The following is a 253,474-nucleotide window of genomic DNA, read 5'->3' as shown; positions in this document are numbered from 1 at the left end:
ATTGGATGGGATGAGTTTAATGATAAAACATGATGACTTGAGGAATAAAAATGAATATTAAGTTAGAAACACAATGAAATATCACTACACACTTGTTAAAGGGGCCCCAAATAAAAAAGACTAGAATACGAAACGTTGGTTTGGTTGTGGAGCATCTGGAACTCTTATTCATTGCTATTGGGAAGCACAAAAGTGTACAATCTGTGAGATTCCATTTAATGAGAAAATCCAGAACAGGTAACGCTAATATAGGATGATATGAATCGACCAGAATGAGAGGAATTGACTGGAAGGTGGCAGGAAGGAACTTTCTGAGGTGATGAAGGGTATACCTTGGTTATATTTGTCAAAAATTATCAGTGTGTATGATGGGCATGAGTTTGAGCAAGCTCTGGGAGTTGGTGATGGACAGGGAAGCCTGGTGTATTGCAGTCCATGGGGTTGCAAAGAGTCAGATATGACTGAGCGACTGAACTGAACAATTAATATTTGTATCTTTTACTCTATATAATCATACCTCAATATCGACTGTTAAAAAGGGAATATTACATAAATCAGTTCATAACTATTTCATAAAGTAGAAAGTAATAATATCCTTTATTTTATTCATTTAATTGACATGTAGTTAATTTACAATATCATGTTAGTTTCACTATCACAGCATAGTGATTTAGTTTTATATATATAGAGAGAGAGGCTTTTAAAGATTCTTTCCTTGGACTTCACTGGTGGTCTGGTGGCTAAAGACTGTGCTACCAGTGCAGGGGGGTGGGGTTCAACTCCTGGCCAGGGAACTAGATCCCACATGCTGCAACTAAGAGCTCGCATGCCACAGTGAAGTTTGAAGATCTTGTATGCCACAACTAAGACCTGGTGCAGCCAAATAAATAAATATGAAAAACAAAATAAAAATTCTTTCCTTTATAGGAAATTACAAAACATTGGTATAGTTCTCTGTTCTATACATGTAGGTCCTGGGAATCTTCATGATTTTAAAACGGGAGAAAACCAGGCACGTATATTTTCCATATTAGTGTAACAATAATGTAAACCGGGCTTTACCTCATTCAGTACACCTAACAGCTAGAAGCTTCCCTGGTAGCTCAGTCGTTAAAGAATTTGCCTGCAGTGCAGGAGACCCAGGTTCAATCCCTGGGGTCAGGAAGATCCCCTGGAGAAGGGCATGGCAACCCACTCCAGTATTCCTGCCTAGAGAATCCCATGGACAGAGGAGACTGGTAGGCTATGGTCCTTAGGGTCTCAAAGAGTCAGACACAACTGAAGCGACAGAGCATGCACACACACACACACACACACACACACACACACACACACACACTGTAAATAGTGATGATAGGGCTAAGACTTGGAGTGTGTTGCATGTGGCCGTGAATTGTCTACACTCTCTGTAGAGTATAGACAGAACCCCTGATTCCCTGGTCCTGGTATTCAGCAGTGGAGGAAGGCAGTCAATGCAACCCCTGAGGAAGAATCTGAATGTGCGCAAACATCCAGCCTAAATTTCGACTTGGGTCTGCTGCCTAGGCCGGGTGTGAGATCTCTCTGTAGGGCTGCTGGTTTCTCTATGGCTTCTGGATTTCAGGAGGGCTTCACCGTGGTCTTGGACTCCCCAGGTCTCATTGCACATGCGTGTATGCTCAGTCGTGTCTGATTCTTTGCGACCCCGTGGGCTGCAGCATGCCAGGCTCCTCCGTCCGTGGGATTCTCCAGGCAAGGATACTGAAGTGGGCTGCCGTTTCCTCCTCCACCAGGTCTCATTACCTAAGGCCGAAGTCTTAGAGCTGATTCCAGCTCATCGGAATGTGTAGGAGGAGGAGAAGGAGCAGGGGCTCCATTCCTCCCGAGCCCCCGCCCCGTTCCCATCAGCACGGGCCCCCATGCTCTGCAAGCAGAGGTGGACACGAGGGGCTGCAAGCGGGAGCACATGGCCCAGACTGCTGCCTGTGGCTCCTCTGTCACCTTCCTCTCTGTCAAGCAAGGGGGTTCATAACCTAGGCGTCCGTCTTCCAGGGATGGATTGATGACATGATACAAGGCTGAATTCGCTGGTGTTTCAGTGGTAAAAAAATTCGCCCGCCAGTGTGAGAGACACGGGTTTGATCCCTGGGTTGGGAAGATCCCTGGAGAAGGGAATGGCAACCCACTCCAGTATTCTTGCCTGGAGAATCCCACGGACAGAGGATCCTGGTGGGCTACAGTCCACAGGGTTGCAAAGAGTTGGACATGAGTGAGCACGCATGGAATGCAATGCAGTGCAACTCTGATTAGCGCTCCTTAGACCACAGGCATAGGAACGTCATTCAAACCGGCAAAGCTGAAAACCAGAGTACTGACCTATGATATGGAGAGACACACTGGAGCTGATGTCCGGCATGGCTGAGTCAAGGTCAGGGACCTGACTTCCTCTGTTTCTCAGCTCCGCTTCCCCACCTATCACCTTCACGTTCATGCAGGTTCCCCTGGACCCAGGGCTGAGAGGCACCTGAGAGTTCTGGGATTCGGTTTTATTCTTAAGGGTTTGAGCCAAAGTCCGGGGGTCCATATTCATTGAACTTGCTGGAGTCACAAGTATTTTGTATCCTCATCTGTTCTGGGCATTTATTATTCTTTCTCAGCTCCTCTGTTGGAAATGTGGAGTTAGTATCAGTATGTAAGTCTATTTGCTATCATCTAGAAGGATCTCTTTTTTTTTAAACTCCTTCCTGCAATTAAGTTACAAAGCCACTTGGTGGTGATAGATACTTTATTCATAACAGCCAATTACCAAATGAGATTTTTGAGGTCTAGTCAAAAGTGCTTTCCCATGATTTTCAGATTTCTAAAATTAAAAAATGAAAATAGCAAACAGTAAGTTTTTAGTAAAGTAAATAATTCTAAATAGAATTTGCAAAGGAATAACTAGAAATATTTGGTTTGGTAATTTCTCCCCTAATTATTGTATATAATTTACTTTTAATTTGCATTCTATACTCAGATTTTGATGAAACTATTTTGTGTTTTTAAAAGCAGAGATTTATCATTTGGCACCTTTGTGTCATAGCTCATTGATTCTTTGCTGGCTGTTGTTCAGTCACCATGTTTGAATTTTTATGATTGCATGGACTGCAGCATGCCAGGCTTCCCTCTTCTTGACTATCTGCATTCAGTGGGGTAGATCTTTCCCTTTCTCCTTTGCCTTTTGCTTCTCTTCTTTACTCAGCTATTTGTAAGGCCTCCTCAGACAATCACTTTCCCTTCTTGCATTTCTTTTTCTTCGGGATGGTTCTGGTCACCACCTTCTATACAATGTCACGAACCTCCATCCACAGTTCTTCAGGTACTCTGTCTACCAGATCTAATCCCTTGAATCTATTCATCACCTCCACTGTATAATCATAAGGGATTTGATTTAGGTCATGTCTAAATGGTCTAGCGGTTAGACATCACGAACTATGAGAAACATTCCAACTTCACAGACGTTAAATGTTAAAAAAGAAAAGTGTCTTAGGAGCAATGAAATCAGCTGTATTTGCTGATTCCAAAAGAGTCTTAGTTCATGGGAGACAGTAAATATGTCTGTGGAAGAAAAGAAGAAAGAAATAAGAAAAAAAAAAGGGAAGGAGGAAAGAAGATTGTGGACAGGAGGGGAGAAAAGGAGAGGAAGAAAAGCAAGAAAAAGGGCAGAAAAGAAAATGACATAGTTTTCCCAAAGGATGGACATAATTCTGAGGCTTTCTTGATGAGAAATATTTCCAATTTTCCTTTTCAAGGATGGAAATTTGATGCATTACATCAACAGTAATTTGACATTTCTGAGTTAATAAAAATGAAGCCACTGAGTTGTAATCCCAGGCCCATGAGCTTCTGCATTCCTTTCTTCCACGTGGAAGGAAGAAAATCAGATGTGGCTGCCTCTGGACCTTGGTGCAGGGGCTGCGCCTTGCTGCCTCCTTCTGTCCGGATCTCACTTTATGTCACTTCCTCCGAGAAGCACTCCTGGACTGATTGCCCACAGTAATGTGATTCTGTCTCAGAGTTTCTTATCTTTGGTTCCCTCCAGACTGTCTCATCTCCACAGGGGGCTCATTAACTAAGCTTCATGTATAACTCATTTCCAGAAGCATGTATACTTTGACAGTGATATAAAAGATCAAAAACCATCTAGAAATCAAAGGCATGCAAGCCTACATATTAATTACAAGTTTCAGATTGAAAAAAAAAAACACCCACAGTCACATGCAGTAACATGGGGTAATCTTAAACCTATGAAACTTAACAATTATAGTTAATCCATGGAGATAAGGGCTTCCCAGGTGGCTCAGTGGGTAAACAATCCTCCTGCAATGCAGGAGACTCAGGAGATGGAGACGTGGGTTCAACCCCTGGTTTGGGAAGATCCTTGGAGGAGGAAATGGCAACCCACTCCAGTATTCTTGCCTGGAGAATCCCATGGACAGAGAAGCCTGGTGGGCTACAGTCCATGGGGTTGCAAAGAATCGGACACGACTGAAGCGAATGAAGCGCACACACACGATGATAAACAGGACCAAGCTCTGTCCCAAGGCCATTGAGAATGAAGGAAGGATAAACGTGACTTACTCCCATATTTTCCTGGAGCTGGCCTGCTAACGGGCTTGTGTGCAAGCTTTCTGTGGCTTATGTGAGCTAATAGGTAACCTTTTGTGATCCCAGCCCATCTTTCTGCTTTTGGACAGGCCAGAAAGGAGAGCTAAGTTCCATTTTAAAATTTCTCTAGAGAAGGATATTTGTGAGCCGACTTTGCAAGTTTATGAACTCTTTTCCTGCAGTGAGTTTTAGGCCGTATCTTTCGTAAGTTTCTCATGTTTTACTTTAAGATGCTTTACTGGTGAAGGAGAAGAGTGAGCCTGTTAGTGCATGAGGGTCAGCCTCCTTTTGCAGCCCTGGGAGATAATAACTGGAAAACCTCCACAGGCTTTGTTACAGGCAACACCTCTGTTCCCCACCCCAGCCCCACCATCTACTCCTTCACCTCACATCACACCCTATCGACCCGGGTAGAAACATCTCAGGGACAAAACACAGATGAAATTCTATCCCAAAGCTGCACTGGTCTCAGGACTGGTCCATGAGCTGACGCTCCATCACAGGTGTGACGATCTCTTAGTATAGCAGCCGATTATTCTCAGTGTAGTCAGGAAACAGGCGGGCATTGGTTTTGATTTGTGTATAGTTTGCTCACATAGCTTCAGAGAATCATGAAACAGGAAAATACGTAGGTTATCCATTAAAGGAATTAAAATATGAGATTCTGAAAGTAATAAAAGTAGATTCTAGCCTTCCAGGGCTAGAAAATCAGAAGCAAAGATTTGGGTAATATGATTGTACTGACTTAATATAATCTCTCTGCCTATTTAGATTTCAAGATAGTATAATTGTCCATAATCTCACTAGCTAGGTATTAGTAATAAAAGTTTGATAATGTGGTAACCACAGGAAAGTCTATTTAAAATTTTATATAGGGAATTTACACCAATCATTGACATGACATGATTAATTTTCATGTTTTGTTTCAGTCATGTCTGGTTTATATTCTGACAGTTGTACAAACTTCCTGCTGTAAAACAGTAAAACATAGCTAACTATTTAGGTTGGAGTTACATGATACAGGCTTGATGGAAGTATTAATTTCACATATTTTAGAACATGAATAAGTAACATTTTTATTATTTCTTTATCTAGAGAAAAAAGTGATTGCTTTTACCTTTCAACATGATTGAGGGAAAGACAAAAACAGAACAGAATTTTTAAAACTTGCATATTTTGGTTGCCAAAACTATAAATTGTGTGTATACTTATATATTCTTAAATAACTTTTAAGTTACTAATATTTTGCTGTGACAGTTGGAAATATATCTCCCATAAATGATTTCTCCCATTTAAAAAAAAAAGTAATTTATGTTTAAAAAATAATAATATAAAATAAGTAGATATTTATACAGACAATTTAAAAGTTGTGCCAATTACATAAACCTATCAGTTATATACGATAAATAACACTCATGGGCAAATTTAACAAAATTGTCCAATTAGGACTGCTTGAGGTTTCCATGGGTGATAGTCTACTGTTTGTCTTCTACTCTTTCAAAGATCAAATTATCCCATAAGCCTATGGATAAATAGTGGCTTGCCTCCCCCAGTCCCTGAATGCTTATGCATTTAAAGTTTCTAGCCTTGAATTTTAAGGACCAGAACTTCATCAAGGTTTTAAACATTACTTTCAATTTTTGCACCCAATACTCAAGCTTTGGAAATGACTGTTCTGTTCTGGGAAGTGGTGTCCCAGGCGCCTCTTACCCAACATAATGCTAACTTTTACACAGAAAACCTGATTTGACAGTGTGATTAAAGAAATAAATTGCATAATTTGAATTTTTCACGACAGGTGATTTTAATGGCAGAATTATGGAGGGTGTTGAGAGTGTTTATGATTGACTGATCTCATTGTCATAAAGACAAGGAGAGCCTGCTTTCGTTGTATCTTTGAGTTTGATGTGGCATGATTCCAAATCTGGCCTTAGTCACATCCTGTATTTCCAAATAGATGGAACATTAACCGTGCAGTTGAACTGCTGAAGAAGTCATCACCGAGGTATTTTTAAATGCACTTCCGCCCTTAAGTATAACAGCTGCAAAGAGATGTATATTTTAAGCAATAAAGACTCGAGAGTAAGCAGAGATTATAAAAAGGAGAACAACACTGAATGTGGCTTTCACCTTTCCTATTGACTTGGTTAGGAATGCACTTGCAGATTCCTAGTCCAATGGTAGCCACTCCATTTATCTACGTGAAATACTGAAAGTAAGAAGAAAGACGTCATTTCCCATTTCTTTCCTGCGTAGGGAATAGAAAACTGCTTCGACTGCTCAGACCTAAAAGAATCTGGTGCATGGCAAGGCAGAAGCGACAGCACAGGCAGGTTGAAGGTGACAGAAATTAGAGACGACTCTTGGGGATCTTCCCGTTCAGCTTTGTGAGATCACAAGGTACTTGTAGCATCCCCCTTGCAGGGTAGATACACACACACACAAATATTCCAGAGAAACCCACATTCTTCAAATTCTTTGGGATTTGATTACTGTATCACCAGGGCTCCCCATTAGCATAGGTCTGCAGAACTGTCACCAATGTGGAGGAAAGCGTATCCTGGGAAGTGGCCTCAGCTGGGCCCCATACCAAGAGTGGAGTGTACAAGTGTGAAAAGGGAAATCCTTCCTGAGTGTATTTCCTTCATTGCTCTGACTCACTGCCCACTCCACATTGGCCGTCTGGCTTTTGTGCTGTGCTGTGCTTAGCTGCTCAGTCATGTCAGACTTCGTGACCCAAGAGGCTCCTCTGTCCATGGGGTGTTTTTTTGGCAAGAATACTGGAGTGGTTTGCCACTTCCTTCTCCAGGGGATCTTCCTGATCCAGTGATCGAACCCATGTCTCCTGTGTCTCCTGCATTGTATGCAGATTCTTTACCTGCTGAGCCAACTGGGAAAGAGTCAAAAAAGCAGAGACTCAGTTAAATTCTGTTGACCAGAGGAAATCATGATAGAAACTGCTAGTTGTGCTGTTCCTTTCCTGTTTTGCAACCAATATAAAATATTACATTTCCCTGCATTCAGTTCAGTTCAGTTCAGTTGCTCAGTCATGTCCAACTCTTTGCGACCCCATGAACTGCAGCACACCAGGCCTCCCTGTCCATCACCAACTCCTGGAGCCCACCCAAATTCATGTCCATTGAGTCGGTGATGCCATCCAACCATCTCATCCTCTGTCGTCCCCTTCTCCTCCCACCTTCAATCTTTCCCAGTGTCAGGGTCTTTTCCAGTGAGTCAGCTCTTTGCATCAGAGTGGCAAAGTCATTTCAGTTCAACTTCAACAGTCACTTGATCTCCTTTAGGATGGACTGGTTGGATCTCCTTGACAGTCCAAGGGACTCTCTCAAGAGTCTTCTTCAACACCACAGTTCAAAAGCATCAATTCTTTGGCATTCAGCTTTCTTTATAGTCCAACTCTCACATCCATACGTGACTATTGGAAAAACCATAGCCTTGACTAGATGGACTTTGTTGACAAAGTAATGCCTCTGCTTTTTAATATGCTGTCTAGGTTGGTCATAACTTTCCTTCCAAGGAGTAAGCGTCTTTTAATTTCATGGCTGCAATCACCATCTGCAGTGAGTTTGGAGCCCAAAAAAATCAAGCCTGACACTGTTTCCCCTGTTTCCCCATCTATTGGCCATGAAATGATGGGACCGGATGCCATGGTCTTAGTTTTCTGAATGTTGAGCTTTAAACCAACTTTTTCACTCTCCTCTTTCACTTCCATCAAGAGGCTCTTTAGTTCTTCTTCACTTTCTGCCATAAGGGTGGTGTCATCTGCATATCTGAGGTTATGGATGTTTCTCCCTGAAATCTTGATTTCAGTTTGTGCTTCATCCCTACATTAAATATATGTATATATGTAAATGGGGTCTCCCCTGTGGCTCAGGGGAGAAGACAATGGCACCCCACTCCAGTACCCTTGCCTGAAAAATCCCATGGACCGAGGAGCCTGGTAGGCTGCAGTCCATGGGGTGGCTTAGAGTTAGACACGACTGAGCGACTTCACTTTCACCTTTCACTTTCTCCAGTGTTCTTGCCTGGAGAATCCGGGGGAGGGGGGGAGCCTGGTGGGCTGCTGTCTATGGGGTCGCACAGAGTCGGACACGACTGAGGTGACTTAGCAGCGGCAGCAGCTGTGGCTCAGATGGTAAAGAATCTGCCTGCAATGAGGGAGACTCAGGTTCAACTCCTGGGTGAGGAAGCTCCCCTGGAGAAGGGACTAGCAACCCACTCCAGTATTCCTGCCTGGGTAATTCCATGGGCCAGAGAAGCCTGGTGGGTTACAGCCCATGGAAATGCAAAGAGTAAGATACAACTGAGCCACTTTCACTTCACACACATGTATATATGTGTATACACACACACACACACACGATATTGAAATGCTTCCTCAGTCTTAAAACTACTACAAAAATAGCTAGGAAAAAGCCACTGTCAGTATGCTGCTATTTTTAACCAGGAACTGTATTCTCCAAATACAGAACTAGATAACTGGGACAGAGCAGAGTTGTCTTTCCGTGACTTTGAATTCCAGGGGTTTGATGAGAGCACGAAATGAAGGCAGACTTTATTGTTTGAACGGGTAGTTCATCTGCATGATCTGTTAATAGTTCAGTGCAAGAGGTCCTGAGAGTGAAAACGCAGCTTTCAGAGTTCTTCCAGAGCCTTCTCACAGTTTGGGAGAGACGGGGCTCCCGCCACTGTACAGTGGCCACGGCCAGGCTCAGGGGAAAGGGATCTCCCTGGGGTTGTCTGCAGGCTGCCCTTTGACCTCCTCCTCTTGGCCCAGGTTAGTCCAGACATTTCAACAGCTTGACTAAGCCTTGTCACTATTCAGCTGCCAGATTCAGTGGCTGCCAGGGTCACTAGCAGCTCCGTACGTACACCTGTTGCCAGCGCTATGTATGAGTCAGGAAGGCTAGAGCTTTCTGGTCTATCCCACTGGCTAGGATCTCTTTCAAAGGAGAATTCTTTTGAATATGACTTCATCATCCTTCATCCTCCATCTAGCAAGCTTCTCTCCTTACAGAGATGGTACATGGACTCTGAACCCGATATGGGATTCCAGGTCTGGGTTAACCTGCAGGTTAAAAAGAAAATGGTTCCGATACTCAATACTGTCTCTACTTTTTTATTTTTAATTGTGTTGGGCCAGCAGAGCTACGGGTTTCCCAGCTGGCCCAGTGGTGAAGAATCCACTTGCCAACGCAGGAGACACAGGAGACACTCGTGGTTCTATTCCTGGGTCAGGAAGATCCCCTGGAGGAGGAAATGGCAACCCACTGCAGTATTTCTTGCTTAGAAAATCCCATGGACAGAGGAGCCTGGTGGTCTACAGTCCATGGGGTCTCAAAGAGTCAGACACGATTGAGCATGCATGCGCGGCAGACCTATATTAACAACAAAACACACAGATGGGGTGTAACTGAAAGGTTTTAAGTGTCATAATCAAATATCATTTACAGAAAAGTTAATCTGCTAGTTAATGGTATGTATTGCCTGGTAATTAGGTATAAACACTAAGTAGCACATATAAAATGGCAACCTACTCCAGTACTCTTGCCTGGGAAATCCCATGGACGGAGGAGCCTGGTAGGCTACAGTTCATGGGGTCTCAAAGAGTCCGACAGGACTGAGCGACTTCACTTTCACTTTTCACTTTCATGCATTGGAGAAGCAAATGGCAACCCACTCCAGTGTTCTTGCCTGGAGAATCCCAGGGACAGAGGAGCCTGGTGGGCTGCTGTCTGTGGGGTCGCAAAGAGTCGGACACAACTGAATCGACTTAGCAGCAGCAGCAGCAGCAGAGGCACATATAAAGGACTATAAGTAGTGCATTTCATGGAGTCAGGCAAGCATTTTTGAAGCAAGCTTGGTGGGAGCTGAAGGGACAAGCAGGTAAAGCTTGACTCTGCTCCGATGATTCCTGGGACCAGAGAAGCCTCTTCGGCTAGACCTCTGCCTGCAATGCAGGAGACCCTGGTTCAACTCCTGGGTCAGGAAGATCCCCTGGAGAAGGGAAAGGCTACCCACTCTAGTATCCTGGCCTGGAGAATTCCATAGACTGTACAGTCCATGGGGTCCCAAAAAGTCAGACATGACTGAGCGACTTGCACTTTCACTTTTTTTCTCTGCTTTTCCATGAGCATCTCCTCCAGGCCAGGGGCCCGAGGGCAGGGGCACAGCCCTCTCTATCAGCAAAGAGGTGATGAAAAGTCATAAAGAGAAAGTGCATTGTATATAGACAGTCTCCACAACTTCTGAAGCACTGTACACTATTTAGCTGTAGCTTTGTATTCTTTTAAGGTGAAGATGATGATGTCAACATTCTGGGCACCATACAGCCATGATAGGAATCTCCCAGGGCTTCATGGGCTCATTTTGATCTACTTCCCTGTTAGTCAGTGTTCATAAGAAATATGTGTTTTCCTTATACCAAAGAAGTATCTAGTCTGTACACCAGAATGTGTACTTTAATTAGGGCTGTTTTATTATCTATGTACATTTCTAAAAGGTGTTACAAAAGACGGTTTTTGAAAACCTTAACCAGGTTGAAATAGCTTCACCCTGGGAATACTCTGTTATTTTTCCCGCCGGGTGTGCCTGTGTATAACTCAAGTGACACTTCTTATTTGACTGAGTTTGGTTTGACAGAGCAATCTGGTTCAAATGCTGACTTCACTGCCTTCATTCTTGCATACTTACTTTTTAAAAAAAAAAAATTTATTTATTTGACTGCACCAGGTCTTAGTTGTGGCACATGGGACCGTCTATCTCTGCTGTGGCATGTGGATTCTTTTAGTGGAAGAAAGCGGAATCTAGTTCCCTGTCCAGGGATAGAAGCTGGGCATTGGAAGGATGGAGCCTTAGCCACTGGACAACCCGGGAAGTCCCTTGCCTACCTTCTTACCCCACGTTCAATTCACCTGTAAATCTTGTTGGCTGCACCTTAGCAACGTATCTGGACCTGACCATTCTTAACATCTCCACTGTGAGCACAGTGGTCTAAGTCACAGTATCGTCTCCCTGATCCTTATAATAGTCTCTTAACCATTTTAGTAGTTCCAACCCTGCAGTCTGTTCTCCACAGCAGAGCTATTTTCTGCAAACCCAAATGGACTTGGTCACCCCTCTAATGACTCTTTACACCCTGCTTTATTTTTGAATGAATCACCACTTGACATAGTATGCATTTATTGGCTTATTGTATTATTATTGTCTTTTCTACAATGTAAAGGCCATGAGATCAGGGACTTTGTGTCTTGGTAACTGCTTTACTTCTTAGAACAGTGCTTAGCAGATTTACTCCTACTTTATTAGCCATTGAAATAAAAGTCTTCTATTGAGATCTTGAATTATTTTCTCTCTAAAAATAAACCTTCCAAATGTTAATTCCATAGGTTTAACATTTCAAGCATTTGAGCTATAATCTACTCATTCTTGGCTCGAATCCGCTGGTTGGGGAGCCAAACCAGTGAACAGGCCTAGGAGTAATAGAAGCTACTCAGTGAACACTTCTCTATGCCAGGCTCTGGTGCTTAAGCATTTCACTGTATCTCATTGAATTCTAGTGCAGTCCGAGTGCTGTCTTTACTGGCTCAGTCGTGTCTGACTCTTTACGACCCCAAGGACTGTAGCTCGCCAGGCTCCTCTGTCCATGGGGATTCTCCAGGGAAGAATACTGGAGTGGGTTGCCATGCCCTCCTCCAGGGGATCTTCCCCATCCAGTAATCAAACCGGGGTCTCCTGCATTGCAGGCAGATTCTTTACCAGCTGAGGGAAGCCCTAGAGATAGGTATTATTACTACTGTCCTCTTACAGACACAGAGTGTGACTCCAGGAGAGGTGAGATAACTTGTCCTGCCAGGTCAGAGTTAACCTCCCAGGTGGCGCTAGTGGTAAAGAACTCGCCTTTCAATGTAGGTGACGGTAAGAGACACAGGTTCGATCCCTGGGTGGGGAAGATCTGGTGGAGGCCATGGTTGGCAACCCATTCCAGTATTCTTGCCTGGAGAATCCCATGGACAGAGAGGCCTGGTGGGGTACAGTCCAGAGGGTCTCAAAGAGTCGGACACAACTGAAGAGACAGCACGCTCACGTACCAGCTGAGATTCAAATCAAGGTGAGGTTGACCCTTCCTAGCCATGTCCCTGGGTTACCGAAGTAGCGAAGCGGCTGGATTCACAGCATTCCTTTTGTAGTTCCATGTTCTAAGGTTCTGGGATTTAATATAAACCTCTCCACCCCCCACCAAATACTCCCAGGACCAAACCAGGTAGTTCACTTCTTAGAAATGTCCTAAAGGCCACTGTCCTCTAGGCTGGGATAAAAAACTCGATAATCCAGAAGAAAGCGACGTACCAATTCCGCTGACCGCTTGCACATTGGGCATTTAAAGTTCTCAAAAGGCAGCCGACCCCCGATTTGGAGGGAAGGTGGCCGGAAAGAGGGGACTAGGGCTGGGCCTGACCACAGGAAGGCTTCCACAGACCCGCCTGGGCGCCCGCAGGGGTCGTCGGGGCTCCGATGCTGAGGTCTGAGGGTAGCAGCAGAGCTGCGCGATCCCAGCCCGGGTTGGGGCGGGGCTCTGGTGGGCGGGGCCGGCGGGGCGGGGCGGGGCGGGGCCAGCACCCGCCCCGCCCCCTCCTCGGGGATGCCGGGATGTTTACACTCCTGACAGCCGCGGCCGGGGGAGGAGGCGCGGGAGTCGTGGGAGGATGGGCCGCCGCTAGGCTCGCGCTCCGGACGCGCCTCGCCGTGCGCAGGGTGGGTGCCCGCGCCTGCAGCGTCCGCCGGAGCGGCGCGGCGGGAGGTGGCCAGCGCTCCGGGCCTCGCAGCCACAGCCCCGGGCCCAGCGGGCCTGTCCGCGGCGCCGCCTGGCCGAGCCGCCCGCCCGCTCCGGGTCCTACGCGGGCCGGAGGACGCAAAGCTCCCCGCTTCCTGGTGAGTAGCTGCCGCTAGGGTCTCGGGCGCGCGGGCCGGGGCCCCGCCGGGTGGGGCTGCCCGCGGGAGTCAGGCGGGGAGGGGAGGTCGGGCCCGCGCTAGGCGGCCTGGGGACCACGCCGGGGGTGGGGGCGAGGAAGGGAGGCCGGTGCGGGGCGCGCGCTGCTGGGGGGCTTCGGGCCACTCGTGGGCCGTGGGGAGAGCCTTGTGCCCCGCGCGGCTCGGGCGCCCGAGCCCGCCGCCGTAACTAAGAAACTCCGGCAGCCACGGCGGCGGCGCAACAGGTCTGGGTTTAGGGACCAGAGGAACTTGGCGAAGTCCCGCCTCCCGTCGCATGTTCATTGGCTGCGCCTCTTATTTATTCCGCGCGGATTGGCTGGGTCCAGCTGTCAGCCATCGGCCACCGCGGGACGGGGCAGAGCGAACTTCCAGGGAGAAGTGGGTGGTGGGAGCTTTGTAGACGGGCTTGGAGGAGTGCGGGGAGGATGACCTACCTTTTGGAGAAGGTGCTTTACTGAGGCTCTGTCAGGACTAGGAGACGTCAGAGAGAAGGACTGCGAGGCAAATAGCAAATGGTGGTGGTGCTAATGGTAACAGAAGAGAAATAAAGTCATTGAACATTGAGGCCAAAATCAGAGACGAAAGGGAGCTCAACGGCAAAAAGGAGAAAAAGGGATAAGACTACATTGTCCCCAGACAGTGTCAAGAAGGGAACACAACCTAGAGAAGGATGCTGCAGTGAGATTTAAGAAGCCCTGTTTCCTCTTTCCTGTAAACTGTAGGCCTAGGGAGATGATGTTTCAAACAGATGAGTCTTGTTCTTGCCCAGCTGTAGTTAGGGATGGATACTTAAAATAGTTATTTACAGTAAGATATGTTTCCACACTTGAGCGTTGTTGGTGACGGAATTTAAAGAAACATTGCAGAAACGCAATGATTTTTCCTCTGCTTTGAGGCTACTGATCATAAGGATGCAGTTGAAACAAATACCCATAGTTTGTAGAGCATTCTGTGCCCGCCATAATTAGAACCACTGTTGATAATTCCTTCTCCAAAGAATTTGCAGTTTCTAGAAGTATGTATACTCCCTTTAGGCTACAACTGCGCGTCTCGCCAGGTTGCGTTACAGAATAAAGTGCAGAATGTGTGCGTGACCATTCTGTAAGGGAGCTTGAGCTCTTGCGGGTGTGGTCGAAGAATGGCTTAGCACTCTCCCTCAAAAAATTTATAGTACCTTTGGGTCAGTCTGACTGTGAAAAGGGTGAATAGTTACGAGATACAGTTAACTCTGTAATGCTTGCGGTGACTCCTGGTGAATGGACGCCGAGTATTCTTGGCCGGAACACTTGATGAAGGCCAGTGCACCCAAAACAAGTTAACAGAAGACGTAAGGAATTTCATTTCCAGAGATCCAGTCCACAGCTTGCTTCACTCCTAAAACCGCAGCATCCTCAACTTGGCCCTGGACTGGGTGGGAGCTTGCTGGGGTGGGTGGGTTGCGGGGGGAGAGGTTCGAGCTTTGAAAAAGTTTTAAACTGCATGGGGCCGACGGGAAGAGGGCGGCGAAATTAAAAGGCGAAGGTACCCCTAGTGGAAACTGGTCGCTCGCTCTCCAGGGGTCCGGGGCTGCCCGGGACCTTTGCCGGAGGCGCGGGCCTGGGATTCCGCCCTCGCGCGGGAGGCCCCGCCCCCTGCAGACGGGCGGCCTCCGCAGCCAATGGGCGGCGAGGACGGCGCGGCTCCCGCTGTGGGGGGCGGGCACTTCCTCCGGCGCTCGGGGCTGGCGGGAGGGGGCGGAGCTTTTCTTCAGAGGGGCGGGGCTTGCGCAGTAAACACGCAAGATCAGGGAGATGTGGGGAGAGTTGTGAGATAAATCCGAAAAGGAGGATGGTGGGGAGCTGGTCAGTTAAACACATAAAGGGGGCGGGGTGCGACAGCAGGTCCTGGGATCCGCCCCCCGCCCGGTGCTCGTCTCCTTTCAAGGTTCAGCTGCACCTTGGGCTCCCCAGTTGGTGTGACTAATGTTTGTGGGGGTGGGGGGGCTGTTCTTTGAAATCGTGTGAAAATGCAAACCGAGAACTGTTAAGACTCCAAATCCTTAAGCGTTTTTACAATTAATTTGGGACGCTTTCCACATACAAAAAGTGGTTTGCAGTCCCCAAAGCGAAGACGAACCCCCCGAGTGCAGACTCATTTGCTAATCCGCACTGCTGTTCTGCTGGGGTCCACTGATCCCGATCGCACCTGCTGCCCTCCATGCCTCTCCACCACTCACAGCTTCTCCTGGCTGGACCGTCTTGGGAGCCCTTTTCCAGCCCAGTAAAGCAGCACTTACTGCAAGAATGAGGAAGGCACGCCTGGTATGATGGCTGCGTTCTAGTGGAGGAGGGGAGGCTGGGGGCCTCGGTGTTAACGTCCCCGAATAATAGAACTCAGTTTTGCAGTTTCACACGACCGGAATGTGGACTTAAGTATCTCACCTCATACTCCCCTCCCTCTATGTTTCTGGTGGTTGCGGATGGCAGTTTGAGGCACTGATTTATTGGCAATATTCACGTATTTTCTTCTTGACCGTTGTATATCTACTGAAATGTAGATTTCTTTTTTCACTTAAATAAGTGGTCTGAGATGTCAGTCACTACAGTGAGACTTCTACAGGCTTTTACATTTACAGTGAGATTGTTCCTAGAACCGAAAGCTGTTTTTTTCTAGAAATTGTCTGATGTTTTAAAATGTATTTTTCTAGTATTACTAACGGAGTCACCCTTTAAGGGCATCTGGAGGGAACAGAAATGCTTACTTAATGCAATTTTGGAAAAGAAGTTACTTAATTAGATAGTAAGTCCCCAGAATTCCTTTTAGGTTTTGTTTAATTTGATTTTTTTTTCTTTTTAAATAGGCTTTGGTATTTAAAAAATGTGAAGTGTAGATGCACAAAGTGATACTCTGTCCACATTCCTAGTTTCACTCAAATTAAAATATTTGTCCCTTCAAATATTTGCTCAGGAGTTATGTGGGAAGGTATTTTAGTATATTATACATGAAATATGGCAACAAAGTTAGTAAAATACTAAGTGTTTTGGAAATGGCATGTATGATTACTGTTTGCTCTGGATTGCCTTATCAGCAGTTATTTTTCAGCATTTTTATAAATATACAGTAAGATGTTTTAGGTGTTTTTTTCTTTCTTTTGAAAGTTTCAACTTAATTCCTTATCCCTTCAATTTAAAAGGGAATTTATATAATAGTAATCAAATTTATTGGCAGGGTACAACAGTTAAGAATTTTTAAACTTATACATAGAACTAATGGAGGACCATTCATTCTTAGAGTTATAAAACCTCTAGATTGCTGATTTTCTTTTGGCAATTAAATAGTTTGACTGTCCCTGTGTACTATGTATCTTTCGTTATAAGGAAAACAGAGAATGTATTCCATTGTTTTCAGTAAGCAGTGGGAATGAGGAGAACAGATAGGTGGCCTTGAAGCATTTGTTCATATTTTCAAGCAGGATAACTTCTTTTTTTAACCTTTGTTAAAATACCAGCTCTGGCATACTACTTATATAATGAACTGACACAACAAGCTGTTTGGCAATAGCTGTCCAGAGTGTGTTCATCAGAATAGTGTGCAAATGAATGGAACACCAAATTGGTATTTAATTGGTCTATCGAGTTTTAGAAATGTACATGTTTTCTGTTATTTAGTGGAAACAGCCCTTTCTGTGAATCTTGCCGGTGGTCTTCTATTGATAATCACTGTGAGTCATTGAGGAAACTTTTTCATTCCAGGCTGCTTTTGTATAGAACAGGGGCTTGCAGACTGTCTCAGAAGGGCAAGGGAGTAAATATTTCTGGCTTTGTGAGCCTTGTGGTCTCTCTGATAGGTACTGCCACTGCACCCATGGACAGACCTGAACAGGTGGGTGTGGCTCTTCCAGTAAAACTTTATAGTCAGGCTGGAGGCCCCCTCCTGCCCTGGAAGGTAACACACAGATCTAAAGCTGGATCCAGGATTGGTGTTTGGGCTGGTAGGGATTTTCCAGGGCGGCATTTTAGCCTTTCCTGGTCCTTTGATCCCTGTGACAATCTCTTGATCTTCCCCGATCCTCTCAGAGTAATGCTCAGTTATTCATTGCCAGATCTTGTGTGTAATCTCAGAGACCTCGTAACATTTCAATGTCTGTTAGACTTTTAGGGATTTCTGCTGTTCTTTGCCTTGGGGGATCCCCTCACCCATCCTGTGATGTGCCAACTCTCAGCTTCCTTTTTGATGCTAGGCCCAGATGGACCCTGATGTCAGACATTCATCTTTGCTTGACCGACAGATAACACTGGAAGGAATGTCTTTTGCTGTGTTTCTTTAGCAGTTTTTGTTCTAAGTCTACTGGAATGGCTGCCTTTGCTGCCTTTAGAGAGAATTTCTGGCATGAGTAAGAGTATGCACAGATTTTTGTCTTTTTAGAAAAACTGACTTAATATTTTTTATAAAAGACTTTTTTCCAGTTTTTTTTTTTAAACTTCTAAAAAGGGCTTGCATTGTAAGGAGAGGCCACCATCTGGGCGTTTGTGGCCTAGGGTGTGCTTGGAGGTTGCCTAACTCTTTCCTTGGCGTTCAGTAGAGTTAGCCGCCGCTGACCTGGGTGTAGATACTGGGAAGAGCTTGAATGCAATGGAAAAGGCAACAGTTGTGCGCTTACACACGATTTCCCAGCCCAGCTCGAGTAGGTTTCGGGTGGGCAGAAATAGTGACCCTCAGGGTGGGGCCTGGGGTTTTGGGGCTAACTGCCACCAGCTGCCACAAGCCTCTCCTCTCTCTGTGACCTTGCTGCACAAATACCATTTTCCATGTTTACCGTGATGTGAAAAAGACTGAGGCCAAGGTTTCTCTTCTCCGCGGTCACCTGGGCTGAGCTACTCGATTTGTTCAGACCGTAGTTTTCCCAGCTCAGGTCCCATCATTGCTTGGAGGAGTAAGTGACCTTTTTAGGAGTAGGGTAGGAGGCTCCGTAGTGTTAATTTCCTTTCACCTTTTTTCTCTAAGGACGTTTGGTGGTGGGAACCCCGTGTCTTCCCTGTTTCTTCTGCCAGGAGACCTTGGTGCCTCCCCGCTCCCGGCCCAGCCTTATTGGAACAGGTTCCTTCCGGCTCCGCTGCCCTGTCTTCTCTGCCTTAGTTCTTCTTCCCTTTTGCCCTGTGATGTTCATATTTATAATTTAATTGTTCCCAATAGGAGTTAATTTTTTACTGTATTTTTGGGAGAGGGGGCAGTAATCCTTAGTTCCTCAGGTAGGGAGAAACCACAAGGGGCTTGGGGGTTATATTTTGGACAAAAAAAAAGATGAGAGCTGCAAAAAGATACTTAAATACTGATTGAAAAATGGAAAAAGTTAGAATATTCTTTCTCGTATATTTCTACTGTGCTTCCAGTTCTTTTTTTTTTAAATTGTTGTTTTTCTCATACTCCCGTGTTTACCTGGAAAATTAACTCTAGTTTCTTTCTGATCATAACCATAACAAAGCCACATATCACCTATTATATTATTATTGGGAAAACTCAACAGGTAGACATGTTTATGAAAAACTGTCATACCTCTGAAATGTAAGGAGTTGCGACTCTTCCGTTGCTTCTCTGTCTAACTCCTGGGCCCTATAATAAAATAATGTGATACGTTTGCATACTGTCATAAAGATACCCAGAACGGGACAGTAGGTAATTTATTTCAGGCAAATAGCACGTCCTTATTTTAAATAGTCATGTTTAGGCATGTTCTGCTACTTAACAAATACAAGTAAATTGAAGGACATTGTACAAAGAGAATGCTTCCTGGTGGATTGTTTTATAGCAATAAATTGATGTTTCATCCTCAATTTCATATGGTCACCTATAGATTCACTTCTTTTGATTTTTTTTAATAGTCTTTGATATTAAGACATGTTTAGAAGAGCATGGTGGCAGGGAAAGTATTCAATGAAAATGGCATTTTTTAAAACATTTTTTGTGTGCATCTGAGAGCTTTAGTAAAGTTTCTCCAATTGATAAGTATTTTGATGGTTGAATGGCATACTGGTTTCAACTTCACTTTGTCGTCTTGAGCCCTGGAGTGTTCAGGGTATCAGCCATCGGTGATGAGCTGTATTTTATTAGGTGGTTCTCCCACTGGTCTTCTCATCATTCTGATCTCTCTCTCTGTCTCTCTCATCGCAAGGCATTTATTACACTGTGCTCAGTGGTATTTGGTGCGTGGGTGGGAGGGAGTCTGAGCTTCTGGCAGAGTTTCCCAGCACCCAGCCCCAAGGGAGTGGCTGCTGCCTCTTCTGTGAGCAGCAAGCCTGGGGCTGGGACTGCCCTCCCGGGGTCCCAGGGACAGACCTGGCTGCTGGGGTCCAGGCCGGGGTGCTCCGGGCTCTGGTACTCAGCACCTCCTGTGTTAGTTTCCTAGGGTGGCCCCAACGAGTTAACCGCAAACTGGATGGCTGCAGACAGCAGAGGTTTACACGCGCCGTTCTGAAGGTTCTGAAGGTCGGAAGTCGGGTTGTCCACCGGGCTGTGCTCCCGGGACTGCGGGCCCCATGCCTCTCAGCCCGCATGTGGGTCGCCCTTCTGGACCCTGCGTGCTGGGCGGCCATCCCCGTCTCTGCCCTGCCACTCGGCCGCCTTCCTGTGTCTCCTCCTCTCCTCAAAAGGACGCCAGGCTTACTGGATTAGAGCTGTCCGATGGCTTCATCTTTGCTTCTGATCTCTTATGCTTAAAATTTAACAAACATGATCTGAAAGCTTTTTTTTTCCTTCCAGTTTCTTGACCACACCAAAGGTTTTTAGATTTCTGGTCTTTCTGTTCTGAACAGAGCATTTTAAGGCTGTACAGGGATGGTACTGTGTCAGTACCAGAGGGATGCAGGCGCCCAGGTCGTGCTGTATATGCATGTCCTCTGCGGCCTGTGTCTTACAGCTGCCCCAGAACAGCTGTTCCAGAATCAGGTTTCCACTCACCCTTATTTTGTGGTTTCCCTTTGGAGACCGTAAGTACGTAATTCACTGAATCAGATACTTTCAGAGCTGGAAGAAACTTAAACATCATCTAAACTGACCTTTTCATTTAATGTGAGAATAAAGTGAAGCCCAAGGATGTGAACTTGCTGACCCACATTCCTCCGCATCCCACCGCATCCCCTCGCAGCCCACACTGCCCCTCGTGCCTCTGCGAGGCTCTGAGTGGTGGGCACGGTGTGTTGTTTTTTACTTCTGTTGAGTTAGCAGTCCTGTGTTCCTCAGGCAACAAGAAGAAATGCCACATGGTCTTTTTAGAAAAGATTTGCTAATTTAAAGCATTATTTGTTTATGATGGGTGTCTGGCCCTGCTGCTCCCATCATTCCACTCCAGGGGTGGGCAGTTCTTGGGGCAGTTTATGCTTAAGAATCAGCCCCTCCTAGCAAGCACAGCCAGCCTCTCAGCTCAGCTGCTGGCCAGGTAGTATCGACATCACTGTTAATCATCAGTGAAAATAAATGAGGTAAGTACATATAACTCTAGAGATTTCCCTGTAGCTCAAACGGTAAAGAATGTGCCTGCGAGGCAGGAGACCAGGGTTCCATCCCTGGATTGGGAAGTTCTTCTGGAGGGGGGAGTGGTAATCCATCCACTCCGGCATTCTTGCCTGGAGAATCCCATGGACAGAGGAGCCTGGCGGGCTATAGTCCACGGGGTCACAAAGAGTCAGACACGACTGAGCGACTAACACACACACACACACGCACACACCCACACCCCTACCTCTCTGCACCTGCGTGCGTGCACACACACCCACACACACACCCACATCCACCCCTACCTCTCTGCACCTGCGTGCGTGCACACACACCCACACACACACCCACATCCACCCCTACCTCTCTGCACCTGCGTGCGTGCACACACACACACACATACACACACACCCCTACCTCTCTGCACCTGCGTGCGTGCACACACACACACCTGCATGAGAATTGAGCAATAACCGAAGAGAGAGTCGGCTCAGACCGGTGGACGGGCACAGGACCCTGCGTGTCGGTTTTAGCTCTGTCCTGACCCAGCGACCCCTGGGGGCCGCACTGCGTTGCTGGTCTCACCATCAGGGGCACGCGCAGGCTGTCTTCCTTAGTGTGAACGCTCACCGCTGCCCCCGCCCCGCGAGGGTTTGCTCTGCTTCAGGCCACAGCCCTGGGCCCCAGCAGAGACTTGGCTCCGCCCGCCCCACTGCAGCCCGCGCTCGCCCTGGGGCTTGGCCACACCAGGCTTTCCTGTCTCTCGGATCTGGCTGAGCTGGCCTGCATTCAGGAAAAGCGCGATGACTCACCTGTTCCTCTTTCCATGACCGTCCAGTTTCCATCGATAACGTGGCTGACTGCCGTCCCTGCTCACTCCGCCTCGTCCCTCAGCGCAGCTGTGCGTGTGAGCCGTGTTCTTCACCTGAGCGAGTCTGCGTGCTCGTTTTAAAAAAGGTACTTATTTGTTTGGGCCACACCACATGGCATGTGGCATCCTGGTTCCCCGACCAGGGACTGAACCCACGCCCCCGGCGCTGGAGGCACGGACTCCCAACCACTGGACCACCAGGGAAGTCCCTCTCTCAGTGGTTTTTTTCTTTATCTTTTTCTTTAATTTGGAGTTTATCAATAAATCCAGGTCCCTTTTCCCACCATTTCTACCCCCCCACCTTAAAATATATATATATACACATGTTTATATGTGTGTGTGCGTATCGTAAATAATACCAGAAGAGGCAGCTTGGCACAGTAGGTTTTGAAGTCCTGGGCTGAGTCCGGTTCGCTTTTGTTTGCTTTGAGAAGGCGGGCACAGGGTCTCGGGGTGAGCTGGGTTAAAACGCACAGGCCGTGGCCTCGGAGTCTGGCTGCAGAGGGAGAGCCGGGAGTGTGGCTGACGGTTCGGTTAGTGGGAAGGCGCCTGGGCTGCGAGATGTGCTCAGGGTGCCAGCGCGCTCTGACTCCCCGGGCGTGGTGCCAGGTGGGCACGCTGCCGTCCGAGGCCTCTTCTGTCCGCAAGGTGGGCTGTCAGCCTTGGAGTGTCAGTGTTTCCAGAGTCAGCCCTGGACACCAGTTCTTCTTCATTGTGAACTCTGGGGGGGTATTTGCATATGCATTTCGAGACAGTCGGAAAGAGGATCCAATTGGCTGCCCGGCCCTTGACGTTTAACTTCGTTTCGGTCGAGGTAAGCTTTCTCTGGACTTGGAAGGCACACTCACTGCAGGCCTGGCTGTGGACCGTTCGCTCTCTGGAGATCTGCCGCAGCGGTAAGGGTGACTCGGGGCTTCTGTCCACTCTGGGACCCTCCTTTCTCCAGTTGCTCCCCTCACTGTTTGCCCCACTTTCCCCACGGGTCCCACCGCTTCACAGGTTGAAGACAGAGATTTGAGGGTATCGGTAAGTAGCTCAAAGTGAGTAGACGGATCATCTAAACACAGGTCTATCTTTGTGTCCGAAAACACTCTCGGTTTTGATGAATTGCAGAAGATGGGAGACAGGCGTGAGCAGTAGTTTGTTTTATCTCGCCTGGCTCTCTTGTGTCTCCAGTCAGGACCCTGACTTACCTTTCCAGATTTGCTTCTTTATTCTCCCCTAAATGTTAGTCCCATCTGACAACTCAACTCTTCATTTTTTGGTGACTTCTGTATCCTTTCCTCTTTGTTTTATGATTTTCTCACTGTTTTTAATGCCTGTTTTTTTTTTTTTTTTTAATACTTCAGTTGTTAAAGCTCATTGGTTAAAAGTCATCTTTATCCTTTAAGGCTGTGCTCACATGTTATACAAAAAGCACAAAGGCCTCTTCCTTCTTCTCTAGGCCTTCGGTGGTGCTTGTCTCAGCGTCCTTCCTGGAACATATGCTTCTGAAAGGTGTGAATCACGCCCTGTGCACATCTGTGTTTCCTGCAGGGCCTGGGACCTTTCTTGTCGGGCCCAGCCGTTCAGGGAAGGCAGGTCACGGCGCCCCGGCGCCCGTGTGAGGCGAAGGCCCGGGCAGATCCCTGCAGCGGCGGAGGTCCTGGGGGCCCCAGAGGGCTGAGCGGTGGACCTCAGGCCCCGAGGGGGCAGGGCAGACCCAGGGTCTCGGGTGAGGGGGGTTTACCCTGTGAAAGGGCGAAGGTCTGACCTCCACGTGCTCACTGTCAGCCAGGGGTCCGGGCCTGGTGTCTGAACTCTGCATTGTAAGTTTTGCAAGATCTCAGAGTGGGGTGAGGTGAGAGCCAGGACTGGGAGAAACTGGAGCTCGCCAGGCAGGAAGTTGGTGGGACCGGAGGGGTGTGGAGTCAGGACAGAGACCGGCTGGGCGGTGAGGTATGGATTAGAGGCTCGGCAGCCAGGAACAAAGAAAGAACTGTGGGACAGTAAACCAGGACGCGGAGTCAGATGGAACTGATTTGAGTCTGATTTGCTGAGATGTTCTCTCAGCACCCTTCTGTTTCCCTTCCTTACGGGCTGGCCCACTCCTAGTTCAAAGGGAGCAACTTGGCTTTTCTGCAAAAGGGAAAGGGACCTCTCTGTCCATGGAAGGCGCTTATGTATACATTTGCTGAATTAATTCCATTATGATGTTCTAATGATCCCCTCATGGGGAAAATGTTGAACTAAGTTAATGAAGAAATCACTAGCTTAATACTTGAAATTATTCTCTTCTTAGGAATACTTTGTGTTGTGCTTAGTCTGACTCTTTGCAACCTTTTGCAACTCTTTGGACTGTAGCCCGCCAGGCTCCTCTGTCCATGGGGTTCTCCAGGCAAGAATACTGGCGTGGTTGCCATTTCCTCCTTCAGGGGATCTGCCTGACCCAGGGATCAAACCTGGATCTCCTGTGTCTCCTCCACTGCAGGCGGATTCTTTACGTGCTGCTGAGCCATCAGGGAATACCCTTCGAATTGATGGAAAATTATCATTTGATTAATGGTCATCAGATGCTGACATAGTAAAAACTTGTTCCACTTCCACACAGATACATTTTATTTAGTATCTTCATATTTTTCATTGCTAGAAGTTTAAGAGGACACTCAAAATGTCAATAAATATTTAAAAAAACATTTAAGATATTTATAAAACACCAAGCCACATGGACTAGCGGTACATTGTATATTCATGAACTCTGGAAGAAGCATGTAGGAAATTAACCTGGGAAAACACCCAGAGATCGTGCAGCAAAGGCCTTGAATACTGCTCGGAAGGTTGACCCTTCCCTCTCCTGTGATGTGATGGTAAAGCGTTACTTGTACCTTAGTGTTTTCAAGTTCTGTTTTTAATAGCAGTGAAAACTGTAGTGCTTTGGTACCGCTTTATTTGGTTCTTAGTTAATGGCAGGTCAGGAACTAGCATCAGAATAGAATCAAGGTGGTTGTAAAGGGAACCTCAGATACATTTGTTAAAAAAAATCTCCTAAGCTTGGTTTGGCTTATGAGATGTTTGAAGAAGTTTAGTTTATATTTGAAAATCCAGACTTCAGTGATACTATAGTATACGTTAAAGTTACCAAGAAAAAGTAAAATTACCAAGAACAGAGGCTCTTTCTTTTTTCTTTTTTAAAAACAGATTCCCCTTTAGTATCCTCTTTCCCCCTTTTAAAATTTAGGATTGCATTAGATTTATTTGTTTATCTGTCTACCCATTGATTCATTCAAGACCTCCCCATTTCTAGGTAGGTTTTTCCCCTCGTTTCAAGTGTTCCAACTACTGTCACTAGAATACCTTCCGCTCCCTTAGTCTCCTGTGTGTGTGTGTTGATTAGTCGTGTTTGACTCTTTGCAACCCCATGGACTGCAGCCCACCAGGCCCCTCCGTCCATGGGATTCTCCAGGCAAGAACACTGGAGTGGGTTGTCATTTCCTTCTGCAAAAGGAACTATAGAAAGAAAGAAAGTGAAGTCTCTCAGTCGTGTCCAGCTCTTTGCAGCCCTGTGGACTGCAGCCCCCCAGGCCCCTCCGTCCATGGGACTCTCCAGGCAAGAGCCCTGGAGCGGGTGCCGTGCCCTCCTCCACTAGTCTCCTGGCCACACGGCCGGGCGTCGGTGCCTGCTCCCCGTGGCCCGGCTCTCGTCCTCCTGCCCCGCGGCGCTGGCCTCGCGGTCCCCACGCCCCTGCTCTGCTCGGTCGGCTCCCACACGTTCCTCTAGACTGTCCTTCGCGGCGTCTTGGTGAGGCTGGCCTGGCCCGCCGCCTGCCTGGGCGCCCCCTGTCAGCTCTGGTCCTGGCAGCCCCTGCCCCGGCGTCGGGTGGAATGCTGGTTTCGTGATGTTGTGAAGTCTCTGAGTCTCCCCCGCAAATAACCTGAGGGGTCGCATTTGCCTCCCTCTTTGTGCATCTCGTGTTCTCAGCAGCAGCCGTAGACACGGTGGCTGTGCTCACAGTGGCCGAACGAGTCGGGAAGATCAGAAGTAGGAGAACCGGCTGTCCTGGGAGGCCCTCCGTCTGCGCGCGGGTCTGGGGGCATCGTTCACCTCCAGCTCCAGCACTTTGTTCTCGGCCTCCTTGTCCCCCATCTCTGAGTAGCTGCGGCTCTTCCTTGAAATGGGGTGAAATAAAGCAGTGAGAGACTTGACTTTCTTGCAGGTTCTTAGGACGGTTTATCTGGGCCGTGGTGTATGCTTCCTTGTTGAAGGCAGGGGAGTGGATGTCTTTGATTGTAAAGGGCTTTATTCACATCTGCGTTTATTGGAACACCTAGTTTTTGCGGTTGTGGCTCTGCCCTCCTTCATACACAGGAGGGTGATCACGGGGTTACAGGAAGGACAGACGGTCTCGCGCGGCGTCGGAGGCGTCTCGCAGCTCTGCGCACACACAGCGCCCTTGCCGTGGTCTTCTCGGGCCCCCGTGGTGCTGAGCTGACCGCCCACACCGGGCACCATCACATCAGAATGAGTGTCAGAGAGGTGTGAGTTCCTCCAGTTGGCTGGGGAAGGGAGAGTTGAAATGCTCTCCTTTCAAGGGAGAGGAAGCAGAGGTTTTGCCTAGTTTGGGGTAGAGTTCTCATAGTGCCTGACGGTGGAGAACCAGGGAGAAGAGATAGCACCCAGATCAGCGTTGAGCTGCGAGCCTGCTGTCTGCACTGGGCACAGAACGGCTTCCCCAGTTCTGTCTCCTCCTCACAGCGACCTGAGTTCAGGATAAACCCGGCCTCCGTGCCGCCCTAGCTTGGCTGCCTGGGGGACTCCTGGTGACACTCTGTGGGGACAGCTGGTCACCTGCGGCTCGAACCCTGCAGAGGGGTCTGGTGAGGGTGCAGCTCTGGGGTCACTGGTGTGGAGAGGGGAGCGGGGGAGCCTCTCTGGGAGGGCATGGCCACGGCTCTTCACCTTTGCTCGTGTACAAGGGCTGCTGCTGCTGCTGCTAAGTCGCTTCAGTCGTGTCCGACTCTGTGCTACCCCATAGACGGCAGCCCACCAGGCTCCCGTCCCTGGGATTCTCCAGGCAAGAACACTGGAGTGGGTTGCCATTTCCTTCTCCAGCGCATGAAAGTGAAAAGTGAAAGTGAAGTCGCTCAGTCGTGTCCGACTCTTCGTGACCCCATGGACTGCAGCCTACCAGGCTCCTCCATCCATGGGATTTCCCAGGCAAGAGTATTGGAGTGGGTTGCATTGCCTTCTCCGGTGTACAAGGGTAGTTTCACTAAAAGGTAGGTCGGTACTCCATGAATCCTGGGAGAAATGAAGAGTTAGCTTGTGTGTTACTGCCTGAGTTGAGCTATAAGTACAGCATGTAAGGTATTTTCTTGTGAAGACCCGAATAATGCTGTTTCCATCCTTAACATACCTGTGCTTTAAAAAAAAAAAATTTATTTGGAGGCTAATTACTTTACAATATTGTGTTGGTTTTTGCCATGCATTGACATGAATCAGCCACGGGTGCACATGTGTCCCCCATCCTGAACACCCCCCACCTCCCTCCCCACCCCATCCCTCTGGGCTGTCCCAGAGCGTTGACTTTGGGTGTCCTGCTTCTTGCATTGAACTTGCACTGGTCATCTGTTTTACATATAGTAATAACCTGTGCTTTTAACGCCTCTTTACTGTCTGCCATCTTGCTAAAATTTTTATCATTCCTTTAGTCAGAGAAATGGATTTCTGCGGAGTCAGAAGGTTTCTGAAAACAAAACTTAAGTAGCTGTCAATTATATAGTTCCATTTTGAGTGTACGTCTGTCATCACTATTAATCAGATTTTCAAACTTTTATGAGTCCTTTATGTTTAAAGTCTCGGTAGCTTCCTCAGCATCACGTGTTTGTTATTCCTGCTGTTAATTTTAAATAGTCATCTTTACTCTTTGGATAGTATCTTCCTAAAGTCATAGCGTCACATGACACGTGTGCCAGAGAAAGTAGATTTGTTTCTGCTGAATGCAGAAGTTGGGTGTGATTGTGGTCTGGGTGCAGAAGAGCAGGAGGGGCTGCTGGGTGCGGGGCAGGGGGCTGCAGCGTGGAGGGGGTGAGGAGAGCCGCAGGGCGGGGCGGGGCAGCAGGAGCCACAGGGCTTGGCTGAGGCTGTCTGCCCAGCCGCCGCCTCCCGGAATTCCTTCAAAGCCTGGTTGGGTTCTGTGACATCAGGAAGAACGTGAGCATGTAGTATTGCACTGTGTCCATGGACCACGTCCTCTTTATCCATTCATCTGCCCACGGACATCTGGGTAGTTTGCGTGCCGTGGCTATTGTGAACACTGGGGTGCACGTGTCTTTTTGAATTATAGCTTTGTCTGGATATAACCAGAATATGCCCTTTGCCCATTCTACTCTTTAGGTTGTCCTTTTCTTATAAATTTGCAGGAGTTTTATTTTTATGTATTCTGGGTATTAATTGTTTGCCTACTCTATAGTAACTGTTTTTTCTTTGCTTATGGTGCCCTTTCCAGTGATCAGATTTAGTTTCTCAGAAGGTAAACTTTAAAATATACAATTTAACCATGATTTACTTGATAAGTAAGTCCATCAAGAAATCTTATTAAAAGCTAGGACAGTTCTGTGTAACTGTGGTGTCAGTGGCTTTTCCTGCCTGCTTTTCTCCCTCTTTTCTTAATTTTCTGTTAATTTTAATTGGCTGTCAAAGTCTGCGCACGGTAAAGAGGAGGTCAGGTGACCCAGAGTTCTGATTATTCTTCCTCTTTTTCTGAGGGGCGAGGGTGGGCAGGAAGAGGGCAAGGCAGCAGTTCTCATGGACACGGAGGGACACATTTGATATGTTTTGCTGGATACTGACCGTGTCCGTCTCTCCTGATTTTCCGTTAGGTTTATTCTGTTGTTATGACTGATGCAGGTCTAGGGAGTGTGGCGGGGCCTGGGTGGAGAAGCTTCCTGGCGGGGATGTGGGGAGACCTGGGTGGGCAACCTGGCTTCTCCAGGGCTCCTCTCCTGGCCTGGTGTTGAGGAGCAGCAGAGGAAGGGGGTGATAAGAAGTCTTTTAAAACCACTTTGTAGTTTACTGTAAACTAGTCTGGAAAGAAAGGAGGACTTTGCAAGTTCAGTAACAGTATATAGAACTGTGTCTGTCGTAGTGGACATGTGCCAAACAAATGAAGAAGCAGCCGTTAATAAGCTTTTTTTTTTTCATAACAAGGATAAAATGTAAAATCATGAGTTAATTCAGGAAGATCTATTGAATTTTTCCTTTATTTAAATGAGAAGTGTTTTTCATTTTTTTGTAATGATTTTTTGGTTAGGGAGTGCTTGTTACAGGCAAAAGACTGTTAGAACAGATGACCTTACAATACATAATTCATACTCATTAAAGTACTTCCGAGTCCTCGCTTGTATTCCATGGGGCCTTATCAGCTTTGTTATGATAGAATTCAGCACTATGAATTATTTAGTATTCTATTATAGTATACTATTCAAAAGCAGATGATCATGTGAATTTGAACTTGTTCGGTCCCGATTGTTAGACCTGTGTTCCATGTAACTTCTTGTTTTTTAAATTTGGTTATTTAACAAGTGTGTTTATAGGACTTTCCTCTGTACTGGAGGTGAAAAAAAAAATGAAGCAATCGATTCTGCTCTTAAATAGGAGTTGCTAATATTGTTATTGGACCTGGAGGTATTGGACCCCAGATGCTTAGATGACTGCTTCATTAAAATGCCCAGGGACAGGTTACTTAGAGGGGTGTTTTTTAAAGGGTCACCTGAGTATGAAGCAGGGTCGCCAGGCGGGTTAGCTGGGAAGCGAGTTTCAGCCAGGATGGCCCTGTGTTGGAGGCACACAGGCGTCGAAGAGCCTAGTGTTTGGAAGAAGTGACGATGGTTCGTTAAGGCCAGAAGGAGGATGTATATGCGAGCCAGTAAGGAGCACGGCTGAGAAGAGAGCTTCGTTCCTCAAAGGGTTTTAGGCGGGATTGTGACGTATCTATGTTTTCGTTTTAGATTGATCATGACGGTGGGTGTGCAGAGTAGGATTACATTACCCAAGAACACCTCATAGATTATAATAGTCGCAAGGGGTTGGGAGAAGCCGAGGGAGGTCTGGGAGGCAGACTGAAGGGGCGGTGGGGACTCGCGGAGGTGAGGGAGTTGAAGGTCTGGTGTGGCCTGGGAACTGTGTGACCAGGCAGCCGGCGGTGCCCTTCCCTGAGAAGGGGATGCAGAGTAGGAAGGATCTGAGGGGGTTGGGATCGTGGGCGTTTCAGCTTTGGCTCATCAGGCAGAGAGATGGACCGCAGGGTGGGGAATGAGATTCCAGAGCTGCAAGTTCATAAATCATAAATCATCAGCGTGTAGGAGGCAGGTTCTGTCCCAGCCGAAAATGCATCTGTATTGACTTAAATAACCAAGGGACTTGCCATTAAAGGAGACCTGAGCAAGCAATCAGCAGAATTGCTCATTGATCATACAGCAAAAGATGTATTTTGCCTGGAAATGAAATAATTTCCTTATCACGCCCTTTATGGTGGTGACTCAGGTTGCTAGCTTGATTTATTTCAGGCAGATATTAGATTAAGTAGTAGTAAATACAGTAGCCAATAATTGGTAAAAGTAAGTCCCTGGAACTTGGATCTTCATCCAAGAAATTGGAAGGAATCAATATGTTCTCTTTAGTATCACAAAATACTGGAAGTAACGGACCAACTACCTCAGAGAACAAAACACAGTGTTGTGGCTAAAACAATATATATACAGCCAAATTATTATTCACATGTGGTGAAAAGGCAGTGATGGTTTTAGGTTTTTCAAGGATTAGAGAAAATGTGTTGCATGTGTGCCCTTTAGGAAAAAAAATACTTAGAGATGTACGATAGGAGTAAAATAAAACAAAAAAAACTAAGCTTGGGAAGGGGCCATCTTTGTACCAAAGCACGGGGAATGAGCATGGGAGCAAATGACATGTAAAAGCAAGACTGAACAGGAGTCATTCAGGATTCGAAACAGTAAGGATGCCGGGAATCACTTAGACGGGCTCTGGCCATAGAACCTGTGGTCTAAGAGTCTGGGGACGGGGTGAGCATTAGGGGGAAAGCAATGGCATTGTCAGTCTTTGGCCGCCCTGGGTTGGACTGTGTGTCACAAGATGGATTTCATTTTTCCCTTGATGATCAGCCAGAAACTGGTTAATGGAGAACTTAGAAAACCTTGAAGGTCACCGAGAGCAGAATTTAAAATAGAGTGGGATATACGTTTGTTTTCTTGGGGTTCCCTGGTGGCTTGGACTTTAAAGAATCTGCCTGCAGTTCAGGAGACCTGGGTTCGATCCTCGGTTGGGAAGATCCTCTGGAGGAGGGCGTGGCAACCCACTCCAGTATTCTTGCTTAAAGAAACCCGTGGACAGAGAAGCCTGGTAGGCTACAGTCTGTGGGGTTGCAAACAGTTGTACATGACTGAGCAACACAGACACACGGGCACGTTTGTTTTCTTAGTAGTTGGATAGGGTTAAGGCAATCAGGCATGTTCCCACGTGGCAAGAGATGGAGGAAAGGAAACAATAAGGCTTCAAAGACAAATATCAGTAAACCAATTTACATTAAATGTATTTAATATATTAAATGTATTAAGCATGTTAAATTTCTGTTTTAAAAGATGGACTGAACCTAAAAAATAATCCTTAACTGCATCCTGTTTTCAGAAGATACTTTAGAGCAAAGAAACCTAGAAAGGTTAAAAGGTAGGTCAAGATTTATAAAGAAAATGCAACAGAAAGACAGAAGGTTACAGTGAGAACTCCAAAGTAGAACTGAGTGAAGAAGAGAAGCACCAAGGACAATAAGGGACAGGTTTTCAAAGTTGACTCACTATAGTAATTAGCCGACCGTAATTGAAGAATGGAAGTTATGCAAGTTGCCGTCACAGCAGACTTTTAGGCCCCATTTTTATATGTGTTTCATAAAATTAAATGAATGGAAATGTTTCTATTCATGCTCTTGAATTAGTATATTTTTAATACCAAAAATTGGACCAGAGGAGAACATTTAAATAAAATATCAACCAAACTGTGTTCTACAGATGACCAGAGTTCTCCAAGATATTAATAGAAGTTCTGTGGAAGAAATTAGTGCCTAGACAATCTAGAAAAATCTGTGTAGGGTACCATCTTGGAGAGTCACAGTGCACTCTTTAGCATATTAGGGTCTCCAGGAAGTTGAGCCTAGTATTAGTTTAGCCTAGTATTTTGTAGACACTTTTATGATCCATCTCCTCTCTCTCAACTTAAGGGGATCTGGTGTTTTAAAGAACAGTTTGGAAGACACTGATGAATACCGGTGTATACTCTGTAATAAAATGAGGACTTAAGAACAGTCGAAGAATCTTTGATTAATCACAGAAGGTTTATCTGACCAAGAAAGGCTTATCTGAGCATATGAAGATTAGGAAAGATCTAGTTATATGATTCATTACCTCGTTTGGTCCAGTAAGAAAACCTGTCTGATAAGCTTCCTAGAGCAGAAAAGCATATAATGTCATTTAGTACCTAACCCCCCTTTTTTTTACATTAAAAAAAAAGCCTCTTAGAAAATTGGGGATCTTGTTTGATATGGAATATGGTCATTATCATAATTTGTTGCAATTTCATAGAAGTTCATCCTTATTGTTTCTTATCTACTGTATTTTAAGCTCTGAGAGAAGGAAACTTAATTTTTACATTTTTTGTCACCCATTCTAATATAGGACCTTGTATTTTATGCATTCTATAGCAGTTTGTCAAATGAGAACATTATTTGGAAGTGTATCCTTATGTAAATTTTAGATTAAAATGGATTATAGTAAAAATGATTTTTCTTTATGTAAAATCTTTTTAAAGTGTGAAATACACGATTTCTCAAAACTGATACAGACACTTTTCAGGATGGGCCCCCATGTTTACTTTATTCATTTGTCCAGCACACCTTGACTGTCTGAGGTGGATTTAAATCTTGTCTCACAGTCAAGTGACAGGGGCATTTATAAACGTTCTTGAGCAATAAAGGGGTATTTACAAGTACTGTTTTTAAAAAGCAGTATCCTGGCCAGAAGGATTCTTCTTGGTAAAGCAGGATGCCTGAGAGGAAGAAGTGTTCATTTAGGAAATCAGGGGATTTGGGGACCCAAGGCTGGCTCAGAACTCCCCAGGATGTGATTGGCTTTTGAGCTAATTTCTCTATGGTCTTGAGGACTGCATTCCAGCCCATGAAACCCTAGCTCCGAACTGTGGCTTTACAGAGCTAGAGAAAATGTTCATATGCAGATTTCTGCAGTCTTTGGGAAGAAGCTGCTGTTACTCAGGCCGTGTGTGTGTGTGTGTGTGTGTGTGCGCGCGTGCGTGTGTGCATGTGTGCGTGTGTGTGTGCGTGCGTGTGTCTGTGTGTGTGTGCGTGTGTGTGTGTGTGTGTGTGTGACAGGATGAGCTTTACACTGACTGACAGGAGTCAGGATTCCATTCTTTTCTCCTGTGGCAGTCCTGGATAAGTCATGTAACTTCTCTCTTTGGAGTTTTCTCATCTGTGACCTGGAAGTTATTCCTCCCTGCACTGTGATGTTTTGAGAAGTTAAAAAGTGGTAACATTTTAAAATTATAAAACTCTAGGTGTAAGAGGTCAGTGAAGCATATTGGTACTTATTTTACTGGAAGAGGACATATGAACTTAGAATTTGGAAACCCTAAAAATCACAGGATTAAGGAAACATGAAGATCTTTTTTCCTTTTCCTTTTGGGTTTTCAAGTGAAAATTAAGCATGTAGTTTTAACTACAGTATTTACTAGTATTTAAAAGACTTTGTATTACAAAAAAAATTAATAGTAAAGTTATGTCTTGATTAAGAATCAGTATTTACATTGCTAACATTTTGTTAGTTATTCTATTCAGTATTTACACAAAAAATCTGCTGTTTTAACTGTGTAGTAAAAAGTAAAGTGTCCATGAGATCCTGCAGGCAAGAATACTGGAGAGGGTTGCCATTCTCTTCTCTAGGGGATTCCCCCAAGCCAGGGCTCGAACCCGGGTCTCCTGCATTGCAGGCAGACTGTACACCATCTGAAACACCAGGGACTGTATAGCTGGGTGAACGTGACGGAAGAGGTTTGAGCCAGGTTTCTTCTCTCTGTAACAATGTGCTTGAAGAATGGGGAGGGTTTTCTTCACCTGGCAGATGGTAATGGAAAGATACTGAGAAGGCAAGTGGACTTCCAGGCTTGTTTTTGCTGGATGGTGACAGAGTCATCGCTGGAATTCATAATTTTTGTTGTTACCACATTCCCCATTTGAGTACAGCATCTTTGGCTGATGATCATGACTTTGTAATAATATTTCATAATTATAATAGTCTTTTAGGAAGATAGTCAAATGGTGTTTGGCTTTTTTTTTTTTTTTTATTGATTTAAAGAATCACAATACGAAGCCACATGGATTATTTTCTGTAAGAGGACATACATTTTTTTCCTTTGAGAAAACAAATTCTCAGGCTTATTAAATAAATTATGTTCATATAGTCATTTACTAAAAATAAAAGTGTGAATAAGTAATGGGCTTATAGCTCACACATTTTTCCATGTTGATTTATAATAGGAAAAACTGTATATAAAGTGTTTCATGAAATGATGCTCTAAATATGCATTTATAAACTGATGGACCTCTCTTTTAATGTAGAAGAAATATCTATATGGAAAAGGTTAAAAGGGAATAAGTTATGAAACTGAGAATGTCGACCATTTTATATGGTTTACCGCATTAACTTTATACATGTAATAGTTCCCTCGCTACCTTGATGAGATAAATAATTATAAATAAGAATCTTAGAGCATCACATCATCTTTAAATAGTTCAGTAGACAATAGCAAACCCAGTAGTATTAACTTTTTTTTTTTTTTTGATGAGCTCAAGCCTGTATTTGAAATGTCATACTAACTAAGCAAAGCAAAACTATTCCTTTTTGGGATTTCAGATTTCAGATTAATCAGTCATGGTTTGTTTTTCGGTGGGTTTTCGTCTGTGAAGACTGATGGAGGGCCCTCAGGAACGGCTTCCTTGGGCTTGCTCTCGAGGTCAGAACTGAACTCCAGCAGCCCAGGCTCCCGGCTTGGAGCTGCTCCGCTTGAATCAGAACGTCAGGAAGCTCTGCATCTGTGCAGTGCCACTTACTTATTTCAGAGGAAATTAGAATTTGGCCGACGTTTGAGACTGGAAGGGACTTTGGAAATCAGGCCATCCAGTACCTTCATTCGATACTTGAGGTGACTGAGGCTCAGAGCCCTCAGTCAGACATTACACAGAAGGTTCCTGGTAAAAGTGGGTTGAGTTGTATTCTCTCTGTCGTATTCAAATACTGTTGTCCCACAGCTGTTACTTACATTTGTGAGCATCTCCTTAATAACATCACCCAAGAAGTGAACAGGAGCAGTAAAGTTCTAAAGATGCAGATTGTAGGACTCTTAGATTTCATTCAGGGCTGTAACAGAGGAAATGATTATTTGAGAAATTTCTCCTCGGTGGTAGGCTAATCCACAAATTGTATTTAAAATATAATATGTTAACATTTAACAAAATGCCAAAAAGCAGATCAATTTCTACATGAAAGGGGCTGTGCTTGAAGACCTCGTTAAGTTTTGACAATTAATGAAATAACTACATTGGTTAGTACACTGGATTTTATGTTAATAAAACCTTTGACATACCTTTGACATATTAAAACAGAAGCGTCAAGTTCCACATAGTCGACTGTAATGAACATTTTTGATATCAAAACTAAAAGTCCGCGGCATCCGTGGTCGTCCAGTGGCTCAGGCTCCGTGCTCCCAGCGCAGGGCCCTGGGTTCGATCCCTGGTCAGGGCACTAGATCCCACGCGCCGCAGCCAGGCGTTCACAGGCCACAACCAAAGATCCCGCATGCCACTACAGAGCTCGCGTGCTGCAGATAAGGCCTGGTGCAGCCAAGTGAGGAAAACCGTTTTTAAGAAAGACTGTAAATCCCCTAAGACGTAGAGATGTGCATAGTCTGACAGCCAGCTCTCAAGTTAGGAGGGTGTTCTTGGACATGATAATGGCTTTGCCACTCTCGAGTTTTCTCTTTTCTTTAAGTCATGTATTAAATAATAAGTAGGTTTATTTGGCCTCTGTTTCCAAGTGTGCAAGCCTGCTTTAATCTCTCAGGCTTTGAACTGGAGAGAGGACAGTGGTGAGTAAGGGGGTGTGTGGGAGAGAGAAAGGCTGCCTGGTGTCAGCCCACCTCCTCCTCATGGCCTGGCTTCTCCTCCTTCTGGTCCTGGCTTACGACTTGCTCAGTTTTCGGTTGGTGTGGCCTGTGATTTTGGTTTCTGTAGGTGTTACACGTATAGTTAAGCCATATGAAAAAGTCCTGCAGGGGTTTTAGGTTTATTTTTTTGGAAATATTCTGGTTTTAGATTTTAGAAACTGTTACTTTTCAACCCTCTGTCCTTTGTTCCATGATATCTACTCAGGGGCTTAACCAGACCTGACTGTTTTCAGGGAAGCATAATCCAGCTAATCAGCAGCCGTCAGGCCCTGCAGCTCGTGAAGGCGCGTTGTGCAGGGAGACTGAGCTGTCTGTTATCACGGATTTGGTAGCCCTGAGCCATGGTGTCACCGACGGCATGATGAGGCCTGGGAGGGGCCTTCGAGGGGGCGCGTCCTCCTGGCTCCAGGGGACGCTGCGGGCGGGACCCCTGCCTGTTGGGCTTCGCCTGGAAGCCCTGGTGGTGGGTGAAGTTAGGACTTCTGCAGCTCGAAAATAGGCCAGTTTGGCAAAAAGCGTGGGGCAGGAGGCTCTGATTCATTCCATCTGTGGCTGCCAAAGTGGAATTTGTGAAATGGAAAACCAGCTCTGACGCCCCGTCTGAGAACCAGCCAGTCTTCCGAGGCTGCGTCCAGTAGCAGGAAACCCGAGCCTGCCCTTGACTTTCCACGGGTTGCTTCTCCTCCAAAGCCTCTTCTGGGCTTGGAGCTCTTCCAGGGAAGGCTCCTTTTGTTGTTCGTCTCGTTATCCTTGGCACCCGCCAGCTCCGCAGAAGGGAGTCAGTACCTTTCTGTAGGATAAATGGGACTGTAATTCTAGCCTAAGGAATTTGTACTTAATTTTAAAAACGGTGGAGAACAATTAGACATTTTTAAGCACAAGAATGATATGGTGAAGGTATTCTAGGATCTTTATCAACAGTTGATTATTGTGATGCTAGGCTTCTAAACATCATGTTCTGAAACGCCTCAGAGTGAATGCACATGTGCAGCCCCAGACGTCTGTGGGAGTTCACTGGTGGGGCCGCCCCTTGCTGCTCTTGTCGGTCAGCCACTAAGTCTCAGCCTCTGTCTCCCCTTCTTCTCCTGCCCTCAGTCTTCCCCAGCATCAGGGTCTTTTCCAGTGAGTCAGTTCTTCGCATCAGGTAGCCACAGTATTGGAGCTTCAGCTTCAGCATCAGTCCTTCCAATGAATATTCAGGGTTGATTTCTTTTAGGATTAACTGGTTGGATCTCCTTGCCATCCAAGGGACTCTCAGGAGTCTTCTCCAGCTGCTCTTCTTAATTTTACTCTGAAGTAGCACCTAGGGTCAATTTTAACCACTGCTTTTTAAGTTCACCGAGACGAAGCAGGACTGCTGCTGCTAAGTCACTTCAGTTGTGTCCGACTCTGTGCGACCCCATAGACGGCAGCCCCCCAGGCTCCCCCGTCCCTGGGATTCTCCAGGCAAGAACACTGGAGTGGGTTGCCGTTTCCTGCTCCAATGCATGAAGTGAAAAGTGAAAGTGAAGTCGCTCAGTCGTGTCCGACTCTTCGTGACCCCATGGACTGCAGCCTACCAGGCTCCTCCGTCCGTGGGATTTTCCAGGCAAGAGTACTGAGTGGGGTGCCATTGCCTTCTCCGAAGCAGGATTAGGTAGGCTTTATTTTTTCATTCCTTTGGCAAGTGTTTGAATGTCTCCCCTGAGCCTGTCGTGTTCTAAGCGTCGGTGGACACGGCAGTAGAGGACACAGAGTGTGACTGCAGGAAGCATTTTCAATGCTTGAGTGACTGAGGACCCTAGAGGGGCTCGAAAATCATGTGGAGAGAACGTGGCAGTAAAGAAACATTTTCCCTTTCTCTCTTCATGTGTTTCTGAAGGACATCGGCAGTGGAGGTCTGGGAGTGTAGGGGCCTCTTCTGGCCGTCCTCAGACATTGTGAGCATTGGTGGTACCCAGACCGTTTAACAGTTTGGTATTTAATTAGCAATAACTTTCCAGTGATTTAGTAACAAGATATGCCCTTGCCAGATTTCAGTTCTTAGGAACACGTGTCAGTGTTGTGGGTGCTTAGCGCTCCCTGGTTATTCACGGTACACTAGGCACTCGCACAGAACGCGAGGCTTTGACTTTGTTCATTGGGCAGTTTTCACAAATGGTAAATACATTATAAATAAGCGTGCATAGTATTTCACTTCCTCAGACACTGGAGTTCTTCACGATAGTAAATCTGTGACTGACTCAGCGCCGTTTTCTGAAGGCGCCTATTAATAAATGCTGTGGAGCTCGGAACTTCCTTTCTTCAGTTGACAGGCTTGACTGACTTCTTGTCAACCTATTTGAGAGATTTTAAATGGCTTTATTGGAAAATTCAGAATATAGTTTCAATTTAAAATAGTCAAACTGCTTATATATTCAGAGAACTTTCATTATTTCTGTAGATCACTCGAAAATCTAGAATATTTGTGACTAATGGTTGACCTGAGGATTCCCAAATGCAGTTGGTTTGTGTTCGCAGTGGCTTTACCAATTCTGGAACCCGCCCACACACAGCGGACACGATGGCGGCAGTACCAGCAAGGTTGTCCTTAGGTCCAGTGACGTCGCGACACAATGTTCTCAGCCAGAGTGGGGCATCACGGTGCTTCTGGGAAAGTCTAGTGACAGTACACTTTGGAAAGCGAGTAGGAAAATCCATGTTAAAAACAGTGTCTTCACTCGGCTCTTTTCAAAACACAAACAGGCTCGCCTGTGAAGAGTGAGGGCCTGAGTGTGGCCGCCTGCCTCTCCTCCCCGGGGACCGTCTTCTTCTCAGCACGTACTGTCCGCATTCTGTACTGTCTCTTTTTTCAGAAGAGAAGCTCTTTGCTCAGTGATTCTGTTTTTGACCTAGTTCTGTACCCCAGTGGCTCAGTGGTAAAGAATTCGCCTCCCAATGCAGGAGACCCGGGCTCGGGCCCTGGGTCAGGAAGACCCCCTGGAGGAGGGCATGGCCACCCACTCCAGTACCCCTGCCTGGAGAGTCCCATGGGCGGAGGAGCCCGGCGGGCTGCAGTCCACGGCGTCGCAGAGAGTCGGACACAGCTACGCACTGCGCCGCACTCGTCTGGATTTGAACTTGGTTCTGTCAGGAACGGGGAATTGTGTCCTCAGTTGATAAGTGAGGTTTGCTGGTGGATGGTTTGCTTTAAAGACGTGTCTTCAGTGGCTGCCCCCGTTCTGTGTGGGTCAGCCTCGTGAAACTACCTGATAAGGAAAATTTTCACTGTGCACTCCTCTGGGAGGAGGAAATGAATCTCCCAATTGAGAATGTTCCCCCGCAAAGCTTTCTTGATGGCTCTTTTAAAGTCTTGTTCTGGACTTGCAGAACTCAGAATCTCACTTCTTGAACTACAGTGCTCTGATGTAAGAACAGCTGAAGTTTAAGAAATACGGTGTCTCGACACAGAAGGACGCAGCCTCCCCTGGCCATCCATGAAGTGGAGCCTCCCTGTGTGGAGAACAGACCGAACACCCCGTCTGGGGGGCGCTGCTGGGAGGAGTCCCGTCTGCCCCGTTTCTTCCTCTTCTCTGCCTCCCTCCCCAAGTGAACCCCCTTCCCGGACCCGTGAGGCTTCAGTGTGAGAATTCCTGGACACCCCCACGCGCTTGCCCCAGACTGTTACAGGCCCCTTATCACTTGGCCTTGCTCACTTGTCAGGCGGACCGCGTTTGTTCTGGCCCTCGCAGTGAGCTTTGCCCATGAGATTGCGGACGCCCTGAGGGCGGCGGCCCTGTCCGTTTCGTGCAGGCTGGGTGCCCTGTGCCTAGGCCGAGTCTGCTTATCACAGGCCCTGGTAAATAGTGTCTGTGTGCTGACCAGGGAGACTGGAAACCCATCAGAAACACTTAATCTGTGTCTGTGAGGATCCATGTTCATGACATCGGGTGAAACACAAGTCAAGTCAATCTGAGAATGAAGAAGAAAGAGTTGGTATGCTATGGGGATTGCCGAAAATCCTAAAAGTCACATTATGCCTTAAGATTAGATTTATAATTGTGCTGACCGGCTTCCCACTGTGGGTTTGAGCGAACCTGGAAATAAATTCCCCGGGGCCTTCCTCCCCACCAGCTGCTCGCTTTTTATTTCTGTCCTGACTGCAGCTGTCCACGCATCAGGTGTGCTCGCTGACGGCGCCGCTGTCTCCCCGGCCGCCGTGGGTCTGTAGCCCGTGGGAGCCTGCCCGGCCTTCCTGATCAGGTTCTCCGCAAAAGTTCACCACGGTATCTGATTTCGGTCTTTCCTTTCTTGGAAAACGTGGCTCTCCTTCTCCCCCGCAGGGTCTCATGGATTTGGAAACTATTTTTGTGATTGTTTACTGCCTGGCACGGTGACCTTCTGATAGCTGCTGAGTTGTGGAAATAGGTTTGATGGTGGAGATAATAAGAGGACAGGCTCTCAAAGAGATTTCTTTCTCTGTTTTTTTTAAAACGTTCTTGTTTTTAATCATGCCCAAACTGATTTAAACGTTGAAAACAGTTATTCTGAACTTTTCTCACACTAATCAGAGTTCTGGACTGAGCACAGAATATACGTGTGAGCAAAACACACTGAAAGTGGAAGTCGCTCAGTTGTGTCGGACTCCATGGACTAGACAATCCCTGGGATTCTCCAGGCCAGAACACTGGAGTGGGTAGCCTTTCCCTTCTCCAGGGGATCTTCCCAACCCAGGTCTCCCACACTGCAGGCAGATTCTTTACCAGCTGAGCCACAAGGGAAGTCCAAGAAGACTGGAGTAGGTAGCCTATCCCTTCTCCAGCAGATCTTCCCAACCCAGGAATCGAACCAGGGTCTCCTGCATTGCAGGCGGATTCTTTACCAAATGAGCTACCAGTAGAAGTTAATTTATGTGTACACTTGCTCTTGTAATCTTACGCTTTCTTGCTAGCTGTGCGGTGTCACTCAGGGAACTGGCTTCAGAAAGCTGTAAATTATCGAATTTGCTAAAGAAGCAGATCTCTTTTTCATGTTGTCTGCATGTGGCGTTGGTTCTGTGTATTAATATGATGGTTGCTTAAGGCTTACCTACAAATTGGTGCAGGAACAACAGCTGATGAAAGGGACCAGAGTTGGGAGAGAGGTAGTCTTATTACTTGTTTCACTGGAAACAATGTTGGTATAAAAAGTTATGTATAAATATGCAGAGCTGGGTTTTATTAAAAGAAAGGATTTGTTCAGTTTGATTGGTGATTGGTTGCTGGTTGTCTTCCAGGTAACCTGTCATTTCTATTTCAATTTCCTGAGGCCATAGCGTTGGGTGCATGCAGAAATACTGAATGTGAAAATGAAAATCTGTAAATCATTTTCTTTGTTAAAACATGAACCCAGAATCTTGGCCCTCGAAGATACCTTATCTCAAAGGAGTTACACATTGCAGAGAAGGGAGAGCTTAGGCTGCACTTCTTCAATGAGCCAGAAGATTTATGTCACCAGATCATCTTTCTAATGGTCGTTTTATTTAAACTTACGGTCAGTAAGTTTAGAACAGTAAACTGACTCATGGAAATTATTTTTACCTGTGAAAGGATGTATTTGAGATTATTTCCGTAGCTATTGAAATACTATCTTCCTTCTTAGTTTTCGGTTTCCTAATGAACTCAGCTATTAAGGCGTCTCGGTTGTGTGTTCGGTGAAATAGAACACTAAATCCATTGAAGTAAGTATTCTGATTTGTTGAACTTCCTCTTGCCTTTACAGTTTCCTTTAAAGGTTTGAAATGCCAGGGTACTGTGTGAAGAACAGGTGGTTGTTGTTTTATCTTGTTTTTCAGTTCAGTTCAGTTCAGTCCCTCAGTCGTGTCTGACTCTTTATGACCCCGTGGACTGTAGCACGCCAGGCCTCCCTGTCCATCACCAACTCCCACAGTTTACTCAGACTTATGCCCATTGAGTCGGTGATGCCATCTAGCGTCTCATCCTCCGTCATCCCCTTCTCCTCCCACCTTCAGTCTTTCCCAGCATCAGGGTCTTTTCCAGTGACTCAGTTCTTCTCATCAGGTGGTCAAAGGATTGGAGTTTCAGCTTCAGCATCAGTCCTTCCAATGAACATTCAGGACTGATTTCCTTTAGGATGGACTGGCTGGATCTCCTTGCAGTCCAAGGGACTCTCAAGAGTCTTCTCCAACACCACAGTTCAAAAGCATCAATTTTTCAGTGCTCAGCTTTCTTCACAGTCCAACTCTCACATCCATACATGACCACTGGAAAAACCATATCCTTGACTAGACGGACCTTTGTTAGCAAAATAATGTCTCTTCTTTTTAATATGCTGTCTAGGTTGGTCATAACTTTCCTTCCAAGGAGTAAGTGTCTTTTAATTTCATGGCTGCAATCACCATCTGCAGTGATTTTGGAGCCCCCCAAAATAAAGTCTCTCATTGTCTCCACTGTTTCTCCATCTATTTGTCATGAAGCGATGGGACCAGATGCCATAATCTTAGTTTTCTGAATGTTGAGCTTTAAGCCAACTTTTTCACTCTCCTCTTTCACTTTCATCAAGAGGCTCTTTAGTTCTTCTTTGCTTTCTGCCATAAGGGTGGTGTCATCTGCATATCTGAGGTTATTGATATTTCTCCTGGCAATCTTGATTCCAGCTTGTGCTTCCTCCAGCCCAGCATTTCTCATGATGTACTCTGCATATAAATTAAATACGAAGGGTGATAATATACAGCCTTGATGCACTCCTTGCCCGATTTGGAACCAGTCTGTTGTTCCATGTCCAGTTCTAACTGTTGCTTCCTGACCTGCATACAGATTTCTCAAGAGGCAGGTCAGGTGATCTGGTATTTCCATCTCTTTCAGAATTTTCCATAGTTTCTTGTGATCCACACCGTCAAAGGCTTTGGCATAGTCAATAAAGCAGAAATAGATGTTTTTCTGGAACTCTCTTGCTTTTTCAGTGATCCAGCGGATGTTGGCAGTTTGATCTCTGCTTCCTCTGCCTTTTCTAAAACCAGCTTGAACATCTGGAAGTTCACAGTTCACATATTGCTGAAGCCTGGCTTGGAGAATTTTGAGCATTACTTTACTAGCGTGAGAGATGAGTGCAATTGTGTGGTAGTTTGAGCCTTCTTTGGCATTGCTTTTCTTTGTTATTGGAATGAAAACTGACGTTTTCCAGTCCTGTGGCCACTGCTGAGTTTTCCAAATTTGCTGACATACTGAGTGCAGCAGTTTCACAGCATCATCTTTCAGGATTTGAAATAGCTCAACTGGAATTCCATCACCTTCACTAACTTTTTTTTGTAGTGATCCTTCCTAAGGCCCACTTGACTTCACATTCCAGGATGTCTGGCTCTAGGTGAATGATCACACCATCATGGTTATCTGGGCCATTAAGATATTTTTTGTACAGTTCTTCTGTGTATTCTTGCCACCTCTTCTTAATATCTTCTGCTTCTGTTAGTTCCATACCATTCCTGTATGAAATGTTCTTTGTATGAGCCCATCTTTGTATGAAATGTCCCCTTGGTATCTCTAATTTTCTTGAAGAGATCTCTAGTCTTCCCCATTCTATTGTTTTTCTCTATTTCTTTGCACTGATCACTGAGGGAGGCTTTCTTATCTTTCCTTGCTATTCTTTGGAACTCTGCATTCAAATGGGAATATCTTTCCTTTTCTTTGCTTTTTGCTTCTCTTCTTTTCACAGCTATTTGTAAGGCCTCCTCAGACGGCCATTTTGCGTTTTTGCATTTCTTTTCCTTGGGGATGGTCTTGCTCCCTGTCTCCTGTACAGTGTCACATGCCTCTGTCCATAGTTCATCAGGCTCTCTGTCTATCAGATTTAGTCCCTTAAGTCTATTTCTCACTTCCAGTATATAATTGTAATGGATTTGATTTAGGTCATACCTGAATGGTGTAGTGGTTTTCCCTACTTTCTTCAATTTAAGTCTGAATTTGGCAATAAGGAATTCATGATCTGAGCCACAGTCAGCTCCTGGTCTTGTTTTTGCTGACTGTATATAGCTTCTCCATCTTTGGCTGCAAAGAACATAATCAGGCTGATTGATTGGATATATCAGTCTGTGGTCTGACATTGATCGGATGTATCAGTCTGTGGTCTGACATTGATCGGATGTATCAGTCTGTGTGGTCTGACATTGATCGGATGTATCAGTCTGTGGTCTGACATTGATCGGATGTATCAGTCTGTGGTCTGATTGATCAGATACATCAGTCTGTGGTCCGATACTGATCAGATGTATCAATCTGTGCTCTGATACTGATCGGATGTATCAGTCTGTGGTCTGATGTTGATCGGATGTATCAGTCTGTGGTCTGATGTTGATCGGATGTATCAGTCTGTGGTCTGATGTTGATCGGATGTATCAGTCTGTGGTCTGATATTGATTAGCTACATCAGTCTGTGGTCTGACATTGATCGGATGTATCAATCTGTGGTCTGACATTGATCGGATGTATCAGTCTGTGGTCTGACATTGATCGGATGTATCAGTCTGTGGTCTGATATTGATCGGATGTATCAGTCTGTGGTCTGATTGATCAGATACATCAGTCTGTGGTCTGATACTGATCAGATACATCAGTCTGTGGTCTGATACTGATCAGATGTATCAGTCTGTGCTCTGATACTGATCGGATGTATCAGTCTGTGGTCTGATGTTGATCGGATGTATCAGTCTGTGGTCTGACATTGATCGGATGTATCAGTCTGTGGTCTGATTGATCAGATGTATCAGTCTGTGGTCTGATATTGATCGGATGTATCAGTCTGTGGTCTGATTGATCAGATACATCAGTCTGTGGTCTGATTGATCAGATACATCAGTCTGTGGTCCGATACTGATCAGATGTATCAATCTGCTCTGATACTGATCGGATGTATCAGTCTGTGGTCTGATGTTGATCGGATGTATCAGTCTGTGGTCTGATGTTGATCGGATGTATCAGTCTGTGGTCTGATATTGATTAGCTACATCAGTCTGTGATCTGACATTGATCAGATGTATAAGTCTGTGGTCTGACATTGATCGGATGTATCAATCTGTGGTCTGACATTGATCGGATGTATCAGTCTGTGGTCTGACATTGATTAGATGTATCAGTCTGTGGTCTGATATTGATCGGATGTATCAGTCTGTGGTCTGATTGATCAGATACATCAGTCTGTGGTCTGATACTGATCAGATACATCAGTCTGTGGTCTGATACTGATCAGATGTATCAGTCTGTGCTCTGATACTGATCGGATGTATCAGTCTGTGGTCTGATGTTGATCGGATGTATCAGTCTGTGGTCTGACATTGATCGGATGTATCAGTCTGTGGTCTGATTGATCAGATGTATCAGTCTGTGGTCTGATATTGATCGGATGTATCAGTCTGTGGTCTGATTGATCAGATACATCAGTCTGTGGTCTGATTGATCAGATACATCAGTCTGTGGTCCGATACTGATCAGATGTATCAATCTGCTCTGATACTGATCGGATGTATCAGTCTGTGGTCTGATGTTGATCGGATGTATCAGTCTGTGGTCTGATGTTGATCGGATGTATCAGTCTGTGGTCTGATATTGATTAGCTACATCAGTCTGTGATCTGACATTGATCAGATGTATAAGTCTGTGGTCTGACATTGATCGGATGTATCAATCTGTGGTCTGACATTGATCGGATGTATCAGTCTGTGGTCTGACATTGATCGGATGTATCAGTCTGTGGTCTGATATTGATCGGATGTATCAGTCTGTGGTCTGATTGATCAGATACATCAGTCTGTGGTCTGATACTGATCAGATACATCAGTCTGTGGTCTGATACTGATCAGATGTATCAGTCTGTGCTCTGATACTGATCGGATGTATCAGTCTGTGGTCTGATGTTGATCGGATGTATCAGTCTGTGGTCTGACGTTGATCGGATGTATCAGTCTGTGGTCTGATTGATCAGATGTATCAGTCTGTGGTCTGATATTGATCGGATGTATCAGTCTGTGGTCTGATTGATCAGATACATCAGTCTGTGGTCTGATTGATCAGATACATCAGTCTGTGGTCCGATACTGATCAGATGTATCAATCTGTGCTCTGATACTGATCGGATGTATCAGTCTGTGGTCTGATGTTGATCGGATGTATCAGTCTGTGGTCTGATGTTGATTGGATGTATCAGTCTGTGGTTTGATGTTGATTAGATGTATCAGTCTGTGGTCTGATATTGATCTGATGTATCAGTCTGTGGTCTGACATTGATCGGATGTATCAGTCTGTGGTCTGATATTGATTAGCTACATCAGTCTGTGGTCTGACATTGATTAGATGTATCAGTCTGTGGTCTGACATTGATTAGATGTATCAGTCTGTGGTCTGATATTGATCGGATGTATCAGTCTGTGGTCTGATAGAATCAATCTCTGCCCCAGCCCCATGCAGCTGCTGCTCTTTCTTGTTTTCAGTGCTGTTGTTTAGCGGCTGCCTTGCAGGCTGGGGAGGAGTCAGTACTGAGACTCGAAAGTTAAGTGGCAGAGCGACCGCCTGGACTTTGCAGTCAGTGGAGAGTGATCAGCTTGGCCTGCCCTGCGCCAAGGGAGCTGCAGGTGGGCGGGGAGGCTCAGAGATGGAGCCAGTGCTGAGGAGGCGCTGCTGGCGGTGGGAGCAGCAGCCCGGCGCTGTCAGCCCTCCTGCTGCAGGCCCGCCCCCGAGCCGAGTGGGGGCCTGGACAGCCCCTCTGCTTGCCTGGAGTTGGGTCAGCCCTCCTGAACCCAGGGCTGTCATTGGAAACAGACATTTGAGAATCTTGCTGCCTTTGGTTAATGACAGCGTAGTTGATCGTTGATTGTGTAAACCAGTGTCTTTTTCTTTGATTAGTTATGTTTTAAGCACAACTGAGGGATAAAGAAGACACTTGCATATTTGCGGTGAGATGGACTAGCGTCCCTCCAAACTCCAAGTGAGCAGGCCCCGGACACCGCTGGCTGCAGCGTCACAGGGCCAGCTGATGTTAGGTTGGACTTTCCATTGTTAATCCTGCTTTTGGTTTTTATAACCTCTGGTTAAACATTCTTTCCAGGGAACAATTTGTATACAGATCTTCAGTGTGGGAACACATATCCTGTGACCCACTTACAGGCCTCTTTAAACAGTCAGATGAACGTTAAGGGCTTTTAAGATGAAGTCAGATTTTATGTTTTAAGATATTTTAAAATATTTATTCCCTGGGGACCAACAACTGAAAATTATTTCATTCATTCCTGGAGGGGCTGCATCATTTTGAGTACTACGCTGGGAATAGCTGCTAAGCTCTGATGATACACTTAAAAAAAATAGGGAATGTAATGACTCGGTTAAACGACTTTGAATGTGCTTTAAGAAGTTGTTAGAATGAATAAAGAATTTGTGTCATTTAAAAGTTAAACTTTAGATTTCACTGATTTAAGAAAAAGAAGGGGGGGAGGGTGTCATCGTTTTGTGTTTGCCTAAATTACTTGATCCATATTGCCACTGCAGTACAAACAGACATGTTAATTTGTTAATTTAAGACCACAGTGCTGTATTAGTCCGGGTTCTCCAGAGAAACCCAACCAAGAGGATATGTATATAAACACACTCTCAAGTTACACCTCTCTCTGTACATGTGGTTACCTTAATATGTGTAGCCTGCCACGTATCAAGGTCTACACACACACACAGATACACATCTATAGAGAGATCTGTCCTGAGGAATCGGCTCACGTGGTCACGGAGGCTGGGGTGTCCCTGGTCTGCCATCGGCAAGCTGGTGGTGTCGTTGTCGTATCCGACACCGGACTCCTGAGCCAGCAGCATGGGTGCTGCGAGTGGGCGGTGAGTCTGCAGGCCTGAGGACCCGGCGTGCGGCGCGGGGCTCTGGGACGCCCTCCTCTCCCCGCCCGTCAGTCCTCCTCGGCCTCGAAGGGTGGGGCGGCGCGCCCCCGCACTGGGGGCCGGCGTGCGTGTCGGGGGCAGGCGGCTCAACTCCGCGCTACGACTCCAGCCTCCGCTGGAAACTCTCCCAGATGCTCAGAAATCACGTCCAGCCGATGGCCCGGGCAGCTGTGACCCAGTCAACCTGACACAGAAAATGCACCGTTCCCGGCACCGCCAGTAATTCTTCCCTGCGCGCGCCGTCATGCTGTTCCCGGAAGTGCTTGTCCCCGGCCCGCGTCAGGTGAAACCGGAAGACAGTGTTGCGATGAGAATATTACTGTAGCACCAAGTTTTCTTCTGGAGATGCGTACAAGACACCTGGCGACGCCCTCGCCCGCCCCCAGACCGAGGACTGCCGTCCAAATCCCCGTGCCACCCCGAAAGGAGGCGGGTTTCCGTCCGCCGCCGCAGGCGCGGCCGACTCGCGAGACCTAAGTCTTCCTAAGTCCACTCGCTGATACTTTCTCACAAGGCGAGCAAGCGCACTCGAACTGTCAGATGAGGAGTTTTTATGCCATTAGTTTTCTTTAAGGCTTTTTGAATGACTTAAGCTTTAATAAAAACCTGTGTTTATTGAGTATGCTGTGTGCTGGAATGCTAGAATTAAAATAACAATTTTTCTAGATGAATAATTATCACTATAATTATACTTTTAGAGATTCAGCATTTTTTTTCCCCTGGAAGTGTTTTGTTTTTCTTTCTACCATTTATTAGAAGATTGGCCCAAGAAGAGAAGAATGATTTTTGTTTTAAATTTTGTTTTCTTTCCAGAAAGTGGGAGTTGTCAGAATATTGACATTTCTAAATCAGTAGGAAGTTTTTGCTGTGTTTTCTATTAGGTAAACAGTAAAGGGACAGTCATGAATTTAAAAAAACAAAAACAAAAACTATATTTACTTGGCTGCACTGGGTCTTAGTTTCGGCAGACAGGATCTTTGCTCTTCAGTGTGGTGTGCAGAATCTTTACTTGTGGCCTGTGAACTCTTAAGGAGATCCAACCAGTCCATCCTAAAGGAGATCAGTCCTGGGTGTTCATTGGAAGGACTGATGTTGAACCTGAAACTCCAATACTTTGGCCACCTGATGCGAAGAGCTGACTCATTTGAAAAGACCCTGATGCTGGAAAGATTGAGGGCAGGAGGAGAAGGGGATGACAGAGGATGAGATTGCTGGATGGCATCACCAACTCGATGGACATGGGTTTGGGTGGACTCTGGGAGTTGGTGATGGACAGGGATGCCTGGTGTGCTGCAGTTAATGGGGTCGCAAAGAGTCGGACATGACTGAGCAACTGAATGGAACTGAACTGTGAACTCTTAGTTGCAGCATGTGGGATTTTGTTCCCCGACCAAGGGTTGAACCTGGGCCCCTCTATTGGGAGTGAGAAATCTTAGCCACTGGATCACCGGGGAAGTCCCAGTCATAAATTTTATGTAGTATTTTGTTTTGGGCTTTCCTGGTGGCTCAGATGGGAAAGAATCTGCCTGCAATGCAGGAGACTTGGGTTTAATCCCTGGGTTGGGAAGATCCCCTGGAGGAGGACATGGCCACGCACTCCAGCATTCTTGCCTGGAGAATCCCACGGACATAGGAGCCTGACAGGCTACAGTCCATGGGATCACCGAGAGTCAGATATGATTGAGCAACCAACATACACACATACAGTGTTTTTTAGACTTAGAGGGGTGTAGTGCCTTTGATATTATTTTATTTGATGTATCCCATAGTATCTTTTATGTTTTTAACATGGTTAGAAACAAGTCGTACACGTTCTCGTGTGTGTCTTTGTCTTGTATTCTTGCACATATAGGGAGGTGCATTGGGAGGTCTTAGGGGCATTGACCTCTCGATATTCTATCTACCTACCTACTGTATGTGAGAATTCCAGTTGCTCCATATCTTGGTTTTATTTTGCCAGAATTCAACAATTTTAGCCTGTCCGATGCATATGAAACAGTGTCTTTTTGTTAGTTTAATTTGCCTATCCCTGATTTTAAAGAGCTGATACTGAATATTGTTTCAGATACTCTTCTGGAAATTACTTGTTCATGTCTTTTGCCAGTAATAAAAATCAGCTTGACTTGTTTATCGAGCTCTTCACAAATCCTGGATGTTGGTTCTGGGTTGGTATATGTATTACGAGTATTTTTTTTCATCGTCTATGACTTTTCTGCATTTTTCAGTCGTGCCCCTTGATGAATAGATATCACTGAACTTTCTCAGTGTTTCCTGGTTCTTCTTTTTATCCTGAAGTACGTTTCCTTCTACTTTGAGATTGTGAAGATACGGGTCTGTTTTTCCTATTTAGCCACCCCGGCCCACTGTGTCGTGGAAGGCGGTGGTCCCCTCCTCATGTATATGCACGTGTGAGCATGTATGATGTTCCGGTGCCCAGTGCCCGGTCACCTCGGTGCCGCCCCGCCCTGTCCCCGCACACCTTCCTCTCGCTCCTCGTGCCTGTTCCGTCGCGTGCAGTTTCCACAGGAGCAGTTCCGTTCTGGGCTCTGTGTCCGCTCACTGGGCTTTGCTTTTTCCTGCCGCAGTTACATTTTCCGTACATCTTCATCTCTGTCTGCCCTTTGCCTTGTTGGTGTTTTTCAAAACTCTCTTGTCTATTTTCGGCTCCCTTTTCTTTCATATTTTAGAATTAGTTTCATAGACATACAAACACACACTTTTTTCCCAGAAATTTGTCCATCTCATCTCAGGTTTTAGATTTACTGATGAAAAATGTTTATTTTTGTATCCTCTCTCTCGTCTTCCCCCCACATTTCTTGTTCTGCTGAATTTGTAGTTATCATTTCTCTCTGCAGTCTGCTTTTTTCCTCAATCAGTCTTGCCGTAGGTTTGTCGGGTTTTATTATCTTTTTTAAAGGATCCAGCTTCTGGTTTTGTGGAGTTTCACTGTCTTCATTTTCCATGTCACTTATCCGCACTCTTCTCTTTTTAATGTATTGGTGTGACTTGGAGATTGATTGGATGTGGGGAAGCAGGGCTGCATTTCTACGCCGAGGTTTCCATTGTGGGCGTCAGGTGGATGGTAGTGTTTAACAGCTGAAGTGCAGATAGTTGGAAGCAGCTTGGGGGAAGCTGTCGAGTTCACTTTTGGATAGCAAGCTGGCCCTGAGGTCCTGGTTTTGGTATTTGCTGTTGATCGAGACAGTAGAGAGTGGTGGGGAGAGGGAAAGACAGAAAGCCTGTAGGTCAGGGGAATCCGTCCTGGCCCACCAACACCACCACCATCCCTGTTTCCATTTAATTAAAAAGACCCAGCAATCCCACTTCTGGGCATACACACTGAGGAAACCAGATCTGAAAGAGACACGTGCACCCCAATGTTCATCGCAGCACTGTTTATAATAGCCAGGACATGGAAGCAACCTAGATGCCCATCAGCAGATGAATGGATAAGGAAGCTGTGGTACATATACACCATGGAATATTACTCAGCCATTAAAAAGAATTCATTTGAACCAGTCCTAATGAGATGGATGAAGCTGGAGCCCATTATACAGAGTGAAGTAAGCCAGAAAGATAAAGAACATTACAGCATACTAACACATATATATGGAATTTAGAAAGATGGTAACGATAACCCTATATGCAAAACAGAAAAAGAGACACAGAAATACAGAACAGACTTTTGAACTTTGTGGGAGAATGTGAGGGTGGGATATTTCAAAAGAACAGCATGTATACTATCTATGGTGAAACAGATCACCAGCCCAGGTGGGATGCATGAGACAAGTGCTCTGGCCTGGTGCACTGGGAAGACCCAGAGGAATCGGGTGGAGAGGGAGGTGGGAGGGGGGATCGGGATTGGGAATAAAGACCTGCCCTCTGTAGTTGAAATTAAAAAAAAAAAAAAAAAAGACCTTCTTCGTACTTCCCAGCCAGCCCAAATGATAAAAGAACCCGCCTGCTGGTGCGGGATGCGCAACAAATACAGGTTTGATCCCTGGGTCGGGAAGATCCCCTGGAGGAGGAAATGGCAACCCACTCCAGTATTCTTGCCTGAGAGATCCCAGGGACCGAGGAGCCTGGTGGGCTGCAGTCCGTGTGGTCGCAGAGAGTGGGGCACGACTGAGTACATAAGCGCTACCGCTCGGCACTCCCGGGGGCGCTGGGCACCGGTTTGTAGTGACTGACGCGTTCGCGTTCCAGCCGAGAAGCAGGACCAGGAACCGTCTCCTCCTCCGAGGCCCCAGGCAGTCAGAGCGCACGATACCTGTTTGTGGACTCAGCCCATTGACTGCCTCTGAGATCTGTGAGGCACACATGATTGAAGAGAAAAGCTCATTGTCGAGTCTGATTCTAGAGAGTTACCTGTTTCAGCTGCTAAAGATACTCCCCTGTTGTCTTGTACTGAACTTTACTTTTTAATGTGAAGAGAGGGCAAAGATTGACTCTTTAAACCCAATTTTAGTTTGTGTTTAACATTTACGCTGAGTATGAGCTGGTGTTTTCCCTTGAAGAAGACATTTACTGATCTACCATATTTTAGGAAGAAAAGTAATTGTCTTAAAATCATCTGAGGTGCTTGCTTTAATGTCACCTCTGCTATAACTTCTGTTTCCAGAGGCGTTTATCTTCAGATTTTTCTTACTGTGAAGATTAAAAGTAAATAATTTGCCAATTAAAAATAATTCAGACCTTTAGGGACTCGTGTATTCTAGGAAAATGGTAAAGAGTTTAATGTTACTAGTTCTAAATTCTTCTGAGCCACTCAGAAGACATTATTGTTTACAGATTAGTATGTAAAAAGCTGTATTTCAGGGAAGGAAAGGGTCAGAAGGGGTCATTGCAGGCTTGTTTGGTGCAGCAATCAAGTGAAAAATGGCCAGAGAACAGAATTCTTGAATGACTTCTTGATTTTGTCCAAGTTTTAGCTGCCTAGCTTTGAAATAATAAGGGTATGTGGGAAATGATACATTTACAGTTTGGAGTAAACTTCCCAAGACAAGCCATCCAGTTTGATGTCAGAGGTGGACCTTACCGCCCCTGGGTTCCCTCCGTGACAGATCTGTTAGGGACGCCGGTTGGCGTCAAAGAATGGTGGTGGCACAAACATACAGAGGTTTGTTTTTCTCCCGTGATGGCGAACCTGGATGCAGGAAGCTGCTGGCGGTGGTGCCCTGTCCAGAGGCATCGGGGCGGGGGTCTGTGCTTCTTTGGCGTTTTTCTCAAGGAGAAGCATGGCCGCTCCCCTTTGTGGGCGGGAGGCACGCGGAGGGGAGGAAGCAGCTTTCCCTGGGGCAAGAGATTCTTGCTGGTGTTTGCACACCCAGGTCCCATGGTCCATCGTCCTTGCGGAAAGGCGGGCTGGGAGATGAATCATTGGTGAAAATCTGGTCTGATCAGTTCCAGTTCCATCTTACAGTTGGAGCTAATAGTTCATTCATTTACTAAGCAACTAACACACACACGTTTAGTTTTAGTGCTATTACTGAAGTATTTGGATTTAAGCTTGTCATCTTAGTATTTATTTTCCTCTGTTCCAGCTGGTCTTTGCTGCTGTTTGCCTCCTTTCCTGTGCCTTTGTCAGTCATTCCATTATTGGTATTGCGGTTTCACCCCTGCCCCCGTCACCTTGCTAATTATACATTCTTTCCGTGTTCTGTTAAGAGAGTGCCCGCCTGCCGGGGAGATTTCCATACTTCCCTGACCTGTTAGAGCCAGCATCAAATTAGGACTCCTATCTCTTCATGAGCAGTGCATTGTCTCATTATAGATCTCAGTTTTCTGTTGAATTTCTCTGTGTTTTCAACTAATTTAAAGAACATAGTAATCATTATTTTAAGGTTTGTTTTTGATGATTCTAAGGTCCGGTTCACTTTTGAGACCATCTCTGTTGTCCACTCCCCCATCCATCCCCCAGTGGTCCCCCCCAGCTCTTGAGCTTGCCTGTCTGGTCTCCCGGCCAGCCTGGTGACTGTTACTGCACAACAGACCCTGTGTATGAACGCTCGCAGAGGCCCTGAATGATGTCAGCTTCTCCAGGGAGGGTTCAGTTTTCGGGAAGGCGCGTCACCTTTCGCCTTGACCAGTGGAGGCTGGTCATCCTAGGTCTTGAGTGCTGCCTTGGGTGCTCACCCAGACCTCTGCCCTCAGGCGCTCTCTGAACTCCTGCTGTCTGCCCAGCTCTGGGGTTCTGCAGGGATCTCTTTGTTGCTTCTTGTCCTGTCAGCAGTGGCTTTCTCTCTGGTTTTAGGTTGTCATCTTGGACTTACTCTTACCGGCTGCCTTCCCTCGATTTTGTCCTTGTTCATGTTGAGTTGTTGAGATTCCTAGTTTTTAGATAGTAACTCTTGTGGTCTATGATGTACAGATTATAGTTTATTATATACAATTTTATTAATTTCTGGGTTTTTAGTGGAAGAGGGTTGTATTTGCATGCATTGTAGTAAGGAGGGAGCAGCAGAAGTGAGTCCTACCAGAATTAGCCCTGTAGGGTAGCCACACAATAGTTCAGTCTTTGGTGGTGGTGTTTAGTTGCTTAATTGTGTCCGACTCTTTGTGACCCCATGGACTGTAGCCTGCCAGCTCCTCTGCCCATGGGATTCTCCAGGCAAGAATACTGGAGTGGGTTGCCTTTTCCTTCTCCAGGGGATCTTCCGCACCCAGAGATCGAACCCGGGTCTCCTGCATTGGAGGGTGGGTTCTGTATCACTGAGCCACCAGGCAAGTTCAGTGTTAACTTTAGTGTAAAGGTAATAGGTCTGCATCCTGTTTTATCTCATTGATTCACTCTATTGCTTTGATAAATCCAGAGTATGTAGTGGAGTACTTAGTGGAGTGGGCAGGCTCCAAGGTTCGTGGGGAGGGTTTCAGATTAAAAGGGCCAATGTAGTATTTCCCAGGTACTGGATGTTCACTGGGCCAAAGTGTGACAGACATTTGCTTTAGCTCAGGGGTGCGCAGACTATGGCCTGTGGCCAGATGTGGCCCCAGCTGGTTGTCCTGAATGAGGTTACAGGAGAACACAGCGCCGTCTTCCTTGGATGGTCCACGGCGGCTTTGCATCAGGGGTCAGTGACTGCAGCTGATGCTGGCCTGGGAAGCTGGAAATGTTTGCTCTCTGGCCCGTCGCTGAAGAAGCCAGTCCCTGCTTCAGATCATCAGACTTAAGTGACTGAATTCCTTCACAGAACCCTTCATTAATATGCTATGAAATTGGCCACCACTACAAAAAGAGAAAAAAGCCTCTGTCTCTTCTTTCTTGTTCAGTTCAGTTGCTCTGTCGTGTCCGGCTCTCTGTGACCCCATGGACTGCAGCACGCCAGGCCTCCCTGTCCATCCCCAACTCCTGGAGTTTACTCAGACTCATGTTCATGGAGTCGGTGACGCCATCCAGCCGTCTCATTCTCTGTCGTCCCCTTCTCCTCCTGCCTTCAGTTTCGGGGCACTGCTTTTTTCGGCTCTGTCTCTCCTCTGTCTGAATCTCACCCTGTGGATACTCCTCCGGGAGAGGGCGAGTGGCCGGGTCAGGCAGCGTGTCTGCCCGGGGCTGTGTGAGCCTTGAGGAAGCAGCAGGACTGAGCGGTGTGCCTGCCCTCCCAGGCCACAGACAGGAAGCCTGGGAAGGTCACCGGAAGCTTTGTTCAGAGTGCAGCAGAGACTAGGCTGGTGTGAGACCCCTCCGGCTGGGAGTCATCAGCGTGGGGGAGCCCCTCCTTCAGCAGGGCTTTTAATGACCCGCGCGGCAGTGCAGAGAGCAGCGCGGTTTAGATTCAGCCGCGCTGAAATGTCAGGTCTGAGGACACCTGATTGCAGCTCTCTGCCTCAGGCCTGCGGGCTGCTGACTCTCCCTGGCTGCGCGGGAAAAGTCAGAGGTGCTTGCGCCACGTCTCTTTCCAGACCAGAAGTAGCTCAGGCGTGGCCTCAGCAGCGCTGCGGTCCGCGTTGCTTGCCCCGGCGCACGCAGCAGCCGGGTGTTCACACGCATCAGTCGTCCTGTTCGGGGTCAGGTGTCCTCAGGAGCAGGAACCAATGCGGCCCGCGCCTCTGTTCATGCCAAGGGCTGCCTGGGCGCCCCGGGCCCCCGGCGTTCCCCTCCCAGTCTCCGGGAAATCCGTCTGGAGGCTCCATGCTCGGGAAGGTGTGATGTTGGGCTGGAAGCTGATGACGGTCGCACCTCTGGAGCGCGGTGTGCACTCCTCGCCCCCCGCCTTTCCTGGCACCCGCTCACCGGGGGTCTCACCGGAACAGCCTCCCAGGCAGTCTCTGCTTGGATGGTCTTGCTGGAATGGTCCCACCGGGCTGGTCCGGCCGGGAGTCTTGGGGATCTGGGTGGTGGAGAGCAGCAGTGTCCTCCGCAGTGTCCCACTTGCCTAATGTCACTCTAACGTCAGGAAGGAAGAGGGTGAAGGGAAACACCAGAAACAATTTGTTGCGAAAAAATCTTAACGGCTGCTTCTGGCTTTGAGCTAGACTTGGCACATTTGAACCACAAGTGCTTTTAGAATAAAATAATATGCAGTTTGCATGCATTCACACATTGCATGATGTGTGATTGCATTATAATCATTTCTCTCCCCGCCATTGATTTCCAAAGTCCATTCAGAATCTCAGGGATCGGTGTGAAATTGAAGGGGGCTGAAAGAGATGGCGCGGTGCGCGCGCATCCACGCTGGAGCGCCCACAGGGCCGGGCCGTCAGGTTATCGCGGTTCACGTTTGCCGGGGCTGCGCCTCGCGAGCCTGGTTCTGGAGCCATCTTCCTGGGGTGTTAGTTGCTCTCACGGATTATTTTTTTTGGGGGGGGGCATGTGTTGTGTGACGCAAAAGAGTAAAAACTTGGCAGGTTTTCACAGAAACCGGTGACTGGGAGCAAAGTTCTCCCCGACGTGACCCGAGTCCAGCTCCTCCCGCGCTGGAGGAGGTTGGAGAAGCCGCACAGGACCCCCCAGCACTCGGGAACCTCGCTGCCCGGGGGGCCTCGCTGCCCGGGGGCAGCAGGAGTGTGTGCCATGGGGCCTTCCATCTCTGCCGAGAACGGGGGTCCTGTTCGCTCGGCCACTCTTGCTGCCCTTCGGAGCCTGAGAGCCCTGTCCGGGGAGTGGGGACCTCAGTGCGGGGTGCTGAGGACCTCAGCCCGGTTCCCGGAACACTTCCCCATCGGGACAGGCCTGTGGCTGAAAGGATGGAGGGACCGCCCGCGCCCCGCCCCCGTGTCCGGGGCATGCTGCTGTGATGAGAGCGGTCCTGCCGCTCAGACCCGGCCGCGCTGCCTCGCTGGGCTCCCTCCTGCCGCCCTCCTTCTTGCTCTTCCCTCCCTCCTGATTTCCTTCCCCGAGCCTTTCCTTCTCAGAGGTCCTCTCCAGGAACGCGGCGGTGTCTGCACCCTGGTGACCCGTGGAGGGCTCAGAGATGAGCGCACGTCTCAGCCCTGACCCGTTGCCGCGCGGAACCGTCAGACAGGAAGATGCTGACGGCTCTTAGGCTCCATAGCTTAGACCTACCTACTTGTTATTTTAAAAGTCAAACTCAGATACTTCATTTGTAAGTATGGTCTGAAATGACTCTTCCAAACATTGTAATTTACGGAGTTAGATCATACATGTTTTTGAAACCAAGGGATGATCTTGGTTTAAACAAGCTCCTTTAAACAAGGAGCTGGGAGACATTCAGAAGAGACTTCTGTGTGTGCTAAGAGGTGTTTATGTTCCTTCTAATTTTACTTAAAAAAAAATTACATACGATAATATGTTAACAGCAGAAATCCACCGAGGGAGTCTGGAGCTCCTACTGTGGTCGCTCCCGCCCCCGCCCCCCCCCCCCCCCCCCCCACTGGTCAGTGTCCTGGAATAACTACGCCCCCCCCCACCCCGTTTCTTTCTGTTTGGGTCCAATTTAGACTCAGACAGAGGAGTGTGAGCCACCTGTCTGCCAGTGTCTGAAGCGGCCTGGTTGATGGGCCCGACCGCGGGGCAGGTTTGGTAGCCAGAGTGCTGGTCACCCCGCTGCAGTGATGCGCTGGACACCAGGGCAAGTGGGACAGAGCCTGTTAAGTTCTAACGCCGAGTGGTTCACAAATCAAGTCATGCACCGTCCTCCTCTGTGTGCCTTTTATGTATATATTTCTTCTTCAGTGGACAGGTGCGGGTCCCGCTGCAGACTGCTCAGGTGGAATCAGGGGTGGGAAATCAGGGTGGCGGCCGACAGCCGGACAGCAGCAGCAGCACAGGGGACCAGGTAGCCAACCAGGGCCGAGAACGGCCGACTCGCAGGCCACATCCAGGACTGGTTTTGTTCAGAATGGTCTGTTAGAAAGTAACTCTCACTTAGGTTCAAACAGCTCTTTGCTGCGTGAGAATCAATGCATGATTAAGAAGTGAAGGAAATGTGTTTACTCCCCACCTACACTGCATGTTTTCTGACTTCCTCTTATGTATCCTTGCGCACCCTCTTGGGTTTGAATTAATCCAGCCTCTACTGAATGGTGGTGTGTGGAGCCTGTGGCTTAATAGATTTGCTGAACTAGGGAAAGAGTAGCAAGTAAAAAGAGGACTTACTGGAGTATTTCTTTTCCTTTAGAGACATTGAATTTTTTTTTTTTTCTTTTTTAATGTTAGCAGTATGAAACACTAAAGTTCCTAGGAAGAAGAAACTTTATTTTTCTCAGGTTTGATATATTTATTCAGAGGGTGAGGCAACTGTGGAATGCAGTGTTTTTTAGCATTATGAAATCCAGTGTTAGAGAATCTTTTTCCTTGCAGTTCTATTACAATTTTATTTTATTTTTTTTTCTATTACAGTTTTATAATCCTGAAGAGTTGTTTCCATCTGGAGTTTTTCGTGCACTCGGGTGTTTTGCATGGCCTCTGATGGGATGGGTAGTACAGCCCGAGGTGCAGTGGTGGCTGTGACCTTAAAGCCCTGACACCGTGTTTTATGTGGATTCAGGGAAGAGGGGGAGGAAGGGAGGGCGGTAAAAATGTGAGGGCTGACTTAGTCAGCGGTGTGTGTTATCTTATTTTACAAAGGCACTATTTTGAATTTGCTGAAAACAAACCAGAAAATTATCCGAGATAATATATTTAAAGACATCCACTTTTTGGCATTTTTGAATTCTAATAGCATACTCTAGTGTCTTTAGCAGTTGAAGGTTAAAAATGTAACTTTAGTGTCAGAATTAAGGTCACAGACAGCTTGTATTCATTAAATTCATTGGGAAGTGACTTCAGGTAAACCCAACAACACTGATTTCAGTAACTCAGTGGCTGTGAGAAGTGATTAGTTGGTCTACGTATGCTCATTAAGTTTTTGGTTCATTGGTCCCTTGATTAATCTCAGGATTCTGTTTCATGTGCTACAGACTTTTGTATGTAAAATGCTTCTGTCTCACATATGGATGTGTATTAGGGATGAAGATAAGATCAAACCAGCAGGTGTCACAAGAACCATAATGAAAACATTGGCCCTGATTATCTCAACCTTTATTTAGTTACTTTTGAGTGATTCTTTAACATAAAACAACGTTAAAATGATTTTTCAGTGGATACCTCTCTGCCTTCTCGTGACAAATCCTTCTTTTCAGGTGTTTTAGGGAGCATGTTTGAAGTGTAGCAGTGGCTCTAAAAAGATTTAGTTCAGAGAAGGACATGTTTGCCAAGTATACTGAACTTTTCTTCTTTTCAGTTTCTTGAAAAAAAATTCACCGTAAATTACTCCATATCCAGAAAGTTTATATTTAACTACTTAAACATATCTCTGGCTGTCTGTGCTTTTTTCCATATTTCACTCCTATTGACCAGTCAGCAAGCATATGCATTTTATAGAAGTGGGAATAGGAATTCATAAACAACTGTCCTCATACTGGGCTTAATTGTTCAGAGTGAAAATACAGCAGTTACACTCTTTCACAGCCTATTATCTATTTTATTTTAGGCCAATTCTGAGTCATTGAATAATCACGGGACAGTTATGTCTACCTTTCCAGAAAAGTGAAAGGTTCAACACATTTCTCAGTTTGCCGTAAATTTTATTAGAAATTCTGTCTCTTATTTCCTTGTTTCTCACATGATGACTTGACAGAAATACAAATCCTGTAGGCAAATACGGTACCCTGTCTTTTACGATCATCTTACTAGGGTAAACACAGAATGAATGAGGAAGGAGAAGCTCCCTGAGACCGCAGGGAGTTGTCCAGAAAGCAGACTGATAGCAGGTCCTGTTGGTTTTCTTACTTCTCCGCATACCAGATAAAGACCTTCTGTTTTGCAAGCAGCTTTATTAAAATCTTAAGGCTACCCAGGTAATCCCTTTCCTAGATATTTTCCTGTGTGAAGGACTGCCCAGAACTGGAAAACAAATGTCCTTTGACTAGAGAATGGATAAGCAAACAGTAAAAACAGCAGCCCGTGTGCGGCGGCATAGGTGCACTGTGCTGAGCGAGCCCAGCTCGGAGGGCCCTGTTCTGTGTGGCTCCACCTACACGCTCTCCTGGGAGAGGGAAAACGATGGCATCACCGACTCCATGGACATGAGTCTGAGCAAACGCCGGGAGTTGGTGATGGACAGGGAGGCCTGGCGTGCTGCGATTCATGGGGTCGCAAAGAGTCGGACACGACTGAGCGACTGAACTGAACTGAAAGGGACAGAATACAGATGAGCGGTTGCCAGGGATTGGCGCATTTGACTATGAAGGGACATATGAATTGTATGGGCCAACAGACCTTCTAATTTTGATTCTGGTGGCAGTTACAAGGCCAAATTTGTCAAAACGTATGAAAATCGCACAGGAAAATGGAAATTTTCCTGTGTATAAATTATAATAAAAAAGTGCTAAAATAAGTTTTCGACAAGATGTATAGACTAACAAGGTAAATAAAGATAATGGTAATTTGTACCTTTCTCTTTTCCAGACATTCTAAGAGGAACCTCACAGCACTTTATCCCCACGTAGCGGTTTTCACGTGTTCAGCCCAGCTGTCACTTTTATCTGTTGGTTCATGGCGATAACACTTACTTAAATGTCTGCCTCGAATTTACAATTCCTTCTTGCATCTTCCGCCTTCTCTCTGAGAGAGTTTTCATTCTGTCTGTTCCGTGCTGGTTTTTGTTCATGTGGTCTTGTTTGCTAGAGTACCTGATTATCTTTTGTTACCTGTCTGACACTATATGTTTAGGGTTGATAGGAGAAGTGATTTGAAGCCTGAGATAATCTCTTTCTCCAGGGCATGTTTCCATGTGTTTCTGCCAGGGGCCTGGGGGTGTCAGCTCTGTGTGTGCCTGCGTGCTTAGTCACTCAGTGTCCGGCTCTCTGCGACCCCGTGGACGGTAGCCCCCAGGCTCCTCTGTCCATGGGATCCTCCAGGCAAGAATACTGGAGTGGGTGGCCATTCCCTCCTCCAGGGGGTCTTCCCGACCCAGGGATCGAACCCATGTCACCTGCATGACAGGCAGATTCTTTGCCCCTGAGCCACCTGGGAAGCCCATTAGCTCTCAGAGATGACCTCAGTCCGATTTCGGGGGATGTAATGCCCTGAAGGTCGTCCCAGCCCAAATGGCGGGGGTGTTCGCCAAGGCCCGGTGGTGAGCTGTGGACTGCAGTCTGTCTCTCTAGTCCGCAGGGCCGGGGGTGCTCTGCAGCCGCCCGGCATCCCGACGCTCCCCACGGCCAGTCTGTGCGTGGTGGGGAGCGCCCAGATAGTAGACCCGCGTCTCCGGGTTTTCCTCCACCCCTCAGGTACTGGTCCTTTAACTCTTCCCTGTTTCCAAACTCTGTGATGCATTAAAGCAGATTAAAAAACGTGTGTATAACTAACTGTCCTCCTGGGGGTGGGGGATTCTCTGAATTGTCCTTTTGCCATTCCGGAAGTGGAGTTTGCCTGTATTATTTTTTATTCCCATACGTGTAATTCACGTGTGCTTTAAAAAAAAGAACAACAACTGTTAAGATACTTCAGTAACTTGCTATTTTTGATTTAATATATTATGAATTAATATTAGAATTATAGATGACTATATATTTACTATATGTTAAACTCCATGCCAGGTATCGTGGGGGTGCAGTGATGTATAGAATAGACAATTTCCTACCCTTACCTGGCTGATATTTTGGCAAGAGAGTTAGCTTAAACAAGTGCGTGATTATCTAATTGTTAGTGATAAAAACAGTATACTTCGAGTACATCTAACATGGAAATTGTCTCTGAATCTTGCTTTTTCATTTCATATTGTACTGGGTACATCTTTAACTATCATTGCAATTTTTATAAACGTTCGGTCAGTCTAGGGTTCCATTTTCTGTATTTACTATAATTTATTTAGACATTTTCATATTGTTGAACCATTATGTTGTTCATAGTTATCACATTTTGATAAATGTCTTTTAATATACATTCTTGTATGTAATCCAGAATTCAGTCACTGATTTATTTCTTTAGGATTGAGTTGTGGGATTAAGAGTACTGAGTAAAAGGGTATGAATAATTATTAATGTTTATTTCTGTATTGCTTTCTAGAAAGGTTATTACATATATATAAGCATTACATATAATTTTAAAATATGTGTCATTTTGAAAGGTTATCAATTGCATACTTTGTCATTGTTTAAATTTGTATTTCTTTATCAGTGACATTCAACATGTTTTATATTTATTTCTAATGTACATTTCTTTGTGCCTATAAACTATACACAATGTTAAGACAGGACATTCTGCTTTATGAATGAAACTGTAGTGTTAGATTTAAAACTAGAATGAGATCTTTTTTTTTTTTTTTCCAGTGCTATAATTGTATTATTTATACTTGGATTGCCATTTTTAACTTGTCTTTGTTGAGAATACTTTTTTAAAAGTTCTGTAATGAGTAGCAGGAAATAACTTCTGAAGTCTTTAATAAAATGAAAAGTATATGTTAGTTAGAGAAGGAATCATATAGTTGATCATTGTTTATCTTAAGTCTCTCTTGAGATTGCTGCTACATAGTTGAGTATTTAGGATTTCGTACTATGTCCCCACTGGTTGCAGAGAACCTGGCTAGTATGATGAAACTATCAAAATACATGTGTGGAAACAGAAGGAAAAAGATTTTTAATGAACAGAACCTATACATATCCATTATTAGGATTTGGATTTACTAAAGCTTTAAGTTAGAAATTGAACTTGAAAGATGGCAAGATTGACTGGCCTTTATGTCTTCATTGTTAGGTAATTTTTGTTGCAGAATGAAGGAAATATTTTTCTTTAGCTCAGCATTCTTTAATGTTAACAATAGTTACCTTTTTAAAATTTAATGGCTAGTTATGATTTTTGACCAACATCATGATCACAAGTAAAATTCACTAAATGATTTTCTTACAAATACATATTTAAGTCTCATCTTTTTATATTCTGTTACATATGTTTCAGTAGCATATTTTACAGTTGACAAAAAGTCAGGTTTGTGTTTTGAAATGTATGATTTTTAAGTCAGTTTATGTAAAAATTAAAAAGTTTTAAAGGTGAAATTCATTGAGGATGTCTGCAGACACAATAAAGATTCTCATTTTGTTGAAGATTTTATCTAAGGTGAATATATTAACTGAAGTTATTTATTTCAAGTATTATGCAGAAAGAAGTATGTAGTCAGCATGACTTAATTTCCTTTTAACAGTCTCAGGGCTTCGTATTTTATACATTTATTAAAATATGGGAACTAGGAAAGGTATTGTTTTCACTTAGGGAATGTGCCATAAGTGTTTCAGTGTTCAAATTAAGATGGCCATTTCATACCGTGTCCCAGAGGGCTGTATTATTTATTATATATATATTGTTTTGATTTTTAATAATTTTCTTTCCAGGGTCATGTGAATTATGAAATTCAGTTCACTGGCAGACACAACTGCGTAAAAATAGTTTGTCATTCAGCTTTTATATCTTGAGATTCAGATTCCTAATTTTGTAGTTTTCTTTTCTGCAAAATGTGACTACACACAAGAATTTGGGAAGATTGTTTTACTTTAATGTGCACTGAGTGTGGATCTACATGAAAATATTTGTAGTATTTAAACATTCTTTATGATAGAAACTCTCAACAAAGTTGGTATACAGGAAGCACACCTCAACATAATAAAAGCCACAATGACAACCCGAAGCTTACTTCATACTCAGTGGTGAAAAGCTGAAAGCTTTTCCTCTAAGATCAGGGATAAGATAATGCCCACTCTTCCCACTTCTATTCAGCATAATACTGGAAATCCTAGGCACTGCCGTCAGACCAGGAAAAGAAATACAAGCACCGAGACTGGAAGGGAAGAAACAATACTGCCACTGTTACAGGTTACATGATACTGTATATAAAAAACCCTGAAGTTCTCCACCCCAAAATTATTGGAACTAGTAAATTAATTCAGTAAAGTTGCAGGATACAAGATTAATATACAAAAGTCTATTGCATTTCTATACACTAATAATGAAACTATTTTTAGAAAAATCACAAAAATCCACGTACAACTGCATCAAAAAGAATAAAATACTTAGGAATAAATTTAAGCAGGTGAGAGACCTGTACTTTGAAAAGTATAAAATATTGATGAAAAAAAATGAAGATGATATAAATAGATGGGAAGATATACCATATTCATGAGTTGGAAGTATTAATATGGTTAAAATGTCCATACTACCCAAATCAATATACAGACCTAATTCAATCCCTATTTAAAATACCCATGACATTTTTCACACAACTAGAACAAATAATTTTAAAATTTGTGTGAACCACGAAAGAATGGAATAAATAAAACAGACATTAATGCTGTTCAGACAAGACTTGGTGTTACTACACTACCTAAAGTTGGCTTCCCTGGTTGATCAGACTGCAAAAAATCTGCCTACGAGTACAGGAGACCCGGGTTTGATCCTTGGGTGTGGAAGAATCCCCCTGGAGAAGGGAATGGCAACCCACTCCAGTATACTTGCCTGGAGAATCCCATGGACAGAGAAGCCTGGCAGGCTGCAGTCCATGGGGTCACAAAGAGTTGGACATGCCTGAGTGACTAACACTTTCACACAAAAGACCGCCAAATAGCCAAAGCATTCTTGAGAAAAAAGAACAAAGCTGGAAGTACCGTGTTGTCTGATTTCAGACTAAACTACAAAGTTACAGTAATCAAAACATTATGGAACTGGGACAGAAATATACACATAATTCAGTGGACTAGAAGAGGAAGCCCAGGAATAAACCCATGCTTATATGGTCAGTTAATCTATAACAAAGGGACTAGAGTGTACAATGAGGGAGGGACAGTCTCTTTTAATATATGGTGTTGCAAACACTGGTCAGCTATATGTAAATGAATGATATTAGAAAATTTTCTTACACAATATACAAAAATAAAATAGATTAAAGACCTAAATGTAAGGCCTGAAACCATAAAACTCTTAGAAGGAAGCAGAGGCAGTGTGTTCTTTGACATTGATCTTAGCAATATAGTTTCTGATCTATCTCCTCCAACAAGAGAAACAAAAGCAAAAATAAATAAATGGACCCTAATCAAATTTAAAAGCTTTTGCACAGAGTGAAATCAAAATGAAAAGAGCCTACTGAGTGGGAGAAAATATTTGCAAATGACATGTCTTTTGAACTGTGGTGTTGGAGAAGACTCTTGAGAGTCCCCTGGACTACAAGGAGATCCAACCAGTCCATCCTAAAGGAGATCAGTCCTGAATGTTCATTGGAAAGACTGATGCTGAAGTTTAAACTCCAGTACTTTGGCCACTGATGCGAAGAATTGACTCATTGGAAGAGACCCTGATGCAGGGCAAGATTGAGGGCAGGAGGAGAAGGGACGACAGAGGATGAGATGGTTGGATGGCATCACCGACTCAATGGACTTGAGTTTGGGTGGGCTCTGGGAGTTGTTGTTGGACAGGGAGGCCTGGCGTGCTGCCGTACATGGGGTTGCAAAGAGTTGGGCATAACTGAGCAACTGAACTGAACTGTCTGATAAAGGGTTAATCTCCAAAAATATATAAAGAACTCATACAACTCAGTGTAAATTTTAAAAATGAGCAAAAAATCTGAATAGAGTGATGACGTGAAAGGTAAACGGGCTAGGGGAGGTCTGGGTCCTACTTTGGAGAGGATTTCTAGCATGGAGACAGCGAGTACAGAGACCCTGAAGCCAGGGAGGACGTCGGCAGTCTTCACGAACAGAAGAGGGGTTTGTGCTGATGGAAGGTGGGTAGTGAGAGGCTGGGATGAACGGCTGCGGGCGAGGCGGGCTGGAGATGAGTGACAGGGAGGGCCCTGCGTGTTCGGCAAGGAGTCGGGGTTTTAACCCGAGAGCAGTGGGAGCACCGTGAGCTGATCTGTGTTTGTCAAATATCACTGCGAAGAGAACGGTGGAAAAAGAGAGGCCATTTCATGGGATATGAGAGCAGTCCCTGGCAGAAATAGAGACACCTTGTCGGGTTGCATTAGTGGTGCTAGAGGAGCATGGGCAAATTTCAGATTTCTTTTAGAAAGAGAACAAATGGTACTTTCTGATGTGTTGGAATGGGGAGCAGAGAGATGATGGAAAGGGAACAATCAGGATGAATTCTAGGTTTTTGACTAGACCAGAGCTTCGGAAAGTGTGGTCTGTCCACTTTGGCGGATTGTGGGATTTAGGAGTTGGGTGGGGTCCTTGAGGTTCATTTTTGTGGTCTGCATAAACAAATGATTTTTGTAATACTAAGACATTATTTGATACAAAGAGCTGACTCATTGGAAAAGACCTGATGCTGGGAAAGGCTGAGGGCAGGTGGAGAAGGGGGTGACAGGATGGGATGGTTGGATGACATCACTGAATCAATGGACATAAGTTGAGGAAACTCCGGGAGATAGTGATGGCCAGGGAAGCCTGGCATGCTGCAGTCCATGGGGTCGCAAAGAGTTGGGCACGACTTAGCGACTGAACAATGAATTTGTAAAAGCACTGATGCCTTAGCTTCAGTTGATGCAGTGATACGAAACTACTAGTCTTTGTCTTATCTACCTGTATAAAATTGTAGTAAAAATTATGAGTTTCCTTTTAACCTGTATTTGATGAAGCAGTTAAAGAGTACTATTTTTGATCACATTTCGACCTTTGAGTACAAGTCCTTTAATCTGCATGATGCAGCGGGAGGTTGACATGAAGCGCCATGGCAGCAGATGGAGTTGTGTCGAGGAAGAGCATCTCTGCAGGTGTTGGAGGAGCCGCCTGGCCAGCTCATGTTTTCACTGGACACTGTTTTCACTTGAAACACCAACCGACACTTAAACTTGGGTCTTTTGTAGACGTTTGCCTGTCATTTAAGGGAAAACAAGTGACATTATTTGTTACTCATGATGAAATTTGAACTTCTAACGTGAACGTTGGAATTTTGGAAAAATTATATTCATCGCTATGACCTTGACATCTTCCTGGTACTTGAAGATTTCTGATGAGATGCGTAGTGACACTATTGAGTGTGTTTATGAATGTTGTATAATGAAATGGTCAACATTCAGTGGATCTGTGTAACCCAAGGAGCTAAAGTTTTCCAGGTGACATGCACGGATGTTATAGGATCATGCATGAATAGGGATCGAGAGAGCCCTTTAGATTTTCACATCAGAGCACAGAAGTTCGTTGATAAGTTTTGAGAGTCCATGTTGCAGTTAACCTTTACAAATCTGCCGCTTGTCAAGTTTGCTGTAGTGTTAAAGAAGAATAGCCATAGTGGGTATGAAAAAACACCTCTATTTTCTAGCTGTATATCTGTGTAAGACCAGATTTTTTAAAACACACCTCAGCCAAGACAACATATCTCAACAACTTGAATGAAGAAGCTGCTGCTTTTCTGAAGATAGACATTAAAGAAATTAACAAAATGGAAAACAGTCCTTCTCTTCTAGTATTTGTAAAGATAGCTATTTTTCATAAAAATGTTATAGTCATATAATGATTTATTGCTGTTATTTGTAAATGAATTAGTATGTATTTTAAACATTTCTCCATTTTGATTTCTAGCATGAGAAATACAGGTATTTATGACCCCTGTGAGCAAGAAGGGGTCTTTGGGGTTCTCAGATAAAGAGGTCGTGAGATCCAGAAGTTTGAGAAGTTTGGGCTGGATCAGCTGAGAAGATGGTGATAATGTAAGGAGAGAAAGATGATTAGAGAACTTAGCTACTTTTTTTTTTTTTTTTTTTAAGAAATGGCAGATGGGATCTTCTGTTCAAAAACTGTGAAGATACTAGGTGGTCATTTGGCTATGGTGTTTGTGGTTCAGAGTTCAGAACAGATGAGATAAATTTCAGAGTAATCATAGATGGATAGTAATCAAGTCATGGGACTGGAAAGGATGACCTGAAAGAATGTAGGTTTTAAAAAAAATGAAGATTCATATCGTAGAGCACTTGGACATAAATGTTAGATTGGAAAAGGAACTTAGAAAAAGAAGTTATTATATGAGAGTACATGGGGCACAGAACATTTCCAGAAAGTGAGATAGTTGTGTTGAATGCTGGTTGAGGTCAGATCGGAGGACCTTGGTGAGGGCCCTTATCATCTCTTGTCTGGATTGTTACAGTCGCTTCTTGACAGGTCTGTCTTGAAGTTGTGAGCCCTTCTCCTCTGTCATACAGCAGGAAAGATTGTGTTTCAGAAAGGTCACTTCCCTGTCTTATCTACTTGAAACACAGCATTAGCTCTCTGATAGCAGCTGAGTAAAGGGGCTATCATAAAAGTTAGCCTAACTCCCCCCAGCTATCTCTCACCACTTGCCAATTTTAATTTTACTTACATGATGTTGTGCTCTGCTTTTGGGTATTTTGATGTGTTCTTTCCTTTCTCCAGATTTCCTGTCTTCCTTGCCTCATCTAACCTGTGTGAGTGTCTCCTCTTTATTTAAAACCCAGTTCAGGTAGCATCTTCTTTGGGCAGCCTTTTTTGATGGAAGGACTGGTTGCCAGATTTGTTGAGTTTGATCATAATTTTACTCACTGTTGATTTTAGACTTATTAAACTGCAGCAGTTATTATTTGGTGTTTTGATAGAGATACATTCATTCATTTATTCAGTAAATATTCGCTCAGCACTCATTTTGTGCCAAGCATTGAACTAAGCACTGGGAGCAGAGCTGTGGACAGTGAACACAGGTCCCTGCAGCCTGGAATTTACAATCTAGAAGACAGAGTGTATGTTTAACACTTACACACTAAATGTCTTTACTTACGAGGGGTTACCTGAAAGATAATATATAAGCATGTATGGCCTTTGAAAACATGATAATATTAGATCAGCATGTAAGCACTGATACAGTCTTTTTCAACAGAAGCAGTTAGAATCTAGTGACACCTGGAGCTGTATTAGATATTATGCAAAGAAAATTTTTTTGCTCCTTGTTCATTGTATTACCAAGTTTATGTGCAGTATGAGAGTGTCACACAGGCTTTCCTTTACTAAGCAGGGGCTGTTGGTCTGGGATGTTGTAGAAGTGATTTCCCAGTGATGCAGACTGTCAGTCACTTCTAAGATTTCTTTGAATTTTAAGTTTCTTTTTGTGTGTTTTGTTTCTTTCTTTTTTTCATTTTGCCTTCTTTTCTTCATAATTTTATTTGCTTAGGCATTGCGCATACCAGGAGGTATGATGAAACCCACTTTGTTATAATCTAGCTCATTTCCCATAGCGTCTTCTTGCAGTTAGGCAAGCTGTGGGCTATTAAAATATGCTGCACAAAGAAAGCGTTTTGTGATTAAATAAGTTGAATGTAAGTGAAGTTTTTTGTTTGTTTTCTCTTTTAGCTGCAGGCCTGCTTGGATCTTTTAGTGTGCTAGTATTTACTGTGACCCTCTAAGAGAGCTTCATAGAGCGAGTGGTGTTTCACAGAGGTGTCAGGACCAGGAGGCCTTTTTTCCCATGGACTGTCTCATGTAAACTGTATGGGGCCTAGATGTGAAATCCTGGTTTTAATGATATAGATTTATTTATTTTTATTTTAAAAGTCTTTATTCTGATGTCACCTTGCTTTAAAAAAATGAAAATTTATTGATGTTCTGAAATGTGCAGTTTTGAGCAATAATCTGTCCTGCATTAGAATAATAGCATTAAGTTGTAAGACACCATCTTGGATGTGTAGTTGGCTTGTAATAGTTTTTCTTTTCCTAAGCTGGAGATACTGTTTAATTTATATTACCTTTTGCAAAAGTGTCCTTGTTGTTTATACACGTTTTAAATAATCAGTGTAGCCTTAAATCGTTGTTTCTTGATTGTTTAATGATTCAGATTTCACACTAAAATTTATTCTTAATTCATTACTGGGCTTCTCATTCTTCTTCCCTTTCCTCCCTCCTTGAATTCAACACTGTATAAAGTTGAATCCAACAATACATAAATATGATTATATATCATGACTAAATGGGGGTTCATCCCAGAAATACTGGCTAAACATTTGCCAAAAGGAATGTTCAAAATTCAAAGTAAATGAGCCACCAAAATTTAGCATTTTTAAAAAGTGTTTAATCAGCTCAGACACAGAAGAATTTGACTAAAACCTAACTTCTATTCATAAAGTCTTCCAGCAAAGTGAAAACAGAAGGGTACTGTCTCATCCTGATAAGTTAGGGCATTTATGAAAAATGTCCATCTTACATCATACTTAGTGGTAAATGACTGAATGCGTTCGTACTCAGATAGGAACAAGAAAAGGATGTCTTTGATTCTGTTCGTTGTACTGGCAGTACTAGCCATTGCAATAAGACAAGAATCTACAAAAAAATCTACTTGGACCATTAAGTGAGCTTAGCAGGTTTGTAAGATAAAGGGTCGATATATAGAAATCAATTGTACACTATCAGAAAATTGAAATAAAAACACTTATAGTATCAAGATATATTTAGAAAATAACCTGAAAAAAAGATGTGAAAGACCAGTTTGCAAAGTGAAGGCCATTCTTGAAAGAAATTAAACCTGTTAATAAGATATCCTATGTTTATGGGTTTGAAGGCCCAATATTATTAAAATGAAAGGTCTCTTCAGATCTGTAGAGTTGTTGTAATCCTAATCAAAATCCCAGTAGTTCTTACTTTCTTTTTTATGTAGAAACAAACAGGCTGGTTCTAAACTTTATATTAAAATCAGAAATATGATTAGGCATATATCTAGACTTTATAATAAAGCTACACCAGACATTAGTATAGTGTATATATATGTGCAGTCATTTGATATATTTTGAGGTGGGTATAGTAGCACTGTAGTGAGACGTGGGAGGATAAAGGGTAATCTTTGCAGTAAATGATTTGAAGTCAGTTGGATAGCCATGTAGAGAAACAAGCTGATATTGACTTCACCTTACATTGTACAAAACTTTTAATTCCAGGCCAATTGCAGATAGAAATATGGAAGGCAAAAAAGGCCAATACAGTATACTGACACATATATATGGAATTTAGAAAGATGGTAACGATAACCCTATATGCAAGACAGAAAAAGAGACACAGATGTATAGAACAGTCTTTTGGACTCTGTGGGAGAAGGCGAGGGTGGGATGATCTGAGAGAACAGCATCGAAACATGTATATTATCAAGGGTGAAACAGATCGCCAGCCCAGGTTGGATGCATGAGACAAGTGCTCAGGGCTGGTGCACTAGGATGACCCAGAGGGATCGGGTAGAGAGGGAGGTGGGAGGGGGGATTGGGATGGGGAATACATGTAAATCCATGGCTGATTCATGTCAGTGTATGGCAAAAACCACTACAATATTGTGAAGTAATTAGCCTCCAACTAATATAAATAAATGAAAAAAAAAGAAATATGAAAGGCAGAGCAATAAAGCTTATGTTGGAAGATAATGTGTGAGAATTTACAATAGGAAAATTATTCTTAAATACTTAAGCATTTTGTATATAAAAGCATTAACCATAAAGGAAAAGATTGGTTAATTAGAACTTGTTAAATTTCAAAAGTTAACAAGTTAATTAAAAGATGCCATTGGGAAGGTTTTTAAAAGACAAGTCACAGGATGGAAAAATATTTGCAATACAAATGACCCATGTCTAGAACCTTTTTATAGCTTTTTACAGGGTATAATGAAGTGAAAATGTGTTTTAGTTTCTCTGTCTGTTGATCCTAACGGGCCCTAGTTTTTTAACTCACAGATTTTAGTTATAAAATTACACTTGTGAAGAGCCTAGAGATACGTGGTGTTGTGTAGAATCAGAAGTGGCTTGTGGACACAGGCGTTTGCTGTTTCATTTATAGCTTAGTTCTTGAGCCTTGTGCAGGACTTGGCTCATGGTTTTCAGCTTGTGTTAGCTGAATTAATGGATGGACGCCTTATAATCACAAGGAAGGTCTGCGTAAGTCCTCCTATGAGGACTGGCCTTTTAAACATAGGCCTAGAAACCACAGGAAGAAGTTTAGTTGGACCTGAAGAACACAAGTGCTAACATGTGTGGAGCGTAAGATGAGGTGCGTTTGAGGATGTAAAGCATTGCTCATGACTACAGGAAGCCTTCCATGGTGATTGCCTTCTCATATTGGGGAGGGAGGGGGAGCCTCTTTGATCTGTAAAACGTAATGGAGAAGAGAGGATTTCATTGTACAAAATAGCATTTTCTAAGTGGGAAATGCTGCTTTTGAGAAAATGAGTTGAGACAGTAACTACTTGTGTTAGCCAAACAGAACTTGGATTTAGCAAATGGCAGATGAGAGTAGGGAATGCTTAATGGCCATTTTTGAAGCACTGGGCTCATCTCAAGTGTGGATTGTGTTGTGGTAATGATTGCATTATTTAAATTTCCACTTGACATTTTTTGCAGAGTTCAGAAGTTCCTGTTGCTTCAGACAATGGATGAGCAATCACAAGGAATGCAAGGGCCACCTGTTCCTCAGTTCCAGCCACAGGTAACTTGTTCTAATAAATGCGGCCTTGAGAGAGAGAGAGAGAGTGTGTGTGTGTGTGTGCACGCACGCACACGTGCTCACAAGTGGATACAGGTACAGTGAGGAAGGAAGCAGAACCTGTACAGTTCCTTTAGGAAATAAGGTGCTGAACATGCTGATTTTGAGTTTCCACGCTTAAATCAGAATTGTTTCTGATATAAAATACTGTTTTAGAATATTTAGTTCTCATGGACATATATTAAAAAAAAGAAAGGCAGCTTTAGCTTTTAACTTGAACGACCTGCAGGCTTTGGGAGTTGCTGTTGGGCTCGGGAGGAGCAGAGGCGAGGTGGTGCCTGTGTCCAGCCTGTCTCTGCTTCAGTCCGGGGCCCCACACTGCCCACAGCGCCGTCCGTAGCCATGGCTCTTCTCGTCCTCTCTGACCAGCAGTGTGTGTCTCCTGTTACGTAGTTGCTTGTTCTTTTGTACCATAAAGTGAAGCTAAAGGAAGGTTTCAGCAGAAGGTGTACACACACTATTGAAATGAATTACTTAGCATGCTGATTCCCTGTGGACACTTGTGCTGAAACCCCAGTGTATGATAACGTGTCTGAAATCACGTTCACCCCTGCACAACTGTCATTCATAAATTCTGTGTTTCTCAGTTCGGCGTTGGAGGCATTGTACAGTGTCCCAGGTTTACTCTGCTAGCCTTGTTCCAGTTCTGCTTGATAGTCATTCTGGAAATGAAGAATCCATCAGTGTTCTTTCGTGGTGTCTTTGTCTGGTGTTGGTATGAGGGTGAAGGTGGCCTCACAGAGTGAGTTTGGAAGTGTTCCTCCTTCTGCAGATTTTTGGAATAGTTTCAGGGGTTAACTCATCTCCAGGTATTTGGTAGAATTTGCCTGCGAGGTCACCTGGTCCTGGACTTCTGTTTGTTGGGAGTTTTAAAATCACAGATTCCGTTTCAGTACTTGCGATCGGTCTTTTACAGATGTGCTTTGCAGTGAGTGAGATGAGTTTGGGAGGCTTGGGTTTGCACAGTTGCTTCCTCAGAACCTCCCCTGTATTGGTGCGCACTGTGAATTTCCAGGCGGGGTTAGTATTTTCCAAACTTATTTGACTGTGGACTGTTTTGTAAGCACATCTATTGGCTTCTCTCAGAATCCGTGTCTGTAGGGCACAGCCCAAGAAATACCACCATCTTTTCTGCGAAGAATTGATGCTTTTGAACTGTGGTGCTGGAGAAGACTCTCGAGAGTCCCTTGGACTGCAAGGAGATCCAACCAGTCCCTCCTAAAGGAAATCAGTCCTGAATATCATCAGATAGACTGATGTTGAAGTTGAAACTCCAATACTTTGGCCACCTGATGCGAAGAGCTGACTCATTGGAAGAGACTCTGTTGCTGGGAAAGATTGAGGCCAGGAGGAGAAGGGGACGACAGAGGATGAGATGGCTGGATGGCATCACCGACTCGATGAACATGAGTTTAAGTAAGCTCCAGGAGTTGGTGATGGACAGGGAGGCCTGGCGTGCAATCCATGGGGTTGCAAAGAGTCAGACACGACTGAGCGGCTGAGTTGAACTTTCTGCTTGTGTGACTACTCATTTTGCCTGCCCCCTCTTCTCCCTCTCCAGATTTTTTTTTTTCCTCTCCAGATTTTGAAATCTGCCCACCCTTCAAGGACCGTCTAAAATGCTGTCTCTGCTATGAAGCTCTTTCTGATTTTGTGAATGTAATACTTTTCCTTGGAGACATGATAGTGCATCCTTGGTAATGTCTCTTCTGGTATTTCTGAGCCCTGTGTCACTTCACATGGACATAAAACCTCATCTTTCCTATCGGGTTAGGATAGGAAGCCTCTTTCCAAACCTTGAGGGCTTGCGCTTTGTCTTGCTTTCTCTGGATGCCCTGTGACACTGCAGGTCCCTCATGGTAGCAGGGGCCCCGGGGGACACCTGGCGGAGCCCGCCGGGACGCCTGCACGTGAGCGTGTCAGCTGGCCCTTGACCGAGTTGGATTTTACGTTGTTTCCTCTGTTAGACTTATCTGAATTCTCTGTACTGTATTCACAAACGAGACCCTGAAGAGCTTAAGTAAGGCCAGTATTTTAATTTCAAGAGGATTGTTTTTTCAAATCTATCATATATATTTTATATTATGGTCATAAAATATCCAAGATTCTAGTATGCAGTTTCTACTAGATGCAGACGTATCTTTGTGCCAGTTTTACACACACACACACACACACACACATTACTGTTTTGTATATTGTTTCTGTGCAGACGGTAAAAGCAATGCTACTAAAATTAGGTAGTTATGTCATGATTTTGAAATTCTGTTTTGAATAGCTCCAAGTTTCAAAGGAAAGGAAAAGGAGTACTTTCGTTTTTGCTGCTGCTGGCTCCCCAGCCTGGAGGCCTGGCTTGCTGGGACCTGGCTGCCCTGCAGCATGAGTCTAAAGCGGCGTCCGTGGCTCTGCATCTCTGACAAAGTTTCCTTCATCCCGCCTCTGCCCCCCGATGGGCAGAGGTACCCCACTCTCCTGGGAAATAGGTTGGTGTCGCCCATGCAGGCAGGGGGTGGGGTGGGGGGACCCCTGTCTCTGCATCCAGACTGATGGTGGGAGATTACCTGACAAGAGTTCACAAGCGTTTCTGCTGATTAAGTCTTTGAAAAATGTTACCGCTCTCAGGAGCAGGATTTTCAAAGGCTGGCGAAGGACAGCTTCTGATTCGGGTCGACAACCTTTTGTTTTGTTCCACACCACTGGCCCGAACAACGGGGTGATGAGGCAGCATACGGTTAGCTGAGCGACTCCTTCCGCTGTGTGATGCTAATACGTGTCTGCTCATAAACAGGAAACTGAGGAAGTGCGCCTTCTAAGTGTCAGAGCCCCATTCCCTGTATAATGACGCGTGGTCTATAGGTATATATTCTCAGTGTATCTTTCTTTTTCTTGCTCTGAGATGGATACTTTAACCCTGCAATGCGTATGTGTGGTCTCACTTTTAGTGCCATATGAGTTCCTTTCCTTTTCATGCTTTAGGATGTGAGATTTATGTATCTCTATTAATTTTTTGTTGTTGGTATTATTGTCATTCACTGAACTTAGGGAATTTCTTTTTTCCCTATCATCTTCCATTTCCTTCCTTTTTTCCTTCTTTGACTCCTTCCACTAAAGTCTCAAAAGTACTGACAGGATATTTTGACTAGATTTGCACACTGTTATGTTCACGTTGCCTTTGGACTCTTGTTTTTGGAACAATGAATTTATTATAGCTTAATTTAAAAAACTGCACACTATCATTGATGATGACACAGAAATGGTAAGATATTTACATTTTAGTACGAGGCTGATTTTAAATGATAGAAATCTGCAACTAGCATTTCTGGTCATTGAAGAGCCCTCTGCTGCCTTCATTTTTTATCATAAAGGTAACTATGAAGCAGTTATAATCAGAGTGAAATTTTAAGAATTTCTGGGTGTGTCTAGAGGGTGGATTTATTTTAATTATGAGCATCACCAGGACTTAGGTCATGCCTACTATTTGTAAACTTGAAGCTGTCTGGTGTAACCCTGGGGCTCTCTGTGAAGGCGGGGAAGCATCCCGGGTGTACAGGTAGGAGGAGGGGCCTTCCTCATCCTGGTTGCTAGGAAGGTACAAGCATCCCATCTGGGAGTAGGCAGTAAGCGGTGAGGTTGGCCGGCTGTCCCTTTAAGCCTCCCGGCTGGTTGCCCCAAGGCTGCTGTCTCCCGGCATCCTTTCCCATGGAGGCTGCTGGTTCTCTGATGATATTAATAAGAAGTTGCACACCATGAGAGTTGGGGGTTGGGGGGTGCCTCTCCATCCACAGAGCCTCTTCCAGCCCGTAACTCCTCCTTGTTTTTGGGGTGTCGGGGGTAAGACCCTCTTCCTCGAGGCTCTGCACCCCGAAGAAAGGGCTCTCGCCTTCCTTGTCGCTGTTGTCGCCTGACCTCATTGTGAGCCCTCACACAAGCTGGATGCTTGACCCCCGGCCCCCGCCTTCCTTCCCAGCATCATCTGGCTTTTGTCCAGGGCAGAAGCCCTGCTGCTGAGGGAGTTCTTCCAAGAGCACCACTCTGCGCTGAACACCGTGAGCGTGTGTTTCAGCTAAGCACCCCGACACACAGATGAGTTCTATTCCAAGGGCGTGTTCATAAGTCCAACAAAGTTAGCCTGGGTGCCCAACTAGCAGTCACCTGTATAGTCCTGAACAGGTTTATAATGCTTTCCAGGCAAACAATGCATAAAAACCAAACACAGAGAGCAGAGGAAACGTTTTTAACCTTACAGTGCAGGACCCTGAAAAGTGCAGTAGTACGGTGCAGCGGCTGGCACACAGGGGCTGGCATCCAGTGAGCAGGCCGGAGGAGTCACTGATGGAGGAGGGAGGAGGCGTGGAGACGGCAGAGCTGAAGGGTCGCCGGCGATAGCAGACGGCGGGCGAGCTGCGATGCCGCTCACGCCTGACGCCCGCAGCACGGGTTCTGGTTTCTCGCTGGAACTAGAGGCGAGCTGCGATGCCGCTCACGCCTGTCGCCCGCAGCACGGGTTCTGGTTTCTCGCTGGAACTAGAGGCAAGCTGCGATGCCGCTCACGCCTGACGCCCGCAGCACAGGTTCTGGTTTCTCGCTGGAACTAGAGGCAGGGCCTCATCTTGGGAAGTCTGCAACTTGAAGTTCGTGTGTAGGGGCCTTGCTGTGTTCCTGACCCAAGCTGCAGGAGATGTTGTTGGTCACACTTCACAAGCGAAGAGAGCGAGGCTCAGACCAGTGATCGAACTCGCCCTTGGTCATGTAGCCAGTAAGCAGAGGGGCTGGGATTCAAGCTGGGCCTGCCGCACGCTTTGGTTTCACAGAAGAAGCATCTCGTCCATCTCTTGGCCAGTCTGATCTTCTCAGTCACCGTGACTCTTGATGTTTTCACAGTTCCCGCAAGCTCATGCTTTCAGGATGGCATGCATTACATTCTGCCCAAGACTGTCCTTTTGCCTGTGACTGTTAGCACCATCCCTCTTGCTCCGAAGACAGGTGAATCACATATTTTATATGCAGGCCGTTTTCACATTGTCTTGATTTTACTCCTTAAGTAGCTCTGGAATCTGCTAGTTCTCTGCATCCCGACTGTGCCTAAATAAGGTGACTGTGCCACCTTTTGCCTGGATTATTGTGGAACCTTCTGAACCAGTCTCTTCACCTCTCATTTTGCCATTTCTAGTTCAGTCTTCACACTGTAGCAAGAGTCATCTTTCCAAAGTGTATATTTTATCATTATTATTATTTGTTGTTGCTTAATCACTGAGTCATGTTTGACTCTTTGCAGTCCCATGGACTGTAGCCCGCCAGGCTCCTCTGTCCATGGAATTTCCCAGGCAGGAATACTGGAGTGGGTTGCCATTTCCTTCTCCAGGAGATCTTGCCGACCCAGAGATGGAACCTGCATCTCCTGTGTTGCAGGTGGATTCTTTACCGCTGAGCCGCACTTCTGGAAACGTTGATTTCCGGACTCGAGGGTGGATTCTCCATTTCCTTGTGCGATGCAGAGGGTCTTACGTCGCTAGGTCTCCTTTTTCTTCTTCAGCTGCATGTTGTGTCTTTCCCTATTTTGGACACAGATTCAGTCATATCTTGCTCTCTTTCAACTCCATACTTCAGGTGCTTTGATCACGGTCTCAGGAGCTGTTCAAGGAGATTTAGTCCTTAATGGACCGTCATCAGCATAAAGGCTCATTATAATGTATGTGAGCTAGATGGAAGAGGTCCTAAGGAAAGTGTTATCCTAGAGGAAGCATGTAGTTTGGAAGACAGCAGAAAGATTACTCTCAGAAAAGTAATGACTACTGGTTAGTTTCCTACACTGAACGCTTCCAATAAATAAGAATGTGCTGGGCCAGCAGTGCAGTGTTCACTCCTGCAGACCGTGCTTCATATTAATGAGTGATAGGTCGTGGCTACCCAGATATTTGTAGGATGAATGAATTAATCTCTAAATGAAAGCTAAATTTTGATCAGTCTAATTATCTTAATATTGTATGGATTTTAGTTCTTGAAAGTTACTTTAGGAAAAGACTGTGGTAATGTAGACTAAAAAGAACTCTGTCAAATGAGAAGTGACATCAGAATATTTAAAGCTTGATTGAGTTTTGAATTTAGATCGGTTGTTCATACTTAACGTATCTAGGGCTAGATGTTTCTCAGCTTTTAAAGGAAATCCTTGAGAAATTTAGATGATTTTTTAAAAGAATGGAAATACAGTAAGGGTTCTCTCATCTGCTGTCTTGGAAATTTCTGTTTGAATAGTCAGATGTGTTCAAAGATGATGTGGCTGTTGCTGGGTTGCTGAGTCGTGTCTGACTCTTTGTGACCCCATGGACTGCTGGTGTGCTGCAGTTTGCTTAAATTCATGTCCGTTGAATCAGTGGTGCTATCTAGCCATCTCACCCTCTGCTGCCCTCTGCTCCTGCCTTCAGTCTTTCCCAGCATCAGCGTCTTTTCCAGTGAGTCTGCTCTTCATATCAGGTGGCCAACGTATTGGAGCTTCGGCAGCAGTCCTGCTAATCAATGTTCAGGGTTGATTTCCTTTAGGATTGACTGGTTCAAAGATGAGGTATACATTAATGAAAATAGTTTCCCAGTTCTATTTGGAACTGCATGCAGAGCCTGAAATGTAGTTGTAATAAATTCAGTGATGAAAATGATTCCATTTTTGAGGATGAACTTGATATTTGGAATATTTAGAAATCCTCTGGAGCCGAGTTTGTACTTGGTGAAAAAGTAAAGTGTCTTGGCCTTCTTTCAGTCAGAAGAGCTCTTCTTCAGTGAGACCAGTAGTTTCCATGGTTCACAAAGTGATTACAACCCAAAGAGAGATTTCAAATGGATTTTCAGTATCAGAAGCCTTTCTGGAAATAAGTCCACATGCTCCCATGGGGCCTGTTTGAAGGGCAACGTTGAATGTACAGAATCTAGTATGTTTGTGAGAAATCAGATGTATCATTTTCCATTTAGGATTCCTTTATATTTTGTCTCCCTTCATACCGTTATTATGTGAATATTGTGACTTTCTCACATACCTGTGGGCATGCTTCACACAGCGCTCTTCTCATGAAGTGTTCATAAAACAAATGTTACCCTGATTGTGAAGTTTTGATGAGTACTTCTTTTTCCAGGAACGCTTGTATGCACTACGTTTAATTACGCCTTCTTTTCTCCCTTCAGCGGGTCTCGTTCAGTGCAGGAGAACAAGGAGGTGGAAGACGAGGACTTCCTAGGAGAGTTCTGATGGGGTACCCAGTAGGGAGTCGGGGTCACACGGGATCAGTGAAAGCCCACCCCAGCTCCCAGCGCCGGCGGAGGGGGAGGCGGGACGGGGGGCTGCGTGGCCCCGTGATGAGCGCCGCGCGGACGCCAGCGTTTACAGGGGGCCCGTCTAGGGGGCCGGGAGGGCACAGAAGGGCTGGACGTTTCGCGGGGTGGCTTAGGGCCTGAGCCCTGACCTGGGACTGTCCCGTGTAAGGCTTGGATTCCCCCCCTTTCCTGGCTGCACGCTGGAGCGCAGGTTACTGAACAGCTCCGCCTCGCTCTTCCGCCCGGGGGTTAGAGGAGCGCTCGTTTTTACGGAGCCGCAGTCGTGGAGCCTGCAAGTGCTGCGCCCGGCACGCGGACAGTGCTCAGAGGCGGGATGAGATGCTGGCTCTCGGGACCAGGGCGCGTGCGGCAGAGACGACGCACAGGCCTCTCTGCCGTGCCTGCTTCTGTGTCATGGTCCATCCTTTGTCACACCTCTGTTACCAGCACACCCCAGTCAGCGGTTCCCGAACCCGCGATCCGTCCTTGGCGTCCCTCTCCCCTCGCCCTCGCGTTCAGCTCCCGCAGTCCGAGTCCTCGGAGTCCACCCGGGGGTCGCGTCGGGGTCCGCCCGCTGCGTGCGCCTCGCTCTCACCGTCCGGTCGGGCCAGGCCTTCCGTGCTCCCGGCTCTCCCCTCCCTGCCTCGCTCCCCGCAGGGTCAGGCTCCTGAGTTCGGAGCCTCTCTGCTGGAGACCCACACCCCACACCCATGCTGACCCCGGTCCTTACCCGCGACCTCAGTGTTCTCCACCCTCCAGCCAGTGTTCTTCCGACACACCCGGCTTGTTCCTCCCTGAAGACGTTTCCCCCAGGGCTGCTTTCCGCACTTCTTTTCCTTCTGGTCTTTTAATCTCAACCAAAATGTCACCTCCTCCGCAAGGTCATCCCAGTATCATCCAATCCAAAATAACCATCATTCATTTTCTATTATATCACTCTATTTTATTTCTCTGCATAAAGTACCTAAATATTAGATACTAATCTTGCTGCTGCTGCTGAGTCACTTCAGTCGTGTCCGACTCTGCGACCCCATAGATGGTAGCCCACCAGACTCCTCTGTCCCTGGGATTCTCCTGGCAACAACACTGGAGTGGGTTGCCGTTTCCTTCCCAACGCAAGCATGCATGCTAAGTCGCTTCAGTCATGTCTGACTCTGTGTGACCCCATGGACAGCAGCCCCCCAGGCTGCTCTGTCCACGGAATTCTCTAGGCAAGAATCCTGGAGTGGGTTGCCATTTCCTTCTTTCGGGTACTAATATTGCTTACTGCCTTTGTACTGTTTTTGGATTACATGTTTGTTTAAGCCCCGTCCTCTATTAATAACTGTGGAATAAATGAATAAATTGAAGAAAACATCTTCCTTCTGTTTATCACAGTGAAAGGCTTCTGCTCGCAGTGTTGGATTTCACCAGCTGTAGCTGCTGGTGCTCAAGGGGTAGTGGGACTGTCTCTGTCGTTACCGTGGTGGTGAAACGCCAGGAGAGGTAACAGGTATTTTTGGTTACATAATTTGGGTATAGTAATTATCATGCTGGGTAGTATAGCTAATAATGGTTAGATGATACAAATACCAAGATCTCATAAATGTTTAAATAATTGGTTACATTTGATCACTCATTTTTCTTATGCTGTAGTGAATTCTCTCCTTTGTTTGATAAAAAGCCAGTTATAGTGATTAATGGCACATCATTCCAGCTGACTTAAATCTCAGACTTTTAGTGTCTTTAAGAATAGGTTACTTTTGAAACAGGTTACTTAAGAAATTTTAGGGAGATGATTTTTCAAATGGGAAGAAGAATGACTAATTAGATTGCTGGCACACATAATGTTTTTGTTTTAACATGTTTTTTAAATTTCTGGTGAGGTCTATAGAGAACGTTGTGTATAAGAGCTCTGTGTGAGATATTGTCAAAAGGGCGTTTTGGAGTTGTGGCAGTTTGTGTAGTTGGGAGCTGAGTAATGTCTCTTTAAAGATCATCCATAGAATGAGCTTTATTGCCAAATAAAATTGAAGGACATTTTTAAGTTTCGTTACTTTCAAATTTTGGAGAAATTTAATAATATTAACATAAAGTATAATATTTGTTAGATTACACAGTTGGTAAGATGAAAATCACCAGTAAGAGACGAGTTTGCAGTAACAGTGAAAACCTTATTAATGGTGTTAGGTATTGTTAATCCTGGCTTGTACATTAGATTGTTGATAACAGTACCTCCAGGAATTGTCAGGACAGGATTTTCTCCCCGGGGAGTCTGTCGAGTCCATGGCAGGGCTCCTCTAATTTCCCCAGAGAGAACTATTATCATCATGTTACCCTGAATTATCTTACTGCTCATTAAATGTCCTTGCCTTCAAATTTAAAAGAAATTAGAGAAATTAGTTTAGTCCTGGGAAGTCGTTGTTTAACGAGTTTGCACCTGTGGGAGTATAAGCCAGTGGCACAACAGACTGCATTTTATTTTAAAATGAAAAGTATTTACGTGCAGGAGGGGACTGACGCGTGGAAGTTAATCCCAATTAGTTAGCATGATCTGTTGGTAGGTAGGTAAAGCGTATTCAGATCAACAAGAGTTTCCTTAATGAGAATGCTGGACATTTTAGGTGTTACATAAAGCTTCTTTCACTCTTGGGTTTGATATTTTTAGACGTCATATGTGATTTTGAGTGTTTATTTTACATTTCTGAGATTTTAGGATTCTCTTAACTTGCGGATTCACACATCTCAGGAGACTAAACATCATTTACCACAAAAATGTAACGCACATGCTTCCAGCATCAGTCATAACCATGCCCTCTATTTAAGAAGTCACGGGTGTCTTATATTAGTAATTAAGAAATGAAATGACCCTGGTAAAAACAATCAAACAGTAACAAAACCTGCATAAGCTTACAGTTATGTTATCCATGTTGAATAGTTACATTTTAAGACTCAATCCAAAAAGGAATCCGTTTGAAAAATATTTTATGGAGTGCGTGGTCTTTATTTAGTAATTTTGGAAGCTACTCTGTGCTGAATTAGTCACGTCCCTCAGTCTCTCTTGTCACCAAGAGCTTGCAGTTTCAAAGTTGGAGGGTTTACAGGCTTTCAAGCAGTTGCTCTCTTCAGTTTGCCTGGGACTTTAAACTTGAATGTGACCACGTTCCAACCAGAAGCTGATTTGCCACCACACGTGGTTTTAGGTGTTGTACCTGCTCCCCCCGGCCCCCCCCGCCCCCAGTAATTAGAAGGCCTTCGGGCAGGAAAATTTTACTTAGATATAGTGTATGTTTCCAAGGAGCCTTATATGCAAGGGGTCCGGCTGTGTTCATTCATGGATCAGGGCGAGAGTCCACATGCTAACTGGAGTGTCTGGCTGGAAGGCGAGCCCAGGACTGGGCACTGCTCAGAGACCCCAGGAAGGAGGCTGCTGGCATATGGAAGTCTGGCTGTCGATTCAAGCTTGTCTGGGCCCAGAGAAGGAGGGCCACAGAAGAAAATCGAGGTCAGGACTAGGGAGTTTCAGTCTTGATGCCTCGACTTGAAGGAGGCTGAGGGGAGGCAGGGTCGGTGGCAGGCTGTGACCGCGGGGCCCCGGGGAAGGGGCATAGGTGACAGTGAGCACGTGCGTGTGCGAGGCTCTGTCCCTGGTGACACTCGCAGGCCGCCCTTGGGTGGGCTCCCGCCTGCCCTGGAGAAGTGGGTACAAGGTTTGGGCAGCTGCCCAGCTGAGAAAGACACTGAGAATCAGATCTGAGGCTCCAGCCCAGCCTTGTGGAGTGACTCCAGACCCTGCACCGTCTCTCTGGGGCTTTGTGAGAACCTCGGTCAGGCCTGGGGCTTCCCTGCTGGCTCAGTGGTGAAGAACCTGCCTGCCAATGCAGGAGACTCAGGTTCAGTCCCTGGATTAGGAAGATCTGCTGGAGAAGGGAATGGCAACTCATTCCAGTATTCTTGTCTGGAAAATCCCATGGACAGAGGAGCCTGCTGGACTACAGTGTGTGGGGTCGCAAAAGGGTCTTACACAACTTAGTGACTAAAGTACATCACCGCCAGGTCAGGCCTTGGCCGGCAGTGTTCCGGGCTTCCCGTATGAGCCCAGCGGGGACAGTGGATTAGCACTTGTCTCCCGTCCTGGCGGGGGTGCAAGGCAAGTCTCCGTCTCCCCCGTTGGAAACTGCTAGGGCAGAGGGATTTCTTTCAGCCGCGCTCACCTGTTTAGTAAATACTTCCTGCCTGTTTCATGTCACGCCGTCTTCGTGGCATCTGGACACAAAGATCAAGCTTGGTTTCTGCCTTTGAGAAGCTGTGCTTGGAGGGAGAAATAGACACCTGTAAACAAATAATTAAAAGCCAGTGAGATCCGGAACCCAGCCGGGTGCCTGAGCTTGCACAGCTGTCTGCAGAGCTGGCTGCTGCTGGAGACGGCGGGCCCAGGGCAGGGCCCCTGAGAAGGCCGTCAGGTGGGTCCCCACGGTGAGCAGAGGTGGGCCAGGCGTGCAGAGCACGGGTCCCCAGAAGGCCGGGCCTGGTGGACACTGTGTGTGGAGGGGTGAGCTGCCACCGGACTTGGCGGCAGACGGGGAGGGTGGTGGGGCGGCTGGGGCAGGTGTGGGGTGACTGTGAGACCCCCGCTTCCAGTGTAGGTGGGCGTCAGTGTGTGATGGAAGAGACAGAGTGGCATTTTACTTTCATAAAAGCTGAAACTCCTTTAAATGACTGACATCTTTCTAGAAGTCATTTCATGCCGCTCAGACACACAGCCTGGTCATTCACACAGTGCTGTTTACCCGGGACATAACTCATCCACACGCAGTGGGGCACTGGCCACGGCGTCCGAGCATCACCGCCCAGGTGTGTGTGACACCTGCCCTGCCACCTCATAAAGGAGACCGCCCGGCGCCCAGGCTGATCTTTCTGCAGATAGATGGCCGCAGCGGCCCGAGCCTCGGGGCGGGGGTGCCGGGACGAGAGCCCGGCTCCGCCTCATGTCTGCCCCGCGCGTCTGCGCCGGGCGACAGGACACGGGAGCAGATGAGACAGGCTGTCAGTCAGCCGCGCTGCCCTTTGAAGAAAGGCCACGGGGGGAAGGGGTGCCGCAAATGGGCTGTGAAGTTTACATACACTGCCCACTGTTAAACAGATTACGTCTAATGAAGTGTCTAATGCTCAGGCCGTATCAGCCTAATCCTGGGTGGCAGCTCATCCCTCCGCTGCCAAAAAAACGCCGCCCTCTGGCCCTCGCTCGCCACTCCGACCGCCAAGCGCAGGGAGGCGCCCAGCCTTAATAAACCCAGACAGTGTGTGATCTGACATGCAAATATAGGTCATTGCATATGTAAATGTGTGATTACGCGCCTGCATGCCAAAACACATTAGCCGGCCTCCGCGCTCAGCATGCGGTCGTCACAGCGCCTCAGCAGCCCCCGCGCCCGTTTGTCAGTTACCGCGCGGACAGGGGTCCCGGGCAGGCCTGAAGTGCGTGCGGGGTTGCGTGGTAGCGTCCCCGATGAGGAAGCCGCGTGTCACCCCGGAGACCGACCCGTTTTCATCCGGAGAAGGAGCGGTCTAGATGTTTGGAAGAGAGGAAGGAAACCCACCTCTTCGATGTTGCAGTCTGTCCTAGTGTGTAAATTAAAAAAAAAGAAGTTTATTAGGAAAGCATGGACAATTGAAAATCTCTCCTCTTTAAGTGAAATGAAGTTACGAAAGCTAGAGGTTGCTAATATCTACTGACTCTTATCTGAGAAGTGAGATTTTGTAAGTTTCCTTTGTTAAGTAGGTGACAATTCCCTGGTAACTCAGCTGGTAAAGAATCCGCCTGCAATGCAGGAGACCCTGGTTTGATTCCTGGATCGGGAAGATCCACTGGAGAAGGGATAGGCTACCCACTGCAGTATTCTTGGGCTTCCCTTACGGCTCAGCTGGTAAAGAATCCGCCGGCAGTGTGGGAGACCTGGGTTTGATCCCTGGGTTGGGAAGATCCCCTGGAGAAGGGAAAGGCTACCCAATCCAGTATTCTGGCCTGGAGAATTCCATGGACTGTAGAGTCCTTGGGGTCACAAAGAGTCTGACAGGACTGAGCGACTTTCACTTTACTTTACAGTGACAGTTATAAATTCATCTCAGTGACCACAAAAAGAAATCTTAAACTTGAACAGCGTGGCAAGTAGTCTCCCTTTATGATTTCGTTCCTATTTTTTATTTTCAGTTTTGGTAAGTGTGTTTCTAGTCCCATTTCTGTTTTTTTCATCAAAAGGCCTAAAATTGAAAATACTGTGGATCATCATAGGGTGCCGTAATATCTACTACATTGTAGGTGGCTGTTTGGTAACCCCAGAGGATGGCTAAGCCTGTGCTTGGGAACTGGGGCTTGGGCATCAGCTAGCCATAGATCTGGTGTGATAACATCTGCCTGATAGGATCCTCATGAGAATTGAATTAAAGAGCATAAAAAGTACTGATTTTTAGGACCTGTTACATTATAGGTACCCAAATGGAACCTTTTTTTTTTTTTAATTGTGGCAGTGTTATTATTCTATTCTGACAATTATTTATGGTTTATATTCACATAACGAATTTGTGTAATTTGTATTCTGATTATTTCTCATGTCTTGAAGAGTGGTATTTTTCTTATTTTGGACTTTTCAGAAGAAAAGCAATGCATGGCAACAAGTTATTGCTACTTTTCCCCTCTTTTTTGAAAAACATTGCATTTGAATGGCAGTGAAACACCAGCAGAATTTTACAGTTTTTTGCTAGCGTGATTGATATAGTGACATGAACAAGGGGTTAATGTATATTAGGAGTTAATGTAATGCCCGTATGTCAAAACAGCCTCTTACATATGTCATGGGGTCATCAGCCCTAACTAAGGTTTATGTGAGGACTAAGAGTTCAAGCTGCCTTAGTGGGTTTAGGAACCCCTGTGCCCTTTGGTTGCACCAGTAGGTGTTTAATGTTCGACCTGAGTCAGTCCCCACAAGAATATCATGTTTACTCCAAGTCGGCCCAGAGTAGAGAAGGTCCATTCGGATGTGAGCAGAGTGGTACCAGGCCAAGAAGGGTCTACTTATCAGGAATCCCGGGATTTGGAAGAGGCCCAGGAGTGTTTGGCCAAAAAAAGAGAAGATGGAAAAGCTCCTGTGCTGGCCGAGCTGTCTCGTTCCATTTCAGTGGACAGATGCTGCGGGTAGGCAGGCCGCCTTGCGGGGGCGTGCGCAGCGCCCGCACAGTTAAGGCCCCTTCGTGTGGCCACGTGGGCTCTTTCCAAGCAGAAGCACTTCTTTGGATGCATCCGTTTCCCTAGGGGCTAGTTCAGTGCCTGACGTCTAATGAGTACAAAAAGTGTGAGTTTCAAAAAGAAATGACTTTTCCCATGAACAGCAAAAAAATATATTGTTTAAAAGGTATTTATGTACTAAGTGACAGAAAGAAAGAAAGTGAAGTCACTCAGTCGTGTCCGACTCTTTGCGACCCTGTGGACTGTAGCCCACCAGGCTCCTCCATCCATTGGATTTTCCAGGCAAGAGTACTGGTTGCCATTCCTTCTCCAAGTGACAGAGGCCAATCTGAAAAGCTACATACTGTATGATTCTTATGTGACATTCTGGAAAAATCAGAACTGTGGGTCCAGTGAAAAGATCAGTGGCTGCTAGGCATCAGTGGGGAGCGAGGAGTGAACTGGCAGAGCCCGGAGGGTTTTTCGGGCAGGGAAGCTGTACTGATGCTCAGATTCTTGGGGCTTCCCACGTGGCTCAGGGGTAAAAGAACCCACCTGCCAGTGCAGGAGGTGCAGGCTCAGTCCCGGGGTCGGGAAACCCGGAGAAGGGAATGACACCTCACTCTGTATTCTTCCCTGGGAAGAGCCCATGGACGGAGGAGCCTGGTGGACTACAGTCCACGGGGCCGCGGAGAGCTGGACACAGCTGAGCGACTGAGCATACATGCCAGCACTCTGCTTATGGATGTAGGCCGTTATCCGTCGTCCACACCCATAGAGTGTGCTGGGAAAGACCGAGGGCGGGAGGAGAAGGAGCGACAGAGGCTGAGGTGTTGCATGGCATCACCGACTCAGTGGACGTGAGTCTGAGCAAGCTCTGGGAGTTGGTGATGGACAGGGAAGCCTGGTGTGCTGCAGTCCATGGGGTCACAAAGAGTCGGACACGACCGAGTGGCTGAACTGAACTGATGGAATGCCCAGCAGCGAGGGTGAAGCCCAGTGTTAACTGTGGACTTCGGGTGATGGTGGTGTGTCAGTGGGGCTTCATCACTGGTGACCAGGGTCCGGCTCTGATAATGAGAAAAGCACTGCCTGGGCTGGGTGGGGGTGTAGCGGGACCCTCTCTACCTTCCTCTTAATGTTTTGCTTTTAAAAAATTAGGTCTTTAAAAAAAATGTAATCATGAGGTGGTAGACTCGCTGCCCCTGGAATTGTTCTTTGCAGAAGTTAAGTATCATCAGGAAGTTTAGAAAGTTTTCATGTGCTAGTTGGCAGGTTGGACTAAGTGAATGTGTGTGTGTGTGTGCATGTGTGTGTGTGTTTATTTTTATATAATATGAGTAGTTTGATAAATACCTGTCAAACAAGTGACTGTCTGCAGGTTAACCATAGAAATCACCTACTTATGTGAAGACAATCGACAGTTGTGTGCATATTGTGTGATTGAAAACTTTTCTGACTTTTTTAATTACAGAAGGCCTTACGACCGGATATGGGCTATAATACGTTAGCCAACTTTCGAATAGAGAAGAAAATTGGTCGCGGGCAATTTAGCGAAGTTTATAGGGCTGCCTGTCTCTTGGATGGAGTACCAGTAGCTTTAAAAAAAGTACAGGTAAGATGACTCTAATTCTATAAATCCATGTAAAATTATGCTCTGTGAGTAATAAATGGAGAAAAGTATGTCCTGAACGATTGGGTCATGACAGTCTCGAGTTGAGAATGATGAGAAAGAATAAAAATTGTCCTGTAAACACTGGCATTAAGTGTCGTGTATGGTGGAAATCCCTTTTTAGTTGTAATGCTACTTTTAAAATTGAGCTGGCTCTGCTCACCCGGGTTCAGTCATGACTGGAATGATCTTAGAAAAGCTTTCACAGCTCTCGGTTTTAAGAGGCAGATTGGAGTTGTCACCATGCATTCTAGCAGGGCGTGTGGCTGCACGTCGTAGCCTCAGCTGCAGGCCTCGGGCAAGGAGACCCGGCTCATGGAACGCACCGCCTGAAGCCAGGACTCGGCGGGCATGCTCTGGGGCGGGGCTCCGTGCTAGGGGAGAACCAGCCTGGCAATGAAAGAAAGAAAACCAAGGTGAACTTTGTTTACCGGAGGAGATGGGAAAGTGAAATAGGTGAACGTAGGGGATCGCTGCCCCACGTACATGCCCACGCTGTGTTGGCATCGGCCCTGCCCTCCAGCCCTGGCCATGTGCAGGCTCCTTGGTCTGCCCAGCTCCCCTGGCCCGGCCCTGCCCCTGTGGGCCCACTGCCGCTGGTCTGGCATGCTCTCGCCTTTCTGCCTCAGAGTGTGTTTGACGTCGTGCAGTCTAACTTCTCTTTTCAGGGAGAAGGTTGTTCTTGTTCACACTCGCCTGTAGACTTCCCGTTTTACTCTGCTACCTGGGGTCTTTTTCTCTGTCCTCTTCCTCTTACTATTTAATTTCATGAAGGATCAGTGTCCTTGTGACAGCCATCCCAGCAGAGGTGGACAGTTTTCCCTTGTACAGTAAATATTTATGAAAGCATTTACAGGACACGTGTCAGAGGTCAGGGTGAAGCAGATGCCCGCATACCCACCACGCGGCTCAGACGCATCTGTCACTCCCTTCCCTCGCAGGTCACCCTGTCCTCAGTTTTCTCTGTATCATTCTTTTGCTTTTCTCTAGAGTTTTCTCCATACCTGTGTAAATTCTGAATGAATCTGCTGTTTGCTTTTGCATTTTTGAACTTGCATAAATATTGTCACATGTTGGTGTGTGGCTACGCTTTAATCTGTATACGTACAGCGTTCAGCGTGTGGATAGGCATGTATGTGTGTAGTGTCACATGTTGTGTGTGTAGCATCCTGTTCTCACTATGTCTACTAGTTTTGGTTGTATACGGCTGTTTGCTGTTGTATTTCTGTCGTGTTCACGTCACGTCCTGTGTGTCTCCTGGCACACACATGCAGAAGTCTCCCTTTTGTATGTGCCTGAGACGGAAGCGTTGAGCCCTCCTCTCTGCTTTGTTGTGTTGCAACTGGGACCTCTTCTAGTTTAAGCATAACTCCCTATATATGCAAGAAAGAAATGATGCTGTGAAGATATTCTTAGCTTATATAATTAGGGAACAGTTATCTTAAAGCTTTACAGGAAGAAATATATTTGCATTTCAGACATGTTGATTTTTGTGATATATTACATTCATGCTTAACTAGAGAGACCAGGGTTCTTCCTTTTTAATAAGCCACCTCTGCAGCTTAGTATGAAAGTGTTTTAAAATACCGTTGACCAGACTCCTTTCCTGTCTGAAGCATCCCAGCCTCTCTTGAGAAACGTCACCAGGAAGCAGACATTGGATTCCTCCTGCAGTCTGTTGTTGTAAGGCTTCTTTCTGGCCTGAAGGGCTGCGTCACTGTTTCCAGCTAATCCAGGCCCCTTCCCGGTGGGGTCCCTGCGTTGGAGCGTTGCGTCTGTAATTCGGTGCTCTGCTCACAGATATTTCGTGAGACTCTTCGGGAGCAGCGTCCAGGCTCCTCCGCGTCATTTTCTGGGCGCGTCTGTGCTTTGGCCACGTGTCAGGTTTCAGTCTGCCGTGACCGGCTCGCTGGAAGCCCCAGTGACTTTGCTGGACGTGTGCCTGGGACCTGCGTGTGCAAGGGAAGGAGTGTGTGCTGAGTGCACCTTCCTTCTCGAGATGATACAGGGGTCGGGAGCCTGTGGTGGTGACAGGACTATCGGGTCTTTTGGAGAATTCGCCCCACCCCGTCACGGTTTGTTTGCCACCGTTACGGTGCCCCTTAACTGGGGGGCACAGGTGACCTTGCTGCCCTGTCTCCCCGCCTCCCTTCCTGCTGCTCCTCCAGTGGGAGCGGGCGTCTGGTGTTCAGTGGTAGGCACCAAAGGCTTTGAGAACCAAGATGAACAAAATAACAGGACTCAGGGCTCCCAGTGCAGGTGCAGCCCAGACCTGTCTGCAGAGAGGAGCCCAGAGCGAGGGGGAGGCTGAGAAACGCCTCCCAGGGCGCTCGGCCTGGGTCTCAGAACTGCAGTTGTGTCCTAAGATGGTAGCCAGTTGTTTTGCTCTGGTCCAGGTGATCGCTCTTTAATTATACTCAGCTCTTCCATCGTTGGGCCGTTAATTCTTGTCTGACTCTCTGCGACCCTGTGGGCTGTAGCCCACCAGGCTCCTCTGTCCGTGGGATTCTCCAGGCAAGAATACTGGAGTGAGTTGCCATGCCCTTCTCCAGGGGCTCTTCCCAACCCAGGCATCAACCTGGGTCTTCCTCATTGCAGGCAGATTCTTTACCATCTGAACCACCAGGGGTGCCCCATATTTGCTTATATTTAATAGCTATTTTAAAGCATTCATCAAGAAAATCAGTTGCAAGTCAAATTTTCCATAATTCAAGCTTTAAAAAAGCTATCCCTTTTTAAAGCATATTAATGCCTTTTTACCTGTGTTACTGTTTGATACTACATTCTGTATATTTTGCATGCAGTCCTGATTGCATTAGGATTTTCATGCATTTAAAAATTTATGGATAGCAGTTTCTTTTCTAATGCATGAAGTGATTTTAATGTATCTCTAACCCGTTATGGCCATATATGCAGTCTCTTTCAGAGTTCACTGTGATTATGGAATTCATCCCAGTTAAATATCTGGCTCCATCTCTGTCCCTTGTCTTCCAGTCTGCAGGACCTTTTTCTCTTAAGTGTGTTCTCAGCCCTCATTCCTATTTTGCTGTGCCCACTCCCAGGACCGCGTTGTCTCTGCCAAGACCAGGAAGCCTGGTTTCTCCCCACGCCAGCCCCCAGCCCCTGGTCGCTCCGCTCTCAGTCACGTCCCGGCCCTCACTGCTCTCGGGGGTTCTGTCTCAGCCGTCCACATCCGCTTTCCTGTCTGCCTCATGCTCTCTTCCCACCAGACCTTGCCTCTGACTCCATCCTGACCACAGCACACTGGCCCACATCCCCTAGACCTCTTACTTCAGGTCTGGCCTCAGTTGTCTGCTTACGTTACTTGGACCTTTGTCAGCTATGAGAGCATCGTGGATGTTTCCATTTCAGAATCGCCCCATCTTGCTCAGCCCCGGGCAGGGTTTCTCTTTGCCGCATGTTTTCCGCTTTCATCAGGAGTCCCTGTCCCACGCCCAGAGCCCCGAGGGGCGCTGCTCACCTCTCTCAGGAGATGCACTGTCTTGCACGTCCTACTTGGATGCGTTTTAGCCACAGGATAAGCAGAACCCAAGCCAGCAGGCGTGCATGACGACAGTGCTGGCGGTGGGAGTGCCTCGGCCTGGCTGCGTGCCATCTCGCTCAGCGGAGCGCCCACCGGCCACGTGCCTTCCCACCGCTGGCCGCGTCCCTCCCCTTCCCCCGCCTGTGCTGGGGGCGGGGCTTTCTCGTCTGTCCCTCCTCCCCGCAGTCTCACCCCTTGCCATCAACGTCCCGTGGCCGCTGCCGCTCCAGCGCCCTCTTCTCTTCCCTGCACGGGCTCGGGTCCCCCTCTCCCTGGGGTCCCCTTCTCCTTCCTTCCATGGCGCCTCCTCCCCCCCTTGCCTTTCCGGGCAGGTCTCACCCTCAGGGTTTGGCTCCTTCGCAGCTGCTGGGCCACCTTCGCTGACCTCCGAACGGTGGCTTCTGAACCCCTGGAAGCCCTGGCTAAACTTGGCTGAGCGTCAGGCTCTCAAACAAAGTATGAATTTCCGGTGGTACTTCTCCCACGCTTTCTGGGTTTAAGGACGTGGGGCTTCTGGTGCTCCAGGAGGCAGATCACTGTGGGCTGAGCAGTTAGAAGGCATCCCCTTGGAACCGGGTTTCTGGTTTTTAATAAAGGACACACGGACAGGTATCCCGTTCCATGCCGTCGTTTGCCAGGACCTTAAGGAGCCCACAAGGCAGCACTGAGGCCTGTCTCTGATGCGCCCTGGGGACGTGCAGGCCCCTGCAGAGAGGGGGCCGGGGCCCTGGGGAGCCCCCGGCCCGCTGGCTGCATCTCCGCCCCGCCCCCGCCAGCCCCCGCAGCCCGGGGGCCTGTGTGTGGAGCGGGGAGTCTCCTTTCTGTCTGAGAGGCCGCAGCCCTTCTCCCTGGGGGTTTCCTCCTCCCCTGCGTCTTCCACCCTTCAGACACCGGGACGGTCTCCCTGCCCTCGGCCAGGCCTGTTGGGTGAAGGAGACGGGCCTGGACCCCACTGCGGCCGGGGCTGCGAGGAGGGGAACCGGGCGGAAGGGGGACCGTGGGGGCGGGTGGGGGACCCCACAGAGAACAGGCCTCGGAAGGGGGCGAGCCATTCATTCAGGCTCCATGGGCCCCGGACTCCTGGCTAGGATTCCATTTATGCAAGATTCAGTTAAAGTAAGATACGACACTTTGTCACTCTCTTAGTGTTATTTTTAAGTACTTTCTTTGCTACATTATAAGTGTTGTTTCTTCTGATAGATGCCCTTTCAAGGACATTTGTGTTAAATCACTTGAAGGCCTTTTTCTTCCTAAAGATATAGGTGTTACCATTTTCAGTTTCATTAGTTGTGAACAATTCTGGCAAAATTTAAAGATGACAAAAGAAAACTTTTAAAATGATCCAGAGAATACCAAGAGCTTATCAGCCAATCACTTACCTAAACACTGCTTTGCTTTTCTCAAATATAATTTAAAAAGCCACAGAAACTTGGATAGATAGAGCTGCGAAGATGCTTTCTAGAGACAACCCTGTAAACAGTCTGTGAGAATCCAGATATTTTTTTCCCCCATATCTGTTTGTCTTTTCTTGCTCATGGAATCAGGTTTGAATCTATGTCTGGAAATGATTTAAGCTAAAGATACAGTTTTCATTTTTGTCTTGAAATGCTGCCTAAGAGAAAAAGGAAGATAAAATTCTTTTGAATTTCCAGTGAAATGTTATCTATGGCTCAGATTGTAGTTTTGCCTTAAATGTGCCAGCAAAACTTCATTCCTCACTGTTTGGAAGTCACTTTTGGTACTGAGAATTCAGTTAGAGATAGTTTCATTTGTAGTTCTTGTTTAATGGTAAGTATTTTTGAAACTATGTAGCCATGTGAGACAGTTTTGAGTGGAGTCTAGTTGCTTTATGCTGTTGTGCCGGTTTCTGCTGCCCGGCAAAGTGAATCGGCCACGTGTGCACACGCACCTCCTCTTTCGGACTCCTTTCCGTCGGTCCCTGCAGGGCAGAGCGGGGGCTCCTGGGCGTGCAGTGGGTCCTCGTCAGTGCTGCGTTACACGGGGCGCTGTGTACACGTCCGTCCCCATCTCCCCGTTCATCCCACCCCTCCCCGCTGTCCCCCGTGGTGTCCGATCATCTGTTCTCTACATCTCTGTCTCTATTTCTGCTTCGTAAGATTGTCTATACCAGTTTTTTCAGATTCCACATATATGTGTTAACATATGACGCTTGTTTTTACTGTTAATTTTCCACATGCTTGGAACATTGAGAGATTTCTTTGTATATTTTAAAGCACTTTGTGTTATGTATGAAATATGTAGCTGTTCTCTTTTCCCATTTTTAATACTGACTGCCTCCGGAGGGAAAAACGTATACCCTCTAGTAGTAATGTGAGATAAATTACCTGTTGATCTGCATAGCTCCTAAATGCTACCTGGAAAGTACACTTCTAAATGTGTGTGTAATTATGTGTAGAGTATTACAATGGACTTACATGGTAGTTTGAGCCGTGGATTACTGTTTTCTTGAGTAAAACTGATTTTTATTTTTAGATATTTGATTTAATGGATGCCAAAGCACGTGCTGATTGTATCAAAGAAATAGATCTCCTTAAGGTAAGTAACAAATGAACTGTTGACTGTTTTGAACATAACTGAGTGGGTTGATAAAAGTGATTTATTAAGATTTCACACTTATAAGGAAAATAGTTTTTGAGATGTAGCTTATGCCACACTGATTTCAAATAATGTATAAATTTGAAATCAGTATATTGAAGAATGCAGTTACCTTTTGGATTCACTGCACACTAATTTAATTGCAATGTTTGGTAGGATTAACTCCCTTCCCCATTTCAAACTAGAAATAGACATAAAAATAAAACATGGAAGAAATTTTTTTCTTGACCATCCCAATTAGACACATTCTAAATAGTAGATAATGCAAATGCATATTTGGTGTGGTGTATTGAGAACGTGAGCTGATCCAAGTGGTTCACATTTAAAAAATAATATTTCCGTATCTTTTTTCCAGATGTAGAAAGGCTGGTGTAAAGAGTATGTCAGTTTCTTGCTCTCTTAGAGAATAGATCTGAGGTTTGAGTTACCCTCACACTGCATTTGTTATATGAAATTTCTTTTGAGGAATGCTGTGGCTTATGTTGGAGAAGGCAATGGCACCCCACTCCAGTACTCTTGCCTGGAAAATCCCATGGGTGGAGGAGCCTGGTAGGCTGCAGTCCATGAGGTCGCTAAGAGTCCGACACGACTGAGCGACTTCACTTTCACTTTTCACTTTCATGCACTGGAGAAGGAAATGGCAACCCACTCCAGTGTTCCTGCCTGGAGAATCCCAGGGACGGGGGAGCCTGGGGGGCTGCCGTCTCTGGGGTCGCACAGTCGGACACGACTGAAGCGACTTAGCAGCAGTGGCTTATGCTGCTATTTTTAACTTTTGGATAAAGCTTGGAGGATATTTATGCTGTCCATTTTTGTTTGTGCCCAAAATGAATCAGATTCATTAAAAAAGATAAAGTACGCTCAAAATAAGCCATGCTTCCCACTGTTCTATTTATTGTAGCTATTTACTGGAATAAGAAGTGACTGCTTTAACAGACCTTTGTTAGAGAAATAATGATAATGTATCATCACAGAGAATGTGGGAGGAAAACCTGTCTCTTCTGTAAGTAGGAAGAAGAGAAGAGAAGCCTCTGTATACTCTGGGATAACTCTTGAATAATCTTCTTTGAGAAATGACTTGTCTTATTTACCTTTTGCTTAAAGAGCGAATGAAAAGATTGTTAGAGAAGATTGTAAATATGTGTAGACTAATGCATATTTCTACAAGGTGGACTTTTTTTAAGATAATTTAATAATCAACCCCACAGATAGGTTCAGAATATTTGTAGTATTTGATATAAAGGCAATATTTAGATATAGTAGATGTCAGATTTTTATCACTGGCTGAAGTTATACTAGGATCAGCCTTAACTTCAAAATAGTAAAAAGGGAAAGTGCACTCACCATTGAGTGCCTTTAATGACAGTTCTCATTTAGAAGGATATCATTTTTAACAATTGGCTATTTAGTTTGGTCATTCATTTATATGCATAGTTTATATACTCATTGGGCATAGCAATACTTTTAAAAATTTCAGGTGTATAACATACTCTAAGATTTCTAAGAATATTACTAAAAAATAATTGTTGTATAGCTTTACTTTCAATAATTTTAATACTTATTTCAAAATTCACTAGATGAAACAAAAACACAGTCATGTTAAGATTTCTATAACTTAAAAATGAAATGCAGTAACTAATTTTATTCTTCAGTTACAAAACTGTAAGTGACTCTTGGGAACTTATAGTAAGAAAACTTTTTGATGCCATTTTTTTTTTCCTCAGCAACTCAACCATCCAAATGTAATTAAATATTATGCATCATTCATTGAAGATAATGAACTGAACATAGTTTTGGAATTAGCTGATGCTGGTGATCTATCCAGAATGATAAAGGTAAGGTTTTTTGTTTTTTTAAAAACAAAAAGCTAAAGATTTACTTTTTTCTTAGAGTTGTATGTTGCGCACATAGGCACATCGGATGCTTGAAAGACCTCACCACGGTGCTTGATGTGTGGTAGCCATGTAACAAATGGTAGGCCATGGTGATGGTGGTGATTATGAAGCTAGGGACCTGGTGAAGTGGTCCCCTGGGATGGATGAACACCCCAGAACCAACTTGGAAATAGACCGAGGGTGTGTTGTGTATCAGCTGAAGGTACAGCTCTGCAGCTTGGCTTCTCCACGCAGATCACCTTCCGTCCCACGTGTCTGGGCATCAGGCCGAGGGGCGGGCGGGGACTGTGGAGCAGCCTGGCCAGGCCGCCCCTGCTCTTGGGAGGGTCGTGGTCGAGAGGAGAGCGGGCCTCGCGCTCAGTCTTGCGTGTCATGCCCTGATTTGATCCCTGAGAAGTCATTTAACTTTCTTTTCTGGAAGTGAAAGTGTTGGTCGCTCAGTGGTGTCTGACTCGTTTGCAACCCTGAGGACTGTAGCCCGCCAGGCTCCTCTGTCCGTGGGATTCTCCAGGCAAGAATACTGGAGTGGGTTGCCATTTCCTTCTCCAGGGGATCTTCCCAACCCAGGGATTGAACCTGGGTTTCCTGCCTTGCAGGCAGATTCTTTACCGTTTGAACCACGGGATTTAAGTTCAGCTACAAGTTACAGAAACTGCCTGATGACAGTAGCCTAAGAACTGGTCATCGCTGGCCTTGGCCCAACTTCACTTCCGTGCACTGCATTCCCCTGAAACAGACTAATAATAGATGGGGTCGTTTTAAATGATCAGTTAACTTATGCACACACACACACATGTATTTGTATGTATGTATACACTCACCGCAGAACTCAGAAGAGTGCCCCCCATAGGAACGCTGTGTCAAAGGAGGCCGTTGCTGTATTCTGTGTTGTTGTGTGTCTTTCTCTGTTGTGTACGATGCCGGCACTGACACGGCAGTTGTGACCTCAGGTTTCGGGCTGAGACGTGAGGGGAGACAGGCCCCTGACGGCTGTGTTTGCGGACACGTCACCAGGTGCTTGCTGCCACACAGTGTTTTCCGCTTCACACCGTTGGCCAGAATGTCGTCTTAGGAACACGTGTAGGTGCAGGGAGGCTGGCCTGCGTGCTCTTCATTTGCGAGCTAACCTTCTCTTACTCTGCAAGCCGAGCCGAATGGTGCAGAAATCAGCCAAGACCAACAGAATGAGAAGAGTCAGGGCTGTGAGCTCTGAGCCTGCTCCAGCAAAGGACCCACTCCATCACCAGCGTGTGGGCAAGGTTCCCGGTCAAGAGGAGGGGGTCTTCACGGTGGATAAGGAGGGGGGCTCGGGTGTGCCCTGATGGGTGGCCGTGGCATGCTGGGGCCGCCACTGAGTCTGCTGCAGCCAGGTATCAGGTGACTGGCTTGCATGTGTCTAGTTGGCTTCCTCTGGTCGGTCCTAAGTTGGAAGTAGGGACAGAAATGGAGGAAGCTGTCAGTTACTGCATCCTGGCCGTCTGGGGCTAATTGTTAACAGAAGTTATTGTTTAGCTTCCTGGATTGTCACTAGAGAGAGCAGTGTGACCTCCTGTGAGTCGGACGGAGCAGGCTGGCTTCTCGGGCTGCTTGCTAGAGTGGAAAGGTTGGCTTCCTGACCAGGTTGCTGCGGATTGTGGTTCAAAGGTCTGTTTTTGTATGTGCTCTGTCCGTTGTCTGTCTGTATATCCAGTCTCTCAGCGGCTGCTTGAGCACAACCCGTAGTCTCTGCCACATGGAGTTCTCGTAAGGGGGTTTTAAAAACAGTGTTAGAAAAAAAAAAAAAAAACAGTGTTAGGTGCTTTGCATGCATTATCTTGTTTACAGTGATTTTGGGAGGTAATTTTGACACCTAGAGAAGAGAAGTATCGTTACTAGAAAATAGAAGAACTCTTTTGGAAATTAGGTTTGTCTGATGCAAAAATCCAGGTGTTTTCCTTGCGAGGCCCTTAAGAATTTTTGTATCACAAAGCTCCTTTGAAAAAATCAGATGAAAACCTTTGACCATCTCTACCTGGAAAATGCTGATGCATACACAGTTTGCATTCCATTCCAAGCCTTCGCAGATGTTCTGATCAAGGTGTTGGTGGATTTGCTAGCGGCGATCCTGCTTTCCAGTGTGAATTTAGCATCAGCCACTTACACTGTCATATCACTGAACTTCTTTTAGGCCCAGGTTCCTCATCTGTAAGATGGAGAGTTTTACAATCTCTAAATATAAAACGTCTACATAAAAGGAAGGTAGTGTTCTCATTATCACAGAACGCTGTCAAGCTGACTGACTGTCCCATGGTAGGATGACTCACTGCTCGTCAGCTTTCTGTTTTAGGGACTTCCCACCCCCGCCACAGAGAGCTAACCACCAACAAAAATGTGTCTTTGCAATTTAATTAACAAAAAAAAGAAATGCAAATACACAAAAGGAAACTCTTAGAAAAGCAGCTGTCTATCAAGATGAGACATATAAAAACAGCTGTAAATGATCCCTCCCAGAGAAGGGGGAGCACGGGGCCCTGTGTGGACGTGGGGTGTTGCAGGCCCCCAGGACTCGACAGAGACCCACACTGAAGATAAGAAACTGGATCAACACACGTCTAGAGATAACTGATCCACAGGCATGAAGCAGATCAACCAGGAAGGGAGGGTAAAATTCTTAGCTTGAACCTTTAGGTATAAGAGTTAATTTAATTACTTACAGGGGGAAGGAAAGTGGGCACGTCCTTATTGGGCAAATACCTGCTGAAGCAGATAGAAGAAACAGCATTTCAGTTGGAGTCTCACCCCAGACTCAGTGCTCGATGACTGGGGGGTTTTAGAGTCTGCGTTCTTGTTCTGGCTGCTTTTCTTCCTTCGCTGCTCTTCCTTCACACGTCAAGGCTGCCGTTCCTGGCCTAGTGCCTGAGGCTGTAACATTTACTTTGGGAGAATACTCCTGTCCACCGACCACTCGAGAAAACCAACTCTAGACCGGAGGACCTTAACAGAAGCACTGTTAACCTCTGCCGTCAGCAGACTCGGGTTTCTCTGGTCAGGTGAAGAAGGAAAAATTTGTCAGTGTGAACTTACATTTATTGTGGTGATGAACTCAGCTCCGTGTTTAAACAGGCTTGTCGTAAGTTGACATTATCAAGAAAATTTTTAAGCAGCTGACTCAGTGGATCTGGTAAGATAGATTGAGAACAGAATTCTGTTTGGCGATGAGTAGTAACTTAACCATTTATAGAATTGACAGCTGTACCCTTAAAGCATCCATCATGAAGAGGATTTTGGAAACTTTTTAAAAGAAAAAAAAACTTAAAAAAACTTTTTAGAAAGTATCAACTGATTCCTAGTAAGACGCTTACAGAGCCACTTAGCGTGCTTTGGTAGAAGACTGAAGCGGTTCTTCTTTAAAGGGTTAAAGGGTTAGTACCGTCATCCCTGCTTCCTCCCTCATGGGCTCCTCTGTGTCAGCCTGTCCTGGTCTTGTCCTTCATCAGAGCTGCCATCAGTTTGCCTGTCAAGATAGAAGACGCTCTGCTTGTGGTTTTCCAGGTCCTCTTGGGGCCCTTCTAAAGGCCGAAAGTCCTGTTATCAAACCTGTAGGTCAGACGATACTCTGAGTGTAATGACTGTAACAGAAAGCTTGCCCAGTGTGCAGAACGGAAAGTTTGACTGCGCAGTTTCACATGAGTGGAATGTCTTCACATCCTGATTATAGCCCTGGAAGTCTTTTGCGGGATGATATTTCAGACCTGAACAAAATGCCTAGTTGTATTGGGAAGGAGTAATTTATTAACTTGGGAGAATCTAACCTGTGGGATCTCCCCAGGTCCTTCAGCAAATAAAATCACTCTGATTATGGATTGTTGCATTTCACTTGAACACCGAGTTGTGACGTTTCTTTTCATTTGACTTAGGAAGGTTAGGGTTTATTTATTTTTTAATATATAATGTCTCTCATTAGTTTTCTCAAGTGGTGAAGATCCTTAACTTTCTGCCCTGTGTTCTCATCTCTCAGTTTAACTGCTGACTTTTATGTGCGTAAAACCTTTGCAACTTTATATTGTATCTTTACAGGTCAGCCTGCTGACCCCCCAGGCCCGTGTTACGGCTCTGCCCGGTCCTCAGCCGCACGAGCCTCTGCCTCCCGCCTCCTTCCGAGGGGCCCCTCCCTGCCCAGAGTCCCATCGCGCTCCTCCTTGGGCCCCGCACGCTCCTGGTTCTTCTTGACTGGGTTCTCTTCCTCCTGGTCTTTCCTGACGGAGCTTTCAGAGCTTCAGGCCCGGGTTTTTTCGCTCTTTGCTTTCCCCTCCTTTCTGGGCTGGCCTTGCTCGTTTCTCTGCATTTCTAACTGCCTGGGCTCCCGGGGACCGGTTCCTGTCTGGAGGGTGGAGCTCTGTCTGCACCCTGAGTGCATCTGAGCCCGCGCGTCCGCCCAGACCGCGGTGTCCCACGTGAGACCCCGGGGAGCTGGCCCGCGCTCAGAGTCCCATTGCCTCCCCTTCCAAAGGCTGCTCAGATTTCTCCATCAGCTCCATTTCCGTTGTCTCCTCTGAGGGAAGGACCGGCGCCTGTCACCTAGAACGCGAGAGCTGTTTAACTCATCTCCCCGTGGCCAGGACCCCCCACGTCCGCTTCCGTCAGTCTCTAAGAGAGGTGAACAGAGAGAGAAGAAAAGCGTCTGCCCCCAGACCGCCCTGGCGCCCCCGTTGACCCCCGCTGCTGCAATCCAGAGCAGACCCTGGGGGAAGGCGCGCCTGCCTGCCCTGTGTCCTCATGCACACAGTAGGTGCTCAGGGGACACTTGCTGCAGTCGGCCGCCTCCCGCCCGCCCCGGGTGCTCTGTCCCCCAGGCTGGGCGTGGGTCCGTCAGTCCTGCCGCTCCCTGCTCATTCCTGCTTCTTTGGGACAGTCTCTGAGACCAGGACCGAGGACGGTGTCTCAGATGGTTTCTTCCTTACACCGTCGTGTGTTTCCTTGTGGGGCTGTTTTCCTGATGGCTGGGTTTCCCGTGTGGCCTTGTTGAGTGTGGGGACTGCCTGCTTTGCGCCCTGGGCTGCTTTCTAGGGAGCGCCTGGCTGAGGGCAGCAGCTCAGGAAATGCTGAGACGTCCGTGTGAGACCCGACGCCCTCTCCTCGTCCGCCCCTCTGTCCCAGGGGCCCGCCGGGAAACGTGGCTGGTGGTCCAGACCCGACGCCCTCTCCTGGTCCGCCCCTCTGTCCCAGGGGCCCGCCGGGAGACGTGGCTGGTGGTCCAGACCCGACGCCCTCTCCTCGTCCGCCCCTCTGTCCCAGGGGCCCGCCGGGAAACGTGGCTGGTGGTCCAGACCCGACGCCCTCTCCTCGTCCGCCCCTCTGTCCCAGGGGCCCGCCGGGAAACGTGGCTGGTGGTCCAGACCCGACGCCCTCTCCTCGTCCGCCCCTGTCCCAGGGGCCCGCCGGGAGACGTGGCTGGTGGTCCAGCAGGCACACGGCGTCGTGCCGTTTCACACTGCAGTCCCACGACCAGGTGCGCACATCCAAGTGGAATGTGGCAGGAGAGGAGACAGCGTTCTGATACAGGAAGGGGCTTTTTGGCCTTAAGAAATGCTAATGTTGTTTTCTCAACACTCTAATTTGTGCTGTATGCCGTTCTTTATACAAGAGACTACATTACCAAAAAATAAAAAATGATAGGGACTTCTTTTATGAAGGAGTGTGGCAGTGATCTGATGCTTTGCAAAGGATAGCAGTAGGTCCGAGGGTTGTAAGGAGCGCGGTTCATTTCTTGATGGGACGTGATACTGTAAATCATCGCGCACCAGAACGTACCCCGCTATCTCAACGCTCCTGCTTAATTGGGGTGGAAGAGGAAAGATCGCTCCTGGTCTGTATTCCAGGAAGGAACCTCTGGATAGCATTGCATCAAAGATTTTTACAAGTAAATAATTAATTGGTTTAGAGCAGGCTGACAAATATAATTAAGCAATTTATAGTTGAAATATTCAGTATTTCTCTAATTAGTGACAGAGGAATACCTGAGGCTGTGGTCAGATGAAATACTTCCCAGATGAGTTTTCAGATGAAAGGAAATCCAGAATTTTTCATCATGTATTTCTTCATCATCCGTAATCAGAATTTTAAAGGAAAAGATTCTTACAGAATGGCGATTGGGTTACAGTTTATCCAGTTGTGATATATATGCTGTACATTTTCTTTATTGTGTCCTAAATTGAACCAGTACATGTTCCATTTTGTAGTATACCTTATTAATACTATATATTTCATTTTCTGTTGCTAAGAAACATACTTGGTGATGGAGACTTAGTATAGAGCAGATGAGAGACTAATCTCAGAACTGTATAAGCATGAGCTTTGTTCATTTCACTGTCAGTAGAAGTATTCTTAAAATATATTTAAAATTTTTGTAGCCCATTATTCCAAAATATAGTTTATTCTTTGAACTATTTATAAGTTCCTTTATTTATAATTGCCTTTTAGAAAGTCAGATTGAATCAGATAGAGAATATAAGTTTACATATTTAACATATTTTTAAAAACTATATTTTACTAAAATATCGGTAAAACAAAATATAACCCAGTATAATAAATCCCTTGAAGGGAAACTCGAAGTATTTCATCTGCCGAAAAGTTGTCATGCCACAGCTCACTGACTGGCTAACAGGGAAGTGAATATTATTGCTACAGATGTTTTTTAGTGACATATGCAATACAGATAATTTAAATTGAACTCTATTTTGTGCCAAGAGTTTGGCATAATTTCAGATAATTACTTAAGGTTATCTCTTCCCCCCACCCAGTTTTGTTGAGTTACATGACTGTAGGTTTAAGGTGTGCAGTATAATGGTCTGACTTACCTGTATGATATTGTGAAATGAACATCACAGTAAGTTTAGTTAACATCCATCATCTCATCTAGGTACACGAAAAAGCTGGAATGTTTCACTCTCAAACCCACCTGAGAAAACACCTTCAGTTCAGTCGCTCAGTCGTGTCCGACTCTTTGCAACCCCATGAATCGCAGCACGCCAGGCTTTCCTGTCCATCACCAGCTCCCAGAGTCCACCCAAACCCATGTCCATTGAGTCGGTAATGCCATCCAGCCATCTCATCCTCTGTCGTCCGCTTCTCCTCCTGCCCCCAATCCCTCCCAACATCAGGGTCTTTTGCACTGAGTCATCTCTTCGCATGAGGTGGCCAAAGTACTGGAGTTTCAGCTTCAGCATCAGTCCTTCCAATGAACACCCAGGACTGATCTCCTTCAGGGTGGACTGGTTGGATCTCCTTGCAGTCCAAGGGACCCTCAAGAGTCTTCTCCAACACCACAGTTCAAAAGCATCAATTCTTCGGCACTCAGCTTTCTTTATAGTCCAACTCTCACATCCATACACAACTACTGGAAAAACCATAACCTTGACTAAACGGACCTTTGTTGGCAGAGTAATGTCTCTGCTTTTTAATATGCTATCTAGGTTGGTCATACCTTTCCTTCCAAGAAGTAAGCGTCTTTTATTTTCATGGCTGCAATCACCATCTGCAGTGATTTGGAGCCCAAAAAAATAAAGTCAGCCACTGTTTCCACTGTTTCCCCATCTATTTGCCATGAAGTGATGGGACCAGATGCTATGACCTTAGTTTTCTGAATGTTGAGCTTTAAGCCAACTTTTTCACTCTCCTCTTTCACTTTCATCAAGAGGCTCTTTAGTTCTTCTTCACTTTCTGCCATAAGGGTGATGTCATCTGCATATCTGAGGTTATTGATATTTCTCACAGCAATCTTGATTCCAGTTTGTGCTTCTTCCAGCCCAGCGTTTCTCATGATGTACTCTGCATATAAGTTAAATAAGCAGGGTGACAATATAGAGCCTTGACGTACTCCTTTTCCTATTTGGAACCAGTCTGTTGTTCCATGCCCAGTTCTCACTGTTGCTTCCTGGCCTGCACACAGGTTTCTCAAGAGGCAGGTCAGGTGGTCTAGTATTCCCATCTCCTTCATAATTTTCCACAGTTTATTGTGATCCACACAGTCAAAGGCTTTGGCGTAGTCAATAAAGCAGAAGTAGATGTTTTTCTGGAACTCTTTTGCTTTTTTGATGATCCAGCGGATGTTGGCAATTTGATCTCTGGTTCCTCTGCCTTTTCTAAATTCAGCTTGAACATCTGGAAGTTCACAGTTCACATATTGTTGAAGCCTGGCTTGGAGAATTTTGAGAAAACATCTTGGGTGCTGATTTTCTCTTCATTTCAGTCAGTTCATGGTGCAAGCAAGCGACTTTTCTGAAGGAAACACTGTGCTTGGGTCTCCTTACTAGCTGCTTGTCTGATAGAACACCCAGGTTCATAACGTGCTGCATGGGTGTGCCTCTCACGACACACACAACAGCCAGCTCACACAGCTACCTTTTTTGGAAGGTTCCATCATCCTGAGTGCGTTTTTGGTGCTGGGACACTGCAGGGTAATATGCTGGGCGTGAACCAGCCAGTTGTGTCTGCCTGCAGAAACACTTGTCACCCAGGAAGAGCTAGAAGGCTTCACTGTCAAACCCTCCTAGGAAGACACTTTGGGCGCTGATTCTCTATTCGCTAGTCAGTTCTTGTCACAAGCAAGTCACTTTTCTGAAGGAAGCACTGTGCTTGGGCCTCCTTACTATAAGCTCACCTAATAAAATCCCTAGGTTTATGATGTATTGTATGGCTGTGCCACGCACCACCCAGAGAACCACCCGTTCACACAGCTTCCTTTATGGAAAGGTTCCGTTTTTCTCAAGTGTGTATATTCAGTGCTAGACAATGCTGGGTGTGAACCTGCCAATTTGGGTCCACTGGCAAAAAACAGTGTTCTCACCCTATAAATGCCAAAATGTTTCACTCTCAAAATCACCCAAGAAAACACCATGGGTGCTGATTCTGTCTTCACTAGAGTCAGTTCTTGGGAAAGCAAGTGACTTCTCTGCAGGAAAGACTCGCTTTGATCTCCTGACTAGGAGCTCATCTAATGGAGCACCTGTATTGGTGCTCATAGTGAGGTGTATAGTTGTGCCACTCACCCCCCAGGAAACAGCCAGCCCACACAGCTTCTTTACTGGAAAGGGTTAGTTTGTCCCGATCGTGTGTTTTCGGCCTGGGACACTGCGGGGCAATATGCCGGGTGGGAAGCTGTCGGTTGGGGTGCTTTGGCACATAGAGCGCGCCCCCGGGGAGAGCTCGAATGCCCGCCCTCAGACCCCACGGAAAGCGCATCGGTGCCGACTCTGTCTTCAGTGCAGTCAGTCCTTGGTGCAAACAAATGACTTTCCTGAAGGAAACGCTTTTCTTGGATCTCCTTACTCATTTAATAGATGAGTAAGCTCATCTAATAGAACACCTAGATTCCTAGTTCCTAGCAAAAAAAAGAAAACTTTTTTTTTCTTTTAATGAGAACCCCTAGGCTTTACTCTCCCAACAGCTCCACTGTATCAGACAGCAGTGTTGTCGGGAGCACCATGCTGTGCATCGCAGCCCTGGTCCGTACTTACCTTAGCGCTGCAAGTTTGTACCTCCTGACCCCCTTCATCCAGTTCCCCCTGTCACCTAACCGCATGCCTCAGGCGACCACAAATCTGACCTCCTTTTTTTTTTTCTTTTTAATGAGATCGTGTGTGTATGTGTGTTTGCACATTTAAATTTCATGTGTAAGTGACATCATGCAGTATTTATCTTTCTCTGTCTGACTTATTTCACTTAGCACAGTGCCTTCAGGGTTTGTTCATGATTTTGCAAATGACAGGATATCCTCATTTTTTATGACTTTATAATACTCCATTGTATACATACGGCAACTGCTTTATTGGCCAGTCAGTTCAGTTGCTCAGTCGTGTCTGACTCTTTGCGACGCCATGGACTACAGCATGCCAGGCTTCCCTGTCCATCTCCAACTCCCAGAGCACTCAAACTCACGTCCACTGAGTCAGTGATGCCATCCAACCACCTTATCCTCTGCTGTCTGCTTCTCCTCCTGCCTTCAGTGTTTCCCAGCATCAGGGCCTTTTCCAATGACACACACTTAGGTTGTTACCATATCTTGGCTATTGTAAATGATGCAGCAGTAAACATGGGGGTGCAGATATCTTTTCAAGTTAGTGTTTTCGTTTCCTTTGGATATGTTCCCAGAGGTGGAATTGCTGGATCATATGGTAGTTTTACTTTAACTTTTCAAGGATCCTCCATACTGTTTTCCATAATGGCCGCACCAATTTGCAACCCCAATAACTGTGTACAAGGGTTCCCTTTGCCCCACATTCTCACCAGTGTTTGTTGCCTGTTGTCTTTTTTTGGTGGCCACTCTAACAGGCATGGGATGGCATCCCGTTGTGATGTTGTTTTGCATTTCTATAACAACGAGTGATGCTGGGCATCCTCTCATGTTCTTGTTGGCCAGTCTTGATTTATCTTCTTTGGGAAAATGTCTACTCAGGTCTTTGACTTGCTTGTTAACTGACTTATTATTTTTAGTTTGGTTGTTTTTTGATATTGAGTTGTGTGGGTTCTTTCTGTATTTTGAATAGTAACCCCTCGTCAGACACATTTGCAAATATGTTTTCCCACTCTGTAGGTTGCCTTTTCGCTTTTTGATTGCTTCTTTCGCTGTGCAGAAGATCTTTAGTTTGATGTCACCGTACTTGTTTGTTATTTTGCTGCTTGTGCTCTGGGTATCATATCAAAAAAATCATCCTCAAGGAGCTCTTCTGTGTTTGCTTCTAGGAGTTTCATAGTTTCAGGTCTCACATTTAAGTCTTTAATTTGCTTAGAGTAAATTTTTGTGAGTGGTGAAAATTAAGGCTTTAGTTTTATTCTTTTACATGTGGATGTCCAGTTTTCCTAGTACTGTTAATTGAAGAGACTGTCATTTTTATATTGAGTATTTTTGGCTCTCTTGTCAAAATATTAGTTACCTATAAACGCTTAGGCTTATTTATGGGCTCTCAATTCTTTTCCATTAATATGTCTGTTTTTATGCCAGTACCATAATGTTTTGATTGCTGTTAACTTCATAATGTGGTTCTCATCAGGAATCGTGATGCCTCCGACTTTGCTCATCTTTCTCTATTGCTTTGGCTTTGGGGGGTCTTTTGTGGCTCCACAGAAATTTTCAAATTGTTTTGTGGTAAATTCCATTGGAATCTTAATATGGATTGCTTTGAATCTATGGATGACTTTTGGTAGTATTGACATTTTAATAATATTAATTATTCTGATTATGAACATTTGACTCTTTTCCATTTATTTGTGTCTTTGATTTGTTTCTTCATCTTGTAGTTTTCTGAGTAGAGGCTGTTTACCTCCTTAATTAAGCTTACTCCTAAATATCTTATTGTAAATGGAATACATTTTCTTTATTTTTTTCAGATAATTCACTACTACTGTATAGAAACACTACTGATTTTTGTATGTTAATTATTTTATCCTGTGACTTCACTGAATTTGTTGATTGGAACTTTTTTTGATAGAGTCTTTAGAATTTTTTTTTACCTATAAAATGATGTCATCTTCAAACAGAGACAGTTTTGTTTCTTCCTACTCAGTTCTGATGCATGTTATTTGTTTCTTTTCTTGTCTGATTGCTCTGACCAGTTCTTCCAGGGCTGTGTTGAATAGAGGTGGAGAGAGTGAGATCCTGCATCTTGTTCCTGAGTTAGGCCCTCTCTTCTTGTTCATAACATATTTAGATACAGATTTATTCTTGAATGGTCGACTTTGTATTTTCTACATTGTTATCACTTGTGTGGCATTTCCTTTAAATTTGGTAGGAGCCTTAAGACTCTTTTCCTTTATAAAACATAAACTTGATTTTTTTTTTTTGCTGTCTGTAGAAATGCACTTTTTATTAGTTTTTAATTGCTAATTATCACAAACTTAGCAGATTAAAACAACACAAATATGTTCTCTCACAATTTGGGGGGTTAATGAGTTCACATCCTGGTTTGGGGGTTCTCTGCTCAGGATGCTGGAAACTGAAATCGAGGTGCCAGCTGGGGCCGTGTCTCATCCGAGGCTTAGGGTTCTCCTCCTTGTTGACTAGATGGTTGGGAGAATTCAGTTCCTTGTGGCTGCATGACTGACATCTCTCCTCGCCTCCTGATTGTCAGCTGGGAGCCATCCTTGAGGCTGCATGTCCGTCTCTGCAGATGGCAGTTTGCTCCCTCATGGCCAGCAGGAGAGTCTCTGGCTTTGAATTTCTCTGAGTTCTTTGAAGGGCTTACCTGATCAGATCAGGTCCACCCAGGATAATCTCCCTAGTGATTAACTGAAAAACCTCTGATTAGAGCCTTCATTACATCTGCAGAATCCTTTCTGTCACATAAGATAACCTAATACAGAGGGGACAGTTCATCACGTTCATAACCCAGCTCACACTCAAGGGGAGAGGTTGGTACACCACAGATTTTGATAAATTAGCTAAAACATCAACAAATCTTGGAGATAATTATTATCTTCAAATATTACAACTTGTAAATCTTGTTCACCCTGTTAGTGTGGTTGGTTGTTTTTTTTTTTTTTTTACATCTGCAGACATATTCTCATCTGTTCTTATCTAAATTTAGATGCTGTACTGGAAAGAAAAGCACTTAGAAATGTCTTCTACACTCTTGACCTTTGGACCCTTAAAGCAGTAGAGTCTCCCCAGCAGTACCATCTGTCTTTGTTGATGCTGATTTATGGCTGGGAGGGTATAGACACTGTCCATTTCCGCATCTGGGATAAAGTGTGCCGCCCGGGCCAGACCACAGGGGGAATCTCCTGTGCTCCCCAGCACAGCATGTTTCCTGCCGGGTCGCTTCCATAAGATGGCCACCTATCTTATGTTATCTTGCATCTTCAAAATTACTCAGAAGTCTTAAGGTTACAAATTAGTGGCGCTATCTGGAAAAAGCTATGCAGAACTGAATATCCTATACATAGGTACCTATACATTATGCATGTACACCTGTGTGTGTGTGTAACCAAAAAGGTTTATGTCTCTGTGGCATGCATATGTAGGTATGTTATACAGCATTATTTTTATAGAAGCAGTATTGCTGATAAAATATCCCTTGGGTTTTCTTTGAAACCTAAGGCATTTGGTAATGAAATAGTATTGAACTTAGGGATTTTAATAAATTGAAAATTATGTGCCATAGTAAGCACATATGTAAGCATAGTGAAAAGGGGGTTAAGTTTTTGAACTGTGTGTAAGTTTTGAACTGTGTTTACTTAGGAAAAAATTAGAAGGGAACTTTTTGCTCCTATTTGAAGGTAATATTGATGGAAAGTTGCCTTTGTGAACTTTATGCTCACAGACAGCAGTGCTGGTAGCTGTAGACAAGTAAGAGAGAAGGGGTTCAGGCTTCTGTTTCATTTTTTTCTTTCATATTTCTACTGAGAGACTTTACTGTCCCCTTATTATTCCACTGTTTTCCTTGTCCATTAAGAATATATTTCCGTATTCTCTCTTAACTGTTGTCGGGTTTAACATAACCAGAAAGACTGCATCACAGAGACAAGTGTTCTCGTTTGCCTTTGTAGCCTTCCACGTCACCCTCAAGATGGACTTCCCGCTTTTTCGTCTCGCCATCTGTCTCTAGTCCTCTAATGCAGTAGAGGCAACGTCTTAAGTATTTTCAGGTATTTATTTTCTCATCAGCTTTAGGTACTTGGAAGCTTCAAGGTTATCCACATGGCAGCAATGCAATATCATTCCTTCTAGTAATTCTGATATATTCCTTTTTTCATTGATTTTTAAAAATATTCCAAGTTTATTTGATAATGATATACCAACATTTAGAAGGCAACTTTTGTGGGTTAGGCTGAAGAACATTGTGACTTTATAGGAGCTCATTTTTCTTGTTTGGTAAATAAGGTTTTCTCTTTTTTTCCCCCAAGGCTCAATTACTCAGGGGAAAAAAAATCTTACATGTTTCACATTTTCTAACATAAGATAAAATATGTTTTCTACTTCTATTATTAACCTGTACGATTTTGACTTTGGGGAATAGATGGATTACATTGATAGTCTATTAAATTATAATTAGAAGCAGCTGAGTACACTTAGCTTTCTGACATTTATAGGAAAGGAAAAAGACGAGTAGAGCTTGGGTGGGAAGTATTTTATCAAAGAGGATAAAATTAGATGCAGGTGGCATTTTATTTTTTTTTTTTTAGTTAGTGCTCCCCTGGTTGCCGGGCCCATTCTTCTAGCATCTTCTAAAGCAACTTAGGATACCTGAATTTTATTCAGAGTGCCAAGGGAGAAAATGTTCACACATTGCAAATTAGTATCACATACCAAAATTCTACATTACTATTTTACCCATTTATATAATACCCAGAGTTGTGTATGGCAAGTTCATGTACACTTTAGTCTGTTGAGACCTTCTTATACCCTTGGAAGAAAAGTGTTTCCATAGAAAGATTGATACATAATAGAAATCACACTTAGAACTGCCAGTTAATACTTTCGGAAGCATCCTGTCTTTTCCATCATCCAGTCTCTCTGCATTTAAATCTTTGAAAGAAGCTCTGTGAAATGTAGTCTTATAAAAATGCATTATAATTACAGAGATGTTTGGGAACATAATATTGCTTCTGTTGGTAAAGGTTTGATCTAATTACCTTGTAATTACCTTATTATAAAAATCTGACCTGTCATCTCATGTGAAGACCATTCATAGGATTAACTGAACCTCTGGGGATCTCGGAGGTGTTATGATTGTTATTTTTGCTTTGTTGTTATTAACTGAAGATTTAAAGGACCGTACATACTAAAATTTGTTATTTTTCAGTGTGAAAATGTGCCAATCAGGCATTTGTTTTTTGTGTTTTGTTAGTAACCGAGATATTTTAGAGGCAGCAGGCACCACGTACTCTGTTCATCTCCAAAACGGTTTAATATAGTGAGGAAACCAAGGCCCAGCAAGGTTAAGTGGCTTCTTCAAGGTCACACAGCCATTACTGCTAAGGCTCATCATCAGGTCTGTTATGAAAGGTGCATGTGGATTATGTGAGTGGCACAGTAAACGTTTGACGACACTCCCGAGCAGGAAGTAGTTCCTAATACTGAACATAAATCACCTCCTTCCTCGTGTTAGATACTTGGAAGAGATGGAAAACAGCTGGTGCCTGCAATGCCAGTTCTCATATAACTTCATTATTTCTTACTATTTAATTACCATTTCTCCTAATCTTCTTCGAGAACGACTCGCCTACCAGGACTGTGTTTGTTGTTCTTTGGTTTTGTGTTTTTAATTACAGCAGTACCTTGTTTCCCAAAGTTGTTGGTTTTGTACTTTCTGGAACCAGCTACACTGTCTCGGGTCCCCGTGGAACAAATGACTAGGAATTTCTAGCTGGTGAAATAGCATTAGACCCAGCGCAGGGCCCATGTGACCATGCAGGCCGCACACTCACGAAGCAGACCCTGTGGATCTGGGTGTTTTGTCTGAAACGTCCTTCTTTAAACACGAACATACTAAACCATAGGGTTAGATGTTTTGATACACTATAGAAATTAGCTTGATTTTTTGATCCAACAAGGTAATTTTCTATTCTTTCTCTGTTGATGAGTTTATGCTGTGTAATAGTGATAAAAATTTTTCCCAAGGAGGAATGCTGGAATTGCAGAACATAGAAATAAGAAATGTATGTTCTGCTTGGAGCAGGAGTGTCCAGACTGAGGAATCAAGTGATTCCTTCCCCAAAACTGGTACTTGCTAGGCAGTGTCTGCTGTATAATTTGGTTTTGGGGCATCTAGTTTGTAAGAGAATGTTTGACAATGAAAAAAAAAAAAGCTGTGCCCATTTTCCAAAAAGCCTTCGTGTGGAGGCAGCCTGCATCATCCAGCCTCGCCTTAGTGACTGCATGTTTTACCAAGGATGCTGAGCTCCACCTAGACGAGACGCTGGTCGTCTTGTTACATCTAAGTGAGAGAACAGTATGATCTGATGTTGGTATATGTGTTTTACAAATACACTGGCTAGCTTTTTGTTATATCTGGTTTTCTTTTTCTGATATGAATAATGTTCAATATTTGTTTGAATGTTGATGGAGGTAGAAAATATGCTTTTAAAATAAACAGTATTTGAAGCTTTGCATTAAAAAAAAGATGGAACCCACCTTAAAAAAAAAAAAAGACAATAAAAATTCTGTCCAAATGATCAGGTATATCTGAGTGCTAATTTCTGTCTTTGATGACTTTTTAGATATTTTATTTTCAGATACAAGTGGTTAAAATTCTGTTTTATAACATAGTAAAAGTGACACATCTTTTAATTTTTTTCATAGAAACCTTTATTAATAGCAACCCTTTAAAACGATTTAGCTTTATTAAAAGCGTACCACATGACAAATAAATGTACATTTTTTATTCCTATATGTTGGTATTAGATTTTCTTCCCCCAAATCTGGAGCTGAATTGTCTTTTTTTCAGAGAAAGATAGGATTTTTGAACAGTAACGCTATTTGACTAGATAATTAACTTTTAAAAGATACATATATCTTAGAATAAGTAAAGAAAAGGTTTTTTTTAAAAAAATTGGCATTATGTGAGTCCTTTTATAGTGCTAATATAAATTTTACCAGTAGAAAAAAGAATTCAGATTTTTATTGCCTTTTTTCTATTCATCCTCTTAAGAGATAGCCAACAGTGCCACCATCAGAACAGACAGGCTCTTCTCCTTGTAGATATTGGTTTTTCTCAAAAAAAATTTTTTTTTGTTCTCAAGGATGGTTGAAAAACTGCATGTTTAAACAGGCATGTAAAAAATATTGGGAGATAACCAATGACATGTTAAAACTGCTTTTGATTTATGATTGATTGAGTCAAATTCATAAAATTACTCTTCAAAAACATGTTACTAATCTGGATACTTATACTTTGCCAAGTCATTCTGTCTAGCTAGCATTATATTGATGCCAGTTCATTGTTAAAATCTTTAACTTGTTGAAAGTAACAGTCCTTGGCCTGATCACATCTTCCATTTTGAGGGCAGTTTTCTCATTGTGCCCTTTTTTAAATATACAATTTATTTTTTAATAATAGAACTTTAAAGGTAAACTGTCAGGTTAATTATAATTATGATGATTTCAGAATCTATATTAAAGCATAAAATTCTTCTTTCATGGTCTGATAACTTACATGATATGGTATATTTATTTTTGAATGAAAAGAAGCCTGTTCCCCATCTTCCTGTTGACATCAAACGGTCTTCTGATATGCTAATCCAGCGTCAGGGAGAGCACATAGACAGGCTTTATTTGGACTCATTCCAAGTCTGAAAGAAAATTATGTGTCTAAAACTGATTTTGCAGTGTTGCCCCCATAGAATGAAAACTGATGCTGACGCAGGCTGTGGTTAATAAGATTTAACATTGAAACATGATCTGGGAGGTTTTTACCATTTTAGTATAATCCTGATCTGCTTTTTAATTACCTGGTCATCTGATTGTTAACTTGTTTTTTGGGTTTTTTTGCTACTGAGGTAATAGTCATTGAAGTTGCTAATAACTTCGTTTCTATAGTACATGTTCCGATAAAGATTAACCTAAAGGGATTGGTTTTCCGTACGAGTTGCCCTTCGGTGCGCTGCGTGTGTGTGAGTCAGTGGGCCTGACCCCGTGCGGAGCATGAAGGAGGCGGGCAGGCAGGTTGCGTTCCCTCTGCTGCTCTTCCTTTCCCCCGCCCTCGCCTGGTCACAGGGGTGGGGACTGACAGAGTGTGTTGTGTTGGAATCATCTGAAGTACCATTTCTCCATATTCAGTTACCAAAAAATCAAAACAGTTGAACTTTCTAAAATGTCACGTCATCAGATAAAGTGCATTAAAGCACATGTTTAAATGTTGATGTCTATGTAAATATAAAAAAAGTTAAAATTGTCTGAAAATTTGTTTAAATGCAATACTTTTTCATGTTGGTCATTTACAAATTTTGCTAAGAAACCAGTTACATTTTTGGTTTTGAAAAATAATTTTTATGTAAAGAATCCTTACAAATCCTATGAAACTAAGAACTTTGTTTTTGAATGAGCATATTATTAGTATATTCTGCTAGCAAATATAATGCAGAAAAATGGGCACACATATGTCCCTTGGGTTTTGCAATGACTCAGTTATGGCCCCTCCGTATGCATGATGATGCAGTCTTTCCAAACTAGGATGTTCAGCTCAGCTTTCCACCCTGGTTTTCCTGTCATGTTTTGCTCCCATGTTTAGTTTCATTCATTCAAAGCAAAGTGCAGGTTTGACTTGGAATATGCAGTGGAAATATTCATGAAAACTTTTCATGCAACTCCCTCTTATTTATTTAATTTTTAATAAATTAAGTGATATTTCAAATCACCAAGGGTGGTTCAGTATTTAAAAGGAATTCTACTTCACTACCTTCTGTCAAGAGAAGCACTGTCTTGTAATGAACACAATTACCTCCAGGTCTCTAGACTTTCTTATTCTGGCTATTCTTAAATTTGACATCCTCCTTTTAGATAAGAAATCACCTTATATGGATGTTAAAAAAAAAGAAAGTTCAACCTGTTTTTGAAACAGCTGGACATCACAGAGATGTAGCCTGATATGGCCTGTGCTGACTTTAGATACAGTAGGGAGAAATTTAAGGTATGATATCAGGTACAAATCCTGGTATCACTTCACTACGAAAAATCATATGTTTTTTAGTTTCTAATAGGTAGATGAGAATAGGTGTTTTTCTGACTTAAGTCAGAATCTAGTTTGAAATTTTTTTTTAATCTTCTTTTTAATTTTTAAACAGCATTTTAAGAAACAAAAGAGGCTAATTCCTGAAAGAACTGTTTGGAAATACTTTGTGCAGCTGTGCAGTGCGTTGGAGCACATGCACTCTCGACGAGTCATGCACCGGGGTGAGTCCAGGCTTGAGAAGCTGTTCACGCTGCTGTGAAGGCCACAGGGCACTAGGCAGTTTACGAATAAACTCCTTCCAGTCATTGTGTGATACCATACTTTCCTAGGTGATTTATTTCCAAATTACAATCTTGTTAGTACCAGAATGATAAGCCTTTAAGTAAAGCCATACTTGGTTTTAAATAAGAATGAGAATTAGTTATTTTTCTGTTTAACTTTTTTAACTGGTTATGTTGGTAAAAGTAAAAAAAAAAAAAATAGATGCAGGAAAGCAGTTGAATATGCATAAGTAAGAGTTGTTTTTTTTTTTTTTAATGAACAGTATACCTTATAATGACTTAGATTTTTAATGTTCATTATTCACTCATAATATATTCATGATTCTCAGTCAAATGGTCAGACCAAATGTGTGAAGGTTACATCACTGAGGCAGTGATCCCTTCATTTTGGGATGTAAAAAATTTCGTATAGTTGACTTAAGCAATTAAAATAATGTCATCTAAGTAATTATCTGCATCTGTTTTGATTTTATATTTTTATGTAAACATGTCAATAAATTACTATTTAGTAGGATGTTTAAAATTGATAGAAGGGCACACGTTTATTTTCTGCTTTCAATTTCACAGAAGTTCATTTGAAAATGGAAAAAATGCATTTTAAATGAAAATTAATGGTGCTCATCATCCAGTATTGATGATTGTCTATCAAAGGACCGAGAACTCAGAAATACTAGGATATGTGAAAATTACTCAAAATAAATAACTGGTTCAGAATTCAAACTGACTTTCATTTTTAAGATATATTTTAAGTTCTACAATGAAAAGTATTTTTAATCCCTTGAATATACCTACACTGACATCATTTTTCACCCAATGCCTTCTTTTATTCACAGATATTAAACCAGCTAATGTGTTCATTACAGCCACTGGGGTGGTCAAGCTTGGAGATCTCGGGCTTGGCCGTTTTTTCAGCTCCAAAACCACAGCTGCACATTCTTTAGGTAAGAGACACAGTATAATTTCAGTTATCTATCCGCTTCCCTCCACCCCCACCCACGTGATTAAAATATAAGGGACATACGAATTATATGCCAGCTCTTATTGTCTAAATAAAACTATCAACATTTAAAAAATCCTCAGGTCCTGAGCTGAAACCTATCAGGTATAATGTGTCCATTCATGTGACACTTGGACACTTCTCTTTGACCGTCAGGCAGTCACTTAGTAAAAGAAAATGCCAGTGAACAAATCTGGTTTTAACTGTTGCCCTGGACCCTCCCTTTTATTTTATGTTTGATAATATTAAGATAGTATGAAGAATAATCCATGTCTTGAAAGAGGACCTCACCTGACCATTTAAAAATGTTAGAGTAGTTTGCAGATTTATTAAAGCGGCGTAGGTGGTTGTGATTGCTCTAGGGAGGGACCTACAGATGATCTGTGGCTCGGGAGGAAATACTCCCCTAAATTTTAAGAGTACAATAGAAGACACTTGTAATTTACTGACGCTAGAGCTGATAGCATACCAGTGTCCTTTGTACCTAAAACAGAACTGAAGGTAGCCAGTCCAGCATTACCTTAATGTAAACTGGTTTTCCATTAACATAGCAATTACTGGGAAGAAATAATTTTTAGATTGAATAACTTAAAGGGAATGATAGAGTTTCTCCTAAAAGTTTTCAAATCATAGTTTCCTTGTAACATAAGACTTTGACAAAATGGTAACCATCAAAATAAGAATTAAGATAAAAATAATTTGGCTTTTATGTAATGATGCCTCATCTTTGTGGTCATAATTTCATTGAAAACAATTGATTTTTAAAAATTAAGTTATTGTTTTTAAGTGAGCAATAAAAATTAAATGGTCTGATGAGGAATGAGTTTCACTAAGTGACAAAATAATAAAATGAGGATCCAAATTAGGTGACTAGACATTTTTAAAGTTTTCTGACTTTTGTTGCTGAGGCTCTATGAGACCTTGAACCTGTTGCTTGATTCTTCTGCATCCAGGATGGTGTGTGGCACACAGACGATATTTGGTGGATGACAGAGCATTGGACCCTAGATTAAGGAGTGGTGGGAAGATAATACTTTTCCCTCCACACAGAGTTTCAGTTTTGTCTAGTACTTTAAGAAAATAAAATTTCAACTGATGCTGAATAATACTGCTTCAGTTATTTCTTTCACTTCATATTTATTCTCACAGAACATTGCAATTTTGAGGGGGGTAGGGAAATTTGATATTAAATTCCGTGAGAACTGCATGAATTTGCATAGCACTTGAATAAAGTTTTATATGGAAGTTCCAATTCTTACAACGCAAATAGTAGAGGACTTCTGTGAAGAAAAACTCAGACTGTTCCAAGCCAGTGCCACTGGCCCTTAGGAAAGATAACCTGTGCTGACTTTGTTACTCACCTGAACGGAATGTCCTGACAGCACTCTGTCTGTAATCTATTATACTTAAAAATGCTGGGTCATCATTACACATGCACGCACGCACGCGTGCACAACTGCACATGCCCTCAGCTCCGGCACATGCGTGTGTACTGTGTACATGCCGCTCTGCGGCTGTCGCTCTGTGCATGCTGTAGTTGCCTGACCCTGAAGATCCAGCATTATTATGTGAAACCAGTTTTGGAAGTGTACTTCTTTAGCTTGCCTGCCACTGCTTCTTACAGATGTTCTTAATGGGGTTTACAAATGTATATGCATCTCTAGGTTTAGGTGATATATTATTCCAAATTATGTGATTATAGAGAGCAAAATTTTAGTAGATTTAATAATTAAGAATTTCTAATGTCAGTTTTTATCTAAACCAGTTCACGTAGGGTCATGTAGTTGTATATAGTTTATATGTGTGTGCACGTGCACACACACACACATGAATTGGGGAATGCCCATAATCATAAAACACTCTGAGGCACACCTGAGGCACAGCCAGTGAGGAAGTAGCAATGAGACTGATTGCTTTGATGAATGAATCAATAGGAAAATAATTTCTTTCCCAAGTATTTTTGTTTTCTGTGTTATTTTGAGAAAAGTATTCTGAACATAAGAAAACATCTTGTATTTCTGCCTGTCTTTTCTGTGAAGTAGAAATTTTGATGGTTTGAAACTGAAGTTTGAACCTAGCCCAACAAGGTGTTTGGACCCAATAAAAATCTTATGTAGAAGGATCAGGAAAAATTCTTTGCTAACAAAGAATATGTATAAAATAACAAGGATAGAAATTGTGACACAGACTTGCATTTGTGGACAGGTTAACCTTAATTTTTGCTTTTAAAAAATTATTGCCCTCCTGTGTTATTGACTTATACTTTTGTTTTTAAGAGCAAATTTGAAAGATTGTTTTAAAGATAAATACTAAGGATCTATGGTACAGCACAGGAAAATTTAGCCATTATTTTGTAATAACTTTAGGTGGAGTATAATCTATAAAAATACTGAATCACTATGTTGTACACCTGTTATAAATCAACTGTACTTCCATTTAAAAAACTAAAAATAAAAGATTGCTTTTAAGAATTGGTTCCAAAAAGTACTTGAAAATGTGGTCACCTACATAAATTTATTTTGCTCACAGAAAATTTGATAAGCTCTATGCTTTATTGTATGTTGGTTGGTTTTTTTTTTTCTGGTTTTGCTGAGGATTAAATCTGTAGGGCATGATTTATTCACAGTTCAGGTCTAAATATTATGAAACTACAAATAAAAGAGATGTGTATGTTCATAAAAGAAAATTTGAAAAAGTTTACTTTGAATGCATTCTATTCTGGAGCTAAATTTCATTTAATTTTGTAAAGGAGATTTTTTTTTTCAGGAATTTAAGTCAATAGGACAGAAATACGTAGGATTTCTAGAAACTGTAATTATGCATTTATATTTTGTTTATTTTAAAATGTCTTTTTTTCAAAAATCAAATTTTTTTCAGTTATTTTCACTTATTTTGATTTAATCATTATAAGGAACACACTTCCAAAGTTTTTTGTACTTAACAATCCTTAAGAGATGATCAAATCTTTGGATTTTTTAGTTGTCGCTCCAGTTTCTCTCTCTAATATGTATCATTTAATTCCATGATAATGTGTGAACCTGCAGTAAAATCTCTGGTTCTGTCACATTTTCTGTAGCAGATAAGGTTGTATAGACAGCCATGTTCCCAGCCAGTTTTCAGAACCAAGTTTTTAACTTAAAAATACGTCAACATGGAGCAATAATAATTCCTTAAATTTGGGGTTAAAAATTACATACCAAAGATGATGTTGCTGGATATTCAGATCATGTCCAGATCTTCAAAACTGGAGGGAAAAAAAACAAATCTCAGAAGCCTTTAGTTTTATTTCTGCCCCCACCACACACACTGTCTCCCACCCTCTCCACTTTCTTTTCTGTCCTCCTCAAACTGTAAGCACTTCCTGTTTGGACTAGGAAAGATCCTTTTCTGTTGCAATATTCCTTTTTAATCCATTCTGATTGCCATATTCCCAGCAGAGAAAATCTCCTTTAAAGACATTATCTGATTATCTCACTTCCCCCAAATCTTCACCTGTTCTCTGTGGCCTAAGGACTGTCATGAAGAGTCCTTGGCTCAGCATTTGGGGTCCTCTGGGGGTGGTGTCCTCTGGCCCGCTGCCATCCTTGGCTACACACCTCCTCCATGATGTCTGCCATGCTTTGCTTCTTGCCTTGTTCTGAACGTGGGACTGAAGGATGTTTGTAGAGGATGGCGCATTTCTGGATTGACCTGCCCGCTGTGCTGTAGGACCTTGATCAAGCCATTTATCCACTTTTCTCAGGTTCAGTTTCCAGGTTTCTACAACTAGAAATGTGGGTAGTAACAGTGCTATGTTAACCAGCCCCTAACCTAATAAAATGAAGGTAAACGTGTTTTCTAAGCACTGTGGTATGCTGTATAAATGCTAAGTTGCCTTTGTGATCGTGACAGTGGTGTGGAGGAGACAGAAAAAGAAAGGGGAAGCAATTTATGAGCAATTTATGTCTCCTCTTGAAACAGCTGAACTGATTCCTTCATTAAAAAAGAGTGCCATTTCAGGGTCCTGGACATAGCCTCAACAAGGCAAGTCCTCCTCTTGATGGTTCTCACCTTGTGGTGGGAGGAGATAGATGAATAGCAGACAAGAAGAGGGTTTGTTAGCCTGCACACAGAGTGACCAGCAGGGGGAGTATTTTAGAAAGGGCACACTCCTGCCAGGATGTGGGTCTGAACGGGGGTGAGAGGGTAGAGTGAGGCCCAGGGAGTGACCTCCCAGGCTGCCCGGGGGTGGTTCAGACAAGGGGCTGCAGCAGGGTGGGCGCTTCTGCAGGAGGTTTCGGGTCCGGGGCCTCAGCCACATGTGGGAGTGGCTCACCCCTTCCTCCAGGCTCAGCGGCCAGCCCTGCAGCTTTGGCGGGAGGACCCAGCCGTGACCTTCCCCTGCCCTTGGGGTCAGCACACCCAGTGTGGTCTGCTCTCCTCGGGGGCTCCCCTGTGCTGGCCACTTCTTCTGTGGCTCTTCTACGGCCCCTTAGCATGTGCTTCACGGAGCTGAGCAAAGTCTAAACCTCTTTGTGCTCACCAGCCCAGCACACGCCAAGTTTATCCCCGTGTATGGTCTGAGCTCTCGGGGTTCTTCGGTTTGTGTCCGCTTCCCCTTTTGTTTTCTCCATGGACTAAGGTTAAGTCAGATCTTCATTTAGTGCTTTTGTATCAAATTGGACAAGAGGGTGTGGCTGGGAGACTCCTTGTTGGAATATATATGTCTGTTCTTTCCTATTGTTTATCAGCCTTACAGATGTAAGACTTGTTAGAGAATGACAGGTGTGTGTGTATGTATCTCTAATTTTATGATGAGGGCACATCTCCCCCTTGAGTCAAGCTCTCTCAGTAAGGTGCTCCCAGATTTCCAGATAGTGTGCCCCAGCCCCCCAAGCCCTGCACCATGACCCCACAGGAACCTAACTGCACAGAACTGAAGTGGAAATTCCCTGTTAAACTGCAGTTCCTCCTGATACAGTCTCTTCTATTTTATGTTACTAAAAATAATGCTATTTGCAATCCAGTAAATTGATTTCACAACTCATTAATGGGTTATAACCTGCAATTTGGAAAACATTAGCCTGTGTTTACAGTACTTCTGTGCTGTTCCATTTACTTAAGGACCGAGTCCTGTTTATCTGCCTCCTGTTAGGCAGTCTGCTGGCCGGGCCAGTTCAGGTGGTCAGACAGGACTCAGTCATTCACAGAGCTGCCGGTGCTTGTGAGGACGGGACTCACGTGTGTGACTGTCCTGCTCACTTCACAGTCGCTGGGCTCCCTGAGGGCCTGGCGGGTGGGCATGAGCTGCGGGTGCAGACTCTTCGCCTTCCAGAGTCCAGGAGCCTGAGGCCTGGGGGTGGGTGGGCTGTCCACCCGGGAGGCAGAGAGGCATCCCTCCTGGCCTGCAGGCGCGCCCCTGTCCAGCGCTGTGGGTGCACTGGACCGGTACGTGGTGGCATGGTCCTGACTCCGCCACTTTCCCGACTTGTTCCTCACCTCCCTGGGGTCACCGTATCCCACTCCGCACGCAGCTGAGGAGCCTCAGGTGGACGCGCTGTTTCCTGCCCTGCACGTGCCTGCTCTCCGTGCCCAAGCCTCAGAAGTGAGCAGGATCCGGAGGTCTTTCTTCATAACCCTCCTGTCGACCCGCAGCTGGGGCTGACATTTCCAGGGAAGTGCCCCTTCAAGACTGGAAACTAAAACCTGTGAAGTAGGAACATGGCAGTCAAGGTGTGCGTTTTCTCTTCTCACCTTGGGTTATTTTAAAATAATCCAAATGTATGATTTTTAAAAAAATACATGATTGTTATTCAAGCCCTATCGAACTACCTGTCTTTCCTGTGATACTGACCCAGAGGAATCCTCTCTTGCTCCGTGGTCCAGCAGCCGCTGTGGCAGTGAAGATGGGCACAGCAGTTTGCCATTTCAGGCAGTCTGAAGGTGCCTTTTCTTCAGGCATCACGTTGTGTGGGGGTTGGGTGGCGATTCCTGAGCTCACTCTATTTAATAATGAATCTGCTGCCCCTGACACACCACCCCTAGAGTTCCTGATCTTTATCGTGGCTTTTTTTTCTGTTTTTCTTAGACTTCTTATCTTTGACACGCTGTGTGACTCCCTCACTGTGCCTAGTCCTCTCCTTCTCCCTCTCTCACCACATGTATCCTGATGAGGACCAAGTCTCTGTGGTTTGGGTTCCCACCTCCTATGTTCCAAGTGCCTAGCAGAGGACATAACGTAGAGTAGATGCTCAGTACCTCCTGAGTGAATGAATGAGAGGCAGGCTGGGCCTCAGAGGGTGGATTTAACTAAGTCCATCAGGAAGCAGAGGTTAGAGCACGCTGCAGGAAGCAACGGCAGTCAGCACCGAAGCATATTATTTCTGTGGTTATCCAGAGTCCGCTGTGGGCCCAGGTGGCCGCCCTGCTTCCACATGGTCCCTTGGCATTTCAGGGGTTTCCGTCTTGTGTGATCTTCACAAGGGGAAGAGATACATGGAGAATTCACTTACTGACTCTCAGATAAATCTTTCTGCTTGAGTGTAACACAGGTTGATTCTCATTCATGTTTTATTGGCTAAAACAAGTCTCTTGTTCATGCCTGTCTTAAAGGAGTGGACATAGTAATTCCCCCGTGTCCAGGAAGAGGAGAACCAGAAGCAGTGAGGACCATGAGCTGGAGGAAAAACACCTCGGGGTTTTTGTGTGTTTTTTGTATGATTTGTACTCTTTCTCTCCTTGTTTATTTTTGTGACATATTTGTAGCTATTGCACCTGAAGAGTACTTAGTTCTCTTGATGGGATTGTATGGTGGTAAGGAAAGAGGAGGGAACCATACATGGCTTTGGGGCATGTCCATCATTCTGAATTAGGAGATTCTGAGCAGAGGGATAATTTTTTAATCCAGAATAATTCATGAGGTATGCTAGAGTCTTGATCCCTGGTGAGTTTTCTCTTGATCAGTAAATCAGTGATTTTCTTTCCTGGACATACACATGATCAATTCAGTCGCTCAGTCATGTCCGACTCTTTGAAACCCCATGGACTACAGGCCTCCCTGTCCATCACCAACTCCCGGAGTTTACTCAAACTCATGTCCATGGAGTTGGTGATGCCATCTAACCATCTCATTCTCTGTCGTCCCCTTCTCCTCCCACCTTCAGTCTTTCCCAGCATCAGGATCTTTTCCAATGAGTCAGTTCTTTGCGTCAGGTGGCCAAAGTATTGGAGTTTCAGCTTTAGCATCAGTCCTTCCAATGAATGTTCAGGACTAATTTCCTTTAGGATGGACTGGTTGGATCTCCTTGCAGTCCAAGGGACTCTCAAGAGTCTTCTCCAACACCACAGTTCAAAAGCATCAATTCTTTGGTGCTCAGCTTTCTTTATAGTCCAGTTCTCACATTGATACATGACTACTGGAAAAACCATAGCTTTGACTAGATGGACCTTTGTTGGCAAAATAATATGCTGTCTGGGTTTTTAATATGCTGTCTAGGTTGGTCATAACTTTCCTTTCAAGGAGCAAGCGTCTTTTCATTTCATGGCTACAGTCACCATCTGCAGAGATTTTGGAGCCCCCAAAAATAAAGTCAGCCACTGTTTCCACTATTTCCCCATCTATTTGCCATGAAGTGATGGGACCAGATGCCATGATTTTAGTTTTCTGAATTTTGAGTTTTAAGCCAGTGTTTTTACTCTCCTCTTTAACTTTCATCAAGAGACTCTTTAGTTCTTCTTCTCTTTCTGTCATAAGGGTGGTGTCATCTGCATATCTGAGGCTATTGATATTTCTCCCAGCAACCTTGATTCCAGCTTGTGCTTCATCCACATGATGGGAACCTTATTTTGGCCAATTTAAAACATTTATAATAAAAATTGTTTTTACCAAGCTTCACACATCAGCTGTGAACTGAGTGCCATGTAGCATGTGACCTGCTTTCTCTTCTGTGTCTCTAATTCAAGTCTTTAAAGTGGTTGTGATTACCTGGTTTAGGGTCCTTAGCAGTCAGTGAACAACCAGTGTGCTTTTAAATTATACATGGTCATTTTATCCTTTCATTTGTCTTATGGTAAATATACTGGCTTCTCCGTCCACCCCCCCCCCCAAAAAAAAGCTCTCACAGACCGAACTGACCACCCCCCCAGACTGTCCAGTGAGCTCAGAGGTCATGGATGCTTCAGGTCACAAGCTTTTCCGCCTCCCCCAGCGCCTGGCGGGTTCTTGGCCTGCAGCTGACTCAGCACGTGGACTTGGCCCAGGTGGTGTGTAAATCATTAGTGCATTCGTGTCAGATTCCTATTGCTGCCCTAACAAGTTCCCACAGATGTAGTGGCTTAACACAACAGAGATGTACGCTTTTTACAGTTCTGTGGGTCAGGATTCCAGCATTGCTCTCCCTAGGCTGCCATCAAGGCGTCTGTGGAATTGCTCTCTTTTCTGGAGTTTCAAGGGGAGACTTCTCCAGGTTGTGGGAAGCCAGGTCTTCCGTCTTGAAGGACCAAGGCCCCTGTCCCTTGCCCGTGTCACCTGAGTATGCTTGTCAGCTACTAGCAGCAGCCCTTGTGGGAGTGACCTCCACCTCCTTGCTCGATCTTCACAGCCAGCATGGCAGGTATAGACCCTTGCATGTGGCATGGACAGCCCCGGGTGGTCTCCCTGTTTTCAGATCCATCACCTCCCACCTGCAGAGCCCTTTTGCCATGTAACATGATGCACACAGGTGTGACCCCAGGGGTGGAGATCTGCCTGCTCCCTGGTTTAGTCCTCTTGACAGTCTTCCCCCTAAAACCCGACGAGGTGACATGGTTTTGGTCAGAGGCTTCAATCGATGTTTCTATTACTGAAATTAAGTGCTTTCTTTTTTAGGCAGATGTTTTAGTGTTAAAATTTCACCTTTTTTTTTTTTATTATAGACCTTTCTTGGTGATACACGTTTACTTTTCAAGGGAGCAAATACCACACTTGTCATAATAAAAGTTTCTAGCAAGAAAGCCATTTTCTAGCATTACTATTAATTTATTAATAGTTCTGTTTTTCTAAATTATTTACAAATGCTTATTTAATTCTCAGGGGGTATCTCCCCTTTGTACTTTTGGGTACATCATGGACAGGAATATAAGAGAAAGCAATTTTAACAAAACTTAGAGAAATTAAACTGCCATGAAATATAACCACACAAAGGTGTATATAAGTAATTAAGAGTAGTTATCTGTTATTCAGGCAAATCCATTTGCACCATTCAGGCAAATCCATTTGCACCAAAGTTGCATTTATTATATACAGTGAAGTATTTCCTGTCTCACTGCTTGTTCTAGTGAAAAGGGGGAAAAAAAAAGGCTTCATCATGTTCTAATTTGGCATTTTACTTGCTTTCTTAATGTCTCCCAGAAGAGCAAAGATGGAGAATTTTCTTTTTGCGTGTACATGTGTGATTTAGTTGTTATATATGCTTGCTACACCTCCTGAGGATGGAAGGGGTTTTTACAAAGCGCTGGCTACAGTGCTCTGAGACTGGTCCTCATGCTAGACAAATATTTGAAACCCCTTGGGGGTAATTGTGATGTCGTTGTTGTTTGTGTTACAGGATTGTTTGAACTCCTCTTTGCCATTCAGAATGAGACAATGGTTCTCTGATTTTGTGATGTTGCCAGCAGGGTAAACGCATGGCTACCGTTCAGCCAGCCTCAGAATTTTCACACTGGGGTCTCTTGAGTGTACAATTCATGTTCCCCACACTATTTGCGAGGGTGATACATCCTCCAATTGCAACTTAGAAAATTAGTGTTCTTGAACCAGGCATGAAAGCAGTTTCATTTCTGGTGCCAAGTGCCACCTGCGGTCACTTGCCTGTTGTTCCCACACCTTCCCTCACGCCTCTCTGTGGGCTCTCCTTGGCTGGTCACCCTTCAGTTCAGTGTGGATGGAGCCGTAAAGACAGCATATGCTGGGTCAGTATTGAAGGCTACTTGCACTGGTTTATTTAACTTTCAGTCCTTTCTTGACATAAATCATCACGCTGGGAGGAAGCTGTTACCTAATTGTAAACTGTGCATGGTTAACCTCTCAACTACCATCACAAAGTATTTATTTGAAGCAGAGGAGCTGCAGAGAAGCACTGATCCCTGACCCTCACCCGTGGCCTTTCGTGTGTACATGCTGAGACTTGTAGAAGAGTTCTCTGCTTCTTAATTTGGAAAGATTCAGATTTTTTTTTTCCCAGTCATGTTTCACAGTGGTCACTTTTGACAAAATAACTGTTGAAATGCAATGAACAGGACAACCTGGCTGGATTCTAGGTCCATACCTTACTGGCTTTGTCACCTTTGGCAGATTACCTGACTTCCTTCTGCATCTTCCCTACAACAAGATAATAGTGGGAATATCTCATGAAATGGCCCCCATTTCTCTAGACAGTGAGCCCCACAAGGGGCTTGGCTTGTTTACTTCTGTCTCGCCAGCACCTTAAACAGTGCAGGGGGCCCTGATAAACATTGTTGAAAGCTCAACAAGATAATACATGTGATCCATTTAACACAGTGCCTGGAGCAGAGAAACAGTAACTGTAAAATTATCTGGGTTTTAAATGTTATCAGTTACACTGGAAAGAAGAAAAATTTATTTAATAAATGTCTTTCATAGAAGAAATATTGATCTACTACTGAGACATTCTGTACTGACCTGAGATAATATTCCTTACAATTAAGTAAATTTGGCCTCTCTCCATGAAGTCTGCCAACATAATTTCTGGGCTGACATACGAGTATGAAGGAAAAAATGAAAGTTAATTCCTATTCCCTGAAGTTGTGTGTGGGGCGGGGGGGTGCGCATGCATGTTTAAATCAAATTGATGTTTAAGATGAGTTGTGCCCTTTCAGTTTTCCCAACAAGGAATGTTCAAAGCTTTCTCTTCTGCAGTTTATTCTAAGAAGCAACATTTCTAAACTGACTTTGCTTGTTTGTACCCGACTTAGTCAGCTGTCCTAGGTGATAGTTTAAAATAGGAATATATTACTTTTCTCCACTTCACTTTTTGTATGGGCATTTGTAGGGTTTTTAAGAGTGCTACAGAATTTAGAGCAAAGGGATATCAGAAATGAGCTCATCTTCCTCATCACTGCATCTTACAGATGAGGTGAGTGAGTAGAAAGAAGACTTTAGAGGTCCTGGCTAGCTCATGGCAAAGGTAAGATGTGAAACATACCTCCTGACCTCTGACTGGTTTTTCCTTCCCTCCCTTAAACAAAACAAAAATAGCAGCCCAGATCTAACCGTATAAAAAGACGTTTCAGTGGTTACGTCATTTTTTCTCATTCAAGTCTTTGCAGCAATGGCAGTGCTAAATGTTTAGCTAAACTATTGGGAAAATTCTGTATGTAACTTATTCTGATGAAATGTAAGTTATTAACTATTTTAGTCATATATTCTGTAATAGCAGTTAAACAGAATTCTTTGGCTCTCTTAACATATTGTAGAACTTGTGAACATCAGTCTTCGTTTGTACAGGGATACATTTTCGAACGTATTTATTGTTAATAGAGTGCTTTCCGTGTAAAACTCTTATATAGCTAGAATAAGTCAACATAATGAAAACTTTTATATATATATATTTGAATGCCTGTCTTACTATGTTTTAAAGAAAGGTCAGATAGCATTTTCATTTCTTAACAATTTTTGTGTGGTATCGGCCTTTCTGTTTTTTTATGGTGTTATCATCCGTTCCTCACTTCTACTCAGGTCGGGAGGTTGAAATGACAGAAGTCCTTGCTGTGGTGAATTGCATTCCCTTCATGCGGGCGGTCCCCCAAGGTGGAAAGGCGCGGGCACTGCGCGTCCCGCCCTCTGAGGCGCCTCCGCGCCCCGGGGGTCGCGTGGTGGCTTTAACGTCTCTCGCCCCTCCGCACCTCCCCCTTGTACAGCTGTTAGGGAGTCTCCACATGCTGGAGGCAGCACAGCTGTCAGGATTTTTTTTTTAAGAAGGGTTTTTAGGAAATAATCATATATTCATTAAGTTTGAAACATGGAGATTCAATGCATCTCACCTTCTCCTAGTGCTTGAATTCTGCGGGCTCCCTGCCAGGTAGAGGGGGCGAGAGTGGGTCCTTGCTGGGCAGGGACCCCGCCTATGCTCAGGTCACTGTCCAGGACAGGGCGCCCGGCGCGGAGCAGCGCCCCCCTCGGCGCCGACCTGCGGGAGGCAGCCTTCCTCCTCACTGCCGACGACGCCCCGGGACCTGGGGTGTCGCTCAGATTTCCGCTCTGAGATGGGAGCAGGACACAGAACGGAAGGAGGAGGCATTCTGGCAGAAGTGCGGTTCTACTGGTCGCTTATCGGCAGAGTTGGCTCCTTCCGACGTGACGTGCGGAGAACCAGCGTCGAGTGGAAGCCGCGGCGTGGGCTGCGGGTGTGACCGTTGCCGGTGACCCCCCGCAGCGCCCCGGAAGCGAGTCCTCTGTGCTTTGAGGTCTTCGCCGACTCCGGTGCAGTGTCCTGGAGCCCTTGCCGTCATCCGGCCTCCCTGCCCCTGGGCTCGAGGGCCGGCGGCGGCGTGTGGGCCCCGTGCGGCGGTCCAAGTGTGATGCCAGGGCAAACGCGAGCGTTTCTTCATCCATCTTGCACTCTCCTCAGACCCCTGAGGTATCAGCAGATTTCCCTGAGCTAATCACCTTCGCCTCTGGTAAACCCTGAACCTTCACGCCTCAGTGTTTCCCGCCGCCTCCCCGGTGGATTCCGGGGAGCCCCTCTCCGCAGGTCACGGCCCCCCGCCCCGGGCCCTGGACCGGGAGTTGAGGCACAGCCGCCGCCTCCGCTGACCGCACGCGTCCAGTCAGCCCACACGACGGGCCAGAGGGCTCGCGGCTCCCGGGGCCGCGGGGCGAGTGTGTGTCCGACTCTGGGATACTGCACGTTCTTCACACCCAGCCGTTTCCACTGGTTGTCTGGCTTTTCTCCTCCCGAGGGGAATCGGCAAATTTACTCGTCTTCACAGAAAATGCTGCAGTTAAATCATTTATGTCTTGTCTGCCTCTGATAGCATCCGAACGTGTCATACTTTATTTCAGTTTTATCCTCCTGTTTGCACACTCCTTTTTTCATTTCCTCAGTTTTATGAATACCTCCCCTTCCATCCATTCTGACTAGGGCCATCCATTAGTTTGAAAAAGGGGTTCCAGTGTCGGTAGGATTTCCTGTGCAGGGGTGGTTCCGTGGTGTCTTCCCCTTTTAGCCCAGTGTCGTTTCCGCCCCCAGCGCCTGTAACGCCGTCCCTGTGGAGGAGGATGTGTTTGAGCACGGCGCCTTGACTTCGTTGGGTCCATCCTTGTTGCCTCTACCCCAACATCCGTGTTGAGCATCGCGAGTTACAGTCTCACGAGATTTACTGTGAACTCCTAGGGAGTTCTTAACAATTGGTAGAAGAGGGGGAAAGAGCTTTTCTCTGTGAGTAGCAGCACAGTTTGGTAGCTGTTGCCTCAAGCAAGTAAGATTTCTAAATATTGTTCTCAAACTTCGATTTACTATTTGGCAAAAAGCCTTAGGCAAAATGATGGTGAAATAATAGCCATCTAAGTTTGAGATTTTAAGATTCTCCCTTCAAAAGTTACTTAAATATTTCTGCCCTTGAAAATATAATGTGAATGTCTTATTTAAGACATTTAATAAATATTAAATATATTAAAAAGAAAGTGTATGCAAAATAAGCTAACATCCAAAACAACCCCAAATTATCCAGGGCACCTTGTGTCTATAAAGGTCTCAGTAGTAACAGTCTGAGACATTCTTCCAGAGATGTCAGTGACCTTTTCACATATGTTATTATATAACCCTTTGATATACAAAATTCTGTTTTATTCCTTCTAAAGTGGGAGTTAAGTAAGGTTCTGACGGTTGGTGACTATATCATTTGTAATTTTAAGAGTCACAACAGTATTCTAAGGGATGTTTCTGTAAAAGTTGATAGGTATGCTTTATACACACTCCACCAATGGTTATGTATTACTATGTATTTTAAAATCGCCATGTTGTCATGCTTGATTATTTGGGACATACAAGCCATGTTTATAAAAATTAAGAAATGAAACCAATGTGAGCCACTTAGTAGATTTTGTTAGAATTCCTTCTGTGCTCCTTAGACTCTACCTGAATTAAAGAAAGAAAATAAAGTGGCACTCACCTTCCCCTTTTTAATGTGGGACAGATGTAAATGTGCTGCTCAGGATCAGGGGAAAAAGAGGAAATTTAAAGGTTCTGGAGTATGCCCCAGAACAGTTTTCTGATCTTAATTATTTTGATGACATTTTAATCTAAAATTTTGGATGTAATTTCTTACCACAGCTGCATCTTCATTTTTATCCTCCTCTTGTTATGTCTGGTTTCTTTTTGCAGTGGGTACACCTTATTACATGTCTCCAGAGAGAATACACGAAAATGGGTACAACTTCAAGTCTGACATCTGGTCCCTTGGCTGTCTACTGTATGAGGTAGGTAATGCTGATAAGTTTGGTACACTCAAGTGCTTTTACTTACCGGAATGTGTTTCCCCTGTCCTTTTAGTATATAGTTAATTTTTTTCTAGGTGATGTTTAAGAATTAGCTTTTTAATTATGAGGAAGTTAATTCATTGACTTAGTAACTGGTTTTATAATGTAGTTTAGTAACTACACATTTCTACACATTTATTTTCTCTAATATAATTTTAAATTGTTTCCTTTTGATCGAAGTTTAATTTCTTAAATGTTTTTATGTTAATATAATGTTGCTGCATAATCTTATAAAAATATACATTTCAACATCTATTAAAAAAAAAAAAAAACTTGCCCATGCATAGCTGGAGAGATGACAATGGAATGGATTTAAAATATGAAAGCATGATAAATATCTTTATCAATTTTTTAAAACTTTATGTAAAGTAATTCAGCTTTCAGGATAGTTTATAAAGAGATAATTCTTCTAGGTTATCACTTAGTTTAGTTTCTGTGAGTAACACTTTGTATTGGTAAAGCTTGGTGAAATTCTCTCAACTGTTCTGGTGATAATTTATCAAAGAAAGATGGAATTATGTAGACAGGTCCTCTAGCAAGTATTGCAGTGTGACAATTTGGGTGAATAGAAGAAAGCATGCTATGAGCATGTTTTATTCTCGTTATATAGTAATGGTGTCAGAGAAGGCTCAAGCTAGGGACTTCTTTAATTGAATGGTAATTTTCTTCAGAATGTGGGCTTCTAGTCAGTGCTGTTCCCTAAACATTAGCGTACATTTCGGTAACTCTTTTAATAAAATAAAATGAAGGAAAATAGTACATGGAATCCTTTTCATATTTTAAGACATAGAAAGGAAGTCTAAAGTGGATAGATAGAAACCAGTGTATTTGTTACTATTTTCTGTCTCCTGCCTTTCTGGCTTAAATAAAATATGATGACATCATGTATTTTAATTGTTCCACCTTTACTTGGAAGTAGAGCATCAAAAGGCTTTTTAAAATGTGTGTCATAATCTTTAATTATTGTTTACAGATTGAAGGTCAGACTTCCTTAATGTAAGGAACTTGAGATTATTGTGTTCTTCCTACTAAAATAACAACCACTTAGGAGCTTTTAAATAATATCCCTGGGATAATTTTTTTAAGAAAAGTTATGAATCATTGATAGAATAAAATACATTTTTGTTTGTATTCACTGTTCACATGAGATTAAAAGAGGTTTATGCTCAGTAATATTATATTCTGTTAATAATTTCATACAGTATTGCACTGATTTGACTATGTTGTTATTGTAAAGTTTAAAAGGCACTTTGTACATTTTAAAATATTTTATACCTATTTAGGCAACCTTAGATTCTTTCAGGCCATAGTCTAATAAATTATCAAAGCAACATTTTCCCTTTATATACCTCAAAGTAAACTGCAAATTGGTTTCCACTAAGGAGAGTAAATTTAGCAATGAAAAAGAAAAAGTTCAGTTGTTATTTGAGAAGTCTGCATAATTCTTTTAGGACCAGCAGATTCCCATGTCAAAACTGAAATAATCCTTCACATTATGAATTTGCCTTTGAGAGGCAGCGTCCCATTTTTATGTATACTTGAAATGATCACCAAAATAAAAATTATTTCTTTGGATGCTCCCACATTCATGCGTATTATGTGTTGGGAATGATTTTGAGTGAAAGTATTTAATGTGTTGGCATTAGTTTTCAGCTCAGAGTATTTTCCCAATTGTTCTATGCAAGTCATTGGGAAGAACTAGAATTTCTTCTAAGGATTTAATTTACTTTGATGTTGTATCTCTTTCTAATATAATGTCAATAAAAATACCCATTAGTTTATCTTTAAGAAAACTGGCCATAGCATCTCCTAGACATTTTCTGTTGTATCCCACTAAGACTTCAACATTCACAACGAAGGAGTGGGAACCCTTTTTTGAAAACTCAGCAAATTAGACTTTCAAATATTCCTGAAACCTCACACACACACACACACAAAAAACTGGCAGTACAGTTTTAATTGATATGCAACAAAGTAGACTTTACTAATTAAAATCAAGATGCTCTGCTTTTGCTACACGGACCTTTACATGGAAAAGTAGGTTTTACACACTTCCTTTATTGTTCAGTGCAGCAGTCGCATCCTCCCAGGGTTGTAGGTTGGTGGCTTACAGTTCAGAAAAAAGAGAGAGCTGCCACCAGCCCCGAAGACAGACAGTGGGCCCTCGTCGCTCCCACACCCCCAGAATACTAATCAGGGAAGTCGGACCCTGGAGGTCAGGGAGCAAGTCAATCATCCTAGCGATCGTCTCAGTGTGGAGGATCAAATTAGCCTGAAAAATTCAGCTGCTGGGAGGAGAGGGCGAGCAGCTGTCAGGGGCAGCATCGAGATGCACTAATGAACCAGATGAATAGTGCAAAAGCTTGAAAATAAAAACAGGACAGTTGACATTTTTCATCTGTCAAAGCAGGAGATGCATGAAAATATACTATTCCTGTTTAACTCCTTAGGGGTCGTTCAGATTTTTTTTTTTTTTAACACTGCCGTATTGAGACAAAAGTACCGTAATGAGCTCCTGGCACGTGATAACGAACACACGTACATTTACTTAGGGTTTTTGCAAACACAAGGAGACAATAGTTTACACACAGTCTATTTTTTTAAGGGGGCATCTTAAAAGATTCTGTCTTATCACAGAGTGTCCTCGTATCTTAACAGAAGACGTAATTATTATTGTAACCGCTCTTCTGGAAATGTCCTCTCGGATGGAGCGTTTTACACATTTAGGGACACACACCTGGTTTGGGGATTTCTCCTCGTCATGGGGAACACCTCTTCTGAAGGTGGTTTGGCAGGAGCTGTAGCGAAGAGCTGGGGGGCGGCTCTACGGGTCCACATCCTCCAGCCCCGCGGTCCAGGCCCGGAAGGAGTTAAGCTCTGCTGCAGCCCCGACAGATGAGAGCCATTTTCAGCTCATCCCATCCCCGCTGACGCCCACCGAGGAGCCCTGCTCGGCCCAGCGTGTTGCACGCACACCCGGCCTGTCTGGGGAATGTACACATTGTCCTTCCAAAATCAAACTTATTAGCACATGTAGAAAAGGGTGACTGACTTGGGGGCAGCCTTGCACTCCGTGTTGTAGTCATGCTGCCGCGGTTCAGAGATTTAGGAGGTTTGAACAGGAGGCGAACATCCTCAATTGAATCTTGAGTTTGTAACCCCGCTTACCGCAGTCCTTGCTTGCACTTGAAATGTCAGGTTAGAACCTGGTCTTAAAGTTGAATTCGATAATGTCTTTTTTAAAGTCATTCATTGAGTGTGTTTTTTTTTCCCCCCTGCATAAAAATCCCATTTGGATGCCTTGAATTAGTGGCCACAACTCCTAGGGCTTTTGAGCATGTTTAGTGTTTCTGAGACATTGTCACAAAAGGAAAGGAGTTCTAATTCACTGTGAACTAGTTTGAGTATCAGTTAGATCATTCAGATTGAGAGGACATTTTTTTAATCTCGGAATACCCTTTTCCTGCAGAGACTGTCCTGAGATAAAATGCTATGTGTACCGTTCCCTAAACCATTGCTGGATTATATTGCAGTTTTAGCTCATTTCATTTTTGTTGTATTTTAACCATTGAATGGTTGATATTATACCATTCATGTTTGTCTGGTCATGAGATACACTAGTTGTTTCTATTGCACTGTATTTACAAAGAGTCCTAAATTATGTTATTTTTGTAATACTGTTTAATTTAATGCTGCCTAAGTGTGCGTGGGTGTGTATATATAATTCTGTGCTAACCATTTCTCCCTTCTAGGAAAGTTTAAACGTTAAAAATAATAACCAAAAATTGAAGTAAGACATTTTAGGACTTATGAACTAATTCTCTGAAAAGGATGTTCATGAAACGCCAAATGCCTGGAGAACTTTATTTAAAATGTTTGTAATTATCCCCTCCCCTCCAGTGTCATATGCTCGATGAAACCTCCTTTAAAGTTAGCGTGTAAGTGTATCAGTTTCATTGGGAGCGTTTTGCAGATGGCAGCCTTACAGAGTCCTTTCTATGGTGACAAGATGAACCTGTACTCGCTGTGTAAGAAGATAGAGCAGTGTGACTACCCGCCTCTCCCTTCAGACCACTATTCAGAGGAAGTAAGTCATCTTTCAGTTTGTGTGTCCACGTTGTTCGTTTTGCTAATGCTTGCATTTTATTTTGGGCCCTTCTCTATCCCATGATGCACATGCCGAGTGTAGGTGGCAGAGAGAACACCTTCATTCTCTCGGAGGCTTGGCTGTTAAAAGTTGCCCACAGTTCATCCATCACATGGAGAGGAACCCCACACCACGTGCGGTGTCACAGTGGGTGTGATGGGAACGGTGGCTGATCACGCCTCCTGGACACGGCGCCCAGGCTCTGGGTGACCAGCACATCCAGTGTCCCTCCCCATGCCCATGGTCTCAGAGCAGCTCTGACTCCCTCTTCTGGCAGAACCTCCCTCCTGCCCACGTTTTCCCAGAATGGAAGCAAACATCTCTTAGCTGCGTGTCTCTCAGCCTCGTTCCTTCAGCTTTATCCTCACTCTTCTTACTCTCACCAGGCCCATCCCATAACCACCTCCCCTCTGCAGTCAGATTACTGTGGGAAACGTTTGAGGTCATCACTGTAGACGTGGTAACAAAGTACCTTGGAAGGAACTGAAAATGATAGAAGACGTTACCCACTGAAGATCTGTCTGAGCGGGGTCCTTGCTTGCTCTGGGAACCCACTGAAATGGGTTGTTGGCCTCCCCCCGACACCCAGGGTTCCCTGCACGACACATCTCCCACTTTTGCCTAATGCATCATGGTTTCACCAGTATTTGAGGAGATACTGCAGAATAGCAGTGTCTCAGGCTAACTAATGTGTTCACATAATTCTTTGGACAGCTCACTGGGGACCCACCCAGAGAAAGCACGGTGTCAGGGACCTGCTCATGGGCAGCAGGGGTTCAGTCCAAGGAAAATGGAAAGGTGCAGAGGGAAAAAAATGAAGCAATTACATTCACCTTTCAGTTGGTCTTGTCACTCTTTCTATTTCAAAATGCAGTTGGTTCTAGTTTTATATAAGGAAGATTGAGTCCATGTAACTTGAATAATAAAATCTCTCTGAAGAATTTTTACCATATGGAAAAAGCACTCATGGTCCTAGGATGTTGAAAGTACTTTTTTCCCCCTAATCGTTTTGATGCTGATAATCAGGGACACTTGGATTTTTTTGTTCCACAACACTTGTGTTCAGGTGCTTAGAATAAACTCTTACAAGACAGCGCTGGTAATTTTAGAAGCATTACCTTTATTTGATGTTAATGCTATTATTATGTTAGTCATTTTTAATTACTATTTTGGGTGTGGAATATAAATACGGCATTTCACAAAACCGGCTCTAGCACTCTCGGCCTACAAACGCGGGAGGGTGTGAACAGTCGTGCAGAATGATGGCGAGGGTGTCAGGGGCCGCTCTTTGTTGTGTCATTCACGCTGTCTCCTCTCTTCCACGAAGCGCATGAATATTTCACGTATCTGCATCCTCATCCGCTATTCCTCTTGACTAATTTTCAGACCGTCTGCATTTGCATTTCACATGGTAGCTGATGAGGAGATGCCCGCGCAGCAGCGGAGCCTCAGCAGGCGGTTACCATGGCGACCTCCAGCCGGATTTTAATGATGATGCCACTGGTGGTTTGTTGAAGTCGGCCTGCCTGCAGGGCTACTTCACTGCAGCTAAGTGTGAAGTTGGATTCGCGGGTTCTCAGCCGAGGGGCACATATCAAAGTCTGGCCCAGACAGAAGAAGGTCTCACAGTTGGGAAAGGAAAAGAGATTCCACTTTTTACTTCTCTCCATATAGTTTACCAGTCTTGAAACGAGGTATGAAGCAAAACGCGTTATATGATGTACTTACCAAAAGAAGCTAGTATGGTCCCTCACATTGGTAAATCCTGCTGCTGCACAGCAATAAAACAGAAAGCTGTAGTAGGTTGGTAAACAGGGAACCTAATTCTTATGGAAGAAATGAGCTACAAAAAATACAGACTAATGATCTTACTTTAATCTGTTCCGTTAGGTAGAGAAGTTCCCAGAACAAGAGCTTTGAAGTGCAGATGTGCTGATAAATATTTTCTCTCCATAAGCAGGAATTCAGTTTGTTTGGAAGATAATTGTTCAGAGTTTATGGTAGCAAAAAACCTGAACAGATACCATACTGCCATACTTCAACCGTATCTTCAATACTGCTTTATATAGTATGCCTTTTAGATCTTTTAGAAGTCTAATTTTTTTTTTTTTAGTATGGCAAAAATTTAGGAAACAGAAAAATGAAATATAAAGGTTTTAAACAGTAAACTTTTAATTAAAAGATCACTCCATCAGATGGCAACAGACTCTGTATCTGTTTGAAAATTGAAACTTTTAAGCAAAATTAATTTCCCACCAGATACCTGTTTGAAAGCTTACCAGTTTGATTTAGCTACTGCTAAATTTTTAAGGCTCCTGCCCAAAGAGGAGACACACAGGGAACATTTTTGTTCATGAGAATAAAAGCTGTGCCTCCAACCAGCCTCGACTGGTAGGCGTCCTGAGGAGCTCTACGAGGTCTATTTCCAGATACGGGTGTTCTGTGGGGAAGAGCTCAGAGCTTAAGAGCTTGGGATTTTTCATTTCTTATAATCTAAGACATAGATTCACTTAAGCATTAGAAACCAAAACTGAGAAGTATTGCTAGTATTCTTTGGAAAAATAAAGTTGTCTGTCAGATCTTTCCTGTTGAACTGTGCTGCTGTAATGATGTACAAATGATTAGGGTTCTCGATTGAAACATCTCAGCTACACATGACTGATATTTAGAATGTGTATTTTAGAGTTCCCTAAAATAATAGCTTTATGACTTTTGGTGATCAGTATTCTTTTCTAGTAGTGGTCTCATCCATGTATGATAGGGAATTACTGTACTTAACAATAGAAGTATTGTTGGTTGAAAAGATGGATATTTTCCCTGAATTCTGTCTTAGTTTTAATGAAATTTAGTATTGTTGGTAATTTGGGAAGATCCCCTGGAGAAGGAAATGGCAATCCACTCCAGTATTCTTGCCTGGAGAATCCCATGGACAGAGGAGCCTGGTGGGTTAGTCCGTCCACGGGGTCTCAGAGTCAGGCACGACTTAGCGACTAAACAGCAGCTATTAAAATTGTTGGTGATGAAGAAATTAACATCAGTGCAGCAAACAGTTTTTGAATATTCACTGTGTCCAGGGAGTCCTGATTCCCTTGGCCTCTCCTAGTCTGATCCGGGTTGAGCTGCCCAGCTGTTCTGGTCACAGCACCCTCTCTTCGTTCCTGAACTCCAGCATGCAGGTTCTCCCAGAAGGCCCAGGAATTCCCATCCTTCTGTGGGCGCTGTCTCCTCTTGTTGACATGCCCTGCCCTCTGTGCCCTATCAGGTGGACTCATTCTCTTTAGAACAAAGCCTGGCCATTGTCTCCCCCTTAAAGTCATCCTGCTCCCTTTCTCCACTTCTCAGGCCCTCTTCCCTTGGCAATCACACTGCTTTATAATTCCTTTTTTTTTTTTTTTCTCCTTTGAGGTATAGTTGATTTACAGTATTATGTAAGTTTCAGGTGTACAACATAGTAAGTCACAATTTTTAAAGGGTATTTGTCTTTTCCTGACTTATTCACATAGCATAATACCCTCCAAGTTTATCTATCTTGTTGCAAATGGCAAACTTTCTTCTTTACGGCTGAGTCGTATTCCATCGCATATGTGTATCTGGTCTTCATTGCTCGGTGGCTCCACCTCCAGACCTGTCTAGCTCCTGTGCCTGGACAGTAGTGACTGCTTTTCATCTGTGTGTCTCTAGGGCCCAGCACACTAAAAAGGTTCAGTGATTGATCAGTCAACGGAGAAAGTGAGTTAAAGGAATAAATGAGAAAAAGAATGAATGAACCAATTAATGTCAGTGGAATGAGTGAGCAAATGTTCTTACAGAACCCTAGGTAGTAAGGAAGAAATTACTCAAAAGACAGATCAGGGGTGTGATGTTTCTTTTATTGATACTACCTGCAAGTGATTTTTTTCAATCTTGTAAACAAGCTATATCATATCTAGAATGTCCATGTCCATTCACTAGGAAATAAGACAGATTTTTTTTCCCCTTCAATGTTTAGTTTCTCTGGGAGACACTGGAGTAATCATCAGAATTATGCATTTTTCACACTTGTTTACTAAATTATCTCAGGAAAATCTAAGATTAAAAAAATAGTGAATAGTTATATTGAAAGTCATTGAGAAAGTGCACACTGTGGTTCTCTATTGAGCTGGTTCTTTTTAATCGATATCTGAAAATCTGAGCATTAATACCATGCAAAATATATATTTGTCTTTGCTTTTTTTTTTTTAATTAAAAAATCTTAGCTAGCCTAAATAGAAAAGACACAGGAAAAGTTGGAGAGAATTGTGCCTCAGAGGTTTGGAAGGAAGTTCTGAAAAGCTGAGTCAAGAGTTTGCTGATGAAAGTTAAAAATGGAAGTGAGTAGAGAGAATAAGAGTGATCTTGGTCTGAGAATATAGAGTAGGGAGAATCTGAAGATTTGAAAACAGTACGAGTGAAAAAGAAATTTAAGCACCTATTAAAACATGGTGAGATGGTTAAATCTTTTTAATGAAGTGGATGGTGTCATTATAACAGTGCCTCCTGACCTGAACTGTTAGGCAAATGCTTATCTGTTTACTAGTAACTTTAAATCTATTAAAGTAAATGACAAAGATCTTTGCAGGATACGGTATTTGTGGTTATCTTATAGTTGTATTTTTGAAAGCTTGCTAATTTAGTAGCTCTTACTACTCTTATTTATAGGTTTGTGTGTGTATATATATATATATAATTTTGGGATTAGAATTATTAGACCAGTAATCATTTTTCACATTATTTAATGCCTCTCTTGTTGTACATTGTTTGTTTGTTTTGTGGCTTTATATCTCCAGCCCACAGACAGAAAAATAACTGTTTCTATTAAAACTCAGTTAATGAGACTACTTCTCAAATAATGCGGTCAATCCTTTAAAATACCAACTTAAAAGGTCTAGTAGAGAATGGATGGAGTCTCATAAATGTTCACCTCCAAAATCATCTTTTTTTTCTTTCTTTTTTATTGCTTCTTCCATTATGTTTTCTTCCTTCTTAGACACAGTCCCTTTCTCTTCTTTTTTTTTTTTTCCGCTTTAAGTTAGAGAAATGAAAGGCAGGAGAGGAGGGTTTTCCCCCTGGAACAGCTCAGCAGTACACACTGGACATGTCTTCCCTACCACTTCACTCAGAAGAGTAAGAATTTCCAGCATCATTTTTATGATTCCTTTTAAAAAAAAATGCAGCAGCATTGTGATTGACGCAGTGTGTATCAGGTGTACGGCAGGGTGATTCAGTTATATGCATGTATATTTTTCAGATGCTTTTCCATTATAACCTGTTACAAGATACTATGCGTAGTTCCCTGTGCTATACGTAAATCCTTGTTGCTTACCTGCTTTATGTACAATAGTTTATATTTGTTAATCCCAAACTCCTAACTGACCCCTCCTCCCCTTCCTTTGCCCTTTGACACCTGGAAGTTGTTTTTTGAGGACCCTGCGTCCTGTTTTGCATAGTGGTTGCCCCGATGTACATCCGCGCCCACAGTGCAGGAGGGTTGCTTTCTCTCCGCACTCTCTCCAGCATTTCTTATCTGTGGACTTTTTGATGATGGCCATTCTAACCAGTGTAAAGTGATACCGCATCATGGAATTTTTCATTATTCTTGAGATTAGATAAATATTGATTTTTTTTCCCCAGAGTATTTACAGTATAAGGATTAAACAGCTTGCTCTGCTTTATTATATATGAGTAACAAAATAATAATATATTTTGAGTTGAACTAAACTGACTTCAGATAGTTATAGGTTATTGCAGAGTATAAATATATTTACATGGCTTTAAGTAAAATTGGAATACTGAGGGGTTTTTTTCAGCTTGTGAAATCACCATTTTCTTTCACCCACATAAGAACTTTGTTGCTAGAGAAAGTAGGTCTGCAGCATTATTCCCGTTTCACACGTGAGCAGAAAGGGACCCGACAGTATCAGAAGGAACCCTAGACTACAGGGCGCCCTCCCAGCATCCGCTGCTTGTGCCAGGGCAAAGCAAGCGGCGAGGGGGGCTCTCAGGGGTCACGTGTGGGCCCGCCCCCGGCTCCTGGGCGCCTCTGTGGTCCCTGGTCCTGCCCTCGCCCCCAGCCGCCACCAGCCAGCCCCGCCGCCGCCTCCCCCGGGCTCTGCTTCCCTGGGGCCCACAGTTCGCTCAGAACACCCTTCCGCCTGGTTGTGGCTCGGCCACGTCACACTGAAGGGAAAAAGGGAGGGAATTTTTCAGAAGGGCGGGAATGATTTTTACATATTGGAATATGTGGAAACGACTACGTGTTTCAAATAAGGTATCAGAAGTATTGATCCATAGCTGTGCTGAATAAAAAAATTGTTTTACAGTGTGTTGTAATTTTACTTAGGCTTTATTTCCCAAATGGTTACCCTTAAGGAAAGTACTGAATGAAAGCTTTAAAAACCATAACTGGTTTTCAAGGAATTCATTTTCCGCTGTGCTGGGTCTTCGTTGCCGTGCAGGCTGTTCCCTAGTTGCGGTGGAGGCGCTTCTCCTCGCTGCGGCTTCTGCTGCGGAGCGCGAGGCGCCGGGCGGGAGCTGTGGGGCACCCGCCTAGCTGCTCCGCGGCACGTGGGATCTTCCCGGGCTGGGGGTCAAACCCAGGTCTCCTGCACTGGCAGGCGGATTCTTTACCACTGAACCACCAGGGAAGCCCCATAACTGGTGTAAACTGGCACTTACAAGTAATTTCTCTTTATATGTAAAATTCAGAATACGCTTAAAGAGGCTTTTTAAGAAAGTTGCCTCATTAACAAAAAACATGACTTTTTTTTTTTTTTTTTTAGCTCGGAAAAGAGCTACTTTACGTAAATTTAAAAAAGTGTCAGGTACAGATTGTTTTTGTATACTTTGAAATTCAAATCTTTTTATTCATTTGATCAGTCTAAATCATTCTATAAGAATATTTAAATGAGACTATATGGCCCAAATAATATTTGGAAGTACATCTGTTTTCACAAATATTTCTCTAGTTCTTATAATTATGTAATCCATGCTAAGTGATATGAGAATATTTTACTTTATTTCTTAAAAAAGTTTTGGCTACGCCAGATCTTAGTTGTGGCATACAGGGTCGAGTTCCCTGACCAGGGATCAAACCTGGGCCTCCTGCCTGGGGCGTGAGGAGTCACTGGACCACCAGGGAAGTCCCAAGAATATTTTACTTTAAAATGTAGGAGGATATCTAATAATATTAAATATAATCTATAACCATGCCACTATTTACTGAAGTTAATATTACGTTAGACACTATTAGGAACATTTGATTTTCCTTCCTGAAAACGGTTTTAGGAAGTTTGATACTCCCATCATTTATAATATCAGTTGACCACCTTCCTTCACTCAAAGTTGCCATGTAAGAGCACATCTTTAAACTTTGAATGTTCATTTTTGTTTAAAAAATATATATAAGCAGGTCCTTTGTTCACTTATGCTTCTGAAGCGACACTGGGGACTCTCTCCTCTAAGATGAATCCAAAGCGGTGCCCTACATTTCACGCATCCTCTGGGATCCTGTGAAACCATTAACTTTCTCTAAGACGCTTCTGTAAGGTTTCAGAAGACACTGAGTGATCTTCAGTTGCGGACTGAAGCCATCGCGTCACCATGTAAGGATTGTGTGTGGGAGGGCTTTCTCCCCTCCCGCCGCCCCCCAAGTCAGTCACTGGTGACACTCTGGCCTCCGCATCGAATCCGCCTCCTTGTTTCGTATAAACCTCTAAAGCTTCGACAGCCAGTGTGTGTTGATGCATTAGACCCGCTTCGGGGTGCTGCAGTGTGTCCTTGGCTCGATGGAAACGGGGTGTGTCCGGGAGCGGATGCATCGTAATTGGCCTCAGAGGGACGGGGGCGGGGTCAGAGAGCAGCTCTGCCCGGAGCCGGGCCTGCCTTCCTGTCGAGGTCGTGTCCCCACCCAGGGCCAGGCGGCACACGGCGCGCGCTGTCGTCACCTGGACGCGGCTGAGCGCGATGCTTCATCACCCGACAGTGGGGACCGTCAACACTCTCCTTTTAATATGCCTAGTACCAACCTATATGCTTTGGTATTTCTTTAGAAATATATCGATCAGACTGTATTAGCATTTTCTGTTTTATTGAAAATATTCATTTATTTCCATATGACTTATGACTTCATAATCCTTTAGAAATGTCAGGGAATTCATTTTATTTTTACTCTATATGACTTTTCTCATTTAAATGTTTGTGTTGCTTTTTAAATTTCCCTTAAACATCTGAATAAAAGCTTTTTCTTCTGATTTTGTAAAGACCCCTACAAATTCAGACCTTTATTTTTTACCTTATTTTTAGCTTGTTCTATAAAAATTTAAAAACAACACGAAGTACTTGTTTTTATAAATGTGTAAAGTAATGCAAATTCAACAGTTTTCTTGAGATAATGTAAACTATGAAATGTCTTTACTTACATGAAATGTTTTACTTATTCCTGTTTATTTTTATTAATCTAATATCCACAGATTTGAGAATTGCTTCTACAAAGTAATAAATGGGAAGCTAATTCCTTCCATTCAAACACAAAATTTCTTTGAGCAAGTGATTGCTTGACAATATTATGAGAAATTAAAGCCTGACATGTAGGAATATATATAAAATTTTTAAAAGTGATTATATGAACAGATGTCTTCATTAGCCATACTTAATAATGTAGTACTTAGAAGTATTTCAAAAGGTTGGATAGTCGTTCAGAATTTTTAAAGTAATTTCTTGCAGCGGTTTGCAGGAAGAGAAAGTTTTTTTTTTAAATATAAGACTAACACTGAGAGCGCTCACTAAGATGATTATTCCTTTTTGATTATGTAATGTCTGATAGAAAACTTAGAGGCTTTTTTTTTTTTTTTAATGCATCATGTCACTGTGTAAATTCCTAACCTGGTATTAAAAAAAATGGCTCCATGTGAAAACTCAAGTACGTTTTCTCTGGAGGTAGTCTGTCACTTTAATGAATGAGGTCACTCTAGTCAGAGTCTGAATCTGAATAGTTTTGTATCATGTAAGGCCCTTGTCTTGATGTTGGGCAGAGCCCTAGAGAAGATTTTTTGGTCTGTTTTTAGATCGGAGCTGGCTGTGAACTGTGAGGGTGACCCATTCACTTTAGGAACCAGATGAACCAGCATCAGAGCTGGCATCTTTTGAGAATCAGACCACCTGTTGTCGTTGTTGCTCAGTCTCTCATTCCCGTCTGACTCTTTGCAACCCCGTGGACTGCAGTACGCCAGGCCTCCTGGTCCTTCACCATCTCCCAGAGCTTGCTCAAGCTCATGTCCATTGAGTTGGTGATGCCATTCCACCTGCCTGCCTTTGCCTGTCAGAAGGTCACCTCGCTTTGTGCACAGGTGGCCGTGCGGGGACCTGCAGACCAGGTCAGGGTTTCCCTGGGGCAGGAGAGCAGTAATTTTAAAAGCCAGGTGTCTGAAGCCGGGACACTTCAGTTCTGATCCAGGCGGGGCCCCTTACCGCCTTTGTGACCTTGGGATGTCGCCTCCTGCATGCCACCCTGCAGAGAGCTTCTGAGCTGGATCCAGTTGTGAGAAAGGGCAGAACTAGATCAGCAACAGCTTTCAGGAAATGGTCCTCTCTCTGCTCTGGCACCAGAAGCAGCTTCAAAGCCCCAGAGTTACCTCGTGGCACATAGAGATGCCTTTTATCTGAACATGTTCAGGAGATGGGGTTCCAGTTGTCCCCTGGAAACTTAGAAATAACTGCCAATTCCTAGGACCACCTCCATCTCGGCAGTGTGGCCTCCAGACTGTCCACCAGCTGCAGAAAGTGCGCCCAGAGTACTGAGTGAGTCAGCCTGTCACGTTTAGCTATTTAACAATTAAAGGCTGGAGGCTGTCAAGCAAAGGGAAGTTTTTTCTCATCCTCTAATTAATGACTGTTAACCCCAACTGCTATCTCTTAATGTCATTCCTATATTCTGCTGTGTGGGCGACTGTTTTATCCTTGTCTCCATCATGTTAGAAGCACACGTGACTCTACCATGTCGCAGAGGTACTGTCCTTTCGTATACACTAAAAGAAGGGTGAGAGGTGACCTTACTTCCAAGAACTTAAAATTGTTACTTGGTGTGACAAGAGACTATGCATGGGTCCATGTGAATTTTGCATTTTTTTTAAATCAAATTATTAGTTAAAGGCATAAAACTTGGTCCGTGGCCATTTGAAATATAAAAGTAGTAAGTTATTTGTTGTGGGATTTTTTTCCCCCATTTCCTTTGCCAAAAGACTATTGAAACTGGCTTTCCCCCACTCTGGGTTAATACATCTACTGAAATGTATCTTTAGAACAACCAATAGTTATCAAATATCAGAGAAACGTCCCTCAAACTAAGAATCCGGGCCTGGGTAAATCTCCCATAACATGCTTACAGTCCACCTTTTTTCAGAAAGGACTTGAGCTGACTTACAATAGAAGACACAGGTTAGAGTTTATTAACACAGAAACAGAAGTCAAGTTCAGAACCAAGGAGAGAAGGGCAAATAAACACACCTTCCCTCCCGACCAGCAGAGCGGCTGCGGCAGGTCTGCCTGGTTTCGAAGGAAACAGAAATAGACCATGTTTTTAAGGAGGGAAGTGTACCTTCTCTGTCCCTCAGAGAAGATGGAGTTTTCTCCTGCTGAATTATGATGGGACTATCACCTGTAAGGGTCTGTGAGTAATATACCCAGCATTGGTGTATCCCAAGTTACTAGGATGAATGGGCTTCCCTGGGGCTCAGCAGTTAAGAAGCTGCCTGCCAGTGCAAGAGACGCAGGTTCGATTCCTGGGTCAGGAAGATCCCCTGGAGGAGGAAATGGCAACCCGCTCCAGTATTCTTGCCTGGGAAATCCCATGGACAGAGGAGCCTGGCGGGCTGTAGTCCATGGGGGTCACAGAGTCAGACACAACTGAGTTGACTAAACAACAGCATGAGGATGAACTATATTTCTTACTGAGTCTTTCCTAAATTCCCATGCTCTTAGCATGTTTGACAGGAGCCATGTATCATACCTCTCAATACTCTTCGGATTCACATTTTTGAATATTCAAACCTTTGAATATTCACTCCACTGTTGTGTATTCCTTGACAAGGACCTGCGTTGATAGGTTCTGTTCTGCTGATTTAAGCGGCAAGTCAGGCCGACACCTTTGATCGAAGCTGAAGTGTCTTACCACTCTGCTCACCCGCTGGCAGTCAGACCAGCCTCCAAGTACCTGCATGAAGTCCCTGAGATGTTAGTGTCTCTCCTCTGAATGACCACTTCTTATCCCCCACTAACCACCATTTTCTCTCAGAACCCAGAAACTCATCTCTTAAGTGGAACTCAGATACACCTTAACCCAGTGACATCCCTTTCTAGTGATCATGATTTGAAATTAAACGGTGAGCATCTGTAATCTTGGCTGCTTTCTTCTCGTGGCAGAAGTGGTGAGGGCCAAGCATCCGCTACAGTCGATTGGAGAGTAAACACTATTTCGAATTATTAGGAAAAGTAAGGTGTCTTGACCAGCCTGAAGGGTGTAGCACTTTTATTCAGTCAAAAAATGGCTATTGCATCTGCTTGGATCTTGGTTAAGTGGAATGAATGTGGGTACCACAGTTATCCTTTCTACTCCTTTTATCGTTTTTATCTCTAAACAAAATTTCTGACCACTAGGTAACCTGTTGGAAAGCATTGTCTTTTTATATATAAGTATCAGTATAAATATTTTCCCTCCAGTCTTCTACTTTGTGTATAACTGAATGTATTTGTTTTTATTTTAATGGGTAAAATGCCAACAACCTCTTTCTGATTCAGATCCCTATACCCCAAAGGCTTGTGTACGGCCATACCCCTTCAGGATGTTGAATGCTGTCCCCTGCGCCACTGCAGAGAACAGACCATGAAATCCTCGGCCCCTGCCAGTAGGTCTGCCATTAGGTCTTTGAACTGCCAGATGTGAAGCTGACTCCTGAAGCTTCATTCTGATAGAATCACATCACCTGAGGGTTAGCACTGGAAGAATCCTTACAGGTCATCATCTCCTCCAGCCCTTGTCCTGAATCAGTGAAGAAACAAACCTCTCCAGACAGTGCCTTGAGCCAGTGGGCTTTCCACGGGCTCCTCCCTTTCTGTCCCCTGGGGGCCTCCTTACACACACCTTCTTTCCAGACTTTTCTCACTGGCCATGGGCTTCTCTGCTGTTAACACACTCAGCCCACAGATTTTAGCCTTAGTTTCTTTTTCCTCCAGATGAAAAAATCTTCTTGGTGGAAGTTGAAAACTCTGTAATTTGATAAGTTAACTTATCAAATAGTAATAATTTGATAAGTTAACTTATCAAATAGTAATTATTTGATAAGTTAACTTATCAAATAGTAATTATTTGATAATTTAACTGTGCCACTATGGTGAGAAAGAGTAATGCAAGTTTTCAGAGTTCTGAGTAGTTTATTAAAGACATACTTAAATGCAGGACTTCCCCGGTGGCTCAGACGGTAAGGAATCCGCCTGCAGTGTAGGAGACCTGTGTTCGATCCCTGGGTTGGGAAGGTCCCCTGCCGAAGGGGGACGGCAACCCACTCCAGTATTCTTGCCTGGAGAATCCCCATGGACAGAGGAGCCTGGAGGGCTACAGTCCACGGGGTCACAAAGATTTGGACAGGACTGAGTGACTAAGCACAGCACAGCACTTAAACGCTAAGGAGTCTGGTCCTTCCTCTCGATTTGGCTTGTCCTGTGAAAGACCAGATTGTGAAGACATGTGGTTCCATAAATCACAGCAATTAGAATTAAGAATGAAGTGCCCTATTCTTCACTCATTGGCTCTAGGGTCAGATGGAAGGATATTTTCTTAATTTATCAAAATATACTTTTTTCTGTGATGTACATAAGTAAACCTCAGTCCTCTCATCTATAACATGAGGACATAAGTGCAACTTGATACAGTTGAGAATTAGAGCACTATTTGTTACTTACTTTGCTTATAATTTATTATTCTTAGTTTGAAGGAGTGCTTTTACTATAATAAAAAAACATTTCTTTGTGTAAATTCAGATATACAATAAGCTGCTTATTAAAATTTAAACTTACAATGAAGGTTGTTGTAGTAAATTCTAGATCAAACAATGTGTAGAGATCTAATGTGTGGAGTCATTAATAACTGGGAGACTTGGAGTTTAAAACTTCCTATCTCCCGTGACTGCCGCCCTCTGATCAGACTTCTCTGAAAGAGAATCAGGTCACAGAAAGCCACTCTATTGTGGAGCACACTCTTCGCTTGACCTGGACACTCACCAGTGAGTATGCTTCTTGGAGCTTTCAGCTAACTAAAGCCACTGACAGCGGTCACACATATTTCCAGCCAAATATTTAGCAGCACACGTACATTCCTGGTGAACCCAGAGCTGTGCGAAGCGTGTTCCCACTCCTCACCGCCCGGGGTGGGTCCTGAAGCAGGTTGTGTTTTCTTGTCCGCAGCTGCGACAGCTGGTGAACATGTGCATCAACCCAGACCCGGAGAAGCGGCCGGACATCACCTACGTGTACGACGTGGCCAAGCGGATGCACGCCTGCACCGCCAGCGCCTGAGCGCGGCCGGCGGAGCGCGCAGCCGACGTGCACTCCAGTGTTCTTGAGCAAAGCGCACCTCCCCCTCCTGGGTGTTAAGAGTCCTACTTCAGAGCTAACGTGCTTTGAATCCTTAACCAGTTTTCATGTAAGCTTCATTTTGTACCAATTTAAGTCACCTTCTTGCAAGCCCCAATGACTTTGGAATAGTCAGATTGCATGTTAGGAGAGCAGGCAACACAGTGGTTCTTAATGCCTAAGAATTTTTAGAATGATTTCAAGTTTTGTGCTCACCAGTCGTGTTCAGATAGACTCTCAGTGCCAAACACCGGTGACTTGGCTTGGCCCCATCGGGACAGACACACAAGCCCGAGGACGGTATCTGAGCACATGACTTGTGTGCTTTCTGGTCATGTGTGGACATCTGAGATGAACACAGTTGTGAACTTTTGTGACTCTTATTTTCAGAAGTTTGAAGTATGTGTTTTAGTTCTTAGCATTGTAGCTTTCAAATAGAATTCTTAAAGCTGAATATACACATGAACTATATTTTCATTCATGAACTATTTGAGAAATTTAAAATCCTTAGCTTATACATTCAAAATGCAACTATTAAATGTGAAAAGATTTGGGGACAAAATGTGAGTCAGACACTGAAGAGTTTTTTGCTTTATTTTAGTATCTTTGATATTCTCCTTGCATTAAAATGGTATAAATGAATCCATTTAAAAAGTGGTTAAGGATTGTTTGGCTGGTGTGATAGTAATTTTCAAAGTTGCACATGGCCCAAGGCTTTTTTGTGTGTTCTTGCTGTTGTTTGTACATTTGAAGACTATTATTTGAATAATCCTGCAGTACTATATTTCAGTTCCTTTATGAATTTAAATGCTCTACTCATGATCGTGCACTATAGTATATAAGCATATGTTTTTATTCATAGATTTTATTGAAATTCTGATTGGTCCCCTTATAAAAGTTTTTTTATATTCTTCAAGTTACTTTCCTATTTATATTGTACATGAGTTTTATCCACTAATGTTTCAGATGTTCTAACAACATTATAGCCTTAAAAGAATATTTGGTATGCCAACACTTCTCCTGGAAGGAAAACATTTTTAACTTTTTAAAAATTTGGGCTGCCCCGTGTGTTCGCGCCTTGTCTTGTTAGAAAGGAAGAGGGGTGTGTGTTGTCCTGTTCCTATGAATGTTGATGCCGTTGCAGTTCATCTGACAAGGTTGCAATTTTAGAATATGTTTAACCAAGTGAACTAGCCACTCCTGCAGCCGGAAGTTTCATGAGCTAAACATTTCTGTTGAGAAGCTTCTCACCAAGTACTGTATTCATGCCCGAAGTCGCCCGAGGCAGTGTAGTTCCCGGGAGCGGGCAGAGTTCAGCACGTGCCGTCATGGAGACGTTTGCCCCGGACGCTGCAACACGGCCACGTGGCCACCACCAGCTAAGGACCCCGTGCCACCACGGACTCTGCCCAGTAACCCTGCCAACGGGACCCCTCATGCTCAGAGAGCGCCTGCCCTCATCCCATAGAAGTGCTGGTTTTGTTTTTTCCATAGAAGTATTTTTCTTAAAGTCATTTGAATACTTTCATTTGTAAACGTTTAAAATGTACAAAGCAAAGTGTCTACTCCTTGTTTTTCTAAATTTAATCAGCTATGGTGTCAGTTGTGAATTAGGGTGATTTATCCCAGGCCAGGCAGGGGAGAGCTGGTGGCTCTGCATCCCGGACTGCAGGGACACCTGGGCCCCCGGCACCCCCACACGCGTCTCCAGAGTAGAACTGTGTCTGTTGACCTTAGTGTTGTGTTCATTTTAATGTAATATGACTCATGGAGATGAGATGTCCTCTATTTGAAACAAATATGCTCGTTTTTCTTGCAATCTTTAAAAATACATCCATCTAAAAGCCATTAGCTGGACCCCCTCACAGGACTTCTAAGCAGATTTAAACTTTTAAGTGAACCTATCTGCTAGAAGGAAATTGGGAAGATTTTAATGATCAGGGGAATCCATTATTGTTTTCTACATGTGGAAACTTTCTGTCTTGGATATTTTATCTTTTTTTTTTTAATCTCAGTGTTCATATTTTTCTGGAAGAAACCACTGTGCACAAAACAAATTTTAATTCTGAATGGGATCATTTCAAAGAATTATGAAGATGATTAGAAGTTTTAATTTTTTATAATCACCCATAAAATGTTCTCTTTGTATTTCTGTTTATAAGTAAATTTTGTATTGATTAAATAAAACATGTGATTTGATATGAGGAACAGTAAAATGAAAGGTACATCTGATTTCTAACCCTTATTTAGACTTTGGTACCAGTTCCCCAGGGCACAAGGTGGGATGACCTTGGTTCATGTGCCAAGGCCTAGGAATGGTGAGCTAAGGGTATCCCTGTATACATTAAGTGCTCAGCAGCAGGCCCTGATTGTGAGTTCAGTGAGATATGACAGCCCCTTCATGACTGCTTACCGCCCTACATAGTATCCATTACAAAACACCATTCTGGTATCCGTATACACTTCAGGTGTTGCTGTTAACATTTGCATATTTATTTTAACCAAATGTTACTCATATTAAATGTTTTTTCTTTAAAATGAATGTATTATGTTTATATCCCACCAATGAATAATTATCTTATGCCTCATATTTCAATAGTACTGTAATATGGACTTTCGTGAAATACTTTTATTTTGTTATGCTTCAAATACACATATTAAAGACTCTGTTGTTAGCTTTGAAAATTGTATAATATCCTAATATAAATAAAAATATAAAATTAAAAATAACCATAATAAGTTTTTCATGTATCTGTGATTTCCGCGCCCCCCCCCCACTAAATTCTACCACTGTTTATTTCATTCAACAGTTAACCTACAGAAACAGTTCTTAACTCATTTCCATGAATTATTTCTTTATCCTTTTGGAGATGGCTAAATATTGAAACAGTCAGGGGGTGACCATGGAGGGCTGACAGACCCTAAGAGGGAAGTCTTTAAATATGCATTAAACTAAGGCATGACTTCACAGGTCCCTCTTCTCTTTGATACATCATTTGCTGTCTTTGAATAAGAAAAATTTCTTAAAACTATAAAGTGTCTAAAACTCAGGCAACAGATTCTATTCCTGTCACTGTAATATACCCCTACTGATACTACAGATGGTTTGAATGTTCTTTTCACATAATAAGTGACAGTTGCTGCCATGCCTGGAGACTCTGAGACTGAAGGATCTTAATGGGATAGCGTCTGCTGGGCTGGTGGCAGAGTGATCCTCACATGTCAGAATCACATTCCAAACGGGTGAAGAAGAGCTTGGTTTATAACCTAGGACCCTGGGTGAGGAACCTGCAGTCCCACTGTGTGTGTATGCCTGATCATAAGTCACCGGAAATTTTAGGTTCAAGACAGTGTGGGACTAGTTGAGGTTTTCGGAGAAGGCAATGGCAACCTATTCCAGTACTCTTGCCTGGAAAATCCCACAGCCGGAGGAGCCTGGTGGGCTGCAGTCCATGGGGTTGCGGATAGTCGGACACGACTGAGCGACTTCACTTTCACTTTTCACTTTCAAGCCTTGGAGCAGGAAATGGCAGGCAACCCACTCCAGTGTTGTTGCCTGGAGAATCCCAGGGAAGGGGGAGCCTGGTGGGCTGCTGTCTATGGGGTCGCACAGAGTCGGACACGACTGAAGCGACTTAGCAGCAGCAGTTGAGGTTTTATCTCAAAGTATGTTTGTTAACTAGAAAAGCCAATACCAGCCATAGATGTTTAAATGTGGCATTAGTTGGTATAGCTATCTTTACCAAACTGATGCAGTAACTTTCAAGTCAAAATGATGACATAGGGACACAGATTACCTTCACAAAACCTAATCAGAAAATGCCCACGGGGCAGACTTCCCTGGTGGTCAAGTGATTAGGCATCTGCCTGCCGAAGCAGGGAACCCAGGTTCTTTACGTGGGCCGGGAAGACTCCCACCCCTCAGGACAGCTAAGCCCGTGCGCCGCCACTAGCAAACCCGGGCGCTGCAACTGCTGAAGTCCGTGCGCCCAGAGCCTGTGCCCCACAAGAGAGGCACCACGGAGACGCTCACGGGCAAGCCCATCGCCGCAAAGCGAGAGAGCCCGCAACGCGGCAGGGACCCAGCACGCCAAAAACGAATAAACACAGTTACGTAAGGAAAAGTGCACAGGTGGACTTTCAGCCCGCTGTGGGCCAGCGGTTAAGACTCCGTGTCCCGGTGCAGGGAGCCCAGGGCCGATCCCCGGTCAGAGTCCGATCCCACATGACTCAGCTGAAGACCCCACACGTGGCGACAAAGATCCGGCGCCGTGAGACTTTCAAAAATATCCGCGGAGTTGTTGCATTATCCGTTTCTAATTACATGTGAATTCCTGGCACAATTAATGGTGAATTAAATTCCTGAGATTATTTTTCAGAGAAAGATGTAAACATCTGTGAAGTTTATTTTTAATTGACAGGTTTATCTGAGCTTCTTTTCGGTCTTCTTACACACCCATTTCACTCTTCACCTGAGTCTCTAAATCTACTTTTAATCCTTAAGAGAAAAATAAAAAAGGAACGTGAAAGTTCACATTTGTAACCAGGGGTTTTTAAGTAAATTATTTTCACTGCGAGTTATTACAATGTCTAGAAAGTAATTTCTTTTTTATTCTTTCCAGAAGCATAACCCTGTTCATACATTATTTCTCTAATCCTCACTTTCCCAAGTATAAAGTAGGGATATAAATTCCTAGTTCTACAAGAGAGTTAAATTGCAGTGCATTTAATGAGAGGCTGAGCGCAGTGCCTGGTACCAAGTGATTCCTGCTAAAAGGAGCTGTTGTTATGCCATATACATCTTTTCTGGCTCCAGTCTTCATCTACTTTTGCCAATTCGCTCTCTCCTAGGCCTGTGAGACTGGTTGTTCAAGGGTCTCAAGTTCTCTCTCACCTTTGGGCCAGTGCAACTTAAAAGCTCTTCCCTCTTACCAGAAAGACACCCCGTAATCACCCATGGTAGTCACTCAGTCGTGTCTGGTGTCTGACTCTGCGAACCCACAGACTGTAGTCCACCAGGCTCCTCTGTCCATGGGATTCTCCAGACAAGAATACTGGAGTGGGGTGGCATTCCCTTCTTCAGGGAATCTTTGTGACCCAGGGATCAAACACGAGTCTCCTGCATTATAGGCGGATTCTTTACCATCTGAGCCCCCGGGAAGCCCAAACTTCCTGTTTCCACATGGAGATGCTCATGTGGCATTCTACACTTTCCTTTGGTGCTGACCCCACTGCAGCCAAATGGTTGTTTGTGTGACTCTTGGTTTACTTGCAGTCTCCTGCTGGACGCTGAGCTCCAGGGGGACAGATATTACGGTGTTGTTCAGTGTGGTGGTGTGCCCCCAGGAGAGCCCCCCTGCCATGGTGTATAGTGAAGTGAAAGTCGCTCAGTCCTGTCTGACTCTTTGCAACCCATGGACTTGTATAGTCCATGGAATTCTCCAGGCCAGAATACTGGAGTGGGTAGCCTTTCCCTTCTCCAGGGGATCTTCCTGACCCAGGAATCAAACCAGGGTCTCCTGCATTGTAGGTGGATTCTTTACCAGCTGAGGTACCAGGGAAGCCCTATGAATTAATAGTCCATGGCAAAAGAGATCAGTCAGTAAATGTGAAAAATGATGACATCAGGTGCCGAAGAAGATGCAGAAAATGCACCCTTCTGCTTGTTGTTGTCAGTGTGAATTGTGATTGTTCTTAAAAAGTAATCTGGATAGATGGCAGAGTAGAAGGACCTTGAGCTCTCCTCCTCAGACAAGCATTCCAAGATCACACCTAACTGCTGAACAAACATGGATTAAAAAGATTGGAACCTACCAAAAAAGATATTCTATAACCAAAGACATAAAGAAGGAACCACAAGCCATCCCACTGACTTGACTGCAGGGGCTTCACAGGACAGAGGAAACAGGCTCCACTCAAAGGGGGTCCTGGGACCCAGGGCAAAGCAGTGACGTCATAGGCGTCTGTTCCAGACACACCTGCTGGTGTCAGAGGGTCTCCTAGGGAGGCAGGGGGAAGCTGTTCTCTCCCTGGGGTCCCCAAGCTGGGCGGACATATAAGGGAGGGTTTATCCACTCAAACTCATACTGGAGGCAGACATGTTGCCTGAGTCCAGAGCAACAAGATCTGGTCCCACCCAGCAGCCAGGGGCCAGGCTCTGAAACAGCCTCACCCACAGGGAGCAGACACCAGAAACAAGAAACCTTGTTGAGTTTGGGGATGCAGATGCAAACTCTGGAACAGAGTGGAAGGGAGAAGGTCCAGCTGTAAGGCACAGGGAAATGTATTCAATGCTCTGTGATCAACCATAATGGAAAAGAAAATGAGAAGAATGGATAGACAAGCAGATGTGTAACTGAATCACTTTGCTGCACAGCAGAAGTAACACAACATTGTAAATGAGCTACACATCAATTAAATCAATAAAAAGTAAAACCCTAGAGACAAATGAAAACAAAAACACAATGACCCAAAACCTATGGGATGCAGCAAAAGCTGTTCTAAGAAGCTTCTCAGTGATACAAGCTAAGGAAAAAATCTCAAACAACATAACCTTACACCTAGTGTAACTAAAGAAAAATTTACAAACAAAACCCAAAGTTAGTAAAAGGAAAGAAATCATAATGATCAGAACAGAAATAAATAGAGTCTTAAAACAACAAAGAAAAGATCAATGAAACTAAAACCAGGTTCTTTGAAAAGATAAACAATATTTGTAATCCTTGGCCAGACTTACAGGGAAAAAAGGGAGAGGGCCCAAATCAAATGTTAAAATTAAAACACACACACACACACACACACAATTGACACCATGAAAATACAAAGGAGCCTAAGAGACCACTATGAGCAACTGTTTGCCAATAAACTGGACAATCTAGAGAAAACTAATGAATTTTTACAAAGGTACAATCTCCTAAAACTGAACTAGGAAGAACTGGAATATATGAACTGGCCAACTACAATTTCTGAAATTGAATCAGTAATTTAAAAAGTTTCAACAAACAAAAATCCAAGACTAGATGGCTTCACGGGGGATTTCTACCATACATTTAGAGAAGAGCTAACACCTATCCTCCTGCAAATCTTTCAAAAAATTGCAGAGGAAGGAGCACTTCCATTCTGTGAGGCCACCAGTACCCTGATACCAAAACCCAAAAAGGATCACATACAAAGAAGAAAGTTACAGACCCATATCACTGATGAATACAGATCTCAAAATCATTAACCCAATATTAGCAACAGACTCCAACAACACATTAGAAGGATCATACACCATGATCAAGTTATATTTATTAAGTAGGATTTATCTCAGGGATGCAAGGACTTTTCAATATGCACAAATCAGTGTGATACACACAATAACAAACTGAAGAATAAAAACCATATGATCCTCTCAATAGATGAAAGCTTTTGACAAAATTCAACACCTATTTATAATGAAACCTTTTTCACTCTCCTCTTTTACCCTCATCAAGAGGTTGTTAAACTCGACATTGGCTTAAAATTCAACATTCAAAAAATGAAGATCATGGCATCTAGTCCCATCACTTCATGGTAAATAGATGGGGAAAAAAGTGGAAACAGTGACATATTTTACTTTATTGGACCCCTAAGTCACTGCAGATGGTGACTGCAGCCATGAAGTTAAAAAATGCTTGCTCCTTGAAAGAAAAGGTGTGACAAACCTAGACAACATATTAAAATGCAGAGACATAACTATGCCAACAAAGGCCATATAGTCAAAGCTATGGTTTTTTCATTAGTCATATGTGGATGTGAGAGTTGGACCATAAGGAAGGCTCAGCACCAAAGAACTGATGCTTTCAAATTGTGGTGCTAGAGAAGACTCTTGAGAGTCCCTACAGGAAATTATTCCTGAATGTCCATTGGAAGGATTGATGCTGAAGCTGAAGCTCCAATACTCTGGCCACCTGATTGGAGAGCTGACTCATTAGAAAAGACCCAGATGATGGGGAAGATGAGGGCCGGAGGAGAAGGGGACAACAGAGGATGAGATGGTTGGATGGGTCACTGACTCAATGGACATGAGTTTGAGCGAACTCCAGGAGATGGTGATGGACAGGGAAGCCTGGCATGTTGTAGTCCATGGGGTCACAAAGCGTCAGACACAACTTAGGGACAGAAAAACAACATAATAAAAACTCCCAGAAACATATGAAAAACCTATCACTACCCTGATACTAATGGTGAAAAGCTGAAAGCATATCCTCTAGGGTCAGGAATGACACAAGGATGTCAACTCTTGTCATGTTTATTTAACATAGTCCTAGCAATGGAAATCAGAGGAAAAAAAAACCCAAAATGAAGTGAAATTGGAAAAAGGAGTAAAACTGTCCAGGTTTGCAGAGGATGTGATCCTATACATAAAAGTCCTGAGGATGCTACCAGAAAACTGCAAGAGCTCATCAATGAATCCGGTCAATTTGCAGGATACAAAACCAACACACAGAAATCTTGCACTTTTGTACACAAAGAATGCAAGATGAAAAAGAGAAATTAAAGAAACAATCCTATTTACCATCACAACTAAAAGAAAAAAAGCCAGATACAAGTCCACAGTTACCATCATACTCTGGTGAAAAGCTGAAAGGATTTTCTCTGGGATGCTGAACCACAGGATCATGAATGTGCCCTTCTCACCCGTTTATATAACGTAGGTTTGGAAGTCCTCGCCACTGCAACAGAAGAGAAAAAAATCCACATTGGAAAGGAAGAAGCAAAACTGTCATTGCTTGCAGGTGACATATTATGATGCACTGAATGTCTAAAAAAGTGAACAATAAAGTGTTAGAATTCATCTATAAATTCAGTAAAGGCTTCCCTGGTGCCTCAGGGTAAAGAAGCCGTCTGCCAACACAGGAGATGTGGGTTTGATGCTTGGGTCAGAAGATCCCCTGGAGAAGGAAATGACTACCCACTCCAGTATTTTTACCTGGAAAATCTCATGGACAGAGGCGCCTGGCGGGCTACAGTCCATGGGATCGCAAAGAGTCAGACACAAGTCAGTGACTAAACAACAATGTGAATTCAGTAAACTTGCAGGACACAAAATTACTACTGAGAAATCTGCTGCATTTCCATACAATAATAATGAAAGAGCCGAAGGAGAAACTCAAGAAATGATCCCATTTACCATCGCATCAAATAGAAGAAAATATTTTAGGAATAAACCTACTTGAGGAGGCAGAAGTCCTCTACTCTGAAAACTACAAGATGCTGAGGAAAGAAATCAAAGCCCGCGCACAGATGGAAAGAATGACTTGTTCTTGGAGGTAAAGAATCCACGTTAAAAAATCAACGTTGTTGAAATGTCCACAGTACTCGGAGCACGCTACGGATTCAATGCAATCCCTATCAAATGACCAGTGGCATTTTTCACAGAACTAGAATACAAAAAATTTAAATTTGTATGGAAACATAAAAGACTGAATAACAAAAACAATCTTGGGAAAGAAGAATGGAGCTGGAGAAATCACACTCCCTGTCTTCAGACTAGACTACCAGCATATAGTATTCAAAACCACGATGGTGTGATCACTCACCTAGAGCCAGACAGCCTGGAGTGTGAAGTCAAGCGGGCCTTAGGAAGCATCACTATGAACGAAGCTAGAGGAAGTGATGGAATTCCAGCTGAACTACTGCAAATCCTAAAAGATGATGCTGTTAAAGTGCTGGATTCAATATGCCGGCAAATTTAGAAAACTCAGCAGTGGCCACAGGACTGGAAAAGATCAGCTTTCATTCCAATCCCAAAGAAGGGCAGTGCCAAAGAATGTTCAAACTACTGCACAACTGTGCTCATTTCACTTGGTAGAAAGGCAGTGCTCAAAATCCTTCAAGCCAGGCTTCAACAGTATGTGAACGGAGAACTTCCAGATGTTCAAGCTGGTTTTAGAAAAGGCAGAGGAACCAGAGATCAAATTTCCAACACCCACTGGATCACAGGAAAAGCAGGGAAATTCCAGAAAAACTTCTGCATCGTTGACTACATGAAACCCTTTGTGTGGATCACAACAAACTGTGGAATATTCTTAAAGAGATGGGAATACCAGACCACTTTACCTGCCTCCTGAGAAACCTATATTTAGGCCAAGGAGCAACAATTAGAACTGGATGTGGAACCCTGGACTGGTTCAAAATTGGGAAAGGAGTATGTCAATACTCTACTGCTTATTTAACTTATATGCAGAGTGCATCAGGAGAAATGCCGGGCTAGATAAAGCACAAGCTGGAATCAAGATTGCCGGGAGAAATATCAATAACCTCAGATATGCAGATGACACCACCCTAATGGCAGAAAGTGAAGAGGAACTAAAGAGCCTCTTGATGAAGGTGAAAGAGGTGAGTGAAAGAAAGTGAAAGTCACTGAGTCGTGTCCGACTCTTCACGACCTCATGGAATAGTCCATGGAATTCTCCAGGCCAGAATACTGGAGTGGGTAGCCATTGGCTCCTCCAGGGGATCTTCCCAACCCAGGGATCAAATCTAGGTCTGCCACATTGCAGGCAGAGAGCTGCAGTGAGCTCAGCTCTTCACCAGCTGAGCCACCAGGGAAGCATCTAGAGAAGAGACTGGTGCTTGGCAGGGAGAGGAGAAGGAGCAGAGAGTTAGATTGGGAGTTTGGGGTTGGCAGATTCAAACTGTTAACACACAATGTGGATTAAAAAACAAGGTCCTGGAGAAAAGGGCACCCTCCTCCACTCTTGCTGGAAATGTAAGTTGGTACGGCTACTATGAAATGTTAGTTGCTCAGTCATAGCCCCCCAGGTTCCTCTGTCCATGGAATTCTCCAAGCAAGAATGCTGGAGTGGGTTGCCAGTCCCTTCTCCAGGGGATCTTCCTGACCCAGGGATCGTACCTGTGTCTCCCACACTGTGGGCAGATTCTTCACCATCTGAGCCACCAGGGAAGCCCTAGCATATGATTTATCTAGTGTGTAATTCAGCAATTCCACTTCCAGGTCTATATCCAGAGAAATACATGGTTTGAAATGATACATGCACCCCAATGTTCATTGCAGAACTCAACAGCCAGGACATGGAAGCAATCTAAATGTCCATCAATAGAGAAATGGATAAAAATAGGGTACATATATACAATGGAATATTACTCAGCCATAAAAAAGAACGGAGTGATGCCATCTGCAGTAGCATGGATAGACCTAGAGATTGTCATACTGAGTGAAATAATTCAGGCAGAGAAAAATATCATATGAGATTGCTTATTTGTGGAATCTAAAACAGTGATACAAATGAACTTATTTACAAAAGAGTATAGGCTCAAACAAAATGAAAAATGAACTTGTGGTTACCAGGGGCAATGAGTGGCAAAGAGGAATAGATGGGGAGCTTGGGACAGACAGGTACACACTGCTATATTTACAATAAAGAAGGACCTACTGTATCACACAGGGATCTCTGCTCAATACTTGGTAATAACCTAAATGGGAAAGAATTTGAAAAAAATAGATACATGTATATGTATAATTGAATCACTCTGCAGTATATCTGTACTAACACATTATTACTCAACTATACCTGCTTATTTAACTTATATGCAGAGTACATCATGAGAAAGCTGGGCCGGAGGAAGCACAAGCTGGAATCAAGACTGCCAGGAAAAATAATAACCTCAGATACAAAAAAAATAAAATAAAATAACCTCAGATATGCAGATGACACCACCCTTATGGCAGAAAGTGAAGAGGAAGTAAAAAGCCTTTTGATGAAAATGAAAGAGGAGAATGAAAAAGCTCAACATTCAGAAGACTAAGATTATGGCATCTGGTCCCATCACTTCATGGGAAATAGATGGGGAAACAGTGGAACAGTGTCAGATTTTATTTTTTGGGGAACTAAAATCACTGTAGATGGTGACTGCAGCCATGAAATTAAAAGACGAAATTAATTAACTTTCCTCCTTGGAAGGAAAGTTATGACCAACCTAGATAGCATATTAAAAAGCAGAGACATTACTTTGCCAACAAAGGTCCGTCTGGTCAAGGCTATGGTTTTTCCAGTGGTCATGTATGGATGTGAGAGTTGGACTGTGAAGAAAGCTGAGCACCAAAGAATTGATGCTTTTGACCTATGGTGTTGGAGAAGACTCTTGAGAGTCCCCTGGACTGCAAGGAGATCCAACCAGTCCATCCTAAAGGTGGTCAGTCCAAGGTATTCATTGGAAGGACTGATGCTGAGGCTGAAACTCCAATCCTTTGGCCACCTGATGGGAAGAGTTGACTCATTGGAAAAGACCCTGATGCTGGGAGCGATTGGGGGCAGGAGGAGAAGGGGCCGACAGAGGATGAGATGGCTGGATGGCATCACTGACTCGATGCACATGAGTTTGGGTAAACTCCGGGAGTTGGTGATGGACAGGAAGGCCTGGCGTGCTGCAATTCATGGGGTTGCAAAGAGTCGGACACGACTGAGCGACTGAACTGAACTGATACTCAAAAATAAAAGATCTTAAAATTTAAATTAAAAATTAATTTTTAGAGAGGAACAAGGTCTTATTGTATGCCAGATGGAACTATATTCAATATTCTGTAATTAACCATAATAAAAAAAATAAAAATGAATGCATAGATAATAAGATCCTAATGTTCAGAGCTGAAATAAATCGAGCCCTTAAAAAACACACAAAGAATATATGAGTGAAACTGAAAGCTCATTCTTTGGAAAGATGAAAATTGATAAACCTTAGCCAGACTCATCACAAAACAAAAAGGGAGGGGCCCCAAATCAATAAAGGTAGAAACATAAAGGAAGCACTTAACAGCCGACATCACGGAAATTCAAAGGACCCCACGAGAATACTACTAGCAATTCCTTGCCAATAAAATGGACAGTCTAGGGGACACGGACAGATTTTCACAAAGGCACAACCTCCCAAGACTGAATCAGGAAGAACTAGAAAATATGAGCTGACCAATTGCTATTCCTGAAACTGAATCAGGAATTTAAAGGTGCCCCACGAACACAAGTCCAGGACCAGATGACCTCACAGGGGAATTCTACCAAATATTTAGAGAAGAGTTAATGCCTATCCTTCTGCAACTTTTCCCAAAAAACTGCAGAGGATGGAACACTTCTGAACTCGTTCTATGAGGCCACCATCACTCTGGTACCAAAAATCAAACAAAGAGACCACACACGAAAAACAAAATTTTAGGCCCATATCACTGGTGAACACAGATGCCAAAACCCTCAACACAACACTAGCAAACCAAATCAACAATGCATTATAAGGATTATACACCACGATCAAGTAGGCTTTATTCCAGGGATGCAAGGATTTTTCAATATCGGTAAATCAGTGTAATACCCCATATTAACCAACTGAATAAAAACCACATGATCCTTTCAATAGAGGTAGGAAAAGCTTTAGATACAATTTGACATCCATGTATGAGAAAAAAAAAAATGTCTCCAGAAAGTGCTGGGACTTCCCTGTTGGTCCAGTGGTCGAGGGGTTTCCCAGGTAGTGCTATTGGTAAAGAACCCGCCTGACAATGCAGAAGATGCAAGAGACATGGGTTCGACCCCTGGGTTGGAAAGATTCCCCTGGACGAGGGCGTGGCAACCCACTGCAGTATTCTTGCCGGGACACACACCAGGGAATCCCCTGAAAATGCATTTGTTTGAGAATCTGCCAGTCAATGCAGGGGACACGGGTTTCCAGATGCCTGGTCTGGAAAGATCCCGTATACAGCAGAGCAGATAAGCCCGAGCATCACAACTGCTGAGCCTGTGTGCAAGAACTGAAGCCCATGCTCCACACAACCGAGCCCGCAGGCCTGGAGCCGGAGCTCCGACATGAGAGAAGCCCCTGCAGTGAGAAGCCTGCACACTGCAACCAAGAGTAGCCCCCGCTCATGGCAACGAGAGAAAGCCTGCATAGCAACGAATATCCAGCGCGGCCAAAAATACAGTATTTTTTAAAAATCTCCAGAGAGTAGGGACATAGAAGGAACATGCCTCGGAGTAATAAAGGCCATATATGACAAACCCACAGCGAACATCATACTCAGCAGTGAAAAGCTGAAAGTGTTTCCTGTAAGATTGTGAACAAAATGAGGATGCCCACATTTGCCACTTTAAGTCAACGTATTTTGGAAGTCTTAGCAATAGCAATCAGGAAAGAAATCTGGAAAAGAAGTAAAACTGTCACTGTTTGCAGATAACATGGTACTACACACAGGAATTTCTAACGATGCTACCAGAAAGCTGCGAGGACTCCTCAATGAATTTGGTAATGCGGCAGGATACTAAATTCATACAGAGCTATCTGTTGTATCTCTCTACACTAACAACAAAGGAGCTGAGAGAAAAATTTAGGAAGCAATCCCATTTACCACTGCATTAAAAAGATGAAAACTTCCTGGGACTAAGCCTACCTAAGGAAGCCGTGGGGGAGGCTCCACCCATGCCAGCCTGGCAGTAGGCCAGGGAGTTAAGACGCTGGCCAGGGGGTGAGGATGTAAAACCATGAATGGCCCAGGCTTGGGTCCTCGCCCAAGGCACAAGCATCCTGCCTTGTCTCCTTCAGCACAACCCACCACCCCCACAGCAAATCTCTGAGTGATGAGGAAGACTTGAAATTATCCGGGAAGTGCAACAACAGTTACACTTTCAAGTAAGTGAAGTGAAGGGAAAGTCACGCAGCGTGTCCAACTCTGTGCGACCCCATGGAAGAGGCTGTGGAATTCTCCAGGCCAGAATACTGGAGTGAACAACCGTTCCCTTCTCCAGGGATCTTCCCAACCCAGAGATCAAACCCAGGTCTCCCGCATTGCAGGTGTATTCTTTACCAGCTGAGCCACCAGGAAAACCTTTCGGGTAAAGGTGGAACAATTAAAACAGATGATCTCATCATATACTTCCTTTAAGCCAGAAAGACATGAGACAGAAAATGGTAACAAATACACTGGTTTCTATCTGTCCACTTTAGAGTTCCTTTGTATATGAAAATGATTCCGTGTATTATTTTCCTTCATTTTACTTTATTAAAAGAGGTACCAAGATGTAGGCTAATGTTTAGTAAATAGCTTTGACTGAAAGCCCACATTCCTAAGAAAATTATCGTTCAATTAAAGAAGATTACAGAAGTCCCTCGCTTGAGCCTTCTCTGACACCGTTACTCTATGAGTATAAAACGTGCTCATAGCGTGCTTTCTTCTATTCACCCAAACTGTCACACTACAATATTTGCTAGAGGACCTGTCTACATAATTCCATCTTCCTTTGATAAATTATCACCAGCAGAACAGGTGAGAGAGAGAATTTCACCGAGCTTTACCAGTACAAAGTGTTACTCATGGAAACTAAACTCAGTGATAACCTTCTGCTCAATTACCTATAAAGTTGTGGTGACAGTACATGGAGAAATTGGTCCTGTTACAGGAGTGGTCATGAATTTGACCGACCTCCAAGAGTACATGGAAGAGGCAATTATGAAGCCCCTTGACCAGTAAGTATCTGGGTCTGGACCTGCCGTATTTTGCAGAGACATTGTAAGCACAACAGAAAATGTAGACATTTATACCTGGGAAAACCTCCAGAAATTTCTTCCTGTGGGAGTTCTTTATAAGGTAAAAGTGTATGAAACCAACAATAATATTGTAGTCTACAAAGGAAAATAGCTCTTAGAGATTAATACTGTAGAAGGACTTAATTTCTATCCATATTTGAAGATCTTTATCCCCTTGACTAATTAAGAAGTCATCACATAATTGTTGCACCTCCACATTGTGTTCTGATATCATTGTGAGACCTGTTCTAAGCTCAAATCTGTTTTAAAACCAAATCTGTAATGTATTCTGAGTACCATTTAAAAAGTCATCTATAAATTAAAATCACTTTAGCAAAATGTTTTGGTGTAGAATCATTTGAAAGCCATCTATAAATTAAAATCACTTTAGCAAAATGTTTTGGTGTAGAATCATTTGAAAGCAAAAGAAATCTGTTTTTGTTTTTCCATTATCTCATTTTTAGCATTCATTTTTTTCTTGGTATAATGTAAATGGCAAACATGTTTATAAGACTTACAGTAGGTGAATCTTATAAAAAATAAAATACTGGTGACCACAAAGTCTGGAAACATAGACAATGTAGTATCTCTTAGTAGACTGGGCTCCCTTGATCACTTCTCAGATATGCTAAAGGTGCAAGCTTATTCAGGGAGAATTAGACACACAAATCATACGAAACAATGCACTGTAAGTGGAGGTACAAGCACCAGTGAGTGCTGTTTTAGTGCACATTGTTCACTGCAGATTTGCTTATTGAATTATGAACTGCTAGTGAGGAATGTTGAACATATCGTGGAAGATCAGTAAACTGCTTATGTATATTTGTTTATATTTTCATACTTTATGGCTACCTGAACAATTTAAACTCATAAGACTGAAGAATAATCACCTGTATTAAACCCGGTCAAAATAATCAACATGAAAAGGATATATTATCCTGTAAAGCATCTCTTGTGTTCAGTTTTTCCTAGTTAATCCCATTTTGTTCTGATCACTAATTTTACCTGCTTTAAGTTGACAAAACAACAACAGAAAAAGAAACCTACCCAGGAGACAAAAGACCTCTACTCTGAAAACTAGAAGATGCTAATGATAGAAATGGAAGCTGACACACAGGTGAAAAGACAGACCGTGCACTTGGATGGGAAGAAGCAATAATGCTGAAATGCCTACACTACTTAGAGCAATCAAAGCAATCTATATCTAATGACCAGTGGCATTTTTTATTCCACAAAACTAGAACACAAAACATTCACATTTGTGTGGAAACACAAAAGGCACGAAATAGCCAAAACAGTCTCATGAAAGCAAAATGGAGCTGGAGGAATTGCACTCCCTGACTTCAGACTATACCACAAAGTTGCAGGAATAAAAACAGCATGGCAATGGCACAAAGCTCAACGTTCAGAAAACTAAGATCATGGCATCCGGTCCCATCACTTCATGGGAAATAGATGGGGAAGCAGTGGAAACAGTGCCTGACTTTATTTTTTGGGGCTCCAAAATCACTGCAGATGGTGATTGCAGCCATGAAATTAAAAGACGCTTACTCCTTGGAAGGAAAGTTATGACCAACCCAGACAGCATATTAAAAAGCAGAGACATTACTTTGCCAACAAAGGTCCATCTAGTCAAGGCTATGGTTTTTCCAGTGGTCATGTATGGATGTGAGAGTTGGACTGTGAAGAAAGCTGAGCACCGAAGAATTGATGCTTTTGAACTGTGGTGTTGGAGAAGACTCTTGAGATTCCCTTGGACTGCAAGGAGATCCAACCAGTCCATCCTAAAGGAGGTCAGTCCTGGGTATTCATTGGAAGGACTGATGCTGAAGCTGAAACTCCAATCCTTTGGCCACCTGATGGGAAGAGTTGACTCATTGGAAAAGACTCTGTTGCTGGGAGGGGTTGGGGGCAGGAGGAGAAGGGGCCGACAGAGGATGAGATGGCTGGATGGCATCACTGACTCGATGCACATGAGTTTTAGTAAACTCGGAGTTGGTGATGGACAGGGAGGCCTGGCGTGCTGTGATTCATGGGGTTGCAGAGAGTCGGACACGACTGAGCGACTGAACTTAACTGAATGTCACAACAACAGAAATATAAATCAGTGGAACAGGATAAAGGTCCAGAAACAAACCCATGCACCTAAGGTCAATTAATCTACAACAAAGGAAGCAGGAATATATACAGCGGAGAAAAGACAGTCTTTTCCATAAGTGGCGCTGGGGAAAGTAGAAAGCTACATGTAAAAGAATGCATCAGGAACAGTCTCTAGCACCACATCCCCAGATAAACTCAAAATTGGTTAAAGACCCAAAATTAAGACCAGGTAGTAAAAAAGTCTTACAGGAAAACCAAGGCAGAATACTCTTTGATATAAATCACAGCAATATCTTTCTAGATCCTGCTCCTAGTGTAATGGAAATAAGAACAAAAATAAACCAGTGGGGCCTAAACAAACTTAAATGTATTGGCACAGCAAAGGAAACCATAAACAGAAAGGAAAAACAATCTACAGGCTGGAAGAAAATATTTTTAAATGAGGCATCAGACAAAACCATAATTTCCAAAATATACAAATGGCCCATACAACTCAGTGACAGGAAAACAAAATGATCCAATCAAAAAATGGGCAGAAGACCTACGTAGCTATTTCTCTAAAGAAGATATATAGATGACCAACAGGTACATAAAGAAATGCTCAATATTACTAATATTAGAGAAATGCAAATAAAAACTACAATGAGGTACTAAACCTCATACCAGTCAGAATGGCCATCATTAAAATGTCTACAAATAAATGCTGGCAAGGGTGTGGAGAAAGGAAACCCTCCTACACTGTCAGTGGGGATGCAAATTGGTTCAACCACTGTGGAAAACAGTATGGAGATTTCTCAAAACCTACAAATAGAACTACCATATCATCCAGCAATCACACACCTGGGCATATATTCAAACAAAATGCTAATTCAAAGAGATACAAGGACACCTATGTTCATTGCAGCACTATTTACAATAGCCAAGACATGGGAAAAACCTATGTTTTCCTCCATCCACTGATGAATCAATAAAGCAGATGTGGTACATATACACTATGGAATGCTACTCAGCCATAACAAAGGATGAAATAATGCCATTTGTAGCAACATGGATCAACCTAGACATTACCATACACAGTGAAATAAGCCAGACAGAGAAAGACAAATATCACACAATTTTACTTATATGTAGAATATAAAAAATATTGTACAATGAACTCATTCCTAAAACAGAAATCAACTCACAGAGTAAAAACAAATGTAAGGTTGCAAAGGGGAAGAGGAAATGACAGATAAATTAGGAGCTTAGAATTAATGTATACACTTTGCCAAATATAAAATAGTTAACCAAAAAGGACCTACCACTGCACAGTATGGAAATCAATATTTTGCAATAACCTGTAAGGGAATAGAATCTGATATATATAGAGAGAGACTGCTGAATCCTAACCACTAGACCACCAGGGGCTGGAATCTGATTAAGAATATATATGCTTAAAAATATAAATATAACTGTCTCACTGTGCTGTACATCTGAAACATGCATTGAAAATCAACTGTACTTCAATTAAAGCATGAACTCATACAATGTACCATGTGTAGTGGAAACTCTAAAGAAGAAGAAATTTTAAAGCAAACCTTTAGATTCAAATATAACAGAAATTGTTCACCAATAATCAACCCATATATATTCATATAAGCTAACCAAAATCAGGCAAGCAGGAGGATTCATTTAAATTGAAAAAATTTCCCACAATAGTTTCTGCAAATGTGTTCTCTCCATAATATTTCTAATATGTATGCAGATGTCCTGCCATCAAATATTTCCCCTCAATAATCTATTCATTTAGTGCAACAAATATTCCAAGAAAGTTGTTCCCACTTGTTTGTTAGTGTTCTGTTATTTTCTGTAAAGTTAACATTTCACCTCTGTGCTAATATTTATTCATCTAAGATTGTGCATCAGTCAGATCACGAAACTCCTGTTGTTATTTTCTCAAGCAAACGTCCTTCTTTCTTTCTCCTACAGATCAGGGTATGGATCTTTCCTCTTCTGCTGTCTGCAAAATTCCCTCCCTGTAGGCACTTCACACCAGCACCGTAGCAAGACTGGCACCTGATGCAAATCGACTTTTCTGCAGTTATTCTGATATATATATATATAAACAGAATACACTGCATATAGGAATACACTATTTCATGAGCAATATATCCTAAATTAAGAAGCTGTAGTCTTTCAGGGACGTCCCTGGTGGTCCAATGGTTAAGAGTCCTTGCTTCCAAATGCAGGGGGCCTCGGTCTGATCCCTGGTCAGGGAGCTAAGATTCTGCATGCATGCAGCACAGTTTGAAGAAAAACAAGACAAAAAGAGAAGCCATGGTCTTTTAAAAGTGAAATTCCTATAGTGTAGGCAACCCCAGAGCAGGGAAAAGGCCTTTGACCCTCACTAGCCAGAAACACACGTACCAACACATCCGACCAGCAGGGCATCAAATTAAAGTTGTTTAAACCCAAATATTTCCTGGAAGGGGAAGCCTAGGCTTTCTCTCCTGCCTCCGCCACTATCGAAGTCTGGACCACATCACCCATCACCCAAATCTCCCTACTGATCCACCTGGCCCGTGGTTTTCCACACAACAGTCAGCGTGAACTATTTATCACAGAACTCACAGCACTTCACTTTCTCTGCTCAAAATCCTTCAGTACCGTCCTGTCACCCACAAAATAAAATCCGAACTCCACCACAGCCTGGGAAGGCCTCTGAGTCTCCCTCCCATCCGCTTTGCTGCGGCCGCACTGAGGTTCTTCTCTGTTTCTAGACGCACCTGTCCAGGCCCCCTCAGGAGCTCACATTCTGTTCTGACAGAAGGTAACTTCTTCCCTTCCAGGCTTTTCTACAGTCAGCTCCTTCCCGTCATTTAGGCATCACTTCAAGGTCTCTCTTGAAGACACTGTCACGGACCACCCTAGAGGATGTCACCACACCCCCTCACACGGGCATCCTGACCTTAATAACAGTCACTTCCATTTTACCCTCTTTACTTCTTTAAAGCTTGTGTCACATTCTGGGGACTTCTCTGGTGGTCCTGTGGTTAAGAATCCACCTTCCAATGCAGGGGACAAGGGCTTGATCCCTGGCTGGGAACGAAGATCCCACGCGTCTCTGAGCAACTAGAGCACCTGTGAGTGGTGAGCCACAACGAGGAAGTCCACTGCTGCAGCTGAAACATCCCGCGTGACACAGCGAAGATCCCATGTGCCGCAACTAGGGCCTGGCGCCACCAGATTTAAAACAAAAGAGGATGTAATGCGTTCTGGAATCATCTCACAATCTTCCTTGCTTGTTGTGATTCAAGTGAGTACACACCTTAGCCTGGGCGTGCCCCAGGAGCTGTTAGAGATAACCCACCTTAGACACAGATGACTTATTTTGGGAGGTCATCAGATGGAGCAAGACTAAGCGACAGGAAAGGCTTCAGGAGGAAAGGAAGAACAGACAACACAGCACTCCCTCCAGCTCATCCCCTCCGAGACGTTCTGGGCCGAGAACGCATCCCTGGGATCGCCCTCCTGGGGAGTGGAAGGGGGTTTAGGCCCTGGCCTGTGATGTCAGCTCCCTCACTTTCCAGCCATGCACGCTTGGGGACCGGGCAGATTCTCCCAGGCCTCCTTCGCTCTCACAGGAGAGGAGCACAGGGCGGGCAGTGGGGATCAAACGTGGATGCTGAGACCGCACGCTGGAGAAGCTGGCCGGCCAGCGGCAGCTGAGGAGAAGGTAGCTGGGAGTAAGAGTGTCCAGTGCGGAGGGCTCCCCAGAGGACTTTTCTCCTTGCTAAAGCTTCATGGTCCAGACAGAATCTGAACACTCAGTTACTGTGGGATGACTGGTTTTCATTTTACTAATAAAAAGGATTTGGCTAAATGGAATTCTTCACTGAAAAGTAAAGTGTGAGGGCTGAGGAAGGATGGTGACCCATCCACAGAAGACACGATGGAACAGAAGGGGTCAGGGGAAAGTACAAGGAAAAATGCCTCTTTGCAGTTTTGCCTAAAGCTGGGACCGTTGTTGTTGCTCAGTCACTGAGTCGTGTCTGACTCTTTGAGATCCCATGGACTGTAGCCCGCCAGGCTCCTCTGTCCATGGAATTTCCCAGGCAAAAACACTGGAGTGGCTTGCCACTCCCTTCTCCAGGGGATCTCCCCGACCCAGGGATCGGACCTACCTATTACAGCAGTGTCATTTCAGAGTTTGTTGGGTTTGTTTTGTGAGTTGTCAAATATCTAGGGAAGGACTGATTTATCCTAATGCTTAAAAATAAGCATAGTATATTTAAAAAAATCAAATACAAATGGGCTATGGTATAGAAATCTAGACTGATGTATGAATACTATTTGACATAATCACCTGAATTCCGTAATTTCAGGCTGCACTGTGTTAACGTCTCTGGAGAAGGAAACGGCAACCCACTCCAGTATTCTTGCCTGGAGAATCCCATGGATGGAGGAGCCCGGCAGGCTACAGTCCATGATGGGGTCGCAGAGTCAGTCATGACTGAGCACGCACGTGTTCACGTTTCAGAGTAATTGCGCCTTAATCTTAACCTTAGCAGCATTTGGAAACACACCTTTTAAAGGACACAACTGCCTCATAATTTCACTCGCCAACACAAAGGCAGTTCAAGGAAATTCAGGGAAGTAGGAGGTATGACAGGAATATTCTGGGTTCGGGCTGTCACATTCATTTTCCTCCTAACCCTCAGTCGTGCGCCAGATACCGCTTTTGGGCCGGGCGTCCTGCTGCGCACGCCCCATCATAACGAGGCAGTAACGAGACAAATTAGGTGCAAATCTCATCAGTGGGGTTTTCCCTGCTTCTCTTGATTTGTCAAAACACTTCATCGTGGAAAGGCACCAACGGAAACAACCATTTTGCCCTCTGTGACGGAGACAGCACGCTTCGGGCTGGGTGCTGGCCCACAGAGCCCAAGAACCCCTTGACTATAAAGCCCTTGGCAATTCTCCTGCAGTTCTGAGGGCCGATCTCTTTCTACGCCGTTTCACTCTGTGCTCCGCGCCAGGCTCTCTTCCAGCTAAGGATTGAAAGCGCGCTCTTATGTACACAAAAATCAGGCTTATACCTTTGTACCACAAAATGAAGCAATTATTTCGCCTTCCAATAGATCCCGCGTCGTCGGCGTTGGCACTGGTGCTACCCACTGTTGTCAGCAAGGCGGGGACGCGGGAGGAAGGTTCATTAAACAGAGCCCCGCTGACTGACCATTGATCAGCTGCCAGCACAGGTGCTTCCGGCCTCAGGCCCCTCGCCCCGCCCCCGCCCCGGGGACAGCCAATCAGAGGGCGCTTCGAGAGGCAGAGAGCAGTCTGATTTCAATCGCCGACCTGTCCACCAGCCTGGGAAATGAAATTTCAGGCTCCCGAGGGCAAAAACGACGTGTCACCGGCTTGTGTGTGCGTGTCGTGTCTTCTCATAGGCTAAGCCACAGGAATGCACCTGGTACCTTAAAAATGAGGAATTCAGAAAGTCCTCATTCTGAAGAGGCTTTAGTCTTCTTTAGACATGCCTTTGTACCCTGAGACCTAGGATTACACACCCATGCCAGGGTTATAAAATGAGCGTGCTTCAGTTTGATCCGAGTCCTAACAGAAAACTGTGTTCCCCGTTTTGTGTGTGCCTTTGGTGACAAACTTTGATTTTTTTAAAAACCTCTTTCTAATAAATCATCGACCTTGGATGCTTATTGCGTTCCATGAGATTTTTGATGAATGCCATGCTCTCCAACTTGATGCTGTGAGACTCCGGAAGTGATTAGAAATCTGGAAGCTAACCTTACTGTGGTATGTCCAGGACACCCTTGCTCCCTCTGCTTTCTACACTGTATGGTTTTCTCTGAAATACATCTTCTGCCAATTAGCTAATGATGGGCCTTTTGGTTTCACAGGTGTGACCACTGTAACAGCAGCGCCGTGCCAGCTCCCCAGCTTCTGCAGACGGAGCCTCTGCTCTATGTCTGTAGAGAACTGAACTGATCACATGAAGAGACTTTCCATTTTCAGGGTATATTATTCCACACTTAAGGGATAGATTCTTTCAATTTACCCCACCCTCTCCTTCCCCACTGTGTCCCCAATACATTCTCTGCATCTCCCTCTCTATTCCTGCCTGCAAATAGGCTCATCTGTACCATTTATTTTTCCTTTGTCCATGGAATTCTCCAGGCAAGAGAACTGGGTTGGGTTGCTATTCCTTTCTCCAGGGGATCTTCCCAACACAGGGACCGTCAAATCTGGGTCTCCCGCATTGCAGGCAGATCCTTTACTGTGAGCTACCAGGGAAGCCTCCTAGATTCCATGTGTATGAGTTAATATATGATGCTTGTTTTTCTCTGACTTATGTCACTCTGTATGATAGACCCTAGGTTCATCCACATCATTACAAATGACACAATTTCATTTCTTTCCATGGTGGGATGAATTGAGAGAGAGAAGCACGTATATACTCTACAGAGTAAAACAGACAGCTAGTGGGGAGCTCCGCTTGGTGCTCTGTGATGCCCTGGGGGGTGGGCTGAGGGAGCGGGAGGGAGGCTGGAGAGGGAGGGGATAGATGTATGATTGTGTGTGCGCGCGCGCACACGTGTGTGTGTGTGTGTGTGTGTGTGTGTATGTAGCTGATTCACATTGGTTTACAACAGAAACTAATGCAACGTTGTAAAGCAATTATATTAAAAAAGAAAACAGAAAAAAAGAGAATCTAGCGATTCTTTAACACTATTCATTTAAAAACACCAAGCAGGCATTACTGTTCAAAACCCTTGTCTCTCTGTGTTGTAAATAAACCCAAAGTCACTCTAATTAGAGAATGAATAGCAATGATATGTAGCACAGGGAACTATACTCAATATTTTGTAAAAACCTATAAAGGAAAAGACCTGAAAAAGAATATATATGTATAACTGAATCACTTTGCTGTACATTTGAAACACACCACTGCAAATTAACTATACTTCAATTTATAAAAGAAATGATACATAACTCAGCAGTTCTTTGAGGAATTCTTTTCCTTCCCTACCACCACCCCACCTCCACTGCCGCATACTGGTCCCTCCATGGTCACTAAGCATTTTTTTAAATCCAAACTAATGAAAAAATGGAGTTTTATGTATCTAACGTTTTATGTGATGTTGTACATCCTATCTCCCACATAATTTGAGTCATTCACCTGTTTCATGACAGGAGATTAAACCTTGTCATTTCTCTAACTCTGCACCTACTTTTCAGTGATTTTTAAAGTCCTCACTCTTGGTAATATACACACTATTTAAATAATTCTTGGGCCTCTATTAAGATTTTTATATTTTAAGTCATAAATGACTGTCCTTTGATTAAACTAGAACGGGGTCTATAAAAAGACATGGGAGAGTGGCTGACAGAATATTGTGGTTTTTCTAGAAGTTCCCAGTATCTATAAAGTTTTATTTTAGTGCTGGCTATGAAGATGAAAGACCTTGATGACTGCAATGAAAGGTGGGTCCGTGCTCAATCAAAAGTCAATGCCTTACAAGGTTCACGCTGAGAAAATTCCCTTGTGTCCTGCTAACAGGAGACCAAGTTAATAACAGGAAGCACAACCAAGAATTACAGGGTGACTTCATGCCTCTGAAGTTATTCTTTTCTGTGACTTTAGTTTACATTAATCACTTAGGCTGGTGACTCTCAACTAAGATTTTGTCTCCTTACCCATAGGACACTGTCAATATCTAGAGACATCGCCTAGGAGTAATGATGAGCAGGAAGAAGATGCTGCAGACATCCGGTGGGTGACATCCAGAGATGCTGCTAATGTTACAGGGCACAGGTCAGCCCCAGATGTCAGTGACATAGAGGTTGAGAGCACTCAGGAACACTGAGAGATGCCGTGAAACAGGGGAAACTGGGAACTAAGCTGACTTCCTACATGAAGACCGTGGCCATGAAAATTATCAGACTGAGAGCTGTTAGTTATATGATATAAGATAATTGTCCTTAAAAGTGTTCTTTTACTGAAGTCAAATAGAAGGCTCATTCTCTAAGTCTACCATGTATAAGGACCCCGCCTCCCTTCCTAATTCATCATGATGTAAATTAGGCTGCATTTCTACAAGGAGACATGGTGTAGTTGAGAATGCAAAAGGAAAAATAATATGATAGAGTTGAGAATGCAAAAAAAAATTGTTCTGTTTGTCGTCTTCCCAGCTAAGTCAATAGCATAAGCAATAGTAGCTCTGCCCCCTTGTAACTTGCCTTTCATTCCTGTGAGATATCGGTGATAACCGAAAACAAGCATATCTCATTTCTTAGGAAATGGCTCCCCTTTAATATTTTACACACGTTACGTTCAATTACATAATATAATTTTGAAATGAATAAAAAATGTGCTTCATTTCTTGAGATGCTTGTGACCTGCAGATCCATTAGTCAACACATTATAAGTTTATATGTAGTTATATTTCTGTGTGGTCCTTGCCCCTCATGCCCTTTGTCTATGGAAAACCTGTGTGTGCTTGTGCTCAGCTGCATCTGACTGTTGGCGACCCAGTGGACTGTAGCCCACCAGGCTCCTCTGTCCAGGGGATTTTCCAAGCAAAAATACTGGCGTGGGTTGCCATTCCCTCCTCCAGGGAATCTTCCTGACCCAGGGATTGAACCCACATCTCCTGCATCTCCTCTGTTGGCAGGAGGATTCTTTATTACTAAGCCACCTGGGAAGCCCCAGAAAAACTTTAGCCAAAGGATAGGTTTAATCAGAGAAGTGAGAAAATGCAGAAACAAAGGTAAACAAAGGAGACCAAGTAATAACAGTCATTAAGCAAAGTCAAGGACCTTTTCTTCCTTCGCAAGGGCTACAGATAATCTGCTGAGCCATATCCTGTGAGCTGTCTTATAGGTACTAAAACTCCCCCAGGGGGAAGAAGTTAACTACATAATGACAGACAGTAGCCAGGACATTAGCTGCCACAATTCTGAGAACTGGCCTCAAGAAACAGAAAGAAAAAAAAAAAACCAAACCAACCAACCAACCAACCCTGGAACTGAAGACTAACTGCAGTGAGACAATCAAGATGACGCTGGTCAGACCTTCTGTGACCAATCTGAAGATGACTGTCAGAGCTGACTGTGCAGTTTCTGCATGTAGCCTCCTCCTTCTGTCTATAAAAGCTGATGCCCACTGGGGCAGGTGGGTGGGAGGAGGGGGTCGTCAGCCTTTGGCATCCGCCCTCCCCCACCCCCCTGCCAGTTGCCGGCATCCTAAATAAAACAAACTTTCCTTTCCACCAACCTGGCCTCTTTAATGGCTTCTGAGCAGACAGCAGCCAGACGGCACTTTCGGTTACAGTAGTTCATGAATAACCAATTTTATGAAACTAGACAAAAGTTGTCACCCTTCTGTGTTTAATTCCACAGTCACCTGTTCTTATTACCTTTTCCAAGTTACTTGTCGGCTCTTCATGCCCTCTGTCGGTTCTTGCTAATATTGTAGAGCTGCTCGCCCTTTTTAAAAAGTAGGTTTTGAGTGCTACTCCATCTCAGTACTCAGACGTTACTTACACAAATACGTTCTATTTCTATCGAGCATATGTTTTCATTAGAAAAACTGATTTAGAAACTGCTTCTTCTGATTCCGAGTATGGTTTGCAGAGTTAATACAGTAGAAGGTGAACGGCTGTAACAAGCCCTCTTGTTATCTTGTTCTATAGATTTCAGCTGGTTGACGACTCTCGATCCTAGTCTGTAAGGAAGCCTCATTAGGGCAGAAATCAGGTTTACTTTGTATACTGTTGTAGCTTTAATATTTAGCTCAGTGCGGGCCCAAGATGGGACTCTATAAATATTTATATTCATGTATTGTCCCTCCTGGGCTTCCCAGGGGGCTCAGCAGTAAAGAGTCCGCCTGCCCAGCAAGAGATGCAGGTTCAATCCCTGGGTCAGGAAGATCCCCTGGAGGAGAAAATGGCCACCCACTGCTGTATTCTTACCTGGAGAATCCCGTGGACAGAGGGGCCTGGGGGGCCACGGCCTGTGGGGTTGCGAAGAGAGAGACACGACGGAGCAAACAAGCATGCATGCAGGCGCTGTTGCTGCTAGAACAAATTATCTCAAATTTGATAACTTAAATACAAATGCATTACCTTACAGCCTTGTAGGGCGGAAGCCGGTCCTGCATGAGTCTCGTTGGTTAAAAATCAAGGCTCGGCAGGTCTGTGTTCCTTCTGGAGGCTCCGGGGGAAACCCTTCTGGACTTTCCTGCTTCTAGGACCCCCATGAGCCCCCTTTCCTGCAGCGTCAATCCAGCCAGGAGTGTGACCTCTGTCTCACACCGCCCTCTGCAACCCAGAAAGATTCTCTGCTTTTAAAACCTCTTGTGATTAGATTGTGTCCACCTGGATAAGCCAGGCAACTCCCTCATCCCAAGATCCTGGATCTTAGTCACACCCACAGCCTCTTTCGCAGACTCTTTACCACTGAGCCACCTGGGAAGTCCCCTCTTTTGCCAAATAAAGTAACACATTCACAGGCTTCTAGGATGAGGGTATGGACATCGTTGGAAACCTACCATAATGTCTGTTAAATAAAAAGGACTTCTAGGACCATCTCATTACTTTTCAGTTCCAAGTCCAGTCACCGGCTTCTAACCCTCTGCCGAGCCCCGCCAGCACCTCACTAGGCACGGCCCCCCCAGCAGGCACTGAGGCCATCCCCCCGAGTCCCTCACCTTGGCTGACCTGGCTCCGTCTCCCCCTGGGTCCCCCTGGTCCCTGTTCTTGTCACCGGGTCTCAGGGCTACCAGCGGTCATCACCCCCAGTGGCCAGGAATGAAGAAGCATCTTCCCAGGCGACCGGTGGAGAAGTGGGGGAAAGACCAAGAGAAAGCAAAGCCTCTGCCCTGAGCTGTGCCCAGCGCGGGCACACCACAGCCAGCTCGCTGGGGTCCACCGCACGCGGCTGTCAACGTTCATTCACCGCCCGGTGGAGCCCCGGCAAGACCCACTGCTGCATCAGGGGCAGAATCAGGTTACTCACAAAATGGTGCTTCAAGCTTAATAAAGAGATCCTCTTGGGTTTGATTCATCCTTTCCTGACAGTGTATTTGGTTTTCCTGAACCGAGCAGATCACAAGCAACAGATTTTGCTGTTTGGTGCTGGAAGCAAGTACAATGGCCAAAGCAAGGAATGATAGTTTATCTGGCCTTTCAAAAATGTCGAATGGACACAGGTATGTTTTAAGTTCTGCTTCAGGTGCTGAGGATATGGAAGTAAGAAGGAACCCAGAGACAGTTTTTAAGATTTCTTTTTAATATGAAGCACTTTAAAAATCTTTATGGAATTTGTTACAGTATTGCTTCTGTTTTATGGTTGTTGTTTTTTTTTTTGCCACTGCACATAATGGGATCTTAACTCCCCGACCAGGGATCAAACCCACAGCCCCTGTACTGGAAGGCAAAGTCCTAACCACTGGACTGCCAGGGAAAGTCCCCCCAAAGACACTGGGACTAATGCTCTGTCTTATTAAAAAGAAGTAAAGTCTACAAAAAGCAGATAGCAAAATGCCAAGAGCATAGCCACGAGACTAGGTTGGCAAGCCGGCAGCTGGAGTTGTCTTCTGTGTCCATTGCGTCATTGTGTATCGTCGTCAAGGAAAATTAATCATTATTCTACGTACTGTTTCTCAGTAATATAGAAGAACATATTATTGAGCAGTGCATTGGATACCTGGAACTGTCCTAGACACTTTTTTATTTCTCACAACGACACCACGAGGTTGTTACTATTATCATTTTACACATGGGAAAATTGAGAAGGGTTTACAGAAAGGTTAAAAGTCACACCTCCCAGGAACAGATGGGGGGTGGCAGAGGCAGGATTTAGAACCCAGACACTCTGGGGCTGAGTCTACACCCTACACTTCAGGCGACACTGTAAGGAAACGTGTACTGTGCTTCCAAAAATGTCACATAATGTGGTTAGAATAAAACAGGACCATCATTACTTTCTGATAATTCATAGAGCTATATGTCCCTAGGGTGAGTGTGCTTTTCTGTAGATATTAACAGTGTGCCTCAATTTTTAAAAGATGAATATCATGGTGTCTCAAAGACCACCTCTAAATTCTCTGTAAATTTTATAGGAAAATGTATTTTCCTGTTGGTGCTATTGGACTGTATTTATAGATAAATGGGGCAGAAACAGGGGAGCGCACAGAGAGAGGTTGTTGGTGTCTGTGAGGAAGAGGTGGGAGCTTCCAGGAGGAAAGAGGCCCCATAGGAATTATGCTCTTTTATTTATTTTCCAGGTTTCCGGTGCTTTGACATCTGGGGTCTCGCTGACCCTGGAGAGACTGCCCCTCCCAGGTTCAGACAGTTCCTGGAGACGCCACAGGACTCCCCTGCAGGCAGCACTTTCATATGCAAAGCAGCCCGCCCGGCGCCCACCCCCAGCTGCTTCTGTATCAGGCTCTTCCAGAATGCACGCTCAGTCCTGTCTGACTCCTTATGACCCCATGGACCAGAGCCGGACAGGCTCCTCTGTCCGTGGGCTTTCCCAGGCAAGAATTCTGGAGCGGGTTGCCATTCCCTTCTCCAGGGGATCTTCCCCACCCAGGGAATGAACTTGTGTCTATTGCATCTTCTGCACTGGCAGGCAGATTCTCTACCACTGAGCCTCCAGGGATTGCTGGAGCCCTGCACTCCAGAGTTCACTGACATTATTCTGATTCAATCCTGCTTAGGGCTTCCCAGGTGGTAAGAGGTGGTGGTAAAGAATCTGCCTGCCAGTGCAAGAGATGCAGGTTCAATCCCTGGGTCCAAATCCCCTGGAGTAGGAAATGGTAACCTAGTCCAGTATTCTTGTCTGGAAAATCCTATGGACAGAGAAGTCTGGCGGGCTACAGTCCATGGAGTTGCAAAGAGGCGGACACAACTGTGTGATTGAGCACGCGCACATACACACACTCACTCACACACTCACACACACACTCTCTCTCTCACACACACACACACACTCACACTCTCACACACACACACTCTCACACACACACTCACACTCTCACACACACACAGACACACACTCACACACACACACACACACACTCACACACACTCACACACATACTCACACTCACAATCCTGCTCAACTGCTCAACATACCTTTTCTCTTCTTTCCTGAAAGTGAAAGTGAAAGCGAAAGTCGCTCAGTCCTGTCTGACTCTTTGCCACCCCATGGACAATAAAGTCCTTGGAATTCTCCAGGCCAGAATACTGGAGTGGCTAGCCTATCCCTTTTCCAGTGGATCTTCCTGACCCAGGATTTGAACTGGGGTCTCCTTGCATTGCAGGCGGATTCTTTACCAACTCAGTTCCTGAAAGAGCTGCAATAAAGGTTCTTGCCCAGGGATCTCCTTGTGGTTCCCGTGTGGCGTGGTGTGACCCCTTCCCGTGGGGACTGTGAGCAACAAACCATCCTCCAACGACAGCCGTGTCCTGATCTGTCCACGTCACCCTACTTGCATAAGGATAGGACCCACATTTAAAAACATACACTCTTCTGAAGGGAAGAAAAAGAAGGCTGGGAGGAAACTTACCCCCTGTTCACTATTTCCACCACATATTTTGCTAACTTGGGATACATTTGGGTAAATAAGTTTCCTATAAAACTACATTTAACATCTTTTGAAGACTCATCATGGACAACTCAGTTCTATACACTATGGACATTCCAAAAATGGATAAGTGACGGCTTTTGTTGGCAAAGACTCTTTTTCAACCATGGGTATAGCATCATACACTGATAATACACACTGGGCTTCTCTGGTAGCTCAGTTGGTGAAGAATTCGCCTGCAATGCAGGAGACCCTGGTTCAATTCCTGGGTCGGGAAGATCTGCTGGAGAAGGGATAGGCTACCCACTCCAGTATTCTTGGGATTTCCTTGTGGCTCAGCTGGTAAATACACTACAAGGAAGAAAATGTGTGCTATTAAAGGGGATCAAATGAAAGACTCTGGAAGCTTGCTCCTGCTGCTGCTGCTGCTGAGTCGCTCAGTCGTGTCCGACTCTGTGCGGCCCCACAGACGGCAGCCCACCAGGCTCCACCGTCCCTGGGATTCTCCAGGCAAGAACACTGGAGTGGGCTGCCATTTCCTTCCTCAATGCATGAAAGTGAAAAGTGAAAGTAAAGTCGCTCAGTCGTGTCCGACTCTTCGAGACCCCATGGACTGCAGCCTACCAAGCTCCTCCGTCCATGGGATTTTCTAGGCAAGAGTACTGGGGTGGGGTGCCATTGCCTTCTCCGTCTGGAAGCTTAGGAGGAAGTAAATGACAATTGAAACTTGTTAGGAAGGTCAAGAAAGATTTTGTGGAAGACAGAGCTTTGTGGGTCATGGGCTAAATTCTCTTGCACTGAAGAATGAAATGAAAGGGGAATAAGGACACATGTAATATCTATTTCATATTGAATATAAGAGCAGGTGGTTTTTTTTTTTTTTGCAGGAAGTGCCCTACCTTTGCACCCAAGAAGCACACTCGCCCCTGACTACATTTTACTGGTACAGACTGCAGTCCCCCGACCCCAGTTTTAGTAGACAATTAACTTAAGGGTAAACTCAAGTATTGGGTTGGCCAACACATTCATTTGGGTTTTCCATAACATCTTACAGAAAAACCCAAACAAACATTGGGCAACTATGTGGATCACAACAAATTGGAATATTCTGAAAGAGATGGGAATACCAGACCACCTGACCTGCCTCCTGAGAAACCTGTATGCAGGTCAGGAAGCAAAAGTTAGAACTGGACATGGAACAACAGACTGGTTCCAAATTGGGAAAGAAGTACGTTAAGGCTGTATATTGTCACCCTGCTTATTTAACTTATATGCAGAGTACATCATGAGAAATGCTGGGCTGGAAGAAGCACAAGCTGGAATCAAGCACAAGCTGGGAGAAATATCAAGAACCTCAGATATGCAGATGACATCATCCTTATGGCAGAAAGTGAAGAAGAACTAAAGAGTCTCTTGATAAAAGTGAAAGAGGAGAGTGAAAAAGTTGGCTTAAAACTCAACATTTAGAAAACTAACATCATGGCATCCAGTCCCATCACTTCATGGCAAATAGAGGGGGAAAAAATGAAAACAGTGATACACTTTATTTTGGGCGGCTCCAAAATCACTGCAGATGGTGATGGCAGCCATGAAATTAAAAGACGCTTGCCCCTTGGAAGAAAAGTTATGACCAACCTAGACAGCATATTAAAAAGCAGAGACATTACTTTGCCAACAGAGGCCCATCTAGTCAAAGCCATGGTTTTTCCAGTGGTCATGTATGGATGTGAGAGTTGGACTGTGAAGAAAGCTGAGCGCTGAAGATTTGATGCTTTTGAACTGTAGCATTGGAGATGACTCTTGACAGTCCCTTGGACAGCAAGGAGATCCAACCAGTCAACCCTAAAGGAGATCAGTTCTGAATATTCATTGGAAGGACTGATGCTGAAGCTGAAACTCCAATCCTTTGGCCACCTAATGTGAAGAACTGACTCATTGGAAAAGAGCCTGATGCTGGGAAAGATTGAAGGTGGGAGGAGAAGGGGACGACACAGGATGAGATGGTTGGTTGGCATCACTGACTCGATGGACATGAGTTTGAGTGAACTCTGGGAGCTGGTGACGGACAGGGAAGCCTGGCGTGCTGCAGTCCGTGGGCTTGCAAGGAGTCAGACACGACTGAGCGACTGAACTGAACTGAACTAATATATTTATGTATTTATTTTCAAAGAAAGAACCTTCAGAAGATCAGATTTGATGTTTTGTTTTAAATAACCGGGAGGGGGATTTTGACTTAAAGCAGAATCCTAACAGAAGAGAAAACTTAATTTTTAAGCAGTAGCCATTTGGCTGGCTCTATTCAGAAGCTCCCAGTGGCTGCAGGCCGGCAGAGTACACAGCAGCCATCAGAAATGATTGCTTATATGGTCGAAGAGCCTGACAACACAGAGAAATAGAAATTCCTGCTAGAAAACACTATCTTCCCAAACCCGGAAGAGCCACTGATTTGCTGAGCGAGGGCTCCTGCAGTCGGCCGTCACAGGGCTCCGGGCTCGCCTTCCTCCCGGGCGGGGGTGTCACAGCCCACCACGACACCCCCTCGCCGGGTGCAAGCAGAGCCATCGCTTCGTTAGCCGCAGGGAACAGGGGCAGAGATCATGAAGCTCGGGAAGAAAGACCCGCTTTCCTACCTGCCCGCCTCCCCTCTGCCGGTACAGCCAGCAGGGAAAGGGGGTTTTGAAGTGACGGTATCCCAGATTGCAGTAAACAAACTAGAAAACTTGATTGATTTCCTTATTCTTTGAAGAGCTAAGAAGCGGGTACAGGAGCCTGTGGACAGCATTATCGCAGGGCTCAGTAAGGCAGCTCTCAGAGCAGAACCGAGCGGAGGAGGGAATGTACAGATCACCCGCTGCCCAGAGACCAGGGGCTTTGTGTACCTATCTCTGAATACAGAAAAGTTGAGCAAAGAGGCATTCATCCTTTGCTTGGCGGGGTAGGGGCCTAGGAGGGACCCGAGCTCTTCTTTGATTCTCTCACCCATTTGTGTCTGAGTTGCCATGCTGGCCATTGGCATTGCCCCCCTCCCCCATTATTTATTTATTTTATCTCATTTTGGCCATGCTGGGCCGTCGTTGTGACCTGCACTTTCTCTAGTTGCAGCGCAGGGGGGCTTCTCTAGTTGTGGCTGGGCGCTTAGTTGCCCTACAGCACGTGGGGTCCTAGTTCCCTGACCAGGGATTGAACACATGTCCTCTGCATCAGAAGGCATGTTCTCTATCCACATTCCCTGGACCCCCAGGGAAGTCCTGGGACTGGCATTCTGAACAACAGCCTTCAAGCCAAAGTCAACCTCCCCTGATTACTAATCATGCTGTTTTTTTGCATCCGTGTCTCCAGTGAATCCATACACTTAGACAAGATCAGGGGTTTGGCAAATCCTCCACTACAGATTATATACATTTTTCTAAAGCATGGAGAGTTTTGTGATGATGAATCTCACTAATGTAAATCCTTCAGATTCTCAAATATAATCCACAAATAAGTTAATTTGTATCGCTTTTAAGATTCCACCTGTAAGTGATATGAGACTTGTCCTTCTCTCAGATGTCACGATTGCATGGGAAGGCATCATTAGGGGACGGGATCCGAGCAGGGTCGGCCCTAGGAGGTCAGTCATGCATTTTATTCAGCTAAGAATGGCTGACCTCTGGAATTCCAGCTTCACAAATTGCACTTTACAGGACTCTCAACAATTGTCTTCAAACCTACTCCAAAAGGCCTTTAAAGCTGAAATGCTATATTTCATTTCTGACAACGCACCCGTAGCCAGTGCTGTTCCCTGCTCCACCCCGCGCCCCTCAGTTCCTGAGCGGATGGTTGGGGCAGATGGAGAGAAGCCGACTGTGGGTTTCAGTCTGGAGGAGAGTCCTGCGTCCAGCGGGTGCATCTCCTCCCTGCTCACCTGAAGCTCAAGAACAGAACATCCATCAGGCAGAGGTCGGGAAATCCACGAGAGGAGAGCAGCGTCTTCGCGCCGGTTGCGTGTTTTCTTTGTGATGGTTTCATCCCTCTGTCCCCTGCATCCCTTTGAGGGAAACGAGACAGGAAGCTGAGTGATGGGTAAAGGATGAGGAGGGGCGGGGGAGCCGCAGAGCAGCTGACACCCCCAGAGTCTTGGGGGGAGTCTCCCACCGTCCGGTGGATGGAAGGATGCTTTCCTGGTCCTGCAGGAACGCCCCTGAGAAGACGGTCCGTCAGCAGGGGCCGGGAGATACTGGCTATGGGTGCGTTGTTGACAAGGATGTCTGAGTACATCCTTGAAGTGGTGTCTGTGCCCAGCCGCTGGTTGTGTTCTCAGAAGCCGCCCTTCCTTTGGGAAGCTTCATTTCCAATTTCAGGGTGACCGAGAAAGAGAATGTCTAAGTCAGTCTTGTTTTGAACCCTGTTTAGCGCCTTCCCCAGGAGCTCACGGGCCACCCCTCTCCATCACTTGCTCCGCTTTCAGTCCGCGCTGCAGCCTCCGCCCTGCTCGCATCTCCTCTGTGTCTCCGCGTCTCCCTCTGAGTCTCCTTCATCTAAGGAAGATCATGTTACGTGTCAAAGAGCTCCTCGATTCACAGGGACCTTGGGTGGCAAAGGGTCCAGGTGCCTCATACCACGAAGAACAGACGGCTCTCCCTTCCAGACGAATTTCTTTATATTTATTTATTAAAATATTTTTCAGATTGTGGTAAAAGTCACATAATAGAAAGCATACGGTTTTAACCACATTTAATGGTACAGCTCAGCGATGCAACTCTCCCCATCACCCGTCTCCTACGACGCTCACCTTCCTCAGCTGGACTGAGTGGGTGAAGTGAGTGAGCCGTGCCCGACTCTGCGGCCCCACGGACTGCAGCCCGCCAGGCTCCTCTGTCCATGGGATTCTCCAGGCCAGAATACTGGAGTGGGTAGCCTTTCCCTTCTCCAGGGGATCTTCCCAACCCAGGGGCTGAACCCAGGTCTCCCAAGTTGCAGGCGGATTCTTTACCATCTGAGCCACCAGGGACGCCCTAACCCCAGTTAAACAGGAACGCTCCATCTGCCCCTTACACCCTCTCCTCCCCTGGCCCCGGCATCCACCGATGTATTTGTTGACTCTATGAAGGTGACTCTTCTGGTACCTCGTATAAATGCTATCAAGCAGTATTCAGACAAGTATCTTTAAAAGGACCCTTTCTTTCTTTCTTTTTTTAATTTATTTTTTAACTGAAGGATTTTGCTGTTTTCTGTCAAACCTCAACGTGAATCAGCCATAGGCACACATCCCTCCCCTCCCTTTTGAACCTTGCTCCCATCCCCCCCCCACCCCTCTAGGCTGGTACAGAGCCCCTGTTTCAATTCCCTGAGACATACAGCAAATTCCCCTTGGCTATCTTATTTTGCATATGGTAATATAAGTTTTAAAAGGACTCTTTCTTGATCTGCAGAACAATTTCTTGACTTTAGCCCCCTTTTAGCTGCCTGTAACAAGTAGTTACTCATTTAACCATCCTCCTTCTATTGCAAAGTTTTTTTAAGTATCTTCATATTTTGTTGTACCCTTGACTCTATGCTTGCTCCTTGGAAGAAAAGCTAAGACCAACCTAGACAGCATATTAAAAATCAGAGACATTACTTTGCCAACAAAGGTCCGTCTAGTCAAAGCTATGGTTTTTCCAGTAGTCATGTATGGATGTGAGTTGGACTATAAAGAAAGCTGAGCGCCGAAGAATTGATACTTTTGAATCATGGTGTTGGAGAAGACTCTTGAGAGTCCCTTGGACTGCACGGGAGTCCATCCTAAAGGAGATCAGTCCTGAATATTCATTGGATGGACTGATGCTAAAGCTGAAACTCCAATCCTTTGGCCACGTGATGTGAAGAGCTGACTCATTGGAAAAGAGCCTGATGCTGGGAAAGATTGAAGGTGGGAGGAGAAGGGGACGACACAGGATGAGATGGTTGGTTGGCATCACTGACTCGATGGACATGAGTTTGAGTAAACTCCGGGAGTTGGTGATGGACAGGGAGGCCTGGCGTGCTGCGATTCATGGGGTCGCAAAGAGTCAGACACGACTGAGCAACTGAACTTTCCAGTACACTGGCACACAAGATTGCATTTGTATTTCTAACTTAACTGCTTCTTGGGTTGCTGAACATTCAGGAATGAAGCGTTCCTAAGGTACTGTTATTTTGGGTGACTTTTTATTTGTTGGGAAAGATGAGGCCACTTTTTAATAGGCAGTAGTCTTTGGAGGGAGAAGATGTTTGTTTGCAACCACAAAGGAAGTCTGATTTAGCAAACTCTTAAATGTGGCTCGGGTACTTGCTTCAAATCAAAAAACCCCCAAAACAAATAAAATAACTCTCCCCCAAACCCCTGTGCACACTCGTGCACCAAACACAAAAAACAACAATGAAAACTCACACTATGTGTATATAATGAGACTATAGGAGTGGGAAGGGTGGGTTATTCAGGAAGAATATATAGTTTTTGATGTTTAAGAATTCTGTGCAGTGTAGAATCACAAAAGAGCAGGGAGAGAAGAGAGAATTCCCAAAAGAAAGTCTATCTTATTGACTGGCAGACAAATCAATGGTGAATAGATTCTTTAAACTTTCTGAGTTTTTCAGTCAAAGATGAAAATTAAGTACAAACAGCCTAATTTGTACCATTCTTAGATTTTGAAGACACCAGAAAAAGGACTTAACAAGGAGGTGCTCACCTGTCAAATGTCTTTAATGTGATTATATTAATAATGCTTTTTAGTTTGAAATGAGACTTTTTGAGTCTAATTTGTCAAGAGGCCAGCAAAAGCTATACCAAACAAGTGGGTATCTTATGCAGCTAAAATAATGGAACAGTTTGTATCAGTCTTCAATTAAAAGGCTAACTAATCCAGCACATCCATATAAGTCTTTTAGTTGAGGTTGATGTCTAAGCCTTTAGACTATTCAGAATTGTCTCATTCTTGTTTCCAGGAGGTGTTAACCTCAAAGCTCACAGCTGCACATTGTATCTTAAATTCAACATGTAAGATATTCTTGCTGTTTGTCAGCTTTGGTTTTCAACTCATTTTCTTTTACTTCATTGCTTACAATAATACCATACAAATACTAATTTTTATAGGACCATCTGTTCCTATTTAACATATAAAAATTCTGGTTTTCTAAACTATATATCTGATAACTGCATTTCTATATGAGAACAAATAATCATATATATATATATATATAAAGAAATATATATATATAAAATAAGGAATACCAGAGTTATATATATGTGTGTGTGTGTGTGTAAACAAAGAAAACTATTATAAAATAAGGAAGACTATATATATATGAAAAGCAGAGCTTTAAATAAAATGAAAAGCAGGTCCAAATTGGTATCACAAGTCACAATGTCGCGAATATTTGTTCACCTTATTCAATGAATGGTTTTGCTGAGAGTCACCAAGCATTAATATTTAACAGGTTAGAGTTCTTTTCCAAGAGTTGTTGTAACTTGATCCAGAGAAATACCTCCTCGTTAGGGATGCAACAAGGTCCTCCCTGAAGAAACAATATGATGCTACCAATATCTGTCCTCTCTCCTCCAAGGCACACTCAGTAATCCCCAACTCTGGGTAGCTTTGCGAGACATGAGGCTCACAGAAGTGAACGTGCGTCTGATTTAGGTTAGAATTCCCAAATAACTGAAGCAGCTCAGCAGGGCCTCTAGCCCAGGTAGCACCTTTGTCTAAATCAGAAAAGCAGCATCCCTGCCCTCGGAACATTTTATTTTCGTCTGGTCAGAAATGTAATAGACTAATTGATTTAGAACTAGACTCTTTACTGCCACCTGCTGGGAAAATACTATAACAAATATGAGACTCTAAATGGCACACAGGCTTGCTGGGACTTGAAGTGAGGCTGAGAAAACAATTTTTTTGTTTGTTTGTTTTGATTTTAATAAAGTTTATGTTTAAGAAATATAACACCGTAATGTGAGAAACTTAATGAAAGCCAAGACCTTGGTTTTTGTGCTAGTCTTGGTGCAGAAGGTAGTCTGTTGATGGAGCTCAGTATTTCCATAACAATTAGAAGTCTTAGATTTGCTTTTACTGTTTTAGGATTAAAAAAAGCAAAAGCCTAGGATGAGTATCTAAATAATGCTTAATTTTAAACATGTGTAAGGACTAAATCATCAGATTTGATTTGCCGTTACAAGACCCATGTTTGTATGACTCATATACACAGGGGTAGATCCAAGTTTGGGTGGACCTAAAGCTTATATGCTTTTGGAAAATTTAGAGAAATGTACAAAGTTATCAACGCAGAGTTCAATACAAAAGCATACAGGTATCCAGAATGAGGGAAGAAAATACAAGAAATAAAAACTTTTAAAATGCTGACGAATACCACGCAGGCGCGGGTGCATGCCCAGTCACTTTAGATGACTCTTTTTCAACCCCAGGGACTGGAGCCCACCAGGCTCCTCCGTCCAAGGGATTCTCCAGGGAAGAATACTTCCTCCTCCAGGGGATCTTCCCGACCCAGGGAATCAAACTCGTGTCTCCTACATCTCCTGCATTGGCAGGTGGATTCTTGACCGCTGTGTCACCTGAGAGGCCCAGACAAGTAACAGTATTTCTTATCAGTTAGCTGCTTGCTTCTCTTGCTCTTGCCAGCAAAGTCAGGCTCTCTATTAAGGAAATGCCCCCCTCCCTGCCTGCCCCACACTTGATCTCAGCCCTGGGGCGGTGACTGTCCTTGATTTCTGTCATTCCTATGGTTTTTCTTTTTTTTAGGATTTTCTTTCTTGCCAGCCAGTCTCTCTTTACTCCCGTCTACTTTCCCAGTCAATAATTCTGTGAGTTAAGTCTTCCCATCTAAAATGACCGTGGCACTCATCTCCTGCTGTGACCCAGGCTGATATCCCAGATCAAATGTACCCCCATCTCAACTGCCCCTCGGCTGCAGGCATCCCAGCTTCTCCGCACGCTTTAACAAAAGGGAAAACGAGCGAGAGCTGGAGTAGGAGATGACCAACATCTTAAGCCTGTTGTATTTTAAATAGTCAAGCTTTTCAAATTTTACAAACTTATATTCCCCTGTGAACACATTTCTGGGTCATCACCCCAGACCTCGGAAGAGCCCAGGCCGTGAGGGGCCACATCTTGAGCTTCAGGGTGAATCTGGAGCTGTGTACATACCTGTTGTCTCCAGTGGCTTTTGGCCCTGGAAAGCGTGTATTTCTTGTTTTCCTAGAGCCTTCTTCTCTGCCTCGTCCTGCTCCCCCATCCTTCTCCTCTTTGTATGGAATTGGATTGGTCATTCTCCACATTCTGAGCTAAACTGGCAGCTTGATATAAGAAGATGCTGACTGGCACCCCCATTAACTGCAGCGAGCATGACCTGCCATCACAGAACTTGGGGACGTTTTACCAAATTCCATAAGAAAGCAAAAGTTCCCCTTCCTGCGGTTCACCCACCACGTCCACCACTGTTTATCTGTTTCTCAGTTTTTCCTGGCTCTCTTCCAGCGAAGAAAACAGGAGTTTTCATCTGAAAAGTCTCTAGCCTCAGTATTTTCCCCTAAGACAAGTATCTTACTCTGGACGTGTGTGTGCTATAGGGAATTTTCTTGCCAGAGCATTCTGTCTACGGCTGCGAGTCAGTTGTCATAATGTCAAATCTCTCTTGGGTTTGAAACATGCCAATTAATGATTTAAAACTAGATTGCCATTAATGGCTTACGTGTCTTCTTTGTTAAAATGGTCACTGTTAATTAATACATGTTTATATTTGGGCATGAATTTCATGTAAAATAAAATTTTGCCTTCTAAAAGACTTATTACTCCTGAGAGTAGATGAATTTATTAAACATGGAGCATTTAGTGGGAACTGATCCCACCCTGTGTTGAAATCTGTGACTTCTCTCATTTCTGCCCCTTCCCACTTACTCTATTTTTATTCATTCTTGAACAGAAAGACCCAGAGCACATGTTCCAACCTTCCATCAGACTGTGTCTGAATTCAGCTGCTTCCCCCCCTCTACCTGCTTCATCAAGTTTAAACACTCACGACTTCATATCTTTTACTCCCTAAACTTGACATTAGCAAATGAAAAAAGCAGCTTCTTTGGGTAATGTTAATTAGCTACCAAAAACACATAGGTGTTGACAACAGAGTTTATGAAAAGTACCTTCCTAATTCTACTCAAAGAGTGTTTGAACACTGTGCAAACATCCAAATACAGTAAAATATAAAGTATTGGGATTTGGGGGGCAAATTTTAAAATAGTTGAAGAATTTACTTTGCAGGGAGTGTAGACTTTCTGCTTTCTCATTTCTTTTGTGTATTATGGAGCCATAGATACTTTGAGAACAACTCAAAAGCAAGCATTTGAAAAAGGAATTTATGTTTAGCTTGGTTGATTACATGCTGTCTCAGCCTTTACTCCCAACCAAATTTCAAGAGGCTTTCCTGTCAAAAATTTCAGAAGCTGAGAACAGATCAGTGGTGAAAAATGAGAAATGCTACCTCCTTATATGGTGAAGCCATGTCAGATGCGTGAACACAAGGGAAAATGATCTATTTTATCACACAGTGTTTAGGATCTGTTACCTGTTATCTGTTATCTGCAAGGTTCCTGTTACCTTGCAGTTTAGAAAAGACTGCGTTGATTTGACCAAAGTAAATTTATCAGTGAAAACTTGAGTGGGAGCTGAAGGAGATGGAGACCTTTGAATTTAGAACTGTGTAGAAGGTTCAGATTCTGAATAATTCCCTTCCCCATTCCCCACCTAGAAATGAAAACCACAACCTGTATGCATGGAAATGACGGTAAGGTTTGCTTGTTCCACCAAAGAAAATAGTCTGTGCAGGAGACCTGGGTTTGATCCCTGGGTTGGCAAGGTGCCCTGGAGAAGGAAATGGCAACCCATCCAGTTTTTCGCCTGGAGAATCCCATGGACGGAGGAGCCTGGTGGGCTACAGTCCATGGGGTCATAACAGTCAGACGTGATTGAGCAGCTGACGCTTTCACCTAAGTATGTTTTCTGTAATAACCACAGAATTCCTGAACTGGAGTAGAAGAGATAAATATTAAATATTAAGAAAATGTTTTCACAAGAAAATTTATCCTAATGTACTCAGAGGGGTTAAGAAATTCTTAATCTTTTTCAAGATTTCTTTTTTTTTTTAACTGATGTGGACCATTTTTAAAGTCTTTATTGAACTTTTTGCAACATTGCTTCTGTTGCACATTTTTGGTTCTTTGACCGAGAGGCATGTGTGGTCTCACCCTCTGACCAGGGATCAGACCCACACCCCCTGCGCTGGAGAGTGAAGCCTTACCCACTAGACAGCCAGGGAAGTCCCAGAAATTCTTGTTCTTTATTTATCTTACATAGTCGTTGCGAGCATTAGAAAGAATATGTACAGCATGCAGTAGAAGCTCAATAAAATCACTGGTAATAAAGTATTAAGTAAGAGGATGAAGGTTGTAGAAAGATGAAAAGTTTGGGTGATATTAGAGTGAATGAAATAATCCTGTGACTCTTGAACATGCAATAGTCAATTTTTGAGCATGTTAGGAAAAGTCTGGATGAGCCATGTGGCTGCTTTTATTTGTCCTAAGGAAAGAAATACTATATGCACGAGGAGACAGGGTTCTTGCAAGAAAGGTAAAAGTCTGATTCTTGAGCTCCTAAATGAACTTAGACTGCATTCTGTCCCACCTCTCCCTGCCCACCAATAGACCACAGGACCTGCATTTTTCCCGATGGAAATCTGACCTACACTTGGATGTTTCTGGGTTCCTTGTAGTCTTTGAAAGGGATGTTTGCACTCATGTTCTGGTGTATCAAAAATCTGTGTTTTCAAAAATCTTTGGTCTTCGTGCTAGATTTCTTAGTGATGAACTAGATGATTTCTTCAGCATGAAAACTTTAAAAATATTTTCTTGCTGTTTTCTATTTTATTCTGCAGAATATATCAATTTTAATCACTGGAGCATATTTATTATGTAATGCGTTTGAAATTATGCTTCAAAAATCAAGCTATTACAACCAAAAAAAAAAAAAATCCTCGGTGTCAGTGTGAGGTGTTAACTTTACAGGACATACTCTACACTAGAGGATAAGGAGGAGGAGGAAAAAAATCAAATATACAGTTATGGGCTTTCTCTCTTCTTATCCAGATGTCAGGTTCCTGCTGGCAGCAACCAGAAAGCTGGGAGGCAGGAAACCAGGGAGTGAGTGGGCGGTCTGCCGTGTGAGCGTCTGGCCCGTTCCTTTGTAGGTGGGAAGAGCAAGACCGCTTGTAGCAGGTTGACCTGGGTTTGAATCCAGCTGCAACCACTAATAACTGCAAGCTCAGCCAAGTTGGTGCGTCCCTGGCGGCTCAGATGGTAAAGAATCCTCCTGCAATCCGGAAGACCTGGGTTTGATCCCTGGGTCAGGAAGATCCCCGGAAGAAGAGCCTGGCAACCCACTCCAGTATTCCTGCCTGGAGAAATCCGTGGACAGAGGAGCCTGGTGGGCTACAGTCCATGGGGTTGCAATGAATTGGACATGACCGAGCGATTCACACTTGCAACCAAGTCACTTGGTGTCTCTAGCTTTAGGGTCAGTCTCATAGCAGAGGTATGGACCTTTGCAAACTATTGTGTGTAAAACACACACACTTTAGCCCCTGCTAAAGTGCCAGGGGCCAGAGTGTGCCCTGGGGCTCACCTACCTCCAGGAGATAGGAATCTGTGTTCCAGCATCTGCAGTCTCTGCGGTCAAATGTGGGACACACTGCTTTATGGAATCCCCTTGGCGGAGGTTCATAGCGCACACACTGGCCGGCATATGAGTCACTCTGAGCAAATCTGCAGTATAAAGGGAAATCAGTTCACAGTTAAACATATCAATTTATTTGTTTGGGACTTTTATTTTTTCCTTGGATAGTTCATTCCTGTGGGACCACACTTCCCACAGGACATTCTTACCTGGACCTGGTTTGGAAAGTGGTGAGCTAGGGCTGCATGTGGGAGAGGACAGGCTTCAGTTAGATCATCACCCCCTTGTGGATGTCTAAGAGTGTAACTTGAGGATGATGAAGAAGAGAAGGGCTTGTCTCTAGTCTAATGCAGACCTAATAAATAAGATGGAAAGTTCCAGTAGAGAATGAGGCTAATATACTTAAGTCACCGTTAGTCTCTGAGGCTATTTTCTTCTGGTTTGTTTATAGTGACGTCAGTTAATATTGGAAGGATAAGAGTTTAAAGATACATGTGGAATCACATAAATGATCGTTGACATTACGCCCATGTTCCTTATATGTGAAAGACAATATACAATGTTATCTCTGTTTTTTTTTTTCCAAGCTGCTTTTTTTTTTTCCAAGCTTATCTCTGTTTTAATTTTAAAAATTTAAACCTAAATATCTGTCAACTGGTAAATTAATAAAGATGTGATATATATATATACAAGGAAATTTTACTCAGCCATAAAAAGGAATGAAATTGGGTCATTTGTAGAGATGTGGATGGAACTATAGACAGTCATAGAGAATGGAGTAAGTCAGAAAGAGAAAATCTCATAGTGTATATCAATGCATATATATCGAGTCTGCAAAAACTGTCATAGACGATCTTATTTACAAAGCAGAAGTAGACACAGAGAACAAATGTATGGAAGCCGAGTGGGGGCGTGGGGGGTGGAATGAATTGAGAGATCGGGTTGACACATATACACTGTTGATACTTTGTATAAAATAGATAACTAATGAGAACTCCCGTGATAGCACAGGGAACTCTCCTACATGCTCCGTGGTGACCTAAAGGGGAAGGAAATCCCAAAAAGAGGGACACATGTTTACACACAGCTGCTTCATCCTGCTGCACGGCAGAAACTAGCCCGGCATCATAAAGCAAACATACTCCAGTAAATGTTTTTAAGATGCTAGCTTTGGAACTCATTTGATGCTTATCATGAACCAATTCTCCTGGTTCTTTAATGACAAGATTTCCTTCCTGTACTTGGGAGAATAATTATCCGTTTTCTAATTAAGAGCAAGGGCTTGAGCCAGATGGCCTGGGTTGGCTCTTAGTTCCAAGGTTTATGAGTCATGTGACCTTGAACAAAGTTCTCAAACTTCAGTTTGCTCATCTGAGTAGTACCACCTCCACACGTTATTTCAAGGATTAAACAAACTCATCCAACTAGAATTTATCCCAGCACTTGGAACACGGTAAGCAGTCAAAATAGTTTCCAGATGTGATCTATAGGTCAAATATGTCTATACAGATATGCACCTGAAAGTATTTATTTAACCAAAAACCAACCTACTCTGAGTTGATTATTGTTTTATGTGCTTTGCAAATCATTTGATCTTTATCAAAGCCCCATGAAGTAGATACCATCAATGCTATCCCTAGATAGAAATGGTTTTCCCCATTTGGTGAATCATGGAACTGACACAGAAAAGGTGTAAGCCACTTGCTAAAAGTGGCACATGTGCCGAAAACAGAGGGACCCAGCCCTGCCCACCAGCTTTGTCTCATCTAGGATGAGGTAGGTCCCTGGGGCGACAGAGGATGAGGTGGTTGGAGGGCATCACCGACTCAACGGACATGAGTTTGAGCAAGCGCAGGGAGCTAGTGAAGGACAGGGAAGCCTGGCGTGCTGCGGTCCGTGGGGTGCAGAGTCAACACGGCTTAGTGACTGAACAACGACGAGGTCCCTGGTAAGGAACAGGGGAGACCCCGTGACCCCTCCACTTCCAGCATCACGTGAATTTTGTCATCTTCTTGCCTCTGCTCAAGGCTTGACATGCTAAGAGTTTTCTGTCTTGTGTCCTGAAATCAGGGAGGGAAGTTGCACTCTGATGTTAACAGCTAAGGGGTTTATCATTACAGATCCACAGTTTTGATCCAGCTTTGGGTTCAGGCTGTTTTACTGCCTGTCATTTGATGTTCTGAAGGCCAGTTTAACCTTATCCCTCTCCTCCACCTTTGTGACATGAATTCTTGGCTATTGTCCATGCAAACTTGACTATGCATTTCCCAGCTTTTCCTTCTTCATGGATGTAACGTGCGTCTTTGATTATAGTCCATAAAATTGCAGGGCTATACAGGTAGTGTCCTCTTTTTCATGAAAATATACCAGATACTTTTTTCTTTTCTAAAAAGAGGTTTTTGGAGACACCTGAATTATTCTAATCTTACAAATTATTTTTTTTAAAAGTGTGATTTCAGGGGCACAGTGTAGGGTGAGGAGCTGTCAGCTTTGTAAGCAGAGAGACTGAGGGTAAGAACTGGGCTCTTTATTTCTCTTTGTAGCTGTGAGATTTGGGACAAATTACTAATCTTTTAAAGCTTCCATTTCATTCTAGAGTTCCTCAAGACAACCCATGAAAATCACTTAGCATATGCCAAACACATAGTAAATAGTCAAAAAATATTAGCAATTCTATTACTTTACTAACAATGAAATCATGTTCTCTGCCCTGGAGACCTGCTCACCTGAGTTTTTCCCTCAGTTGCATGTGAGGACTGCACAGAACACGTGGGTGAGGGTAACGTTATTTTTTTCCTTCACTGAGATTTTAAATAATTGTTTTGCTTTTGAAAAGGTGCTAATTCTCTTTCTGACCTCTGAGTTGATTCTATAAGACCACTGACAGATCAGACAGAGGCAGAGCCTTGCAATCAGAGCATTTACAGGGCGTGACCCTCCTTGTCCTCAGAGAAGCGATCTGTGCTTCCAAGTCCTTGCTGAATAATTTATTTGTGTACAGAGGCTTCGGAAAACTGAGCAGACAAATGTTTGACTTACATTATACTGCTGCGGTCAGTCAGACTCTTCGTGTGTGAGTGTGTGTGCTTCTCGCTTTCTTCTGATCAAAACCATAAGGAGACTGAAACTATTTTCCTTTTTTTAATCGAAGTATAGTTGGTTTACAATGTTGTGCTACTTTGCGTGTGCACTGGTGTACAGCCAAGTGAATCTGTTACACATTTACATACACCCACGCGTCTCGATTCTTTCCCCTTATAGGTTATCACAGAGTGTTGAGTAGAGTCTCCTGTGCTATGCAATAGGTCCTCATTGATTACTTCATCTCCAGTCGTGTGTATCTGTTGCTTAAAATAATTATTATTGGGACTTCCCTGGTGGTCCAAGGATTAAGACTCTGAGCTTCCACTGTAGGGGACCCAGGTTTGAACCCTGGTTGGGGAACTAAGATCCTGTGCTGCAAAAAAACAAAAAAAAAAAGAGTAAGAAAGGAATACGAAATAATGCTTGTCAATTGCAGCTTCCCAAGTGCCTGTGTAGGAACAACAAGAGTAAGCAGGACCCACAGCGAGCCCTCCCGTTGCCAGGCAGGGCGATCATGACTGTAATCCTCACTTCTTATTTCCCCAGTTTTGCAAATGAGAAAATGGAAGTTCAGACTCTGAGGGACTTGAGGAAGTCTTTAGAACCGGCAAGTGCCAGAACCAGAATCCAGCATCCTGATTCTTAGTCCATAGCTGTTGTCTGCATTAGGCTGCTCCATGACAACTTCTTCCGTTAAACAATCCTGCTGCTCACAGCACAGACCGCTCGGCAAACACCCCGAGAAGGCTCTGCTTGATGCCCCAGTGTTTCCATGTTTCCATGTAAAAAGTTTGCTGGTCACATTTTCACATGTTTGCCTTCGACTGGTGGTGGTCGCTAAGTCACTCCCGACTCTTTGCAACCCCATGGACCGTAGCCCGCTAGGCTCCTCTGTCCACAGGATTCTCCAAAGCAAAAATACTGGAGTGGGTTGCCATGCCCTCCTCCAGGGGATCTTCCCGACCAAGGGATTGAACCCTGGTCTCCTGCATTGGCAGGCGGATTCTTTAACCACAGAGTTACCAGGGAAGCCTGCCTTTGACTATCCCATGGTAATTAAGGTTATTTTACAGACAAAACTGATGAATGACCAATGTGGTCCTATAAAGGATAGATGCAGTCGATAGAAAAAGAAGGAACAGATGATGGCAGGGAAGGTGCAATGTCAGAAAGGCTTTCAATAACCCAGACGTTCAAATGTCCGCGGATTTCACTCTACACATTAACCTACTATAGGAGGTGAGCTGTGGCCCATGGTTTGGCCATTAATTTCTCCCTAAATTAATTCCTGGAGAAATTATAGGCAAATAGCACCCGCCCTGCAGCGCTTTTTTTTTTTTTTTTTAATGCTGTAAGATAAAGATTAAGAAACCCCGTGGCCCAGTAAGAAACCCATTTAGCAGTCTCTTTGTACTGATAAAATTTCTTCTGGCACTGAACTCCCGCTGTCAAAAATACTATAACATTTTACTAGTTTGCAAAAGATGAAAATGTTACCAGATGTTAAATTCAAGGAGCAAGTTAACAGCTTCTGTTTTCAAATGGGTAGGTTTCTATCTTAAAAAAGAAATAATAATAATTAAAAAAAAAAAGGACTTCATTTGCCAGCCACAGCATTAAAAAAGTCGAGTCATTTGTGACTCGATTTTGTAATGACTTAGCCTCACAGGATCGAGCTTTTAAATAATGGGCTATGTGCTAATTATTTTAATTCCCAGCAGGCCTTCTAAAGGTTTCTTTTGAACCCAAAAGGCATGGGTTTTTCAGAACAAAGTAATTAAATAACTTTTACCCAGGGGCATTATGGCCGTAGAGAGAACCTGCCTGAATGCAGGAAATCTCACCATTGTTCGTGTGTTACATAGTTACATATTTTTTGCTCTGCCATGGCGATATCCCTCCGCCCTGGCCTGGCTCCTTCAAGTAAAAGGTTTATGGAAAAAAAAAAAAAAAGGTTTATGGAAATGAAAGCATTTCAGGGGTCGCTTGCTCACCTGGCTCATTAATCAGGGATGGACTTGTTGGATGAGTGGACATTCGAGAAGAATAGGAGACAGGAACACTAGTGTGCAGTCAGTGTGGGCCTGTGTTTTTATTGGTCTTTGGATGGTTTGCACGGGATACTTGGGAGACACATGCATGTGGCATTTTTCATCTGTAGCCGGAAGGATTTTTTCAATGTTTCACCTTAGGTTCTTCAAAGAATAATTCTTCGGTTCAGTAATAGATATAGAAACCTTCTTTGATACCCAAGGGTGGTGAGGAACTCTCCTTTTGATTAAGGAACGCTCAAGCAATTGAAGAACACTATAATAGATGAAATAGGGGCGGATGTCAGTCATGTTCCATTAAGTCAGGCTTACTAAAGGCAAAATTGAGCCTCTCATAGAATATTTGACTCCACATATAAAAACAGGCAGTATTAGACTCCTACCTCCTGTAATTTTTCCTTTTCTGTTCCTTCCTGGAATGTGCTAATCATTTCAACCCCTTTTCTGAATACTGGTGATGACAACGTGGTCTGCCCACTGGCGGTGTGGTAGCCATGTTTTAACGCTGTGCGGGGCCTTGGGTTGTCGGTCCTGGACATTTTGCCTTGTGCTTGTGCTAAGTCACTTTAGTCATGTCCAACTCTTTGCAACCCCATCGACTGTAGCCCGCCAGGCTCCTCTGTCCTTGGGATTCTCCAGGCAAGAATCCTGGAGTGGGTGGCCATGCCCTCCTCCAGGGGAACTCCTGATCCAGGGATGGAACCGCGTCTGGTATGCTGCCTGTATTGCAGGCAGATTCGTTACCACTAGCGCCACCTGGGAGTTCTCAGACGGTGCCTGGTAGAACGCCTGTGGTTTTTCCGGATGTTTACAACACCCCATTTGAAATGGGACAGCGAAGTGTGTTACTGCAGACACGCTAGTCTTCCACACGGCCGTGAAATAAAGGTCAGTAATTTCCTACCGCACTTTCAGGATGCTTTGAAATTAAGAAGACTCACATTTCGGGTACAAAGACTTCCTTCAGAATTAATCATGTAGTTTAAACTTCCCTGGAAAGAGACAGACACATATGGGAAAAGTGCCCTTTAGCTGGGGAGCCATTTGTTGGTGTTGACAATCTGTACAGGGCTTGAGAAGGCAAAGCCGCATGTGCACAACATCACTGATGCGGTAATGTGCACATCGAATTTGGGTTTTGTATGGACAATTCTATCTGCAGAGCCATGCACCTCTCTCCTGGACTCTAGACCCAGGTGCACGAACCGCCCGCTTCCCTCTTCCTCCCTGCTTCCCTTCCCCCTCTCTTCTCCTCCTTCCCTCCCGCTTCCTTTCTCCCCTAAATTAAACAGAACATTTACTTTGTACCAAGCATCCTTTGCTTAGTTGCTAAGTCCTGTCTGACTCTTTGTGACCCCAAGGACTGTAGCCTTCCAGGCTCCTCTGTCCATGGGCTTCTCCAGGCAAGAATCCTGGAGTGGGTTGCCATGCCCTTCTCCAGGGGATCTTCTCTAACCAGGGTTCGAACTCCCATCTCCTGTAATTCCTACATTGGCAGGTGGGTTCTTTACCACTAAAGTCACCTGGGAAACCATCAAGCATCATGCCATGACCTATATATGATCTCCATGAAATGTAAAACCTAAAGGAAGACATGCTAAAGATATAATCTCATGACTATTACCTACATCCTTAGGACAGAGATGATTTTCCCAGGGAGCCTTGATCCTCCCGTGACCTCTCTTCTCTCCTGAGAGGGACCTCCCTCCTCTGACTCACACCGGCAGGGCTTTCCTCTCTCCTTGACACGCAGCTTCTGAACAAGCAACGGCCATCGTACCCCGTAGCCCCTGCTGACCGCTCCCTCCTGCTCATCCCCCTCTTCCTGACCGCGGGGCCTCCTCTCTCTCACTGTGCTCCACTCACTGTGAAACCAGTCTCTTTTCCTTCAATGCAGCTCCCCTCCAGGATGGTCTTGACATCCGTTTTTCGAGATCATATACCTACCGAGGGCCCGGAATGTCACTGCGCCGGTCACTGTGTTAGGTTTACCTTTCAGCACATACATCCGACCTTGTCTCTCCTCTCTCTCAGGCTTAGAAACCTCTGCTGACCTCAACCTCTGAGGCCAGTGTCCAGCCCTTCACCGCGGTGTGTGTGGTCTTCAGACTGAGCCCCACCTTCTTCCTGTCTCTCCCCACCCTCTTTGCTTCTTCCCTCCTCCCCCCACTTTCCTTCTTCCTCTTTCTTTCTCTCCCTTTCTTCCTCCCACCTTTCAGCTGTTCTCCCCAGCCTGCACCAGCGCTTCCCTTCCCAGACCTATCCGTGCCTCTAGATCTCTTCAAAGACCGGTCTCTGTGCTTCTCCTTTATTCTCTGACACAGTTCTACTAACCTTTTAAGACCCAGTTCTGCTTCTCCCGTGTGGGAGTCTCTCCTGACTGCCCACCCGGTTTACGCCTCTGTTTTGCATGCTTGTGCTGTATTTACACTTTGCCTCTGGCATTAGGCATCAAGCTCTTTGGGCCCGAGACTCTATCTCGTTGATTCTTGTGTCCGGACGCCGATCTGTGGGGGAGCAGCACGTAGCCAAGGTGGCGTCAGTCAGGCTCTCTGGCCCCACAGCCGGTGAACAGTGACTGCAAGGCTATGTGAGAGCTGGGGTCACACACAGCAATGTGCACGCGCGCCATGTGGCCCCCGCTTAGCCACGGGCCGCTTTGTTCTGTAAGGATGTACAAGCCCCACCCGAGAAACCCTTTTTGCTGCTGCGCCAGCCTGGAGAGAATAAATGTGTCTGCAGTTCCTACGGCTCCTGAGATTTCTTCCAGCTTCCTGCTCCCGCCTTGCTTACCCATGATTCAGTGAACAGTGAGACACTGTCTCATTGCTGGCATAGTAGATGCCCAATAAAAACCGAACATATGGCCCACTGACTTAATGAACGGACATTGGGTTTGTTTTCACTTATCAATTGGTTGCCAAATGTTTTTCACAGCTTCACTAGAAAGATTATTTTGTGATTGCTTTTCAAACATCCTAGGAGACTGTAAATGTCTAACCAGCATCCCACAAAGACTCTGAGACGATGGAGGTTTACCCGGGGAGGTGTTCCCTGCCCTTCCCCATCCTGCGTGGAGGGCTAAGCGGCTGGCGAGCATCTGACGTGTCTGGGAGCTGGAGGACGAGGCTGACTGAGGGGAAGAAGCTTTGTTTACAGAGATTTCCCAGGTGGCTCAGTGGTAAAGAATCCGCCGGTCAATGCAGGAGACGCAGGAGATGAGGTTCGATCTCAGAGTCCGGAAGATCCCCTGGAGGAGGAAATGGCAACCCACTCCAGTATTCTTGCCTGGGAAATCCCATGGATGGAGGAGCCTGGAGGGCTACAGTCCATGGGGTCACAAAAGAGTCGGATATGACTAAGTAACTGAGCTTGCATGCAGCTTTATTTGCAGGGTTCGGTGAGGACAAGATGGTCTCTGGGCACACAAATCTTAGAACTCATATTTCCTTCCCAGAATGAGTGCCTTCTGAAACTCACCTGGTTTTCCCTTCAAAATCTGACCCGGAGATAGACTATCCCACTACAGTTCACAGACTAAGCGACCCTGCTGGGCAGTTTTCTGTGCTGGTCGCCTCTATCTGGCGCTTCATTTGTGTTGTTTCTGGCGCTTGCAGGCACTGCACCTGGAGGTTACCTTCCTGAGATGTGACGTGAGCGAACACCTGAGCGCCTGCCTCTGCTTCTGGGTCAGGGGCAGGAAGGCCCCGCGTCTCCTCCTGGAGCCCCACGGCAGAGACTTCGTGCCTGAGGGAGAGAAGAGCCCCCCCTGCCCCCCAAGCTTAGCCTCCCTCACGGTGATGCGTTTTCATCGGTCTACGTGACCAGTTTCCGTCTTCTGTTGTCTTTTCACCTGACAGCTGAAAATTCCAGTTAATTTGTCTTTTAGAACAAGAGGTGCAATTAGATTTCATTAGATGATAAGGGTAGGAAAGGTAGGGTACTGTTATTACTGCTCAGATCCACCTGTTCCACCCCCACCCCCACCCCCGCCCTGAACGGTGCCCCTTAGCACCTGGTTCTCTCAAGCGAGATGACTGGTGAGGATTAGGATAAATCTGTGGCCGAAGCACAGAGACTCAGGCCAGGAACACTTTCTCTGTCCTGCAGGACGGCCCTGTAAGGTCAACATTGCACGTGAAGGCAGCTTCCCTTTGAATAGGGCTTCACTGGTGACTCAGACGGTAAAGAATATGCCTGCAATGTGAGGAGACCTGGGTTCAATCCCTGGGTCAGGAAGATCCCCTGGAGGAGGGCATGGCAACCCACTCCAGTATTCTTGCCTGGAGAATCCCATGGACAGAAGAGCCTGGTGGGTTACAGCCCATGGGGTTGCAAAGATATGGACACAACTGAGCGACTAACACTTTCACTTTCACACTTCGCTTTGAATATGACAAATACGTTGAGTAGAAAACCACAGGGAATCCGTGGGTTCCTGGAATAAATACTAAGAACTGAAGCAGTCATCTGTTCCTCAATTGCAAATTTGACAACTGAACTGTGTCTGACTAATACCGAGCACCCATATTGACCTGTAGAGGTCAATAGCTCGGCTTCATTAAACTCTGTACTGATTGCTTACATTTTCTAAATAAGGAAGAAATGGCCAAATGGGAAAATTCAGTTGCACCTGGACTAAATTGTTTTATTTTTTAAAGGATAATTTAATTGTATATGGTCAATGAAGACTCTCTTTTGAAAATTTGGTTTTAGGTTAATTTCAGTCATGAGAATTACTCCTATGGAGATCAATGTTTTCTTAGGGGAATTAGAAGATCTCCTGGAGAAGGAAATGGCAATCCACTCTAGTACTCTTGCCTAGAAAATTCCATGGATGGAGGAGCCTGGTGGGCTACAGTCCGTGGGGTCGCAAAGAGTCGGATACGGCTGAGCGACTTCACTTTCAGACATTTTCATTCATCTGTAAATCTTGGGCTAAGTTGTCTTTAGAAAGTAGAGGCAGTGCAGAAAAATGGGAGTGTCTATAGACCATAACCCGCCAGGCTCCTCTGTCCATGGGATTCTCCAGGCAAGAATACTGGAGTGGGTTGCCATGTCCTCCTCCAGGGGCTCTTCCCGACCCAGGCATTGAACCCACATCTCTTGCATCTCCTGCGTTGGCAGGTGGGTTCTTTACCCCTAGAGCCACGTGGGAAGCCCTACCTAAGTCATGCCTATAATGTGGTCCACGGGTTCGCAAAGAGTTGGACATGACTGAGTGACTGAACTGAACTGATAATTATCTAGACTTCCAGTTTTCACTTGTGTAAGGTGGGGCTAATAAGGAGCCTCATGTAAGAAACTCAATAAAGTTTGATATATTTTACAGTTTCTCTCCATTTTTTTACATTTGTCACATCTACACTTAATGGTAACTTATTTTAGCAACTTGCCATTTTCAAGTCTTTCTTAGAAATAACAGGCCTCTTCTCGTGCTTATATTTTCTATTTAATCAGGTTGCATCATGACGGTAACAAGTGCAACGGGCAATAAGCACATGTGTGGTGGAACACGGCTGCAGCCTGTCCAGCACACGCCCTGCGGGAACAGAAGGGCCCCCTCCGGAACACGGCTGCGGCCCAGCTGCACACGTGAGCTCCTTGTGTAGTTCACAACTGTCTACAGACCGAATTAGAAAGGGGAGAGAAAGGGGTGAAATCAATTTCAATACTGTACTATGTTTAACTCAGTACATCATTGCATTGGCTACCTTGATTAGATAGTCATAAAAATGAGATCATTTTTTGTTTTTATTTAGATTACTACGTATCTTGTTTTTTAAAAACTTTTGTTGGGGTCTGGTTGCTTTACAATGTCGTGCTAGTTTCTACCGTCCAACAGAGTGGATCAGCCACAGCATATGTATGTGTCCCCTCCTTTTCAGACTTCCTTCTCATCTAGGTCGGCACAGACAGTGAGTAGCGTCCCCCGTGCTGTGCAGTAGATGCTCATTAGTTATCCATTTTATACGTAGTGTCAGTGGTGTATACATGAATAGTGTCAGTGGTGTATACATGAATAGTGTCAGTGGTGTATAATGAATAGTGTCAGTGGTGTATAATGAATAGTGTCAGTGGTGTATAATGAATAGTGTCAGTGGTGTATACATGAATAGTGTCAGTGGTGTATAATGAATAGTGTCAGTGGTGTATACATGAATAGTGTCAGTGGTGTATAATGAATAGTGTCAGTGGTGTACAATGAATAGTGTCAGTGGTGTACAATGAATGGTGTCAGTGGTGTATACATGAATAGTGTCAGTGGTGTACACATGAATAGTGTCAGTGGTGTATACATGAATAGTGTCAGTGGTGTACAATGAATAGTGTCAGTGGTGTACACATGAATAGTGTCAGTGGTGTATACATGAATAGTGTCAGTGGTGTACAATGAATAGTGTCAGTGGTGTACACATGAATAGTGTCAGTGGTGTATACATGAATAGTGTCAGTGGTGTACAATGAATAGTGTCAGTGGTGTACACATGAATAGTGTCAGTGGTGTATACATGAATAGTGTCAGTGGTGTACAATGAATAGTGTCAGTGGTGTACACATGAATAGTGTCAGTGGTGTATACATGAATAGTGTCAGTGGTGTACAATGAATAGTGTCAGTGGTGTACACATGAATAGTGTCAGTGGTGTATACATGAATAGTGTCAGTGGTGTACAATGAATAGTGTCAGTGGTGTACACATGAATAGTGTCAGTGGTGTATACATGAATAGTGTCAGTGGTGTACAATGAATAGTGTCAGTGGTGTACACATGAATAGTGTCAGTGGTGTATACATGAATAGTGTCAGTGGTGTACAATGAATAGTGTCAGTGGTGTACACATGAATAGTGTCAGTGGTGTATACATGAATAGTGTCAGTGGTGTACAATGAATAGTGTCAGTGGTGTACAATGAATAGTGTCAGTGGTGTATAATGAATAGTGTCAGTGGTGTACACATGAATAGTGTCAGTGGTGTACACATGAATAGTGTCAGTGGTGTATAATGAATAGTGTCAGTGGTGTATAATGAATAGTGTCAGTGGTGTACAATGAATAGTGTCAGTGGTGTACAATGAATAGTGTCAGTGGTGTATAATGAATAGTGTCAGTGGTGTATAATGAATAGTGTCAGTGGTGTATACATGAATAGTGTCAGTGGTGTATACATGAATAGTGTCAGTGGTGTATACATGAATAGTGTCAGTGGTGTACAATGCATAGTGTCAGTGGTGTATAATGAATAGTGTCAGTGGTGTACAATGCATAGTGTCAGTGGTGTATAATGAATAGTGTCAGTGGTGTATACATGAGTAGTGTCAGTGGTGTATAATGAATAGTGTCAGTGGTGTACAATGAATAGTGTCAGTGGTGTATACATGAATAGTGTCAGTGGTGTATACATGAATAGTGTCAGTGGTGTACAATGAATAGTGTCAGTGGTGTACAATGAATAGTGTCAGTGGTGTATACATGAATAGTGTCAGTGGTGTATACATGAAATAGGTCATTGGTGTATACATGAATAGTGTCATGTGTATACATGAATAGTGTCAGTGGTGTACTAATGCATAGTGTCAGTTGGTGTATAATGAATAGTGTCATGGTGTACAATTGCATAGTGTCAGTGGTAATGAATAGTGTCAGTGGTGATACTATGTAGTAGTGTCAGTGCGTGTATAAGAATTTAAGGGTGTCAGGCTGGTGTACAATGAATAGTGTCAGTCGTGTATACTGAATAGTGTCAGTGGTGTATCATGAATAGTGTCCAGTGGTGTACAATGAAATAGTGTCATGGTGTACAATGAAGTAGGTCAGTGGTGTATACATGAATATGTCCCCGTGGGTATACAATGAATAGTGTCAGTGGTGTCTACATGAATAGTGTCAGTGGTGTATAATGAATAGTTCAGTGGTGTATAATGAATAGTGTCAGTGGTGTACACATGAATAGTGTCAGTGGTGTACACATGAATAGTGTCAGTGGTGTACAATGAATAGTGTCAGTGGTGTACAATGAATAGTGTCAGTGGTGTATAATGAATAGTACCAGTGGTGTACACATGAATAGTGTCAGTGGTGTACAATGAATAGTGTCAGTGGTGTATAATGAATAGTGTCAGTGGTGTACACATGAATAGTGTCAGTGGTGTACACATGAATAGTGTCAGTGGTGTATAATGAATAGTGTCAGTGGTGTACACATGAATAGTGTCAGTGGTGTATAATGAATAGTGTCAGTGGTGTATACATGAATAGTGTCAGTGGTGTATAATGAATAGTGTCAGTGGTGTACACATGAATAGTGTCAGTGGTGTACACATGTATAGTGTCAGTGGTGTATAATGAATAGTGTCAGTGGTGTATACATGAATAGTGTCAGTGGTGTATAATGAATAGTGTCAGTGGTGTATAATGAATAGTGTCAGTGGTGTACACATGAATAGTGTCAGTGGTGTACACATGAATAGTGTCAGTGGTGGTATACATGAATAGTTTCAGTGGTGTTATCATTTGAATTAGTGTCAGTGGTGTATTAAATGAATAGTGTCAGTGTGTATAATGAATAGGGTCAGTGGTATCATGGAATAGTGTCAGTGGTGTATAATGAATAGTGTTCAGTGGTATAATGCATAGTGTCAGTGGTGTATAATGAATAGGTCCAGTGTTGTATACAGAATAGTGTCAGTGGTGTATACATGAAATAGTGTCAGTGGTGTATAATGCATAGTGTCAGTGGGTATAATTGAATAGTGTCAGTGGTGTTATACATGAATGTGTCAGTGTGTATACATGAAGTAGTGTCAGTGGTGCTACAATGAATATGTCAGTGGCGTTATACGATGAATTAGTGTCATGGTGCTTATAATGAATTGTGTCAGTGGTGTACAATAATAGTGTCAGTGGTGTACAATGCATAGTGTCATGGTGTATAATGAATAGTGTCAGTTGGTGTATACGATGAAATAGTGTCAGTGGTGTATACATGAATAGGTCAGTGGTTGTACAATGAATAGTGTCAGTGGTGTATAATGAATAGTACCAGTGGTGTACACATGAATAGTGTCAGTGGTGTACAATGAATAGTGTCAGTGGTGTACACATGAATAGTGTCAGTGGTGTACACATGAATAGTGTCAGTGGTGTATAATGAATAGTGTCAGTGGTGTATAATGAATAGTGTCAGTGGTGTATACATGAATAGTGTCAGTGGTGTATAATGAATAGTGTCAGTGGTGTACAATGAATAGTGTCAGTGGTGTATACATGAATAGTGTCAGTGGTGTACAATGAATAGTGTCAGTGGTGTATAATGAATAGTGTCAGTGGTGTATACATGAATAGTGTCAGTGGTGTATAATGAATAGTGTCAGTGGTGTACAATGAATAGTGTCAGTGGTGTACAATGAATAGTGTCAGTGGTGTATACATGAATAGTGTCAGTGGTGTATACATGAATAGTGTCAGTGGTGTATAATGAATAGTGTCAGTGGTGTACAATGAATAGTGTCAGTGGTGTATAATGAATAGTGTCAGTGGTGTATAATGAATAGTGTCAGTGGTGTACAATGAATAGTGTCAGTGGTGTACAATGCATAGTGTCAGTGGTGTATACATGAATAATGTCAGTTGTGTATAATGAATAGTGTCAGTGGTGTATACATGAATAGTATCAGTGGTATATACATGAATGACTGAGATATTTGCATTCTTTTTTTTCACATGACATCTTCACATCTGGTGTATATTTCACACGTGCACCCCGTCTCAATTCAGACTGGACACATTGCAGAAGTCCGGTATCCACTTGGGGTTCGTGTCCACCATACGGGAGAATAGAGCCTAAGGATCAGCCTATTTTCACAGGCGGTCAGCGTGCCATGGGTCTTGGTCCTTATTGTAACAGGAGGAGTGGGCGGCTGTGGTCCATCCAGCGAGGCAGGGAAGGGGGTGGTCTGCTGAGGCAGGTGGTTCCAGGCCTGAGGCAAAAGGACGGTCATGTTGAGAATCTGCCCCAGGCAGGCGGTCGTGACGTTTTGTGACATTCCATAAGCCAGCTCGCGTGATCCTCGGGGCGGCACCTGAAGGGAAGTGCTGGGAGCCAGGAGCAGGGGCGCACAGTGACTTGTTGGTCGTCACAAGGCAACTGAACGGCGCGGCCATTTAGAAGCTATACTTTACAGAAAGGAATCAAACTGTGTCATTTCTAGCGACACAGATGGACCTCGAGTCTGTCTGTCATACAGAAGGAAGGAATTCAGAAAAACATACACGTTAACGCGTATCTGTGGGATCTAGAAACATGGTGTCGGTGAGCCTGTTTGCAGGGCAGGAGTAGAGACGCAGAGGCGGAGAACGGATGCGTGGACCCGGTCGGGGAGGGAGCGGGTGGGATGAGTCCAGACAGCAGCACTGACATGAGTACGTCAGCTTGTGCAGAACAGACAGCTAGTGGGGACCCGCTGCAGACCACCAGGAGCTCAGCGTGGAGCTCTGCGATCGCCGAGAGGGGTGGGCTGGGGGCTGGGAGGGAGGCTCGAGACGGGGGGATATATGTATACAGACGGCTGATTCATTTTGTTGTACAGCAGAAATTAACAACACTGAAAAGCAACTGTACTCCAATTAAACTGCCTGCAAATTATTTAACTTATATGCAGAGTATATCATGCAAGATCCCCAGCTGGATGAAGCACAAGCTAGAATCAAGATTGCCAGGAGAAACATCAATAATCTCAGAGATGTAGATGACACCACCCTTATGGAAGAAAGTGAAAAGGAACTAAAGAGCATCTCGATGAAGGTGGACAAAGCTGACCTAAAATTAAGCATCCAAAAAACTAAGATCATGGCATCCAGTCCCACTTCATGGCAAATAGATGGGGAAAAAATGGAAACACTGAAAGACTTTCTTTTCTTGGGCTCTAAAATCACTGTGGACAGTGACTGCTGCCATGAAATTAAAAGATGCTTGTTCCTTGGAAGAAAATCTATGACAAACCTAGACAGTGTATTAAAAAGCAGAGACATTACCTTACCAACAAAGGTCTGTATAGTCCAAGCTATGATTTTTTCAGTAGTCATGTATGGATGTGAGAGTTGGACCGAAAAAATGGCTGAGTGCTGAAGAATTGATGCTTTTGAACTGTGGTGTTGGAGATGACTCTTGAGAGTCCCTTGGACAGTAAGAAGCTCAAATCAGTCGATCCTAAAGGAAATCAACTCTGAATCTTCATTTGAAGGACTGATGCTGAAGCTGAAACTCCAATCCTTTGGCCACCTGATGTGAAGAACTGTCTCACTGGAAAAGACCCTGATGCTGGGAAAGATTGAGGGCAGGAGGAGAAGAGAATGACAGAGGATGAGATGGTTGGATGGCGTCGTAGACTCGATGGACCTGAGTTTGAGCAAGCTCCAGGAGACAGTGAAGGACAGAGAAGCCTGGCGTGCTCCAGTCCCTGGACTCACAGAGTCGGCCTGAACAACAACATCTTGGTGGCTCGTAAGAACAGAAATCAATCTCTTCTACTTCTGGAGGCCAGAGATCGGGGCGGAGTCAAGGTGTGGGCAGGGCTGTTCCTGCTCAGGAGCGGGAGCCGGCTCCCCCGCCTCTCGGAGCTTCTGGCGGCTGCTGGCACTTCTCTGCGTGTGGCCACACTGCTCCAGTTCTGCTCCTCGGGTCTCGTGCCTGGCTCCTTTTTGATCTGTCCTCAAGTCGTCTGTGGCCTTCCGTTTGATAAGAATGCTGGTATTTACACTGAGTGTCCATCTAGACACTCCAGGTGATGGTCCCATCTGAAGGTCTGTAACATCACCACACCCACAAAGTCCCCTTCCACATGTGTCGTGACGGCCACAAGCCCCAGGATTAGGCCTGGGTATCTTCAGGGGCTGTTATTCAGTCCACCACATGCATTTTGAAGGAAGGGACGATACTTAACCCTTTTAAAAATCATTTTACACCTAAGTGAGTGAGTGTTATACTTAAAATAAATAAGTATGACTTATGTACTTCGTGGGACTTCCCTGGTGGCCCAGTGGCTAAGACTCTGCTTCCACACTTCTACTGCAAGAGGTCCAGGTTCAATCCCTGTCTGGAAACTAAGATCTCACTTGCTATGCCCGGTGTGGCAGAAACAAACACACAAATAAAAACACATCTCTGATTAGACTGGGTTTACAGAAAAACAAAGATATAATTAATTAACCTCATTTAAAAATAAATGCTTTGATTGTCAGTTTTACTATGGGGCTTGAATGATAAGGTTTCTGTGTAGTAAAGAGCATAACTAGGCTTGTCTTATTTTTGGCAAAGTTATAGTTCATGTAGAAAAGTGTATGAGTCAGGTTAGGGAATAAATTGACTTCTAATCCCAAAGAGCCTTGAGTTATTTATATATTTATTTTGCTTTGACTATATTCATATTTTTATTGATGTATTGTTGATTTATAATGTTTCGGATGTTAAGTAAAGTGACTCAGTTTTAGTTTAGTGATTCTTTTTCAGCTTCTTTTTCATTACAGTTTATTAAAAGATATTGAGTACAGTTCTACAGTACCTACTCTACTGTAGGTCCTTGTTTATTTTATATATAGTCATGTGTATGTTAACACCAAATTCCAACAAAGGGATCTAATTTAAGCAGATGTATGAAGGAAAGGTAGAAATCTTTCTGGCAAAGCCCACAGCAAGAGAGGGAAAGCTGGCAGAAGAGAGTCCAGGCAGAGGTAATGAACACTGAGAATTTGCTAGAACTAAGGGAAAAGAGTAAGCCATTGGCTCCAGAAATGAGGTTATGAGGGTGAGATAGGAATGCAGACCTTATACTTAAAGTTTTTAACACAAAGCTTCACATAGAACAAGAAGAAACACATCACTTAATGAATAAATCAAAGAATGAAAACCAGTGTGCAGAGGATATGTGGTATGTTTCAATATTGATATTTTGGGATTTTTTCCAAAAGTTTCTGAACGTGTGGATGACGTATTTATACACAGCTCTCATCTACTCTCAGTTTCATCAAGGGAAAACTGATTTTGAAGGAATAAGAAGCATCTCTGTGGGCCCACGCTGCACACAGTGATCTGTGCCTACTCAGACCTCGGTCTGTGAATCGGCCACTGCTGGACCCATCACTATAGTCATGTCCGTGGGCTGAGGGATGTGCCCACCCTCGGTGACAGAGATTCTGGGCTGATAGAGTCCTGGGTGACAGTTTACCATCTTCTTCCTTTTCTCCATTTACTTACATTTTATGTTGGTATCCAGATCCAGGAATGCCCTAGAATCGGGAGGAATTCTCAGAATCCACTTCTAAATGCAAAGCACAACAAATAAATAAATACGACAAATAAAGAAGGTGGGCTCAGGGGCTGGTTTTGATCTGTTCTTCGGTACTGCAGGAGCTGATTTTGTTGGGCTCTCAGGGGATGCAGGATGGGGAGCACATTAAAGCTGGCTTTTAAAATTCTTCCTTAAAGGAGCCTCTGCAATGAGATGAAATTGCTTCAGAAGAGAAGGGCTCTCTTCTGAAAGCATGAAAAAGGTAAAAGGCGATGAAATCAAAGTAAGGAAGAGGGGAAAACATTAGAATAAAAGGCTCAAGTGTAAGGGAATGTCACTTGGGCTGCGGGAATAGACGGTGAGTGAAGTGGAGAAATACTGGAGACCACAGAAAACAGAAGGCCTTTGAAGAAGGGTCTGGCATCATGAAAAGAAGGAGGCTGTTTGCGTAACAAGGATTTGCGTTCGATCTAAATTAGACGAGACGAAGGAGGAAAATAAAGAATTAGCTTCCACTCTGTTTCGTGTCTATGGACTGTAGCATTACCTCTAAAACTCTCTGTACATCGGCTGCGCAGAAGAGGCTCAGTCTTGAACTTGGGTTGAAAAGACCTCATGTGAACAAGCAGCACTGGATTCAAATTCTAGAACTGCCTTTCTGAGAGACCTTAGGTGAATCACGGTGACTTTCTCCTGTTTCAAACTCGTCCCCTCCTGTGGCAACAGGGACCTGCATGGAGGTGTGAATTTAAAACTGAGTTGGGGTAAGCGGGGGAACATCTGTAAACACTGTCAGTGGGAACTGGAATATGCTTCTGGCTTCAGTTCTACCGGGACCATGTGGCCCTGTGGAAATGTTGAAGGCGGTGACAAAGAGAATGCAAATTGTGCATATACTATGGCTACAGCCAAGAGGAAATAATTGCTATGGTAGAGACAATGACTATTTTTTCTTTGTGTCATTTTAGCATCATTTGTACAATCTTTTGAGTGTTAGAGAAAAAACGTCGACTCACACATGCTAGGATGCAGAAGTGGAGTCTTCCTCCTTCAGTCTGTCAAGTCTGACACACAGTCAGAAAATATTCAAGTGATAGATTTCTTGCACTCACCTTATGTCAGAGGGAACTCTGCCCCGACACAGGAAAGATGAGATTCTTTGAGGAGAAACTGGTGGCAAAGGCATGTATTACCATGATTTATCCCTCTTGTTTATTACACTTCTATCTGTTAACAGACCCTCCCTGACCCCAACTTCTGTGCACAATCAAAGCCCAGATCCTATGCAGGGGATCCCCTTAGGAGGGGATCTTGAGTAGCTCCAGGAAGGTATATTCCTAAATTATCTCCTCTCTTGAGGAGCTATTGCTTTGTCCTAAAAATTCCCTTTCTTGGGGCTTCCCTGGTGGACCAGTGGCTAAGACTCTGCTCTCCCAATGTGGGGGCATGGGTTCAAGCCCCGCTTGGTGAACTAGATCCCACATGTGGCAACTAAGAATTCACAGGCCACAACCAAAGATTCTGGTGCTGCAACTAAGACCCAGTGCAGCCTTCCCTTTCTCAAAGATTTTCTTTGAAAATGTGAATAATCCTGAAAATGGTAATGTAGAAAATCACCAAATCTGACCTTAACATTTTGCATCTTGTTATTTTAACTCTAAGCCTTTTGCCCAGACCACTTTACTGCCTGATTCTAGCTTTCCACGTTCCAAACTCTCTTCTCCTATGGTGCCAGTTCTCTTTCTAAAACTCAGATTAAATGTATTCTTCACATTCTAACACCCATTGCCTGTAGCAGATTTTCTTTCAAATTGAGGTTGCGGTCCATTTGGTGGGTTGTAACAGACCTTCACAAAATGAAAGAGGGTTAAATAGGCTTGAGATATCAGTATTTTCACAAACTGAAGGGTTACATTTTGTTATGCAAAACTTTAATTTATTGCATGTACATGTTGCACCTCGATACACATAGAAAGCATTTCCTGCCATATTGCGGTTGGAAATTGAAACCCACTGACCTAGGGGCTTCCCTTGTGGTCCAGGGGCTAAGACTCCAGGCTCCTGTTCCAGGGGGCCGGGATCAATCCCTGGTCAGGGAACTAGACCCCACATGCCACAACTAAAGATCCTGCATGCTGTATCTAAGACAAGCACAGCCAAATAAATAAATTTTTAAAAAGAGATAATATATCTCAAAAAAAAAAAAAAAGAAAAAAAAAGAAAAAATAGAAACACACTAATGCAATAAAAAAAATTTAAAAAAAGAAAAGAAAAGAAAGCCACTGGCCTGTGGGATGCAGTCGACACTCGGGGTGGCTTTGGGCTCGTTCCCGGGTCTCCTCCCTGCGTTTCCAGCCGTGCCTCTCCTTCTCCCCATCCTTTAAAACATGGGCTCTAACCGAGTGGCGCCCTCCTGGGCTCTTTGAACCTGTCGTGCCTCTTGGTGTCCCCACTCCCGTTTCTCTGCTCGATGAACCGGGAAGGCCTGGTTCACGTACCAGCTCCTCCGAGCTCCTCTCCCGCAGAATCAAGCACTTCCGGTTGCCTTTTGGCGCGCGCGCTCTCTCCCTCTCTCAGCGAACATACCACATCCGGCTCGATTTTGTGCGTCCTCTCTCTGCCACGAGAGACTGCTCCGAGAACAGCCCTCTGTGAGAGAACCTTCCACTCTCGGTGTCCACGAGGAAGCGAAGCAGAAACGCAAGTGAAATCATAACTTGTGTAAAATATAGAAAAGATGCTTTGGTTTCATAATTATGGGATCTTGAGGAAAGCAACAGGATTAAGGCCGTGGGTGGGGAGGACGTTTCTACCCAACTGACAGTGGTTGAGAGTTCCATAGAGGAAGATGTGAGGAAGGTAAATCTCAGGTCAGCTTAAAAAAAAAAAAAATTAGTTATTTAACTTGTATATTTATTTTACATTTGTTCATTTGGCTGTGTGGGGACTTAGTTGTGGCACGCAGGATCTTTCATTGCAGTGCATAGACTCTCTAGTTGTGGGCCGAGGGCTCAGTAGTTACTCGTTGGCTTGTGAGGTCATAGTTCCACAACCAGGGACTGAACCTGCATCTCCTGCATTGCAAAGCGGATGCTTAACCACTGGACCACAAGGGAAGTCCCCAGAGAGTTAGTTGTGCGGGTGAAAAATTTTTACATAAACTTCTCATTCTTTATACTCCAAGTCAAGGATATTTATTATTTTCAATATTTTCACTGAGCATATTTAATGAAATGTCTGTGGCATAAAGTAGCTGGTAATGATTTCTGGTAGACTAGAGATTACTCCATGGGTTGGGAAGGTCCCCTGGAGGAGGAAATGACAACCCACTCCAGTATTCTTGCCTGGAGAGTCCTGTGGACAGAAGAACCTGGTGAGCTACAGTCTATGGGGTCTGGAAGAATCGGACATGACTGAGCACACACACACACAGATTACCCAATGTATCTTGATATCTCAAGTATTTTGTCCTTTTCCTTAAGTTACAAATGTTGTTTTTGTTTACCTTCTTTCCGACTTGCATTGTTATGGGTATAAAAATAATTTTATTTAAACAATGTAAAGAATTTCTAAATTTCACAGTTAATTTCTCGTGAGAAGAAAAATTAACACAGAGTTAACCAATAACCATTTCTGCACCTGACAAACTTAATCCATATCAGAGCTCTAGTTTCCTAATATCTGCACTTATGCTCATCAGCACAGTTCGCTAGAGATTTGTGTGTTTGGGTGTTTTCACTTCTGTCATTGAAATGTGTTACTCTTTTCAGTCCTTACTTATCAGTAATCATCAAGCCTATGGCTTATCTAATTTGAGATGAATGAGGCAGAACTAGATTAATTCCAGAGGGGATTAGAAGTAATAAGGACAAAAACCTGGTGTTCAAATTTTATATTAATAAAAGCCTGATACAAATTAGAATATAGATATTGTATATTGCTCCATTCAAATCATTTTAAGGAGAAAAACAACCTCAGATCTTTGGTAGCAAAATATCTCTTTCCCTGTCTTGACATTATAAAATGTTTATAAAATATGATGGCACTTTTGTTCTTAATTTTCTCCTGCATTTTTCATTCACTGTGGATCCCTGCCCCACCCCACCCCCACAACACACACACACCGCCTTTTGCTGTGGTGGCTGTTCAGTTTTTCCTTATTTCTGTCTCCTCCTTTTTGTTTATCTCCAATTTTCCCCTCTTCCTCCCCTCCTCTGTTTTCTCTCTTCCCACCTTGCGGTGTTGTTTAAGCATGCTGTAAACTTATTCATTTCCCAAAGGCAAAACCAGCTATCTGAGCAACACTTTGTCAGCATAATACATTTACAGAATGCATATTTATGAACCTTTGAGCTTTTATTGTTCCACAGGGCAAATAAAAAACATGAAAAGTAGCAATATAGTGTTTCAAAGGTCCCTCAAGGAAAACAAAAGTAGCTGGAAATAAATTTGGAAAAAGATTCTTCTGTACAAACAGATCCTTGAATTGGTTCTTACAAAAGGCTGAAGAGTAGGGCCATTTTTGTTTTTCCCCCTAAACTAAGACTTAGGAAATTTTAAACTTTTAAATAGGTCTAGCCGCTTACAATTTGGAAAAGAAAATAATTTTAAAAGAGGATTGGACATAAATGTTTACAATCCAGAGTATCTTAAAACAGCATGTTGCATTTGGCTATAATAAAAAGAGAGGAGAAAGATGGGGGCCGAAATTGAAAAGCCCGTCTTCCCTCCAAATTGCCTTCCAGCATGGAGTCAAACTAAATGAGCCAGATTAAAGAGCTAGGGAGTAGAAATGAACCTCTTATAAAATGTCTTTTGAGAGTCTTATCTTCATTGATCTTAGCAGAGTAATTGAATTCTCATCATGTTCCCCAACTCCCCAAAATGAACAGATAATTAATATTTAATGCTTGGTGGGGAAGTGGCCACAGGATCCACCCACTGTGTCCAGACAGAGTGAGATAAACCTAGAGAAGGTGAGAAGCCTAGAGGTGAGAATTCTGAAGAATTCTAATGGGGACTCCAAGCCCCAGTTCTGATTTAGATATCAAGGTGGGGGTGTATGCTCTTTTCGGGATCATCTCTGTCCTTCAGTACACTCCATTCATGGATGCCATATACTTCAAGCTCTCAACAGACTGAGTGGCATATATCCAAAAGTTGTGTCTAAGAAGCATCAAAGTGGAGCCTTTGGTTTTGAACCTGTAATTCTGAGGCTTTTGCAGTTTGAACAGTTAATAATGCCAGACTCTACAACAATGACCCCAAAGTCAGTCTTTAATCACTGGGCAAATAGTTCTTGGCAATGAGCTGTACTGAAATAAGGGACTGAATTCCAAACAGAGAACAGAGTAAAACTAGGTCCTAAGTTGGGCTTCCCAGGTAGCTCAGTGGGTGAAGACTCTGCCTACAATGAGGAGCCTCAGGAGATGCAGGTTAGATCCCTGGGTTGGGCAGATCCCATGGAGAAGGAAATGGCAACATACTCCAGTATTCTTGCCTGGGAAATCTCACGGACAAAGGAGCCTGGTGGGCTACAGTCCGTGGGGACTCAGAGTTGAACACAAGTGAGTACAGCAACAGGTTCTAAGTTCCACGTGAAGTGGGAAGGATCGTAGACTCCTTGGATTCAGAACGTTACAAGATTTAATTTCCGCTGGAGAATGAGTGCCAGGGAAGAACACAACCTGAGGACCACGTTCACCTCCCCCTTGTGTCCCATATGTTCAAGCCCCCGAAAGCACTCAGAGAGACATTTTCTAAGTGGGACAGAGGAGGAGCCTGGTCCCAGCCTTACTCCAGTCTTCACTAGCAGTTGCCTTGGCTCCACCTCCTTCCTATCAAGTTGTTTCCTTCCTGACTCTAGATAGGGGCTTCCCTGGTGGCTCAGAGGGTAGAGTGTCTGCCTGAACTGCGGGAGACCTGGGTTTGATCCTTGGGTTGGGAAGATCCCCTGTAGAAGAAAATGGCAACCCACTCTGGTACTCCATTCATGGATGGAGAAGCCTGGTGGGCTACAGCCCATGTGGTCGCAAAGAGTGGGACACGACTGAGCAACTTCACTGACTCTAGACAAAGAAGACCCCAGGTAGTGACCACGGCGAGTCCTAACAGCATCCCTGCCAAGCCAAGAGGAGGAAGAGCTGATGTTAGTGCTTATATTCCCTGGGGAAAGTCCCATCCCTCAGTGCTTACTTTATTAATAAGAAAACGAGGTCTAGGTGATGATTATGAATTTCTCATCAAACACCCTCCTGGAGAAGGCTGGTGAGCACCAAAGGAGCAGAGCAAGCGAACTCTATGTATCACTGTAGAGTCCAAGGTGCCTGGGACACAGTCAGTAGACAACGGATGGGGGCAGGTTGTGTTAATCAACCTGAGTTGTGCCTTGCTCTCCTGATTATCACTCAACTAATTCTGATTGCGCATATCATGTTTATTCTGCGGGGAGGTTAAACGGCCATCTCTGTATTTCACTGCACAGAACAAAGGGATTGGTTTTTTTGCCTTTGGCATGAAGACATGTCACATTTCCTTCTTCTCTCTAGTTTATCTGCTGCTTCCCCTTTCTCTACCTCTGTGGCACAGTTCTATGTGGGACATTAATAATCCTAACAACTGCCTCCAGGAAAACCCACACACGAGGCCATGGGGCATAAATAACCACGGTGTCCCCATCACCTAAAACTCAGGTTTAGAAAAAAAATTTAAAGCAGTAATTAAATAATAACTGTTAGCATTCAGAACCATTTAACATGCTGCCTGTAGTGTTATTCATTGAAGGAGGTGCTAAGACTAATGGTGCTCAGGAAAAAGAAAGGAAGAAGCCACAGTCTTAAGGAATGCCTCCTAGTAACCAGGAGGTACCTGTTCTGCTGGGGCATCTGCTTGTGCTTGGTCACACAGTTGTGTCCGACTCTTCGCGACCCCATGGACTGTAGCCTGCCAGGCCCCTCTGTCCATGGGGATTCTCCAGGTGAGAATACTGCAGTGGGTAGCCTATCCCTTCTCCAGCAGATCTTCCTGACCCAGGAATTGAAGCGGGGTCTCCTGCATTGCAGGCAGATTCTTTACCAGCTGAGCTATCAGGGAAGCCCAGGGCATCTGCTTACCTGCAGCTTTAAAACATAAAGTCCTGGGACTTCCCTGGCGGTCCAGTGGTTAAGACTTCACCTTCCAATGCAAGGGCTGTGGGTTCAGTCCCTGGTCAAGGAGCTAAGATCACACATACCTCATGGCCAAAAACCCAGAATGTAAACAACAGGAGCAATATTGTAACAAGTTGAATAAAAACTTTAAAAATGGTCCGCATCAAAAAATAAAATAAAAAAATGCAGTGTCCTAAAAATGATGTATGAAGTCCTGCTTTGTCTCTAGTCTTGACCTCCTTTGATTTCCTGAAAAGTAAAACTGTTGGTTGTCTAGTCTGTCTGACTCTTTGGGACCCCATGGACTGTAGCCTGCCAGGCTCCTCTGTCCATGGGATTCTCTAGGCAAGAATACTGGGTAACCATTCCCTTCTCCATGGGATCTTCCCAACCCAGGGATTGAACCGGGGTCCCTTGCATTGTAGGCGGATTCTTTACCTTCTGAGCCACCAGGGAAGCCCTCATTTATTTCCTAGACATCCTCTGTTCTTTGTCTGTACAGAACTACTGTCAACTTTCCAAGCATTCAAGTTTAAAATTCCTCTTTCCCCGTGATGTTGTGTGCGTTCCATGCACCCAGCAAGCTCCTGCTCGTCCCTCAGAAGGCTGGCTCATGTCCTCTCTCAGAACCTGCTCTGACACCAGGGCCCTGCAGGGGTGGAGGGGGCAGCAGCTCTGCTGGTCTCTGCTACATCACCCCTGAACTTGTGTTGTAACTGTGGAACCATGAGTTTCTGCAAAGAAAGGACTGTGTGTTGCTTGTTTTTACATCACTTGGGTGGGGCACAGCCTGGGTCATATAAAAGATACTTAGAATGTGTGTTGAATTCATGGCTGGATAGATGGATGAAAGATTAAAGTCCTAGTGGGAGATTGCTACCAGGGTGAGTGAGCTTGAGAAGTCCACGATGATAATGATGCTGTATAGAAAAAGCAGAGCTTGGGGGTGGTAGGGGAGCCCTGTCACCTCCTCCAGCATCAGCTGCTCCCCATGATGTATTTCCAGGCTTCCCAGGTGGTGCTTGTGGTAAAGAACTAGCCCACCAGGCTCCTTTATCCGTGAGATCTCCTGGGCAAGAATACTGGTGTGTGTTGCCATTTCCTTCTCCATGGGATCTTCCCAACCCAAGGATCGAACCTGCATCTCTTGAGACTCCTGTATTACAGGCAGAATCTTCATCCACTGAGCTACCTGGGAGTCGTAAGAGACACAGATTCGACCCTTGGGTAGGGAAGATCCCCTGGAGGAGGAAATGGCAACCCACTCCAGTATTCTTGCCTGAAGAATCCCATGGACAGAGGAGCCTGGTGGGCTACAGTCCAGGGGGTGGCAAAGAGTCCAGCACAACTTAGTGCCTGAGCAACAACAGACGGTTGTGGTTTGATGCGTTGAATTTGAAGGTGGTTTGTTACACAGTAGCAGATCATGGGAACTTGCAAGAGCCATGTGTGATTCATTAAATCAACCTTAAAATGATGCCCCAAATGACATATCCTTCAGCAACGAGTCTGCTAGGGCATGATACATGTAAAGCACTGATTAAAATTTTCGGAAACCTTTGCTTAGACACATTCATCTCTCTTCAAACAGCTCTCTTGAGTTTCCCTGGTGGCTCAGCTGATAAAGAATCTGCCTGCGATGCAGGAGACCCTGCTTCGATTCCTGGGTTGGGAAGATCCCCTGGAGAAGGGATGGCTACCTAGATAGCTACCCTCTTCAGTGTTCTTGCCTGGAGAATCCCCATGGACAGAGGAGCCTGGTGGGCTGCTGTCCATGGGGTCACAGAGTTGCACACGACTAAGTGACCAAGCACATTCATGGCTCACTCTTTCCTGCCTGTGGATGCGTTTATTCTTCCAGCACTCTGCTCACCGGCTCCCTTTTAAGCTACATCTGTGCTTCAAGAGTAATATTTTTTTCTGGAATTTATAGCCATAAGACTTTGACCTCAGCTGATCCCTGGTATCTAAGGTGTCAGAAAGGGGCTTTTTAATGTTTATCTTGTAATGGGCTCCAAAAAGCAGGCACCAGCCTTATGTCTTTTTCAATGTATATGTTCTGAGAAGAGCAGGTCTGACAACTCGTGGGAACAGCTGGGTTTCATAGAATCACGTGTCCAGATGCTACTTGATCTTTCCACGATGGTTCAGGTATGTTTAGTCGGAAATTTTGGTGAAGGAGAAGCTGAAATTGATAAGATTCTCCAAAGGAAGAATACAGCATCCTTCTAAAGAACTGGGTTTTAAAAAGTGGCTTCACAGAAACAAGTATCATATATTAGCGCATATGTATGGAATCTAGAGAAACGATACAGATTAACCTATTTGCAGGGCAGGAATAGAGACATAGGCGTAGAGAACGGACTGTGGACACAGCGAGGAGGGAGGGGGTGGGACGAATTGAGCAGCAGCGCGATAGGTACGCTCAGTGCGTAAAATGGATAATCAGCGGGCGGCTGCGGTACAGCCCAGGGAGCTCAGCGCGGTGCTCCGTGATGACCTGGGGGTGGGGTGGGGGCGGAAGAGAGGCTGAGAGGCCTGTATGTTTGCATGTAGCTGGTTCACGTCACTGCCCGGCAGAAAGCAGCACAACGTCGTAAAGCATTTATACTCCAATTAGAAAAACAAAATTTAAAACAGGTTAACTAAGGAAAAAAAATAGCTTCACAACTCTTGGCCCGTATCCTTGCCAGGGGAATAAAAAGGCTCTGGGGGATGAAGATATTTAATAAAGGGAACTTGGTCGGAGGGAACTGAGCTGTGAGGTCTCTGGCGAAGGAGACGTGGGACGAGCAGGAAGCACTTTCCTTGTCCGCCAAGCTTCCCACGGGGGCCTGGTGGACCCCTCGGAGCACGTGTGCCCTGCGCTCACGGGGCATGGGGCACGTGCGTTGTCAAGGGCCCGTGACCACGGGCTGCGGGCTGCATGGGGCAGCATGGCATGGAAGCTAAATGCGGTGGAATATCAAGGGCTAGATGAGGAACTCTCTTCTGTTTGTTTTTTATATACAAATTTAAACAAAATTTTTAAATTGGAATATAGGTGGGGTTTTTTTTGCCTTTATACAAAGTTTTTTATTTTAATAGTAAAACATTTTGTTTTTAAAAAAATACTTGGTGTGAAAAAATAACTATAAAATGCAATTTGTTATTGCTGTTTAGTTGCTAAGTCCTATCCAACTCTTTGTGACCCCAAGGACTGTGGCCTGCCAGACTCCTCTGTCCAGGGGATTTCCTAGGCAAGAATATGGGAGTGGGTTGCCATTTCCTTCTCCAGGGTATCAGAGTATAGTTGCTCTATAATGTGTTAATTTCCACTGTACAGCAAAGTATATCAGATATATGCATAGACATATATCTCCTGTTTCTCTTTGGATATCCTTTCCATTTAAGTCACCATTTGCAGAGATGTGGATGCACCTAAAGATGGTCATGCAGAGTGAAGTAAGTCAGAAAGAGAAAAACATATATCATATACTAACACATACATGTGTTATCTAGAATAATGGCACAGAGGAACCTATTTGCAAAGCGGAAATAGAGACACAGACGTAGAGGACAAATGTACAGATGGGTAACCCTAGCCTGGCCATCAGTTCCTGTGGAAGGGGTCTTGCCCCTGAAAGGATGTCCTTGTGCCAGCATGTCCAGGGGTGGAGCAGAGCAGATGTCAGGAGCAGCCAAACAAAGGAGTCCCTGCGCTCTCTCTGCCCCAGGGCTGGTGCCCCAGGGAAGGAGGAGTCTCGAGACAGTTACCTCCTGTCACCTCAGGAGCGCCAGGGGTGGCTTCTGACAGCCCCAGTCAGGTCAGAGCTTCCTTCGTCCCCTCTTCTCCTCCCCTCTTCTCTGCCCCCAGCTGGGTCAGAAACATCTTTGAGCAGGGATGATCCTGGAAGAAAGAGGGCCCTGCCTTCCCCACAGTCATGGCAAGCCCACAGCAAGACCCAGCTGGAGAGGGAAATTTCCCTTTAAATCAGGTGTGAAGTTATGATTATGACCTGAGGCTGGACACGCTTGCCTGATTTCAGACTGTGCTTTCGACTTACAGTCACTATGTGATGCTGTCTTATCCAAGCTTAGACCAGTCAAGTCATGAGAGTTAGTCAGAGACAAGATGATTTGCACAGAATACAATTTAAAGGGGACCAGGGAAATGAGAGAGGAGCCTGGTGGGCTACAGTCCGTGGCCTCACAGAGTCAGACACGACTGAGTGGCTAAGCGCACACACTGGGAAACAGAGTTGCTCTGTGATTCAGTTCAGTTCAGTCGCTCAGTCACGTCCGACTCTTTGCAACCCCATGAATCGCAGCACGTCAGGGCTCCCTGTCCGTCACCAACTCCCGGAGCTTGCTCAAACTCATGTCCATCGAGTCGGTGATGCCATCCAACCATCTCATCCTCTGTCGTCCCCTTCTCCTCCCGCCTTCAATCTTTCCCAGCATCAGGGTCTCTTCCAGTGAGTCAGTTCTTCGCATCAGGTGGCCAAAGTATTGGAGCTTCAGCTTCAGCATCAGTCCTTCCAATGAACACCCAGGATTGATCTCCTTCAGGATGGACTGGTTGGATCTTCTTGCAGTCCAAGGGACTCTCAAGAGTCTTCTTCAGCCCTACAGTTCAAAAGCATCATTTCTTCGGCACTCAGCCTTCTTTATGGTCCAACTCTCACATCCATACAAGACTACTGGAAAAATCATAGCTTTGACTAGACAGACCTTTGTCAGTAATGTCTCTGTTTTTAATATGCTGTCTAGGTTGGTCATAAGTTTCCTTCCAAGGAGTAAGTGTCTTAATTTCATGGCTGCAGTCACTATCTGCAGTGATTTTGGAGCCCAAGAAAATAAAGTCTTTCACTGTTTCCCCATTTATTTGCCATGAAGTGATGGGACCGGACACCATGATCTTAGTTTTCTGAATGTTGAGTTTTAAGACAGCTTTCTTACTCTCCTCTTTCACTTTCATCAAGAGGCTCTTTAGTTACTCTCCTTTTCTGCCATAAGGGTGGTGTCATCTGCGTTTCTGAGGTTATCGATGTTTCTCCCGGCAATCTGGATTCCAGCTTCTGTACTGTGATTCTATTGCACGGAATCAGATAGACTGTCATTCAATGCAATGTTTGTATCAACCAGTGGGGTCTTCTTTTTTTTTTTAAAGAATTGCTAGTTCAAAGCATTTGAGATCTAATTAAAATCTATTCTTACATTCTTTCACAACAATAAGATTTCATTTATTCCCCACATCTTTGATTTTCAAAAAAATGAATGATAAATTAAATACAGGGAATAGGACACTTTGGAATTGTTTGAACAATAAGGATCTTTTAAAACCAACTATTGCTTATTGATACTAAAATGATATACTGACATTTTTTTCCCCTGAGCTAAGCTTGGTCAAAAATCTATCATGATCACACGTTACAAATTGATGTAATTGATACACATACACAAACAATATATCTACTGATATATTATCTCTGGTGATAAGGCGTGCTTTTTTATGCATTTTGTGTCATTATGTGGTAAATAGGATTCAGCGCACACAGGCAAAAGAAATTTCATCTTTTCAAAAAATGTAGTCGGAGTTATTGATTGATTTTGCAATCAGATATGACTGTCGCCATGAGGGGCTTCCCCGGTGGCTCAGCTGGTAAAGAACCCGCCAATGCAGGAGACCTGAGAGACGTGGGTTTGATCCCTGGATCAGAAAGATCTCCTGAAGGAGGAAATGGCAGCCCACTCTGGTATTCTCGCCTGGGAAATCTCATGGACAGAGGAGCCTGGCGGGCTGCGATCCTTGGTTTCCCAAAGAGAGGGCCATCACTGAGAGCGCACGCACACACACATCGCTGTGAGAGTGACTCTTCATGAACACACATTCTCTGTACAGACGTGGCATAATATATTCAACAGTGTGCTATCTGATAAAATGCTCTTCAGTAATGATATCTCCCAAGATTTCTAAGTTCTCTCACAAGGTATATTATTTTTACTCAAGTGAAGGAGAAAAGAATTTCAGCAAGCTCAGCCTTAATTCAGCAAAGTTAAAGTGACTCGCCCAAGATTGTATAGCAATCTATGAAAGGAGACACAGAGTCCGTACGTAGAAAGGGCTTCCCTGGTGATCCAGTGGCTAAGACTCTGCACTCTCAATGCAGGAAACCCAGGTTCAATCCCTGCTCAGGGAACTAGATTTCACATGCCACAACTAAGACCCAGCACAGCCAAATAAATGAAAAAATAGCTTAAAAAAAAGAAGTCCCTACCTGGAGGCCTCAAACCACCAGAGTAAGTAGAAGTCTGGATAAAACATGGGAACAGCACAGGTTCTATGGAAAATGGGGAGGCAGGCGGGTACCTCTTGGACGAGACTGTTATTTCTTGTATTTCAGCTTATTTGAGTCTTTGTGGAGTTCTAAGAACAGATACATCTGCTATGTATTTAACAGCACAGTCCCTGGAAACACACTTTGACCGACTGTGCTTGTTTACATTGTCCGTAACTAAGCATCCAGGACCTGTCCTGAACTCTGCCAACAGAAGTAAAAGGGAGGGGAAAACTCTCTTGCTAGTAAAACACAGACTTACTTCATAAAGAGGAAATTTTAAAATAAATGCAGAAAAATGGAAGTTGTGAGGAAAGTAATTCTTGAAAGATAGTTTTAAAAACATCGCCAGCAGAATTGTGTGTGCTGAAGCAGAGAAACACTGGGGTCTAGTCCTAGTCCTGATGTGTTCGTCATTTACTCTAAAGACCTAGGGACTTAAAGAATGCTTATGGCCTTATCATTTCCTCCAGTTAGGAGTCCGCATGTAGATTAGATGAGGTCTTGTTTTCAAGGTCTTTCCCAAAGCTGCGGTTAAGTAGATGTGGCCTGTCCCCTTATCTGAAATAAGCTGTGCATTCACTTTCGAGTTCATCTGAGTTCTCATTCAAAAATTTTCAGAAAGCAACCTTTAAGTCAAGATACAATCCTGACTGAGGAGGCCTTGCAAATTTATTCCTGTAATTTCTATTACCTTGCCTTATCAACTCCCTTTTGCTTTCCTACAAGGCAGGGAACTGGCCTGTCTTTCAATTTGATGCACAAGAATAACCTGAACTGAACTGACATTGCTGTTTTCCTCTCTGCTTGTTACTGCTGTGGCTTAAACTTTTCCTAGTTTAGCAGAGAGAATATTTTGGCTTTGAGTAACTGATGAACTGCAAATTACTTGCAGAAATCAAAGTTAAAAATGAAAAGTATTAGCAATAGACAAGTTACTTAATTACAGCAATAAGAACTTGGAAGCATCAAATTCACATTTAAAAGTCACATAAGCAGAAAATTTATTTCTCCAGTGTGATTCTATTGTATTTGACATGTGTGTATGTGTGTGTTCTTACATATATTTAGGACGGTTTCTGCCCATATCATCCAAGCATTTTTAGAAATTAAAATTGGATCAGAATATTATGTCCATGGCTGTGTGACTGATAAATTGTATACACAGCATATTTTCCAGCTGTTTTCAAATTGCTTTAATTTATTTACCCCTCTTCACACAGAAAGTTCATATATTATAAATCACAAGGGTGTTTCAGGGCATGACAGACCCTCATTCCTGTGCAGAATGGTCTCTCATGCATAACTTTCTTTGATCAACAACTCAAGCCAAATGAGTTTAGGGTGAAAAGAACATGGAACATATTTAAGCCAGGAAGAAAATAGCACACAGACTGTGATTTAGTGTAAGAAATATCTATTCTTAGCTTGGTGTTTTGTTTTGACTCTTTATGAAAACAACAGACAGATTTTTCAACAGGACACATCTAATAGACTTTAAATTTTGCGAGATTCAGTCATTCTTTTTGCAACTAGTAAAAATAAACTTTCTAACTGATTTTTAAAAAGATAAATTTAAAGGCTCTGAATTATTTTTTGGTGTAGTTCTTGGAAAATTAATCAAACTAGTATCCATCTATAATTCTGAGTTAAAAGGTGAATCCTCAGACATTTAGAAGAAATTCTATACTTGTACATTGAGATAAAGAGAGTGATTGACTACTATAATGTTGATCAGAATATAATTCCAGAAACTAGATGCAGCTCTATAATAAATTTAAATGTTTTAGGTTGATCTGATTTTTTAATGCTTTTGAGAAGAGGTTTATTTTTATTTCATCCCCAAGTATATAATAATCCTCATGATTTATACAATATTAAGGGAGTCTTTTTTGCTAGTAAAATTAGTTGATGTAATGTTTACAAAATTCTCAATAGCCTAAAACCTAAAAGGCATCTTCTGTATGTTTAATATGAGTTTTGGGCAGAATTTTATTGAAATGTCTACAGTTTGATAATATATTGACATGATAAAACAGATATATTTCATTTGAGTACATGTTCTTCATTTAAAGAAACCACCTAATTATGTAATTACATGGAGAATTTTGAGTCATTGCAAACTCTCAGACAAGTAATACAGTACATATGTTTAAGAAAGATGGAAGGGCTAATTACAGATTCCTCAGAGAAGCATTATTTTACTTCCAGTAATATGTTTGAGCATTTTAGATAAAATGATTTTTGTAAATTGATGATAATCTTAACTTGGATCATTATTAAATTTTATTTAATACTTTATTTGATTAAAAGTTTCAAATAAAGACTGCATCATTCCAGAAAAGTTAAAATTAATTCTCTTATGAATAGAAGATCATGATTTAATCCACTTGCAAGTTTTGTTGCTCTAATACATTACAATTCCAAAAATATTTTCAATTCTTCATTGTTATGAAAGTAATTCTTCAGTTTTAGTCATGAATTCCATTGAAGAACAAAACCCCTTCATGTGTTATTAAATATGTTTGTATTTAAGTGTATTTATACTTTTTGATCAACACATGTCTGAATTATGACATAGTTTTTAAAATATTTTGTGTGTCTATATAAGCAGAATTTTCTTGTTAGCAGGGAGATTCATTTATCTCATGGCGATTTCTGAATGTTTTTATGCATAAATTTTCACCAAACTACTGCAAGACAATATGTAGAAATTTATTTTTCGGGTTATTGATGAGTCAGCTTTCTTTGGCACAACTCCTCATCTTTCTCTTTAAAATAATTTACTCATTTGTTTAGTTTTCTTAGTTGTGCCGGTCTTCACTGCTGCTTGCAGGCTTTCTCTAGCTGTGGTGAGTGGAGACTCCGGTTCCTTGCGGTGCTTGGGCTTCTCACGCAGTGGCTCCTACTGCTGCAGAGCACCAGCTCTAGGTGCTTGGGCTCAGTAGCCACAGTGCTTGGGCTCAGTAGTTGCAGTGCTCGGGCTCAGTAGTTGCAGTGCTTGGGCTCAGTAGCCGCAGTGCTTGGGCTCAGTAGTTGCGGCCCTTGGGTTCTAGAGCATGGCCTCAGTACCTGTGGTGCACGGGCCTAGTTGCTCCATGGTGCGCGGAATCTTCCCTGGACCAGGGACTGAACCCATGTCTCCTGCAGTGGCAGGTGGTGTCTTATCCACTGCACCACCAGGGGAGTCCTCGTCATGTCTTCCGGGGATGGCTTTTAGCTCTGTGTTCATCCATCGATCCATCGGTCCCTTCGTTTGATCGCTCACTCTGCAATATTTGCCTTGGACCTCCCAGGCACTGTGCCGTGCTGTGAGTACCCTGGTGCTCTGCGCAGACACACTACCTCTGTTACAGTTCTTTCATCTAGACGTAGACAAAAGTAGTCATCAAATAGCTATTTAATGTGCATTGGGGTAGAAGCGGGCAGGGCTCTGACAAATTTGATGGGAGGAACTGACTAGCCTGGCAACAGTGTAGGGGTGCAGTCAGAAGAGCAGCCCAGAAGCCTGGCTGGATGGTTAGACCTGAGGGGTGACAGTCGTTGGCCCCGAGGAGGCGGCTGATGGGCTTGTAGAGGAGCACTCCTGGCCGAGGGAACGGTGTGTGCAGGGGGACAGATGTGGGGAGGCACTGGCCTCCCTGTGCAGGAAACAGGGATGAGAGGGTGGCTGGGCCGGCCGAGGAGGCAGCGTGGCAGTGCCCTCAAGGTTGGTGGTGTTTCCCACAGAGGCTCCTTCAGAAGGTTTAGTGGAGGGAGAGAAAGGGAAGGAAGTCTCATTGGGTCAGTCTTCTGCTAAGAGCTTCCATCAAGGTGGAGACAACTATTCTGGAACTTTCTTCTCCTGTGGCAATGAATTTCTAACCCCTCCACTCTACCTCTCCCCCTGCGCACACTGCTATCTTGTGAGAATGTCTCTGTTAAACGGAAGAAAAGGCAAAGAAGCTGGCTTTGGGCAGTTAGCTCTACGAAATATATAGAACATACACAAAGACCTTTTTGGCGGCATTGAAATCACAGCCGCCTGGACAAAAAGACTCCACGCCGTGTCCTTGTCCCGACCTGCCTTGGTAAGAGAGAAGACGGCGTCCATAGCTGTTATCCCAGAAGTGGGGGCTGGTAAGGTTTGAAGCTCCCTAGTCTAGTTAATCACATGAAATGTGGTCAGTGGCCCTGGGAAAAGGGTTTTCAGAGTCAGCTTGGTATTTGAAATGGGTTTACTGCTAGGTTGGAGAAGTGAAAGGCTACCCACTCCAGTATTCTGGCCTGGAGAATTCCATGAACTAGTCCATGGAGTCGCAAAGAGTCAGACAGGACTGAGCGACTTTCACTTACTTAATTTACTTACTGCTAGGTAGATAACCTTAGCCTTTATATGTCCTTGAAAAAGAAGATTTTTAAAAAATAAACATATATGGTTTTATTGGTTTTAAATGGGCTTTCCTGGTGGCTCTGATGGTAAAGAATCCACTTACAGTGCAGGAGACCTGCGTTCAGTTCCTGGGTCGGGAAGATCCCCTGGAGAAGGAAATGGCAACCCATTGCAGTATTCTTGCCTGAAGAATCCCACGGACAGAGGAGCCTGGTGGGCTACAGTCCATGGGGTCGCAAAAAGTCAAACACAGACTGAGCGCCTAACACTTTCACTTTCATGTAAATTCTTTTCAGGAGAAGCCCCGGTGGGCTGGGGCCCTTAGTATTGCTCACTTGTCTGCTCCTCACTTCACGGTCAGTGTCTTAAAGGGAGAAATTGCCCTGCTGTCCCCTCTGTCTCTGCTCCTGAGCCTAACACACACAGCATGCAGTGACAGCCACTGGACTTGTGGACACCATCACCCCAAGTCTAGAGCAGGTCTGGCTGATGTGGGAAAGTTGAAAGCACACTTAGTTGGCCCTCAGTAAGACTCGGATTCAGAGCGCACCTGCCACCCCTCCTAGGTGTATGTCCCCAATTCACACTCTCAGAGACCCAGTCTTTTCTGACACAAGGTGGGGATGTTGATATCAACTCACAGGGTTGGGATAACTCTCAGAGACCATATGGATTAATATAAAGGACCTGGGACCTCAAAGAGGCTCAATCAGTGGAAAATTTCCCAGGGCCATGAGATGTGAGACAGAGATATATCCTGTTCCTGTGTAATTATTAAAAGCACACCTCGGGGCCCTGCTCAGCCCTGACACCTCTGCCGCCTTCTCCCTCGCCATGTCCAATGGAGGGCTACTTTGTTTAAATCCGTCATTATGGCCCCCTCTTGAAATGTTGGTTTGTGGTGGGATATATGCATACATAAGTCAGAAGGAAGGTGCAGACTTGGAGTGGCAAAGCGATGATTAAACCCTTGGAGATGACAGAACCCTGAGGGGTCCTTTCTGTCCGAGGCATGATCCTCATCACAGCTACCCCCCTGCCTGCCCTGGCTTTGGATCTCCAAGGGACCCCAGACTCATGTCAATTTTATGAACAGCTGAATCGAGAGTGACCTTTTACTGCAGCAGAAACATTAAAAGGAGATTACAGGACCAAACCTGCAGAGCAGCCACGCTCTAAAATCCCCCTTCTTGAAAATGGCAAAGCTGCTGGAATTTTGCCAGGAGAACCCCACCGAAGCAAGGGGAATGAATAAATAATCATTCGGGGCATCTTGTCTTTCTTTGTTTGTGCTCTTAAGGACCAAGACAGCAACCACTGATTAGAAAAGATTTTATGCTTCTCTTTACTGTTCAAAATAATATTGTTCTTTCCTGTTTAGCCCTTTTCAACCTCTTTCCTTTCACAGGGTGTCCTAACCTTTATCTTTTCCTGGCTCTGCTGCTTTTCATCTTGCCATTTTCATTGTTGTCACTCATTTTTTTCCCTTCAAACATTTCCCTTTTGGTCCGGAGTAGATTTTCATTCTGAGTAGCAAGGTATTCACCGGTTTACCTTAGTCATCATCCTGTTTTGTGTTTGTTGCCACAAACTTCCTTCCGTTCCATGCTTCTCTCCACCCCACCTACACTTTCCTCTCCTCACCCACCCCCTTCCTCTTATTTTCCATCTGACAGTGTTTTGGAGAAGACCTCTTCAGTGTATACCCGTCCTTCTTAATGTCAGTGAAAGTGAAGTCGCTTAGTTGTGTCCGACTCTTTGTGACCCCATGGACTGTAGCCCACCATGCTCCTCCATCCATGGGATTTTCCAGGCAAGAGTACTGGAGTGGGTTGCCATTGCCTTCTCCATGAATTGCCTCCCTAATGCAGTGGGAAGCATTGATTCAGCTCCCAGAAGAGTCACATAAGTTTGCATATTAAGAGTGAAACTAGCCTCAGATACACAGAGACCCCATAAATATCCAGATATGACAGCATTCCGGGGTGGCCTGACATGCCTGTGTGTGGCTTTGTGACCAGACGTGTTCCTTGTGCTTGGAACTCAGGCGATGTATCATCTAACTTCTCACGATCTTTTCAGTGTTTTAAAAGTAAAAGAGTGTGCGATTTTCTTAAAATCTTGTTACACTTGTGTCACTGCTTTTCTTTACCGTTCACAGGGCAGATAGAAGTTCTGTCCACTAATGATGAGACAGACCTTGTCCTCAGATAAAGCTTCCAAGTACCAAGGGAGCCCCAGGAGAGGCTAGTGTTTACTGCCTTGTTCCCAATTAACCTTGGGATTCTGTGGCATTCCTCATGCCTGCCAAGCAGATTACGGCTTAGTGGTGGTGAGAAACTCTGCCAGTGCCAATGTTTTGCATAACAGACTTGTGCTGGCTCAGTGGGGGGAGCCCCCTCTCCAGCAGACAACATATTTTAGCAGAGCATGTGTGCCTGAGCGCATGGGCTTGGGTACACACACACACACACACACACACACACACACACGGCTTCTCCTCTGCACAATTTGCTCACGATGATCAGAAAACTCTGCTCACTTAGGTGTAATTCGGTCTGATGTTGAGGCTTGAGTGACTGAATAAGAGGATCTTTTGCTTAGCTGAGCGTTTACAAATACCCACCGAGATGGGCAGGCATTCACTGAGACCTCAGCACGAACAGCCTGGAATCCCAGGACGGAAGAGAGGCCGAGAGGTCGCCCTTGTTAACGCCTGCCTGATGCCCGCAGCCCCTCTCCCTGCCAGGCCCCCGCGAAGCCCCCATTGATGCTGTGGATGCTACTAGCCGCTGGGAGCTCCAGTGGTGTGAACAGAATTTCAGTCCACTAGCTGGTTCCAATTTTTTTCATGGTAGCAACTCTTATTCTGACCAGACCCTTTCAGGAAAGAGGAAAGAGGTCTCTAGAACACTTAACTGTTTCTCCTCCTCCTCCTCCGTGTCCTCAGGACAAGGGCAAGAAGAGAGTCAATTCTCCGGTGCAGCCATTGAGGACCACAGTATGGAATGAGCCTCAAAAAGTCAAAACCGGAAGGAACGTACCATCATGCCATTCAATTTTGGGTATTTATCCAAAGGAAACGAAAACACACAAAAACCCATCCACATCCCTTGCTCATTACCGCATCGTTCACAACAGCCAGGACACGGAAACAACCTAGTGTTCACTGATGGATGAGTGCATTAAAAAGATGTCACATGCCTGTATATACAAATGGAATGTTATTAAGCTATAGAAAACAACGAAATCCTACCATTTTTAGGCACCTAATGAATGAAGCAGCAGAGTAGGTGGAGATGGAGACAGACGGGAGTGGTTAGACTGTTGGAGTGGCTTTCGGAGAAAGGACAGTGCAGGAAATTGAACTTGACCTCCTCAAAGTGCCCTCCAGTGCTGGAAGTCTTCAGTTCTAGGCCACAGAACTGTCTAGGAATGGAAGAGGAAGGAGGAGCTCTACCCAGGTGGAGGGAGCAGCAGTAAGATCATTGAGAAGCACAGCTGCCGAGTTGGTGTTGGGTGACTGCACTTGATAACTTCTGTTTACCTGAGGGACCAGGGATAGATCCACACCTTATCGGGAAGAGGAACCGCGTGGCAGTGTTTCCTAGCTGGGGGTCTTCATGTCTGGGTCACCACTGGTGCATTAGGAAAAGGATTCCCTTCCCATATATTATTCTTGAGTATCAACTCATTTAGGGAGAGGTACTATTTTCTTTTTTTTTTAATTTCCCACCATCATGAAAGTTTTAAAGGCTCAGAGAATGTTTGCAGAATGAAATTGGGTTGAGCGGGATCTGGCCAGCAAGTCTGTCATAGCAGATGAACCAACACATTCATCCTTGGCCTTTGAAATGTGAAAGGAGGTTTAAATGGAAAATCAGAAGAACACAGATTGTTCTTCACCTTCTTCCACTGAACAGTGTTTTCCTGAGAAGGATATTCAGCTGACCTTGTTGTTTCAGTAACCTTTAGGAGCCCTGGAAGAAGGTGGCTGGCATGTCCGGAAATGTTCTGGAAGAGGGAGCAGGTCTTCTCTGCGGTAGTCCTCCCTCGGTCTGAGAAAATGATTTCCACCCAGATGGATCAGAGACAGCTGTGCCCCGCCTGATCCAGGGCTCTCTCCTTTCTGTTTCCTAAGCCTTCTTTCCCTTTGCGTCACGTAAAATTTCCGAGACTCACCCAGGACCAGCCATGCTTAGAAAAGTGGTGAAAACTCATTGTATTTAATATCCTGTGATAAACCATAATGGAAAAGAATATATATACATATATATGGAAAGAAAAAATATATATATGAATCACTTTGCTATACAGCAGAAATTAATACAACATTGTAAATCAACTATACTTCAATAAAATAAAATTAAAAGTGGCAAAACTTACTATATTCAATATCCTGTGATAAACCACAGTGGAAAAGAATAGGGAAAAATCATGTTGGGTTGGCCAAGAAGTTCATTCCATAGCATGTCTCTCTCTCTCTCTCTATATATATATATATATATATATATATATATATGAATATAGATAGATATAGATATGCATGAGTGCATGCTAAGTCGCTTCAGTCCTGTTCAACTCTGCAACCCTATGAATTGTAGCTCACAGGGTCCTCTGTCCAGGAAGGAAAAGAAGAAAAAAACAAGGCAAAACTCCCCTCTCCAAACACCAAATATCTGAGTCATGAAAAAACCTTGCATTTATATCCTAGAAGTTTCTTACAAGGCTTCTGTTTCAATACTGGATCTGCAGTGGAGTGATAGTAAACGAGATGATTGGCATAACACCTTCAGATCTTTATTTATAAGGAATGCTGGAATTCGCTGCGTCTGTCCAAGCAGGGTGGACACACAGCGTCCTGGTCCCTTACTGCCACCCATGGGCTGGGCCACAGACGCCGAGCTGGGCTCTGTCAGTGCGGGGGACCAGACCCCACTCCCAGACCCCAGATCCGGCGGGGCCACCGGCTGGGGGGCCGCCCACCCGGGGGTCTGGGGTGTTTGCGGTGCCCGGAATGTCTCCAAGTCACCCCCATCTTATTAATGCTTCAGTGTAGCATAAAGCCTCATTCATTATTCATAATAATCCAGTCAGAGGGCACCCGGAGACCTGATAAATTCTCACCTCAGTGACAACAGCTGACAGGGCCCGGGGTTTTATAGCCCTCCTCCTGCCTCGGTAAGGTGCGCTGGGCAAAGGTCCACCGCCATCCGCCGCTAATGACCAGGCTGATATACGAGCCGCCGCTGGTTTCCTGACATCAAGGCCCGTCGGCTGAGGCTCCCACCTGCAAGCCGGGGGCAGAGATGAGCATCTGTCAGGCTGGAAAAGGCAGAAACAGGCCAGGGTGCAGGCAGGAACGGGTTAACTCAGAGCGGTTGTGGGGGGAGCAGGAGCCCAAGGCTGGGAAGAAACGCAGAGAAGCCAGGCCCTGACCCCACCACCGAACTGGGGTAGATTTGGGATTGTGTCCACAGGCTCGAAGGAGCCGGGTCCTCAGTTGTGCAGACTCTATTCTTGCTGGCATCCTGAGGGCTGAGTGATGATTTTTAAGATCTGGTGGACTGACTTATAAACATCAATAATAAGATTTTGAAGAACATGAATTGCAGTCTTCATAAAGGGCAGACACTTTGGAATATCGGGTTAGTTTTCGAAGTCATCTTGTTGTCACAGGATGTGAAGGGAAAGTTATTTGCTCTTGTTCAAACAGAACTTACCTTTAAAAAAAAAATCTTAGTGTTTAATGAAGGCCGAGTTTCAGTTTAGAAAGGTGAAAAATTCAGGAGATGGATAATGGTGAGAGCTGCACAATGTGAAGGTGCTTAATGCCACTTAAGTGTACACTTAAATATGGTTAAAATATTTTTTAACATATTTTTATGTTAAAATATGGTTTTATATTATATGGCTTTTATCACAATAAAAAATTTAAAAATTTTAAGTTGACGTATATGGCAACCCACTCCAGTATTCTTGCCTGGAGAATCCCATGGACAGAGGAGCCTGGTGGGCTACAGTCCACGGGGTCGCAGAGTCGGACACAACTGAGTGACTTCATTTCATACTTGATTTACAATATCATGTTAGTTTCAGGTACACAACACAGTGATTCAGCTCTATGTCTATATATACATATATATAATTTTTCTTTTGCAGATTTTTTCCCTTATAAGTTATTACAAAACATTGACTAGAGTTCCCCATGGGACCTACTTTCTTAAAAGGACACTTATCTTCCTCTTACTGTTGCAAATCCAATTACATGTAGGTACAGTTGTTAGCGTTTTCCGTTGGCTTTTTATATCAAGAGTGCTGACCACTATGAAGATTTTCTTGATTCACATTTTTTCTTATCATTTTCACATGATGTGTGTGTGTGTAGCTGTCTTGATTTTCAACCTTCCGGAGATTTTTCTGGACTTAGAAATTGGATGCAAGAAAGCGAGATATAGCAAACAGGGTAGAGTTCTAGGAAGAAACTGTTCAGTTCTGGTTGGTCATGTTGCATCTACACTCTATTTCTAATAATAACAGGGGTTTCCCTCATGGCTCAGTTGGTAAATAATTGGCCTGCAATGTAGGAGATTACCTGCAATAGAGGAGACCTGGGTTTGATCCCTGGGTTGGGAAGATCCCCTGGAGTAGGAAATGGCAACCCACTCCAGTATTATTACCTGGGAAATCTCATGGACAGAGGAGCCTGGTGGGCAACAGTCCATGGGGTCAAGAGTCAGACACAACTTAGTGACTAAACCAACCAATACTAATATATTTTATCTTAATATTTAGTTAAGTATGTGTATTTAAAAGGAGCTGTTCATGAAGACAGTTCATTTCCACTCAGCAGATCTCCTTAAGATGGGAATGTTTCTAAAAGACTTTTGGCCTACCCTGTCATTGACTTCTCCCCTGGAGAAGGCAGAGTGAATTGGCTGTTAATTTGGGAGGAGGAGGCAGGCGTGTGACCCTCAGTCCTGTTTTCTTCTTTCCTTCCAGGAGCCTGCCTTTCTCAGCAAGCTGCTGTCTGGTTGGGTCTTCCCTGCAGAAGAGTTTGCAGGGGGCAGATCTAGCACCTCAGAGAGTCTGAGCTGGGTGTCAGTAGGCTCTGTACTGGGAAGCCCTTGACAGAACTAAGAACATCTTCCAACTCAAATCTCCCATCTATAACAAAGCTGATATTTTAATTTCTTTGTGCATTACTCTTTGTTTACTGTTGGGCTTAGAATTCAAATGGTGAAAACAGTAGTATTATTTATTAGTTGTTCTCAAAATCCCAACAGCATCTGTGTTATGAATGGCCATTTACAAGGAATGGGGCAGCACCCCAGGGATATAATTCTGTCTGTTTAGTTGATGAGTTACCACTGAAGATGTGTCTTTCTGATAACTAGTAGACATGTGCATTTGGATTTAAATGTTACTTAAATTGGGGTAACCAACTCACCAGGAAAGCAACTGAAGAGTAAAAAGTTCTCAGCTGAAGATTGAAGTCTATCTGTAATCCTCCAGGTAGCATTCTGCAGGCCATTGTTTTTTCTACTTGCTTATGATCTTCATGTGTCAGACATGATTTCTGTTATATTCTTGATTCTGCTTTAGGAGTAAAGATTTATTTTTGATCATTTTTATACTGTATCTTATTTGGACATAGAATCTATGTGAAAAATATTCCAGGACCACAAAAAGCAACAAAATGGTTGAAAGCTCTGAACCCTGGCACCAAGCAATAGATTTCTTTTTTCCCCCTGTGGTTAGTATACTACTGAGCACATAGAAAATCTCTTACAAATAAAAGTTGATTTTTATATTCACAGTTCAATATACAAGGAAGGAGCTATAATCTATCTCCTCTCTCTGATTAGGATGATCTCCAAAAAAAAAAAAAAAAAGCCACTATCGCTTCCTTTGCTCTGCTCTGATAAGGAAGATGTGGAATCTATTTCCTCCCTTTGAGTCTGGAATGGCCTGTGACTTTCTTTGACCATCAGATGTGGTCAGTGTAAGGTTTGTGCCAGGGGGTCTGGGAATGGCCTTAAAGAAGCTTTATTGGACGTTATTACCTACAGAGGTGAGTTACTTTTCTATGTATTTGAGTTTTAAACCACCAACTAAGTTACACACTTGTCAAAGGTGAGGACTATTCCTCTTTGTGCATCCTCAAAGCCCAGTTAGGAGCTTGTGAATTGCCGAGAAGGCCCTGGTGGAGCGGTGGTTAAGAATCTGCCTTGTGATGCAGGGGACGTGAGTTCCAGCCCTGGTCAGGGAACTAAGAACCCATATGTATCACAACTGCTGAGCCCATGTTCTCTGGGGCCCAAGCACTGCAACTAGAGTCCTGTGTACCTCGACAAAAGATCCCACGTGGCGCAGCAAAGATACAGCCAAGACTGGATGCAGCAGATAAGTAAATAAGTAAATACTTTAAAAAGAGTTTGTGAAAAAAAAAAAAAAAAAAAGAGTTTGTGAATTGTAAGCATTCAGTAAATCTGACTGTTAATTATTGGTTACTGAAAGTATTTTATATTTTTTTCATCTTAAAAGTGTATCATCAACTGCTTATCAAAATAATTGGTAAGAAATTTGAGAATAAGCAATCTGTCTCATATCTTCTCCCAATATCCCAGTCAGCTGAGATATTAATGCATTCAGTTAAAAATATTTTTGAGCATATTCAAATTTCAGTCTTAATACCATTTTCAAAGATTTTTGTGTAAGACTTTTATTTCTGCTTGTTTTTTTAATTTTTATACTGAAAAAAGACAAACCTTGAGTGCTCTGGAGAGAAGAGAGACTATTGAAAGCATATGGGAGTATTCTTTGCTCTTAAAGTTTTTATTTATTTTTAAGTTTTTAAAATGTATTTATTTTTATCGGAGTCTAGTTGCTTTACAATGTTGTGTTAGTTTCTGCTGTAAAACAAAGTGAATCAGCCACCCGTATACGTGTATTCCCTCTTTTCTGAATTTCCTTCCAATTTAGGGTACCACCCTGAATAGAGTTCCCTTGGGTACATAAGGTTCTCAGTAGTTATCTATTTTATACATGGTATGTATATAAGGGAATCTTCTTGACAAGGATATTTTACTGCTAAAAACAAGTTAGGTAACCAGTCATACACTTCAGTGGAGAAATCATTGATTGCTTCTGATAGATGCTCTGTAGGTAAATGTTTTGTACAGAATTCTGGAGGCTTCTGGCCCTTTGGTGGAGAAAGGAGACGACACATTGCTGGTACACATGTGTTTTAATTCCCTTCAGAATTTTTATAGCCCCTCTGTCCCCTCAGGGCCTGAATAAACACATTAAACAAGGATAATTCTCTTTCTCATTCCACCCTCTCCCTCATTTACTAGGCTAATTAATTTATTTTAATCAGGATAACTGCATTCTCTTTCAGTTGGGGCCCCAGGCCCTCTGGAAATTCTTGTTTTTCTTTTTTTTTTTTTTTTGAATTCTTGTTTTCAACTGTTTCCTAGAGATTTTCTGGCCTCACAGCAGCATCTTTGGTCTTTTTTCTAAGTGCAGGGGAAACGTGTCTTATGTGGGGAAATTCTATCCCTTCAGAATGTCAGTAGGAAAAAAAAAATGTTCTCCTGTTGTGGAAGTAATGTCTGAAAGCACTTGAGGAAGAGTTTTTACTGGAATTTCCTAGAAGAAGCGCGTGGTCTTTCTGCTGGGGGTTGTCGCTGTGCTGAGGGCATTGCTGCAGTCTGGAAAGAAAACCTTTGAGCTGAAGCTAAAAATCCAAAGCAGCGTTGGTTGGGCTCCCCAGAACTCAGACTTGAATAATCACACACGAGGATCCCAACCACATGGACTAACACACACTTGAGCGGTCACTGGGTGGCTTTCTGGACATCTGCCGCAGACAGATAGTGCGTTGGAAGGTCCCTACCCTCAAGAAGGGGCTGAAATGTGCAGGGTCCTCACAAGGCACCTTTGGTTTGCTGTGCTTCCTCTTCGCGGCTTGTTTATTATGAGCCGCCTCTCCCAGCTCATCATTGATGGCAGAAGTTCATCTTCTGTGGGTACTGAGTGGACCCAGACTTTCATTTCAATTCCCACAACACAGAGAGATAGAACGAATAGAAATATTTCTTTTTCAAAGTCCCTGGCCCTGCCCGCAGGTGCAGAGGGGGCTGGGTTCATTTTCCTTCATCAAATCAACTGCAATGTCTGAACATAAATCCACACCCGAGTTCCTTTCATGGCAGGTCCTAAGTACAGTTGTTCACACTTTGTGTTCGGGGGTGGGGGTCACTTTCTCAGAAAAGTCTCATTTTCCCAGTCCTTGCCTTGGGCTAATAGTTAGTTACAAAGCTCAATCTCCAAGATGTCAAACCTAACGAAAAGAAAGAGAAATCATAAAAGAGAAAGATGGCCGCAGTTACCATTCTGGGTCCCTCTCGCTCAGGCTCTGCAGATCCATCAACCAGTTAGAAGGCCAGGCAACCACCTCTGAAGCTCTGGGTACCATCAGCTACTTGCATCACTGGGGTACCATTCGTCAAAGAGCACTTCTGGAGGAGCAGTATCACAGGGCCCGGCTGCTGATGGCGAAAGAAATCGAACTGTGTTTCCACATTCCTCGTCTATTCACTGCAGCATTTATGTCAATCAGGAACGTTAAAGGCTATGAAGTTTTAATTGATAGAGCAGAGGGCCTTTTTATCCATCTTTGCCTGGAATCCCAGGCTGGGATGCTTGGATATAAGGAAGTCAAATGTGATAGGATGTGGAGAAAGGTTGTAGGAGCCTGCTGGAGTTTTAGGCAAATACACAACTGTTCTAAGCCAGATTCTGCCATGGGGAGGAGGCTGATACCAGAGAAAGAATCCATTAGAGCAGATCTCTGGGATTTAAAACAAATTAGTGATAGTTGTCCAGATCAGAAGCAATGAGGGCAAGATTCTTGCCCTCCCTGCTTTTCTCCTTCCCTCCCTCCCTCCCTCCTTCTCACCTTCTTTCCCTCCCTCCCTTCCTCCTGATATATATTTCCTGAACATCTGCTATACACCCAGCAGAGTGCTACGCACCTGGTGAGCAAAATAAGGACAGAGCCCTCACAGAGCTTACATTTCACTTCAGTTCAGTTCAATTCAGTTGCTCAGTCATGTCCGACTCTTTGCGACCCATGGACTGCAGCACGCCAGGCTTCCCTGTCCATCACCAACTCCCAGAGTTTACTCAAACTCATGTCCATTGGGTCAGTGATGCCATCCAACCATCTCATCCTCTGTCATCCCCTTCTCCTCCCGCCTTCAATCTTTCCCAGCGTCAGGCTCTTTTCCAGTGAGTCAACTCTTCACATGAGGTGGCCAAAGTATTAGAGTTTCAGCTTCAGCGTCAGTCCTTCCAATGAGTATTCAGGACTGATTTCCTTTAGGATGGACTGGTTGGATCGCCTTGTGGTCCAAGGGACTCTCAAGAGTCTCTTCCAACACCACAGTTCAAAAGCATCACTTCTTCGGCGCTCAGCCTTCTTTATACTCTGACTCTCACACCAGCTACTGGACCCCTAGGAAAGCCCAGCCTCATGGAGTCTTAACTCGTTTCCGGCCTCACACTGTATCCCCAGTCACAATCTGTTTTGAAACAAATGGCGTTTAAAAAAAATTTCATCCCTGGAGGCCATGCTCTCTCAGACAATATGACTGCAAGATAATAATTATCTGGTAAGTGTTCAGTTGAGTTCAGTCGCTCAAGTTGTGTCCGACTCTGCGACCCCATGAATCGCAGCACGCCAGGCCTCCCTGTCCATCACCAACTCCCGGAGTTTACTCAAACTCATGTCCATTGAGTCAGTGATGCCGTCCAGCCATGTCATCCTCTGTCGTCCCCTTCTCCTCCTGCCCCCAATCCCTCTCAGCAGCAGGGTCTTTTCCAATGAGTCAACTCTTCGCATGAGGTGGCTGAAATATTGGAGTTTCAGCTTCAGCATCAGTCCTTCCAATGAATACCCAGGACTGATCTTCAGGATGGACTGGTTGGATCTCCTTGCAGTCCAAGGGACTCTCAAGAGTCTTCTCCAACACCACAGTTCAAAAGCATCAATTCTTCGGTGCTCAGCTTTCTTCACAGTCCAACTATCACATCCATACATGACCACTGGAAAAACCATAGCCTTGACCAGACGGACCTTTGTTGGCAAAGTAATGTCTCTGCTTTTTAATATGCTATCTAGGTTGGTCATAACTTTCCTTCCAAGGAGTAAGCATCTTTTAATTTCATGGTTGCAGTCACCATCTGCAGTGATTTTGGATACCAAAAAAAAAAAAAAAAAAAAGTTTCTCACTGTTTCCCTTGTTTCCCCATCTATTTCCCATGAAGTGATGAGACCAGATGCCATGATCTTAGTTTTCTGAATGTTGAGCTTTAAGCCAACTTTTTCACTCTCCTCTTTCACTTTCATCAAGAGGCTTCTTAGTTCCTCTTCACTTTCTGCTATAAGGGTGGTGTTGTCTGCATATCTGAGTTTATTGATATTTCTCCCGGCAATCTTGATTCCAGCTTGTGCTTCTTCCAGCCCAGCGTTTCTCATGATGTACTCTGCATATAAGTTAAATAAGCAGGGTGACAATATACAGCTTTGACATACTCCTTTTCCTATTTGGCACCAGTCTGTTGTTCCATGTCCAATTCTAACTGTTGCTTCCTGGCCTGCATACAGGTTTCTCAAGAGGCAGGTCAGATGGTCTGGTATTCCCATCTGTTTCAGAATTTTCCACAATTTATTGTGATCCACAGAGTCAAAGGCTTTGGCATAGTCGATAAAGCAGAAATAGATGTTTTTTCTGGAACTCTCTCACTTTTTCGATGATCCAGCGGATATTGGCAATTTGATCTCTGGTTCCTCTGCCTTTTCTTGAACATCTGGAAGTTCACGGTTCATGTATTGCTGAAGCCTGGCTTGGAGAATTTTGAGCATTACTTTACTAGCGTGTGAGATGAGTGCAGTTGTGTGGTAGTTTGAGCATTCTTTGGCGTTGCCTTTCTTTGGGATTGGAATGAAAACTGACCTTTTCCAGCCCTGTGGTCACTGCTGAGTTTTCCAAATTTGCTGGCATATTGAGTGCAGCACTTTCACAGCATCATCTTTCAAGATTTGAAATAGCTCACCTGGAATTCCATCACCTCCACTAGCTTTGTTCATAGTGATGCTTCCTAAAGCCCACTTGACTTCACATTCCAGGATGTCTGGCTCTAGGTGAGTGATCACACCATTGTGATTATCTGGGTCATGAAGATGTTTTTTGTACAGTTCTTCTGTGTATTCTTGCTGCCTCTTCTTAATATCTTCTGCTTCTGTTAGGTCCATACTATTTCTGTCCTTTATTGATCCCATCTTTGCATGAAATGTTCCCTTGGTATCTCTAGTTTTCTTGAAGAGATCTCTAGTCTTTCCCATTCTGTCGTTTTCCTCTATTTCTTTGCATTGATTGCTGAGGAAGGATTTTTTTTTTTTTATCTCTCTTTGCTATTCTTTGGAACTCTGCATTCAGATGGGAATATCTTTCCTTTTCTCCTTTGCTTTTCACTTCTCTTCTTTTCACAGCTATTTGTAAGGCCTCCTCAGGCAGCCATTTTGCTTTTTTGCATTTCTTTTCCATGGGGATGGTCTTAATCCCTGTCTCCTGTACAATGTCATAAACCTCCGTCCATAGTTCATCAGGCACTCTGTCTATCAGATCTAGTCCCTTGAATCTATTTCTCACTTCCACTGTGTAATCATAAGGGATTTGGTTTAGGTCATACCTGAATGGTCTAGTGGTTTTCCCTAGTTTCTTCAGTTTAAGTCTGAATTTGGCAACAAGGAGTTCATGATCTGTGCCATAGTCAGCTCCCGGTCTTGTTTTTGCTGACTGTATAGAGCGTCTCCATCTTTGGCTGCAAAGAATATAATCAATCTGATTTCAGTGTTGAGCATCTGGTGATGTCCATGTGTAGAGTCTTCTCTTGTTTGTAGGAAGAGGGTGTTTGCTATGACCAGTGTGTTCTCTGGTAAGTGTAACCAGCAGTAAAGAACAGACAGCAATGGCAGAGGTTAAACATAACTTTAAATAGCAAAATAGGGGCTTGGAAGACCTTGATGTATTCAGCTAATCTCAATTTTCTTTTATATTTCTGCTTAAATAGACACAATCCCAAAAGGCTGTTGGTGACTTAATAAGTCTATTCGTCATTCTTTAAAATTCATGTTCAGAGAAGAAAGATAGAAAAGCGTCCTCCTATGACCACCGTGGTGAACCTTCTCCATGTGCCTTCCTTACCCAAATCTGCTCCAGCTGCTGGTGGTCAGCGTGCTGTCCCTAGAGGCCCAGCGTGGATGGGACAGGGCCAGGGAGTCTGCCACGCTCCCAGACGTTGGTAAGCAGCCCTTTGCAAGGTTTTATTCATTCATTTAGCAAATTACTGAGCACCTTGTGTATGCCAAGCTCATTTCCAGAGTCTGAAAACATAGCAGTGAACAAAGCAGATGAATACCCTGCTCTCAGGCAGTTATCTTCTAGTTAGACAGCGAACAAGATCAGTAACAACATCTCTGCTCCGTTAAAGGTTGATTCTTGGGAATCAGTGCTTTGTGAGAGTTTTCCATTTCTGCATATCAAGGCTCTTTTAGCAGAAATTCCTGGCAACCTGGCTTAACAAACGATGGGGTAGAAAATAACACAACCTTGTAAAGAAGCTATACTCCAATAAAAATTAATTAAAAGTGGTGGTTGTTTGGAAATTCAATATACTGTGATCCCTAATTTTGTGTGCTTTAAATTTGCCATAATAAAAGTCTGAAAGTAAACAGAAGATGGCGTCTATCTATGTATGTTTCTACTTACCTGTCTGTTTAACAATTATAAATTAAAGAACAATAACATCCTTGAGGGGTTTAACTGGTAAGAGTTAATAAAGCAATGATCCTCAGGGTCGGTGAGTATGTTGCAAAGTGAGTCTCTTCTCTTTTGCTGCTGGTATAAGCTTAAATTTAATTGTGACAAGCAAGCATTTCTGGAAAGCAATTGGGAAGTACAAGTCTTTAAAAAGTTCATGCTTTCCCACTGTCTGACTAAATGCTAGTACAAACTTTTGCCAGTTTTCATTTTGTTAGCTCCATTTAGTTCCACACAGGGATGGGGCAGCACGTCACTGAATCAGATTCCATCCATGTGAAATCTGCAGTGTCTCAAATACACCAGACTCAAGTCTCCTCTGCCTGCACAGGTTTAATAAACTAACCTGTGGTTTAAATAAGATGACAGAGCTTATTTAGTTTTAAAGACAAATCAGCTTAAACAAGCTATTTCCTTTTCTAAAAAGTTAAAATGTTAACATCAAATGAGTCTCTCCTGTTTATGCACTCAGAATTTAATACTCTAGTTTGAGTCATTCTTTCTTCTCTTGGAATAAATGCATTTGTTGCCAGGGGAATTTTATTTTTCATTTTGTTTATATCTTTTCAAACATTCTGTAATGCACGATTGCAAGCACTGTCATTTTTTAAAGAAAATTTGCTTATCTTAAGGGGGGATTATTCATTACCTGTGTCCAATATTCTGTATTTTTTATCTGGCATTCTGGTCCTCAGATTCGATTATTCTCTTACTAGAGTTTTATTTTAGAAGTGAGACAGAGAGGAGAAAGCTATATTGCATTTATTTCCCAAATTGCAATAAGAAATAATGACGCTGCTCGATGGCATCGTTAAGAGAATTCTCACCACCCTCAGCCTACAGTGGCATAAACAGGGAGCTTTATTTATTCTGTATTGTGATTTGAATTCTATGTTGTTGCCATGTTAAAGTCTCTTTATTGCAGCTGGATTTTGAATATCTTTCTCCACTCTCTGGTTTTTCTTCTTTCTCTTCCTTACCTTACACTTTTCTCTGTGGCATCAGGAGACAAGTTAGTCTGTTCATTAAGCAACTTTAAAAAAGCAGAGAGAAAAAGTTTTCTTTATGTTTCAAGCAAGAGAATTTCATTCTGCCTTGGGTAAATAAAAAATTGAATCCCACCACCTTGCTTTGTGCTTGACATTTAAAGCTTTGAGTAGATTTCAAAAAAGGACTCCTTTTCCTAACTTTTGAGGGCTATAGAATTAGAAATAAGTATTTCTAGCACCCACAATATTCCTAAGAAACATTTTCCCTCTTGGGGGGGTCAGAAGTTCTCATGGGTTGAGTGTGCCACCCTCATACTTACAGTGTTTTTGAAAAGGTTTATGTGAAGACAACACATAATTCATACATCTTCTCTAGAGAGAGATTTCTGTAGCAAGAAAATTGTTGCTTTTTCTGGAGGCCTAGAAACAACATTAAACTTGGATTATGCTCTGGTTGAGGCCTGGATAATGAAAAGGAGACGAGCAGGTCATCCTGGTGGTGACGTCCCACTAGGAATGTCACCACGTTTTGCTGAGACACACAGCAAAGCCGCTGGGTTCGCATGCCTAATTCACTACCTCCTGCAGGCACTCTGGACTTCCTGCGACTTTTTTGCGTGTATTTTCACAAACATTTTCCCTTCAGTGTCCTTTTTGGAAACTAAGCCTGAAGGAAGTAAGTTTCCGAGACTGTGTGAATGTCTCGAGGGCCAGGAGAGAAGCAAACCGCTCTGAAATCTCAGCCACCAGTCGGTGAGGTGAGACTCATGAGTCCGAGGGTCCGACTGGGGGTCTCTTGTTTTTGGGCCTTCAGACAAGCTTAGAAACACAAGGACCCGGAGCAACACTGATCCAGAGTCTGTCTCCCAACTCCAAATTTCGAAAAGGAAAAAAGGACTTAGTATCAATAAATGTGATCTCCAGTGTTTGCAAAGAAATTAAGCAGGTAAAGTTTTGACTTGGTGACTGCTCACTCCTGCACGAAGCCCCCACCCATGGAGAACCGCCCCCCCCACCTCCTGGCCTAGTGCCCCCGACTTCCTGCCCTGCCCACCCCTCACCCACTGCCTGAATTCTTTTTTTTTTTTTTTGCAAACAGTACTTACCTAGGCTTCTTGGAATTTTTCCAGGGGGCAGCTTAACCTAAAAATAAGTCAGTGAGAACAAATCCTGCTTCAGAAACCTTCCTTTTTTGATAGAATTATTATACTTAAGAATAGGAAACATGCTTTAGATGCTTTGTTTCCATGTTTAGATAAATATGTTTAGATATTTGGGTAGATAAATGGGAGAAATAGAGACTAAATGATGATGGAGTCACTTAAATTCACTGTTTTGAACTCTGTACTAAAAAGATTGCTGATGAACAGATTTCTGTTCAATTGAGAGAGTCTTTCCTAACATTATTAAAACTCTGCACACACTTAGTCATTCTTTTTACTAATGACTTGAATGAGGATAGAATTAGCACCTGCCACATGTGGGCTCTGTTTGGAAGCTTGATATCTTTTTTTTTTGGTCTAGATATTTCATCTTATTTTATTTTTACATTGATTTTTATTGGAGTATCGTTGCTATACAATGCTGTGTTAGTTTCTATTCTACAGCAGAGTGAGTCAGCTGTATGTCTAGATATGTCCCCTCTTTTTTGGATTTCCTTCCCATTCAGGTCACCTGTGCTATGCAGTAGGTCCTCATTAAGCATCTGTTTTATGCATAGCATCAGTGGCGTGTATCTGTCAATCCCTGCCTCCCAGTTCCTCCCACCACCACCCCCTGCCCCCCACTGGTGTCCTTACGCTTGTTCTCTACGTCTGTGTCTCTATTTCTGCTTTGCCAGTAAGACTGTCTACACCATGTTTCTAGATCCCACCTGGATACATTGAAAACAGTGAAAGTGAAGTCACTCAGTCGTGTCCGACTCTTTGCGACCCCGTGGACTGTAGCCCGCCAGGCTCCTCTGTCCATGGGATTCTCCAAGCAAGAATACTGGAGTGGGTTGCCATTTCCTCCTCCGGGGGGCCTTCCAGGGATCTGATCCAGGTCTCCCGCATTGCAGGCAGACGCTTTAACCTCTGAGCCACCAGGGAAGCCCTGGATACATTGGTACACGTATTTGTTTTTCTCTTTCTGACGTCCTTCACTCTGTGTGACTGTCTCCAGTTGCCATCTTTTAACTCATTTAATCCTCATTTGGCCCTGAGGGTTGGATATTATTTCTAGAGGTTATTTTTCTGTCCAGTTACAGATAAATTCTCCCCATCTGTAGATGCTGTTGACCACTAATGAGGCGTCCTGTGGACCTGGGATTCTCCACCATAAGAAAAAGTGATAACCAGGAGGAGGTGCTGCTGCTCCATGGGCGTCGGGACTCAGCTGACTTGGTGGGGTCTTTCCTCCCTGGGAGTTTAGACGCTAAATAATCTGCCTGCAACGCAGGAGACCTGGATCAGATCCCTGGAAGGTCCCCTGGAGAAGGGAATGGCTACTCCAGTATTGTTGCTGGGAGAATTCCATGGACAGAGGAGCCTGGCGGGCAATGGTCCACGAGGTCGCAAAGAGTTGGACACACTGCGTGACTAACACTCACTTCCTCCCTGACTCTAAGAGACAACTCAGCTCATCTGGGCATCTACCCACTGAATGGTTTCTCTCTCCTGATTCCACACGTGTCTCTAGAAACCGTATGCATGATCGAATTGTGGAATCCTAGTTCTACAAAATAGCACCAAAGCAATCTGCAGGCAGGCTACAGTCCTTGAGGTCGCAAGAGCCGGACACGACGTAGCGACTAAACCACCATCAATCTGCAATAAGTCTCAGCAGGGTTTGCTTTTACCGTAGAAGAAAAACGCTTCCAGGGCAGAGAGCTTCAGCGCTGTGTCAGACGGCAGCAGGGGAACTGGACATTTATCCAGTGCTGAAGTCTGGTTTGAGGTCAGTCTTTCTATGTAGAGGCTGAGCTAGGACTATGTAGGGACCATAACGTAATAGCTTATGACTAGTGTGTGTAGCCAGAGTAGGACTTTGAGGTAAGGGTTTAAAGAGTTTGGGGACAGACATAGAAAGCAAACGTGTGGTTACCAAAGGGGAATGGAATAGGGGGATGGGTAAATGAGGAGATGGGGATTAACATATACATACTACTATATATAAAATAGATAAGAAACCCACTGTATAGCACAGGGAAATATACTCAATATTTTGTAATAACCTATAAGGGAAAAGAATCTGAAGAGGAAATATATATATACACACACACATATATATATATGCATACCTGAATCCCTTCGCTGTACACCTAAAACTAACACAACTTTGTCAACCAACTATACTCCAGTAAAAAAGGTAAAGTCATCACAGAATTAAAAAAAGTTTGGGGACATAAACTGTCATTTGATCTTTTCTATGGAAAAGTTGATGAATCCTTAGGAAGCTTGTGGAATGGGCAGTGAAGTTGTTTGCAACTTACCTTTCTGAGTAAGACCTCCCTGGAGATTTAAAGTCAGGACAATGCAGGATACCTTATGTCTTGCCCCCATCAGCGGTAATTTGTATAGATGGTCTTCGTGCTCAGGGTTCAACTTCCAAAGACATATTAAATGGAGGAATGAAGATATTTTAAAACATTCTTAGTCTTTAAAGTGAAATTTAACCAGTCAAACATAAAGTGAAGTAAGCCACACAAGTACAGAATGAAGTTGACTGGATGCTAAACTCACTCGTCAAGGTTGCAGAGGGGGAACCCATGTCAACATCTTGATGCTTCATTCTACTTGCATCAGAAAGGCAGCTCGGCGTGGTGGCTCCAGAGAGACCTGATGCATTTTGGGTGGGGCTAATGAGCTATATTTTAGAGCAAGCAAATTAATAGCCCATTTCTTGACACTGAGTCTGGCTCACATTAATTCATGCATCCATGCATCCACCCAGCGATCCATCCATTGATCATCCATCCAATAATTAACTAATTTGATTAATAATTTGAGCAAACTGTGTTTCTTAGGGACTTTGTTTCTCTGGAACAAGACAGTAAGAAAGGGAGAAGCCAAGCTAACTCAGGCCCTCAACTCCTCAAACAAGCCATCTCACCCTATCGTTTGCCAAAAGTTCGTGCAGCTAAACCCAGTTATAGATAACTGCTTGGAGCTTATGCTTATGTTCAACTTTAGGCCAAAAGGATGACTTTCTCACCTGGGGAAACAATCTCAAATGATTACTTAGTGTAGTCCAGAAGGATCATGTGATGATAATGGGAAATTAAAAAGAAAAAAAAACTAAGTTGGGCACATTTTTATGTTTGATAGTCATTGATAATCATTTCACTAAAAATGCAAGATTTGGGTCTTGCCTTCAGTTAAACTATGAGTTCCCTGGGGACAAAGGCTGTGTCTCGTTCATTGCGGTCTGATCATGTCCTGTGCAGGCCGAACCGTTTCTCAGGTGTTCAATGAATAGTCCTCGGTTGACTGAAAGTGTGACATACGCTGTGGTTATCATGGTAAACTGAGCATAATCCTTCTGAATCGAAGTATTTTATGGAGACATTTGTGCAGAGAGATGTCATATTGTGATGTGAAGTCACAGGGTGATACGAGAAGGATGAATGCACGATGCAGGTAATAAGAAGCGGATAGGTCTGCTTCGAGATGGGAAGGGCTTGACCTGTCTAAAGGCGTGGCTGGGGTTCAGCACAGACTCCCCCAAGATCTGGCACCCTGGCATTTTGGACATCCCAAGGTGAAGGCGTTTAAGAAACAGCAGAAACAGGAAGGGCACTCTGACCAGCCTCGCCCTCCCATTCTTCCCCGAGAAAGTTCATGAAACCCGCGTGGAAGGTACCGTCCCTGCACCAGGAGGGGACAAACTCTTACCTGCAGAGCCAGGGAGTTTGGGGGCTGAGAAATTGGTGTCAATAAACCCCGTTAGACTCACCCTCATCTCCCCGTTATTCCTCTACCATTCACTCCCCTTTGCCCAGTTCCCTTACCTACTTAACAGTTCTTCACAAATGTCTATTTGTCTTCCTGCTTGGGTCATTTCTTGGGGTCTTTATTCTGTGGTGAAAGCTCTCACGTATAGTAAAAACGCATTCAAATTTGTACACTCTTCTCCTCTCAACCTGTCTTTGTCAGTTTAATTCCTAGGCTTAGCCAGGGACCGTAGGAGAATCAGGGGAAATGTTTTCTTCTCCTCCAGGATCTTCCAGACCAAGAATCAGAGAAATACCAGAGGGAAAGGCATGGCATTAGAAAAGCATCGCTCTGCAGGGCAGAAATAGAGATGCAGACGTAGAGAATGGACTTATTATGGACACAGGTAGGGAAGGGAAGGGAGCGATGAGCTGAGACAGTAGCACTGATGTATATGCACGACCACGTGTAAAACAGACAGCTAGTGGGCAGCTGCTGCGTAACAGAGGTAGCTCAGCTCACTGCTCTGTGATGACCTGGGGGATGGAGTTGGGGGAGGGAGGTGGGAGACTCTAGAGAGGCAGTACATGTGTACACACAGCTGATTCACGATGGTGTAGAGCAGAGACGAACCCGACATTGTAGAGCAAGTATGCTTCAGTTAAAAAGAAACACAGCATCCTTTGCGCAAATCTCAGCCGGCGGTTTCACTGGAGCCTAGGCTGTCCGGAGCGGGGCGGCTGGGAGCACGGGGTTGAGTTAGGAAGCAGCTTGGCGGCCGGGGATATCACAGGAAGGAGTCTGAACCTGATCCACAGGCACTAGGGACACAGTTTAAGCCAAAGAGTTTAAAGCTCATTCCCCCAAAAGGGTAAAATCATGACTCTGATACAGGTATAAAAGCGAGCACATGTTAAGGATTTATTTAACTCGTGGGGGAATCAGACAGATGTTAGAACAGATTCCTAAAAGAAGGTAAGAAACACAAACTTATCTGGAGTAAAGGAATGTTGAAACGAGTGCGTAACAGAGAGAAAACTGGCTTCCCAGAGCTAGTGAAGGCAGGTCGATTGAATCACTATCTTGTCAGGCCAGAAACGTGCGTATCCGTCGGTAATGCAAAAGTTACTCTGCTTAAAAGGAATTCAAAAATAACGAAGAGGACCTCCTTGGTGGTCCAGTGGTTAGGACTCTGTGCTCTCATAGCCAGGGACCAGGTTCAATCCCTAGTCAGGTAAAAAAAAAAAAGTTGTCTCCACCCTGACATGGCAGTTGTTTTTGTTGGTTTCTTTGCTGTTGCTCTCTGAAGTGAAAGTGAAAGTTGCTCAGGCATGTCCGACTCTTTGCGACCCCATGAACTATGCAATCCATGGAATTCTCCAGGCCAGAATACTGGAGTGGGTAGCCTTTCCCTTCTCTAAGGAATCTTCCCAACCCAGGGGTCAAGCCCAGGTCTCCCGCATTGCAGGCGGATTCTTTACCAGCTGAGCCACTGGGGAAGCCCCGATGTTGGTCTCTACTGGAATGTAGTCCCAGGAGATCAGGTTTTTAGTTTTATTTACAGCTACGTCCTGGCATACCGGGGCCTCGATAACTGTTTGTTAAATTAAATAATGTGGCAGATTTCAGTAACGCCAAGGACAGTGTCTGACCAGCTTTTCTGGAGGTAGTTTCAATGAGCAAGTCGGCGGCCCCCACCTGCCCTAGTGCCACAGATTACTGGAGCTTTATCATGGGAGGTGTGAAATTACAGAGGGTGACCCTCTTTAATGGGGGGGAAATACTTTCAGAAGTGTTTGCTATTTAAAATGAAAAACTCGAAGTGTAGAATAGGATCATATCTTTAAATGTGGAACTTCAAAAACTGCATCCTGTTATTACAGGATAAAATATTTTTATTCCATGTCTACTAAGGGATAGAAAGTAACACTTGTTTGTTTCTGTTGCTGTTTAGTTGTTAAGTCGTGTCCGACTCTTGTGACCCTGTGAACTCTAACCCACCATGCTCCTCTGTTCAGGGGATCTCCGGACAAGAATACTGGAGTGGGTTGCTGTTTCCTCTTCCAGGGGAGTCTTCCCAACTCAGGATGGAGCCCAGGTCTCCTGCTTGACTGGCAGATTCTTAACCACTGAACAACATTTGTTTACCTTAGTATTAATAGTCCTAAGTATTAATACTTAGTACTAAGTCTTAATTTACTTAGGATTAATAGTATTAATTTGTTTGCCTTAGTATTAATAGTATTACCTTAGTGTAAATAAGTGTCTTCTTGAACATTCAGAATAAAGGGCCACCAGAAAATAATGAATGTATCATGAAATAATTACTGTATATAATCTATCACATTCATATTCAGTTCCATTTTTCTCAGGAAACTTCTGTAACTACTCCAGCACAGTACAAAGCATTTTTCTAAATCTATATTTCTAAAGTTCAGTTTCATTGAGATAGCATGGCACTAAATTAAATTCATTAATTTAAAAATAATCTAAAGTCTCATCTTCCTAGATAAACCTAATGGTATACATATTTTTGGTGTTGTTTATTTATTTAGTTTTCTTTAAAGTGAAGGACCATGTCTCATATTATTCTGGTTCGTAAACCTTAAATCTGGCTGCAGCATAATTGATGCTTAATACAGAATACTAGTAAAACAAGCACCATTACTGACACTATTTAAAAGGCTATAAATTAACTTTTCATGACGATCTTATACATCATTTCTATTGTTACTGAAATATATGCCTAGGGGGTCTGGCTGCTCACTGCTCAAAAGCCAGTAAACAGGCCCAGTTGGTGGAAAGAGAAGTTTGCTTTATTTCAGATGCTGGTAACTGGGGGTGGGGGGGGAGGGCAGTGGACATTTGTCCAAAGGCTGATTCCTCCCCCCACCCCCCCACCCCCACACAAACAAGCAGGG

General features: G+C 44.1%; 1 protein-coding gene and 1 long non-coding RNA gene across 3 annotated transcripts; one reads left to right on the top strand and one right to left on the bottom strand.

Moving 5' to 3' along the window:
* The first annotated feature begins 13,268 nt into the window (after nucleotides 1–13,268).
* On the top strand, nucleotides 13,269–152,254 carry NEK7 (NIMA related kinase 7). Of its 2 annotated transcripts, XM_043484571.1 has the most exons (10): nucleotides 13,444–13,575; nucleotides 72,931–73,015; nucleotides 89,044–89,184; nucleotides 95,279–95,341; nucleotides 97,126–97,236; nucleotides 116,053–116,161; nucleotides 117,055–117,162; nucleotides 131,579–131,673; nucleotides 135,707–135,820; nucleotides 149,351–152,254. In XM_043484571.1, exons 2-10 carry the CDS (start codon nucleotides 72,959–72,961, stop codon nucleotides 149,459–149,461), a joined length of 909 nt encoding a protein of 302 aa, XP_043340506.1. In that variant the 5' UTR covers nucleotides 13,444–13,575; nucleotides 72,931–72,958; the 3' UTR covers nucleotides 149,462–152,254. The 2 variants fall into 2 exon arrangements, with proteins under 2 accessions (XP_043340505.1, XP_043340506.1); XM_043484570.1 differs by lacking the exon at nucleotides 72,931–73,015 and having other exon boundaries at nucleotides 13,269–13,575.
* On the bottom strand, nucleotides 97,851–100,742 carry LOC122451668. Its single transcript, XR_006272503.1, has 3 exons — nucleotides 99,990–100,742; nucleotides 98,118–99,478; nucleotides 97,851–98,033 (listed from the first exon to the last, which is right to left on the bottom strand). It is a non-coding gene; the product is annotated as an uncharacterized LOC122451668 (long non-coding RNA).
* Nucleotides 152,255–253,474: the final 101,220 nt, after the last annotated feature.

This window comes from Cervus canadensis, chromosome 13, assembly GCF_019320065.1.
Source record: "Cervus canadensis isolate Bull #8, Minnesota chromosome 13, ASM1932006v1, whole genome shotgun sequence".
Taxonomy (NCBI): Eukaryota; Metazoa; Chordata; class Mammalia; order Artiodactyla; family Cervidae; genus Cervus; species Cervus canadensis.
Note: the sequence above shows the minus strand (reverse complement) of the source record. Positions and strands in the feature narration are given on the sequence as shown.

What these genes read in the sequence shown, in the direction of transcription:
- NEK7 (XM_043484570.1), top strand. Translation starts at nt 13,294, where the DNA reads ATGTTTACACTCCTGACAGCCGCGGCCGGGGGAGGAGGCGCGGGAGTC. An exon ending in TAGCTTTAAAAAAAGTACAG is followed by an intron (nt 89,185 to 95,278) that starts GTAAGATGACTC and finishes TTTTATTTTTAG; the next exon opens with ATATTTGATTTAATGGATGC. An exon ending in CAGACCACTATTCAGAGGAA is followed by an intron (nt 135,821 to 149,350) that starts GTAAGTCATCTT and finishes TCTTGTCCGCAG; the next exon opens with CTGCGACAGCTGGTGAACAT.